This window comes from Cryptotermes secundus, unplaced genomic scaffold (genome assembly GCF_002891405.2).
Source record: "Cryptotermes secundus unplaced genomic scaffold, Csec_1.0 scaffold828, whole genome shotgun sequence".
NCBI classification, from domain to species: Eukaryota; Metazoa; Arthropoda; class Insecta; order Blattodea; family Kalotermitidae; genus Cryptotermes; species Cryptotermes secundus.
The window spans coordinates 94990-383347 of NW_019720720.1; the positions used below are offsets into that span (position 1 = coordinate 94990).

At 37.6% G+C, this 288358-nt stretch overlaps 12 protein-coding genes across 18 annotated transcripts in view; 7 read left to right on the forward strand and 5 right to left on the reverse strand.

The window, feature by feature from the left end:
• Nucleotides 1-2334: 2334 nt before the first annotated feature.
• Nucleotides 2335-11478, reverse strand: LOC111872243 (dnaJ homolog shv). The gene is made up of 5 exons (XM_023865943.2): nt 11374-11478; nt 10781-11165; nt 9766-9908; nt 7247-7659; nt 2335-6412 (listed from the first exon to the last, which is right to left on the reverse strand). Exons 1-5 carry the CDS (start codon nt 11439-11441, stop codon nt 6348-6350), a joined length of 1074 nt encoding a protein of 357 aa, XP_023721711.1. The 5' UTR covers nt 11442-11478; the 3' UTR covers nt 2335-6347.
• A 236-nt stretch (nt 11479-11714) lies between these two features.
• On the forward strand, nt 11715-22165 carry LOC111872222 (alpha-methylacyl-CoA racemase). Of its 6 annotated transcripts, none has more exons than XM_023865903.2 (7): nt 11715-11873; nt 12300-12657; nt 12821-12970; nt 13325-13463; nt 13560-13703; nt 17836-18079; nt 18369-19347. In XM_023865903.2, the coding sequence occupies exons 3-7, from the start codon at nt 12863-12865 to the stop codon at nt 18871-18873; spliced, it is 1140 nt and encodes a 379-aa protein (XP_023721671.1). In that variant the 5' UTR covers nt 11715-11873; nt 12300-12657; nt 12821-12862; the 3' UTR covers nt 18874-19347. The 6 variants fall into 6 exon arrangements, 5 of the variants coding, with proteins under 5 accessions (XP_023721671.1, XP_023721682.1, XP_023721662.1 ...); XM_023865914.2 differs by having other exon boundaries at nt 12618-12657; XR_004513883.1 differs by lacking the exon at nt 12300-12657 and adding an exon at nt 21554-22165 and having other exon boundaries at nt 11716-11873; nt 18369-19150.
• LOC111872217 (2-oxoglutarate and iron-dependent oxygenase JMJD4) lies at nt 19443-26014 on the reverse strand. The gene is made up of 5 exons (XM_023865883.2): nt 25515-26014; nt 23649-23794; nt 23419-23567; nt 21203-21470; nt 19443-21095 (listed from the first exon to the last, which is right to left on the reverse strand). The coding sequence occupies exons 1-5, from the start codon at nt 25771-25773 to the stop codon at nt 20670-20672; spliced, it is 1248 nt and encodes a 415-aa protein (XP_023721651.1). The 5' UTR covers nt 25774-26014; the 3' UTR covers nt 19443-20669.
• Nucleotides 26015-26063: 49 nt separating this feature from the next.
• LOC111872104 (protein O-glucosyltransferase 2) lies at nt 26064-52052 on the forward strand. Of its 2 annotated transcripts, none has more exons than XM_023865676.2 (9): nt 26064-26394; nt 30500-30705; nt 33251-33462; nt 34797-35044; nt 37700-37937; nt 41165-41464; nt 44447-44660; nt 46457-46528; nt 51256-52052. In XM_023865676.2, the coding sequence occupies exons 1-7, from the start codon at nt 26219-26221 to the stop codon at nt 44621-44623; spliced, it is 1557 nt and encodes a 518-aa protein (XP_023721444.1). In that variant the 5' UTR covers nt 26064-26218; the 3' UTR covers nt 44624-44660; nt 46457-46528; nt 51256-52052. The 2 variants fall into 2 exon arrangements, with proteins under 2 accessions (XP_023721444.1, XP_033610489.1); XM_033754598.1 differs by lacking the exon at nt 51256-52052 and adding an exon at nt 47153-49684.
• Nucleotides 52053-52245: 193 nt separating this feature from the next.
• LOC111872102 (spidroin-2) lies at nt 52246-62294 on the reverse strand. Its single transcript, XM_023865662.2, has 6 exons — nt 61983-62294; nt 60840-60916; nt 60516-60597; nt 57812-57995; nt 57165-57289; nt 52246-56403 (listed from the first exon to the last, which is right to left on the reverse strand). The coding sequence occupies exons 1-6, from the start codon at nt 62040-62042 to the stop codon at nt 55000-55002; spliced, it is 1932 nt and encodes a 643-aa protein (XP_023721430.1). The 5' UTR covers nt 62043-62294; the 3' UTR covers nt 52246-54999.
• Nucleotides 62295-62583: 289 nt separating this feature from the next.
• LOC111872252 (mRNA (2'-O-methyladenosine-N(6)-)-methyltransferase) lies at nt 62584-88841 on the forward strand. The gene is made up of 12 exons (XM_023865965.2): nt 62584-62686; nt 63115-63349; nt 65869-66024; nt 68656-68792; nt 68894-69048; nt 69152-69383; nt 70874-70994; nt 73713-73854; nt 78873-79048; nt 81450-81721; nt 85709-85978; nt 86672-88841. Exons 2-12 carry the CDS (start codon nt 63146-63148, stop codon nt 86931-86933), a joined length of 2127 nt encoding a protein of 708 aa, XP_023721733.1. The 5' UTR covers nt 62584-62686; nt 63115-63145; the 3' UTR covers nt 86934-88841.
• A 16775-nt stretch (nt 88842-105616) lies between these two features.
• Nucleotides 105617-110042, reverse strand: LOC111872167 (2',3'-cyclic-nucleotide 3'-phosphodiesterase). The gene is made up of 3 exons (XM_023865769.2): nt 109202-110042; nt 107893-108314; nt 105617-106507 (listed from the first exon to the last, which is right to left on the reverse strand). Exons 1-3 carry the CDS (start codon nt 109540-109542, stop codon nt 105855-105857), a joined length of 1416 nt encoding a protein of 471 aa, XP_023721537.1. The 5' UTR covers nt 109543-110042; the 3' UTR covers nt 105617-105854.
• A 3764-nt stretch (nt 110043-113806) lies between these two features.
• Nucleotides 113807-132126, forward strand: LOC111872175 (peptidyl-prolyl cis-trans isomerase 5). Its single transcript, XM_023865783.2, has 5 exons — nt 113807-113995; nt 126523-126727; nt 127792-127911; nt 129756-129838; nt 131005-132126. The coding sequence occupies exons 1-5, from the start codon at nt 113924-113926 to the stop codon at nt 131149-131151; spliced, it is 627 nt and encodes a 208-aa protein (XP_023721551.1). The 5' UTR covers nt 113807-113923; the 3' UTR covers nt 131152-132126.
• Nucleotides 132127-139493: 7367 nt separating this feature from the next.
• Nucleotides 139494-157595, forward strand: LOC111872152 (lysosome-associated membrane glycoprotein 1). The gene is made up of 5 exons (XM_023865746.2): nt 139494-139674; nt 145159-145517; nt 149653-149869; nt 154533-154724; nt 156272-157595. Exons 1-5 carry the CDS (start codon nt 139617-139619, stop codon nt 156412-156414), a joined length of 969 nt encoding a protein of 322 aa, XP_023721514.1. The 5' UTR covers nt 139494-139616; the 3' UTR covers nt 156415-157595.
• A 4692-nt stretch (nt 157596-162287) lies between these two features.
• Nucleotides 162288-190521, forward strand: LOC111872205 (protein slowmo). The gene is made up of 5 exons (XM_023865857.2): nt 162288-162442; nt 162826-162991; nt 182509-182595; nt 183721-183894; nt 188106-190521. Exons 1-5 carry the CDS (start codon nt 162411-162413, stop codon nt 188346-188348), a joined length of 702 nt encoding a protein of 233 aa, XP_023721625.1. The 5' UTR covers nt 162288-162410; the 3' UTR covers nt 188349-190521.
• A 2474-nt stretch (nt 190522-192995) lies between these two features.
• LOC111872160 (diacylglycerol O-acyltransferase 1) lies at nt 192996-223051 on the forward strand. The gene is made up of 12 exons (XM_023865756.2): nt 192996-193345; nt 199333-199461; nt 202307-202401; nt 205705-205757; nt 205845-205953; nt 207040-207186; nt 212319-212490; nt 212802-212910; nt 217004-217048; nt 217132-217310; nt 217409-217559; nt 218083-223051. Exons 1-12 carry the CDS (start codon nt 193227-193229, stop codon nt 218257-218259), a joined length of 1485 nt encoding a protein of 494 aa, XP_023721524.1. The 5' UTR covers nt 192996-193226; the 3' UTR covers nt 218260-223051.
• A 32919-nt stretch (nt 223052-255970) lies between these two features.
• Nucleotides 255971-288358, reverse strand: part of LOC111872180 (sodium/potassium-transporting ATPase subunit beta-2) — a 38617-nt gene continuing 6229 nt past the window's right edge. Inside the window, exons 2-7 of the mRNA XM_023865797.1 lie at nt 267622-267762; nt 265074-265193; nt 262875-263053; nt 262167-262271; nt 259187-259355; nt 255971-257384 (exon numbers count right to left, since the gene is read on the reverse strand). Of these exons, the coding sequence (XP_023721565.1) occupies nt 257281-257384; nt 259187-259355; nt 262167-262271; nt 262875-263053; nt 265074-265193; nt 267622-267762 (818 nt within the window). The 3' untranslated portion in view covers nt 255971-257280. The remainder of the gene's footprint in view (nt 257385-259186; nt 259356-262166; nt 262272-262874; nt 263054-265073; nt 265194-267621; nt 267763-288358) is intronic.

The following is a 288358-nucleotide window of genomic DNA, read 5'->3' on the forward strand; positions in this document are numbered from 1 at the left end:
TGAGCCCTGTTTGCTCCTGGAATTAATATTTGTTGTACCTTCCTCACAGGTTGTATTTAGAAATAAACCATTGTTGAACTCTCAACATACAAGTGAACAGTAAAGATTACATAAATTTGTTACATTTCCTTTTCCTCATCTCTCTTACTTAAAGCTATTTAAAACATACAGCAGACTGTTTAGTCTACAGAGAAATGAGTTGAATGGGACAGACTATAATGTATTTCTTATATGATGTTTGTAGCTTTATTTTTCTACATGATTTTGTGGTATAGTGAAGCAATAGCTCTAGCAGTTAGTTGCTGGCTTCCCACCGCAGCGGCCCGGGTTCGGTCAAGTGGGATTTGTGGTAGACAAAGTGGCACTGGGGCGGGTTTTCTCCGAGTACTTCGGTTTCCCCTGCCAATCTTCATTCCACCAAATTCTCCATCATCATAATCACCCGGGGAAGGCTACAATAGGGCAATCAATGGCTGCCATGCCAAGTGGACCCAGTTGGACTCCACCCCCCACTAAGCAAATTAAAAAAATTATAGTGAAGCAGATTGCATTTTTATATGGTTTTTTCATGAAAAATGAAACACTGGCTTGGAGATATGGATGTATAGAAACCAGTACAATTTTATATCCATCTTGTAGATGATAATGTAACGTGTCTTGCGTTACTGATCCCACTTCTGACACCAATNAAATAATATAAGTGTGGTAAAGTCTTTAGATCTGAAGCAGCTGTTTACTTCCCATGTTGTTTGTTCTAGGCGTTTTTTAAATACTGTGTTTTTAACACAGATATGTGATAACTTATTTCTAGTCTATGCTGATTACCTAGTTATGTTTCACTAATTTGTTACTTTTGGATATATATGTAGTGTTAGATCAGCAGTTGTCCTAGTTAACAGTAACATGTAACAGGATTTTACTGTTATTCATAGTGATTTGTCCCAGGCTCTCTCTTACGTAATGTATATACAGTGTTTGAAGTATGTATTTTTGAATTAGTGTGATTTTGTTCTGTTAATATGCATGTTGTGAAGTTGATTTTGTGGCTGATGAACATGCTTCTAAGTGGGTTTGAGTCCAATTACCGATTGTTTTATATAGCATGTAGATAGTTGAGGACTGCATGCATTCTGATACAGATGGTAACACCATCCAACATGACAAGTCTTGCATGGCGGTATAATCTCATTCAGTAGTGCGCAGGCACATTGATCCATGGTTGTGTCAGCTTCTGGGTATTATAGTATCATGCCTGTTAGGATACTGATGCATACTTTGCAACCATGTGACACTGAAATATGTCTCTTGAAATGTCTTCAGACATATTGCAACCTGCATCATATCTGTATCACTGCTTTTATAGTGTATGGGGCCCTTTTAGTGTTGTGCTGAAGCAGGTGTTTCCCAGTATTCAAATGTGTTCTCTTATTATTACCAGTATCATTGATAATGAATAACTTGATTCTGGATTGTGTCATTTACATATACTTGTAAATTAGAGTCATTGTGAATGCTGTACTTTCCGTGTAACATTAGTTTTGTGCAATACTGTTTCTGATCTGGAATTTTAAAAATGTTTTGAGAACATAGCATATTTTCTCACTGTTGAATGGCACAATAAACTTCATTTTCATTTTAGAGGTGGACTTTTTGTGCATGTTATCTGTTACTAATACAAAAGTTCAAGGTTCTATAATAGGTTCATATACATGGTCTAACAATAAAGTTTGTGAACTCATCGTGGTAAAAGTGCTACACACCTCATTGCTGAATATCACTGTGTTTGCCTTCAAAGTACTTCCCTTGGGAAGCTATGCACTGATGCCAGCGCCTAGTCCACCTTTAAAAACAATCTTGGAACTGGTTTAGTGGAATGGCCTTCAGAGCTGCCATTGTATTACTCCTGATGTCATGAGTGTCATCAAAATGCCTTCCTTTCAATGTTTCCTTTATCTTTGGCAACAGAAAAAAATTACTGTGGGCTAGATCTGGTGAATAAGGAGGGTGTTCCAGCACAGTTTACTAGCTAAAAACTCCCTCACAGACAGTGCCATGTGAGCAGGTGCACTGTCATGATGCAAGATCCAAGAGTTGGTGACGGCACACCAAAACACACTTGGACAATAATAGATGACACTCGGAAAGAGACTGCCATAGGTCAACAACACCACAGCTGTGAAACACTAATATGCCAACATCAAACCATACTGAGGTTTCTGTCTGCTGCTGCCACGGCAAGAACATGATGAGTTCACAAACTTTATTCAGACCTCGTATGTCGCTGGCATATGACAAATTAGAGAAATGAAATGTTTTGCAGTACTTTCATCTACATTTTGCTTTTTAAGGTACTTTTTATTTCATCTTTTATCATGAGTAGTTATAGAGAAATTTACATTAAAAAGAAAGATAGTTTTAATTACATGCCATTATTTAATTAAGACCCTGAGCTCCTGAAATGAGGAGGGATTTAACTCTGATACAATAAAGATTAATCTGCATTAGGACAAACTGGACTGTGATTCAAAGGTTTGTTCCTATGGTTTAAAACCTGTATCGTTATGGTGACTGTTATCCTTTGTGTGGATAAAATATAGTGTTCCAAAAGTCAGTTAACTTAAAACATTCTCTTGTAGTTAACAGGTATGTTCAGATTTAAACCTGCCAGTAAATTTGTAGAATGGTATCACAGAGTTGTGAGTTGCGCATTGAACGTGGAGAATCTTATTTTGAACACTTTTTGTAAATTCAGTAAATAATAAAGAAATTTCTGACATATTTTAGTGTACATTTTACTATCTAGTTAACTGACTTTTGGGCCATCCTCTATATGCCAGTACATGACAGTCTTGGGCTGGCTGTCTCAACCCTCAGGTAAGAGGAAAGGGTATGTGTGGGTTCTATTAAATAAAGGTTTCCTTATCACTGGATGTTGCCCATGGCCTGAACAAATAATATATACATGAAACAAGGGTGGTTATAAGGAAGCCAGATGGTAGAAAAAAATGGGAAGGTCCTCATCGAGGTTGCTGGAGAAAGAAAGTGAAGATATAAGGACAAAATGCAAATAAGAGAGAATGGGCCTTTGTAGTAAAGGAGATCAAGGTCCTTAGGAAACTGTAAAGCAAGACTAAGTAGGTTCTTTGTCCTCCATTGAATAGAAAGTAAGATAGTTAAGCCTGCCTGAATTCCTGTGAAAATTGCAAATGCTACAATTTTTGGATGACTCTTGTTGTTGCAGTTGATACTTTGCAGTGAACAATAGAAAGATCCAAGGTCAACCACTTCTACCAGATTCTACCCTTAGACAAAAGATAATATCCAAAGAACATTCTACCATAATTAACATGCCATGATTTCTGAAGAATGATAAATATTAAAAATTAAAGTTGACATTTACACCACTGTATTTGATATTTCAATAAAAATCAATGTTTATCAAATATAATGCTATTTGAAACTGGAAGAGAAGTAATCAGTAAAGGTATACATAATGAAAATAATGGAATCAGTAAACATAGCTCAGTTGATGGTCAACCATGTGAGAGAAGGTTAACTCAAGTAGCACACAAGCATTGTAATAAACTGTGATTACTGATTTTGTAGAAATATGAATGTAATCCCTTTAGGATAAACAGTAAGGCAAACTCATAATGTACTCTAATACCAATTAGAAGATAATACCAGAGAGAAATACGTATAAAAGTTAACTGATAAATGAAGAATTGCATCAAGGCTAATAGATATGAACAGAATTTAAGATAAAACGTTATGTAAAAATGAAATCTTCACAAATCAATATTACACATTACACAAATTAAGTTATATTTTGGTTTTAAGTCATATCTCCATACAGTAAAACTAATGATCTGTGTGAGATTATAACGAAGTGTCACACTAATAAAACTGAAGTAATTATGAAAAATACCAGTCTAAGCTCAGAGGAACATGTCTTTTTCTCCCTACTGAGAACACTGGTGACCTTTGTGTCTTGAGTGCAGTTTTTCAACATGTGAATTTATTTTAAAATCTCATCCCCTTATTTTGCATGTTTTTTATAATCTCGCCTACAACACCAGTGTAGCAATGTGACACTTACTGAATATGTTATTTTTATATTATCTGTATGATTCTTCCAGTATTTGTTCTTGTAAATATAGCAATAATCTTCCAGATTCTATCATGAAGTGTGGGAAATTTCTTCACTAGATGAGTGATATTAACTTCTCAAAAAGGACTTTGCACCATGGAATTACTACAATTAGGTTTCATATTCTCTGAAAGAAAATCTCACCTTTGGCCCTACTGTGGGTAAATTTAATCCATATTATACATTTATTTATACGAACTTTTCAAGAAAATTAATATGTCATCCATGTGCTGATGCACTGTTTGGACAGACATTTTGTAAATGCAACAATGCAGATGCTCTGTACCAGTGTTCAGAGACATATGTCCCTCTTTCATCTGACATTCCTGTACAGTCAGAATCACCATTTCTTAAAGAAATGTATGCAGTGTTCAATATGATGCCCTTACTAAGTATTCTTGAATTATGATAACACAACTGAAGTGTAAAACCTGGTGACAGGTATCAAGAACATTGAAAGATGCTTCCTTGTCTTAAGTTTATGAATTTTACTATATTGTGTACAATAAAGTGTATTTTATATTTTAAAGTATTCTGTGATGTTTGAGTTCCTGCCTCTGTTATATAATTAAATACACTAACATCACATTCTTTCAGTTTTTTCATTAAATAACCTGCCTTTTACTCATTACAGAATCTAGCAAGAATCTCAGTTTTCAAAGAATACACTACAATATTACATTCTCAAAAACACATTTTACATATGCCTTGAATTCAACACTTTCCACATTTATATAATTATCACAGTTAAACTTAGGAATGATAACAAGAAAGTAATGTTTAAAATTTAGCATTACACTCATTTTATTTCACTTTAAACACATCTTGTTTTCAAATGCTGTACATATATCTGTAACAAATTTGTACCATTGTGGTAAAGGATGGAATCTATTTTCTCTCAGTGGAACAGGAAAGGGTTTCTATTATAGTAAGAAGAAATGGTTGAAATGATAAATTTCATAAAACTGAAATCAAATTATGTCACAGACAGTAAAAAGTAGCAGCAATATTCCAAAGCACTTATTTTATGCCATTTGTTAACTCCACAAATAATATATAATATTTGTTGATAGTTTGTGGGATGGTATGGAATCTGCCTAGGGATAAGATACTAGTGGAGGACTCTGGTGAGCATGGTAATTAACCTTTTGGTTCCATGAAATGCTGGGAAGTTCTTGAGTAGCTACACAATTGGCGGCTCCTCAAGAAGGGCTCGGTTCTCAGTGAGTGAGTGTGAATGATAGTTTGTGGCCTATAATTTAATGGTTTCTCACCAACACTATGACATATAATTGGCAAATTTTATAATTCAATGGCAGTCCCTGTGTTAATACATGGATCTGAAAACTGGCCATTAAATATAACTGATAGAAGATATATTGAAAGAGAAGAATCAAAATTTCTATAAGTATCGGTACACAGCCTCTATGAGCATGATTACAGTAATACAGTATACACCCAACTGAGGATTTATAATTCAGAAACAAGAATGCAAAAGCCCGTGAGTGCCATGGACACCTTCTACAAATGTAACATAAAAGGACAGCCCAAAGAGCAATGCACTATAAACCTATAGGATACAGGGGATTGTCAGATGACCCAGAACAACTTGGAAGGATTTGTTTTGAGATGGAATACACCTGAGGATCACCTTGCAGTGGTGTTGATATAATTAGCAACTTGCATTAACATAAAGTGTCAAGTAAGTTGTGTGGAGCATTGTTAGCTAGTCACAGTCCTATGGCCTTTTCATTACTTCATTCCTAGTACAATTCATTAATTAGTCCACTCTGTTTTAAATTTGTCAGTAGTCATGAAGGTGTGGTGAAAATATTAACACAAGATGAAATGATGTAATACTAGAACATGGAAATTCATGTAGTCACATCAACACACATGAGGCTTTGTTTGGACTTGAAACCCAAAATCAGACAATAAATAATATTTCTGTCTTCCAGTGCAAACATCAGCATTACGATCTCTCCAGGAATTGTAGTGCACATGGAACAGATAGCAGAGTTTGAAACTGGGAGCTTGTTGCATATACCACCCAGGATACTTGCACAATATTTTCAAAGGCTTCACCAGTCAACACTTTATCTTGGTTGTCTCCAACTTTATTTTAGTCGATGCTTATTACACAGCTTATCCTCACTTGTGACAAGTTTGATTCATATTGTTTAAACTAGTATGATTGTCAAAATCCACGAAGACCATTGTACACTTTGTTGCTTGAATTTTGATTCAAGATATTTTTTATAGCTGAAAAAAATTAAAGTGGTTACTTCCCATACAGTAATTTTTTTTATGCTAGTGGGGTGGGACTAAGTACCTTGTACTGCAACCACTTCTGGCCTATTGTACCAGCCCCAGATGACAGGTGAGGGTGATTGTGGAGCAATTGGTGGACTGAAGATTGGCAGGGGAAACCAAAGTACTCACAGAAAACCTTACCCAGCGCCACTTTGTCCACCACAAATCCCACTTGACCAGACCCAGGATCGAACCTGGGCTGCTGTGGTGGGAAGCCAGCGACTAATCGCTTGAGCTATAACACGGCCTTCCCATACAGCAAGTGACATTGCAAAGTAATATGAGCTGAAGCAAATATTAAATTCAAAATCACACAAAAATGAAATGTTTCAGTGGAATAATGTACACACAGGCATATAAAAATACACAGATATTTTGTTCAACTAGTGTATTTAACTCAGGATGAAGAGTTACCCTTACATGTCACAAACTGAAAAACACTAAAACACATGCATATATTAAACCTACTTCTCCTTGAAGAAAAATTATTGCAACTGACACACCTGCATAATTCATGAAATCAGAATGAATTCTTGTTCTGCACACCCAAGGATTAAGGAGTTAAGAATTAAATTTAACAGTCTGATATATTCAAATATCAATGTCTTTAAAAAAACTTTCAATTTTATAAACTTTCTTAAATTTTGAGTGGCCTGAATTTAACTTAAGTATGAATTGTCTGGGCAAACCAGATTATATTTTGTCTTATTTCATTACTATTAACTACTAACAGAAATGGTAGTAATACATCACAATTTGGATGCTTGTGATAGCAAGAATTACCTTTCTTATCCTCTTCAGAAAGTTCTGACTTTGGGAATTCTACATCAAAAGTGATGTAAAGTGTACCATGAAGGTTATTGTTGTGGTAATTTGGCATGCCTTCTCCTTTTTTTCGTATTCTGGCTCCTGGCCATGTTACTTTGTCACGAGATACTTGTACTTTGTGTCCATCTAAGTGCTCTATCTCCATTGTAAAGCCAACAAGGGCATCCTGGAGTGACAATGTTACATTTGTATACAGGTCATCACCACGACGTTCAAATACTGCATGTGGCATAGTTCTGATTTTCAGCACTAGATCGCCTGGTTCTCCATCCAAATGAGGTTCTCCTTCAGCAATGAACTTAGATTCCTGACCATCCACCATGCCAGCCTCAATTTCAATTTCTAGAGTTCGTTCTTCATTTACCAATCTGAAAAGGAAATTGGAATTTTTATGTTTCATGTACATATTAGAAACATAAAATAGTTTAAAACAATTTTACAGAACACTTATAATTACAAACATGTCTCTGCATTAACAGACAGAAGGATGGATGGATCAATGTCATATTTTGTCATTTGTAATAATTTGGAGCATAAATACAAATATTATGTTTCTGGACATTATCCATCATCTTGTCTTTATCTACAACCGTCCCGTTTATTTTTCAAAATACGTTTCGGAGACTGGATTCTTTCTCCATCTTCAGGTAAAACCTACTCAGTTGGGCCCAATCAAGAGAGCTAGTCCCTATCTCCAGACCTGTCTTGAGAAATAAACAGGATGGTTTTTGGATAAAGACAATGATGGATAATATCCAGAAACATAATATTTGTAGTAACGTACCAGCATCACAAACTTCTATATGTTACTGGAACATAAACCTTGACATTCCTTAAATTTCATACACCACTTCTGGGACTCTTACCATAACACAAACTGTTTAATATTGTTCAGCTGTTATATGTAAAATCCAAGACTTGGTGCTATGAAATGTACGCCTGCTTTAAAGTCATATTGTTTTTAATCAGGCCCTGAAGTATATGAAATGTAACATCACAATTTTGCACCTGACTAAGGGACTAATCTACAATATTACCTTGGATTATAAAACATGGCAATAGTGTAAGAAGTCTGTGCATATCAACACCAGTTTCACACACCATGAAAATACAGGACTACATCAACTTTACATATATACATATGTGCAACTGCAGCTAAATAGCTATTAGCAGCATAAATATAGAGAGCTTCAGCCAACAGTTAAGGCATTTCTTTGAAACAACCATTTAGCAGTAAGCATGCAGTGACATAAACAGATCCTACCGTTACACAGCCACCCTGACAGAAAGTGCACAGTTCACTTCCATTACTTTCTGCACATCTGTTCTTGTGATGAGTTAGCTGTGAGTATTCATTATGTTTGTGCTGAACCATAATGAGATACAGCACTGAAAATGTGTGTTGTTTGTTGAGAAGTACATTAAAAGAAATAAATCTTCATATACATGTGTCTGTAAATTTTATTTGCAGTGCCCAAAATCACCTCTACTAAGCAACCATGTGTGACTGTTGTACAAAAAGTGGCATGAAACTGTGTCATTTGCTGAGAGCAAGAATATCAACCAAGACATATGGTGACCCTAGAAACTAGACATGCAACCAAGACTTCAACTGAGTCCAAGAAAACATTTTGTCCATTGTGCAGAAAACCAGTGTCTTTAAGGTATCCCTGGAAATACTGAAATTCAGTCTGTACACAAAATAATAATATATAATAATAATATTCATAATAGTATAATTGGCCCTCAGCTACATTTTATGAAGAATGAAGCCTGTTTTTGTCTCAGTGGTTACAAAATTCGCAGAACACGCGCCAGTGGTATACTTGAAGTCTATATGTTATCAGATACAGCCCCTTACATGGCTAGGAACTTGGTGTATGGGGTACTCCAAACACAAGAAGAATGAAGAATTCCATGTTCTTTTCAGAATGGCATGTAAATGAAATTTTGCATCTCTTTTTTATGATGAAATAAAGACAAAAGAGTAATACATACTTTCAGCAAGACAATATTCCAATAAATACTACAGAAAAATCAGTGCAGATGCTATTGGATGTTCTTAATGAATAAATAATGAGGACTATGACTTCCACCTTCCTTGGATGAAGACCATGAAGCTTGAAATCCAAAATTTTATTCTCAAAATCAGTGAAAGTGAACTTCAACATGTTGCACACAGTCTGTCACAGAGACATGAAATGTGAACCATTGCTGTAGGATACAACTTTCAATAGCTGTTGTAGTATGAGGTCAACAAAATGGTTTTATTAATAACATTTTTACCACGAGCAGAACATCTGATTTGAATGTGTGGTAGCAGTTGATTTTCTAATCAGAAAGAAGCTGAATACTGGCTGGTGTCTAGCTCTATGAGCTGGCAGTAATAAGGCCAAAAGCAAATGAATGAATCTCTCTGTATTTTCTTTCCAACTTTCCATACTACAACACTAAATTAAAACAAATTTACTTACTTCACATTGGGACATTCATCACACACTGACTGTTGCATCATCTGAAACCGACCTGGGCCTAAGTGCCTTGTAACCATCTCCTGACGGCAATTACATTTTCTGGTGCCCTTTGCTGATTTAATGACTGGTTTATTATGAGTAATCTGCAAAAGATAGGTGAATTAAACTGTTTGATGCAATAGGGAAATGACGGTTCAAAAAGCACAGACTCTAATATTATTCTCTCACTGTACAGAAACTTTGACTCTTCGTTTCTCCTAGCGTAGCAGAACACTCAGCCTTGGCAAAAGTAATAACATGCAGTGAAATTTCATTTAAAATTTATATACCCAGATAAAACTTAGTTTATACTATCACACACCAGAGTTTCAAATGAAACAGCAAAACATTGATCATGCCTATAACTCTCCATTCACGACATCTATGAATAAAAGACCACATTATTTGTTACAGTAATGAAATAAAATTCTTGTTGTATTATTTAAACGCATTAGAACACTGGTATGTGGAAACCAAAACTGTATGCATACATCTTATTAATGTCTAATTGTGAATGGTGAAAAAGGCTACTTCATTCCCTTCTTTGAAGCAAAACATTTTCACATGCTGGCTACATTTCCCAATAGATACTGTGTTTTGCATAAAAAGCACCCGCAAATTTGGTAACAGATAGATATTTTTGGTGGAATTCAAGCACATGCTTGAACACTTATATGGTGGGGCGATATTGTATGTTATTTTATTTAATTTCTGGGATGGATAAATGTGACAATCAGTGAGTGGAACAGCAGCAATCTATTTATTTATTTATTTCGTATCTATAGATCATTGTTACATAATATAGGACAAGTCCTATAAACCTTTCTGTTTAAACTATACTTAAAACCTATTTAGAAATTTACTGGTAATGACCAGTTTTGCCTCTAGAAGTGCAGTACACAGTCCAGTATCTAAAGGATAATCCTGTAGATTCCTGTTTTAAGTTTTAGTGTTATCAATAAAAAGTAGTACTCACTTCTACAAAGTTACCACTGTACAGTTCCTCCAATGACACAAACAAATCCATTGCAATATCTGCACCTCTTGGTATTTCCTGTTGGTTATTTGAGCCTCCACCAAAATTGAAACCAAAATCACCAAAGAAGCTTGCAAAGGGATCAGCACCATTCATCATACCATCTTTCTTGAGGCAGTCTTCGCCACACCGATCGTATGTCTCGCGCTTTTCTGGGTCTGACAAGACTTCATATGCTGCACCCAAGTCCTGGAATTTTCTTGATGCATCAGGGTCATCTTGATTTTTGTCGGGATGTAGCTCTTTTGCCAACGTGCGATACGCCTTTTTAATTTGATTTGTATTGGAATTTCTTGGTACACCCAAAATTGCATAGAAGTCCCGACTACAAAAGATTACATGATTATGGAGTAAACTTAAGACTAGTCTTAAAAACTTTAAAATTTGCAGAAATTGGAATTACTTGGTTAACCTCTTTCATGCAACCGGTTACAGAATTGTAAATATATCGCATTTTCGGCTGCAGTAAAACATTTATTTTACACAGTTTACAAGAAATTTGGCATACTGAACCCAGTGTTATACGTACTCACCCCGCAAATACAGCTGTAATGTACAATAAATTAAATACCAAAAGCACCCTCACACCCACACCAGCCATAGCTTTTTAATATCTGGCAGACAGCTGGATGGGCTGGATGTGGTATGTTTTGATTGGTTCTTGGAAGTCAATCAATGAAAAATTAAATAGTAAGATTCAGTTTTTAATTCCCATTTACAATTAATTTCCAAACGAACATAATTTCAGCCAGTACGCTGTTAATGAAATATACATGCGTAAACTGATTTTCTGTTATCTCATACTGTATAAAAATATAAAGAAATGCTGCGATGGCATTATGCAAAGGATTCGAATGTTGGCTGCATTGGAGGAATGATGTAGGCTATGTTAGTGCGTGTTGCAGGGAGAACAGCAGATGACAATTGTAGTGCAAGTTGATTGATGTTTAGGAGGTGTTATTTGAAAGCTGTCGGGTCTGTTTATATTGTCAACATATAACAAGAAGTGTGGGAGGAACATTTTATTATAGAGGTTGTAATTAACAGTACATTTCCATTATTTTACAGTTATTTACAACATATTAAATGTAAACATAACTGTGATACCTCAAACGTAATTCCCATAGGCTGATATGTGAGAGCTGCCCATGCAGTTTCACACAGATAATACCATAATTAAGTTCAATGTGCTTCCTAGTGCCCTCTCTTCTATTTCTTATGATCGTGTAACTTCTTAGGAGACAGTGTACTTAACACTTTCACTCTCTCATGTCATATGACATAATTTTTTTTTGAAAAGTTCAACTAACAGTAGTAAAGTATCTCTTCTTAAAAAGAAAATATTTTTGTTGTTGTTTTTGTCTTTGTTTTTGAAAGAGATATTTTGCATATTAACACTTTCTTCCTAGCATTTGTTCGAATGGCATCACTAATTAATAACTGAAAATTTTCATTTAAGTTCACAGGCTCATAAAGTGAGCAATAGCCACAGACATTACATTACATTACATTGCATTCCATGGATCCAAAGTTAGTCAAAATGACCGTAGGATGTGGAATATGTTATATAAACACAGAACGTATGTACAGACCCAATGGAGTTCTTACACAAGAAAAACGAAGAGTACACACAGTGACTACACGCAAGGCTATTTAAAGATACATAAGTTATTTTCTAGACAATAGTTATTTATCAACTGAGCAGAATGAATGTGTATTTAAGTATTAAGTGTTATTTTAAATCATGCCTTTTCATTCATATGAGATCAAATGGCAGGTTCATGATCACCACCGGCTAATTGCATTGTTCCAAAAAGGTATGTATTATGTGGGAATTGAATTGTATAACAACCTCTGAGCAAGATTATTATTATATTATTATGATATATATTTTAACTTGTTTATGGGTTTGATTTTTGTAAAAAGTGTAAAAAAGTATTGCCTTGGAGGCTGTCTGAACCTTAAATGGATGTATTGTAGGTTTGTATTCAAATATATCATATTCACATCAAAGCTGCATTAATGGCTCTGCGAGGTGTTCAAATTGTTGAGATGGCCGGACTTGCACCTGTTCCATTCTGTGGGATGGTTTTGGCAGATTTTGGTGCAACTGTAATAAGAGTTTGTAAGGTAAGATACATTCACTGAAAGGGTTCTAAACAGAGAAGTTGATGAAATGATAAAATCTTCATTTAAGAACTTAGTTTGATCTCTTAATTGTATAATTTTGATATTAAACAGACTAACATACATACAATATAATTTCTGAAAAGTAAAAAAGATTTGTAAAGAATACTTCACAAGTTTACATTAACCAAGTAATGATTCTAAAGCATAAAAATTATAATTGTAATACAGATCTGTATCCAGTAGCATTACAAAAACTGTGACAACACTAGAAGCTTTTACTTAGTGTGTAAATGGTCATATATCATTTGTTTGATAAGTAAAGCTTAATATACCATCATTTATTATTCCTATCAGATTGAAGGAGAACTGGATTTTGATTGTTTAGCCAATGGAAAAAAGTCATTGGCACTTAATGTGAAACATCCAAAAGGTGTTGAAATACTTCGCAGAATATGCAAGAAGTCAGATGTGCTTATAGAACCATTCAGAAAGGGTATTATTTTCTTTATGACTTATTCCTTTTACTGACTTTATTGTATGAAATTCTTCTGATGTTGTATGCAGAAGTTTCACTTATGTATCTTTGCAGGGGTTATGGAGAAATTGGGACTTGGACCTAATATTCTTCTTGAAGATAATCCACAGTTGGTATATGCTAGGTTAACAGGTTTTGGCCAATATGGGAAATACTCAAAAATGGCTGGTCATGACATAAATTATATAGCAGTTTCTGGTAAGGGACTCACATTTCTTCATATTCATATTCATTACCTCTAGCAGTCCAAAATTTGTCATATGGGGAATTTCAATGACATATTCCTTTGTAAAATTGAAATACTCCCATGTAAATTAACTATAATTCATCATTGTTCTTGTATATACTTGTATAGTTGGTAAATAATGCAATTGTTCTCATTAAAGTAGCAACGTAAAATAATTCCATACTTGGTATACTAGGAACTCCTGGATTTCAGCCATGGTTTCATGTCTCTTTCCCTTCTTTTCCACATGGTCTATGTGCTTGTATTATACGTTGTTGAGACTTGCTGTAAGTGTGGCAGTATGTATGATGCTTTGTTTGTTATTGTATTGTATTGTATTGTATTTGTATTGTATTTATATTTGTTCAAGAAATCCAAAAAAGGATATAGAACATGTCACAGAACTAAATATAAAACAGGATACATGCATAAATTACACGACTAGATAGTACAATGAATCAAACAATAACNTAATTTTAATATGTTATATTGAAACTGTATTGATGATATGGCTGTCCAATGTGTGTGGAATGGCAAGGTGTGAATTTTACAGTGGTTTTTCCATGGCCTATGTTTGTTGTCTTGACAACTTGTGCTGTCTGTGTGAGGCCTAATTACATATTTTATTGGACCAAGGATGTATGATGTGTAGTCATCATGAATTTGTAATGTGTGACATGTTTTATATCCAGCCCCAAGGGGAGATGATTGGATCCATGGAGTGAAAATAAATGTAAATCTCCCATATTGTCATTCTCACCATTTTATTACACCATTTCTCTGAACAATATGTTTACACACTTGTAATGTAAAGTAAAAAAAAAAAAAAGTAAAGCTATCCCTGTAACAAGCTGTGAAGCCCCATAGGGTTGTGAGACATTGAGGGCCCCACATTATCTAGAAAATCAGCTCAAAGATGGCTGTAAGGTTGTCAGCCTTTTGTGCCAGCTGTGCTTTACTCCCCAGGAAAATTATTTAATTAATTCCTGATACTCGTTTCTGTTAGAGGCTGAGTCAACCCCAGGGCCATAGCACGGCCAGAAGGATTAGGTCAATTGAAAAAAATCCAATGACCTCATGGGGACTTAAACCTGCGACCTTCCGGCTTGTAGCATAGTGCGTCAACCAACTACGCTACTGCGTGCCCCATACACTTGTAATGTGCAAAGAAAAATTCCCTTTTCCTTATATAGTACTGAATATGAAATACAGGTAACAGAGGAAAAGGAGACAGTGAACATGAAAAGCCAACAGTGGAACAAATACCATGTGAATTGGAAGGTGGTGAAGGCTTTGAATAAACTGCTGTGACCAAGAGTATCCTGTGCCATTTTATCATTTAAGTGACAACCAAATGAAGTGCAAGACAGAATTCCATTTTTTATTTATTTTGTTCTTTTGGAATAAAATAGTAAGCACATGAACAAAAAAGTTGTTACTTTTTTGTATGTGTAAACTGATGTGGCTAATAACAATTTTATCAGTTCTGTTGGTGTTTTATGGGTTATGCAAAATACTGTTTCTTTCTGAGGCAGGTATGTTCTTTCGCTTACATTAGATTTTGTGTCTCACACAATAAAAAAGTCACATTATTGTAGGGCATAATTCATAGTTTATCAGAGAACAGATATGAGTGCCTCCGTTTGTACAGAATATGGTCTGTGTTTGTTCTTACATTTCCCATCATAGATGCATTTAAATTTTATGAGTTGCTGGTAATGTGGAGTCAGGTGGGAATGAAATAAAAATAATTTGCTATAAATTACATTCATCTACAGGTCAGTATGTTGTAAAGTTAACAGTAGACAGATTTATTTACAATATTCCTAAATTGTTACACAAATATACTTAATTAAATAACATGAACTGTAAAGTAAAGTAAAGAAGTAAAGGTATCCGTGTAACATGCCATCGAGGCCCACAGGATTGCGAGATGTTGAGGTTCCCACATTTTCTAGACAATCAGCTCATAGATGGCAGCAGGGTTGTCAGCTTTATGTGCTGGCCACCCTTTACCCCCCAAGAATATTCCAAAAATATTCCTGGTACTCATTTCTGTTAGAGGCTGAGTTGATCCCAGGGCCATAGTGTGGCTGGAACGATTAGGTCAATTGAAAAAAATCAAATGACCTCATCAGGACTTGAACCTGCAACCTTCCGGCTTATAGCATATTGCCTCAACCAATTACTCTACTGTGTGCCCCGGTTAAAGAAAGGTATCAGGTTAAAATCTCAAGTAGGTTCTCAGCTTTGGAAAATGTGAATATCAGTATAACTTAGAATCTCAAAGCTTAAGCAGATGGTCACTGTTATTATATGTTCGGTCAGAAAAAAGTATTATTTAACAGAGTACAAAAATCATTAATTCAAAGGAAGCTGGTTAAATTGCAAAGGCTGCAGATGCTGAGCCAAATGAACTGAGATAATCTAAATATTTTAAGATGTCTGACTAGTAAAACTTTAAAGAAAAAATATAATAGAGATCTGTATAGGGGAATAAACTAATTTAAGACTAGTGTCTTGATACAGCATCACAAATAACCTACTTAAAGTAAAGAGGAGGAGAATTTGGAGAGGACAAGTGTTAAGCTCTTGTAAACAGTAATGAACCTTTGGGTTCCATAGAAGGCAGGGAATTTCTTGAGTAGCTAAGTAACTATTGGTTCATGAAGGACTCTGCTTTGTGGACACCATTAGTGGCTGATATCACAATTTTTACATGTGAAATAGCTGTACACTTCATCCCCCTCCCTTTCTGTTTATACTTGTACATTCATAATTGTCTGTGCATGGACTGAGATCTGATCATTACCCAACCAGGTGCATATTAAGCAGCGTTCTTCATATTTACTGGCCCAAGAACATAGATCAGCTTCATTAAGCACTGTTATTTTTTATTTCATCATAATTTCAGCAAATACAGGGTGTCCCAGGAGGAATGGACCAAACTTCGGGAGGGTGTTCCTTATGTTAAAGTATGCCGATATAACCCAAAACACCTATGTCCAAAGTTGAACGGTTATGGAGATAATGGCCCGAGAAAAATGTGGTCTTCTAGCGGGTCCACGGATTATACCAATCAGCTGAGAGGCCTTATCTTTGTTTGTCCTTGAGTGTCGTGATTCACCCTAGCCGTGCTTATGTAGTTGGCTTTATCAGAACGCGCAGTCAGTACGTTACGTCAGCGCTTGCTATTCATGTGTCATTTATAGTGCCTGGAAACCCTAAGGACAATTATGACATGGCAAGCGAGTATTTTGTACTTCAATTTTATGGCTTCATGTCACTCAGAAGTTAGTTTGATGTTACGTACATTATTAACGTTACAGAATCCACATATTCCTGCCAGTTTTAATATGTATTTTGTAATCAACAAGTGTGCAACGCCGGTCAAAGTTTTACACTTCTCTGGCCATTATCTCCGTAACCGTTCAACTTTGGACATAGGTGTTTTGGGTTATATCGGCATACTTTAACATAAGGAACACCCTCCCAAAGTTTGGTCCATTCGTCCTGGGACACTCTGTATATAAGGCACTGAAACATAATACACATATTCACATAATGAAGTTTTTGAAGGAAAATAGTTGGTTCCTTTCTCAAAATTTTAAGAAATGAACTACTACATATGTCAAAAATGGAGTATGTATAGAGACCCAGAAGTTTTCAGTATGTTTTTTTCATCAGTTTACCTTGCTCCATTCTGTTTATATAAATTGTAAAAATTGTCAATTATAGGTTTGCTCACTATGACATTCTGTAGAACTGTAACAGTGTAGACTTGAAAGGATTCTAACGATGTTGTATGCTGTACAGAACCATTAGGCTTATTTTGGACTCTATCCATCATCCAGTGATTGAGACTAGCTCTTTCTAACAGGCCCAACTGAGTAGGTCTATCCTGCCCCATCCACCTGAGGACAGAGATAGACCCAGTCTCCAAAACGTTGTGGTTTTTTGTCTTATATATACCAGACGATGGATAGAGTCCAAAATAAGCCTAATAGTTCTGTGTAACAGTGTGTTTAATTGTGTGCATCATGAAGAATAAAATGTGATTAAAACTCCATATGAAATTGAAGGCAGACTTGTAATTACTTCTAGGTCTGTTATCACTTCTTGGTCGTAAGAATGAGAAGCCAACTGCACCAATCAATCTGGCAGCTGATTTTGGTGGGGGTGGTTTGCTGTGTGCTCTGGGAATTATGATGGCATTATATGAAAGAACAAATTCAGGTTTCGGACAAGTAGTGGATGCCAATATGGTAGAAGGATCAGCATATCTTAGTAGTTGGATATTTCGTTCACAGAAACATCCATACTGGGGACAACCACGTGGGGAAAACATGTATGTATTGATATATATTTTCATTAAATAGAGAAGACCAATCTGAAAGTGTTTAAATACACAGATGAAAAATCAGTAGTAAATTGTCTGTCCACATAATGTCTCATTGAGATTAAAATAGATTCAGACTGAAGTTTAGAGTAAATTAGCTATGTTCTTCACAAAGTTCTTGCTGTAAATCCATGTGACTTATATATTCAGATAATAAAATTTGCTTACATGTGTGTATGTGCATGCAATTAATCAGTGCTTATAACAGTTTATATATAATATTTTCTTCTCTTTCTAGGCTGGATACTGGATCACATTTCTATGACACGTATGAAACAAAAGATGGTAAATACATGGCAGTAGGAGCTTTGGAACCACAGTTTTACTCTAAACTGCTCCATGGTTTGGGTTTCTCAGATGAAGAGGTACCACAGATGGAAAATTCTGAAGCTCATCGAGAGTTATTCACAAAGAGGTTTCAAGAACGCACTCAGCAAGAATGGTGTGAGGTATTTGATGGAACTGATGCTTGTGTAACTCCTGTGCTGTCATTGGATGAAGCTCCCAAACATCCTCATAACGCTGAAAGGAACTCATTTGTAACATACGTTGATCATAATATTCCTGCACCTGCAGCTGCCCCTCGCCTCAGTAGAACACCTCCAGTCACTAAAGCCATGGAACCTAAATCCCAGCATGGTGAACACACGGTTGAAATACTCATTGATAACAATTATACTATGCAAGAAGTTCAACAATTAGAACATGAAGGTGTCATTGCTACAAAGAAATCAAAGCTTTGAAAAGCGAAGACACAATACAGACGAAATGAAACATGATCATAATAGTTGGCTGACAAATCTTTCTAGCCTGTGTATGCCTCACTGATAAACAGAGTGTCTTATTGTGTATGGGCTTAAAAATTGTACTTCCTTTGCAAGCTCAAGGCTACTGTGGATGAATGAACTGAACTGTTCTTCCAGACACTACTGCAAAATCGTTATCTTTTACAGACTATGAAATCATCATTAAAATGATTATATCACTGGAAACATTGTTGCAAATCAAGTGGCAGATACCGTGAGTACTTTATAATTATGTAGTTTGCAATACCAGCCCGGCGATGGGTCCTAAATTTTAGTTTTAGATTCGGCGTGTTTTCTGATAATCTTTGGGCGTACCGATTTGTTTCTCTGGCTATTACTTCCAGAAGGTCTGGCATGCAGAACAACTCAAAATATTCCAGGGGGTTACTGGGGTCTTCTAAATCAATATTTATGCCAGGCTTGCTAGTAAATGGAAAACGTGGCCGAGCACCTGAATTTGTTGATACGTCAGGTTGCATGCTAATTTTGTTGCTGACATTTTCTGCTTCATCAGAACTGACACTTTGTTCACCATCTAACAAAATTTTCACAATTTATTTCACTATCACTACATTATTCACTCTACAAAATACCACTGTATTCATTCTGTAGTAGCAGTTCATAGAACAGCTCCTTATTACCTACAGGCACCTTCTTGCTAGGGCCTGCCATAATGTTTAGTCAAAAGAACTTGAACCCAAGACAGCTATCAAGCAATCAATAACTTCCTGTCACAGTCCAAAGTACCTAGAACATCTTGCGAGTACAATATAAAAGTTTCCATTGCTGACTGGCATTATATCTACAATGGAGTAGTTAGTAACATGTGTGATGTCTATATACAAGTACATCATGGCCACTATGATATACAGTACCGCATGACATTTACGGACGTCATAACCACTTGACTGGTTATAACTTCAAACCCACTCAACAAACTATGATGAAATTTATTTGGGATCTATAGTAATACATGTGAAGAATATTCAGTTTGGCTTTTGGTGGTAATATAACTCCCACTTTACAAGAAGCTTAAATTCAACCTTATTTTCTGAAAAACAACTCACTGTGCAAAGGTGGCACCTCTTATTCAGTGTGGCAAATATTTAATCAAGTACAAAGAAAAACAATTTCTCCTTTATATAATGTGATTTGCAATATAGAATGTAATTAAGTGGGCTGTTGGTGTTCATAGTTTTTCTTTTAGATGTTAGAAAATATAGGTTTTGTGTGTGCATGACTGACAGCAGAGTATGTAGCTGGCCACGGGTAGCCTATATGCATGTGTTGGTGACACAGGGATAGCTGGTAGTGTGGCTGCTATTTCCATCTTATTTTAGACTGTACACTTGAGTATCTGTATTTAAGGTTTCTTAAATAATTAAATTCTAAAGCTTATAAAGTTCATTTTTTATTTCTGCCTACTATTATTTCTGTGTGTGTTTCCATAGGAACACATCTCAACTTACAATGTGGAAGTCGATGGAAAAAAAGAGGGTTGCAGTACAGAATTTTATGAGATGCATACATTTTCAAGGACATGTCCCTTCCATAACCCAGGGCATACTGTATTTATGAGTGAATTCTCAGTATATCCCATGATACAATAGTGTTCATTCACGACTTACAGTGATGCAAAAGTAACATAAGTCGACAGGATTTAGTACAGGTCACAAATTATAGGTATATATATTGGGACATGAAGGTGGAAGAAACGAGATGAAGACATGTATTTATACAAAGTAATGCTCAATTTCTTTTATAAGCTGTTCTGGTTGGTTATCCAAGTTCTTAAAAAAGTTCAGACTTCTAGTATCAGTATCTTTAATGAAAGTGATTAAAACTCTCTTCAGTTGTTCAAGATCAAATAAGATATGATTTCTCCCCAACTGCCAGTTACCAAACAAAAGTATAAGTTTATTTTCTCTCAGAGAATCTAGTCTTTTGTTTCCAATAAAGGTCAAAAAAGAATAGAACTCCTCATAATTCATGCCAAACATTGCTTGCAGTATTAGTTGGCAATGTTCATCCCATCCTTCCATATCTTTACAGTCTTCTACCTCCTTCTTCACAGCCATGAGATTGTCTTTCAGGGAGGCCCACATTGTCTCAATATTACAACCATTTACCCAGTTGTGATTTATTGATATTGTATCTTCCTGAAATACAAACAGAGGCAATAAATAACAGTGAAATTACGCAGGAAAATAAAATGCTTCTTGATTAGTATATCATAAAAGAAGTATGTGAACTTTAAGATGCTTACCAAGTTCCAAACTTGATGGTGCCAACCTGATGGAATAAAAATAGCCTCACCAGTTTCTTGTATAATCTCTTCTGAGCTGCAGAGTTCCTTATACCTAGGGTATTTTTTTTCATCTTGTAATTCTGGGGCTGTGGCATCATATATCAACTGTCCAAATCTGTCCTGAAGACAGAGCTCTTCACCTGGTGGAAACAGCAGCCAACGCTTCCTTCCACAGACATTCACTGACCAGCTAAATGAAGTGAATACATCTGCATGCAAAGGCGTCCTAAAATAATCGTAACATACTGTTAAAAAAAGCATGATGTCTTTATACTCAATCACTTTTACAAAAATATCTCATATTTTCAGTTAAGGACAAGCCACATTTATGGAACAGAAGTAACAGGTTTAATATGTAAATGGTCATGAAAATATTTAGGCAAACAGAAGAACCACTGATACTAGTAAATCAACTTATGAGCAAACACCCAAGGAATTCAAAGAAGAAGCATACATATTTTCTCTCTACCTTCCTACAAGTACAGCTGGAATGAATTTGTGACAGCAGTCAGTTTATAATTAAACATTTCATTTCACTTTTGATTTTCACCGACTTGTGAACATGCTAGATTTGTCAGTATTATTACAGAGATGTTTCAAGGTTATAAATTTTTCAGTGTGTACATCATGGAATTTGTGACATGTCATTATTATGTACTAGCAAATATGCTCAGCATTGCCCAAGCATAATGCACACACATAAAAAAACAAAATTTATAATAAATCTGGTGACTACCGAAGATACTCTGGGTTTTCCCCTGTATCCCAGCAGCAGCAGAAGATGTTCCAAGTTTTCCTCCATATTCTAGCAACAGCAAAAGATTGTCTGGGGTTTCCTCCTTATGTAGTAACAGCAGAAGGTAGCAGATTATGATCTGAGTTTTAACAGATTTCGTAGCAACAGCAGATGACAATTTGGGCTTCCCCNCAAGATAGTCTCAGTTCCCCTTCCCTCTTGTATTCTAGCAAAGATCCCAGTGCTGTCACAATGTAAATGCCTTTCTTACAAAGGTAGTAATGACAAGAGAAGATGGCTTCATCCTTAACCTATGCATATTTTCTGGTGTCTGAAAACTCCTCAGGGAAATTCTGTATCATTCTGCTAAATTTGGTCAATATATGTATAGCAGTATGGAAATGTATGAAGAACAGACTGGCATACATTCTTTTATGCGCACACAAACAAATATGAATAACCATGTCATTCATATTATGTAATTTGTCAGTAAATTTTGTATACATATACATAACCACACTTGATTTTTGGGTACCTAAATTTATTTTTACCTCAGAATAGTCTGAAACAAGGCATTTTATACACACTACTACTTAATTTCACTTTCTAATATGCTATTGACCGCCTCTGTGGTCTAGTGGTCAGAGGTCAATTCGCAGAGCTACTAGATGTTTTCTGATAAGTAGTTGGTCTGGAACGGGGTCCACTCAGCCTCATGATTATAATTGAGGAGCTATTTCAAGAAAACAGCGGCTCCGGTCTAGAAAACCGAAATTAACGGCCAGAGGGAGTTGTTGCACTAACTATGCAACACCCTCTATCTGCAAAAAGTTGGCACTAACTTCGCTGACAAGTGGTGGTCACTTGGTTGGTATAGTTCACTTGCTGGCTGAAACCACAGAGTTTTTTTTTAATATGCTATTATGAAAAAAAATTCTTGTGCATCATGTCTAACAATATGGGAAAAGCATAATATATACAAGATTCCAGTTTTCTGGAGTGACACCACGTAGTCTGGTAGAACATTGCCAACATTTTGTGGGAACCTACTAGTCTTCAGACTAGAACTCTTCTACAAAGACAGAAATTTTCATGGAATGTATATTTACTTTTTTGTCAGTGTAACTATGCATTTGAATTTTGAAACGATATTAAATTCAGAATTTGAGCAAAAACTGTTCACACTACTATACAGTTCTTCATATACAAGTTAAGCTGACTGCTCCACATAGCTGGATGAACTTATTGTGCATTACTTAAGGCGGTAATATCTCATAACTTCTCCTGTGTATCACATTTCCCCTCACATGACCCTGGTACTTCAGCAGATATTTTCATACAGTTATTTGGACTTAGGAACAATAGATTTGAAACTTTTCACTATGATCAGTGTTCCTTCAGTATGTAAATTGTACTCTAATATAAAATTATATCCTACCATGATCCTTTTGGTCCCATATATACAAATCTATAATCATCTCTAATGCTTGTCTTTGCACTGTAATACTCGTTCAACCAATCAGAAGCAAAATACTTAGGAGTTCTATATATATTCTCTTCAGGAAAATCTTGTGTAAAATGCCAATCCTTTAAAAACAAGAATATTGAATTAATGTTAAAGATATATTGTTTAAATGAAAATGCAAATACTATAATATACAAGCATACCTTCAAATACAAACATGGCAAATCTGAGTGACTTTTACTACTGTAGTTTTGCCAGTATTTCAGATAGTCACTTAGCTGTATATCAGACTTTTTCTGCACATTATAGTATTTTTCATCACAGTTTGCAACTGGAACCTTCATATTTCCTATAGGGAGATTAAAGAAATTAAGAATTAGTAAAATCATTGGTTGGACTTGAAAGGATTCTGACAAGGCGTATACTGTACTTCTTCTGGCCTATTTTGGACTTCATCCATCATCTGATATGTAAAAGACAAAATACCACCACATTTCAGAGACTGGATCTGTCTCCATCTTCAAGTGGGTAGGGAAGGATAAAACCTACTCAGCTGGGCTCATTAGAAAGAGCTAGTCTAAATCACTGGAGAACCCCCAATCTCTAGAGAAACAACCTATGAACAACCGACAACCGGTTCCATCACTGGGAGAAAAGAATAAAATCACAGTAAAGACATGATAGAAAATTTATGCCAAGCATGCACATGTCAACCATGTAAGAAACCAGAAGTATAGGTTAAATTCCAAGAATTCAGTTAAAAACGAAAGTAAAAACTGGATAATGCATGCCTAATCTGTGTGGATAAAGAATCGTGCCAACACGGAGACTTCCGGGAATCAGACTAATCCCCAGAGCAAAACTTGCATGCATTATCCAGTTTTTACTTTCGTTTTTAACTGAATTCTTGGAATTTAATCTATACTTCTGTTTTTTTTCATTGCTGACATGTGCATGCTTGGCACAAATTTTCTATCATGTCTTTACTGTGATTTTATTCTTTTCTCCCACTGATGGAACCGGTTGTCGGTTGTTCATAGGTTGTTTCTCTACAGACCAGGGATTGTCCAGCAATTGAGACTAGTTCTTTCTAATGGGCTAAACTAAGTAGGTTTTATCTTTGGAAGAGACTGTGGACCTGTTGTCTTGACAGGTTACTGATGAATGAATGTACCTGAAGAAACCATCCAGTCTCTGAAATGTGTGGTCTTTTGTCTCTTACATACCAGATGATGGATGAAGTCCAGTAAAATCATTGTTCAGTCTCTTATTTACTGCTGGAATTGTGACTTTCAGCTGAAAAGTAAAGAAATGAAGAATTATTAAAACCACTTTTCAGTTTGAATATTAGTGTCTTCTCAGATGTGACACTGTGCAGGACAAAACATTGCTTGAGACACCATCTTCATGGTAAGGGATAAATTCAGCATGGAAAAGGTGCTTTGTTATACTAATGGGGGACCAATATGACAGGGTGACACCAAGACATGACATACAGGAATCAATTCCCCTGGGAACAGCAGAAGATCCTAACACAGTCATAAAACATTTTCTAAAAAACGATTAGAAAAATTTCAAAAGCCCTAATGTGGGCAATATCTACATTTAATTTTCAGTAATGTGAGGCCTTAGCTTATTTAAGATTATGTCACTTGGGTCAATACTTCATGGAACCAAGTGACTATTTCGACACCCCCACCTACAAAATCCTGTGCTTCATTCGAAGTGCAGGATTTCTGAGGGGATAATCAAAAGGGGAAGCACAACAGACCACTGTAGGTCGCAGTGCAGGGGCCGGGAAGGCCTACCCCTCATACATTCATTCAAGATAATATACGCACATTGTTTATCAGCAAAATGTAATAGCTGTTCAGTAATTATAAGGTACGTCTTCATGGCGTGGTGCTTAGTTAAGCACAGGAATTTTACCTTATCATCCAACATTACAAATACAAATTATGTAATGCTGTATAGTGTAGAAATCCATAGCTAAAAAGGACGTGCAATAGTCACTGCCAAAGTGAATTAAAGACACGCTATATTCGTCACATTATTTTCACAATACGTACCAAACTTTTGACAGATGTATGAAAAGTGTGGTCTACCGTCGGAAATCCACTCACTTACGCTCTTCCAATTTTCTGTTATTGAGCCACGCACAATGCAAGGTCTGTTTCCATATAAGTATCGCTTAAAGAAGTCATTATACTGAATATCGGCATTTGTATAAGATACTTTATTCGTGTTTGTACACTTCGCATTTGAATCACTTTCACTAGTGACAGGTATCTCTAGTTCAATTATGTTACTCATTCCCACTTTCAACATTTAAATAACCCACTTTACAACACAAACATTGACAGACACATTCCACCCTCCCACTTCTCTCGCAACCGCGCATTTTTCAAGGTGTTCAAGGCCTTCATATTCAAGGTTTCAAGCGGTTTCAAGGGACCTAATGTTGGCTATCTTGAACGATCTTGAACATTCTGAACCATCCTGAATCCTGAACATCCTGAAGATCTTGAACGATCTTGTATACTTGATAATCGATCATCGCATGGGTCGGATGCAACGGAAACGGATGCTTTATTTTAGTTATGCTTGTTACCGCTTGTTGCAGTACGGTAGTTCAAGTAGTGTACGTAATTATGAAATTGGTCTTGTGCAGTGGATTGCATTGTAATATATTTTTAATGTACGAATGATATGTACAATTTAGGTTGATAGTAGATTTATATTGTACACTCTCTGGCTGTTCCTTTTATGTAAAATGGTTTTGCTGTTGCTGTTACTTGCCCTTATTTTGGATGGCGTATTTTTGGTTAGAAGCAAAGGTTTAGTTGACCCCGCGGAATGTCAGATATGGGGTCCTGGGCTACAGCCCGATAAAATTGTAATGCCGGCACGGTATTTTTATATCGTAGCAGTGGATAAGCATAAACTCAAGTAAGTTCTGCTATGTATTTATATTGTAAAGTAATTTCCGTTGAAAACATTGAGCGGAGAGGTTAGAATAAGGCCTGTGTCATTAACATTTCTTTCGTTTTAAATTCGTGTGAACCTTTGAAGAAGTAGAAGATATTTTTCTTTTAAAGATATTAGGTGATTGTTGAAATAGTGGTGTACATAGGCAAGTTTGCATTAGGGGAATTTCCAAGAACTGGCCCTCTTAATTTATAAAGCCATATTAATTTTTAGCCTTAGAATTTGAATGGGGTAATGACCGTTTATTTTGTAATTAATGTTTTGACAAGTGAAGATGCAGTCCATTATCTGCACCACACTCATGGCTCTGAATCAGATTGTGACTAAGGTAACGGATCAGATGTGGATTCTTCATATGTGTGTGAACTTGATTTTTAACATTTTAAATAATCATTTCATGTTAGTTATATCAGATATGTGTTGAGGATGTAGATATTCTAGTTCCACTTATATACTTGGGTCTAATCAGTGATAATGCCACTATAAGGAGGAGACTTCTTTTACAGTGAGTAATATGAATGTCAGCTACCAAAAAGTGTGAGATTTGAGGTTCTCATGGCAAGGAATATGAAAGTCAGGAGTCTTCTGATATATGGCCATGATGTTATTGGTAACGAACGTATACATGACACCTGGTGTATCATGCTGGAGGAATGTTCCCTTGACATGTCCATGTTATGTACACTTAACACTTTGCAGACCGTCAATTTAAATATTTAAATCACCCTGGGGACCGGCATTTTTAAACCTACTACCCTAACTTGTGGACTGTTCACTTTAAAAATTAATATAAAATCTCCTAATAAATTTTATGCTTGAGAGTGTGATATTTCTGGAAACATTCCCCTTTGTGAAGTGGCATTACACAGAACTTGCAATGTTGACAGTCATACTCCTTTTTTTGTGAACTGTGGAAACACAGCACTGCCTAGAAGGATGCTTCCCCTTGGAATGTGCACTTTTCACAATTTTCATGAGGGTATTTTTCCGCATATCACTCAAGAGTCGCCCTGGGGGGTCCACATGAGGCCTTCGTGGGGTGGGAGTTGATGGGCCTGTTCGTACTAAGTCTTTGTGTGACCCTGGTTCTGCCGCCACCATCTGGACTGTAGCCCAGGCCTTTGCCACATTCATCAGAAATGCTTTGTATTTCAGTTTCAAATCATGGTTTAGATTTTTTAAAACCAAAAATGAATTGAAAATGGCACAATTTATAAGCCACAAGGCAACTTTCTTTGTCCACTTTATTATTTTCCTAGGAAGAGAATAATAGGCCAAGTATTGATCGGCTCTATCAGCTCCCTTCATGAACATATTTTACTCAGAAATACAAATAGGCTTCTTTACTTGTCCATGTCTCCTTTGAATATCAACCATGCTCAAATTGTAAAGTGTGGAAATCATATTCACAACACAAGTATCCCTATCTCCAAAAAACAGTTCTGCTACTTCAGACACTTGCATTGGGTCCGATGGAATTTGTTTCACCTCTGGATTTCCAGTAAACTGTCCCAAAGTAGGCATTTTGTCTACTTTTCCCCATGTGGCTGTCCCCGCAATTTTACTACCTGCACTTTCATCGGAGCTACTTTCACTTTTATTGTCTGTGGCCACAATTGTTTGTTGTCCCCTGTCTAAATCACTATCACTACACCGTCGGAGAACAAGTCAGATATTTCTTGTTTTGGGTTTTCAACCGCTACTGTCCTTGACTCATTGCACTACTAACTTCCTGCCTGGTACATAAGAGAGTGAAGGGTCAAAGATCATTTTCCTTTGGAGGGGGAACCCAAACAGTGAGATCAAGTTACTGCCTACTAAGCAAACATTCCAGAATAATATTATGCAGTAGTCATTTCATTTGGGTGGTGCCAGTGCAAGGTATAGTGTGTTTCAACATAACGTGTCCTAAAATCATAATGATATGCCACCAGTCCACCATGTTTAAAAGCGCTGGGCATAAAAATGTGCCATTGGTCCACAAAGTGTTAATCTCACATAACAGTTATGGAGTTTGTAATTAATGATTTTCTGGGAAGGACAGGATAATGGCTGTATCTTGTTTGTATCAGATGGGTAAATAAAACAAGAATTGATGTGATGTGTAGGTGACAATATTAAATTATCTTATATTTGTGTACTGTGTTTTTGATCTGTACAGTACAGTACACTCAATAGTGATTAGTCCATAGGGTGGATGATCAAGGAATTGGGGTTTGATTCGCAAGAGGAACAGAGGTTTTTCTCTTTCACATCATCCAGACCACCGCTGGATCCACCTAGTCTCCTATTAAATGGATGCTGGGGAATATTTTCCTTTTGATAGAAAGGCCACGGCATGAAGTCGACCACTCACTTCTATCTAGTACAGAGGTTAAAATGCATGGAGCTGGATTTCTAGCCCCTCATGTATTTTCATGTCTTGGTGCTTAATTAAATACAAGGAAAACTTTTCCTTGCATAAATACTCGAATGAGTCTTCACTATAAGTGACTGCAAAGATACAAGTCAGACACTCACATTACTGAATTTTGATACTGTGACACATGCCTTGGGAATGTATTGTCTCTTTGTGCACTGGCTGCAAGGTAAATAGTGCTTCTCCAGACTGATTTTCTTTTTTTGAAGTGACATGTGAAAAGGCATACATGAACATCATTGAATATTGTGAAAAATGCATGGTCCATTGTTAACACATTTCTAAGACATTAGATTATTCACTCAGTATTCACAGTATTGCCAAAGTGTATAATTGAACTAGTGTGTAGTATGGACAGATCATTACAGAGTCAGGTTCCTGTTTAAATGGGAACATTTTAATCATTTTCATTCGTTCATTCTTTTATTAATCCTGTAGATCATGATACAATGATATAGGACAAGTCTTTCAGCTAATATAAATTTTTAAATTACAACAATCTTAATACTAAAAAATTATATAAGATATAAAACATTTTATACATTATATACTATATACTTCTGCTTATATCAGTAGCCAATATTCGAGAATTCATCGTTCAAATAGTCCTTCGCTGAGTAAAAGCACCTCTGAATAAGTAGCTTCTTCAATTCCCTTGTTAACTGATTTTTGTTTTCTATTTGTTTTATGTTGTTAGGCAATTTGTTGTAAAAGATACAGCCAGCTACTAAAGGAGTACTATTATAAAGTTCTAAGTTGTGCCCATATATATGATAGTCTTTATTATTTCTTGTGTTATATGTATGTATTCGTTCATTCACTGTGCAGTTACACTTTTTTTTTACGTATAGGATTGTTTCTTGTATACTTGTATATAGCAAGTATGCTGTTAGTATCTTTAGATTTCTAAAGCTATCCCTGCATGATTCCAGATGTTTTAGCCCTTCAGTGTATCTTATTGCCCTTTTTTGGAGTAAAAAATTCTTCTAGTGAGGGTCTTAGCACTATGTCCCCATACTATTATTCCATAAGACAAATGAGGATAGATCAAACCATAATACAACATTCTTCTTTCATTTAAATCGAGTATTTTAGATAGCCTGTTAATTATGAACAGGTTACTGCTAATTCTACTGCAGATTTCTTCAATATGTAATTGCCAACTCAAGGTACTATCTATTACTACCCCTAGGAAATTTGTGCTTTTTGTATAAATGATGGTAATTTGTTTCATCAGTGCATCTTCAATATAGTATAGTAAAATCATGTTGAAGCTTAGACTGTATTATTGGTTCAGAATTTCTCAATTGAATTCAGTTATTCATGAAGTTCTCTCAAAGCCAACAAGGAAATGCCACAATAGTAGCATTCAGTAGGTCATTGTTGCTGTCTTTGCTTCCTTTCTTCTTTCCTTCTGTTGTAGTCTTTCTAATATCCAGTCATGAATGCAGCCTTGCAGCTGAAGTATGATATGTACTGTAGAAACCAGCATTTGTGGTTACATTTAATGGTTATTATCAGATTGGTTTCATCATATTTGAATATTTCTTAATAAATTCTTTCATTTTAAGGAAGCGGTCAACAAAATCAAAGGACTGTACGGTTACAGTTTCATGTAATTTTAATGCAATTAAAATATTTTTTCAGACTGAAGGAGTCCCCAGAAGATGTGTTTGAAGTACAGATAACAGGAGATTCTTCATACAATAACTGCAGAGTCTGGATAAATACCCTGAATAGAAATGATGGAAGTTTCATAGTAAGATACAAAACATATCATACATGTCATAATTTCACGATACATGTCACGTATAAAGGTGTTCATGTTGCCTCATCACCATACATAATTAAAGGTAAATTTATGTTACTTAGAACCTTCAGTGAGACCATTCTAGAGTCTCCCACAAACTGTTGAACCACTGTGGTGTTAGAGCCAGATGCTTCTGCTGTTAAGTCAGGTCACAGTTGGGCTACTAAGAAACTTACAGCTTAAACACATTACAAATCAAACTTATCCACATTACAGTAGGCGCTAGAAATGCTTTCTGTTACGCAAGCATTCCAGGCAGCTCTGTATAATGTTTGCATTCACATGTTAAGAGTTCTTGAGAAATAGAGTAAACATGAAATTTGAAATCCAGGTTTCCAGTGCAGGGCATCTGAGCAATTTCAAGAAGAGTGTTCAAGCATAGCACCAGTGTCATTCAGTTTCTCTTCAGTGGACACTGAGCATTTCAACTATGTCTTTGTTTTTAAGTAATAACTGGAATTTTCTTTTCATTTTTGTGGTATTACTTTATGGTGGTGTCAGTATCTGGACTGTAACATCAAGTGGTAGGATGACTGATGAATTGAGAAGGATTTGGAAGGACATGGTAATGGCCCAACTGAGGTACTATCCTGGCATTTGCCTAGAGGTACTGTGGAAAACTGTGAAAAGCCCTGTTCAGGCTAGCTGGTGTCACAGCTGATTTGAACCAAGCACCTGCCAAATATAATTATGGATTGTTACCGCTGGGCTATCTGGTCATTCCTTACTTTTCTTGCAGAATCACATTTCACCTGCTTTACATGAACATTTGTTCCAGTATGTATATTTCACACATGACCTTTTGATGCAGAAAATGACATGACCGAGTGAATGGCTTTGTATCACACATATCAGGTGCAGTAAGAAAAAGTAAAGCAACACTGGGATTGCAATTAGGGTTGGCTGGCACGAGGCACATAAGCTGGCTTTGTGATAGCTCTTCAGTGCTTTCCTAGGATAAAATTGAAGACAAAGCAGTTAAAATTCATGCTCTCTTTGACCACTATGAAGAACATTTCCAGCACCTGCTGTAATCTACATAAAGGTAAAGCTATCCCTGTAACAGGCTGTGAGGGCCCATAGGGTTGTGAGATGTCAATGCTCCCAAATTTTCTAGACAGTTGGCTCACAGATGACAGTAAGGTTGTCAGTTTTACATGCTGGCTGCCCTTTACCCTTTATCCCCAGGAAGATTCCTGGCACGTTTTGTGTTAGAGGCTGAATCAACCCAAGGGCCATAGTGCAGCTGGGAGTATTAGGTAAATTGAAAAAAACCAGTGACCTCACTTGGAATGAAACCCACAGCCTTCTGGCTTGTAGCATAGTGCCTCAACCAGGTATGCTACCACATGCCCCCTATAATCTACATAGGTTTTAAATTTAAAATATCTGGGCTGTAGATTTGTCAGTTCTATTAGAAGTCTGAATGTCTGTGGCTCAGTTTGTAGGGTGAAGTGACCAACTCTTCCATTTGTATGCTTCATTGATTTGCTGGAGGTTGTAAAATATGCTCACATTATATTCAATATCAGTAACAAAAGGAATATAATTAAAGTTGAGGAATTGTTATCATGCTTTGTGTTTTCTGAAACACAAAAGAATAATATGTGTGAAACAGTATTTTTCTACTTGTTTTGTGTCCTATGAAATGTCATCTCTTACCTTGAGGAAAGAACATAAATTTCAATTGTTGGAAAACAAATGGGAAAGAAAGTACTTGAACCTAAGAGAGACAGAAATAGATGTACCTAAAGGAGGAGAAAATAAGCGGGCAATTAAGGATAGTGCTTGCTGCAGAGCATTAATATAAGTAACCTGTTACCTATGGTGAAATCTAGGAGTTTACAGTCGAGAATTTATACAAAATTCTAGTCTGACAACCTAATGGGTTGAGACCATGTGGAAGAAGTAGGCATAGGTGGAAGAGTAATATTTAAATGAATATAAAGAAATATGGAGTGGATTCATCTGGCACAGGATAAGGTGCAGTGGAAGTCTGTTGTGAATATAAAATGTGATGAATTTCTTGTCTAGTTGAGAGACTGTTAGCATGTTGAGAAGGACCTTGCTGTTTACAGTTAGTTAATTGTGGTGAGCTGGATATGTCTTGAATCAGGATGGCATGGAATTCACACCAGATTTTGTCAAGGAAACTCAGGAAAGTAGGATGTGAGGTTTAGGGGTGTAGAGGCAGTCATTGGGGGCTTTGGTAATAGCAGTGTTTGAGTTCAGAGGGAGTCAGAGGCACACATTTCCTTTTTTTTACAAGTTTTTATATGGTATGCATACTGGCATACTTTTTGTGTGCATCAACAAGCTTGTTGTGAAGTTTGGTTTTGGTTTTGTGTAAAGTGAGAGTTTCGGTGGACCAATATGACCTGAAATGCAATTCTTCCAATTAAATTTACTATAGTTTCTGTAGTATCAAATTTCATTGGAAGAAGATGAAACTTGAATGGATGGATGTGATCTCATGATGCATGTATATTATGAACTTGATGTTATTACTCATGCTTATCGTGTTGTAATGAAGTTTGGTTTGATACTCATATTTGTTTGATCTTAATGTTTTCAAATTACATCTGCAGGTCCTGTTTATGCTGATGGATGTTATTGCCCAGTAAAGTCTATGTCTGATTGGCTGAAACAGTTTGGTTGCAAAAGCTCTTATGATCAAATCAGCTCAGATTTGAAACCGTTCCCAAATGTAAAGTTCACTGAGATTCGAGCACTTGCTCTTCAGAGATTCAGCCATCCAGGCAGCATGAGTATATGCAATTATGTAATAAAAGACAACCAGGTAATGCTGAAGTATTCGTTGATTTGTTAGTGAACATGTAGTTACAACATATGCCATTTTGAGGGAATATTCCTGTACATGGTTTTTCTGTGATTTTTGTTTCTGTCAGGAGTGTGAAAATATGTTAGGAATTTTTACAGCCATAATTTTCGAGTAAAATTTTGATGTATCTTTTTTATGGAAACTTTGATTTCTTATACTGAAATGTTTTAAGATACGTTGCATACTGCACCAACTGTTCATTGCCTCTGTCAAGCATAACAAATCCTGAATGTTCTTCTGAGCACATATTACCTGCCTCTGATTCTTCCTATATAAGCTGAATCAGATGTATATTCACTAAGTGTTTTGGGTGTGCAGCTAACATGGGTGTCACAGTAGAAGGGGCTAAATGTTAAAATAATTTTTTATGTATTCTTTGGATAGGTGTTCATTTTGTTTTTAGTATATTAAGATTTTATTTGTTAGAAATTTGTATGTAATTCTCAAAAAGTTGTTTTAGCTTCTGAAAATGTAAGGAAAGAGAGTAACTGGCATGAAAAACAGCACAGAGAATTTTGAAGCAGTGTTAATATTTGTTCTCAAAACAAAATTATTGAATTCATTAAGCACTGTTTCAAAGGTTCTCCAAAATGAAATTATGAATCTTAAAATTGCATCAGATTTGTTAATAAAAATCATATGACAATTTCATGACTCTGAAAAATTGGTTTAATCTGGTGAAAATAAGGTGCATATGGTAACATGGTTGAGTTACTATGCTACAAGCCAGCAGGTTGTGGGTTCGAGTCCCGATGAACCATACTGTGACTCTGGGGTTGACTCAGCCTGTAACAGAAATGAGTACCAGGAATCTTCCTGAGGGGATTGGGTAAAGGGCAGCTGGCCCCATCTTTTCAAGCTGGTTCCTTTGTCTTCAATGCTGTATCTGATCAGTTTAAGCAGTATTTCTGGGGAATGATGCCTATACATTGTATTCATATAATTGCTTTGCACTTAACTTTTTTTCATTGAAAAATATGTAAGTCAGTTTTCTTTTGTTTTAGATAAATTATTTTTAGTTTTCATTAAAGAATTAAATAAAAAATCATGTCTACCTGAAACAAGGGGAATGTCAGTCATAAATGTGGTATGGTGATAAATTGAGTGCACCTTACTCATTTCCTAGAAGCCTTTAAGATCTAAAAAGTCAACCTGTTGATGGGCACTGCTCTCACTTGTCTCATTTACTTTTATGTTAATGGATGGTAATTTTCTGATAACGTTTCTATTTTGTTCCACTTCTTAATTATATTATAATTTCAACTGTTTTTATTATTTTATTTTACTACTAGGTATATAGGAAGTGTTATGGTCAGTATGTTGGATTTAAAATGTTTTTGGATGCCATCCTTTTGTCCCTGGCTCGGAAGGTTTATCTCCCAGATATGGAAATGCTTTTCAACTTAGGTGATTGGCCACTTGTGCATACTGGACAGAAACCATACATCCCAATGTTCTCTTGGTGTGGGTCAAATGATACCCTTGACATTGTCATGCCAACATATGACATTACAGAAGCCACCCTAGAATGCATGGGAAGGTAAAAAGTTTAAACTGTTTACACAGTAGAAACTATTAATTGTGATGCTGTTATCCATGATTTTATGTAACTATCTGTAAAAGCATGAAGTTTATTTTATGTCTTCTAGCCTTTCAACAACACTAATCCAGTTTGAACATAAACTCATTAAGTACTTTTTTTTTTCTAACCATGAAATTCAGTTGTTTTCTGTTCTTCTTTCAAGGACAGAACTTAACATAAAGTGAGTGAAGGTCAGTAAAGATAGAAGCTGTTCAGAATAGGTAAGATCACTGAGAATGCCAAGGTGCAAACATCATGTGTGGAAAATGTGCAGTATTTTTCTGCCTACCAGTCTTGTATTTTATGTACTTTTTGAACACTGCTTGAGTGCCACATACAATGGTCATGTTTATATAGTATATTATATAAGTGCTGTTAGGAGAGAAAATTTTGTGAAATTTACCTACTTTGATCCAGTCATGTTAGCCCCTTCTGAGTAATTGAATTGAATTAGCGGCCTCCGTAGTCTAGAGGTAACGTTCCCACCTCATGACTCGTAGTACGCGGGTTCAAATACCCGGTGGAGATCGTAGAATTTTTAAGGGCAGAAAAATTCAGGGAACAAGTCCTCCGGGAGGGACTTTAAGCTATGGGTCCCGTGTCGTAGCTTTACGGCATGTAAAAGAACCTCATGTCTCCAAATGAGGCCGCTGAGCAAAATTACGGACGTTTCCCGCCCAACAGGAGTCTCTAATACCTCTGGTAGATGGGGGAAGCATTATAGATACCACTCAGCTAGTAGAGGCCGATCTCGCTGGCTGGGCAGGACTGATGGTAAGCACCAGTACCGGTAGGATGTAGAGACTGGTAGAATATCATAGAGGGAAGCACAATGGACCAAGACAGGTGTAAGTGCATGGGGAAACCCACCCTCTCCAATAACTAACTAACTAACTAATTGAATTGAATTGATCAGTCAACCATCAGTCATGTTCCTTTTCCATCTAACCAGTTCAGCTGCACTAAAGCTTATAATTTTTTTCTGTCGTTCAGAATTTGCCACATTTCCAGTCTATCCTTTACTTCTGTTTTTCTCTTGGATTGCCTTAGGTGTGAGGTGGCACATGGTAATGTAGTTGGTTGAGTCACTGTTCTACAAGTTAGAAGGTCACAGGTTCGATTCACAATGTCATTTAATTTTTCACTTGAACTAAACATAATCTTTGTAGTATGTATGCATCCTGTTGTGTGTCAAATATAGTATATATATATATATATAATGGGAACAGTCTATACAACAGTATTTCCAAAAAAAAAAAAATTACAGTACTACTGTATCAACATTTGTTTATTGGCTGTTGACACTACATATATTTTGACCCTCATGTTGGGCCATCATCAGGCATATAAGAATACTAGCATTAGTTCTTGAATTGTGTCTCAATTCATTATGGATCCATACTGTGTTCTTATGAGTTTTATATACATGATTTGAATTTACAGTTAAAACTTGATATTTATACAGTAAAAGTTAAAATTAAAATTAACATTAAAATTGTACAGAAATGGAGATATTTGTAATATATATTACAACCTTCCAGCCACACTATGGACCTGGGGTGAACTCACCCTCTAACAGAAAGGAGTACCCGGAATCTTCTTGGGGGTAAAGGGTGGCAGGGGCAGAAGGCCGACAACCTTACTGCCAACTGTGAATCGATTGTCTAGAAAATGTGGGAGCCTTGGTGATCTTGCAACCCTATGGGCCTCCATGGCCTGTTATAAGGAAAGCTTTACCTTACCTTTGGTGTGAAAGCCCCCCTACCACATCAAGGTGGCAGTCCATGAGAACCCCCCCCCAAACACACACACACACACACAGGAATAAAACCTGCTTCCATGTTGCACNATTTGTTATCACCATAAAACCAAGAGGTAAAGAAAATTTTTGCATGGCTGCCATGTTGCTCCTTTACATTGTTCAAAAATTACCCTAACAAGAGTTGTATGTTTTTCAAAGATTTGTTACCATTCAGCATTTAAGAACCTTGTAGTGCTGTTGTTGCACATGTTTATATTTGCTATGTTGATATTGATTGTAGGGGAAAAACATCACAAAGTTGGGGTAGCCTGTAATGGCATAACATTCATACCACATTTCAAGCAGATCTATCTCTTCATTCAAATGATAGATGGGAGAGGCACACAGACATTGTAATCTCATGAACGTACTTACTTCCTCAAGGAAGGAAAGTAGGTTAAAAATATACACAAGATAATTATATATTTTTTGGGCTCTTAAATGGTTAATTTACTTTTAGAGAATCTGTCATGGACTTTCATAATGCAAATGGATATTGTAATTGTTGGATGGTAAATTTGCAGCTGTGGACAGATTGCAGTTTATTATGTGCTAATTATGACAGCTTATTGCAAATCTCTTTTGTTGTGGAATATCTGCACTGTTGTCACATGTCTAATCATGTATGGAGACTAGTAAAGTGATGTGAATGATCAGCACAAGATAAGGTGCACTTTCTTGTTTTAAGGATATTTCTAATTATTTTAGTCTTCAGGAATATATGACTTAAAGGAGACAACTCACCCTTTTTATTCTTGTACTTATGTTCTAGTCCTTTAGTGATTAAAATTAATTCTGTTTTATGTTATCAGAGTAATGCTTGATATGCTGTCAGTCCAGGGACATATAGAGAAGAAATGGGAAGAAAAAATTGAGAAAGCATTCTGGAGAGGCAGAGACTCTCGAAGAGAGAGATTAAAATTGATTGACATTGCTCGTGAACATCCAGAGCTCTTCAATGTAACTCTTACAAACTTCTTTTTCTTCAGAGATGAAGAGAAATACTATGGACCTAAAGCAGAACATATATCTTTTTTTAAATTCTTTGATGTGAGTATTTTGAAAATTTGACTACTCATGCGTACAGAAACTGTTGTTGATGTTGTTCTCTTCATGGGTTGTTACGCTGTGTGGATGTGGGCGATGTTGCCAATGATTTGGACATACCTGCTGCCTTCAATTTCTATGTAGNAAGAATGCGCAGTCAGCCATTTATGTCAGTGCTTGCCATTCATGTGTCATGTATAGTGCTTGGAATCCTAAGGACAACTATGACATGGCTTGCGAGTTTTTTTGTAGTTCAATTTAATGGCTTCATGTCCCTCACAAGTTAGTTTGATGTTACGTACATTATTAACATTACAGAAACCACATATTTCTGCCAGTTTTAATATGTATTTGGTAATCAACAAGTGTGTAACACCTGTCATAGTTTCACACTTCTCTGGCCATTATCTCCGTAACCATTCAACTTTGGACATAGGTGTTTTGGGTTATATTGGCATACTTTAACATAAAGAACACCCTCCTGAGGTCTGGCACATTCCTCCTGGGACACTCTGTATATATAGCATTGTGTTTTCAGTATCTGCCTGTGAAAGGTCAGCAACATTGCCTATTTCCACATCATGTAACAACTTAAGAACAGAATGAACGTCAGTGATTAACCACCATGAAAGCCAAACATCAGTAAACTGTAGTTGTTATAGTAAAACAGCTCACCTATGTTGTACTGCTTTACTAGTTCTTGTATGGGTATTTCTGAATAATTCCATATAATTCCATGACAGATTTTATTTTTTTCCTGTACAGAAAAGTTAGCCGATTACAGTGGCTGTGTTGTCTGAGGCATAAACTGTCTTCGCTCACTCGGCCTCTGGAATCATGGGTTTGAATCCCACTCAAGGCATGGATGTTTGTTTGTGTTAGGTAACAGCCTTGCAATGGGCTGATCCTCCATGCATGGGGTCCTACCAACTGACCTAGATTAAGAGAAAATAAAATTACTTACCTCGACAGAATACTAAGGTATAAGAGGAGCAGACTAAGAAAGAAAGAAAGAAAGAAAGAAAGACAAAAGAGTTAATTTGAACACACACTCTTATCAGGAGAATAAATTAGGCTTGATTATAATCGTGTCCAGTCCTGTTGCCTGTGATAAGGGTCATCAAGTGATGGAATGATGAAACTTGTTAACTTTCTGGGCCTGGCATACAAAGTAGAGCTTGTGGATATGCAGTGAAAGATGTTCAGTTGTCACTTCATATTAACCAGTTCAGAGTTGCATGAGAGATAGTGGTGCAGCATAGTTGTAGTTGTTTCATTGTGAATCTCTTCTCTACTATACATTTAATTTGTGTGGTGGGAAAGCATGATATAGTCAATCATCAGGGATTAGAATATCTAGGGTGATATGAATTCCCAATATACCACAAGGATATGCAACTGGTAGATGATTGTGATGATTTTTGGTGGAAATGCAGCCAAAGGGTGTCATGAAGTTTGTTGCAGCATGCGGAAGGGGTTGTGGTTTAAGGAATCAAGCATCACTCTTGGTGAAGCAGTCAACCTCCTTTATGAAAAAGAAATTCTCTTAGAAGAATAGCCAGTCACCTATTTCACATTTGACACAAAATTGTTAAACATAAAAACAAATAAATAACTGACAAATCTGGCATTAGAATTCCACCATCCCGACTCTGCTATCGAAATGAATGGTCTATCCTACTCAGCCTTCAACTTGTCATTCCTTTTAAAAAAATCTTCGAAATTAATAATGTCTTAAATAAGGAAATGTAGTCCAAGGCCCTAACTTTGGCTTCTGTGGTTACAGCACAGCTGTGTATTCATATAGCTACAAAATAGTACCACATGGTAATAATCCAGAAAATTACATTGGGCTGCTTCTCCAAATATTCAGCAATGGTGATAGAATTGTATTGTATGTGAATCTGTTCTAAAGGCAACAGATAATATTGTCACAGTCACTAAGATGCGGGTTTCATTGGTATTTTAATTTATTAATCACCTACAGGTTGTAACTACAATTAATTATTACACTATTGCTGCTTTACACAATGTACAGTCGCTCCACATTGATCTCTTCGGTCTATCTGCACTAGTCTTCGTGGGTTTATAACATGGGAACTATGAGTATAACAGTCTCACTGAATCACACACTCCGAATATTACACACAAATAAAGTCTTCTAATCACACGTTAAGTCTTCACAGGCTGACTTCTAGTTCTTCTTCAACTATGAACTTCCCGTGGCTATCTCCTTGGTTGCTTGTTCGCATGCTTATGCCGCTATTAACTGCTTTACTTATATAGCCAAGGACTGGACATGGACCTATGGTAAACACATCGTGTGATCACTATCCAGCCAGCCCGTTGGCATGTTAGTCGGGTATACAAAAAGAAAATGTCACGTGATCACTGTCCACTGTTGTGATGTCACAACAGACGTGGAAAACATCTTCCTCTTTTCTTGCGTAACCTAGCAACAGACTCTTTACCAAGAATCTCTCTTTGCAGGAACTTGTTTACCAACACATTGCCTAGCAATGGGTGTACATATAACAGTATTAAATCTTGTATGTATTCCTTCGGGTTTTCTGGAAATTTCTAATCATACTACCTTGTAATAAGACAGTGAAATAATTTGATTGAAATGGAGGATACCAACACTGAACCTCTGGGGCGCTAAATTGAGTATGTACATACATTTGCATCCATATGTAAACTTTAAAACCAGCCAACCTCTGATTTTTTGATGATGATGTTTGCAGTATAAGGCTTTGCAATATACAACATTTGAATCTCTCACTGATATGTATTTTCCTATTTAGGTGTGTCATCTATAGTTTACACACATATGATTTTAATTTGCAAAGAATCTATGTGCAGTGATGTCTTCTCTGGTGATCCATTGTTTCAAAGACTATCTTTTTCCATATTTAGGGGTTGATGTGATGAGTGACATGGCAACACACTGTATTTATACCACAGATTATTCTCATGGCTGCCCCAGCACAGACTAGTGATTTGGAGGCTACCCTAAATGGACATGATCTCCGTCCTCACATGACTGATCACCCAAGAAGACTTCGCACATTTAACATACAGTTTCTCCCTCATATTTTTAAAATGTTAATTACAGATATTTTCTCCATATTCATTAACTGGGTGCTCTTCATACAGAAATACAGTTTGTGTCTCTAATTTTCTGTTTTTGAACTTCAACTTTTTACATGTCTTCCAAATCTCTTTTTCAGTACAAATACCAAATAAATATAGATGGTACAGTGGCTGCATATAGATTTCCTTACCTGTTGGCAGGCGATTCTTTAGTTTTCAAACAGAATTCAAAATATTATGAGTATTTTTATAAAGAACTTGAACCATGGAAACATTACGTTCCCTTCAGAAGTGATTTAAGCGACTTAGTGGAAAGAATACGCTGGGCAAAGGATAATGATGCTGAAGCTCAAACAATAGCAAGAACTGGACAGAAATTTGCCCAGGAGAATTTAATGCCACAAGATGTGTTTTGCTACCATGCAGTACTGTTTAAAGTAAGTATAAGCCATTTTTTAACATTGTATAAAAGTACAGCTATTCTACCAATAAATCAGGGCTTGTATAAAAGTATAGCTATTCTACCAATAAATCAGGGCAAGTGAATTCATTGCATGGAATTTAATTATTTTAAATTGCCTTCACTTATGTGCATGTGAACATACTTGCCTTCAAATGTGGATGGTGTCTATGAATATACTGAATGAATAAACAGTCATACAGCTGACAAGGGTTGGCCCTCCAGCAAATATTTGCTCATCCAAGTGGATTTTGAAAATAAAAAATCAGTGCAAAGACATGGTGTATGATGGCATTACATTAGTTTACATTACCTTGGGAATTATATTGATTGTTCATTAAACCATTGTTGGTTGCTGATTATTGAACAGTGAAATATATTTGACCAGTAGGCAGGTTGTGGGAAGATTGACATTTCACATCTGGAGCCCTACAGTTTTATTTAGGGATAGAGTTTCCATAAACTACCAAAATTTAATCAAAGTCATTAGGTTTGTTTTTAAGAAAGTAGTAATTTTGTATTTTGGAGTTGGAATGTTTGAAGTCACCTGGCACCAGTTTAGAATGGATGAAATCTTAAATACCGAACATGGATAAAATCTAACTGTTCAAATGCAGCCATGCACACAGACAGAATTCCAAAAACTACTTTTTCATAGTCAGGTACGCTGAAAAAGTGTAAATCCATTGAGAGTGATTCTTTCATAGTCACAATACTTTCTCATTTATGAAGCATATATGATGAAGTTAAAGATTCTGTGTTTTGCTGACTGGGTGTTTTCTCTGTGGCTCAACATCAGTTAAAATGCCTTGCATTGTGCCTGGGGCTGTTGGGTTGATACTGTATTAATGAATAGAACTTACTTACTTACTTACTTACTTACTCACTCACTCATGGAGCTGAGCCCTTCTGGAGGAGCTGCCAATTCTGCAGCTACTCAAGAATTTCCCAGCATTTTATGGAACCCCGAAGGTTCATTGCCGTGTTCACAAGAGCCCTCCACTGGTCCCTATCCTGAGCCAGATCTATCCAATCCATACCATCCCATCCTATCTCTCTAAGATCCATTCTGATATTGTCCACCCACCTATGCCATGGTGTTCCCTGTTGTCTGTTTCCTTCTGGCATTCCCACCAATATCCTATATGCATTTCTCGTCTCCCCCATTCGCGCTACGTGACCTGCCCACCTCATCCTCCTTGACTTGATCATTCTAATTATACTTTGAGAAGAGTACAAGTTATAAAGCTCCTCATTATGCAGTTTTCTCCAACCTCCTGTCACTTCATCTCTCTTCGGTCCAAATATTCTCCATTAATGAATAGAACACCTCAAATATTGTGGATGGCATTGCAATATGAAGTTTCAGAGATTTTACTGGTTTCTGAGAATTATTAATTTCTGTGTAGTGTTTCCCAACTAAGTAAATTGCATATGGTCCAATCATAGGTAAAATGTCTGGCTGATTGTTTGTGGGTAGTATTTCCTTCCAGCAGCCTTCCTTAGTACAATTTTTACAGGTTTGAAAAATTTCTTGTGCTTCTCATATAATGTGTGTACCTGCCAATGTCTTTGAAGAAACAAAATGATCAAGTACCCTGACAAAAAAGGTGTCAAATCTTGAAGTCATATGAACATACAGAGATACTGGGTTTTTGGACTTTGTCCATCGTCCGGATTCTAAATAACTAAGAAAAAACACAACATTTCGGAAACTGAATCTGTTTCCGTCCTCAGGTGAGAGAAGACACCTACTCTGTTGGGTCCCTAAGAAAGAGCTAGCCTTAATCACTGGAAAACCGATGTCACAAAATGCTAAGGTTATAAACACCTGAGACCAGGCTAAGTCCATGACAGCTAACAGGAAAAATATACACTAAAAATTGGCTTGTTATATAAACCATCAGTCATCTGAAGTTTTGTTAAGGGACCTAAAATTAGGGCTACTTTCCACAAGAATCACTAACATGTAAATATTACCAGAGGAAGCAATCAGAATACAGTTTTAGCAAAGAAATTCTGCCCTAAAAATAACGATAATAATGACATTTTTATGTTTACTTAGTTCTTTCATGTGTCGTTTTAAATGGTATCACAAACTACTCCTCCTCCTCGTCTTCTTATTCTTCATCATCATCATCATCATCATCAACAGGTTCAATAGCTTCATTTCATGAATGCTTTGACCTGCTGAACAATTTCCTTCCAACTACTTATGTCCTGTATGTGAGTTATCCAGTTATAAATTCCTAAATCCTTTAGGTCTTCCCTTACGTCATCTTTCCATCTAATCTTAGGTCAGACTCTCTTTCTTATGGCGTGTGGCTGCCAGTCATATATTCTTTTAACTGTTCGTCCAGCCTTCATCCTTGAGATGTGTCCAAGCCAACTTATTCTTTGGGCTTTGATGAAGTTAACTATGTTCCTTTCTTTTATTAGATTATCTAGTTCGTCATTGGTGTCACAAAGTGTTACATAGAAGTATTCTCCAAATGTCTCATGACTTGCTAGAACATTAATAAAAATTATTTCACTTATGGTCTAAAGTATTTGTTTTATGCATACATGCATTGGATGCCTAATGTTGGTGAGTTAAGGGGACCATTTACATAATTATGTGTTTTTTTATACTTTATTCCATGTGAAAGTTCTTTTGCAATTGAAATCCAAAGCCTGAAATCATATTTGAAGTTCCTTTATTGTGTTCCATATGTTTTTCAGGTAAATTCTGACCACATTACTCTCTTTATTTCAGTCCTAAATTGAAACTGACATGGAAATCTATGACATGATTCATCTGGTTCATAAAAAAAACTAAAATAGTTCTATTTATTGCAGATACAGATGAAATTTATACATTGGCTAGTGCCTATTCTGAACTCGTGGTAATATGGAAACTATTTAATATCATTGCATTTTTCATAGTTTGATTTTATTGGCATGAACTGTTTATTTTAAGGAATGGAGTGATCAACTCAGAGAAAATGTGGAAGTGCGGGATGACATGGAGCATGTTCCACAGCCTGGACCAGACAAGCCATACACTGACTGTAATTGTCATAGATCTGACAAAAGTGCAAAGGCTGTCCATCTGAATACAAGAGAAGAAGATATGAATACTCGAGATGAGCTTTGAAGATGCCATATTGCAAGATATTTCCCTCCAAATATTGGTAATGTCATAATCTTTTGTTTCCATTATACAAACAGTTTTGACACACATATATATTGAACAATAGAGAAACCAAACCAATGTTTTGATTAGAACTGCAATGAACATAAGCTATATTCTTTTGTCAGTATTTTGTGTACATATGTATATTATGTTTTATGAAGAGAACTGCCAGACAATCATATCTTTGTTAAAATGCTGTTTACTTAATAAGGTGTATTTTCTTTTACTGTAAAAATTGTAATTGTAAAGAACTGTTAAAAAATGACATATGGTATGACTTGGTTTGCATGTAAGGAATTAATTGCAGCTGCATTGTAAATGGTAAATCATGATGAAGGATAAATCAAACTTCCTCAGAAAACCTGCTGTTGTAAATAAAGTCCATTATTGAAAATGGCTGAGCTTCATGCAATACTTAACTGTATCCCCCACTTTAACAGTTCTTCATTCTTTTGATGCAGAAAACGTATTATAGACCAGACACCGACCAGTCACATGTCTGTTGAATTAAAGGAGAGAATCAAATTCTCCCCCCATCAAGGCTCAGAATGCTATTTTATTTCAGATACTCTCACAAAGTTAATTTGTCTAGGATGTTAAACAGAATGATTTTGGCAATTGTTATTCTAGCTAGAAAGGATCCTAGGAGAGTCAGTCAGAACTGAAGAATGCTGTATATCATTACAAATTTTCTTGCTTGGATATAAAAGTTTACTGGCTCGGGAAAGTTTGGGTTCGTTATTCAGTGCATTGACCATTCATAGGGAACAACACTAGATTAACTTCATGCAAAACTGAATAGGTCAGCTCTATTCAGACTTTGGATAAAGAACTTGTAAAATAAATACTGCCAATAGATATTGAAATGTTATTTATATAAATATAAATAAAATTCTGGTGTCATTTCTAACAGGTTCTGATGACAGTGAATGACACTTTGGATTCTTGAGTGTTTGGGCATACTCATCCTCTGGTATTCTAGGGAACACTTCATCCAGTGACTGAGGTTAGCTGTTTCTAAGAAACCCAACAGAGTATGTGCCTCCCACACTTTCATCTAAGAACAGCAATAGATCCATTTTCCAGAATGTTACTGTAAAATGCCAGATGATGAACAAAGCCCAAATATTCAGTAGTCCAGAATAACCATTTGGTTCATTCTTTATTATTTCTATTTATTTATGTTTTTCCTTTTAGATTGGCAAGCTTGTTTGCTTTATTGTGTTTAGTTGCTTACTTTATTTGTTTTTCTGTTCCATTTCTTTTATTGTTTGGAGTAATAATGAGTTGAAGCTACACTTCTCTCGGTCACAGTTATTAGGGCAGTTCTGTCTTAAATGCCCACAGTTTGGACATACTGTGGGGTATGAATCACATTCACCAAATTTACGTTTTTATTTTATGAGCTGTATACAGGTCCAAGCTAATGTCCTGAGCAACTCTCTTACACCTTACTTTCATATACTGTTGAATGGCATAAACATGCTGTGTTCCAGATACACCAGCTATTTTGGACAAAGTTCTGCAAATTTGGAAAGCTTATTTTCATGCCTGGAATTATTTCCATAAACCTTTTAAGACTGACTTTTAGGTTAGTTATGGTTAGTTCTTTTGTTTGTGATTATTGATCCATAAACATTTACAGAGACATAATCTTGATTCCTGAACATAGCTCATCTCTTCATACTGACAGAATACTGTCACTGATAAATAGGTTTGAATTTGAATAGGTCTACCTTTCTTTGATTCAGCTTCATGAGGTTACCATCTTGTATCTATGTTACACTTTTTCAGGTGGATTCTTAATGCGAGTGTAATGGCTGTCAGCATTTTAATGTTCTGTGGAGGTTGGCTAAATAAAGTGAGGTATGTATATAATTTGTTTAAAATGGTCTGTTGCTGTCATGCTTATGCAGCTGTCAGGGCTAACTGATTCAAATGGTGACACAAGTATAGTAGGGAATTCACGATTGAACATTGCAACAACTCTTGGCTTTCATTCTGACAGTATTACAAGCAGCAGAGTAACCTGTCACATTTGTTGTTATGCCATTGTTTTTCGGGTATGACTAAGCCATATAAAATAATGACTTACACTCTGTCTGTTACAACACATAACGAATCATAGTGAAGAGTTTGCTAGTTGACTTATAATTAGTGATAATTTTTAATCGATTTTGGCTTATATTAAATTCTGAAGGCCTACAAACAGTAATATGACAGTATAGCTCTTATTCAATACATTTTCCCTCAGATGAATATGCAGTGAGATGTTCCTGAAAATGTATTGTCACAAGTATGAGTGACTATAGATGGGGTGTGGATTGGTATTGGATTTATTGAACACTTATACACACCACTCATAACTGCAAGTAACTAAAGCACTATCATTGATTCACACACCCTGCAGTTCACTACAGCAACCTTCCACATTAGGGCACATTAAAGATTCATTTTACTGGCCTTTTGTATTGTGATTGTATGCTACAGATCATTCCACCCACCAGAATATAAGCTATATATGAAGCGCTTACCTATGGTGTGACACAGAGGACTCAGAGAGTTGAGTTAATTGCTTATGAATAACAAGGAGGTCAAGGAGAACTGATATGAGATTACCACTGCCGAGACATAATTCCAAATTACTACAGCAAAAGCAGAGTATGATGTCAGTTACATAATGCAAACTTCATTCCAAGATTTCTGTGATTGTGTCTTACTTGTCAGAACAAAGTGGCAAGCTCCAAGGAAAAGGTTATCAGGGTTGTCCACTATTTTATTAGCAGATTGTCTGGCTTCATAACTTAGATCATCAAGGACTCAGTCTAGTGTGCATTTTCATGCTCTCTGTAATTCTCCAACTGCATACAACAGATCAGCAGGTACTATTAAAAATGTTTGTGTATATATGATAAAGGATCTTATATCACTGATGTGGCAGCACCAGAAATGTACTTGTTTTAGGCTCATATCATACAGATGGGCATGACTTACCAGACTCTCTGAAGGACTGTTTGTAGACTCAGTACAAATTTCATATTATATTTATATTGCAGCCTTCATGGGCATGACATAAATGTTTCAGAGGGGGATACTAGCATCATCTTTGGGGTAAAAGTGAGCAAAGTGGTAAAGTGGCAGGTTGTTTATAAAATATGGGGAAGGAAACTGGGTCACGAATGGTATTAATTCTGCTCGCTTCTAGGAGTAGGAACAGGTGATGGCCATGGTCCTGAAATACAAAAGAGAGAGTTATAGCCTAACAAGCAAGTTGGCTGAAGTGGTAACTTTTATGGCTTATATTTGGGAGGTGGGCAGTTTGTATCTCAGTGGACCACTGACTGCCATGACCTACATTTTATGTAGTTTTCTTCAGTCCCTCCAGACATGCCTGGATAGTTCCTCAGAGTGGAACATGACTTTTGTTCCACATCCTTTCCAACAGTTGTATCATTATATCATTCAGTACTTCTAGGCTGCTCTATTAATAGTACAGCTAATTGAACCATAAACAGATATCCACCAAAAATTGGGAATTACTGTGATGAGAATGGAAACATTATGAAACATGCAATGGTAGAGAAATAGATTCTGTAACCAAGCCACTGAATGGCAGACACCAACCCAATGAGCCATGATGCAGTGACAAAAATAAACTGCCTGGAATTTGCGGCAACCAGCACTGGCCACCCACACAAAAGTGTTGCACTTTTTTGCCAATTCAGTCTACAACAAAGACCTTATTGGCATGAAAAATGTGATGTCAACCTGTGTATTATCACACTACACTAACTTGCTGAGAACTGTATCTTGGCATGGGAAAACCATAGGAGTCCCACACGGCAACCATGTGAATGAAACAGGCACAACTTATTTTGATTTCACTGTATAACAGCTTCATACTGAAGTCTCTTGCATATGACAAATTGCAGACCTGAAATTTTGCAATTCAGTGGTTGATGTTTTGTTTGTTATAAGATATTTCTTATTTCATACTTTTGTCATTAATAGTTTTAGAGAAATGTACACTTTTAAAAAGGGGGGCACAGTTTTATTTAAATGCTGTTATTTAATTTGGGCCACAAACTATTACCATAAGGATTCAAAACAGATATGATAAAGATTATGCCATGGTTTTTCATAATGTGTTACAAAATTCAAAGTTGTTGAATAATCATTTATTTCTAAAAACATCTTGATACTACAGCTATAATAAAAATGAATTTTTAGATTAATTATAAATTGCATTAGATGTTTAAAGATACCTAAGTAAAAATCCATTAATTATCCAAGTACTTTAAAATGTCATGCTCACGTCTTCCATTCACAGTACTGAATAAAATATTACTACTACCTTAACCCTTTTTAAAAATACCCTTGAAACAAGCAGTCTTAATACAAGTACCACCTAGAAGTCATTTTAGAACTAACGTTACGCTATATAAATTGTTTTGGTAGTCACAAGCAGAGTATGTAAAATGTATGCAAAATGCCAGACACATTACAGATGTTCCGTTATTGTAGTTATTTATTTTTGAAATGCTAAACCACCTTACACAACTGTGAACGGAGTAGCAACAATTCTTAGAGATGTACATGATGAAATTTTATTGATATTCGGTCTTCTTTCCTGACTGCTATACCATATACATAGAATCAGTCACACAATTGCATACAGACATTATCTGGTATATGCATGATTTCATGAACACAATAACCAGTGTCATGGCCATGAATGTAATTTTGGTAACCAGGTCTAGCTACAGGCATAACAATATTTTACAGTACAGTTTCCAGGAATAATACTCTTCACCTGCCCCCACAACACACACAGAGTAAAATACCTCCGCATAGGTAAACCCCGAGAACCCAACATTTTGGGCTTTGTTATATGAGAGCTATTTACAATCCTGATGTACTGTATTTTATCCTCCGTGTGCCTATAATTTTTGTAATGTACCAAGATTCATATTAAAGAAATTTTCATATATCTGAAATAACAGATTACTGTTACTAATTTAAGAAATCTGAAAAACTGCATAAACAAATTTAAAGTAATGATGCAACGTTCGTTTTGGTCTGCATCAGACCAGTGTAATTCCTACTTTACTATAAAGCTCAAAATGAACTTCATTACTTTTGAATTTTTCTGAAATATAAATCGTATACAAACAGGAACATGATACAATAGAGATCTCATTAAGATCTACATTTATCTTAAACATTAATCATTGTGGTTAGTATTTAATGGGGGAGGGGGGAAGAGATTACAAATACATTTTGAGACAGATAAGAAGTACTGATCCTTGCAAAGGCCACTGCTATTTTACTGGTCCAAAAATTAGACATGATTTAACACTTTGTGGACCGGCAATTTAAATATTTAAATCACCCTGGGGATCGGCATTTTTATACCTACTACCCTAACTTGTGCACTGTTCACTTTAAAAATTAATATAAAATCTCCTAATTAATTTTTGAACTAAAATTTTTGGAGAACCCTTACCAATGCTAGAAGTGCTTGAGAGTGTGATATTTCTGGAAACATTCCACTTTGTGAAGTGGCATTACACACTTGTAAATGTAGACAGTCAGTCCTTTTTTTGTCAACTGTGCAAACATGACATTGCCTAAAAGGATGCTTCCCCTTGGAATGTTCACCCTTCACAATTTTCATGAGGGTATGTTTCCACATATCACCCGAGAGTCACCCGGGGGTGTCCACATGAGGCCTGCATGGGATGGGAGTGTCTGACTCTGGTTCTGCCGCCACCATCTGGTCTGTAGCCCAAGCCTTTGCCACATTCATCAGAAATGCTTTGTATTTCAATTTTGAATCAGGGTTTAGATTTTTGTAAACAAAAAATGAATTGAAAATGGCACAATTTATAAGCCACAAGGCAACTTTCACTTTTATTATCTGTGGGCACAATTCTTTGTTGACCCCTGTCACTTCCACTGTCTGAGTCACTAATCACTACTCCTCCACAAGGCACGTCAGATAGCTCATCGGAAAACAAGTCAGAGAGATCGCTTTGCCTTCAACCACTTTTGTCCTTGAAACACATTCCCCCTCAACTAACTTCCTGCCTGGTACATAAACGGCTGGAAGGGGCAAAGTTTATTTTCTTTTGGAGTAGGGACCCTAGCCAGCCAGGTCAAGTTACTGAATACCTAGCATACATTCCAAAGATTTATTACACAATATTCATTGCAGTTGCATGGCACCAGAGCAAGGTATAGTGTGTTACAACCTAATGTGTCCTAAAAGCCTGATATCATGCGACCGGTCCACCATGTTTAAAAGTGAAAAGCCTGATATCATGCGTCCGGTCCGCAAAGTATTATAATCACAGATCTAATTAATTATGCTAACAGAAATCTGTAATGCATACTGTTTGGATTAGCGTGTTAAACACCATTTATCAAAGCACTGCAAAGCGGCAAAGAATAATTTCGTGTTATCATAAATGGCAAGTCATTATTCCTCAATTTCTTTGAATATTTGCCTTTACTTCATGTCTGAATATATATGCTTAATTTTTGTAATATATTGGTAAAAACTGCTTTAAAAAAGGTGGTTTCTCTTTCAGGATGCATAATATGAAGTTGTTCTAGTAACAGTACTGAGTAAATGAAAAGTCATTTGGTTTTCAGTCTGAAATGAAACTTTTCACAGACTAAGTGCATAATGTAATCAATGTGGCAACAAAAAATACCTGTACATGGTGTGAACTGTTATGAAAAGTATGCTTTGAGTGTGAGAGGAATGAAAGCCTAGCAGAAGAGTTGCAGTGGCAACACCAAATAGAGTTTGCGCCGAAGAACTCAGTTTGGAGAACCGATTCTTCACATCCTATTATGTCATTAAAACTGCATGTTAAAATGAAATAATGCAAATGCCTTTTAATGTGAGCAAGAACAAACCTATCAAGGAAAAAATTCTCTCTCCCCTCTTTGTGCACATGGTTCAGAAACAACATGGTCCTAAAATTGATCTTTTTCAAAACATAATGATTTCTGAACATTCTGCAGTGAAAACATTGGTTTGAAAAGAAAATTCTTATTTTCTCGGTTCTCTTGTCCTGATCTCACTTCAAACCAACAAAGTCATTGTCAGACACGCACTTCAGACCTCTCACCTTCCACAACTTTATTTGTAGCCATAGGAATGCCATATAAATTAAAAAGTTTCTGAAGAGAGTCAAGTGTGTTTAAAACGATATGTGTCACTTATTTATGGCATTTTGTGAGAGAGAACAGCCTGAACCTCATGTGGGGCACAGTAAATAGAAATTTTGGAAAAAAGAAAATAAGTACATCATATACATGCATAAATTTGGTACCATGTTCAAGTTTCTGGAATAAACTGTTTCAAAGCTATGCTAAATGTATGTTAATTATTCACTCATCCTTTTACAATCCTTGCTTTAACAAAGTTTAAGACATCTGGATATACATATATTATAATGTACACACAGTTACACATTCACTACATTCAAACACTGAAAAGTTAAATAGGTCAAAAAATAGAACACTGCTGCTAGCCTATTAATTCTACATTCTAATTGTCTATTTAAGCATTATACCATTAATACTTGAAACCAAGATTATTCAATCTTGAAATCTTCGTTGCATGTTAGGAAGCTTATTCACTAGTAGGCCTACATATTCCCAAGAACTGTCAGGAAGATTCTTCTGTGCAGTCTGTTTAATATATAATTTTTCCAGGTGATATTTCATAATGATTCTGACACATGTACAACCTTTCAGTAGCTCCTATGCCTAACATTTTTCACTGAAACATGTCTTAAGCCACAGCAAATGATACAGAATTTACACAAAAATGAGTGGGCAAACCAATTTTTATGTTCTTATTCTCTGAAGAGAATAAAGCACTTACTGAAAATGACATGAAAGATACAAAAGCTTTTGTTCATATAACAGGCATCCAGTGACAGAGATTACTAATGTTGCATGCTACTGGACACTTGCCTGTAAGCTTTTTGTCTTGTGCAGTTATTTATTTTGGTGCGTGTTTATTCTGGTATATTTATGGAGTCAACACCATCTCACCTCATTTTGAACATCACATCAAATGTTCATACATCTGGTTTCATTTTTTTATGTTCAAAGTAAAACCTTGTATGGAAATGTACATGAGATCATCAGAAAATAATTCCAGTATTTTAGAAACTTCAGGAAATAATAAATTTACAATGCTAATCTTTGATCTTAAATGTTAAAACACAAGTGTGTCTATGTCTGAATGTAAATATAATTTGCTGGAATATAGTGCAACTGGACACATCTTATGTTTGGACATTTAAATGTATATCATGCAAGCTTTCATAATGGAACTGATATCTTAGGAACTACGGCATCAAAATCAGTGAAATAAAAACATATTTACTTCAAAGCAAATCAAGAAAATTGCAACATGGATCATACTTGTATTCTGTGCAATTAGTATCCTATACACAAAACATAAACTTAAACTGTGATTTATAGTATCAAAAAAGACAAGTTTCACTTGTTTTAGATTTCACTACATATTGTATGTATCATTGTTGCTTCTGCTCTGAAACTGTTCACAACTTAATTTGTGTGTGGTATTCTTGAAAGCAGACACATGTACAGTCCTATATGATAACTCACACAATTATAAATTGTTTGCAAATCTCTCCTCAAGCCAAACACTTGCTGTGACTTCTGTATTTTCCTGGCCAGTTCTGGTTATGCCTCAATTCAAGGCAATCTGATCTGTAGCTGCAGGGGTTTGGATGAAGTTGCCCCAATATCCTATCTTCTATCAGATTTCTCTTCAAAGAGAATTTAGTAATCTTGATAGGAATACTTGATCCCACAAGACAACAGAATCCAACTGTTCAAATGGTCAGGTCAAGCAGAAGGAAAAATGAAAGTATGTGGATTGATCAAACAGCTAGTTACCATTCAGTTGCTGTTGTCCATGTACCTCAAATCTATACTGTACGTCTTGACAATGCGTGGATTCATGGCATTGCCATATCCATCACACTTTTCATTTTGTTAGCAACTAGTGCATGTTGGTATGCATACATGTTCTTCCACACTAATGCAGTCAAGTTTGCCCTGGTTCTAGCTCTTCCAGTTTTGGTGTTTTTATATAGAAAATCATGTTTGGCTGGACAGTACCACAGTTTGTTTTATGGTAGCAAAATTATCAAACAAACAATTAAGAGAAGAAACAGATAAGCAATTTGAATCCTTCCACCCACTGCAGAGATTTTTCACAGTTATGTGTGTTGCTGTAATTTCTTCAGCTTCAGCCTGTCTTTTCTTAAACTCTCACATATGTGTAGCTCATGCTCTCACTAAGCTTGAAAATTGTGATGCCAAAATGTTTTTGCTTTTTAGGTATATGCTGTTTGAAAACCATCCTTCCTTTTAAATTTCACATTATTTCTTCCACTGCCAAATTTTCAGAGGGGTTGTAAAATTTAGCAAAGAAATCATTCAACAGGCCTGAAAGAGTTCTGTTCTTATAGTCTGTCACAGATTTTATGAACCTTGTCAGATGTTTCACTTCTGTCTGAAAAATGTAAGAAGTGCAACACACGAAGGTATCTGTCACATTTCATGGTGTTACTGTGTACATCAACAGTCATTCATGTTCTCTCATGCCTCATTTGTATAGTTACAAGAAATACATTTGACTGACATTGACAAGCGAAGAAGATGAGGATGCCTTTGTTCAAGAGTCCAAATACTGTTGGTAATACAGGTTTGTCTCTGACAACAGTTGGATAACTGCTGTAATATACACCATCAGAAAACCACATGAAATGTCATTTCTGCTGACAGAAGCATAATTTTTGTTCATGCCATTGGGGGCTCAAGTAAATAATATGGATGCTCCTGCATCCTTCCTTACAGAAGTTTCCATTTTGAGTCTCCATCAGCACTACACCAGGTTGTCTTCTCTTCTTGTTCTTATGCTCCTTATCTTCTACATCACTCAGTTCACTGCATTAATCAGAATCATTGCCTTATGCTGTTCCTTTTTCAGAGTCAGCACTGTCTTATTCAGCCTACTAACCCAATAAGTGTAAAAGAAATTCTGTAAACACACACAAATCATATATATGAGAGAGGCAGGTACATACCAGACAAGAGGTCACAGAAGCAGTCATGGGATGTTAACATAGACATTTTATGACCTTTTTAATGACAAGATGAAGAAATGCCCAACATTGTTACTGCAGACCCTTGCTCAGAAGATGCACCTTGCTCTCTCTTTAATTTGTAATATTTAAAGTCAGAATAAAAGAACTGAACTTCATGTCCTACTGAGATTACTGTGGTGGTGGTTGATACCCGGGAAATCGGCTCTGGTCATAAGCTCCGTACTGACCTTGAGGTGGAGGGCCCTGTGGTCCTGGAGGCGGCATCTGGGAAGTAGGGGGTCGTGGATACTGATAGCCACCTTGTGGAGGTGGGGGAGGGTAAGTTTGAGGCCCATAGGCTTGCTGAGTATGTGCAGGGTAGGAATGTTGTGATCCAGGAGGATGTGGAGGATAGGACTGAGGCTGACCTTGTGCACCAGGTGGCACATAAGTCTGAGTTGTGGCAGGAAGAGACTGGGGTGGTGGCAATCCATAACCACCTGGCTGCTGAGGTTGAGGACCAGCTGATGGGGGCCCTTGAGGGCCTGGTTGGCCCTGTGGAGGCTGAAATCCTGTCTGAGCTGCTGCAGTGGACTGTGGTGGTTGTGGTGGTGGCTGTTGCTGCTGGGGCTGCTGCTGTGACTGTGCTTGTGGTGGATAACCCCCAGTGGCCTGTGTAGAGGGAGGATAATTCTGAGGTGGAGCATTACCTGGTCCTTGTGGATATGTCTGGGTTGATGCTGATGGAGCCATGCTAGTAGAAACTCCCGTCTGTGAGTATGAGTTCTGGGGATTGGGCTGGGGTGGACCTCCAGTAAATGGTGGTGATGTGGCACTTGAAGGTCCATATACACCAGGTACTGGTCCAGGACTTGTCTGGTTGCTGTAACTGCTCTGATTTGGTTGTGATGGTGGTTGCTGAGACTGGGCTTGTGTTGTTGGAGGTACATATGCACCAGGCTGAGTTCCAGTACTGGATGCTCCGCCTCCTCCACCACTGTTGCCACCACCTCCACTGGCAGTAGCAGCAGAAGCATTTCCACCACTTCCTGCATTTGTTCCTCCATATCCTGGTTGCTGCTGCTGTTGGGGTTGGTAACTATTGCTCCCAGCTCCACTACTTACATTCGCATTGTAACCCACACCCTGTCCAGTTTGTGTAGATGACTGAGCCACTGTTCCATAATTTGTCTGTGACCCAGAGGAGCCATAGCCAGTCTGTCCAGCCCCTGGGCCATAGCCACCCTGTTGTGGTCCTGTGGCAGTGGGTGGAGGGTAACCTGACTGCTGTGCTGGAGGAGGTGGTCCATAGCCAGGTTGCTGACCTGGGCCTGCAGGCCCACTACCATAACTGCCTGACTGCTGAGTAGGGGCTGGACCACCATATACAGCACCTGTACCAACCTGTGAAGTTGCATTTGGAGGAGGACCATAGTTTGGTTGTGATGATGATGGTGGCCCACCATAGCCCTGAGGCTGCGTAGATGGAGGCCCACCATAGCTGCCTGGCTGAGTCGAGTTTGGATAACCACTCTGCTGCTGTGCTGGAACTGGTTGTTGGTTTGGTTGTGGCTGAACTGGGGGAGCATATGTCTGTAAAATACAGAATGAATCTTTTAGATCCAGAGTATTCAACTGAAGTTTCCTGAATTGGAATGGGGGAGGGGGGACTTATGTTGTCACTGAATGGGAGTGACTGTAGTAAAATATATGACTGCAGAAATATGTTGACATTTACATAACCAGACCTGTTGCCAAAAACACATTCTTAGCATACATTGGAGTAAAGTACGATATATACAGGTTTCTTGGATATTTCCCATTGTCTGAAGGTGAGATTATGTTCACAACAGGATAAACTATGTGGCCATATGTTTAAGATTTTGTTCCCTAACAAACATCTGCTGTTTTTCAGTTGGCATCAACTGCAAAATATTTAAAAATCTTAATTATGGCAATAAGATGGAAGAGCTTAGATGTGAATGTGAAGCTTGAAATAATACATCTATGTGAAGTCAGCAGCTTGTCAAAAAGTGAAATAGGAAGACAAGACGGATTAACTTCTTTGACACTGTTTACAATATTAGAGAACAGAAAACATGGTATATACTAAACCCAAACTAAATGACAACTCAGTTTCACATTGCCAGGATTGTGACCTGTCTCAATCTTCAGCATGACACGGACATGATCACTTTCTGCCACTATGTGCAATAACATTATTTTCGATGAAATGATGACCTGACTGTCTTTTTAATCAGGCTCTTCAATTTCATTACAATGCATATATTTTAATCATTCCCAAGAGTTTGCTGGACCAACATTTCAGTGTATCAAGTGAACCAATGCAGTACCTGGGCAGATGTCTGGTTCTGACTGGGATACTGTCCAGGGTAGCCCTGCTGAGGTCCTTGCTGTTGATAATTTTGGGGACCACCCCTGTACTGCTGGTTTCCTGAACCAGCACCAGGTCCAGGACCTGAAATAAATACACTTTTACTAACAGATTAAATCTCTTCAATTAATGATACTTATTCCCTTCAATATGAATTGGTAATTACCGTAGTTATTTCTATAAGGAATCAAATTATATTCCCTCCATGATTCTGGAAACAAGGTTTTCATAACAAAATACATATAACTTCTGTACTATACACCTAAAATATCTTAAAGAAAAAATTATGTTTAAAAATTAAATAATTAAACTATACAACATTTTGAAGGAATTTTTTTAGAACTTCCTGCATGTCTTTGATAAAATGTTACACAGTGTTTACATCTAGCTTTAATACAACTGGGCATAATTCTGTGTTGCATTACAGAGTCATATCATGAGAACCAACAGTTTACCATCATTGTACTACAGATACTCTTGCATACTTGTAAAATGTTTTATTCCATTTTCCTTAATCTCTCAGGAGAGGGATGTTTTGTGTAACAGTATCTCTGATCCAATAACTCTGGAGCCAACTGGATGATACCTATGAAACCTCCTACTTACGTTGGGGCATGTTCTGTTGTCCTGGCATCATCTGACCTCTGTAACCTCCCTGTTGTTGCCCAAAGGAAGCCATTGCTCCCTGGGAACCAGGTGGAAGGTCATTTGTGGGCGCTGGTGATGGCCCAGGTGGGCCACCAGCCTGTCCTGCTGGACCATGCATTCCATGTTGTTGACCTCCTGGGGGCTAAATCCATGAACACACATCTTTTAGGTGTTAAATTATTCTTATGGAAATAACAAAGTTTGGAACAAATCTGAAGGGAAACCAATTTCAATGAACTGCATTCAGGGATCAAAATGTAAATTAAGCTTGTATTTTACTCTTAACATGTCTCTCAAGATTTTCCACATGTTTAATTTGCCTGATGCATGTACAAACTGGGACTAGTAATAGTCCTGTCCTTCAGTGGTGCCATAACAAACTAACATCACATGTCCTATGTGACAGAGGTTTTGGATGAATTAAGATTTTAGTCACTTGGGACTCCACTTCAAGAAACCAAGTGACTAACAAAATGCCCCATTAAGCAAAGTACTGTGCTTCATTGAAGTATGAGACTGCTAAAGGGCTAATCTTAGAAAGGGGATGCACATTTCACTTAGATAGGAGCCTAAATACAGTACCGGTTTGTAAGCTACATGTTATCTTTTGAAAAGCCAATGCACTTCCAATTTAAATTTTATTATTCAGTTCCAAGCAATGGATCAAGTATTACACATTTATTTGCAGAATTTTGAATTAGCACTTTAACGCACAAGGTCTTAACTAAATAAAATGTAACATTTGCTTTCAGATGTTGAAAAAGTAGTTGCATTTATTTGTAATTGCAATAATACAGTTTTGGTAAGTCAATGATACCCAATATTTTATTCAAAAATTTTCAAATTATCATTTACAGTAAACTCTTGAATATCTGAGTCAATGAAGGGCATGAGATGCATGAATAACTGAAAACCGGGGATAATTAAAGATTTACTGCATCATATTTTACAAGTCGCGTGTAACTTACCTTCTTATAAACTAGGTGTATACAATTGAGTTTTACTTTGAAAATGGGTCAATAATGTTTGTTTGTTAACTATTTGGACTTCTCACAAGAGTTCAAATTATCCTTGAAGCTTTAATATCGCAGTATTCAAAGACCCATTTAACAGTGTAATCCAGCAAGTGTCAACACACTGTAGTTCAATGCTATAACATGATCATAATTTCTTTCTTCTTCAATTTTACTATCCCTCTCCCTATTCTCTTCCTCATACTTCTGTTTTGCCGAAGCAGTGATAAAATTTGTATCCATCATGTACTAGAAACCAGGCTCAATTGTAATCATTTTCAAGTTTTATCTTCATCGTTATTTTCAAACTCTTCCATGACTGAACAAACATTACTGGTTTCACTGAAGACTGCATAAATTCATTATGGCATTTTATTTCCAGAATGCTATAAGGTCATCTTCAAAAAAGGGTTGGAGCAGACCACCCTCATAGTATCATTTCATTGATGCATTCACAGTGATGAGACCATTGCTTGAAGGCTGTGTGCTGTGTGGACAAGTTGCACTGTCCACCAGGAACACTGCTTTCTGGAATAACAGTGTTTCAGGAAATACCAATATCTGGAACAGACTTTTGAAGGAGGCAATTTCTGACTGGTGACAACCCCCCCCTGCCACACCTCCAAGTTCCTGTACTTGTTTATGTCTGGGGAACACAGCCTACCTGCTCCCTTCACTCTCAGCTGATGCTCAGCCTCTTAGCATCCATCACCACAAAGATATTTTGAAACAGTTCTACCTGCAGCATTCTCTTCCTCCTTTTCCACAATTATCATTAGATCACCTCTCCTTTTCCTCCACACTGGCTGTCTCAGACATGAAAAGGAGGAAAGCCTAATTCACACATGTCTACATTTGTAAAAATGTGTGATTATACAAAAGAAATGAAAAAAAAAAAAACATTATTATGCACAAACCATGGTTGAATCAAATAATCAGGTGCTGACTGTATATAGTAGATAACATAGAATTTAAACAGACATAAGTAAGCGTAAAAAGTTCCATCTTCTGGAATACAATGCTGTGTAGTCCACTAAAAGTCAACTGATGTTTCAAAGCAAAATGCTGTGTCCATATTACATGAGTAACTTTAGTAACTTAGGCAACTTATTAAACATTTATGAAATTTGCAATTTGATACCTTAATGTAAAGTTGCAACAATATCCCTTGACAGGTGAACAACAGTCAATATTTTATATAACTAGTTCTAGTAATGCTCCTAAACAGTATCAAAAAGGTGTTTGCAAACACCAAGAAACAGGGCTTACATTCTCAAAAGTATAAAATACATGATAAACAAGATATTCTTTTAAATTACACATTTTTAGAAAAGCAGTTAAAAATGTAAGGAAAGGGTTTAAATAAATCTCATAATTTTAATCAAAGGACTGCAAGAATAACAGTGGGCATATTATCATTTTGGTCCTTCAATTTTTGTAGCCTGAAGAACACTGGAAATAAAATAAGTACTGAAACTGGTTACAGTTCCTAGCATGCATATCCAAGAATAAGTTAATTCAGGGATTGTGAAGCCAAAAATAATTTAAACTCAAATTCATTAAAAAGCATAAAAGACCAAAGAAAAAAAATAGTATAATTTCATACACATTTCAGAAAAAGCTAAAGGGGATATCATTTCTATACTTACTGGTAGGAGAGCTTGAATATTTTGATTTGAATCTGCAATGGATGCAAGATACACCAAATTACGATGCAATATCTGTTGGTACCTGAAATCAAAATGCAACAATAACAAGTCTAACTTCTCAGATGGGTTACATGCTTTTCTTCAGCACTCAAACAAACAAAACAAACTCCGTGGTTTTAGTTCGCAAGCAAACTATACCAACTGAGCAACAGCCACTTGCCGGCGAAGTCAGTGGCCCACGAGGCACATGCGAGGATAGTATTATAACACACAAATAACCACAAATAACAAACTCAACATTAACACACTCCTTCATATACTTACTGCATGCATTCTTGTGCCTTCCCTTTACTCTGATATTCTTGAATTGTTTGAATCAGATGACTGTTTTCATCCAGCATCTGTAATCAGAGTAACTATAAGCTGAAAACTAAATGATATTTGTTGAAATTTTAAAATTACAACCTGTGGTCTGTGAAGATCATTCAGGATACATCTAAGTCTGAAATCCTAAATACAGTTGGAAGTAAATGTGAAGTTTGGAAATATATTCTTATCCAAAATGTTTTTCTGACACTAAAATATTATTCGTGTATAAGTTAATGTAACTGTAACTGATCCCACCCCAGTTATGAGGCAGGTTAGTTTACCACATTCTCGTCAAAAGTGAGTAGAAAGAGTGAAAATTTCTAGCAGCTTTGTCTGTTAATACATTTTGTGGATTGAGTCACAATAGCCTATCAATTCACGAGACACTCGGTAAAATGGTACAAAAAATAGTTCTTGCCCACATTAGATATAACAGCCTACAACTGTATAATAATTTGGTGATGTCTGCATGTTTCATGCTGAAGTTACATACTTATGAATACAGAAATAAGATGAAGTCCCTTCCCAGAGTTGCACAGGAAGATGATGAATGTGCTGACACACTGCACTTGAGGGTATGGTATTTTTCAGCCAAATTTCAGGCACTAAAAATTACATTTCAAAATATACCATTCAGTCTGTAAGGAAAATGATGCATATAAGTCTGAACAGGTGTCCACATATACACTTAATGATGAGCCATGCTTCAAAGCATTTTTCAAATTAAGCAATAAAAACTATGTGATTTCGATTATCAATTGTTAAACGTCTTAATTCACGTCATAAATAGCTGAATATATCATGTATATGATAGGAATGCAAATACAAGTACACAATTTTTCATGTTTTTCACGATCACGAAGGAAACACCAAATATTTTAGAGGCGATGAACCTCAAGATAAAACAAACTTCCCTGTCTAGTACTTAATCAAGGGCGGCTTCAATCTTATTACAAAGCAGTGCCGTTTTATTTATAATTAATGTATGACTTATGAAAAATCAATTAATTTATAGCAATTATTTCTGTGCAGTCCCAGAACTGACACGTTTTATGATTACGGCATGTAGATTTCAACAGAAGTTCAAGTAACACTCACTTTCTGGATCTGGGCAGGATTTGGTTGTGGTCTTCCTCTCTGCACAAATGCCACCGACATTGTATATCGCTCCTTGTCTTCGATAGGGTAATTTTCAAACAGAAACCAGAAATATGTTCTTTATGAGTATTATCTAGACAGTTCAACCAGTCTATGTATATGTAACAACACCTCTAAAACAACAAAAATGTATTAACCCATTATCAACAAACACCTTCCATGGACAACAAACTACCAATAATCGACTATCTTTATCAGCATTTTCCACGGATTTTCATTTTTCTCAAATCATTGCTGCCAACACATTTTATGCGTATCATTTTTTTCGGGAATATGGATAAAACATTACACCAACACTCTGATACAATTATATATGTAATTACAGATATGTCAAGTGAAATTTTTACAAAAATTAACGTTGTTATTGGTATGTATGTATGTATATACAAATGTGCAGTTGATTCTTCTTAAATACTACATAAACAGTGGAAATTAAACTCTCCAATCACCTAATGCAGGGTACGAGTTTTTAGCCAATCACAAGTACTACCGCTTGGAAACAATTTGTGATCACGTGATATGCTTCAGCTGAGGGCAAATGGCGTCTTCTTGGGTGGGGAATTGATTTGCTCTGTTTTTAAAATCATGAATGAATTCGTTTTAGATAAGGCAAAAGTGAAATATTTTTCACAAATAAAATTTTTGTAAGTATGAAGAATTGAAATAAGGGAAGTATATATGGAAATTACATGTACTTGTACGATTACATTAGAATTAATTTCACGTGTACACAAGTTTGGTAAACAAATCACAGCATTGTATGACATACAAGAAATTAAACTTCGGAAAGAAGTATAGTGTTCATGTAAACACCAAAAGGAACTAATAGTTATTTACATTTTATTTAACTAACACGTGTTAATGTATTGTTGAGACATGGGAGACTGATAGTTTGTGTTTTGTACCTGTCAATACACTGTTCCTCCAGACTTTAACATTAGACATTACTTGGCAGGTTGATTAGTTTTAGTTAGTATATTTTCGTTGCTCATGGTTAAAAAATTTGAAGTGAATTGCTGATATGTGTTGGCACTTGAAATTTTATTTAAACAATTTGTTTTGTATGTCATAGATTTCTTGAATGAGGAAGCAGTATATTCATAATGAATGAGATCAGTGGAAAGCAGGAACTTGCTACTACTTCAGCATGGGACGTAGTCACACAGGTGTCACCTCTTCCTCATGCACATCACAACGACACTGTACCAGTGCTGGTGCCTACACCAATAAAAATTCCTCCCCCTGTTGGGCTTGATGGTGTTCTTCCCCATCCTTCACCAGGACTGCAGTTACCCCAGACACCACATGTAAGTCTGTAGCACACAAAGCAATGTATTCATTATCACTGCATACTTCTTGAAGGAAAAACAGGAAACAAGTTAAGAATGGGGTAGCTATATTTCAGCAGTTTTAACTGCTCAGTAGCAGCTGTCAAAAGGACTGCTGACTACTATCTGTCCATCTTACTTATTTTTTCTCTTGGCACTTTTCGCTGTTTGTGAATATCTTCAGTTTCCTTTTTATATTTCTCCTCTAGGTGCTTCAGTGCTGAGCAACTTTGTTGTAAATTCTCCATGAAAATTTTTGATTTGCTGAGAATCAAATTAAGGTGTTGTACAATTCATGAATAATGTTTACAGAAGAAAATTATGATCTACCATGCTATCGTACCTGCTCAGTTTATATAAATTTTACATACATAAATTAAATTAAAACCTAATGTAACCAAAATAAACAGTTATAAGAAATGACACAGTAACTGGTGACTTGTGTCACTGAATGTATTGATATACGAGGGGGTACCCAAAAGAAACCGAACTTTTTTTTTAACTTATTTATACAAATTTTAAGCACAAACCTTCAATCCCCTTCAAAGTACTCTCCACTTACACTAATACACTTGTCTAGTCTTTATTCCACTTTTCAAAACATTGTCTAAATTCATCTTTTGAGATGCTTGACAGCGCCTCCGTCGTTTTTTTCCTTCACCTCAGCAACATCAGCAAAACGCTGAAAAAAAGTTTTGATCATTTCAGGACTCTTCTTTCAAAGCACAGCATGCTTCCACGCGACCTTGTTTTTGTTCAGCAGTCATGGCACGAATTTTGCAGCCACCCTTTTCATTCCCAAATCTTCTGTCAAAATTCGCTGAACTGAGCTCCAAGTCACTCCCGACAGCTCCACAGTTTCTTCAATGGTCCGTCGTCGATCTTCCTTGATGATTTCACGATTTTTTTCAACATTTTCATGTGTTCGGGCCATTGCAAAAACGACGATCACACAAAACAGTTGTCACTTTAAACTCTGCCGAAACTAGTCGTTACCTTCTGAAGCAACGGTAGTCGGCTTATCGACTCAGGAATGTTAGCTCTATGCGCTCATAGCAGCAAAACGCAGTACTACAAAAGCTCTGCCCACAAAAAAATTAGTTCGGTTTCTTTTGGGTGCCCCATCGTACATCATACATGACATTGAAGATTTCATTTGGTAAGAGAGGGAAAACGTATGCAATTAAGTGGCAAGTTCTACAAGCCTGCTGCTCAGAAACTTGCAGATCTTTTGAGCATAAAAAGAAATACCTTGCATACAATGACAGTTGCTTATTTAGAAACTTGCAGACTAGATTACCCCAGGAAAACTGGCAATGAGCATCATGTGAGACAGTCATCATTTTCAGTTATGGTATGGACCAATTACATGGCATGAAAAATACCAACGTCTTTTTTTTTCCCTAATATGTGGGTAAGTAGGTAAGTCAGAAAGTATCCTAAGGAATTTGGTATCCTTTTTCCCCTCTTTTTTTTTGTCCCACTTCTGACAATATACACAGCCGCAAGCATGGAATAACCCTGTTGTGATATATTGACTGTGATCATTGAGTTGTAATATGTTGGCAGTGTCATCAGTGTGACCATTTCACTTACCACATGCACCAAAGAAAAAGAAGTACACAGTGATTAGGTTTTTGTAGGTTGAAGTTGTAGAGGTGCAGAAATTCATCAAAGACTACCAGCACGTTATTGTGATAGTGTTTTCCTGCAGCAAAGGATATATGTGTGGAATAACATATTCAACAAAATTGGCTGATCAAGTGTCAGGCAAATAGAGTGCCATTCACATCAAAGACTGAAAGGAACATGGAACGAATTTGCACACACTTTCTTGACAACTGAAAGGCAAGTGTCAACCAATTTGCAGGCCAGACATAATTCAGCCTGTGAAGTCATCTGTCACAGACTTCACGTCCATGAAGTTTCTGCAAGATGGGCTCTCAAACAGCTCATTTAACAGCATAGGCATAACCATTTGAACAACTGTTCCTGACTTTTGTGCCAGTACCATAAGGAAGATGACATCTTTCTGAGTTGCATTGTAACTGGTGATGAAACTTGGATCCACCATTATGAGCCAGAGAGCAGATGCCAGGGTATGAAATGCAAACACTTGACATCCCCTGTCAAAAAGGCGTTCATATTCCAGCCAACAGTGGAAAAACTTATGATCACACTTTTCTGGGATGCTCAGACACGATCCTTGAGCATCATTAGGAAAAATGTGATGCAAAACAGTGTGTCCTGCACTGAAATGGTGTGTAACAAGCTAAAGCCAGTGGTTCAGGGTAAATATCATGGTCAGATATGTATATTATATTGGTGTGACAGTACTCATCCCCATGCTTTCAGCACTCCAGCAGCTTCATTTTGAGACAGTAGAACATCCCTCATGTGTCTCTGATCTTGTCCTTTCAGACTGTCATCTTTCTTGACCCCTCAAAAGTGCTTAATGTTTGGTTTTAGAAGGGAAGACAGTTTCTTGTATTTTATAGGGAATGCCACCTGGGGTATATGTGGAGCCCGAGATGCCACCAGAATTACTTCAACAAGGCTGGCGCAAGTTTTGGAGTAAAAGGGAAAATCGTCCATATTTCTGGAACAAATTAACAGGGGAATCATTGTGGGAAATGCCCCAGTTAAAACCACAGGTTAGTACTTTATCATAATAAAGTTTTATATCAGGGGTCTCCAAACTTTTTGAAACGCGGGCCACATTATGTAATTCAGCACTGTATACGGGCCGGATAAAATGAGAAATTAATAACTCTAGGTATATGAGTTTTATTGAAAGCACAGAATTTCATAAACTGAATACAAAGTACATGAGAATAAATTATCGTATATTAATGACAACAGACAGTAGTAGCAAATGCTCATATTTTCATCACAAATTATAATAAAATAATTGATGTGAATGATGGAATTCTTTTTGCATTCTTAAAATCTGATTAAATTGAGGTTAAAATTTTGAAACGCTAATCACAAGTAGCGACTTTAAATGTTCATCGGATAAATTTGCCCTGTATTTCGACTTGATCTACTTCATTTGGGAAAAAGTTTGTTCACACAGATATGTCGTCCCAAAAATGGAGATAAATTAACAAGCAAATTTCTTTAAATTTGGAAATTGCTCAGAGTTCAGAAATTTATAAAATTCAATCAAATTTCCTTCCTTGTATTTGTCTTTAATATGATAATTTTCCTGAAGTTCAATAATTTCCATTTGAATTTGACTTGGGACATCTGCAGCATCACAGTCGAACGGATTTTGAAACAATCTAATTTCCTGAGCACTGGCATCCAGATCAGCAAATCGCTTCCGAAATTTTTCTTTAAAATCTAAAATTGTGAATAATATTCATATTAACATAATATGGAATATCAGTATATTTTAAACACAATCTTAATTAGTGAATTTGAAGTCTATGAACAAGTATTTTCTTTACCAGTACTCATTGGAAAATTAGTTCAGTTGGCGCATTTATGCACAATTCTTTCATGGGATGGATAAAATCACATCGCAGGTGGGATGTGGCCCGCGGGCCATAGTTTGGAGACATTTGTTTTATATCATAATCTGGTTAGCATATTGTTTGATATGTGATATGGATAATTATTATTATTTGCAAGAAGTCTTTTTTCATTCTGCTTTTGTTATTTTTATTGTATTTTTTGCCACACATTGTAATCTGATTGTTGCAAAAGAAATATTGCACTTATACTATAGGTGTCAATTTGAAGTTTATAGGAGAAAGCATGTTATTTCAGAGTTTTGTACCTTCCGTTTTAGAGGTGTCAGAAACTGGTCATCCTCGTGTGTGCTGATGCAAATTTGAGCTAAGACTGCACTTAAAAAAGAAGGAGTTTGTGAATAAATAATTCTGGCAGTATATAATAAGCTTAAACATTTCTTGGTTTAGTATGTTGATTACAGCAACCTGTTGCATGCTTACCTGTCTTTTCAACACATAGAATAACTTTTCTTTTGAATATGGCATCATATGTAAAATGCTTTGTCATGAGTAAAAACTGATAGAAAACTGAACACACCTGAATGATACAAATATCAGGCAGTGACTGAACTGAAAGGTGGGGGTTGACTCACTGTTAAAGTGGGGGGTAGGATGATGATGTGGTTTCATGACTCACTCCAAATGTGTTTATATTAGGTTCTTTCCAGGCCACCCCATTGACAGTTTGTAAACTAGTGAATACTTCTTTAGACTTAAGACCCACCTCAATTTTTCAATGGAGGAAAGTGTGAAAAATGTGTGTCTTATATTTGGCACCTTTCTTATTTAAAAGCCCCATACTGAAAATAAACTAATGCATTCTCGGAGAATGGTAACATACTTGTCCAGTGGCATAATATTCATATCATATTTAGTGAAAACTGAGCAAGTGGTTCAGAATAAACATATAAGCAAGTATGGGCTGCGCCATAGCTCAAGCGGTTAGTCGGTGGCTTCCCACCGTGGCGACCTGGGTTCGATCCCAGGTCTGGTCAAGTGGGATTTGTGGTGGACAAAGTGGCGCTGGGGCAGGTTTTCACCGAGTACTTCGGTTTCCCCTGTCAATCTTCATTCCACCAATTGCTCCACAATCACCGTCACCTATCATCTGGGGCTGGTACAATAGACCAGAAGTGGCCACAGTACAAGAGACTTAGTCCTACCCACTAGCAATAAAAAAATATATGCAAGTATCATCTTTTAGCCCTTCAAAAAGAAAGGACAGTGTATATATTCCTGACTCTTACTTTGAAGGTATGTTGGATATTAATATTAAACAGTTCTATTATTCTTATGGAGCAGGTGGTTAAACAGTTTTATTCCCTTCTCTTCTGTCACTTTTTCTGCATTTTTTGTGGGTAAAAGGACTCATTGTGAAGGATATTCATAAAGAAATGTTTTGTGTTTATGGTGGGAAGTGTTTGTCATGAAAAGTTGTTCACAGCTGATGGAAATCATTTCGCTGATAATGAAGAGATTGAAGCGAAGGTGTGGAAGTGGCTGAGAGAAGAGTTGAAAGACTTCTGTGCTGCAAGTTTTGATGCACTTTTAGGGCAATGGGACAAGTGTACCAATGTTGGTGGAGGATATATAGAGAAATGTTTTTTTCCACATTTGAATATCACATGTTTTATGTCTTATATCCATTAATGACCTACTTAATGATTCTCCCTCATTTGTGGTTAGCAATTAACGGAAATAATGAACTTATGTAATTTAGAGTATGGCAGATAAATTATCATTGTTATGGTATTTTCTATTTCCTAGTTTGATCCAATAACAGATCCATTGGGCATATGCAGCACTACACCCATTGTGAATGGTCCACCTGGACCTGTTGTAGTCAAGAGACGAGCCTCAGAGGAAGGCATTGGGAGTCCAGTTGCCAAAAAATTTATTTTGGCGTATGTATCAAGTTCAGTCTTTTATTGTTTTGTTATTGATTATTCCTGAGAACCCCTTCTTTTCTTTAACATATAACTAAACATGTAATTTATGTTAACAGGGGACCCTGGGATCTTGAAATTCAGACAAATGCAGTAATATATGAGAGACCGCCCACCATTTTACCTCATCCCCACCCAGACATTGAGACTTACAGATGTTCTTTGGCTGCCAAGCTAAGACAGTGCTATCAGGAGCTCTGTCATTCCAGGGAAGGTATAGAATCAATCTATTATAATATTTTAAGTCACTGTGTTTTGAATTGATGGTATAGGAATGGTAAGAAATACTTGGTAAAAGTCACACACTTGTGTTTCAGCTATTGATGCACCAAAAGATTCTTTCAATCGCTGGTTGATGGAAAGGAAGGTGATCGATACAGGAAGTGATCCATTATTGCCAAGTAATTGTTTCCCAGAAATATCCATGTCAATGTATAGAGAGATAATGAACGATATTCCAATCAAGCTGGTAAGACCAAAGTTCACTGGTGATGCCAGGAAGCAGCTCTCTAGGTATGCAGAAGCTGCAAAAAAAATGATTGAGTCAAGGTGAGAATATGGCTTTCATTTAGACTTCAAATGATTATCACCCTAACAAACAAAAGGCCTATAGAGCATGACAGACTGGTATTTAAATATGAGAAATTACTTCATATGCAATGTGTCAGGGAAATCATTATGGCGCGTTTTAGGATTAGTGCACAAATTGTTACACTTTTTGTATAGTGTATCTCAGAACTAATCATGTTTGATCCCATACTTCATTCTTATGGCATTCTAAATAGAAGGTAATGTGAGAGTAGATTCTAAAGGATTCTGATGATGGTGTATAACACTCAGAATTACTGGGTTTTTGGACTTTGCCCATCATCCAGTATTCTAAAAAACTGGAGAACAGTGTTTTGGAAACTTGAATTGTTTTCCGCTTCATGTGATGGGGGAGGACACCTTTTCTGTTACGTCTCTTAGAAAGAACTAACCTCAATCACTGGACTCAGTGGACTGGAGGTGAGATGGGAGGACACTCTTTTTGGTCCCTTTGAAAGAGCTAACCTCAACCATTGGACCCAGTGCAATCCACTGGACATCCAGCTGAAGACAGAAACAGATTGTTTCCAAAATATTGGGTTCTCTAGATTTTTAGAATGTGACAATAGATGAAGTCCAAAAACCCAGTAATTCTGAGCAATGTGAAGATCTCCTAGACTTGAACCTAGCTAATTTTACAAAATGTACCATTTTCATTCTGAATTCAAGCCTCTACTTTAGAAAAAATTCTTCAGATGTTAAATAACATAACAGTGTACTCAGAATTAGATAGCACCATTTTATTTTACCTGATTACAGCTATTCACAAATTAGTGCTTGCAGATGAATGTGAAAATTTATTTGATGTGGTTATGAAGTTAATATTTGCCATTTTCCACAAATATGATTTTGACATGTGACATTGGAGCAGGGAAACCATTTGCTTCTAAGAGACAGGTAACCCAACAGTGTTGCTAGAAGTAGATTTGGGGTTGAGGCTACAACATATTTATAGCTCTTCTGGTTGCCACCAGGTGTTTTAAAACTTATGAACCTATAACTAAGAGTGGGGATGATAATAGGCCAGACTGCTTGTTTAGCAAACTTGGGTTCCTAAACCAAATTAGAAGTCTTAGGAACCAGGTATGTCATTCAGGGATCATGAAAATAGTCAGCTATTATAACAGTTAACAAAATATGATATTGTTATGTTGATGAATGTAAACAAGGATGAATTGTAATTACAAAAGAAAACAAATGCAACAGTCATATAACTGAAGATTTCTTATTACTAAATTTGAAAAAAAATCTTGTGTATGAGTATTTTACTTTTTTTTACTGGCACTTTTTTATTACTATTTATTTTATCCATAGCTGTAGAGAATTACAATTACAATTACAATTGGACATGTCAAATAATAACAATTTCACATCACTTTGCTGCCATACATTAAGCACAATTTTGTTTATCTGTGACAAAATGTTAATTTACATACATACTTTATTTTAAGAAATGCAACTTCAGAAAGCCGGAAAGTCGTCAAATGGAATGTTGAAGAGACATTCCAGTGGTTGAGAAGGACAGTTGGTGCAACATATGATGATTTCCAAGATCGATTGGGTCATCTGAAGGTACTGATCATGTTTCAGATTGCTGCAGTGCCTGCTGAAACTTCAACAGAAAGTCTCATAATTTGATATATAAAGTATTTTGTGTTTGAAGAAAGTCATCTTCTGGGTTTAGGCACCGTGTATTCTTTGTTTTGGCCGACGTTCCTCCGAAACGTCGGCCAAAACGAAGAATACACGGTGCCTAAACCCAGAAGACGACTTTCTTCATTGTCATCGCCGTGAAAACCTCAAAACTTAAATATTGTGTTTGTTTATGGATTAAATGTAAGCTTTTTAGGGCTGCAGTAGGAAAGTAGGCTTCGTGAGTTCTACTTGAAACTCCTTTGTTACCAGGAGTTTTTTTCTTTAAATAAAAGGTATTTCTAAAAAGATGCTCCAGTTTTAATTGGGTATAATTACCTAACTATGCAGCAGACAGTTCTGTATTTGGTATCACCAAATTCAGTAGTGTGGGGAGATTGGCAGTCACTTAGACACATTTTTAATATATGCATCATTGGCATTCATGACCAGACATCAGACATCAGAAATTTTTCACAGCTGCAGCTAGATTTTCATCACTAATGTTGATCACTGCTGATGATACTTCTTGTTTCAGTTCTATGATTGTGTGCAGATGGTTTTTATAAACTGTTTCTTTCAGGAAATCCCATAAGAAATAATTGCATGGATTTAAGATCTGGAGAGTATGGTGGCCAGGTCTGTCCACTTCTGAACTTTTCAGAAAAACGGATTAGATATAGACAGTATCACGTAACTTCGAACAAGGCCCCACATTCCGACCCACCCCGTTGTCTGAAATTTTTCTTCTGCGCATTCAAGGTTACTCTTGGCCTTGTTCGAAGTTACGTGACACTTGCTATAACACTGTATTGTCAGAATACTCATTGAGCACATCCAGTACTGCATTTGCAGGGTACAGCTGGGCCCTGTCCCCTTGAATAAATTTTTTCTGAAATTGACTCCCATTCCTTGGAGAATTGAAAGAAATTCTTCTTGCAAGGCATGAAGATAATGCTCAATAGTCACAGTATCATAAAAAAAATCGGCTCATCAATATCACTTGTGGACAGAGCACACCACACCATGCATTTTTCTGGGTGTAAGTGTCTTTGTTATGTTATATGGGTGTTCACCGGCCTACACATGCATATTCTGCTAGTTCATGTAGCCATTCAAGTGAAAATTGACCTCATCACAAAATTATATGGATTAAGGTACTGCTGGATTTTCCTCCAGAAACATCTTTAGGTCAGCACAGAAGTCAACCCCTTTAGCTTTATTGGCCTCACGAAGAGCTTGCTGCATTTGAATTTTGTTTGGAAACAGTTTCTCATCTTCTCTATTGATCCTGTATGTTGATGCTTCAAAGTTGAGTTGCTGAGTAAGACATTTTACAGATTTCCTGGGACTCTTCATCAATGTCTGCTCAAGGCAGTTTATGATATATGGTGTTCTGACATCTTCTTACCAACAACTCCCTTCTTATTGTCAGTCATGATCCCAGTCATTTGAAAGTCTATTGCAGGCTTTCTGATACTCAAAGTTTTCTTTTAATCCTTGCTGAATGATGAAAATGCTAGCAGTCTGGTAAAATCTTTTTGCTAGAAACATGCTTTTCTACTGAGTACACCATCTTGATCACGTCTGCTTCATGATATTGCGACCAGGGGCAGCAAATTTTCACAAGACTACTGAACTCAGAGACTCCAGATTCATTGATGTTTGCCATGTGGTTAGGTAATTATTTGCAATTAAAAGTAGAATGTCTTTTTAAGTATACCTTATAATTAAACTCCAGAACTCTTTCATTTTTCTTCCACTGTTTATGCTGTAAATGGCAAACTTCATAGCCCACATAGAAGAGTTAAGTCTCATTACAGACATTTAGATCAGAATAGAAATATTTCCTGTAAGTTAATTCTTTACCATAGTTTTGTAAACAGATCATTCAATTTGTACACAAATTAAGTGAACCAAGATTTTCACTATTTGTATGAGTTAAATTTAGGATGGCATTATTTTACCTTGTGTTCTGCTGCAGTAAAATGTCACAGATGCCAGTGGAGAGGATTCTGCAGTCCTAGTCAAATCCTTGAATGGCTGCAGGTTACTTAATTTGTATGCCCTACATAATGAGTTTCAGCAGTAGCTAGAAATTTTATTTTCTTTTTTTACAGATTCCCTAAATGCAGGTTTGACCTCTCAAATTTGTCACCACCCATAGACACATTTTTTTAGTTTGCAAAGAATTGCCACTTCCCAGCACCAGTGCTAAGTGTACTTTGTGTAACAATGTTAACATATTATGTCACAATGGCTTATGCAGGTGTTTTGGTACTATGATATGTGTATTAACTGCTTAGAGTTCAAAGAATTCTCTGGTCCTGCCCTGGTCTAGACTGAAGGGTGCCAAATTTGAGAGGCCTGATGTGTAGTTTGCTTTAAGTCTAATGATCGTTAATTGACTGAAATATATTGTGGCTTTAGAGATATAAATAATTAGTGATTATGGATGTACCCATGAATGTTGTATCGATGAACAGTAAGGGTTTAGAACATAATGGGATGCAAAAGCCAAAGATTAATTAAGAGAAAAATGTCATGGCCTATGAATATGTCACTGGCCATTAACTGGTTAAAATAGTGTATATTTACAGAGATTATACCTCTCATTTGCATGTAAATTGTAAAAATTCTGGCATGTACTCATTTCAGCGCCAGTGTCAGCCTCATCTCATGGAGACCGTCAAGGAATCAGTAGAAGGAATTTGTTTAAAGATCTATCATCTTTCAGCTGATTATGCAAAGAAAATAAAAGAAAAACATAATGAAGTTTTAAAGGAAAATGGCATATCAGGTACCTTGATTTACTGCGCATTTTGCATCACGTGTCAAATATTATTTGTTGCATGTTTATGCTATGGCATTCTTACTGATGTGCTTTGGTCTTCCCTCATTTTGCGACATTGTGAGAATTATGTATATATGTCCATGCTCTTGAAAGTTTGAAACTTCTTGGTTTCTTGTAAAGAAAGCCAATGGAGTCACAGTAGCCATTTCATACTGTTGGTAACAAAATCTCTTTCATACATGGAACTAAACACCCCTGGCATCTGATATATAATATAATGTGTATGTTATATGCATGTAATTACAATTTTATTCCATTGAGTAAAGAATATGTTTCATAGAAAAGAAAGAAATGCTTTCAACATCGAGGGTAATGAAGTGTAGTTATATTTGCCCAGCTACTTGATGTTTTCTTTTTATAAGTGTCTATATTCCTGCCAATCTTCGAGCGTATCAGAGCGTCTTCAAACAGCTCTGTATATGGTCCAATGATGGTGTGAATGAACAAGTCTTTCCATCAGTCCCAATAAGGCCGTAATTATACCGTTTACTAGGAAGAGAAATATAAAGGGCTTTAAGGAACCGATTCTTCAATAAGACAATCCAGCTCTCCAACGATGTCAAGTACCTTGGTCTAGAATTAGACAAGGGACTGACATGGAAAAAGCAGCTGGACAAGGTCATCAATAAAGCCTATAAGGCTGTTTGAACATGCAGAAGCATGTTTTGTAAAACTTGGGGACTGCAGCCGCATGCTGTGCATTGGATATATACTGCGTTTGTAAGACCCATAGTTACATATGGTGCCACAGTACGGTGCCCCAGAGTTAAACTCAAGACAAGCAAGGCAGAACTTAGCAAATTGCAAAGGTTGGCTTGCTTAGGTATCACAGGAGCAATTTGAACATCTCCAACAGCTGCACTGGAGATACTCCTTGGACTCCCCCCACTGCATCTACATTTGGAGGCAGAGGCCAGGGCAGGAATCTGCCATCTCCAATGCAGTGAACAATGGAAACCTAGATCCGATCAGGACATGAAAAAAGAACCCATATTACAAATGGGGTCTGACAAAATGATACTGAGCCATGTATATGAGAAACCCTTCACAGTCAGATTTCCTGACAGGACTCCATAATACATGCCATTATGGCATGTATTATGGTGAATTTGGATAGGAACATCTACATTCTATCTGACAACCAAGCTGCACTTAAAACGCTTAACAAACACCAGATCAGCTCAAAATTTGTCTGGGATTGCCACCAAACCCTCATAGAACCACCCAAACATAACACGAGTACAACTGATATGGGTGCCGGGGCATGAGGGTATTGCTGGAAATGAAACATCAGACCAATTAGCTAAGATTGGAGCTGAACATCTGTTCATAGGACCTGAACCAGCCTGTGGCGTCTCTATAGTAGTTGCCAGACAGGATATCAGGGACTGGACAAACATGCAACACAAGAAATACTGGGGATCCTTAACTGGACTCAGGCAAGCAAAGGGACTCATATGAGGACTGTCTACTAAGAGGGCAAAGGAAGTGTTAAAAGTTAAACAGGAACCAGCTACGATGGGTGGTAGGACTACTTACAGGACACTGTCACCTCAAAGGACACCTGTTCAAACTGGGACTAAGTGGTAGTCCCAATTGTGAGAGGTGTCAAGAAGAAAACAAAACAGCCACACATATCCCGTGTGAATGTGGGGCATTAGCTTATTTAAGACTACCTCACTTGGGTCAATACTCTGTGGAACCAAGTGACTATTTTGACGCCCCCATGTACAAAATCCTGCACTTCATTTGAAGTGCGGGATTGCTGAGGGGATAATCAAAAGGGAAAGCACAATAGACCTTTATAGGTCGTGGTGCAAGGGCCGGAAAAAGGCCTACCCCTCATACATTCATTCATTCATTCATTCATTCCTGCCAATCACAGAATCGTTACCTGCTACAATGTCTTAAGCTGCAACATAGAGATTATGAGTAACTGGACTGATGTTCTTGTGCTGCGCCTTGCAATGCTGGTTTATTTGAACATGTGTCATACAGTTATTGAGATTTGATTTGTTTTGTATTTTATTGGTTCAGCATTTCCTTGTCAAAAAACGGTGATAAATTGCTAGAACCTGAAATGAATATTATATTTTTAATGATATTGATAAAAAATGCTGTTGACATTTAAACCTGTCTGTGGAGGGAGTCAGTAAGTAGAACAGGCTTGTGTGTGTGTGTGTGTGTGGGTTAAGCTGGATAAGGATGTTAGGTAAAAAGATCTAGCCATTCAGCATTTCAAAGAACTGATTCAGATATGGAGAAGTGGCTGAAATAGAAATTAATGTTAATTTAATGTTCCAAAGATAGCAGAAGACCTAAGCAGAAATCGAGAAACTATGATGCAAACATTTGATCATGAAAATAGTGTATGCCCAAAGGCGTACTGAAGAATCTCAGTGACAAGCAAAAAAGAAGAGAAAAGCATTTTGCTAAGATCCTTCTGAAAGATATGGAGGAACCTTTTTTTTTTTTTAAACAGCAGTGACTAATAATGAGGTTTGGGTCTTTCTGGTATGAATGAGAAAGGAAATGCCAGAGTATACAATGAAAATGTCCAGAGTGTCTGACCAAGAAATCACAAATGTCAAAATCAAGGGCTGAAACAATGCTGTTCTGCTTGTTTGATATACAAATTTCTGAATTTGTCCCTTCAAAATAAATGGGAAACTGAACATTCTGCCTTGAAGTTGGCACTGCACTTGTCAGAAGAAACTGAATCTTTGACAGGAGAAGTGGATTTTGCATTACAACAATGTGCCTTCCCACATATAACACTTTTCATAAAGCAACTTTTAGCTATAAAGAAATAAAGTGGTTAGGACATCCACTGTATTTATCCAATTTGACCAGATATAATTCATTCATGTTTCTGAAAATAAAAATTATCTTTGAAGGGTATAATTTTGAAACACTTGAAACATTCATAGCAATGTGCTGTCAGTATGAAAATTACTTCTGAAAAGTGGTCTCTAATAGTGTATTCAGGCAGGTCAGAGATTTTGGAATGAATGTGCAAAGTCATAAGGCACATAGTATGAAATTTTCCATTAGGAAACTTGGTATGAACATCATGCCAACAGACACCACCCCCATTTTGTTTTAACTTCCTGGCTTCAATAATGTCAACATGATGGCAGTGCAAAGTACTGAAATTGGGACACTAGCGTAGAATTCTGAAATATTTTGTGATAATAGATCTTGGAAATATATGCAGTGTTTGTTGATGTAATTTTCTGTGCAACGTAGAACATCATCATCACACCTGAATGATATCTGTATTTGGCTTTCAGTTTGTGGTAATAAGCAATGAGCCATTGGAGTTATGCATGTGAATTTTTATGAAAAATCATAAATGTATAATTTACATGAAACATTTTTTATGTATAAAATTTGAGATTTTCATTGCAATGAAAACTCATTCTGAGGTCTAGAAAATGACTCTGTATAATCTGTTAGGTGTGGACCAGTCAGTGTTTGGAGGAGCATACTGTACTCTCTCCATCTACATTGAAGAAGGAGGCAGTATGTTCTCCAAAACATCAGTTCTTGCCTACAAGACTACATAGAGTTGTAACTCAAAGAATCACAATATGAACTTCTTTTATATGTTAATAATTACAAACATGCTGACATGGCAAGATGAATTTAATGTGGTTGAAATCTGTATTATTGAAAATTATACATAGATATGGATCACCAAATTGTGTAATTATTAATTTGTACTTTTTAATAGCCTTTATATGTAGATTAAAGTGTTTATGGGAAAGCAGGCACTATAATGTCATCCCTGAACTTGTTACAAGGTGGTTCAAATATGACCGGAACTGATTTTTTTTTAAAAACCATAATTGCCAAACACTTACTTGCACATGTCAGTCTTCAACATACTCCCCTCCAGAGTTAGCACATTTTTTTTCCAAAGTTCTAGAAGCATCCTGATGCCCTTTTCAAAAAAGGCTTGTGGTTGGCAGTGTATCCACTCCCGAACAGTCTGGATGATGGCGTTGTTATCCACAAACCGCACGCCTTGCAAGTCTGGTTTGAGCCTTCCGAACAGGCAGAAATCACCTGGGGCCAAATCGGGACTGTACGGCAGATGTGTCAGAAGGTTCCATTTCAATTTCTGGAGGGTTTCCATTGTTGTTTGGGTGATGTCTGCTGGGACTCGGGAATGAAGTAGTACACCCACATTTCATCAATGGTCACTATACACTTAAAAAATGCATCACCTTCCTCTTCAAACTGCTGTAGGAGACAACTGGCAGCTTGCATGCACGCCACTTTGTTTGCGTCCGTCAAAGTGCATGATACCCACCATGCATTCACCTTGCGATAGTGCAGGTGGTCTTCTACACTACCAACACTGATGGACAGCATTGCTCCAAATTCCTTGATAGTGATGCACCTATTCTCACGAATAAGCATGTCTGCACGATCAGTGTTTGGTTCGATGATGGATGTTCATGGCCGACAATCATGCGGTTCATTCTCCACGCGCTCTCTGCCCTCTCTGAAGCACTTACACCACTCAAACACACGGGTCCATGAGAGACACTCTTCCCCATACTGTTGTTGGAGTCTGTGGTGAATTTCAGCAGACGGGACTTTTCTCCGACGAGGAATTTGATCACAATGCGTTGTTCCACGCTCCATGGTACCGTCTGTTCACTCATCATTCTAGCAACTCCCAGACAGGACTGAACAGGTTCTAACTTGAACAGGAGGGAGGGTGGATGTTGTGGCTTCACTCTCAAGGTCGCACATCTGCTGCACAGTGCAGCTTGTTTACACACAAATCAGTCCAGGTCATATTTGAACCACCTTGTATATTCTGGTTAGTGTTTCCAGATGAATTCCTTGTATGGCTTAAGTGCAAGCAGAGTGGAAGTTTCTGAAATGTGTTCCCTAATTATAAGATGTTCAAAAAATACTGTGCTCAAATAGTTGCTATCATTCTGCAGAAGTGGTGACACCAGTACAGATGCCAACCTTACGCAAGGTTTGGTGTTACCCTGTGCAGTTTGCCATGCCTTGTCCACGACTGCCTCAGGTTGATTACTTACCTGAGCGGGATCAGACCTTGCTTAGGTTCCATGGTGACACCATGTGCATCAACACAACGCATCTTCAGAAACTGGTATGTACTATATCACCAACCATGATGTATATAATTTGAGGTTTTCATTGCTGTAAAGATTCATGTTGTGTGCTCTGGATTGCAGTCTGGTAATAGGTAAATGTTTTGGAATAACATACTGGCCCAACTTAAATGTAGATGATGGAGGTTGTACGTTCCTGTTTTCCTCTGAAACACTGGTACCTGCTCACCAGGTTGCATTGCTTTATAATCCAGGAGACCACAATATTTTCATGTTATTTAGTGCTTATAGACAGGATTTGGGTTGGTAATTGGATTTATTGAACTCTTGTAACTTGTAACTTGTAACTACAAGTGTGGGTTGGTTATGCTTTCGCTGTTCTGCAGCTTCACAAATCACTGTAGGACACACTGTTTACAGTCTTCATTAGCTGTTCCTTGGTAGCAGCTTCCAGCAGTGGACATTCCCTTTCTTGTGGGTTCCCGTACTGTCCCCAGCCTCAGCTACCAGGTTCTCACAACAACTGACCTCCAGTGGTTATCTAACTAACTGCAACTCCTAACTTGTCCTGCTTATAACATCTCGGCACAGACCACACAGAAAACACTGTTTCTCTGTTGCTGTTTACAGGCTGGTGCCTAGTAACAGCCATTTTACAGTTGTTTATTTAAAGTCATTGTCTAGCAGTGGGTCTATATGCCACAATATGATAATGGTGGTTTACCTTGAATTGATTTTTTTTTTTGTTTTTTTGCTGCAGATGTTGCTCTTTAAACCCAAGTATATGGTAAAAATAAAACCAGTCATCTTGTGTACTTAATGAGGTTGTTCTAATAAAATGTGCCTTTTTAGCGTATGATATTGTCATGATTTTGAGTGTGACTCTTGATTGGGTTTTGGATTTGAGATTTGATGTATTGACCACTTTAACACACTTAATTATAGCACCATTCCACACTTTACAGATCAGTACAGCACATGCCAAGTCTCTTAGTCTTCTGTGTCTTCATCAGTTGTTCTCTGGTAATGTCTTCTAACAGTGTAGATTCTTCAGCTTCACTGCATTGACTGAGTCTTCTCTTCACAGACTCCCTTGCAACTTTCTATTACAGTTCACTCTGTTTCAACTTCTAAATTTGTCTCAATTATTACATCTCAGCATGGACCGAGTAGAAAACACCATTCAGTGTTGTACTCCAGTCGCTTCTGTGGGAACGTGTTTGTTTGTGAAGGTGTTATCCAGTAATGGTTGCATATACTTGCTTATTAAAAATCTGTTGCCTAACAGTGGGGATGTTGTTTTTGATTGTTTGTTTTGAGGTTGTTACCCAGTAATGGTTCTTTAATTTGCTAAATATATATAAACAAAAAAAAAACAACTCCATACTCCATGGTTTTAGTCCGCAAGAGAACTATCCCGACTGAGTGACCGCCGCTTGTCAACAAAGTTAGTGCCAACTTCAGCAGATAGAGGATGTCACATGGCCAGCGCAACAACTCCTCATGGCTGTTAATTTCGGTTTTCTATAAAAAATAAATATAAATACAAGGATGCAAGACTCATTGCTTATTCTGTCTTGGATGAGTTGAAAATTTATAGAATTTTACAGATAATTTTATTTATATCAGTATGTATGGCACTGTTTGCAGAACAAAGCAAATAACAGAAGTCTTGAAATGCTGTGTATGTCCACATGTCCATCATTCTCACCTAAACAAACACCAGTATCTATCTCTCTTATGAAAGAGATGTTGATGACACTTTAGTTAAGGACTGCCAGAGAAATGAAATAGTATTTCAGTTTGCATGTCTGTTATTTGTAAGGGCAAATCAAAAACTAAAGGCAGTTTATTAAAAATTAATTCAGAGAACAAGCTGTATTTGAATGTTATTATTTTTGGACACACATGTAATATTTGAGGTTTTCACAACTTTGACACAACTTTGAAAGTTCATATTGTGGTCTTCTGGGTTATGACATCATGTAGTCTTCAATGTGGGTACCTTGGATTCCATGTCATGTTGCCTCCATGTAGAGGTTACATGTATAATATTTGAGACTTTCTTGGTGTTGAAGATTCATCCACCTGTCAGGCTATACAGTTTCATATTTCCAGAGACCATACCATGAATGTAGGAAGGGATCTCATCACAACAATGTCATCTATAGAGGATTTCTTTGTTTATTCCATCTGTATACATAAACCTATCATTCATGTTCTTGGTATCCCAACTTTACATCATCCTGAAGGGTTACAATGTACCTTATTTTAGTAAATACAAAGGATGAGTACAGTTATTCAGTGTTAAGCTAACCTATTTTATCTGGAGATAATAGACAGGACACTAATTGTTGCAGAAAGTTATTTCAAGAGCTGATTATTGTTTAGCATAACCTTGTGAAACTTTGCCTTTTAACACATTATTTTACATTTCAGGAACAGCTGTACAGGTACAGTTGCTTTGATGACAAAAAGTTTGAACTTTTTCTGCCTCGGGTATGGTGCTTGCTGAAACGTTATAAGACCTTCTTTGGAAGTGGGCAAAATGAAGGTCAGGGAACTCAAGGAGCCCTTCCAGTCTCTGTGTTTGAGTGTCTCAACAAAATGTTTGGAGTGTCGTTTGAATGTTTTGCTTCTCCGCTGAATTGTTACTTTAAACAATACTGCTCTGCATTCCCTGATACTGACTCCTGCTTTGGATCAAGGGGGTAAGTTCTGTACTTTAGATCCTCCTTACAGAACTGTAACAACAAAAATAACATCAGATCTTTTTAATCATTAGGGTGTGTAATAAATGTTGATGATAATTAGTATAGTTTACAATAAGCATATGAAACTGAATATAATGCAAACCTTATTTGAGGTTTCTTTTGGAATCAGTGGGTTTGAAAAATTAACTGAGGAAGATCTTAAATGGAAGTAATTTAACACTGAGTTTGTGACATGGGATCATTGAAACTGAATGTTAAATGTGAGCCGTGCTAAGCCTTAGCTCGCTCACGATAAGGTCATCATCCTTCCTGTGACGGATTCCATCCCCACCATGCGGTACCCTGACGTCAGTCACGTGGTCCCATGTACCCTCTTGTGAAGGGGAGACTTGTACAGTGCAGTCTTTTAGACCAAGTCGACTTGGAAGGTTGTTTACTAGCCAGCAGGTTTGTGGTGGAAAATATTGCTTTCGGCTGGGGCTGCTCTAAATTCCCTTTGGTGTTATCTGCTGGCCGGTAAGGACTGCCTGCGGTCGCAAGTCGTTGCATGAACGCTTGCGACGCGCGTATTAAATTTTGGTTTGGGGTTTTATTTTGTCTCAGAATTTAGACTTGCATTTGTATGGCCTGATATTTCTAGCATCGACACAAGGGGTGCCGATGAGAAATTGGTTGTCTGTTTTTTTTGGGTGGGGTCAAAGTGTCTTTTTGTTATTTATGTACTGTATCTTTTGTTATTAAAATTGTATTTGTTTTATCTTAGCCACTGAACTGAGTGTAGCTTCCTCCTCCTAGCTTGGATACCCCATCTCCATCTAGGGGAGCGTGCGAACCGACAATAGAGCCAGTAACGATTGCGCTGTGCCCTTCCTCTTCGTAATAATACTAATACCATTGACGCAGGAGAGGAAGACGAAGGGCGCGGTGCAAATGAATGAAAACCATAAATTGAGGAACATTAAATGGAGGTTTCACTATAAATGAGTATTGTCATTAAATTGTTTACTTATGTTCTTTCGGTGTGGGTGTAGAGGCACTTGAGCTGCTAAGGCTAGTTGCTGGTGCATAAAAAATAAGAAATAAAAAATTCAATTATGCTTTAATCTGTGGGTGGAAACAGATCCAATTTCTAAATTGGTGTGTTCTTTTGGAATATTAGGCTGTGGACAAAGTCCAGAAATAATGTAATACACCATCGTCACAACCCTTTAAAGTAAAAAACTAAAGGTATCCCTGTAACAGGCTGTGGAGGCCCATAGGGTTGTGAGATGTTCAGGTTTCCACATTTTCTAGACAATTGGCTCACAGATGGTGGCAAGGTTGTCAGTCCTATACACCGGCCGCCCTTTACCCCCAAGAATATTCCAAGAATATTCCTGGTACTCATTTCTGTTAGAGGCTGAGTCGACCCCTATAGTGCGGCTGGAAGGATTAGGTCAATTGAAAAAATCCAATGACCTCATCGGGACTTGAACCCGTGACCTTGCAGCTTGTAGCATAGTGCGTCAACCAACTACACTACAGCGTGCCCCCCATCACAACCCTTTACAACTGGATTTCTTCACTGCGTAATATCACTTTCTTATGCTTATGTGGTTGGTTGTAGCATTCCTTTAGTTACTAAATGACTTTGGAAAGGACATTTCCCACTTAATCATTTTTGATATATAATCTGTTATATCCTTGAAGAAACCTTTAAGAATTTTTTAGATATGTCATTGAATCTGTACTTAAATGGCTATTATTTTTAAAGAATGGCATTAAAATGGGTATTTAGTGTGTTGGTTGTGAAGATGTAGATTTGATTTTTTTGTCTATGATGCAGTAATGTAACTAGGTTTCATTATTGCAGTAATAAATATTTGGATTCCAAAATGTTACAGAATTGTTATTTCAGCAATTAAATGTACACAGCTATTCAGCTGTTAGCTGAAATTCTTGAGGAGATTTTAGGAAAAACAAGTAGAGATTAAATTAAAAAGCTTATTATATCTACAATACAGATTGTGTTTCTCTATGCTAATCTTGCTTAATGCTATAAGCATCTAGACCAAGAAGGAAGTGTATACACTTTTTCACATGCATGTATCTATATATAATCCAAGATGCCTGCTTGGCACATTTGTTTTGTGCATATCATTCATTTAAATTTGTTCTGTGATCTTTTGTCCACTATGTAGATATGAAAATTCACTACGTGGAATTATATTATCTCTATTCCTTCATTCTACAGATATTGTGGTTATTATTGTTTCTTTCTAATTATTACCAATTCATAACTCAGTAGCATCATCAACACATTCTTTATTATTATATTAATTTGACATAGAGGATTAGAACCTGTAATAATAGTCTTAATTCATATGTTTTGCATCCTGTTGTGTTTGTCATTGCTATGTAAATTTGTCAGTCACAACAGTTCTACACTGCCAATTAACTGATAGGTTCGAATGTCTATAAAATCAGTTTATTAAGATGTAATTTTGTGCCAAATGTTTCGTTAATTTATTACCATCATCAGGCATTTATAAACAGTAAAATGCATCTACATTCATTACTGGAATGAATGATTACAATATTTAAATATTGTGACGTGCTGAGCTATGGATGACGCCCCCCCCCGCCAGCCGTGATGCGCCGAGCGAAGCCGAAGCGAGCCGATGTTAGCCGAGTCCTAGCATCCTGGTCGCTAGGCAACGCAAGTCAACAGCGGTGACGTCACCAAGTAGTAACAGCGGTTACCTCCGCTAGCGTTACATAGCAACACAGCGACATAGCAACAAGGGTGCCTATTACGTGGCCGTTTTCCCGTATTGTCCGATCGAGGCTACATAGGGAGCAGCGAAGGCTATTCACAGTCAGTTCTAGTGTGGCTACCGCAGAGTTGTACTGAGTCAGTCAGCGAGTCCTGGACCTATCGTCGAGTTAGCCAGCAACCAGTCAGTTGTATTCTGGCATTTGGAGTGTACTAATTGTGATACTGCAGATAGCAGTAATCGGAAATCTGTAATTTGGGTGATTGTAAGAGCGAGTGTGAAATAAAAGTCGCTATACCAAATACATCGTGAACTTATTTGTCGCGTTATACGCCCGATACGCGACAATATATTGAAATACTTACCTAAATTCAACAAGCTTATTTTAAAATTATTATTTTATAAAAATGATCCTTTTGTATATAGGGGGCTTCTTATGGTTGGAATGGTGTAAGGAGAGTGGTGAGTATATATATGAAGTGTTTTTGAACTTCACCCTTTTTGGAGACGTGGGTGTTATACAAGTGCACATTGTTGGTGCTAATGGTTGCATTTGTGTTGTTTTGCTTGAAAATATTGTATTTTGAATTTTTGAACCTTTGATATAATGTTGAATATTATGCAAGTATGCATTGTTACAGTCAGTGGCTTTGTGCTGTCCTGTTTTTTGGTGGTCTGTGTTCTTAGATGATCTGTGGTGGACTCGTTGGTTATGTTTTTATTTGTTGTTCTATATGGGTATATGCTTCTACATATTGGAGTTTTGTTTATATCACTGCTTCCTGATGTTAATTTACTGTAGATTAGAGTTATGAATATTTATTTTGTTTATATATTGTTGATGTATATAGTTACGTAAATGTAGTTTCATTGCTTCTACCGATCTGGTGTTGTACCCCATTGTGTTGTTGGGAATGAACTCAATGTATGTAATTATTGTGATCCTGTTGAAGAACTTGTACATGACAAGACTAATGGCAATGGATCCATTGTGACACGCAGTCCAGGAACAAGCATAGATGCATTTTACTAATTATAAAACACCTGATGATGGTCATAAATGACCAAAACATGTAGCAAAAAATTACATCTTAATCAATTAACTGATTTTATTGACATTTGAGCCTATCAGTTATGTATTGGAAGTGTACAATTGTTGTGATGAAAGGACAAATTTTGATAGTACTGTTATAACAGGATGATTGCAAGTTCTTCTAATTGTTTTCAGGCCAGTTTTGGACTTCAAACCAGTAAGTGGTTCATTTGAAGCAAATCCTCCATTCTGTGAGGAATTAATGGAAGCAATGGTGAATCACTTTGAACGGCTTCTTTCTGATTCAACAGAGCCACTTTCATTCATTGTATTTATTCCGGAGTGGCGTGATCCTGCACCAAATGCTCTTCTCAAACTTGAGACCAGTCACTTTAAGAGGAAACAAGTTGTTGTGCCAGCATATGAACATGAGTATCGGCATGGCTTTCAGCATATGATTTCAAAGTTAGTTTATATTGAGTTCAGCATATTATATTAGTATCTTGTTGTTATTTAATTTGCCTTCTGTTACCATTTTATTTTATAGTTGTGTAATAGCTTTAAACAATAATATTGCTATATTCTTGATTATTCACCACATGTGTTTAAAGTGCTTCTTCAGACTCCAGTGAGTGTCAAATTTATATGTAATTGAATTTTGAGCACGTGTCCTGCCTCATATAAATATAACATTCGGCTGTAGCGGAGTGCTTCTTGCTGTAGATATATATAACATTCATCCATTAAAGGTAGAGGGTAGGATGGGCTGCTTAGAGTCTTTGAATCCTGCCTGCACTTGAACATTTGTCAGTCAGCTGTAGAGCTCACAAAGCCAAGATTTTGGTTTTTCCTATTAAGTACAAATATTAAGTCTTGTTGGCTGGCTACCACTTAAACCAAAGTCTTCAGAATTGCCATTCCTTTCTTTACTGTGGCTTCATGCAGTTATCAGTACTTAAATTTCAGAGGCTGTGTAACAAGGTTTTGCATATGAATTCTATGAGAACTCAGATTATTTGATGGAACACATATCAGCATCAGTTAATACAGTGCAGGAAATGGTTACAATATGCACACATGTATTAACATATGCATGCAGAAAGACACATACGCAGGATACAAGATTCTTACTATAAAACAATGTTATTGTCATTATAGGAGTGAATTGAATGTGAGGTCAGCACATGGGACTTTGGTAGTATGGTTGCAAAATAAGGCAGGATATCAGCACTGGGGACCCACTGATGATCGAGTAGAAGCACTTCTGGAAGCATTCAGGCCAGGTCGAGAGCGAGAACGAGATCGTCAGGAGTTGCTCTCGCCTCAAAGAAACAATGCAGGTGATGTTGTTCCCACCCCTGTTCCAAACCCACAGACTCCTCCAGATAATAAATTACCTGTACCTGAAAGGCAAGTATAGAGTGCAATCAGATAAATGCAGGTAACTGTGCTTCTGTACTAAACTGTGACTTGGCAGCAAAGACCTTTACATGTGAACGAATGTTTGGACCAGTTGTGAAACTGAAAACATGATCTCGCTGTCACAGAATGTGAATTCTGTGTAGTTTATTTTATATTTTTTATGAATTAGGTAGAAGGCAACGCTTGTACTTTGGCAGTCTAGTGCATGGAATGTGTATGTGGGAATATGAATCAAAAGATTGCAAGTTTGAGGTAATTATGTGTTTGTTTTGTGGGACAGCTGTACCCAAGTGGTCTTTTTACTGTACCAAATGGGTAGTTTATTAATAACTACTTTTAGACAGCACTATAGTTCAAGCTCACTTTGTAAATAACTACATATTCTATATAGATATCACATGTTTTTTAAACATCCCTATTCGAAAGTATTTTTTTAATTTAGTTTGTATATTCAAGATCCATGTTACTCGTACCTGAAACAAAGAGGACATTTTTAAAAATATATAGTAAATTAAATACTAAGAACTCTAATTGTAAAATATTTCTTTTCTGAGTTGTTATTACTTATCCAGCCAGTTTAATCTCTACATGTTCTTACTTTGCAGTGAAGTTAACAAAGAAATGTGACTCATTTTATCTCTAAGAAGGTAGTGACAGATTGTTAACAAACATTTCTTTTGTGTTTCTTTCGGTCTTTTCTCACTGTAAATATATATGCACTCATGAACACCATGTAGTTGTCTCGAAATTTTATATTGTATATACATTTTATTGTGTATTATATGGAAAATTTTACAATGTGGAACTGCATAGTTTGTAACTTGTTTCCATTTAATGTATATGGATTCAATTTGCCATAGTGGAAATATAGTTATGTGTATTTGTATATAACAGATATTTTAGTTGATAGTCAGATGGTAATATAACTGTAAACTAGATTATAAGAGTAAATATAAATTGTCACAAAATATGATAGTGTTAAATGAAGCACTGGTTTTAATTTTGTCATTTAGCAGTAGATTAGTCATCAGAGTGTAATTCATATATGAAAAGGCAAAAGTAATCTCAGAGTCTTTAAATATCTTTGCAGTTAAATATCTAAGTATGATGCTCACATTTTACATTTTAAACATGTTTTTACAGTGCCCATTAAGTAAATGCCATTAAGATGGCAGCAGAAGCAGGTATAGGTTGGTTTCAGGAATGCTTTATGTATAAGCCCTCTGTCTCAAACATTGAGATTCTTTCAAAATTGATAAACAGGTGGATGAGGTGAGGAAGTCAACATGGCATATTTCTTCCTTAATGGATTGGCTGCATAATTTTATTTTCAGAATAATTATTTAATTTAGAGTTATTATTCATTCCTAATTTAAAGTCACAGTCTTAGATATTAAGCTAGACCTGTCATATCATAAAAACATTAGTTATTTTTTCCGCCTGTTTATTGTTTGAATTTGGGACGTGAAATTTCAGATTAAGTTTAATCTATATGAAATCAAGTGATGACCAAATCAGTTGGCTTTAGTTCTTCACGAACCAGCTTTTGTTTAATCTTTACTCTGGTATTTTTTCTGAAACTAATTGTTATTTAGTTTCATAATACTTTTCAAGTTCAAACATAAGGGGAACCATATTTTAAGGGTTTCCCTCAGTTATGAGTTACTGTTTTGGGGGTGTTTTCAGTCTGGCTACAAATGCATTATGTCTTATACTTCTGTCTGAAGTTGGTTCAAGATACATTTTAGTTTAAATATTTGCTGCAGGAGGACTGAATATGGAGGCAAAATAGTTGTTGACCAATTAATTAAAAATTTTCTCAAAAAAATTTGTTTACAGTACTTCTGTCAGTATATTCATAAACCTTGGTCTCAAAGAAGTTCTTACCGCCATCTTTGAGCTGATTGTCTAGATAATGTGGGAGCCTCAACATCTCAACCGTATGGGCCTTCACGGCCTGTTACAGGGATAGCTTTACTTTTACTTTTACATTAACTTGTCTGGTCAGGCCATTACAATTTGCAGACTATGAACATTTGATTCATATATGTAGCTTACTTCAAATAAAATCAGGATTACATGTTGAAGTTGAAGTGTGTACATGTAGGTAAGTGTACATATGTGTTAATCTTTAAACATAATGCTCTAAATATTTCAGCAAATCTGTTGAACTCAGAATTACTGTGTATTTGGACTTTGTCCATTGTCCAGTATTTTATGTAAAGTGGCACATAGATCCATTGCTAAGAGGTGACTCTGTAAACATCAGCTATTTCAAGATAATGTCCAAATGCAACAGTAGAGGAGATGTCACAATACATGACGCATACAGTCGTTGCTATGTAGTGCCTGCAGCATACACATGCGCAGTGACGTCACACAATGATAGGAGAGGTGATGCAGGTGGTGTTCTCTATGGGTCCACTCTGTGGCTATATGATATGACTGACTGTGTTCTGTTCAGCTAGTGAGTGCAGTGCAGTTGAGGGTTCAGTTATGGAGTGTTAACCAGCAGGCAATGGAAGTGGAAGAATCTCCATTGTTAAGATTCTTTACCAGGAAACGTCTACTGAAGACACTGGAGAGGAACAGCCATTGTTGAGAGCTGTTACCAAATAAAGACTAGTGAAAGTAGATTGAGAGGGCTTAGTGTGGAGTGATTTGTAGTGTGAAAATCAGCAATATCATTACAGTTATTTGTAGTCATGATCTATAAGTGGTCAGTAAATCTGTTCACCAATCCACACACTGTGTGTAGTCACTAATACATGTTACAATTTATATACACACAGTGAAATCTCACTAATTTGGAATTGTGATAATTTGGACACTTTTTTCGCATCATGCCTTGATCATATTTCTCTGATCAGCGATCCCAGACTGCCTCATGTATTGCTAGCATAGGTGACAGTAAATACATGTAGGCCTCACGTCAGACATCAAGGTCACTTTAGAAGAGATTCAAAGTCAAAGCATTGTAGATCTAGAAAATTGGCCACGAGAGAATCGATATGCAGAGAGCTAATCTGAAACTTTCTACTTTTACATGAACAGTGAGTGTTAGTGTTTTGCCTGGAAAGACATATGAAGTCCATTTTATAACTTTTCTGAATATATTTACAGTAGTTGTTCTATAATTCAGACTGTCACTAATTTGGACAAGGGTTTGGTAAGGTCTTAACTACACATACACGCGCGCTTGCATATGCACGCGCACACACAGATATATATATATATATATATAAACCACTAATGAACACAACATTTTGGAAATCGGATCTATTTCCATCCTCAGGTTAAGGGGTGGGAGACACCTACCCCAGCATTGGACCAGTGATTGAAGTCAGCCCTTTCTATTGGGCCCAACAGAATAATTGTCTCCCAGCTTTTCACCTGAGAATAGAAACGGATCCAGTTTCTGAAATGCTGTTTGTTAGTGTATTTTTTTAGTACTGGATGATGGACAAAGTCCAAAAGCCTAATAATCCTGAGTGTTGTGTGCCATCATCAGAACCATTCAAAATCTGTTGAACAAAGCCATAACTTTATACGCTGCAGGTTCTCAATGAACCAACAGAAGTTACATTGTTTACTATCGTCCATAGCATACTGGAGTTTAGAAATTATTTTCTGAGCTATAATTTGGAAGAATGTACTTTCTAAATAACTGTAATTATGATATTAATTTTCCTTTGAAATTCTTCATGATTGCATGTTGTCACTGTATGCATAATGTGCCTCACAGGAAAGCAACCTTGCCAGACTCCTGGAAGAAGTACAGGAAAATCAGTTTATTGTGCTATGCTTATGGTGGCACAGGAAATTGATATTAATGTAAGCATATTTTTTTGAAGTGAAGATCTGGTCTAAAGTTTTCTTTTCTTCTTGTATGGTAAATACTTTATAATCCCCCCATATATGAGTAATTGGATATTTCCTAGATCTAGAACTCATGATTAGAAATGAGTCTTAATTTATACTAAATTCTACATAAATCATTCTGTACTTCAAATTTCCTTTTGAGATTCCAGTTATAATTAAAATGTACAAGTAAATATGAAATGGTGTTGATGGTGCTAAATTTTATTTTATGTATTTTTTAAATATAGCAGCAGCCTCAGAATGATATTTTTATAGCCTAGAAGGTAAGCAGTAATCCAGAAATAAGATCTAAAATTTTGTGATGATGGTAAATTGCTACAAGTACTATGTTTTTGGACATTATCCAACATCTTGTCTATTTTTAAAAAAAGTCCTGTTTCTATTTTAAAACATAACGTTTTGGAGACTTGATTCTGTCCCCGTCCTCAGGTAAAACTTACTCAGCTGGGGCCAATAGGTAGAGCTAGCCCCCATCTCCAGCTATCCAATCTCCGAAACGTGTTTTAAAATAGAAACAGGATGGTTTTTTAAAAATAGACAAGATGATGGCTAATGTCCAAAAACATAGGACTTGTAGTAATCCAGAAATGTGAGATTCACACTGGTTAGGTAAAGATATAGATGTGGAGGTAGACCATAAACATATCTACACATTATTTATGAAATACTGTTTAAATGGCAACAGTTGAACTTATGCCAAAATCCAACATTGTGAAACATGCCGTTATATCAGACAAATTTAACATGAAATAATATATACATAAGTAATAAGTTCTATGCAAAAATGAAATAAAGTAACATTAATAGCAGTAATGGTGAAACGTATGCAATAAGAATGCAGGCTTTAACACTTTGTGGACCAGCAATTTAAATATTTAAATCACCCTGGGGGCCGGCATTTTTAAACCTACTACCCTAACTTGTGCACTGTTCACTTTAAAAATTAATATAAAATCTCCTAATTAATTTTATGAACTAAAATTTTTGGAGAACACTTACCAATGCTCCTAGAAGTGCTTGAGAGTGTGATATTTCTGGAAACATTCCCCTTTGTGAAGTGGCATTACACAGAACTTGCACATGTAGACAGTCATACTCCTTTTGTTGTGTACTGTGCAAACACAGCATCACGCAGAAGGCTGCTTTCCCTTGGCATGTTCACTCTTCACAATTTTCACGAGGGTATGTTTCCGCATATCACCCAAGAGTCACCAAGGGGGGTCAAAATGAGGCCTGCATGGGGTGGGAGTAGACAGCCCCGGTTGTACTAAGACTGTGTCTGCCGCCAGTTCTGCTGCCACCGTGTGGTCTGTAGCCCAGGCTTTTGCCACATTCAGCAGAAATGCCTTGTATTTCAATTTTGAATGAGGGTTTAGATTTTTTAAAACCAAAAATGAATTGAAAATGGCACAATTTATAAGCCACAAGGCAACTTTCTTTGTCCACTTTATTATTTTCCTAGGAAGAGAATAATAGGCCAAGTATTGATCGGCTCTATCAACTCCCTTCATGAACATATTATACTCAGAAATACAAATAGGCTTCTTTACTTGTCCATGTCTCCTTTGAACATCAGCCATGCTCGAATTGTAAATTGTGGAAATCATATTCACAACACGAGTATCCCTATCTCCAAAAAACAGTTCTGCTACTTCAGACACTTGCGTTGGGTCCGATGGAATTTGCTTCACCCCTGGATTTCCAGTAAAATGTCCCAAAGCAGGCGTTTTGTCTACTTTTCCCCATGTGGCTGTCCCCGCAATGTTGCTACCCGCACTTTCGTCAGAGCTACTGTCACTTTCACGCTCACTTTCACTGTCTGTGGCCACAATTTTTTGTTCACCCCTGCCACACTCACTATCAGATTGTGAGTCGCTATCACTAGTAGACTCACAAGGGACGTCAGAAAACTCATCAGAGAACAAGTCAGATATTTCTTGTTCTCGGGGAAAACGCTTGGACCTCAACCTCTTCCGACCTTGATCCATTTTGCACTAGTAACTTCCTGCCTGGTGCATGCAGCTGGAAGATGAACAAATACATTTTCTTTTGGAGTGAGAAAGGAAAACAGTTGGGTCATAAACAGCGGGGTCATGTTACTAACTACGAAGCAAACATTCAAGAGGTCTATCACGCACCAGTCATGCGTCTGCCTAGCGCCAGTGCAAGGTATAGTGTGTTTCAACATAATGTGTCTTAAAGTCATAATAATATGCCACCAGTCCGCCACGTTTAAAAGCGCTGGGCATAAAAATATGCCACTGGTCCACAAAGTGTTAAGAGTACTTCTTGGAAATTCGGGTCTGTTGCATGTTCTGTCAGGTACAGTCAACAACTAAATTTACAACCAAGATTTCTCACAGCATTCTCTATATTAATATGTACTTCCAGTTGAGAGGACAGTGACTTTCTGGGCTACAAGCATGAATTATCATGAGAATTGAGCAAAGTAAATGCATTATCATTCTCCTTTACCAATTAAGAATCTGACAAAGTTTTTTTAATCTTGTATTAAACTTTAACTGTATTCTGTCCTAGTATTGACCATTGACTGATCTATGATTAGTCATGTGTATTTTCTATCAGTGGAATGTAACTACAGAATTTCTCCCCCTCTCAAATTTCTGATGAATTACAAAGGATTCGTTTTTAGACTCATATGGTTTGACTTAAGTTGTATTACAGCATGTATAATTTATTTGATAAGACTTTCTCAACTGCATAGATTATATAGTGTCACTTTGGAGAACACTTGTAAATTAAATTGGAGGAAATGGTTATGAGCTTTCTTAAGGGATTGTCTCAGAATTGTCCTGGTGGCACTGAGGAAGACACTGGTAATCTTCAGTCAAGATAGCTGAACTCTGGGTTGAGAATCAAACCTCAGATCTCTGAAGAAAGAAGTGTTAATACTAATCAATCAACTTACATATCCTATGTGATTGTGAGGCCATAGCTTATTTAAGATTTTGTCACGTGGGTCAGTTTTTCACGGAACCAAGTGACTTATATGACACCCCCATAAATAAAGTCCTACATTTCGTTTGAAGTGTAGGATTGATAAAGGGTTAATCCAAAAGGGAAGCACAATAGATCATTGAAGGTCACAGTGCAAGGGCCAGATTTTATGGCCCATCCCTTACACACACATACATACAATCAATCATCTCATGCATAAAATTGTGGAAATTCCATACTGCATTCTTTACCTATTCAGGGATTGTTTATTCCTGCATTTATTCTCTCGGTTATTTGTAAATAGTGTCTTTACAAGTGTTTGTTTGTTGATTCATTGTGGCATATTACAGATGCCTCCAACACCACATTTTTACATAACTATGTAACCAGAATGTTTTGTCATACTGAATTTTATTTGCATTAATTACTTACTCTTTACCATTCTTTGTATTGTCATTTATTGTGTTATGTATGGTGCTGAAAAATCTTCCATTGAAACTCCATAAGTCTTGGGACTTTATGTAGTATCAAATAAATTGTATACAGAATATTACTTTTCCTTTGTCCTTATATGCAGTGAAATCCCTATTTACAGAATCTCTGGAGGAATAACTTCTCTAATGCTATATTGAGATTTTCAGTAAATGGGGATTATGCAAAATTACATTAATCTTTTTTGTAAGGCTTATTATATATAATTATGATAAAATAATTTCTTTCTATGAAGAGTTAGAAACTACCTGTATACAAATAAATATACAGATTCAGAATCACTAATATCATATTAATTTCTGCAACAATTAATGACACATTAAATAGATAATGACAGAACCTCAGTCAAGAATGAAAGCAACTATGATGACACAAGTGGCATGGTTTTGGGATGTGTTCAGTAAGTGATGTCTCTTGCCATAGGGTATGGTCATGTATATCAGTTATTTTGACCACAGTTCCACTAAACTGAGGTACATGTTCTGTAAGGTATGAAATTTGGAACACTGAATGCAAGTTATTTACTGAATTGAAGTTCATTAACAGGAGAATGATACGTTGCTTATATTGGACTTTAGCTGGAACCAGAAGAAAGTAGTCAATAAATTGGGATCACACTTTATTTGGCATACTTTTGTTGCTACATAAGGGCACAGGCATGACACCTGCAAAATAGTTGTTAATTTGATCACAGTATTACAATAAGGAAGCTGAAACTTCTAGGTTCCAATTCTATTGTCTTGTGACTCTGAAATATTGTAAATATCAGTTGATTACCAGTAATGAAACTGCATTATTACTAGTCACATTATGCCAAATATTTCCATTATTTGACATCATTAAAATGGATTCAGTAACTGAAAGATATACATATTAATGAATTTGTAAGAATTCAGCTTCTGTTTTTTTTTTCGGATATAGAGAACAATCAGTCTCACTGTAATTATCCTTAACTGGATCTGAACAAACAGATATTGACAGAAGGATACGTGGGTTGTTTTTATGGTAGTGTGAATATTAATTTTGATAATCAAATTGAATTTTAATTGCAGTGGCCTTCCTAATAGCAGCATAATTTAAGGAAGCTCAATTTATTTTAATTTTTGGACAAGACATACTAATACTGAAAAATGAATTTTGCATGTTTCACTTCTTTTAAGATTAGGTAATAGCTTTGATGTGCTGAATGTCATTCATTGTCTGAGACACACTTGACATACACAGTATTTCAAGAATTGAATCCACTCCGAGTATTCAGATGCATGGTTACTGTTATATTAAAAATAATAAGTCTTCGGGGCTGTAACAAATCCAGATGGAGAGAGCACAGCAGGTCGAAGGAACACACTGCCTGCATCCTCAGTGTTGATGAGCAAGCCAAGCAAGAAACCAGCAGAAGTAGGTGACAATTGTTCAGTCTTTCCAGAATATTCTTCATCCCTGACTATGGAGACATTATGTTTTTTTTTTAAACAGGCTTTTTATGAACTGCATGTCATTACAACCCAGAAGACTGTATTCTCCATAGTCATTGCTGTGCGAACCTCAGATCCAACATTCTGATGCATGTCTGCCAAAAACCAGGACTGTGAAGCCAGCAGAGACAGTCATTGCTAGGGAATGGTTCTGCAAACACAACTGTTATTAGGTAATGGCTCAGTACATGTCATGTGACATCAGCCACACTTAAACATGTAACAATAGATGATCTATTGGAAGCAGTGTTTTCTGTGTGGTCTGCCATGGCAGCTGCTACAAGAAAAGGTGTTTTCTGTGCGGTCCATCATGAGGACCATGGGGATGTCTTGAGTCTGCATTTAGAATTTTGGAGACAGACTTATCAGAGGTTGCTGCAGACAGCTGTGACCACTAGCAGAGGCGTGGTAGATTGAGGAGTCTTGGAAGCGTTGCATAGCAATGCAAAGTAGTTGTGAGATAGATGCCAGCCAGTGGGGAGTGGAGCCATGGAACATGCAAGCTGAGGAACCTATGGCATTGAAAGCTGTTACCAGGCAACAGCCAGTGAAGACACAGCAGAATGAGAAGATTTAGTGCATGCTGTAGTGAATTTTAGAGTGTCTGAATTAGTGACAGTGCTATAGTTACAAGTCTCAAGAGTCCAGTAAATCCAATTGCCAATCCAAAACCCATGTCTAGTCATGTAACATGTGACAATACTATTATACTGATTGGTTTTTCCTTTTATTTTTGCTTTCTCATGGGAAGGGCCATTTCAAACCTGAGACCCTCTGTAACTTAATCCACTGTATACCAGTAAAAGGAACAAAGATTGGTAGCACCTTATATTACCATTTTGGGAGCCTATGTATTTTCCTTGCCAGTTCAGCATACTGATATCTGACTTGAGAGATAAGTATATCCAGTCTAAAGGATCTTATAAACTGTAAGTCAGGTAATGGTATTGAATATCGCAATCATTTGTAATTAATTGTCATTGTCATTGTCATGTAACTTCTGGAATCACTTATTAGTTAGTGTGAGTAAAATAGGTGATGTAGGATAGAACATGTATCAGAATAAAAGCCCAGTCTGGTGTCCTCTCACTGTTCATCCAATGACTGCTACTGTTATGCAAAATTGCTGGTTTTTTTGGACTTTGTCCATCATCCAGTTTTCTAAAAATTAGAGAACACAACGTTTTGGAAACTGGATCTCTTTCCATCCTCAGGTGAGGGGGGGGGAGACACCTACTCTGTTGGGTCCCTTAGGAGGTGCTAACCTCAATCACTGGATGATGGACAGAGTCCAAAAACCCAGTAATTTGGAGTTTTATACACCATTGTCAGAACCCTTACACTCTACTTGCTACTTTGTAGTTTACCTTACCACAATTATTAATTAATCAGATATATTTATAAAAAGGGAGAGATAATAATATCTTATATTTCTTAATTGTTACTTATTTTGCACTGAAATGGTGTTGGGTTAGACTTTCAAAAATGTTGATTGTGTTAAGGATGATATTTCTCTGTAGGCTGGTGTTTGTATGACAACTGGATACCATTTCAGTGTATTTTAGACAGTTCAGTCAGTGAGGTGAGTGGCTATGAGCTAAACATCAGATGTTTGAGTCCTCCAAGAGAATTCTTTCCTTGCCCACATATCTGAACTAATTCTGGGGCCCTTATAATGGATATTGAGGGCTCTTTTCCTGACAGCTGGGTGGCCAGAGTGTAAAGCAGACCATATGCTTCTGTATAATACCAAGGTTAAGAACGCATGGAACCTGCACTCCCCATATGCACTTTCATGACATGTTGCTTAGAAACATGGATCACTTTATTTTCATAGTGCCTCATTTTGAATCAATGTATTTTTGAAATTGTAATTACTTTTATTGTTTCTCATTAACAGGTTTATCATACACATCATAGAAATTTATATGGAATATTAATATAACTATAAAAATGAAACAATTAAATTGAGGTATGATCATTTGTGTGTAATTTAGTGAAAACTGTTGAATATGGCTGAATGGTGACAGAATATGAAAGCTGCCTTACTCCTCAAAGTAACTTCCAGTGAAATTTGAATAAGGAGATGTCCTGTTCAAAGTAACTGAAACTGTAATGAAACATTCAGTTCTGTCAGCTCTTTGCTCTTTATAGCTGATGTTGAATATTTACAGAATATTGCAGTAGCAAACAAAATAGTATGAGTACATTCTTACAAAATGTATTGACATTAGCATCAGTAATGGCTTTCTGTATGATATGGGATACTGTATCAATTATGTCAGTTGTTGAGTATATTCTGTCATCAGAAAACAGTGTTTTGATTCCCAATACAGCAATTTCCATCTAAAGCATGAGACAAATTTGTTTTTCTTGGCTTTGCTGTCCGCTTCATGCTTGGCATTTGTTAATGACTACACTAGTGAGAGTGGTCACACAGGGTAGAACTTAGTATAATGAAGATCCATTATGAAACTGAAAATTTGATTACTGGTTTGCTATTTTTAAAAGAACTGTTACCAGTATGGTGTCGCAATAGAGACTGTGTTGTAGTAAGGCCTCAATGTGTACTGAATGTAAGCAAGCATAATTGCTGCAGAAAGTTGCATTTAAAGTGGTTGTATGCCTGTAATTTTCTATCATTTAACATTAATATTCATTTTAGAAAAAAGAAATGTTAGAAGTTATATTTAATAAAATTATTGACAAAAAAATGAGATGGAAAGTGAAGGATACACATAAATTGTGCATGTCTGATGTGTTATTCCCATAATGTCTATGAAGTTAACAATTTTCTGTGAAAGAAATCATTGAATCTGTGAGGAAACGAAACCAGTCAGTTCAGTATACCTTTGCATAATCAGAGTGTTATGTAAAGTAAAACAAATTATTTGGAACAAAACCAAGTGATGTTATAAAGTCAAATCTTTTAAAAATGTATTACTTTTATCAGTAAGAATTAGCTCTGTGTGTGTGTACAAAAATGACAGTGCTATGAGGGAAAGTAAAGAATGAAGGAAATTTTAGTTTACTTCAAAAGTGATATTAGCAGCACTGAAAATGGTGGTATATGTAAACAATATGGACCTTCCCTCACTTTCACGTAGTTAGCATTGCCTTTTTAGTAGTGATAATATTGTGACACATGGCTCCTTCATTAATAGAATGAACCAAAGGAGAAGAACAATCTGTGATCCAATTTTTATGATCCGATGAGTGAAATTTATAGAAGAATGCAAGTTAATTTAATGGCAATAAGTATGATCCCGAGAAAGGTATTATAGGAGGACAGACAGGTGGTGATGGTGATGCACATTCTACATTGCCATCAACTGTAACGTGTTGAGTATAAGACTGGTCAGTCATCATATCTATGACAACTGAAGCATCAGTATTCAAGAAATGCGTCTGATATGAGTCATGGAAAGCAGTGTAAGAATGGCTTAAGGCCTAACCAGATATATTTAATTCTGATGAAATCAGGAAACGTGTGGACCAATGGACAAAATGCATGGAAAGGCAAGATGATTACTTAGAGTAATAAAGTAAGTTTGCACTACTGTGTGATTATTTTGTCAATGCTTATAATGAAATGCTTTTAATTTTTGTACTTACCTTTGTACATTAGGAATTTTGCATCTTAACTTATTTATATGTTACATTGTTTTGGGTCATAGTTCCCTTCTATTTTTGTTCCTAAGATAAATTATAAATATCTTCCTCTGTCAGATACAGTCAAATAAAGTACACTTAATGCTTTGAGGTGGGAATTCCAGGTATTCAATTATGAATTTTATCTCCTTAATTTCTTTCAATTCTCCTCTTGTTGTACATCATGGCACTAATGGCTATGTTAGGTTTAATAATGTTACTGTATGCCATTTTAGTTTGAAAAAAAAAAAGTAGATTTCTATGACATTAAATTATGATATTCATTATCATCCATGATAGGGGTATCATTTTCTATAATGGATTTTGTAAAATATGTCCTTATTTTTGCGTCATTGTGTGGCATATTCTTTATTTAAAATGTGTATAGTGTTGATATAGATATTCTCATTATTTGGCTCAGTTTGAGCTTGGATATGAAACATGAGAAATGTAACACATCAACATGGGTTACATTCTTATTTACTTCCTCACTCTTGAACCTATAGGTAATATAAAGGAATGCCTGAGAATCCATCTTAACGCCTTTGTTTAATTTGCATGAAGTGAATAAGATGAAAATGTGATTGGGAGCTCATGTCAGTCCATCCAGTATCAGATCAAGCTTTCAATAACCATTATATACATAATGTAAGGAGAATGCTATCAGTTGTATGAAAGCAAGTATAGAGTAATACGAGTATTACATACTGTCACCAATTACACTTTCCTTTCACTTGACATTGACTAGGGAATGTCCATTAAAATTTCAGTAGCAGATGTATGAAAACATGCAATTGTCACAGCATTACACCAAACTTGACCATCTACGAATAGTACGAGTAAAACCCATAGACTCATGGCCATGCAATGTACAGAATACAGATCCTAAGTAATGATAAAGGAAATTGTCAAACTCAGCCTGCAGCAGTATTTGTGCTCTGGCCCATTTTTGTATGGTTATCTCCTTTTAACTTGTTTTCAGACATTAAATTTTGTCTGACTTGTTACAGTTGATGTTCTCATGGTGGTTACTGTAAAGAGTACTGTCTTTTGGGATATGATGCTAGGAAGTCTGGTAGAAGTTTACCAATATACAGCATCACATCCCAGAAGACAGAACTCTTCTCTACCAAATTTGATCATAGTTTATGCCATAAAGGAAAGGAAAAAGGAAAATTTGCTCCTGTGCTTAAATCCTATGCCATAAAATAACAGGTGGCATTGCAAACATTGGCACCGAATGATGCTGATCATATCCATTTTCTATTTCCTGTCCTAAGTTATACTGATTATAAAATGGAGTGGTACTCGATAAAATGAGCATATATAAAATCTAGATTTCACAAATAGTATGTTATTGCAATTAAAGTTATGGAGCAAGATCTGATGTTAATATGAGAATCAAGCATTTTATAATTAATCCATAGTAACTGAAATATGCTTTGTGTACTGAATACTGAAAATGTTCAAATGTCTGCATGTGCTGACTAATTGTACAGATTAAGTGATATAAACTAATAATTTCTTCTTTAATTTGGAATTTTGATGATGGTGCTGGAAGTGGCAGTATTTTACACTGTATAATGTTTACGTTGATAATTGTAATCAAGTTTAACTTTCTGTGGATGGAATTTGTAAACTTCTATCAAGTACCAAAATTTAAAATACGAGTATGAGTATACTGTATTATAACATTAGTATGACTATTATTGTTTGCCCTTTCCAGGCACTGCACAGGAACTGATAAAGTTAGTTTATGGTTGTTTCATGCCAATTTCCCTGAATGTGTATACTTCCTCTGCAACTGTCCTGTCTGAATGATGATGTCATTTCAAATTTATGATTTAGATTCATGCTGATCTTCAGGTTTCTGCATTGTTAACAGAGATAGGTGATTAATATACTATAGAATATAAATTTTAATTTTTATGATATGTATATATGTACATTTGTAACAGATTTTAGAAGTTTATATGTTTAGCATAACATTTTTATTCAAAGAAATTAAGATCATAATAAAATAATGTTTTAAGGAATTATGTTTCATAGAAACCATGTCATGCACTCAAATTTAGATTTTTGGTTTAGATTACTGCTGATATGCACAGGCTACTCAGTATTTTTTTACCATTCATGTTTAATATACAGTCTTGCTTGCAGCTAGCATGGGGCTGTGATTAGTAGATGGATATTTGCCTACACTGAGATAATGTACATTTTCAAAACTGCCATATCATATCATAATTCATATGACATAATCACCCTCACAAACCTTGGGATAGGAACATTTATAGCATAGGATTTAATTAACAGTTTTAGACAAACACATCCATAATTAAAATAACTTCCATCAAGAGGAAACTTTTCCTATTAATTTTATATTTTGATCATTTTTACCCTATATAGTCAAGTGTTAAACGTCACTTGATATTATATTATTTGATTTCCAGCTCTTTGTATAATTGAAGTTGGTGCACATTTATCCCAGCTTCTTATCAGTTTCTTGCCAATAATATCTATGACAGGATTTTATAAAATGAAAACATTTTGCATGCACCATCATTAAGCACTTACTACCTGTTCAGAACAGAGATCCTGAAACTGATGTCTCTTTTATTTCTTCCTTGTAAGGAAATTGCTAAATTTCTGAGAATATAAATTGGATTGTTAAAGAAAAAGCCTTTCATAAAATTTCCTATAGGATATCTAGATTTGTTGTACTCTATGAACGTTTTGTCAGCTGGTGACATGTCAACCTTCTGAAACTGAGATCATATGCACAGAACCATCTTCACTTGTATTACAAATAATATGTATATATTTCTATACTTTTCTTAATCACCATTAAATTAGTAATAATCGGTAGTAATGTATATACTAAGGAAGGATCTGAAAGTAAATAGTATGTCTGCAGTCTTCAACATTTTATTTTTACTATTAGAAACACTGAGGACATGACAGTTTGGTGCAAGATTCAAATATGGATCGTGGTCTCAGTTGTTTAAATTTATACAAAGATCTGTGGATTCTGAATAAACAATTAAAATAGCAAGCCATTCAATAGAAAGTCAAAACACTACTGATTGTTTTATAAGAATAAAGATAGAAATTAATTCTGCTGTTAAAATTTATTGTCTTTCAATTAACTAGTTTTAAAAGTGTGTCATGATTAATTCATAAATTATTTCATGTGCAATAATTTTGAAGTGCTATCTATAACAGTAAGCTACAGATATCTTAATTATTTTCCATTCTGTTGTTAGCAGTCTCAGTGGTGTGTGTCATCAGTAAGCAAAATAAAACACTTTGCAATGTTTGAACTCATAAACACATTTATTATATCCCACCATCCCAAATTTCATGAACCTTTTACCTGTTGTTTATTTATCATCATACCAGTAAAACAACAAAATTTATACATAATGCTGATATTTTCTGCTGTTAAACCTATTGCTGGAGAGCTTTCATGGTCTCAACTTTGATTCATGAGATTATGATCATCATAGCAGCATCAAGGTTTGGACCTTTTGATCCATTTCATTCCTGTGTTGAACAGACTGATCCAACATAACTTTGGATGTCAATGAATCTTCTTTCTTCACATGTATAATCCATTAACTGATTCAGAAACTGTTCTGTTTACATTTTGTCATTATGATGGTTACAGTTATGTTGTCCTGAATTCTGTTTAAATTGAATATATTTATGTAAGATACAAGGATCGCATCATCAGGTGGGTTCCATCCCAACAATATGAACAGAGGGGTTGGTTTTTATCTCAGCAAGTCATGGAAGCCTCTCATCTGCTCCCTCAAGAAACTTGAACATGATGCCAGATCTACAAGGCTACACTAGTCAATACCTGCTCGGTAGCTCTAGCACTGAGGCTACTGGGTCAATGCTTGCTTTTCCCCACCCCCTGACAACTTCCCTCTACCCACTTGCCTGGCCTTCCTACCTGATCCCTACTGACCCCCTCTCCTCTATTGATTTCCCATATGGCCCACTCTCACTCCTTCTATTCTTATATAGCTGGGTGTTTTCAATTGATAGCCCAGTCTGCTAGCCACCTGCTCACAGTGGTTCCTTACTTGCAGATTTTTCTACCCTTAAGACGGAGGCAATATGTTCTTTCAAAACATCAGTTCACATAATATCTATATGGCGCCACATCCGAGAAGACAGCATTCTTCTGAATATATTTAGTTTACTTCTAATTTAATCTTTTAATGCATATCCTACCACATTTCTGAGAAATTTAATTTTTCCAGTTTTTCTTTTGTTGCTGTGTTATTTGTTAGTGCCCACATTACAGAGCTGTATGATACTATTGAGGTAGCTATAGTTTCATAACATTTGATCTGTTTTTTTTTAGTCTCTAGGACTGGTCAAGTTTCTTGGGTTTCTTTAATTCTCTCTGCCTTTCATTGCACTCACCTGAAACAACACTCAGTGCACTAAGAATAAAACAGAACTTAAGTCACTTGAAGATTATTGATGTTCAGGCTGTTTATGAATGCATAGAATGTAGTACTTTATTCCTAGAGGATGATGAAAGTTCTTATTCTGAGAGATGTTAAGCTTGTAAATTCAAAGAACATTGCCAGCTTGTCATCTGGCAGTGAGTGAGGCAATATCTGATTTTTTAAATAGATTAATGTGAAATGGTGTATGACTGGAAAATCAATACAGGCTTGTTATTTAGTAGACTGTACTAAGTTTACCTACTAAGTGCCACTTCAACAAAAAAAAAAATGTGAAATGAAAGGTAAACATGGAGAGATCTACTGTGTAGAAGTGAGGGGAAGTATACACAAAATATAATCATTAATTTTTGCATTAAAATTGACAATGGGAAAATGCAAATAAGTGTATGATGCACAGTATGTAATGGTGTGACTAAAGTCGTAAGGCATTATACCTGATAGGATCAAGAAGTTTGTGAATCTTTTCAACAGCCAGTGAACAATGCAATGCAAAATTTGTATTTTGACAGTGAAGTTGTTCATAAGTACAGAAAACCTGAAATCCCAGACTAATGTGCAAGATACCTGAAGGAATTTCACATTGAATGTTCAAGAACAACACTGATTTAATTTAATATCTCTTCATTAAAGAAAATTCATGTGGGGGGAGGGGGGGTGCACTGAGTAACAGGTCTAGCTGTCTTAATTTCTTCGTGATTCTGTGAATACGATTTGTATTTGGAAGTGTAATATCCTAAAACTTACACAAAAATGTTCCCACTTTTCTTACAGAATCATTTTCTTCATAGATGCCATACATGAACACTTGTTTTGATGCATATTTCACACATTTAAATGCAGGAAATAAACGAATTGGTGAATGAGTGCTTTTCATATAGGTCAGAAGTTAACATAACAAAGGGCTCAGGGTTTATGTGTCGGCTGACATGTAGTGCTCACTGGTAGATGTTCTACCATTTCCTAGAGCAAAGTAGAAGAAGGATTAGATGAAATCAGTGCTAGGCTTGAAGATTCTGCTGAAAAGACAGAGCATTTCCAGCATCTGCTGTAATCTTTGTATTTTTTTTTTTTGTAAGATGCTTAGACTATAGAGCGGAACATCCGATATTCATAGGCAAAGGAAATATATGTCTAGTGAAGGAATACATTTCAGTATATATATATATGTGTGTGTGTGTCACATGTTAGTGACTAGACACAGGATTTGGATTGATAATTGGATTGGATGAATGCTTATAGCTCATTACTACAAACTAAAACAGTCTCACTGATTTACACACTCTAAATCATTACAACTACAGCATACATAAAGAATTCTGTCTGTTCATTAGTCATTGCTAGGTGACAGCTCTTGTTGATGCACCTCAAGATTCCTAACCACTGACTCCAACTTCCTACTGACTGGCTTGTCCAGTTGGCCCTCATTATCTAACCTTGGCATAGATGCACAGAAGATATTATTGCATGCTTATTCATAGCCACTGACATGTGTTTACCAAGCCGTTGCCTAACAATGGCCGCATCTATTTGTTCCACTATACTGGCTTTAAGCCATCATGCCACAGAATTTGTATGTCCATAAGAGAAGAATACTACAAAAAGTTAAAACGTGATTCTGTAAAATATAGCTTTAATTAATACCTTCTGGCAACAGCTTCCTGAATATGATTTAATACAGGGAAAAGGTGGCAACAGTATGAAAGAGGAAATTACCATATAAGTACAACATTTTAAACTATGATTCCTCATTCCTTTATCATGGAAAATTGTTGCAAGTACAATAAAAATTTATGACAAGTTATGCAGAAATTCTCATTATCTTTCCGCACCTTAATTCTAAGATTCAAAGCAACATGAGCACTAAGATGAAAGTAAACTTACAAATTCCATTCAGTTATACAGAACACACACTTGCAGAATAAAAATATCCTAATATAATTGAATAGTACAAAAACAGGAGAAGTAAGTATGGCTTTAATAATAACCCGTGAAAAGTGAACTAACAGTTATTTCTCGACACATATACAATACCCAACGAGACTTTCCATAATCTCTTAGCCACCCTCTGGGCAAAGAAAATGTCCTGCATCTGCTGGCTATATCAGGAGTTTCTTCACATTCTATCACGTCAAGGAGATCATAGCCCGTGGTGACAGCTGCTATCCCTTCAGCACATCCTAATGTTATGTGAGCCCGACTACCCTTGCCTTTTGTGGGTTGAAATGATTGCTCCAGCTCCTCTGAACTTACAAGTGTTGCATGACAATGAGGGTACCATGGGCTCTCTCTCATACTGTTGATCACTGTCAGATTTTGATGCGTGCTGCTGTGAACTAAATGTCTAACACCTGAACTGACACCTGGAGACGTTGATAACTGGGATTCAGATTCTTGGTCCCATAATTTAAGTTCTTCTGCATCTAATTTCACTCGAGCCCCAAAAGTTCTGGGTGTCATTACAAAACCCACAATGCACAACTTGTAACACTGTCCACATCCTTCAAGAACATTTTTGCTGCTGGTGTACTCAAATGAACCTGGTACATCACCAAAGGAACAAAATTTGGAAGTGCAGTGCAGCATTCTACCTTTACATGATTCAGGCATTAGGTAATAGTCAAGCATACCTGAAACAGGGAAGTGAAAATATATTTATAATGATTTTGTTACAAAGATTTCAGTGTGCCAGCAGCACAGACAGACACAGTTTATACATGGTTCCCTGTATGAATATTTTATAATATTACAATTCTAGTAAAAATACTAAAATCTTAGTGTGTGTGATCATGGCAAATGGTGCTGGTTTCTTAAGCTTCCTGGCCTCTGTTCATCTGGTGAGGGGAAGGAAGCTGGGGAAGTAACAGTTAATATAGACTCAAAATTGCAAAGCCTGGCTTTCTTCAATACTTCAATTTTATCTGTAGACAGAAAAATCTTCATCATGATCTGACCCAGGATCAAATCTGGGAGCCTATAAATAAGAGTCATGTGTCCTGCTCTAAGAGCATCAGGTGGTCAAACTGCACACGCACATGTGCATGCATGTGCCTTCGTATATATACACATTGTACATAACAGGATGGACAGGGTATGTAGCATTCATGGGAACACAATGTAAATAGGATATTTGGGGCATTAAGGTACTGATGGGAAGGTAATACAAGAACTGACATAGGAGAAATATATAAGTTGTGAAGATATGAAGTGGATTAAAATGGTTTAATAGGTTCAGTGACAGGCAATAAACCCTGAGGTTCCATAAAACAATGGGATTTCTTGACTAGTTGAATAACTATGGACTGCTTAAGGCCCAATGATATAGACCTGGTTACATAATTTTGGTATTGCTTTCCTCACCAGGAAAAGCTTTAAACTCTGAAAATTAAACCCCACAATCTCTTGGTACATGTAGTGTAGAACATCACTATCAGTTTTGACATAATTTTTCACCTATTAATTTAGTCCCTGCTAGCCTCAACATATGCAGCATATGAAGGAAAATAGACATTTCTGATTCTTCCCAGTTCATCCTTCCCTTCTTTGGTACCTCAGAAAAATTAAACATCAGGTCCATAACAAAGCACTTCCAAACTTATGGTGACTTTCACCTTTTGATTCAGTCTGGCAGCCATGTGTCACGTGTGAAAAATGATATTATTTCTAAAGTATTTTCTTTGTCTTCTGGTTGTCTTGTAAGAATTTTCTGTTATTATAGTTAGTTTTATAAATATGTTAACACATATGCTTTAAAGATTTAAACTTATCAACATTATATTATATATGAGCATCCTGCATTGATGTATCACTCACTCATTCATTCCTGTCTCAAATGCAACCTAAAACTGTTCACATCAATTGCTATGTGTTTTAGCCCTGCTAAGCTATCTTCAGGCACTTTCCATTGCAGTGCAACAGTTTCAATGTCATTTTAAATACAAGATGGTGAACAGTTTTAGGCTGGATTAAGAGATGGAAATGAATGAATGAGTTATGATCTGCTATATCTACAAACCTCTGATATCTGAAGCATGAGCGAAGCTGTGGAAGTCCTTTGCGAACTCTGGAACTCTGAGACACTCTTCCAAATAAGCCATACCAACTAGTTTCAACATATGAGAATCAGCTTCATTAAGGAACCATCCAAAATACAAAGGGATGATCGGTTCCCAATGCTGAAATTGAGTGCATAGCTGTTCTATATCTTCAGCATGATGGCATCTTTGTACCAGTTGTTCCACATTAAATTTCCATGGCTCCACCAAAACAACAACATAGCGGGTATCAGCAGCTAATCGAAAATAATATTTCATTTCTGACTTCTTCATATTTGTGTTGTCAATAACAACCACATGTGTACTTGCCTCACATGCACTCTGTGCCTTTTCTTGGCAAAATATTTTTGCTTCGTCTAATTTATTTGGGTCAAACTCATATCTATAAAATACAACAGAACAGAGCAAAACATAAATTTTTCTAATCTTATGATCTGTCATTACTGCTGAAGTATAAAAATGTTGTGCTTTCCAGTCAATGAAAATAATTTACATATTTAATTAATATTCAAGAAAGAACCTACTATCCTCCAACAAAAGGAAGGCTAGTCAAGTGATGAGCAAAATTCATCAAGCTTGTTCATTCTAGTGTTCAGCTGGGAACACACTGAGCTTCACTGTGCCAACAGCAACTGCTAGAGCTGCCTGAAAATCATGCAGACATTTTCAGCATGCACAGTACCTGCTCGTGGTCATTGCCTTCTCATTGTTGAGGAATAGTAAATAGTACAGACACACAAACGCATGCATGTGTATATTCGTGTGCTCATAGATTATGAGTATGTGGGAAGAAACTGCATATCACTTATGTACACTCATCACCAAAGAGGCCATTTTCTGTATTCCTACAGGCTTCTAGTGCATCGTATCATGTGCCACGCACCATGCACTTGTAGTCATATAGCAGAGTGCATACAAACTCTAGCAGGACTGAAAAGATGCATATAGAACCAGCATTTCTGTATAGTTACCTGTTTACACTAAAATTAAAATGTATTAGATTTCTAAAAGAAGAATGGCTCATGTCATTATTGTAGGTCTCAATTAACAGCTAATCATAATTACGAAGATTCACAAATCTTAAACACTAGCTCTAAATGGTCATCTTTTGCCTGCACAATATTGTTACACTTTTTCTTGAATGGGGTTTAAAAACCACTGCTGTAACCCAGGTGTGCATGACATGTTGTTTTATATACAAAACACAATGTATACGTATTCAAATCCAGGTTGTATGTTCCATCTCACAACTGCTGTTCAAATACTCACCTTTCACACTTCACAAAATATTCTGAAGTTGAGCAAACAACAGCATCACTAAATAGTGACTGGATATGTTGTACAACTACACGCCTTCCACTTCTAGGGAGACCCCGCATCACAAACATAACTTTGGACATACGTATATAATCTAACGTCACATTATCGTCTAAAGACGGTGGCAATCTAATGTATGCATTGACAAATATATGTTGCTGTAGTGTCAAGCCATTGTGGTATGGCACCAAATGGTTGGAATTCCCATTGTACATGGGATTATCTGATTGAATAGGCCCTGGATGTTCACATTCTGAGAAAGATGTTTCTGAGGTACTCTGTGCTTGTCCCATGGCTGACCTCCTTATAGACCGTTACCCATATAAGGAAAATTTAGTTAGATGCCTTCTGCCTTAGACACTCAATCTTTCCTTCAGTTCAAGAACAATGAAGTTGGATGTCAGGACTGATCACCTGACCAGTCAAAACTGGGGGTGTTTCAACAACAAAAATGTTAAAAAACACAAGCTCTTCTGCGCTTGTTATTCTGCAGCTGTTTGGGTAAAAATATGAAGTTGCGCTTGGTGGTAGATATTAACAATCTTGGGACTGTGGAGTTAGAATTTATATATAACTAGGAACTTGTGAACAGGCTTATTTTTACTTATGTAGTAAGCAAAATTATGGGCCTTATATAAACTTAGGGCACGTCGTTCGGTTATCACTTTCTACATTTGGTTACCAGGCCCAAGAACAACGTAATTTAAAGAAAAAAAAAACACATCATCGCAATCCACCATCGTTAACTATTGTTAAACCCTTCCCACGGATCACCTAGCATGCAAGAATTACACGGATTACTACATTACGCATTCTGAATATATTTCGATTTATTTCTTATCATAGTCGTTGACTTAATCGATACACGAACCAATAATCGATTGTAGTTCCGATTACTTTTTTGTTGCAGGAAGTTCAAGTAGCCAAGTCCTGTATTACGGGCATTACGGGTTGTATGGGTTATAACGCCTAATTAAGATCAACCTACAATTTGTGATTTCGGAGGAACACATCGCCTCCTGCTTCGAAGTCGAAGAGTAAGCCAAGCAAGTTCAAGTAAGTACCCAACACGAATCACTCACCAAGCAGAGACACTACTATGTAACGTAGTAAACTGTGGTAACGTGTGTTCGGAAATATGTGCTCTGTAACCAGGCAAATGCTTGCGAGTGGTTATGGGAGTGTTATACGTATGTGCCAGACCTAGATGCAGATGCAGTGTTGCAAGGCGCGGTTATGTTACATGTCAGGTATTAGTGGTCAAGTAGTGGATACCAAAGGAAACCGAAAAAAAAAAGACTCTGAAACACCCATGCTGCACAGCCACACAACCTACCACGAATCTCGCAAGAAATCAATCGGAATGGAACTCGAGGCCCCGCGGGTAGAAGCCCCAAACTTATATCTGTTACTAGATGTTTCTGACTTCCGGTGAATTCGGCACAACGTATGCATACATACATAGAATTGCGTTTCATAGGATTCATAAATGTGCTTATCAGCATGTTGTTGTATTTTAGCGTCCTGTTGCACTGATTTTCGTCCATGATATATATACAGTGTCCGTCTTGCAGTGCATCCACTTTTACCTGTCACTTCACAACATGTTTCGGCACCATAGTGCCATCATCAGGTGCTCCATTTACACTAATCTATTGCATTGTATGCCATTATGTCAATGTAAAATTATTTAAAAAGTATTTTAAAATATTCGTTAGTTATAATAAAATTTTTGTATACTAAAATCTTGTTAAGATATTCATCTTATCTGTCCCAATTCAAAACCCGCGCATGGTTCCTCCACTATGGAAGTCGTTCCTCTTATATACCGTGTGTATCGTGTCTCGTGATGCGCGTTCCCTTTTTGGCTGCGGGTGTTGTAATGTTCAGTGCTTATCAGCACTGAACATAAAATTTGTCAAGAACACACAAATTACCATAAGACGGTTACAACAAAAGCACCAAAACAAAGTAAAATAGTAGTTAAAAATATATACAATTCTTTATTGGAATCCGTTGTAACACAACAATGAAACGGTCTAGGTCAGGCATGTCCAACGCGTCGATCGCGGGACGATTTTTGGTCTGTCTCATAGACGTATAAGGAAATTATACGTGAAAAGCATGTAAATTCATTTGTAATATAAAATGATTATATTCAGATTTTGAAGGGACAATACGTATTAAAGTAGTCAGTACTTTCAATGTATGTTGCTTTTATAACAAACATCATGTGTCGTCTTATTTTTGCTTAAAGCGAGGTACGATAATAGGAGGGGGTGGCAGATCACTGGCAGTTCTGACACTAAAAAGTCGATCACAGTCTGTTTGAAGTTGGACATGCCCGGTCTAGGTCAATATGACCTTAGCTACATGCTTGGGCTTTTAAAGCAATCATCAGGCAAATACATGGTACATTCACATACTACTGAACTGCATTTCAATGTGATGGTACAGTGAAGCTGAATAGTTGACAACTGTTACACTATAATAATACAAGGTATAAAAATACAAATAAATTCGTTGGTGTGTTATTACTGATCCCGATAAAGAATTTTATACAATAAACACAACAGGATGCAACCAATGAAAATTAAAAATATATTCATATCGAATGATATACACGTGAATACAATAGTTATACACACAAACATGGGGAGTATAGTAGTGGGAATGGTTAATGATTAGTAAATAATATAATAAAAGGAGCCGGGATAGCGTAGTCGGTATAGCGACTGGCTACAGGCTGGACGACCGATGGGTCAGAGTTCGAGTCCCTGTAGCGCCAAGAATGTTCTCTTCTCCGCAGCGTCCAAACCGGTTCTGGGACCCACCCAACCTCTTGTCCAGTAGGTACCGGCGGCAGAGCGGCAGGTACTTGAAGCGGACTCACTGACCTCCAGCTACTGCCAAGGTCTATACATCCACTCCCCCATACGCCTTCATGGCGTAGTGCTTAATTAATTAAGCACAGAGACGATATTACCTTTATCAAAGAACACACCATTTCAGTTAAGCTACAAAGATGAATTGTTCCAAAATGAAAGAAATATTAGATTCCTGGGGCTAGAAATGGGTACATTTATTAATTGGAAAACAGATGTTAAATTATTGTTAAACAAACTAGGCAACGGGTTGTTTTCAATAAGGAATATGAAGTACTGAAACATTGTTGTTTCAGATTTTAAGAGTTTAGTTTTCTTTAAATTTAGGGACATGCCGTTAATGGTAAACCAGTACTTTAAGGTATTCAAAACAGGGCTAAGTTTTGCTTGAGTTTCATGCATGTTATTGCCAAATATTAGTACACTTGTGTCATCCGCGTGTAACTACCGTCTCAGCTACTTCGAAGTTGAGGTCATGATGATGTGCTCGTGACGTAACTGGGTGAGCGTTAGCAGACCTTGTATACTTCGGCCTCAAATCCTACACAGAGAATCTACTTCATATGTTCGTGCCAATAATGTTGGTGAAGTAAGATGTGGAAGTAGGAGTATACAGGTGTCATCATTTGTCGCTGGATCGATATTAAATTTTGTAAAGTGAAGATGCTAGCAACTTTCAAGGACCAATTGAGAAAGGACGGCTGAGGTTCTGTGTTTATCCAAGCACCACACATTGGGGACATGTAGGCGAACGGGCATATAACTCCATGAATTCCGAATTTTAGCATAATATGGAGGTGACTGGTCATCTTCACATCCCGCCCATTTTATGCTTGGGAAAGGTCTGAACCGGAAGCCGGGTGAGCCCAAGAGCTGGTCTGGCCATGTAATAAATAGAAAACCCCGTCTGTGAGAGAAGCCGAACCACAGCCATTCAGCCTGCCACCTGATTTTATTTGCGAAATAGGTTCTTTATAGTCACTTATTTGTTAAATGAATTTAAAACCACTTCCGACTGTCATGATCGTTTCTTTAAAACCCAAGGAAGAATTCTTGATCTTGTATCTCATCTGGGAATAACACATGGCATAGCGGCCTCCGTAGTCTAGAGGTAACGTTCCCACCTCATGACTCTAGTACGCGGGTTCAAATACCCGGCGGAGGTCGTCGAATTTTTAAGGGCGGAAAAATTCAGGGAATAAGTCCTCCGGGAGGGACTTTAAGCCGTGGGTCCCGTGTCATAGCTTTGCGGCACGTAAAAGAACCTCATACCTCCAAAGGAGGTCACTGAGCCAAATTAACGGACGTTTCCCGCCNCTAACACATGACATGATTCTTTTTTTTTTTTGAAGACAGCTTTGTTTTAATGAGGTTCCAGAATTGGCGATTGTGCACGGCATTGGCCTTAAACAATAGCACGAAAAAAAGGAAAGTGTTTTGTGTGCGGTTCCACCTCAGACATTACCAGTGCCCACTGGGTCGATAAGAAAGAAGCCGAAGAAGTGTCCAACACAGTATATAGGCCTCTACAGAGAGGATTAATGAGGTAAGCAGTTTACGAACACCCCAGCGTAGCGTAGACAAGTTGCGATGACGTCCTCTCCTCGGCCCCACCGCTGCAGCTGTGTTGATGAGATTACCGTCCCTCCAGCGCTCCAGCTGGCAGAAATATTCAGGGAGGGCGGCCGTTCATTTACTTCAATAGCAGCACTGCTAGGAAGGAAGAGCAAGCGTTAGCTACTCCGAATCCCCAGAACTGCTCCGAACAGTGTGTTCGAAGTTTGCAAGAATGGCAGGAAAGGCAATTTACAGTGTAATTTGTGTAATGATATCACTGTTCTGTGCCCTCACCGCAACCCAGGTAAGTGCTATAAATTCATCAGACGAAGAGAGATGGATTTATATCAAGCTGAATCATTTACCCAGTCGATATGTCTTTGCTTTGCGTTTGTTCGTTTGTAAATACCTAATCAGTCTTTCCATACTTAGAAAAACTATTGAGATTATTTCGTGTAAATATTATAGATGTCTATAAATGAATTGCAACAGAGCAGCTTAGGGTATATGCCAGTGATGTCTAGTTATTATTTACTGGGCGAAAACAAATGCCCTAAAGTAAAACTGAGATGTTAATAAAAAAGTATTCAGTCCCTACTGCTGCCAAGTATTAAGTCCCTACTGTTGCCATATATCACTGGGGTCGCGTAAAATCGTGTATTGTTTTAGATAGTCACTGTATCGCAAAGACTAAGACCCCCAACGTTACCGTGTCCACATGATCTCACATTTGGGCCCTATCCTGTGCCAGATGAAATCAGTCCACACTCTCCCATCCTGTTGTAAAATGTTATAAAAATTAGCCCAAAAATATAGTAGTAATTAAATATATTGTTTCAAGGATTATTTCTTTTATGCTTTGATCTTACTCGTAATGCGAAACACTCGTTAAGCGAAACAATTTTTCCCATATAAATTAATGTAAAATACGATAATGCGTTCCATGCCGAAAAAAATACTCAAAAAATTTTGTGTATAACGTTTATTCAAAGAAAATTATATATACATTGTTAAGGAGCGTGAATCATCTTCATCTTTTCTTCTATGCGGAATGAACCAACCTGGAACGCGAATTCGATTTGCAGAAAAAAAAATCGAAATAATTAGTTTGTTATTTATGATACATATCTAATTATTTTTTACTAGAAAGCTGTCTGGAGACATTTGTTTTTGCCGACGCTTCAAAATTTGATGAAAATGCGACACAGCATTATCATTAAATAAATCTGTAGCGCGCATAGCCACTGCCTTATTAGGGTGATGCTTCTCAATGTACGATGTAACAGATTCTCATGCTTTCAGCATTTCTCATATTGCGCCAGAAGATTGTTGCTTTGCTGTTACCTCCTCCTCCTCTTCCTCCTCTGACAAACTCTCCTCCACAGCTTCTTGCTGTGAAACACAATGCAACCCGAAATCGTGCAAATCGTTGATGTAGACCGACTGTATGTGCGTGCTAGATCAGCCACACTCACACCTCGTTCTCGCTTTTCAATGATTTTAGTTTCATTTCTACGGTAATTTTTATTCTCTTATGGCTGTCTTTTTGCGGGTTTTTCTTCGGGGACATTTTTGCAAGGGTTATTAAATTTTGCACAAAAAATCACAAATAATATGTCTGAACACGAGTTTGGAAAAATGTGTGATCACAAGCGACACTAAGATGCTAGCGGAACGAGTGCTAAACACAGACTGATGTAGCAAGCGCACAATCCGGGACTTCCCCTCTCGTCACTCGTTATGCGAAACGTCGCTCGTTAAGCGAGTCATCCTTTTACAATTTGTTTTGCTCGTTATGAGAGGTGCTCGTTAAGCGAGGTTCCACTGTAATTAAATATATATTGTTATTAAAAGAAAAGGGAACGTCACTATATTACAGTATTTTATGCTTTCAAATATTACTTCAGTATAACATTTTATCATCAGCTCAGCAGTTCTCGAGAAGAATTATCCCTTCTGTTTAGGTACCACGAAAACTGTAAGACTGCGAAAAAGTGTGAATGTTTCATTTCTCTCAACAACAAATTTTCGAAACATTTTTCATTTATGTAACTATTTCGTGACTAATGCACGAGACGAGTGCATAAACGCGTGAAGGGCTTCGTATAAATTACCCACTAAATGTGAATGTTTTTAAAAGAAATTGGAATATGAAAAAGCAGTCTTCTGGGATGTGGCGCCGTGTAGATATTGTGTTAACCGGCGTTTCGGAGGAACGTCGGTTAACACAATATCTACAGAGAAGACTGATTTCTTCATAGTCACCGCCGTGAAAACCTAAAATCCTAAAAATTGGAATGTGTTTACAGATATTACTAAAACTGCTCAGTATAAAATTTTATGACATCTAGCTCAGCGCTTCGTGGTTATTGCTGACACGCTGATCGGCATGGCGAAGGTAATCTACGCAGTCTTGCATCTTTCCGTTGCGAACTCGCCAAAAATCGTTTAAGCTGCGAAATACGAGTAATATGGGAGTTCGGATTAGCCGATATGGCTAGGCAGCTTATTTTGGGACGAATTTTACTAATATTTGTCGTTTTGTCTCAATTCCTGCATCGAAAATGCGGGTGATACATGTTTGGATGAAAGAATGACTCATAGGCGCTTTTAAATACGTTTCAAAATGCACCCCGAACTAAGCACTAGCATAGAGTTAACCGCGGATTGCATTCCATCCGATCAGCGTAATCTACCAGTCCAGTCCGGGCCAATAGGTTAGTCAGTTGCTTTCTTCTTTTGCTTCGTGTTAGTTGATGTAACCGGTCGGTGAACTTCACACTAATTTTTAGATGTGATCGCGAGGTCAACGGAACCCACGGATTCTCTCAGTAGTGACGCGTACATTTGGACGATAATCTGTCTTCTCGGCAGGAAGGAATTGTCCGAAAGAGAGCTTGTCTGGTATTTTTAATAGCTGAGTCCAGGTTGTCATAACCACCATTTAATTCATAAGACAGGCAGTTATGCACGCAGACACTGTGAGTGTTCCAGTTGCTCCGGTCACTCTGTGTATACTCTCTGGAGTAACAGATCTCTCCGCTACCTTTGTATGCCTTACGAACACAAATCACTGCTTGCAAAGACACGTCACACTACCTTCAACTTTCATTACCAGTTATCAGCTCTCTTCTTTGAAAACATTACAGTATAGTTTGTAACACATACATTCATTCGGCGAAGTAAGAAAATCTGGCTACTTCATGTTATATTCAGCATATTTCGACCGCCCGTGACGTCTAGTGGTCAGAGATCCAGAGGTCCGGGTTCGTGTCCCGGGGCTACCAGATTTTCTGATAAGTAGTGGGTCTTGAACGGGGTCCACTCGGGTTCATGAGGATAATTGAGGAGCTATTTCAAGGAAATAGCGGCTTCGGTCTAGAAAACCGAGATTAATGGCCGTGGAGATTCGTTGCGCTGACCACGCGACCCTCTTTATCCGCTAAAGTTGGCACGAACTTCGCCGAAAAGCGGCGGTCGCTCGGTCGGTATAGTTCGCTTGCGGACTAAAACCACGGAGTTTTTTTTAGCAGTACGATTTCAAATCAGTCAAAACTGGTAATTCTTAGACGCTTGCTAAGAATGTCCTTCCCCCCTCCTGTACGTACATGTTGTCATGTACACCGGTATTTCTAACCCTTGGTTTCGAGGATCGGAGTACGGTAGGCAACAATTCCTTGATAATTACACGGCTAACAGTCATCAGCAGTTAAACCTACAGACATTTAATAATGCTAGTACGCTTTGGAACCAAGAATAATAACATTAACAAGAAGTTCTGGTAAGAACTGATGACCTACTTTCCTTTGATACGATACGGACCGCATAGAAGACGACGTTTTCAGTTCTTCGCTGTCACCGGAACGTCTTTACCTAGTTGTTATTAGCAACAATAGGGGGATACACAGACTCACAGACTGACCTTTGATAAGACGCGGACTGCATAGAAAATGACTCAGCCAACAGTTCTTCTGTTGTTGCATGTATTTCTTCCGCGGATACATGTTTAGCGATCCGTTGCCTAACAACGAAAGAAGGGGTGCACATTACCGAGCCTGTGCCTAGCAGCGATATGGAGGATACACATACAGGCGCACAGATTGATGGGAGGGATTTATGGAGTACTCCGTTGAGAGGCTCAGATTCCATGATATATACATACCATGTTTCGTAAAGATCAGTTCAGGCATTCAAAAGTTTAGGGGGAGACAGAGACACACGGACACACAGATAGGAAGGTGATCTCATAAGCCTACTTTTATTTTATAAAAATAAGGAAACTAGACTAAAAAGAGTCTGGTGAGAGACCCATCACAGCAGTACGGTACACACGAGTGTAAATGTCTGTATCAGTGGAGTAAACATATTTGCTGAATTGGTGTTTCTCAACCGATAGGACGCGTACCATTGGTGTGATGTGACGGTCGGCTGGACAGAGTTGAAGTCTTGAAAATAAAAACTTCAATTAGTGATTAATATAATGCTAAAATGCACATAAATGTAAAAATGTGGCATTTTGACAGAATTCCATTTCCATAATAATAATAATTCAATTCAATTCTTTATTATTTATGTGCCAAGTCAACAGCCGCAAGGCCAATTACAGACTTAGCACAGTGTAGATGAAAGTAATTACGTGTAAGTTATACAAACATTAGACAAACACATTATAAGTCAAAAATAAGTTACGGGCAATTTATGAAGAAAAGTAAACAAACAAGCAAATAAATGATAATAATAACAATAATAATAATCATAAAACTAAGTGTTTTTAGAAGTGCAATAGAAACATAAATATTTAATTAATAATAATAACGAAATTAATAAAAAGAGTGATAATAGTAAGAGTTAAATTAGTTCAGTATAAGATATGTTTCATCAACAGAGTTTTTGGTCCAAAGACGTCAACGTTTCTACGGACAACATTAGCAGCAGAAGCGCATCTAGCAGAGGGGCAATTTTTACTAACAGAACAGACATTGAACATATGAAAATCTCGGATATATAGAACAGGGACCCGAAGGCCGACAATTTCCAAAGCAGAAGGGCAAAGTACAGAACCACGATAAACTTGAATAAGGAAGAGCGCATCAAGATGATATCTCCTCTTATGCAAGGTGTGCAATTTCAATTGTTCTAAAGCAAAATCGTAACAGTAACCTACTTGAGGAAAAAAACGTCTAAAACAGAGAGCCGTAAATTTCTGCTGAATGCGTTCTAGTTTGTTTGCATCAGTTGACGTAATGGAATTGCAAACTACTGAAGCGTATTCAACCTTGGATCTAACTAAAGTAAAATATAAAATGAACATGCATCCAAGGGTTGAATAGTTAAATGTGATACTGCGAATTATACCTAGCATCTTAATACACTGCGAAAATATAAAATTAACATGATCATGAAAATGAAGTTTAGAATCAAGGTATACGCCCAAGTCTTTGACTGAATATGCTCGAGTTATAGTGAAATGAAGAAGTTTGTATTCGTATATCAAATAGTTTTTCTAGAGAATAATAATAATAATAATAGGAACAAATTTGTATGTAGGTATAAAGTTTTCACAGTTGCAGCCAATAAGATACTAACTCGAATAGGATTCGATCCTGTGCCCATTTGCCTACAAGTAAGTAACCTCGTCAGCCAAATTGTCCTCAAACAGAACAGTTGAAACAGATTTCGAGCAGTCTAGGCCCCATTAGTACAATCTAAAAGTTACATAATCTCTGAGGCTGTATCGTCACACAGAGATTCAGGGTCTTGTTCTCAAAGACGTCACGTAGTGTTGCTCTCAACCTCGTGTGTTTGAGCAGCCACTATATTGGTATTTTTATGTCAGTGAATATACCAACATATTCACATGAATTTTCGTTAAAATTGTCGTGTTGTTTCAAAATCTGTAAGAGAACGCAGAGATTTAAACCCGTGTTCAATACTGTGTGTTGCGTATGTAAAGAGGCAAATCCCCGGAGTAACGGTCCGTACCGGAGGTGAGGCGACCGGAACGTGTAAGCTGGCCGCTCACCACCATCTAATGCCGAGATCAAGAATGTACGCATCTGGAAAACTGCGGATAGGCTACTTTAAATTTGCGGTTTATGGATTGTTGTATAAGATAATTTCCTAATAGGAAACTATGCTGAAAGGAAATGAAAGAATCAGGGATGACGTTCCAACAGTAAGTCATCTTCACTTAGGCGACGTATAGAGCGAGAAGTGAAACTATAAACGTAATTAAACATCTAGAGTTCCAGTTAGTAAGAAAAACATAGGACGCTGGCCTGATTCTTGTAACGCGAACGGATGCCGGTTGCCGTTCTCTGGAAGTGAGGGCGAGAACGTGACTTCACTTTCAAATTTGTGGGGAAGAAAAGATCTACCCAAGAGAAAAGTGTGTCAATCGATCTGGGTTACAGTAGTTCTTCAGACTGTTTTTATTTTGAGAACACTGCTTATACATGCAAAATAAAGTGTGTTGAAGTGATGCCTTCAGTATGCGGAATGGATTAATGACCCACAGCAGGCTAAATGGACTTAAATTGTAGGATACTACTATATACTCGTACAGATATGGTTCTCAAAAGGTTTTCGGCAAGGGTTGATCCATTACACGAATAGGCGATATTATTAGACACGAGGTTTGAGATTTTCTTCTGGGATGCAGTGCCGTATTGTCCCGTAGAAGTTCACTGACTATTCGGAGGATCATACTTCCTTCATCTTCAGGGTCGAAGAATAAGCCAATGCAAGAAACCAACAAGAAAGAGGTGGCAAGATCCAACAGAGTTACTTACATGTATCAGTGGGTGGAATTTGTTAATGGAATGGAAGCCCTTAGGCAATCTGAATTGTGGATTAAAAATTTATTATACATGCAAGATCCTGGTGCTATTATTCCTAAAGGAATGATGATACTAAAGAAAATTATTAAATGTTTTACAGGCGTCCCAAGGATTTTTCAAGAGAATTTATTTATCTGTGTCGAAATTTCGACCTAGTAGCCCCGGAGAATTACGTGGGACAGAGGTCCAGATAATTAAATCCAATAGAATTTGAGGATCAAATTAATACAAATCTGGCAGTGAAATTTGAATCCAGTGATTGATATAAGGAAAATCGCGATTTATAACATAGGGTTTACCAAAAAGAATACCGGGATTTCAGACACCCGCAGCTTAGGAAAAAGAAATGGCTGGCGATAGTAGAATTTACGATGTAATCATAAACGCAAACTTTTGTCTAAAATAAGTCGCGGCCCTCCCAACTGTAGTTAACAGACAGCAGCTTTGATTACATGTTCAGCGTGATAAGTGCAATGCCAGATGTACAGCAGAAAGCACAGACCGTATTGTGGTACTCAAAATTTGAATCCACCGTTCGTTTTCAGCATCAATTTAGGCCTGAGTATGGTGTGAGACAGAGGCCGTGCCATAGCTCAGTCGGTTAGTCTCTGGTTTCCCACCGTGGCGGCCCAGGTTTTAGCCCAGGTCAGGTCATGTGGGATTTATGGTGGACAAAATGGCACTGGGGCCGGTTTTTGTCCCAGTATTTCGGTTTCCTCTGCCAGTTTTCATTCCATCAGTTGCTCCACAATCGCCACCATCTGTCATCTGGGGCTGGTACAATAGGCCAATAGTGGCGGCAGTACCAAGTGGACTAACTCTCAGTTATCCAACCACTCGACATTATGTAGTCTGTATATTGACAGCGTCATAAAATTAACCACAAGCACACTATCAAGGCATTAAAAAATTGTACAAGATTAAGAACTCCTGGGGTGTAAAGGGCAGCCAGCGCGGTAAGGCTGACAACCTTACTGCCATCTGTGAGCTGATAGTCTGGAGAAAATGTGTGAGCCTCAACAACTCACAACCCTATGGGCCTTCATGGCCTGTTACACGGATAGCTTTACCCTTTTACATTTAATATTAAGAACTTCACTATCTTGAATTAAAATCCAGATTAAGAACCTCAGCCTTCTTATAATCCTCCATTATGTGTAATGAGGAAGTTGATCCACTAAAAGTGACCTGTGTCACATGGTGTAATTGTAATATCTTCAAATGGACACCCATGTCATCTTTTCTCAGTATGTCAATATATGATTTCTTGTAAGAATTTATTCCTTAGTTTTACCTTGAAATCAGAACCATTGGAATTAACATATAAGCATAAGCATAAGCATGAATTTCAGACATCAGGCTTACCTCTCATACATTCACAGGATTCAGCAAGTTGCACACAGCGTTTTATTTAAGCTATGATTTCGATCAGAAACAGGTAAAAGGTAAAGTTGTCCCTGTGCTTAACTAATTAAGTACTATGCCATGAAGGCATACAAGGGAGTGAATGTATAGGTCCAGATTTTCTTGACCTTGGCACTAGTTGAAGGTGAATGGTCAGCTTGACGCTCTGGGCGCGTTAACCCTGGGGAAAGAGCCACTGGTACCCACTGGATAGGAGGTTGGGTGTACCCCAGAGCCGGTCTGGATGACTTGGAGAAGAAAAAATGAAAGTATGTGAATCTTGAGAGCAGAAATAAAGTAAAGCAGTAATAAAGAAGCTGTGCTTTAACCCAGCAGTCACTTACACATACAAATACAGTGTAATTACAGACCGTTGGGACGAGGGTAGTGAGTCAGAAATATGGATGCTGGCATGGGGAGTGGGTGGGGGAGCCAGGCATGTACCGCTCCTCCTGGACTTCTGAAAAAAGTCAGAATTGAGGAGAATGAGAAAATATCTATCAAAACATGTAAATGGTCTTGGAATGAACAAAAATATGGCCATAGGTCCCAGTGGGGTCTGAAACCAAGAATGACTGTGCCAGCAAAGGCAAGCAGCACCAGATGTTAATAACAAAATGAAAAGTATTTGTTAACAAATGTTCTGCTGTTCTCAGTTCTCTAGGACAGTCAGTAAGAATTGTTTTAATGGCTTAAATGTAAGTTTGTAAAGACATTTTCTGGCTTCCTCCCCCTTTCCTACCTCTGGAAAGCTGGCTGACCCCGACCCCTTTGGAAAGAATCCTGGTGTTGCCCATGGTTAGGTAGTAGATTGTATGTGGAGGTCTATTGGGTGTAGGGGAATTTTTAACCCCTGCTCTTCAATTCTGACACTCCTAATATAGGCTTATATATGCATATGTAGTATATAATTTTCTGGAAAACTTGAAATGTGCACCTAACACAAAGAACGTACCATCACTTGTGAGGTGAACATTACAGTATTTGTGGTTAACACTTCTGTATCATGTTCTGGAGATCCAGGGTTTGAATATTGATCAGGAGAAATATGTACCCTGACTGAGGTCTCTGTCATTTCCTTCAGAGAAGGAATACCATTTACTATTCATAGTCATCACACCAATATCCGATACTACACGTTAGTATAGCCTTAACACTCCAGGCTTGTGTTCAGGATGTAAAGGTAATAAAAAGATAATGCTGTTCATGTAGCAGACCATGGAGGCCTATAGGGCTGTGAGACGAGGGTCTCACGTTATCTAGACAGTCAGTTCCCTGATGGCGGTAAGGTTGTCAGCCTTACACACCTGCTGCCCTTACCCCCCCCCCCGGAAGATTCCTGGTACTCATTTCTGTTGAGTTGACCCCAGGGCCATAGTGCGGTTGGAAGGATTAGGTCAATGGAAAAAATCCCCCTCATTGGGAGTCGAACCCTCGACCTTCTGGCTTGTAGCATAGTGCCTCAACCAACTATGCTACCACATGCCCCATGTTCAGGAAGTACCCGGTTTAAATCTCAGCCAGGCTACTGGCTGTATTGACAAGAGATATCAAGATTCTGCTCAGAGTACCTTCAAATAGGCCGTGATGACTGTGCTTCAGAATGTTGGTGCTCACAGTTCATGATAAGCTAAAGGCTATACAGTCCTGCATCATTAAATAATTCAAAACAAAAATCAGTCATTAATTCACTGTCTTGGGCAATTAGATGAACTCTACATATAATACATTCATAATTCATCATTTCTTTGGATACCATGTGACCATGTGTAATAATTGTTTCACTTAGAAATATTAAAATCTGCACATTCTGAAACTTGTGTGCTGAGTAGGCATAAACAAAGAAAAACAAAAGAGAGTGAGAAATTGCATGGAATCCAAGGTCAGACTGTGTACTGAGTTAGTGGGGAGGAATGTATGTTGTTTTCATAAGCTAACACTTTGCACTATGAAATTGATGACACTGTAACTTCATAACACACCTGTTTATGGCAGTGAAGTAGCACAGTTTGCCATAAATGTGGAACTTCCAACAACATGGAAAGTTAGTTGTCAAGTGAAAGCAAAGACAAATTTCACAAATATTGTAACTGTGTGGACTGTTACACAGTGTTGTAATCTGCTAGGTAATCTGCTTTGGAAGAACATACTGCCTATATCTTCATGGAATGGAGTCAGTATGTACCTCTGAAAAGTTGGTTCCCACCTGCCATAATATAGTATGCGCCAAAATATTCAGTACTAAAATGAAAAGATGAACAGTATTACCTTGTTGTCATCTGTGAGTTTATTTCTCCTGAAAGAAACTAACATACACACTATTAGCGTGTTGTGTTACCATGGTATGTGTAATGTAAGTTTTCGAAGTGTGCACCACCTCGCTGTAGACAGTGTTCATATCGTTCATGCAGATTCACAATCACATTCGCGTAATGCAGGCACAGTGTTTGGCGGATCTTCACAGGTGAACACACTCTCCTTTAACATTCCCCACACGTAGGCATCAGGTGGTGTAAGATCGGGGGAATGGAACAGGTATGGGAAGTCAGTACCAGTTTTCCTGCAGCATGGCTAGAGATTCTTGAGCAGTATGGCTGGTCATCCCATTCTATTGATACCACTGTCCATTCATGTGAAGGCCCCTTGCATGACAGCACCTTCTCAAATCCTGAAAAAATGGTCCCATCACCATGTCCCTGTAGCATTCTTGGGTGACAGTAAGAGCATTGCCTTCCTCGTCCTCAATGAAATAGGGGCCTAATATACCGTGTGCTGAGATGGCACACCATATCATCACAGGTGTACTATGTAGCTGTTTCTGGACAATAACATCTGGCTGCCAAAAACCAAGGAAGGGAGTTGTCTGGCGATTGATGTAGCCATCCAAGTGAATGTGACTTTCATTGGAGAACCACACATTCCTCAAGAAATCTGGATCCTCGTACACCATGGCCAGAAATATTCCACAATACACCATCCTGGCTCACATATCTGACTCTGTCAAGTGTTGTCCAACCTGTATCTGGTATAGAAATCCACCTATGTCCTTAAACAATCGGCGAATGAACGTATCGCTGACGTTCAGTTTCAAGGCCGTTCATTGTGGACTTCGTTGGGGCGAATGCAGCACCTGCTGAAGAACATGTGCGTGATTCTCTTTTTTCGAAACAGTTACTGGTCGACCAGACTTCCCCTTCCATTGACACAGTACACTACCAGAACGGTGATATTTCGTAACAATAGAGAGCATAACTGTGGTACTTGGTGCCGTCTTATTAAATCTCTCTTGGAATTGATCTGTCTCCTTTTTAAAACTCGGTCCTGCTTCATGACCACTTCCATATGAGTGGAAATAATACTCAACTATGAATACTTTTTCCTCCATCGAAAGACCCATTTCCAACAACAACTGCACAACACAACTTCCTTTTCACTACTGGGAACACATGCAGCTGGAGCTATCCCCCTTCAACAAACGCACATGTGCTTTCGAGATGCACGAGTTTCAGTACTGCATTTTTGGGCACATACTTTACAACATGGTGTCATGGTGAAAACCTCAAATCTTACAAGCTTCACAATTGTAGTCATCTCATGATGTTTCATTCTTTCATAATTTAGTATAAAAAGGGAATTCTGAAACCAGCCTACATTTTTCTCTTCCAGAACTCATAAGTGAGAGTTATGTGACACCAGACTCATATTTGCAATCTTTATCTCACATTTCAGTCTGTACATCTAGTTTTCCCTACCATCCTTCTTGTACCTACAACATAAATTTAAAGTCAGTTACAGTACATATGCATAAAAACATAGATAATATGTCTAATTATGATATACAGGTAAACCTATGGTATTTTTTGTAACAACCGAAAGGGGTGGGTTAGCAGGTATCCAGCCAAGTGAACCAAAGTCCACCTGTTCCTTAGGATCTGTTATAGATGATCCAGGGTTAAGACAGGCTTCTTGAGAATCATTTTCTTTCTCCCTTCTATCATCATCAGTGTCAGGTTCCATAAGCATTACTCTTAAAATATTGTTTTATATCCTACCTGTCTCTTGCCTCTCAGATTCCAATTGGATTCACTCTTGATCAAGCTTGGAAACTTGGTGGTTTCTGTGTTCAAGGTTATTTTATGAGTATCATTTGGCATTGGATAAGATTAGAATATGAGCATGTGTTATAATAAAGAAAGGCTGAGTTAGGTAGTGACCGTAGCCAATTTGTAACTATCCCAGCATTTGCCTGGAAACAGGAATGTGATATGAAATCTATATTTGAATAGCCAGAACTGCAGCTTGGATTAAAACTGGATACTCCTCAAATCTAAGCTGGGTGAGTTATTGCTGTTTGATGCCATACCTATGTGGAGTATCATGATGAAGTGGGACTTTCTCAAGTATGAGGCATGCCTATCATGCTTGCTAGTTTAATGGAATTGAACGGTTCCACTGATTATATAGGAGTGTGCATGTTAGAACATGCATGAGTAGGTTATAACTTACCTGCCACACTGTTGATCTGTTCTTTTCTATCCTGAAATGTTTTGAAGCTACCAAGCATGACGTGATGGCTTGTTTTTTACAGGCTGAAAAATACAAAGTCACAGATCAAGTGTATTTTGACATAAGCATTGGAGGTGAGCACAGTGGAAGAATTGTGATTGGATTATTTGGAGATGATGTTCCAAAAACTGTGAAGAACTTTATTACAATTGCATCAGAGGGAATTGATGGTAAAACCTATGCCAACTCAAAATTTCATCGTGTGATTAATAAATTTATGATACAAGGTAAGTGACTTCTTATATTATCTTATGGCAGTACTACATAACCAGGCTGTACAGTATGGTACATAAGATTTTATTACTGACATATTTTTTTTCAGAATTGTACACTAAAAATGATTCTTCACTCTATGAGAGAAGCATATAACAACAGTAGTTTATGACTATTTGTGATAATCTGACCACCAGCACAACAAATGTTTAAAGAAATAAACCAATATTATGTTTACATTGGTTTTATTTAAATAACTGCTACATGTTTTTGTCTATATTTTGGACCATTCTCAGGCAGTTTCATTAAATATGTCTCATGTTATGGAAATATCTTAATGTGGGCCCATATTAGTGTTACTAAGTTACTGAGATTGTAAAAGGAGCTTTAAATTTTAAAATTCTGTGTGTTTTGAAATTAAATTAGTACCATGTGCAATAATGTGTATTCATATGTTGTTTTCATCATAATTTACAAGGTCCATGACATGAGGTCACACTATAATGTGGCATAACAAATCAGTAGCCAAATTCTAGAGTCCAAGATAAATCCACATTGCAAGGATTAACTGAGAGATTGTTAGGCAGATAAGTTTATAATCAGCTCTCTTACATTTGTTATTTATGAATGTAAACACACCAAGCAACATTTCAAGTTCAAATTAAAGAAGGGGGCTGGGGGACAGAATCACATTTCAAAGTAACTAAACATCAGTTTTGGTAATGCCATTTCTTCTGTATGCCATGACTTTGTTGCATTCTGTATGAAATCAGGGTGAGTAGCAGGAAGGTGAGGCTGGCATGAAGGCTTCATTTGTGCAGGCCCTAATTATGTTAAGGTTGAAATAATTAGTCAAAATACATGTTGCATAATAAATCGTCAATATAAATTTATCTGTTACATTACTTTCTTATATTTTAAATAAAAGTAAATAATGAGACACATTAATTCAATTTTGCACTGCAAATCATGTAAACTTTTTTAGTGGATTGATTCTTATATGCTTAACAGTCTGTTAAATATTTCTTGGATTTCTTTAAGTATCTTATATTAATATCTAATTGTTTCTGTGTTTCAGGTGGAGATATTATCAAGCAAGATGGCACTGGTTCTATAAGCATCTATGGGAAATACTTTCCTGATGAGAACTTTAAAATAAAACATACTGCATCTGGTTTCCTCAGCATGGCAAATGCAGGTAACTGCTTTTTGAATATTATATATCAGTATCGTTACTGGTACATACAAGGGCTATTCGGAAAGTAACCTCTGGTGAGCTGTTAACAAAATAAGCAGTGAGAAAAAATTGTATTATATACAGAAATACATACATCCTTAAGCTACTTTTTACTTTTTTAACTGGAATTGAGGCACTTGTCATATTGGGGAATAAGTTTTTGTGTGCGTGTGTCAAAGAAGTCTACTGCCTGCGAGCTCAGCCACGTTTTGACACCTTCCATCAACTCCTCATTATTGTTGAAGCGCTGTGATTCCAACCAGTTTTTCAGGCAGGTGAACATGTGGCAGTTGTTCAGATCAGGGCTGTAAGGAGGGTGGTCAAACAACTCCCAGTTGAAATGCTGCAGCAGTGTTCAAATGCGAGCAGCTGCATGTGGACGCGCATTGTCATGGAGGGGCACTACACCGAATATCAGCATTCCACGCCTTTTTTTCTGAATGGCCTATGGCGTTCTTTTTAATGTTTTGTAATACGCTTCGGACATTATTGTAGTCCCTTGTTGTATGAATTCCAGCATCAGCACTCCTTTCCTGCCCCAGAAAACCGTTGCCATTATCTTTCTTGCAGACGTTTGTTAAGCTTTTTTGGCTTGTTTGGTGGATGTATGTGAATCCTCTGCTTTGACTGCTCTTTGGTTTCAACATTGACAAATGAAATCCAGGTTTCGTCACCTCTTACTCATGCAATGTGATTGAGAAATTCATTGCCATATCTGTTGCCATTATCTTTCTTGCAGACGTTTGTTAAGCTATTTTGGCTTGTTTGGTGGATGTATGTGAATCCTCTGCTTTGACTGCTCTTTGGTTTCAACATTGACAAATGAAATCCAGGTTTCGTCACCTCTTACTCATGCAATGTGATTGAGAAATTCATTGCCATATTTTTGGTATCACTCTAAAAATGTCAAAGCCAAAACCATTTTCTGCATATTATGCACACCTGTGAGCCTAACTGTGATAATCTTGTAAAGAACAGTGCTTGAAATGTGTAGAAATTCACACAAAGGTTCTGAAGTTGTGAAGCACCATCTTTCACAAATTTTTTGGTCAACATTTTGAACAAGATCATTACTCACTGACCACTTCACTCTTAATCGTGAACATTCGTTTGCCCACCCACCTTTGAACATTGTACACCATTGTCTTACAATTCCTTCATTCATTACATTTTGGCCATAAAGGACCCATAATTCACGATGGATTTCCACAGCACCCATGTTTTTAGCATGAAGAAAGCAAATTTTGCTGCTTGCAGGATTATCAATCACAGGACATATCATAACTCACTCTATAGAGGCAAGAACAAATACTAGGTGACCAGTTATGCAATGATCTATGAGGCAATGGGTCATGTGACACTACCTCATATGGGTGAGCTCTTCCCTGCTCCTACATTAGTTGCCTTAAATAAACAGAGGTAACTTTCTGAATAGCCCTGATAGAACTTAAAACATTGCCTATCTGTGGTGTGCCATGAAGCAGAAATTGGAGAGATTTTTATCTTCAAGTTGTTGTGTTGTAAGACAGCATTAGAAGCACAGATTTCTCTATAGATCAGTAACTGCTTCAGTTACAATGAGACATGTCTTTAGCAAAGATCAATGGAATGTATCCACATGTTGCAATAAGTTTCATAGCATGACAGCAAAGAAACATTGTGCCTTTAATTTTAATTTCATGTATACTATAATTAATATGTTGAGGTTAATAATTAATTAATATCTGAGGCATAGCAGGATTAGACAGTTACCAGAACTAAATGTAGACAATGTTAACTGACAACGATTATTTTCTGCTCTTCAGGAAAGGACACCAATGGCTGTCAGTTTTTTATCACTACAGTGGCAACTCCGTGGCTTGATGGTCACCATACGGTTTTTGGCAAGGTATGAATTCTGTAAGCCTGCCAGCACCACCTCATATTATGGTGCAATGATTTGCACTCTTGGCTAAACTGACTGAGATGTTTGCATGGTTTTCCTCAGTTTCTGCAAGCTAATTCTGAGATAATGTCTTAGAATAGGACATGGAAACATCCACATCTTTCCAAACTTACTGGTAGTCATCCTGATATTCAACAATCATTCATAAACTTATATGGAATCTTGAAGCCATGCCAATTGGTGGACTGGTATGAACCTGTCAAGGTTGCCAGTAATTTGGAGTTCTCTGTTCTGGAGTCACTAAAGTATGTGATTCCTAAGCGTCAAAGTCAGAATTACTTAATGACTGGCAGTTTACCATCAATCAGTGCATCTTGGCACCAGGCCCTTGAGACCCATGACCAGAGATATTTTTAATTGAATTCTTGCAGTAATAGTCCTTATGTGATATCCTCTCTGACGAGAAATATGAAAATGATATTTGAAAGAATGAAGCAGCTTGAGTTTATTGCAATTTCATCCATAGGATAAACCAGATCAACCAAACTACAAAGGAATTAGGCTTTTTTCCCTCATCTTTTCTGTTTCATGATCATGCTTCTTTTGAAATTTTCAGTAAGTACTATTCTTAATAAGAATAAGTTATTGTTTATTCGTTTTTTCAATGCAGACATGTAAACAGTATGAATTTCTGATTGGGTAGCTTAATTGAAAAGAATGTACTGCTTCAGTTGGATCACTATAGCCAAAGATTCTATATAAAATGGAGGCCAATATTTTACTAGTTTATGATACCGAAATTATCTCATTGTAATAAATTGTATTTTGTGTTTCAGAAACATGTTTGCTAGTACTCTCACACTTGGTTTCAGGGTAACAGTCTAAATATACATGTGCTGCCAGATGTGGCTTTTGACAAGTTTGCCAGTATGCCTAAGTTGTCTGCCTGTATGCATACTGATGCATACTAACTGACAAAAAGCACTGTTAATAATATATCCCCATTGCATGCTTTTTAATGTGGCTGTAGTGTTCTTTGGGCTTTCATTTAATTAAATGCATATCATGGAAAGTGGAACACTGAAAAAGCCTGCTAAAATATATAGTTATGACCAAATTTGCCTGATATTTATGCATAAAGAAAGTTATCATTTTTATTGCTGTTGCAGGTAATTGATGGCCAGGCTGTAGTCCACAAGATTGAGCAAGTGAAAACTAATTCAGATGATCAACCTGTGAAACCAGTTGTCATCATGGAATCAGGCATTGTGCTCACCCCAGCACCCTTCTACACATCTGATAATTCTTATGAGTAAATAATACCTGCTTGCTCATTTTGCTGAGTTTGTGTATGCAAGTAGTTAGTTAGGCACCCTTCCTTGTTCTGCACTTAGGTAGTTGAGGAGTATTTCCCTCTGCAGGAAATGGTGCTCTCTTTATATGCTGGGGTACTGAAACAAATGCAGATAACATTATATGGTCACTTTATTTATAAAAAAGTTCATTCTTATTGCTCATATCTATGTTAGTTGTAAGTGATATTGATATTGTATGTGACTGACTCTTTGTAACTGATATACCTTAACTTTCATAGCTTGAAACAGGTTTGAGTAGAAATGATTCATATGTTGAAACTAAAAATTTTAAATTGATATGATTTAAAAATTTGTAAAAAAAATCATTGGACACCAGAAGACCAGTTAATACAGAACATATCACATCACAGCTCTTGGAGAAACTGCCGTTGTCTTTAAAATACATTACCGTCTTCGTTGTTTATAAGAAGAAACATATCTTACCCTATCTTTAGTTTGTTGCTCCTCCCAAGCTTCCAAACCATATTTGTTTCAACTGAAACTGTTCCACTGTCTAGTAGTACTTTTATCTTTAATTTTGTAATGTTTAATGTTATCTTTATGTAGTGTCATCAGTCAAATGTGTGAATTTTATCCTAATGAAAGCTGGTATGACTGTGAAAGAAGACTGAAGAATATAAGAAATTATACAGTTACAAGAGCTTGTTTCAACAAAATCAAAATTTGCCAATTAGATTAATTTTGTGCAGTACATCCAACTGGTAAATGTATCAAATTTTTAAACAGCTTGGAGAGTGTTAGCACATAATACAAGATAACAGTTTCTATTTTGTATTGCGTGCAAAATGGCATTTATACTGTCTCATCCATTTTTTACATCTGAAAATTATTTAATTAATTTTATGTGTGTGTATGTATATATATTAAAATACATTTTGTATGTTTATGAATAAATTGAAGGACTTTCAGCTGAAATCTGTAGTGTATTTCTTATAATGTATAGTAGTTTCTTAAGTTGGATGCTTATCTTGAGGCACCTGTTGTTGAATCTTAGTTTTTACAATGTCTTCTTAAGGTCCTAGGGTATGTAGTGCCAGACAGGAAGATTATTTGTGAGTAAATTGGAGCATATGCCTAAAGGAGGTGAGGAAAGCCATGAACACTTCAGGATAGCCAGCTTTCAGGTTGAAATCTGAACGTGGAACCTTATCAGGAGTGCTAACCACTCAATCTTGATATTTGATGTTTAAAAAATATGTAAATAGCAAGTGTATTGTTTCAATTGGTATCTTATCTCACTGCCACCACTACTACTACTGCATACAGTGGTCACGGGTGTCATTCCGAAAATAAAAGTACTAGGCAAGTCCAGCATGCAGTTCCAATCCGCTGTAAATCGGAACATGTTTAGGGATGAATTGCTAAGGATATTATAATAGATTTGATAAATGCATTGCCAGGCAACGACTCTATAAACCCGATCCAACATGCAGCAATATAAGAAGCTGTGTTTTCTGTAGATCCGACTGACGCACAAATAAACTAGCTGGAGGGCAATCATGTGATATGTGTTTACAATAGGTCCATGTTTGTTCTTCTGCTATATATGTAAGAGTGACAGAATTCATTCAACGCAGTTATGAGTGAGTAGCAGCGGCAGAAGCACACAAACAAGAGGATAGCAGTAAGCTGTAGGAGTACAGCAAGCAAACAGTAAGCTTGAGGAGTGCAGAAGGGGATACAGGAAATCAGCATGTGGATGTTTAACATGTGATTTGAAGACTTTGTGTGTGCTGTAGTACAGTGATATTGGGGGGTTTGTGACTTAGGGAGACTTTTATAGTTCCTATGTTATAAATCCATGAAGACTAATGGAGATAAACTGAAGAGATTAGTGTGGAGTGCTTTGTAGTGTGAAAATCAGTAAAGGTGTTATAATTAATTGTAGTTACAACCTGTAAGTATGAAATAAATGTAATTACCGGTCTGAACCCTGTCTTTAGTCACTGTGACAGGTGACGATATGGAAACTTTCCCTCCAACTGGAACATCTGTGATTGTGTTTTCTGGGAACATATATTCAGGAGTAAACATAATGTGTGAGGCCAAACTGTATGTTACATTTACAGTAAATACGTAGTTTCAGTTTTAGCAATTAAATTTATTTCTTTTAATACCTCTATTATATTTTAGCATCCTGATGCATTGATACAACCCTTATGCACTTGTTTCCGTCTCTGAAGCAACATAAACTTTAATTTTAAAATGTCATTACAATCACATTTACATTTCTTAAAATGTGATTAAAGTCACATCTTATTTTATCTTTGTGACATGTTTTAGCCTGTAAGGCAATCCTCAGGCAGCTGTTAATTGATCGAAACTACCGAACTGTATCAGCTCGCGTGTCAATATATTGCATGTCATTGATTGAGAATGTTTGCCGTGCTTCACTCACGCTACCTTCATATTGCAGCTTCCGCACTGTGTTCTTTTTGTGGATAGCTGTCCCTAGTCGGGCGTGTATCCCTTGTATTTCTTGTAATTTATTTAAAAATCTCCTAAAATTAAATCCTTGATTAACAATGTTACTACCACATATTCACATAAATTTCTATGATTATTACAAGATTCCTAATTGCTGTTAACAGCAGTCAGAGATCAGTCTATGATTGATTGATTGATTGATTTCGTCACTGTAGATCATTGTACATGATAAAGGACAAGTCAAGTTAATTCTGAATATTAACAATTTAATATACGAGTAAGATTAAAATTACAGTAGTTACAATTGTTTACAGTTGATTACAATTTAGAATTAGATATTCTTATTTGTGGAGAATTTGATGGAATGAAACTCTAAGTGTTACTCTAAGAAACTAAGGATTTTATGAAACTATTTCTTGACATATATTGTTTAATATTGCATTGTTCCTATGTTTCATTTGTTTCTTTCCTTGCATGCTGCAGTTTATTGGACTGGATCCGAGCCTCATCTCTTCCACTTGGACTCTCATTTTCAATTCTTGGTTTCTTCCACTGGGTAATGAAAAAGTTAGAAATTTGAGGGGCATCCTTGGTTAAAAACTTCCAAAAGGTTTTATTCTAAGTTGTTAGTATGCAGTGATTAACAAGGCTTAGTATACTTAGAAATCTGTATTCTTCACCTTTTGATATTTTATTCTTAAGAAGAATGCTGGAGGCATGTTTTAGAATAGCTTTTATATGCATATGTACCTGTAATTATGATTTCATTGTACATTTGCTTGATGAAAATAGTATTTTTGAAGGGAAACTGTGGTTCTCTCTGCAGTTCACTCCAAATTGGCATTTGAAGCTTTAAGTGAATTTATGACATTCCCTTCATGTTCAGTAACCATTATTGTTGGATGTTTTATTCTCTGAAGTCTCTATGGCAGTAATTGTGCCATAAATAAATATGGAAAAAACAGATTTCAATGAAAATTAGCGTACTTGAGTATTTGTTTTCTTTTGCATATAATTCTGTTCCATGCTGTACTTCCTGAAATTTTTCTGAGAAAGGATATTTCTGTCACAGGTGAAAATTAAGCCTGAATATTGCATGAGCAGGTACAGATTACTTTAATGGTCTGCTGGAAAAGAGTAAAAAAAGAAAGAGGAGGAGGAATACTGAAAATGTGTGGTGCTCAGTAAATGCAGTGTGTATGTGTACCATGAATTTGGGGTTTCTGATTAAATTATAAACACATAAGTAAGTGTACAACATGTTTTTTTTTTTTTCTGTCTGGAACTCCTTGTCCTAAATGCAAATATGTTGAATTCGCTTGGAATTCCATTGCAAGTACAGTATGTCTTACTATATAATCAATTATATCACATGAGAATGATATCATCTCATTTACGCACATGAAAAAGTCATTATATTTTATTCTACAGCTGACATTTGTAAACAGAAGTGATAAAAAGCATTCACTGCAGAGTACACAATTTATAAGGGAGGAATGTAAACAATGTAGTATGAATGTTGGCAGTACAGTCTAATATTACACTGTGCTATCACTGAGAAACGGGATCCACATTAGCATGAGTGGCCATAGAAGCCTGGAATCTTTTGTAAGTAAGGTACATTGCTTGTCTGTAGAATAAACTGCCCTTTGGGCTCTGACTTACTAAAATGCATGTTATTCTATACAATCTGGTGATAGCATAGCATGAATCAGTTAACAGACTTTGTTACTGGAGTTTGAATTTGGTGACAGTGTGCCATGTCTGGTTGTTTGACCAGCAACATAGTCTATAAAGTGAGATACAGTGTGCAATATAATAGGGCATGTTAACAATGAAGAGCATTTGGTGGGGGGGGGGGGTTAAAATTCAGACAGTCTATTCTCTTTTCTACATTTTTCACAGTTCTTCTCAACTGCTTAAGACGATCTAAAATGATGGTATAGAATAGGCAGATACTTCTCCCCATCATTCATGCAGACAGAAGAGTGAAATATCATAAATAATTTGCAGTGTTCACTTGGATATGGTCATTCAGAGTAAACATAGTTCATACATTTTCTTTATTAAAACCATCACAACACAACTATATTAAGGTCAGTGCCTAGTTTGGCTAGTTTGGTTGGTATGTCCGGTGTGGTTCACAACCGAGCAGCAGCCTGTGTTGCGGCCGGCGGTGTCATTTTCGAAAATCAACTTTAAGCACCAATCAATTCAAATTAAAGGTAATTTCACGAAGTTAACTTTACATTCATACTTTAAATGTATCATGTATTACGCTGGTTTATTATTTTGTTCCGTTTATTGTCAGTAATCTTTACCTTCTGTTATGAGTTTAAAACAGCCATAACTCCGTAACCATCCAAAATCGGACACATGTTTATATGAACTTTTTTGATCACAAAGACCTAGGAAATCACCTCCTGCAGTTATGCCCTAAAGTCGTGAAACACCCTGTATGTTGAGCAAATTTGGAGCTTTGTCCGTTATTTATTATGTCTCGTATGTGTTCTCTGAATCTGACCTTAAAGGTACATCTGGTCTGTCCTACATATTTTAATGGACAGTCAGCACATTGTAGTTAGTAAACCCCACTAAGATTATACTTATCATTTCTGTCATCATTTATTTTTAACAGATGTTTTATATTGTTTTGTCTTATATGAGATACCAACTTCAGTATTCTTGAAAATGTTAGTAATAGATCTGATTTCATGGCCGAAATAGGTAAATGTGGTCCATTTCTTTTTGTGCATAGTACTTTTGTGGAGGGTTTTTGTGTTAGTTGTATGGTATTCAGTGGGTAGTTATTATTTAGTATAGTTCTAACAATGTTTTCTTCTATGTTTTTATTGTTATGCAAAGGGGGATATTGATTCAATCAGTTAATGAGAAAGTTTATAGAAGCTTTTTTGTGTTCAAATGGGTGACATGAATCATTGCAGATGATTAGATCAGTAGTTGTAGGTTTTCGATAGATTCCTAGTTGTAGCTTTTCGTATATTTTCTCGATGGATAACTCAAAGAAATTTATTGTATTATTTATTTCTTTTTCCATTGTGAAATTGATATTAGGGTGGATATTGTTGAATTCATACAAAGTATTTTATGATTAAAATATTGTCACTGTATCTATAATTATCTATTATTTGGTATTTCGTCAAAATATCAATGATAGTTGTATGTTCGAGGTATTGTATTTCAGTACCAAAATCAGTTTTTAATTATAACAAAATTTAATACTGTCACTTTCATATCATTTTCAGATTAACATTAATATTACTACATCTACATCATGAGCCTCCAAAACAGTTTATTATATATACCAAAATATAGAATACTCCAATTTGTCCATGGGAACACAACAAAATCACAAAAAACAAACAACCGACTCAGTGATGTAAACCATCACTCGAAGAATTTTATTCTTGTTTTATACTATAACTTTTGTTTATATAATCTAATTTATTGTGTTTTTATGCCAAGTATTTTAATATAATTAATATTATTGTATCAAATATTATTAGTACTGCAGTTCAGTGGGGTATATATGTTAGTGTATTTGCCTGATGATGGCTTTTAATAGCTGAAACATGTAGCAGAGCCAAACTAGGCACTGACCTTAATATAGTTGTGTTGTGACGGTTTTAATAAAGAAATTATATATTATAACACAACAGGATGCATGAAATGAAAATTATTCATACAAGCAATTTTTTCCTCCATGTCTATCATAAATTTTGGATTTGGGTAAATAAGTCTGCATTTTCTCTTCCTTTTTAATGCAACTAATGATGTGCATGACCAAATGAAAATTATCTTCATTTTTATTTATGTATAGTTTATTCAAGGATGTTATCAGTGAGTTACGAATTGTGAAGGATGTGGAAGTGGTTATGACCTGATTAGAAGAACTGTTTCAGCATTTGCCTGGAGGAGCCAAGGAAGGCCACAAAATCCCTGTCAGGATAGTAGGTGTCTTTGCCAAGATTCAAACTGGACACCTTGTGAATATTAGTGAGATGAGGTGCTGTTTGAGCCAAACTGCGATTAGATCCCTGCAAACTAACAAGTAATTCAATTTATATCTGTGCGCGCATGTGTGCACACTATATATATATACACATGTACATACAGCCCTCCCCCCCCCCCTCTTTCACCTAAATAATATTAGCCAATATTCTCACACTTGGTTTTAGCCTCAAGGTTGAATCATTAAATGCTCCAGCAGATGTGTGACTTTTGACTTTGAAAAGTTTGCTGCTATCTATACAGGCACGTATCAGTAAAACCATTATATATATATACACTCATACAAATATACAACTCTTGGTTTATTGCCAGTCACAGGGGTTGCTTCCTGTAAAACCATGTTATGTTAAAGACTGCTTGAATCCTGAGATCCTTATTGCACTCTCACTTGGGAAATGTATGTGAGCATTTTTCTGATTTTTCTTGTCTGATATTGGTAAAGGTCTTGTGATGTGCCAATCTATCTTCCAAGTATGTCCTTCAAAATCTCTAAAAGAGTCACACTTTCTTAAGTAAATTCTGATTTGTATCAGGCTGGAAGGTCTAATAGATGAATGCTGAAGCAGAGGAAGGCTTATTAACCCCATTGACATCTTCCGATTTCCAGTTGTCATTCATCTTTAGCCATCCATTGTCCTTCCCCTGATCCTTTCCTTGTAATTGCATCACAGGCTTCCTTCATTCACCTACTCTAGGCTTTCCTCCTGCCACAATGACTTCTTGTTTTCCGTTTTGGTCCCGCTAAAGTTACTGTTGTATTTATCAAACATTCTTTGTTAGCTCACCAGAACCAGTGTGCATCATTTGAGCACTATGTTCGAGTCACAAGACCATGCCATAGTTCAGGTGGTTAGTCACTGGCTTCCAACTGTGGCAGCCTGGGTTCAAACCCAGGTCAAAGGGATTTGTGGTAGACAAAGTGGCACTGGGGCAGGTTTTCTCCAAGTACTTCGGTTTCTCCACATCCTAGGTTTATTGCCTGTATGGATATATGGAATATGAAGGAAATGAATGAATGAATTCTCATTCCACCAACTGCACACTCCATACTAATCTATCATCTGGGGCTGGTGCAATAGGCCAGTTAGTGGCTGACAAACCAAGTGGATTCAGCCTCACCCCCCCAAAAAGTAAAAAATTAATGGTCGAGTCACATGAGGTACGGAATATCCGTATATAGCAAAATAATGGGAAATCTCACAGCTGAGCCAATAGTGAGAGTAGCAGCACAGAAAAAGGATTTGTGGCTTCCCATAATAATGGAATACTGTACAGAGAGGAAAGCTGTATTGTGGAATGTTATGCCATGTAGTCTGCTAGACGCTTGGCGACATTTCGGAAGAATATGCTGCCTCCATCTTCAGGGTAGCAGGGAAAGCCAAGCAAGCAATTCAATTTGTACTGCCTTCTAGCCCTACATGTAGGAATGGTGTATCAGTCATAGCTTTACCGTGTTTTCTGATACAGCAGCAAGAATTTCATTGGCTGTTCTGGGCATCTTCACGTATTTTAAGAGTACTATATATATGCGAACTTTGTTTTTGTTTTGTTTTGTTTGTTATACTCTGGGATGTAAAGCCATGTGCAAATCATACATTTGCTTCTCGAACGAACTCCGGAAATTACACGTACGTTATACTTCTTCTAACGAACTCTATACTGAATCTTTGTAAACTCTGAATACATGACAGTCTATTTAAAATAAGTGACTACTAATTATTGATGAAAATTTTAGTACATTTTATAGTATTTGCTCTGGTGTACAATTTGTTGAACAGAAAATGTCAAAAGAAAATAAAAGGTGGGGGATGGTCGATTACCGGAACTGCTGGTCACGAGTTGCTCTTGCGTGCAGGCTATGAGCTGTCTGTTTTCTCTTTCACTTTAGTGCATTATTTCAGCAATTGGACGTTCGGTAGAGTTCTGTAGGAAGTGAATTTAATATCATGGATCTTAAGATATTACTCCTGATATCGTTTTCGTGTATATTTTCTCTTTCAAATGGTAAGAATGTAGTATACAAATATATTTGCGTATGCATTGTAAAGTTAATATGAAAGTTGAGTACAAAGTTTAAAATGCTGCTTCCCGTTGGTGAGCACTGCCGAATGACAATTTAGAAAGGTATTTTGCAATGTATCCATAAATTTTGATCGACGTCTGTGTAGAATACATATATCAGTGTAGGGTTTCCTTTATGGCATACGTTATGACGTCACAAGCATCCCATCCCATGTAAGCAGGATGTGTACAATATATCACATTAAGAAAGTATGAAGAAATGCGTACTAGTTTCAGCACACTACAGTACTGTAGATATGATCCCATAATACATTTGTATTAGTTTCTTGTTAGATATACTGTATAGTTAGAAATAGCTAAAATTCGACTGCACTAAAAATATGCATCAAATTGAAGGAGTTCCACACACACAAATCACTGCCTATATATCATATATAGGGAAGTTACTTGAAAGCCTGCTGCAAATGGTTTGGCTATTCCAGTGACACAAGCTCCTGAATTCACCTCTTCCCATGCACGTTAATACAGACACCTCCATAAAATGTTTATATTCATGCAGTGTGAAGTTATGTTTTAAAAATAGAGTGAACTTTAAATAGAATGTTAAATCCAATCTAAATGCAAGGTGTGTGACGGTTGTTTTAGGGGGATGTTCAACGCAAACACCAATTTCATCCCATTTCTCAGTGTTTTGATTCAGTTTTTTCGATCAGTAATATCCTGCCTAAATTTATGTATGGTTTTATGAATTTTATGGTATTCTGAAAATTGTGCTGTAATCTTTTTCCTTGGGGTCACACTGCATGCAAATCCATGTGAATTAGAGTTGGCATAAACTTTTAGTGTCTTCACATATGAGGGGGTACCCAAATGACTGCGTATGTTATACGCAGTCACAGGAGTAAGACACAACACAAAGCACAATACACATGAAAGTAGGAAGAATACTCTGACAGAAGAAGATAGGTGTGACTCGCGTACTGAAATACGACATAAGGATAACAAATCCTGAACAGTTTCAACATTTTTAATATTTAGCAATATATATGATGAATATATATTTTAGTTATTTTATTATAAAGACAACAGGGCATGCAATGCAGTAGATCAACGTACACCGAAAAGCACCTGAAGATGTCACTTTAGTGCTGAAACATGTAGTGCAAGAGAGAAGAGTAAGGTGAATAAATGTATGCACTGTAAGAGGGTCAGAAAAATCATGGACATAAATCAGTGCAACAGGACGCTAAAATATAACATTACCCCATCGTAAACTGTCAGACCTTTATAACTGTATAACTGGTCACAGTAGAAACAAATTGTGTGACATCGCTTAAAATCATGTTGAGACAAGTTGGCTTTTTGTGTTAGTAACGGTTGTTGAAGTTCTGATAATTTGTGTCTCTAAAGAAAGATCTTTATGGAATGTAAAGAGTAAACATTATCATAAGGAAATTGTTGGCCCAAATTGGATAAATGTTCCAAGCAACCAAACGTTTCCATAAACAAATGTAATATATTGTCATGACAGATACAGAATGTTGAACTGTTGAATGCTTTCTTCATTGTTGAAATAGTTTTCAAATGCTTGTGTCATGTTGTATTCCTGTTCAGCTGGCATGTTTTATGGTCTTGATTCCTTTACAGTAGGCATGCTTACATTTTGAGGTACCTGAGATTTTGATATATCAAAGCATGAATTTCTTTTATCAGTATTATATAAGGAGCATATACATTTTGCAGTTAAATCAGCTGTATTAGGTTATTTTTAGTTCAGTTATTGAGTAACCCCCTTTTGGCTGCAGTTATTCTGAATGTATATTTCACCGTTGTATGCCTGTAATTATAGATATCTGCCTACCTTGATAAATTTCTTCCTCGGTAAAGCTTCATCAGATATATCTTTAAAGGGAATGTAGCACCATATAATAACATGTGAGGAAGAACGATTCATTTCTCATATTTTTATTCTGTTATGACTTGTATAATTTTCTGGAGAAATTTTCCCCATAATATTCATATTTTTAGGCTACAGGAAAAGGTAAACTAATTCTAGAGGTAGAGACTGTTGCAGGAAATTGTTTAAGAAACTGGAAAACAGAGAACAGTTTAAATGTAACTCTGAGATTCATAGTATTAATACAAGACACAATAACAATTTCCATTATCCAGTATGTAATTTAACAGTGTTCTAAAAAGGAACGTACTATTTTAGAATCAACGTTTTTAATAATCTTCATTCTAGCATAAAGAACTTAGCTCATGACATGAAACAATATAGATTTGCTTTAAAAATATTTCTACTTTTAAAATCATTTTACATATTGGAAGAATATTTTAACTTCAACATTAATTAATGGTCTTGGNAACTGGCATGCGGAATGGTTGCAGAGTAATCCTTTTTATTTCACATTATGTATAGTGTCTCAATGCCATGTGCTGTTCTGAATGGAAAGTCAAGTGATCAGAACCCAAGACCAGTTGCCAAAATCACCATCCCATGATAGCCAGCATGGTATGTGTATCAGTTACTCCTCCCGCCAGCCAAACGAAAGAAACTTCCAGAACATTCTCAGTCTGTAGAATGGTGTGGAAGTTTCAGGAAAGATTTAGATATAAAAGGCTCTAGAAATATTATGTCATTCAAGAGTATTTAAAGGGTGTTTTTGGATGGTGCTGGGTATTGCTGACTAGTTGTGGAGGTTGTGATACGAGAAATATTAGAAGATTGCTGAGTGTTCCTGGCAAGTTGTGAACAGTACAGTTGTGTACCAGAGTAATTGTGAATGCAGTCTCCTACATCCAGAAGTATATGTCAGTGTTATAACAAAATATCAGCCTAAAAGGACTGATTTGTGTAACATCATGTAGTGCTATTAACAGTAAATTACGTTCATCATTTTCACTGGTAATGTGGTCCCGGGACTTCTTCGGTGAACCCTCTCTCATTGGAGCAACGCCTATTAAGCCTTGAGTAGAATCCTCATGCTTGCTCCTTAAACATTATCCCTGTTTTCATCCACACATCACTCCCAATATTTTTGATGTGGTTTTTTAAGATAATATGATGCTCTGTTATGGACGAGACATGAGTAGGAGGAAGAAGGCAAAGAAGAGCATGGTTAGAAGTGTGAAAGAAAGGTTTAAGTACAAGTAATTCTATTTTAGTTGTAGTGAATCTGAAAAGGCAAAATAGAAAAATTTGCATAATACTTCTTAGGCATGAGTTTAAGAAAAAGCAGACAAAGCAAATACTCTGATCATGATAGGGGGAGAAAACTGATAGCTCCTGGCCCTGTTTCAACACTTCACAGTTTCTCTTGAATCATAAGACTCCACAAGGCATGTGGGTGAATATTCCAAGAGACTTTAGACATGCTGATGATGAGAATAGTATCGGCACTGAGATATAAGAAAACTGAAGTGAAAGGAGTATGTCCATTGAAACAATTCTTGATAGGATAAAGTCTGAAATACCCAAGGTCTGGGTTGATCTGTGACAAACACGTGCACGCAAGAGTGAAGACATGCTAAATAATAAACATAACAAAAGATGTAGGAAAGTATTCAAGGTAGGTTACACTGGGAATGGATGGAAAAAGTTTGTAATTTTTAAAAGCAGGGTAGTTTAAACAAGCTGTGTAGCAAGATAGTGATTACCAATTTTTGTTAAGTTTGTTACTGTTTCTAACATATTGCTTCAAATAGAAAAACGTCTGTTCATGTGAAATTATATGTGGTTTCTATTGAAGAGACAGAGTTGTCTTCAGCATTACCAGTACTAACATCAGCTCCTTCCCCTACAACTGATTCATACTGCAGCAGTACAAACAATACTGAATTCATAATCATTGTTGTAAGAACTTGGTGACTTACATTATTTTACAGGTTTTCAGAAACAGAGAACTGTGTGAAACAGGTAATGTTCATATACTTTGCCCTCCATGTGGAAAGGCTAAGTCATGCTAAACTACATATGAGAAACAAACAGAAGAAACAAATCCATTTTAAAAATGGGAAAGCAATAAAAATACATGAATGTGTACAAATTTAAAATTTAATAATAACATATTTAGTATTTTATGAAGCCAAGGAAAAAAGTCTGAACAGACTTTCTTTTTACTTTTCTTGATACAGCTATGCCATGCCGTGCTATGCCAAAGATCACTCAGTCCTTGACTGAACGTGCCACTCAGCCCCATGCTTGGGTCATCTGTAACAGGAATGTCCACTTCTCAAACAAATCATAGGCTTCAGACATCCTTTTCATCATCTTCTGTGTCCTGCTTTCGTTGCAAGAAATCAAGATTCTCATTAGTCATCTCATCACTGTGTGATTCCAGTGTCTCATCTGCTTTCCTTTGGGCTGTTCCAAAATCTACAGTTGGATTTCAGAAACACTGATATGTTCCTGCTGAGTGTGAATGCACCCAACCATGTACTCTGCCACACATTGTTCAATGTAACCTGAGGAACTTCCCCTCAGTGTGTCTCAATGTTTCTGGCCTATGTGATATTGTAGCCACTGCAGGAGTTGTGAGTTGCTGGCATGTCGTCGCTGTCTCATAGAGCAGTTGTTGTGTTTTCTGAAGATAATAGGTCTTGATCATGACTGTGACCCTTACTTCATCAGTTGCCACACAGAGAGCATATTTGGCAGCATGAGAATGACTTATATATCAAGTTATGTCTTGTGGGATCTAATGCAATGTAAGTTGGTAGAAGTTCACTAGTTCAAACTTCTCTCCACCTGCTTTTTGCAGGTTACTTCCATGGTCAAATCTTCAACCTTAAAGGTGGAGGCAGTATTTCATGTGAAATGTTTGTCAGCTTCTACTGAACTGAATGACATTCATCCCAGAAGATAATAGTCTTTACAGTGACCACTGTTGAGAATCTCATCAGGCACATCTTTCAAAAGAAGCAAGGTCCTGCTATAGGGATTTCCTTACAGTATTTCTTGAAGAACGGAGAGGAAAACGGTGTAACTTAATTCTGTAACAGTCACATACCATTTGTCATGAAACTTTGTATATCATGCAGTGTTTGACCATATCAGTAGCATGCTTCATAAATCTTTTCATCAGTAATAGCAACACTGAAGCCTCTCACATTGTTGAGATAGTAACCTTAATTTTACTTGAATGCCTGAACTGATTGCTGTTATTGCCATATCAGTGGCATATTTTATAAATCCTTCCTGGCTGGAATGCCAGCACTGCAGCCTCTCAAATTGTATTATTTTGTTGACTTCATTACACTACATACTAAAGTATTTTTCTACTTGAATCAAATACCAAAACTGTAGTGAAAGTAAGCAATCAGTTCTTCCCCAGAACGTCTTGTTTTAATTACATCTTTAATACACATGTTCAAGATGATGCTTCAGTTGTTTACTGATACGCTGTGTATAAATTGTGTTTATTATAATCTATAATACAATATAAATTATGTTTCAATACACAGGTGTAGATAATAGCCCAGTGTCAGGGCCACCGCAACCCATCCCTACTGCTACAAGTACAACTGTAAGCCCAAACACCACTGCAGCAACTAGTACTACTACTGAAACCCCAACAACATCATCTACCATCAAGACGACGACCACCACCACCACCACCACAAAAGCCACCACCATAACTTCAACAACTTTGCCTACAACTTCCGTACCAACATCCACATCAACCCCCAGGCCTACACCAAAACCAACACCAACACCAAAACCAGATGTAGGCAAGTGGAATGTAACTGACAAGAACATAACCTGTATCTTGGCTGAAATGGCAGTTCAATTTAACATCACATATACTACTACAGAGAATACAGTAAGTAAGCAGTGTTTGAGGCAACTAATGATGTACAGTACTGTGTTCATTCGCTGCAAGGTAAAATGATTACATTGTAATGTTAAAAAGGCATGTATTAGTTGTTCAGCACAGACTATTTGGGGGTTAATTGTAACGTGAAATAGGAATTTTCCATCCGTTGGTATGTTATACAGTCAACTCTCGATTATCCAGGATAATGGTGGGGATGGAAATCACGATTAATCGAAAACCTGGTTAAGACTAATTTTATTAAAAGTAATACTGTAATACTGTACCTTCATAATACTATGGGCCTACCTGTATTTAAATTTATTCAACCTCATTAATAATGTTATATTTTAGCGTCCTGTTGCACTGATTTAAGTCCATGATTTATTTCAACCGTCTTCCAGTGCATACACTCATCTATCTCCTCCTCTCACTCGCACTACATGTTTCGGCACAAAAGTGACATCTTCAGGTGCTTATTCAATTTACGCTATACTAGTTCATTGCATGCCTTGTCTTCATATTAAAATAACTAAAATATATATTTATCATATATATGTTAAATGTTAAAAATATTAAACAATTTTAATATTTTTAACATTTAACATTTATCAATATATATGATAAATATATATTTTAGTTATTTTAATATGAAGACAAGGCATGCAATGAACTAGTTTAGCGTAAATTGAATAAGCACCTGAAGATGTCACTTTTGTGCCGAAACATGTAGTGCGAGTGAGAGGAGGAGATAGATGAGTGTATGCACTGGAAGACGGTTGAAATAAATCATGGACTTAAATCAGTGCAACAGGACGCTAAAATATAACATTATTAATGAGGTTGAATAAATTTAAATACAGGTAGGCCCATAGTATTATGAAGGTACAGTATTACAGTATTACTTTTAATAAAATTAGTCTTAACCAGGTTTTCGATTAATCGTGATTTCCATCCCCACCATTATCCTGGATAATCGAGAGTTGACTGTATAACATACCAACGGATGGAAAATTCCTATTTCACGTTACAATTAACCCCCAAATAGTCTGTGCTGAACAACTAATACATGCCTTTTTAACATTACAATGTAATCATTTTACCTTGCAGCGAATGAACACAGTACTGTACATCATTAGTTGCCTCAAACACTGCTTACTTACTGTATTCTCTGTAGTAGTATATGTGATGTTAAATTGAACTGCCATTTCAGCCAAGATACAGGTTATGTTCTTGTCAGTTACATTCCACTTGCCTACATCTGGTTTTGGTGTTGGTGTTGGTTTTGGTGTAGGCCTGGGGGTTGATGTGGATGTTGGTACGGAAGTTGTAGGCAAAGTTGTTGAAGTTATGGTGGTGGCTTTTGTGGTGGTGGTGGTGGTGGTCGTCGTCTTGATGGTAGATGATGTTGTTGGGGTTTCAGTAGTAGTACTAGTTGCTGCAGTGGTGTTTGGGCTTACAGTTGTACTTGTAGCAGTAGGGATGGGTTGCGGTGGCCCTGACACTGGGCTATTATCTACACCTGTGTATTGAAACATAATTTATATTGTATTATAGATTATAATAAACACAATTTATACACAGCGTATCAGTAAACAACTGAAGCATCATCTTGAACATGTGTATTAAAGATGTAATTAAAACAAGACGTTCTGGGGAAGAACTGATTGCTTACTTTCACTACAGTTTTGGTATTTGATTCAAGTAGAAAAATACTTTAGTATGTAGTGTAATGAAGTCAACAAAATAATACAATTTGAGAGGCTGCAGTGCTGGCATTCCAGCCAGGAAGGATTTATAAAATATGCCACTGATATGGCAATAATAGCAATCAGTTCAGGCATTCAAGTAAAATTAAGGTTACTATCTCAACAATGTGAGAGGCTTCAGTGTTGCTATTACTGATGAAAAGATTTATGAAGCATGCTACTGATATGGTCAAACACTGCATGATATACAAAGTTTCATGACAAATGGTATGTGACTGTTACAGAATTAAGTTACACCGTTTTCCTCTCCGTTCTTCAAGAAATACTGTAAGGAAATCCCTATAGCAGGACCTTGCTTCTTTTGAAAGATGTGCCTGATGAGATTCTCAACAGTGGTCACTGTAAAGACTATTATCTTCTGGGATGAATGTCATTCAGTTCAGTAGAAGCTGACAAACATTTCACATGAAATACTGCCTCCACCTTTAAGGTTGAAGATTTGACCATGGAAGTAACCTGCAAAAAGCAGGTGGAGAGAAGTTTGAACTAGTGAACTTCTACCAACTTACATTGCATTAGATCCCACAAGACATAACTTGATATATAAGTCATTCTCATGCTGCCAAATATGCTCTCTGTGTGGCAACTGATGAAGTAAGGGTCACAGTCATGATCAAGACCTATTATCTTCAGAAAACACAACAACTGCTCTATGAGACAGCGACGACATGCCAGCAACTCACAACTCCTGCAGTGGCTACAATATCACATAGGCCAGAAACATTGAGACACACTGAGGGGAAGTTCCTCAGGTTACATTGAACAATGTGTGGCAGAGTACATGGTTGGGTGCATTCACACTCAGCAGGAACATATCAGTGTTTCTGAAATCCAACTGTAGATTTTGGAACAGCCCAAAGGAAAGCAGATGAGACACTGGAATCACACAGTGATGAGATGACTAATGAGAATCTTGATTTCTTGCAACGAAAGCAGGACACAGAAGATGATGAAAAGGATGTCTGAAGCCTATGATTTGTTTGAGAAGTGGACATTCCTGTTACAGATGACCCAAGCATGGGGCTGAGTGGCACGTTCAGTCAAGGACTGAGTGATCTTTGGCATAGCACGGCATGGCATAGCTGTATCAAGAAAAGTAAAAAGAAAGTCTGTTCAGACTTTTTTCCTTGGCTTCATAAAATACTAAATATGTTATTATTAAATTTTAAATTTGTACACATTCATGTATTTTTATTGCTTTCCCATTTTTAAAATGGATTTGTTTCTTCTGTTTGTTTCTCATATGTAGTTTAGCATGACTTAGCCTTTCCACATGGAGGGCAAAGTATATGAACATTACCTGTTTCACACAGTTCTCTGTTTCTGAAAACCTGTAAAATAATGTAAGTCACCAAGTTCTTACAACAATGATTATGAATTCAGTATTGTTTGTACTGCTGCAGTATGAATCAGTTGTAGGGGAAGGAGCTGATGTTAGTACTGGTAATGCTGAAGACAACTCTGTCTCTTCAATAGAAACCACATATAATTTCACATGAACAGACGTTTTTCTATTTGAAGCAATATGTTAGAAACAGTAACAAACTTAACAAAAATTGGTAATCACTATCTTGCTACACAGCTTGTTTAAACTACCCTGCTTTTAAAAATTACAAACTTTTTCCATCCATTCCCAGTGTAACCTACCTTGAATACTTTCCTACATCTTTTGTTATGTTTATTATTTAGCATGTCTTCACTCTTGCGTGCACGTGTTTGTCACAGATCAACCCAGACCTTGGGTATTTCAGACTTTATCCTATCAAGAATTGTTTCAATGGACATACTCCTTTCACTTCAGTTTTCTTATATCTCAGTGCCGATACTATTCTCATCATCAGCATGTCTAAAGTCTCTTGGAATATTCACCCACATGCCTTGTGGAGTCTTATGATTCAAGAGAAACTGTGAAGTGTTGAAACAGGGCCAGGAGCTATCAGTTTTCTCCCCCTATCATGATCAGAGTATTTGCTTTGTCTGCTTTTTCTTAAACTCATGCCTAAGAAGTATTATGCAAATTTTTCTATTTTGCCTTTTCAGATTCACTACAACTAAAATAGAATTACTTGTACTTAAACCTTTCTTTCACACTTCTAACCATGCTCTTCTTTGCCTTNATCAGTAAGAGTGGTTTGCCTGTAGGAACATTTATGAGGGTTGTAGATGATGGTATTAAAGGTTGATACATGTTGCCAGTCATAGTTCTTAATGTACATACGTATATATATATAAATATATATATGCATATATTGTATGTAGCTTCAAATAAGCCTTTGTGTAATACTAGTTGTATTGTATGTAAATAGTGAAACATTAACATCATTGGTCTGCTCAGATTATTTTTGCCACACAGTTTTGGATGTTTTTCTCTGCAGACAAAATACGCCATTTTGGATATTCCCAAGAATACATCTGCATCAGGCTCATGTGGGAATGATTCTCAAGTGATGAATCTTGCCTGGTATAATGAGGGTAATAAAAGCAACATACTGACAGTTGTGTTTAAGAAGAACGTTACTGATAGTCACTTCATGATTCAAAACATCAGTTTGGTTTTAACTCCAAGTGAAGAAATATTCCCATCCATTAAAGGTAATTTGAAACTTTGATTAATAGAAGTTTTTTAAGTATCGTATTTTCAGTGATTGGATTTTGTTAGTGATAATTGGTTTATTTTTTGATATGCAAGTGATGTAGTACCAGTGTATTAACCATTTGCATGAAATTTTGTTGATGAGTTTCATGAATGTTTAGTCTCAAATAGCCCTTCCACCACAGAAATTGAGGATAGAGTATGTAGTGTAACTGATGGTAAGATATATGTCTATATTTTTAAGGCTTGATAAGTAGAGAAACATAAAAAGTAATTCTTTAAATTTCTTTTGGAAAAAATTCTGTTGTCTGGAAATGATCCTGAAAAAATGCCTTTCTTGATTGGTGAGCAGAGAACTATGATGGGGCCGAGCTACAATGCAATCTGCTGTAGTGTGGAATTGCTTGTAATGAACAGGTTAATTGGTTATATAGACTAAATTATAGAAGAACACTGAGAATATAGGTTTCTTTGTTTGCTCTGACATACATGCTCTAGATTATGCCATTTGGAAAGGCAGGAATTGAATGGCTGAAATCAGATACTTGTTCAATTGACAGTAATTTTGGGGGGGAGAATGTGACCCAAAACCAAAATCAGCACGAAAGTTAAAAAGGAACTCTGTATACTAAACCATTTAAACATGTTCCACAATTTAAATCCTGGAAATGCTTGTTATTCAGTTCAGGAGCTGTTACAAAATGTGTATTCCAAAAAATCTAAGATCATGCTGCATAGAACAGAAATGTTTACAATTCTGTGTGGCTTTAAATGATCTCTTCCTTTAAGGGAAAGATGAAACTAAAGTTCTCAGGAAAATAACTGGATTTGAGGAAGATGAACATGACATCCAGTACCGCTTTTAGAAAACATTCCCAATACTTTGCATGTTGCCATATTTATGTGTGTAAGTTGACATCATGTATAGGTCTTTAGAAGAGACATCTTGAGCCGTTGCACTTCTTAATATGTGACTAAATAACAAGGTGTGTCAAGTATAGCAAGTTTGGTAGGAGAATACAAAAGTAATATGCAAACATCTTCTCACTGTCTTCTTGACTTGGAGGAGGTGTGTGATGCCACATTGCAATATCGTAAGACCACTCCGGCAATGGAATCTTAGTGACCAGCTACCCTTTTTGAACATCCTCCAGGATTATTATTTTTGTGTTCCTCTCAGCATTATCTTATCTGCACATTACTTCCAGGAAAATGGAATGCCTTGAGGATCAGTTCAGGGTTATTTCAACAGTCTGGTTTGATGTTTAAATTGTACTTTGTAGTTGATCTGTAGGGCTAAACATCTGTAAGTAGACGATACTGACTTCAGATTGCTATAAATCATCACAGTTGACACAGAAAAATGTATTTTCCATCTCTTCAGCTACTGTTTGTTCTGTGTCTCTGGTTTCTTGGCCTGCTTTTTGTCAGTAATGTCTCACAGGGAATTTCAGTCGTGAGGCCTCTACATTAAATGCAAGTATTCACTCGACATTTTAAATTTTTATCTGGTGGTTAATGTAGTGGATACCAAATGGTAATTATTCATCTCTACCATGCTGTAATTCACTGTAAGAAATTCTGGCAGCTTTGTATATGGCTCCAGAAGAAAGTCCAGACTGTTTATCATAGACTCTGTCAACAACATTGTAATTCATCTTACCACTGGTTCCCCCTCGGGATTCTTGATAGCCTCATGTGGACTCCGAGAAACCTCTACTTTCCTTGCAAGGAGTTCCTCCATTTATAGTTATGCAGTGAAATTGATAGTATGATCACATATTCCAACTTAAGGTACAATATTTATCCCTTACATCGCAGCAGGTATGAGTTAAGTGTTAGTGCTTCTTGATCTGTGGGTGCGCACCATTTCTGATTTTTGTAGTGGCTTGAGATTTATTTGTTCAGGCAATTGCCAGTAGATAATCTTATTCCACGATGGCAAATCATACATCCAGTGATCAACTTTCTCACCTAGCCAATACGTGAGAGCTGTAACATCATCTATTATTTTGCAAGTTTCCTTTCCTCATACATATTTGGACTGGACACCGGTGTTTGCGTATTATTCATCCAGCAAACAACTTTCTCACGTGACCAATACGAGAGAGTTGTAACATAATCTGTTATTTTTCAGAACCCCTTTTCTCATATTTGGATTACACAGCTGTGTATGCTGACTTGTAATTTGTTCAAGGTTCCATTGATTGTGCATTTATTTATGATCTCTAGATTTGTCCTGTTGCTTCCCTAGTTGTCACAGTATATGCTTCGCCAGAATTCTGTGCCATATGTTGAGCTCTCTTGTGGCAGCAACACCAGCAGTATCACCTCGCATGCACAGCATCCCCATGTGCCTTGCGGTGTGTCCACAGGTACACACCAGACCATTCAGTCACCACCAAGATTCTGTGCCAAGTGTCCTGCCTCTGTAATACAAGGAATCAGTTGTCTCGCTGGATACTTGGCCATATGGATCTGCGTGGCTATGAGGCTGCCATTGCAGCTGCTAAGGAGGTTGCTTTGTTGGTGGTTTGTAAGAACAACCTCTGTGATGAAGAAAGTCGTCTTCTGGATTTAGGCACCGTGTATTCTTCGTTTTGGCTGACGTTTCGGAGGAACGTAGAATACACGGTGCCTAAACCCAGAAGACGACTTTCTTCATTGTCATCGCCGTGAAAACCTCAAAACTTACAAAGCTCTGTGATGTTCGCACTATTCTTCATCATCCTTATATGTCCTCTTGTAAGGATGAAATGAATTTATGAGGGGTGACATTTTGGACCCGTTAAACTATATGTCAATTCCTCTTGGTACCTCATGTGGGAGAATGTCCTGGCTTTGGATTGGCCACACTTGCCTGACACAAGGACATTTGATGTGGAGAGCCAACACCCTGAAAAGCAGGTAGCTTCACCTTCCTCCACCTTTATCCTCCTTCAGAAAACACAAGTGGATGGTGCTGCTTTTATCTCTCCGGTTCTTACTGTAGTTCACAGTGCTCCCTAGATGACATAGGGCTTAGCCAAGAACAGGCATAAGAAAATGGGAGTATGAGAAAACTTAATGCAGAATTATGTGTGTTCAACAAGTCCCACACTTCTCCCCTACACTACTACCAAATAAAAGAATAAATTTTAGGTAACAAAACTTAATAATAATAAGAAAAGAACAGAGAATATAACAGTAATACACAGGAGACAGAATGTAACCAAAGTGCCTGAAGACTTGGGGGGTTGTTACAAACTCAATAAGCAGTTCTGTAGGAGTGCAGATATACAAGGTGTGCAACTAGTAGCTCTTTTTCTGGAAACCATATGAATTTTTCACATAATGGAGATGCAGTTCTCATGAAAACCATTGTGGTGTTGTGGCTAGCAAAACTGACATGTAACAACTCTGTGCCGCAAAGAAACAGACTTGGGAACAGCAAGGTGTGTGCTTGTTTTTCACATAATGAAAATGCAGTTCTCATGAAACAGTCATGGCTAGCAAAACTGACTTGACAACACCATGCCAGAAAGAAACAGACTTCGGTACAACAGGTCATGTTCTTGTGAAACTAAAACACAGGTTGACCTTATACCTGGCAATACAAATGTACATACGAATATAATCTGTGGGTCAACAAACCACACCCACAAAGCCAGTGTTCCACAAATCATAACATGCTCGCACAAAATACACTCTACTGTATACACACAAAGGCTTACTTAAACACAGAACACATGCAAAGACCCATTTGATGTTGGAAGATTACATTGGGCAAATCAAACTTAATTTGGCCACATGCACAGTGGCATACATCACATTGGTCCTAGACAGAATTTAGGATACGTCCATCCCATACGACTTCCGAGATCAAAAGAAAACATGTCTACACTAGCAAAATCTAAGGCAAGCTACCTCAGAAATGGAAGGGGAATGGTGATTGGGTAGCCTGGTCATGAACCTATTTGTGCGTACTGTGGGGAGTACCTTATCATTCCTTTTACATGCTTTTATTAGACACCCATTTTATGATCAAGTATGCTGTACCTTGGATCTTGGCATCTTATGCGACATCCTTGGAGAAGATCACTGTAGCATATCAGATGTTCTGTTATTTTTTAAAAGTATTGGCTGTGTCAGGTCTCTTCTGACTGATGTTGGTTTATGTCATCTGAATGTTTGAACCTTCTATGCCACAGAAATATGTGTGTTTGTGTTATTTTATTAGGCACACACTTTTAGACCCTTATAACAGCCTTTTATGCAGCCAGACAATCTCGGTTGCCTTTATTGTATGGCAGAACTGAAAGTAATGTAGCAGTTTTACCCATGATTTTACTCACAGGCCCTTTTGCACATACATTTGTAAGTTTACAAGGAATTCTTATATAAAATCTAGACAGGCACAAATAGGCTTAAATGCCAATATGCTTCAGTACACGCATTCAAATGCATGCTTTGGTAGAGAGTCTTGGATGTAGAATATACAACATTCTCACTGAATGAGAACTGTGTCCACAGTAAAGAGCATATCCACAATCATCTGTATTTCACAAATTTTGAAAAGCATAAAACAGCTGTTTTAGTTTTCTGTTGAAAGTAAGTTTGCCCTCTTCCAGCTCTAAGTGAATGAAATAATATTTCTGATAAATAATTACATTCGTTTTTCAGACAAGAATATTACCAAACTGTACAATAATAAGACAGAATTCTCAACTACTCTGAGTAAATCCTATCGCTGTGCGAAAGAGCAGTCTTTTAATCTCCTGCAGGATGGAACCAATGTGACCATTGGCAATATTGAACTAAGCCATGTTCAGCTTGAAGCTTTTCACAAGACAATGGATGGTTCATTTGGTGCAGGTTAGTATCCTATTATGCATCTCATACAATATTTTTTGACATGTAAAATTTGTACTGTTCAATTATGTACACAAATAATATTGAAATTGTGGCAGATGGCAGTAATGGATACAGTTTATTATGAAGAAAGCAGTCTTCTGGGATTTGGCACCGTGTATATGTGGTGTTAACCGACATTTCGGAGGAACGTATCGCCCCCATCTTCAGGGTAGAAGAAAAAGTATAAGAATTCTGCAAGCGACAACACCGTGAGAAACGGTAAAGCAGACTGNCATAGTGTTCCTCTATGGGGAGGCTACTCAACGACACATTCGACGACTCGAGACGCTACGAATCAAGAAGACTAAACTACTCTCTACCCTTCCCTTCCTTCTTAGATGCAGAGACCAAAACACCATCCCTCGTTTCCTTCAGTTCAAACACCATATAAATTCTGACGCTGCCGACAGAATCTATAGACGCACGAGCTTCTGTTTAAATGTCTGCTTTACCGTTTCTCACGATGTTGTCGCTTGCAGAATTCTTATACTTTTTCTTCTACCCTGAAGATGGGGGCGATACGTTCCTCCGAAACGTCGGTTAACACCACATATACACGGTGCCAAATCCCAGAAGACTGCTTTCTTCATAGTCACCGCCGTGAAAGCCTCAAATCTTACACAGTTTATTATGATCAGAATGTATCATATGTAGATGAATGAGTTTAGAAATTTGTTTTCGGTGTTAAAATTTTAAATGGAACAAGAGAAAGTCGGATGTCTAGGTTTTAATTCAAGATTTAAGTTCAGCTACAAGTGAATGGTATCAGCATGTATATGTAGTTGTACTTAAAGGTTTTGGCACTATATATAGGAAAACATTCTTGTAAACAATGAAAAAATATATATTGCAACCTTGATGTTAATGATATATTATAAAATTCATAGAAATACTTGTTCTGACAGATACCTATAATCTCCAGAAATGGTTGAACTACAAATTCATCCGGTAACTTTCAGTTGTATGATATAATATGGTCCTAAGGTTTGAATACTAATTCAGGCTAAAAGAAAAAGTAAAGCTATCCCTGTAACAGGCTTTGGAGGCCCATAAGGTTGTGAGATGTTGAGAGTTCCACATTTTGCAGACAGCTCACAGATGGCGATGTAGTTGTTAGTCTTACATGCCAGCCGCTTTTTATGCCCCAGGAAGATCCCTGGTACTCATTTCTGTTAGAGGCTGAGTTGACCACAGAGCCATAGTGTGGCTGGAAGGATTAGGTAAATTGAAAAAAATCCAGTGACCTCATTGGGACTTGAACCCATGACCTTCTGGCTTGTAGCATAGTGCCTCAAACAATTATGCTACCATGTGTGTCAGGATTGATCACGTTTGTTTGCAGTATTGAATGCATGTGCTATGTGCAAAGGTAAAATAGCAGTGTTTGGAATTAGTGAAAATGACTGCAGGAAGTTCACAGGAAACTTTTAATGTGTTTTAATTATAGCACTAAATTTAGAAAAGTATAGTTTTTTGCTAGAAGTAAGATTATATTTTTCTTTCTTTAGCTGAAGATTGTGAAGGAAGTAGCAGTCCTGATATAGTTCCGATTGCTGTGGGCTGTGCATTAGTTGGTCTGGTGGCAATTGTCCTGATTGCATACTTGGTGGGCCGACGCCGCTCCCAAGCTCGTGGGTATCTCAGCATGTGAGTGAGGCATGCTGATGAGAAGAAAGGAAGGAGGAGTGAATGATAGTACATATAAGTCTTGGATTTGTTAACTGAATGAGAAAATAAAACAAAATAGGTTACAGACGGATTTCAGATATATGCCATAGACTATAAATATTTTACTGGAAAATGAATGCAGTAAATAATGAGGAATCTCGTTTTGGGATTTGTAATGTTCAAACTTAAAACTCAAGGTTGAATAATATCAATATAATTTTACATGCAGTGGTTTCTTTCAGTATCTGTTTATATTGTGTTTAATCACACATTGAGCCAGTTGTCTAGTCACTTAGAAGCTGACATTTAAGTAGGTACACATTTTATTTAAATTGATGGGAAATATAGTGGAAGAAACCTCTGTATGCACCTGTTACTGCTGTATCAATGTATTGCTGTGGTAAAAATGATACTGTGGTAATGCTTTCTGGTAAATGGTAAAATTGTTCCATCTGGTAGTAGCTCATCTGTGATTCAAGGGCTGTTCTTAGCATGTATTTAATTATACTAATACGAATTTTATGAACCTGTTTGTCATGCTTCAGTACCTAATAAAGTGAGACTTTTCAAGGTTTCCATGTCATTCCAGAGGTTCTTTTGTTTTTGTTTGAAAGTTGTTTGTAGAATGTACATGTTCAAAGAAAGATAGAAAAATTTAATTGTTGTCTAAATTCCGTTTGCTAGTGAATTTGAATTTTGTTCTTACTTTTAATTTGTCCTTTTAGAAGAACTAGTGAAAATTTTGAATGTTTAATAAGGTGGTTCTAGTCCTTTGACTCCTTCCTTTCATTTCTCAGTACTGGAACATTATTAAATGTGAACATGAATTGTATGGCTGAAATCATGACATTTATGAACTTCATTAAAAGCAAAGGACAAGAATCATCTTTTGCAGCAATTATAGGAAAATTGAGAGATCCATCTTGTGTAGTGCTTTAACATCGAAGACTGTACACTTTGCTGAATGAGTCATTTTCAGATATTCTTTACTACAATGTTCATTTTTTTACTTATAGGATTGAAAGTTGTTCATATTGGAATTGTTAATGTAAATTTGTGTTCTTAGGGGAGGGGGAAGGGGCCTTGCCCTGCATTAACATTATATGAACTTGTCCTTCTTTGTACAGGATGTATTATCTCGAAATAAAATCTTTTATGGGATGACATCTTGATTTATTCCTAGGTAATTTGCCTATGCATATGTTAATGAAACTTATCCATAGTAGGTAAGTACAGCGAATGCTGCATGTTCACTGCATTGCTGACTGAGAGATAACGAAAAGGAGGAGTGAGAGGTGTTAAGGCTGTAAAAGGGCAGTTACGATTAATGCAAGTTTACCAGACCACCATCAACTGAAAGCGGTAAGAAAACATAGCAGTGATGAATTCAGGTACACCTGTACAATATAAAGTTTTTGGATAAAAATAAAATTAAGGGCAGGAGTTGGAGGAGGGAAAAGAGTCGAACCTGTGAAGGGTTATTTGAAATTGATGATGTTCCATCCAAACTGTTGCAGTTGAGCGACGGTTTGTCGGGCAGCATGGGGGCGAGCGTTATCGTGGAGAATGCTTACACCCTTGCTCAACATCCCTCTTCTCCGGTTCTGAATCGCCCGCCTGAGTTTTCTCAGTGTCTCACAATATCTCTCAGCGTTTATTGTGGTCCCAGTTTCCATAAAGTCAACCAACAATACCCCGTTTCGATCCCAAAACACAGTTGCCATGACTTTACCGGCAGACTGTGTTTGCTTGAATTTTCGAGGCTTAGGCGAAGAGGAATGCCGCCACTGACGTGATTGTTGTTTTGTCTCAGGTGTGAAGTGGTACGCCCAGGTTTCGTCGCCTGTGACAATTGAATTCAAGAAGTTGTCCTTTTCGTCAGCATAGCGGCGAAGAAATTCACGGGAAGAGTCAACTCTCTGCCGTTTGTGGTCTTCCGTGAGCATTCGCGGGACCCATCTTGCGCACACCTTCCGATAATTCAACTTCTCTGTCAAAACCCGATAAATGGTGGTTTGGGAAACCTCGGGAACCGAAATGCAGAGATCATCGAGTGTGATGCGCCTATCCTGACGCATGAATCGCTCAATCTTCGCGACTGTCTCGTCAGAAATTGACAGTCTCCCAGTTCTTTTTTCGTCGTGTATTGCAGTACGACCAGATTCAAACTCCCTACACCACTTGCGGACGTTCTTTATGTCCATGCACAACTCGCCATACACTTCCACCAATTGACAATGAATTTCAATTGGTTTAGTCCCTTTTGTGTTCAAAAACCGAATAACTGCGCGAATCTCCCACTTCGCGGTTTTAGTAATCGGGAGCTCCATTTCTAACGGCAACCGTGCCAAGACTGAGCGTCCTAGCTACGTGCGCGCATGCTTGGTGGTATTGGGGGGAGTGGGGGAAGCAACGAATGCAACAGGGTTGCCAACAGCCACACGAAAAATTACCCAGCGCTTTGGAGACCTTACTTTTGGAATCAGCTACGTATTTAATAATACAACAGTGGTGCTAGTTTTTCAGCAATCCCCCCAACCCATGCCCTTGCCCCTCTGTGGTATGCCTAACAATTATTATTCTGTCCATAATATTGTATCCTTGCATCCTGTTGCACATCACTGATTTATTCAAGTGACATGTGAAATGGCCAATAACTAAGAGAAATAAATTATTCTGTTGTGAACAGAAGACTGCTCCACAGAGGCCCACCCAGACTTATGGTGCCACTGCCATTGTGATCCTCCGTGAAACAGCTTGTGCAAAAGAATAAAATCGTGGAATCCCTCAGTGTGAATAAGTGGTTTTAAGCCAAGATTCAAACTGATCACCTGATTACAAGTCTAGTATTGTCACTGCACCAACCTGCTTGGTTGGAATGACAACAGAATGGACAGAAAATGGAAGGGAAATAAACATGAGAGGATTGTGGGGGATAAATGTTTAAAAGGAAGAATGTGGACTCAGGATGAAGGTATTGTGTCATGTAAACCCATTGCTACCCAGTGACTGTGAAACAACTGTACAACAGCTGTTGCTAGGATAATGCCTCTGCCAACAGACACAAATTAAATAATACCACGGCAACAGCTGCACTCAACAGATGAGCGGTATTTTCTGCACGGTCCATAGCCAGATGTTATAACCAGGACAAGTTAGTGTAGGACCAGTAGCAAATTTATCAGTCAGTAATCAGTTCAGTCAAGTGAGGAGTTATGCTGGTGAAGTCGAGCAGTAATTTACAAGACGTGTGTTTGTGTGTGTAGTCAAGTCACCTGCAGTAGAGGGGGCGACCAGTAGTAGTCAGACCCCTCCTCTCCTTGAAGAGGGGACCCCATTTCAAAACATATAGAAGTCTTAGAAAGAATAAAAATGTGGTCTTAGGTCAGGACAAGACCTGTAATCAAGATTTATTGTTTTCTGGTGAGGGCCAGCAGCAGTGTACCCAACCAACCTGCTGCTACAAGTCAAGAGTCAGAGTTACTTTATGACTGGCGGTTTACCGTCAGTGCCTCTTGGCGCCAAGCCCCTTGAGGCTTATGATCAGATTTTTTTTTAAGTGAACCCTTGAATTCATAGCCCTTGTGTAACATGTGCTTGGCCTTGTTAAGTGTACATATTGCACGTATAGCATATAGCGTGAAAATTTTTCCTTTTGCACTATATACAAATTCTCTGTCAGTCCAGTCTTTGCAAAGACTAATTCCCAGTCAGGGCTCTCCTTGTATAACTTCGGCACGAACCACACAGAATACAGTGAGAGAGAGAGAGCGTGCTCAGGTGTGTGTGGAGGCAAGGGCAAATTAATGAGAGTGCCCGCAAGAGTCAGACCCCTCCTCTTGTTGAAGCATTTGAAAACACAAGTCTTGAAGAAAGAAAATATTGTTTCATGTCGTGAATCCGGAAGAGATACTTCCATGGAAACGCGATAACAGTGAGCCGTTGCATGGGAATAACCCAAACAACAAACGCCAGATGAAGAAACAGCCTCAGAATCAGGATGGGTACCTAAAACGAGAGGCCGTCGCCCGCAGAGGGACGAGCCAGTGCGAAAGTGTCACGGCAGACAAAAGAAACCGACAGGAAGATGTCCCGTTGCGCCACAGTGGCTCGACTCAGGAGAGAGATTGTCGGAACGAGCACGATCCAGGAAAAGTGTCGCCTGCACAAGGAGTGGGCCGCTGCTAGAATAAGGATGACCTGGCGCGCAGAAGTGGCACAGCGTAGAGGACACAGTCATCAAGGTCACTGCAGGGACAATGCTGCACCAAAATCCCAGAAAAGACAAGCGGCGTCGAGCGCATCCGGGAAGTGACAAAGGGAGAAGGAGCTGAGAATTTAAAGAACAAATGAAGTCATTATAGGAGGCCCTTGGAAAAGCTTTCGAGGCGGGGGGCGTGAAGAGAACAGTCCTGATTTACAGTAGATTGCGGAAGGGGAGAAGCTGGCCACTCTGTAGGGGTCGACCCCCACCGAAACGGAAAAACGTTTAAATACCGTATAGAGGAGGAACCGGTAATATAAAAGCACCGGCCTCCCCAGCGAGAGCGAATGAGTGAGAGAGAAAGTGAGGGATGAATGTGATACGACGGGACCAGCGAACGCCGGACCATGGAGCTGCTCGGGACGAGCACCCTTGAAGAAGGGGGCGGAGGAAACGAAGAGATGTACCGTTAGGCTGTTCGGGACGAACAACCTTTAGAAGGGAGAAATGTCGCATGTGGTTGATCCGGATGGGATACTTCATGGAAACGCACTAACTGTGAGCCATTGCATGGGAATATCCCAAACAATAAACACGTTTCCCCGGAGATGAAAGGACAACAGAGGGTTCGTTGCATGACAGCGGCCGAGATCAAAGGTTCCTACGTGGTGCGTTCTATTCCGGCAGTCGCAATGTGACTTGGACTTGAACTTGGACCAGACAGTAGCCCGTGTGGAGGCGGGGTCGAATACCTCCTCCATGAACCCTGCGAGTCGTAGGAAGCGACGAAAAAGGAAGTGTCAGATCTGAGACAGTAAAATATGGTCGCGAGTGCCAAGGGTCTAGGACCTAATAAAGAGTGCGCTGGCAACGGTCAGTAGCATATATAAAAGACAGACCCGTCCTTCCGTCAGAGAGGGCGCCCCACAAAAACAAGACTGTGACTGCCAAACAGTAATAAATATCTGGTCATAAGCCCCAGATTGAGCTCGACACAAAGACTGACTGTCAGTCGCAATGTGACTTTGACTTTGACCAAACAGTTAGGAAATATATTCATAGCTTTTCCTAGGACATAGATTCAGCGCGTTGCCATGGATTTATACGTAAGCGCGTTTCATAGGAAATGGATTCAGAGCATTTCCTAGGACATAGATTCAACGTGTTGCCATGTTTTTACAGGTGCGTTCACTAGGAAGTAGACTCTTGGAAAACGTGTAGATCGAATTCCATGGAGACAGGATTTTATAATATAATCCGCAGAAACCCAGGCTGACCTAATCCGTGTGGATGCGAGTCGTAGGAGGCGACAAAATCGGAAGTCTCAAATCTGAGACGGTAAAATATGACTGCAAGTCTCAAGAGTACTCCACATAAACAGGATCGTAACCATCGTAACTGTCAAACAGTAATAAATATCTGGTCATGAGCCCGGGATACACGCAACAATATTGTCATGGGTCTCGACTGGACCAGAAACCAACAATTACTGTGCTGGTGACACTGGTGACAACCATCAGCAATTTATCTGACCGACCAGTCAGTGTTGAGGGTGATGAGTCAAGCGTTGCAGTGTCCCAAGTAGTCTCTAGGAAGCCCTGCACTGACGTCATAGAGTGTAGTCGAAATTCATTGGCTGAAATCGCCAGATAAAGGATCCAACTCTCATTTAGCGAGTTTAGTGTGGAGATAGAAAAGAAAAGACGGAGGAAGCCCTATTTGTAGCTGCTGAGAAAGTTGTGTAGAACTGCATTTATTTGCAACATTGAAATAAAATGAAGATCTGGACATCGGAACACACATTTAAGTATGTCATTTGCATAAATTATGTTAAAATATGTTCTTGTCATTTAATACATGGTAACTTTCGGAGATTGAGAAGGACACGTAAGAATCTTTAAAATTCAAGGCAGATTATATTGAATGTTTTTAGTATAAGCAGAGAATTGAAAATTAGTTTACATCCCATACTTGTTGGCGACTGTACGTTCTTCTGAAATTTTCGGCACATCACTGTGCTGCTATGTCGATTCCCGTTAAGGTATTTCTGAAGAATGAAATGGAGAATCACATAGATCTTCGTTTTTTTTTTAAATGCTGGAAGTTGCACTTAATTAGTTGTGCATAGTTACATCTTTCTTACCAGTTTTATTGTTTGTTAACAGTATTGATCCACTTAAATGTTTACAGCCATCCATGGGAAACAGTGGCCCAAGCTGCATGGAGAAAATACCCAAATCCTATGAATCCAGCAGTTATAGGTACAGATGTAGTAGACAGGAAAGTTGTTGATGGAGTTCTACATACACATCGACTTGTCAGCTCCAAGTGGGGCTTCCCAGGATGGGCACAGTCTGTGAGTAAACTTATTTATAATACATTTAGCTCCCTGATTTTGGAGATAGAGGGTTCTGTCTGATTTGATGAATATCATCCCATTGTCTTTCTGTTTCATTGTTTTATGTTTATCAAATTGAACTAATAATTTATTAGTTCTGTTAAGGTGCTTACAATAATATTTATTGTAGCAGAGGTGATATGAATCAGTGTTGACTTCAGTGTGAGGTTTAGTAACTTTTATTAGCCTATTTTTTAATATTATAATGTTACTTTATTAGCCTATTTTCTTTTCTTAAAAAGGAACATAGTTATGAGGTTATGTACTGTGTGTTTGTGCATGTGATCCTGTGGGTGCATATGTCTTCCCTTTATGCTTTTGAACCAGTTGATCAGTTTTAAAGAAATGTGGTGGAAGAATTATGCCAGTGGATGCTACACCAACCTCATACTTTCAGTTCCCTACTCTTTGTATCAGTGCATCGGATGCATGAGTTTGTGACATGGGAGTAATTCTAGTGCAGTTTAATATATATCCTGCAGTGGTATGTAGCAATAGGTGTCCAAAAATATGGATTATTTTTAATGTAATTGTTTTTTGTAAAAATTGATACAACAAAATAATGACTGCCTAAAATCAATACTGCACTGTGTTTAGCTCTCCATTTTGTTGCAATTACTAACAAACTGTTGGAGATAGATATGTGGTATTTGGTATGACAGTAGGTTATAAATATACCTAAAAATTCTATGTAAAAGTCAGGAGTTATGTATTTAGTGGTGCAGAACTTTGATGTTATGTCTGACAATTTTTAATATAAGAAAAAAAAGTTATATTTAAGAAAATCTTCCAAAACATAAATATTTCATTTACTACAGTTCTGTCTCAACTGCAGTTCATTTACCTGTCTAAAGTCCTACACCTGAACCAGTGAGCTAAACTTATTGTTATAAATTTACCTTACCTAAATGTGAAAATTAAGCACTCAAGATTTGTAGAATCTGTGCAGCATTTAAGTAGGTTTTATGAATTCTACCCAGAACTCAGTCAGGTTGAAATCTAGGTGGACTTGAAGGAAAATAAAATTAAATAAAGAACTTGCAGTTGTGTGCTGAAATATATTGTCACATGGATGAGTGTTACTATAGATGGGGTTTGAATTTGTTGTTGGATTTATTGAACACTTATACACACAACTTGTAACTACAAGTAACTGTAGCGCTATTGCTAATTTGCACTGTGCGCTTCACTGCAGTCTTCTGAGTCTGCTGTGTCTTCACCAGTTTTCTAGTAACAGCTTCCATTGACAGACGTTCCCCTTCCTCTGAGTTCCCAAATTGTCCCCATGCCTCAGCTGCCAGCTTCTAATAGCAGCATCTCACAAGGACTGAACTACAGCAGTCTCTAATTGACTCACTCACCATCCAACTCACTCCACTTCACTATCAAACTCAAAAGTTCAAGTCAGAGTTATGTTATGACTGATGGTCAGTCCGCCAGTCTGTCTTGGTGTCAAGCCAATGTGGAGCCCAAAATCAGTTTTTTGTTACTTTAAGACAGTTTTGCATTTGTTGATATGTGGTGCCCTCTGTGATGCGACGACTGCTCTGTCATTTACAATTGCTGCTGGCCATCGTCAGTGCAGTCATATTTACTGCCTGTAAAATATAGGGGCCATTTTATTCGAGAATTTTAATACAATTTTATGATGGTTATTATTCTGTCTTCTTTTGAATCAGCCCCATTAAGCTCTGTCATGATCTGCTGATGCATTAATGCAACTACTTCCGACATGTTCAGAGATGAACTGTTTGCATTAGGAGCCTAAACTGACTGCCTAAAGGAATGGGGGGGTGCTAATTTCTCGCAGTGTGGCAGGGCTTGGTAACTCTCACTAATAGTCCTGCTTATAACTTCTCGGCACAGATTGAATAGAAAAAACCGTCCCTCTGTTGCTGTTCAATTGTTGCTTAATGGACCACGCTGAAAAAACGCCATTCCTCTATTGTTGATTGCAGGTCGGTGCCTGGCAACGGCCACTGTACAATTTCCTTTCTCGTGGTTGTCACCTAGCAACCTGTCTACATGCCACAATATGCATCCCCACCATCCACTTAGTTGTCACTTGATTGGATTGGTGTCATGTATCAAAAACTTGATAGTTGTAACTCAGTCCAATTATTGTTGACTAAAATGTGATGTCTGTCGGTCCGTCCGTCTGCCCACCTGCCCATCCATACATTGCTCTCACTTGAATCATAAGGCTTCTGTGAAACGCTTCGTTTTACAATATTATATTTAAGCATCCTGTTGTACTCTATACGATATATGATATAAACTCCGTCCTGAGTGCAACAATTTATTGTAGGTCTTTCGTCTTGCTTTCTTCTACACTACATGTTTCAGCTGCAAACGGCCATCATCAGGTGTATTGCTTCGTTTTACTTCAGTTTCTTAATCTTAGACAGCTGTAGGACTGCTTGTATGGGGGATCAGCTTTTCGCAAGGCATTAGTACCTACACTGGACAACACAAACCTAGAATAAACGCAGACAGACATCCATGCCTTGAGTGGGATTCGGACCCACGATCCCAGTGTTCAAGCAGACGAAGACATTTCATGACTTAGGCTGCATGACCACTGTGATCAGTGGGAGGTGGTAGAGTGGTGGTAAAAAGATTTAAACTGTCATTTCTAATAATTATATTTTATATATCCTTGGCTCACCGCCGCACCCTCCTACTCACCGGTGCTTCAGCATCACAGCCCTGCCTCCCGGCGGCCAGGTATGGGCACGGAGCTTTAGCGCCATCCATTTTCAGGGCTTTTACGTATGACTACTTCATATTTAATCTTTAAGTAATTTATGTATTCATGGTTAGCCAGAATTGATTTGTAATACTGATTTCCATTTGACCATGGAAAACAAATTTCTGTAATTGCATCTGGTAATGTATTCACCATGGGATTTGGTCGAGAAAGAGAAGGGTTTCCAAATTATAACCTGAATTTTTGTTTAGGTTTATTTCATGATGCTGTCAGGCTCTAGACAAGTGGTCCTCACACGTTTTTGCCCATTGGACCACTTCAACAGAGCAAAAGATCTGCCAATCACCTACCCCTTCATGTTCCTGCTTGTTACTGCAAAGTAATTTATCAGATTTAATTGAAAATATGGTGCTGCTTTTGTTGCTGCAGCAGTGATGTGTTATTCTGAGCAGAAGAGCTTCAGACCTGTGACAGGCTTTGTGCTCAGATAGTTCTTCTCTTTTGTCAGTCCTGCAGGTGTTGAAAATTTTATCTCATGGTTGTATATCTTTCGGGAAAACAGCATGTGCTTCACAGCTGTGTTGCAAGTCCAAGATACGTGGACCATACATGAAGAGTAAAGTATATCAGATTTTTGACACTAAACACCAGCTGCAGTCCACCTGTCTAAGCTCCACAGGATTGTCTACCTCCATTGATATAAGCTTGACATTGATCTCTTCAGTATGGCCCATGTTTGCAAACTGGTTTCTGATGGACTTTCTAGAGTGCTTGTGGAGGCCCCATAGGCACACATTGAAGGCTTAAATGACCTGCCAATCACTTTCTTCCTTGGAGGCAAGCAAGGAATTGGCGAGAGTTGTGTTAAAAAAATAGTGGTTGAGGCAGTCACACCACATCTCTGCCATCACAAATCAAGATTTTACACTGATAACTTTCACTTCATAGCAGGGTTCAGCCTATTAATATGGTTAAAATAGCAGCAAAATATGCAAGTGAGGCAAGCCACAAGAAATCATGCATGCAGTCCAAAAGATCAGAGACTTTACAGTCACTGTTGCATAGGTGGAGTTTGACCTCCTCGCACAGCTCGTAGAGGTGGATGAGTATTTTGTCCTGCAGCAGCCAGTGACCTTCAGTACGGAAAAAATAATTTCACGTGCTCTCTGGGCATTCAAAGGATGCCTTTTGATGAAGTTTGCAATTTTTAATGCTTTGTCCAGAACTCCTTTAAGACTACTGCCTGTTTTACTTCTTCACAATGAGCTACTCATAGTAATGCAGCAGTGCTTTGCTGCTGCCAAGGGTGCAAGTACTTGCGACATATACATATAAGCTGTCCAACCTGTTAGTCAGTACTTATTCTGTTATTATATCAAGTCAGTGTTATTATTCACAATGAAATTATTCAGTATCTAAAAAGTGGTTCTCCTGTTCTGTTTGTCAGCAGAGCAAAGATTTGTCATGTACTTCCCCTAAATATTAATACCTGATATTCACCAGAAGGATAGCAGCATTACCCACTTTGTTGAAGGACTCGTCGAGTTGAGCAAGAACTACTGGCTCCAATGTAGGTGTGACCTCTGGTATTTCCCATTTTCAGCCATGGATGTTGGTTGACACTGAATAGTGTCATTTGAAGAGGGCATCTTCTTAATGTTATTTTTGTCTTTTTTCACAAGCATGGTATTTGACATTATTTTTGCTGCAAGTTTGGTCATGTTCTCTGCTAAATTATGTTTCCGAATCTTTTCTGCCAGCAGTAATACCTTGTGTGAAACTCCTCTAGCATTTGCAGTTTCCATACCAGAAGCAATAATGTGCTTAGTGTTATTGTGGATCAGTACTTTGTGTTTGTTCATGTGGGTTTCCAATGTTCTCCCTGTATTTGGATTCAGAATGGCATATAAGCTAGGAAGCCTTCATTGCCTCGTTAACCAAAATTCTATAATGCGAAGAGATGGAGGGTTATCCAGGAAAGTCTCTGGGTACTCATCACTGTTCTAGATCTTTTTTATGAATGCAGTTTTGGGGTGTTGTGTTGCTGTTCAAATCAACATATTAGTCTTACCAGAATTATTCATTAAGCAAGTGAGTTAATCAAGACAATTTCTGATTTCCTTCACTCCCTCCAACGCAGTTCCAGGATATATCTCAAAATACTCGTACATGAGGGATTCTTCCTTTCCAGTCCATCCTAATTTGTAGATTTAAATCTAGGCTGGGAACTGACCACCTCCACTGAGTTTTTTTTTTTCTGTTTTCCTCAGTGTTACCAAATGAATGCAAGAATTTTCCCTTGGCCACTACCTCCTCCATTGTTCCAATTTCACTGTTCTTAATATTCCTCACATCTTATTCCATAACACAAATCTCCTACAGGTGAAATAAAACCATAAATAATATATAGAATAATGAACAAGGTTTCATTTTTCCTTCATCGGATATCAGAAGAAAAATTGTACAGTGATACAGTTTGTAAGTTACGTATTACTCTTCAAAATAACCTGTAGTTGAGGTAGGAGAGGAGTACTGTCCAGCATTCTCATGAAGTTGGTTTATCCATGAACAGTGGAGGCTAATTCAGATGTTTTTAAATGAAACTGATAGTATAGTCCTTGTAGGTAAACATTTGTCCTATTTTCTATTCAAAGTTTACAAACAGAGAGCTCCTTTATTGCCAGTACATGTTAACTTTGCTGCAGAATATGCCATTAGGAAGGTTCAAGAAAATTGGGAAGGACTGGAAGTAAATAGAATACATCAGCTTCCAGTCTCTGCTGGTGTGTTAATTCATTGAACAAAAATATAAATAACAGAAAGAAGAACACTATTAGGCACTGTTAAGAAGGGTGGTTTGGAAGTAAAAACAGACACAACTAAGTGCATGTTCATATCTTATTACCAGAATGCAACACAAGATCTACTAGCTACTAAATCCTTTGAAATATGACAATTTTAAAATATTTGAAAAAATAACAAATCTTTCACAGTTTGCCTTATTTAATTTCTTTAAACAAAACTAAAATATACAAAATTGTAACTTCACATGGTTACATATGTATATATACACATATCATATTTTGGTCAACGCTTTCAGTGGCTTGACAATTTATTTACAAGGTAGAATCAATAAATAGGACACAAATGAATATAAAATGTAAAACGTGATATTCAGACCTGGATAAAAACATGTATTTCTTGACATATCTCCACCAGCATTGATTCACTTGTCCCATCGCTTTGTCAGTGCATCAAAAGTCACAGCATAGAAGTCTTTCGACTGTTGCCTCAGCCACTTTTGCGCCTCTGTCTCAATCTCTTCTTCATTAGAGAAATGTTTGCCACCAAGGTGTTTTCTTTTAGCAGACCAAACAGATGAATTCACTAGGGGCCAAGTCTGGACTTTAAGGCAGTTATTCAAGAAGTTCCACTGTAGTTCTTGAATTCTATCCTGGGTTGCTCAGGTTGTATGGGGTCTGGCATTGTCGTGATGTAGCAGTACCGCTCTTGCTGTCTGGCATGGACGTTTTCTGTTAATTGCATCCCAAAGCTTCAACATAACTGCACAGTACAATGCAAAATTCATATTTTCACCACACATCTGAAAATGGGCTAACAGTACTCCCTGATAATCTCAAAACATGGTAAGCATAGCCTTCTGAGCTAATGATGTAACCTTAAACTTTTTGGGTAAAGGTGAACTGGGATGTTTCCATTGGATTGAAGCACACTTTGATTTGGATTGGTAGTGATGCATCCATGACTTGTCCCCAGTAACAGTTGTGTTAAACATATCATCTTTATCTGCATACCATAAGAGATGTTGCAGGGACTGACCCATTTGGCTTATTTTTCTCAGTCTTTCAGTTTTCCAAGTACCCACCATGCACAGACTTTCTGAAACTTCAAAGATTGTGCATTATGCTGTATGCTAAACCATGGGGACACCCTAGTGCAGTTGCCTCACTATTGTTATTCTCCTGTCAGCCCAAATCAACTCTTCCACCCACTGCACAGTTGCTTCTGTTGCAGTCTCAACAGTGTGACGTTCGAACGTCCTTGAGAGAATTTTTTGACCTAGTTGTGAACACTTCTGCTGTAAACAGGAAACATTTCTTTATGAATATCCTTTGCATTCATCCCTTTTGCCCACAGAAAACACACAACAGAATGCTGATTTTCGGTAGTATACTCCTCAAGCATGGTCGCCAATTTGACCTGTGAACATGCACGTGCGTATTTGCTACCTGGACTACCATGAAGCTGTGCTGTGCTGCTTCCTAGTGATGAAAAGAGGACATCTTTTACGCCCATTACAGCTGTTTCACTTCCATTTGTGACCTATTTACTGACTATCCCTCTTATGAAGTTGAATGGTGGGATAATACGCGAATAATTAATTGAAAAAATGTCAAAAAAGAGGCTGTGTTTTAAAGTGAGGAACTTTACTGGCATTTGCCTGGAGAGACTGTGGAAAACTACAAAACAGGAACGCTGCATCTTTGATTATGGCAGGCAGTAACTATGAGGGTTGGAACTTTAATATTGGCAACACTACTGTAGAGACGCCATGCAACGGAACCAAATAATGTCGCTTATACCACACGTTAGTTACATACGTACCTTACCTCACAGCAAATGGACTCCCCCTTCCCACATTACGCGCATGCGCAGTGACGAGAAAAAAAGAGCCTCGTGTCAGCTGGCGGTCTAATGTAGTGTTGTCACGATGTTTTCGAAACAGGAACAACGGAGTTGGATAAAGATTGAATGTGCCGGAGGCCGTAAAGCACGACAGTGTCATCAGGGTCTTCAAGAGGCTTGCGGGAAATCTGCATTGCCTTACAGAAGAGTGGCAAGGTGGGTAAAAGCCTTCAGTGAGGGACGCCAGAATGTGACAGACATTCGTCGGCCAGGTCGTCCTAGTGTCAGTGAAGAAGTGTATGCTCTTTCCGCGTTACTGGAGAGTGATCGACGCCATACGATTCGTGCTGGCCCTATAGACAGGATTAGCGCATACGACTGTGCTTCACATTCTGAAGGAACGCCTGGGCATGAGAAAAATTCCATCACGATGGGTTCTGCATGATTTGACGGAAATGCAGAAATGGCTACGATACGACGCTGCTCGTAACCACTTGGAGCGCTGTGAGCGCGAAGGAGAGGCTTTCTTACGCCGTATCATTACACTGGATGAGACATGGGCCAAATCGTGCGAGCCACAAATGAAACGCCAGTCGAACGAATGGCGCCATTACGGGTCACCACGAAAATCAAAAGTTCGTCAGAACCCCAGCAGTGTGAAAGTTATGGTGATGCTCGTGTACGACTGTGATGGTGTTATCCTAACGCATACCGTTCCCCGACAACAGACCGTCAGTGCGCAGTATTACTGTTCATTTTTGGAACACAACCTGCGACCAGCTTTGAGAAAGAAGCGACGACACTTTCTGCAGAACCCACCCATCATTTTGCAGGACAGTGCTCGGCCGCATGCCGCGCAAACCGTGGCTGATTTGTTCGATCGATGGGGCTGGGAAATGCTGTACCATCCACCATACTCCCCGGACTTAAGCCCTTGTGACTTCGACTTGATTCCTGAGATGAAGGAACCACTTCGTGGCATTCGCTTCAGAACTGTTCCAGAGATTCTTCATGCAGTAGACCTGCATGACCTGCAGTAGACCTGCTGCTAAAGGTGTCATACGACTTCCATATCGCTGGCAACGGGTTGTACACAATGCTGGTGACAACATTGAAGGAGAGTAAAACTTCGTAACAGGCATCTATTTTGTATCAGTTGTAAATAAATAGTTGCCACTATTAAAGTTCCAACCCTCATATATATGTTGTTTTGTATGGGTGTGAAATTGGTTTTTCATCCTAAGGGAGGAGAATATTTTGACCCAAGTAATTGGTGTTTCCTCCCTTTTGTGCTGGAATTATGCGACCTTGTGAGATTTCAACGTATTTGAAGCATTCCATTAAGTTGTGTATGAATCACGTGTTTCAGATTTTCTTCAGCTCTTTTGACGTTCTTTTCTAGAAAACTGAGTAATGAGGAGCTTCATAACTTGTGCTCTTCTCCAAGTATAATTAGAATGATCAAATCAAAGAGGATGAGATGGGCAAGGCATATAAAACGAATGGCGCGAAGAGGAATGCATGTAGGATATTGGTGGGAAAGCCAGAAGGAAAGAGACCTTTGGAAGGCCAAGACATAGATGGGCGGATAATATTAGTATGGATCTTAGATGGGATGGGGTGCTGTGGACTGGTTTGATCTGGCTTAGGATAGGGACAAGTGGAGGGCTCTTGTGAACACGGTAATGAACCGTCGGATTCCATAAAATTCTGTGAATTTCTTGAGTAGCTGCACAACTGGCGGCTTCTCAAGAAGGACTCAGCTCCATGTAGTTAGTAGTGACGTTCTCGCATTCAAATTACATACTGACTACTGTTTCGTCCTTGAAGAAAAAGAGAGGAAGACCAAGTAATGGCATTATGAAAAAATGAGAGGGGAACACCTTAGGCCCAGCAAAGCGTTGCTGACTAGACTGTACATAGCATACGCAAATATTGCCATATGGGCGTTGAGTTTTGTAAAAGTTCTGTCCTCATCTGTGTCATCTATCTTGGAATGGTAAGAATGCTAGTATTTTCAGGGCAGATTACAGTATCTGATTGTATAGGGCATGAGAAGTCTGGTGAATAAGTAGATTCTGAAAGGTTCTAACGATGGTGCATAACACTCAGGATTACTGGATTTTTCGGCGTTGCCCATCGTTCAGTATTTAAAAAAATAGAACACGACTTTTCTGTAACAGATCCAGTTTCCAAAACTTTTTTTAAAGAATACCGGACGACGGACAACGTCCAAAACTCCAGTAATTCTGGTGAAGTAGTTTTTCGATGGGGCATTGCCGCATTTTTTAATTCTTAAGGTGGGTTGGTACTGAGTCCACTTAGTGCGTCGGCCACTGTTGGGTTTGTTGTGCCAGTCACGGATGATAGATGGGTTGTGGAGCGGTTGTTGGAATGAAAATTGGCAGGGGAAACAGAAGTACCATTATTCTTGAAGAACATCTTCAAGTTGCTTTAGAGATGTTGGAAGTGGGAATCTGTTCGTCACACTAGTCAGAAAAACTGACCACAGTGTTTCAATGATGTTCAAATTTGGTGATTGTGCTGGCCATGGGGAAATGTTGAGTTCACCTTCATGCTCTTCAAACCATGACTGAAGAGTTCCGGCTGTGTGAATGGTGGAGTTTTCGTCTTGGAAAACTGCGTCGTTGTTCTGAAATAATGTCTGGATCATGGAATGCACCTGATTACCCAACCTGTCCCTGTACGCCCTTCTCAGTAATTTGACCATGAAGGGTAATAATGGGGCCAACAGACTACTGTACCACAATATTGCTGGCCAAACCATCACAGAATCTCCCCCATGTTTCACTATTGGAACCAGGAATTCCGGATTTTAGCTTCTTCGGATGTTCTCCAAATGTCAGTTCTTCCTTGTGTAGGGAACAGCCTAAAGGACGACTCATCTGACCATATCACGTGCACATTTCCAGTTGTCTGATGTCCAGGTTTTATGGTCGTGACACCATCGTTTGCGCATCTGAGCATTACTTTCAGTAATCAGAGGTTTAGCCGTATCGTGGATGTTGGACTTGTGAAGCTCACGTTGGAGAGTTGTTGTGGAAATGGAGCCTCTCAGATGAGTATTCAGTTCTGCTGTCATCTGTGCTGCAGTATTTCTGTGATTTATCGAAACAACCCTCATTGTACGACGATTTCTTTCTGTCAGTGTTGATTTTATCCCACTGTTCCTCGTCGTTGATGTCTTCCCATGATTCGTGTATGCCGACATGATCTTAGAAACTATCGCTCACGATACACCTAAAAATGTGACAGTTTTTATTACAGGTGCACCAGCTAAATGTGCACCAAAGATCTGTTTTCTTTCAAAATCGGACAAGTCTTCAATTTTCCGATTCTCTCACATGGACTGTCACTCAACACAATCACTAATGCATTGACAAGAGTTCTACAGAGGGTAAACAAACAGAAGAACATTCATTGTTGCCAACTGAAGTTATTTCACAATAGCCAACACAATATCTGTTCCTCAGTTTCTTAGTGTTTCCACTATTTTCTCCACCCTCTGTATATCCATAATTGTAATCAGACATGCTGTTAACAACTATGTGCTAACCAAATGAGTGATGTTGTAATAATGAACTCATTTATTTGGCTTATTGACCGAAAATACACTGTACGGTTGTTATAAAAGTAGTGAACGGTTAGCCTTGGGTATGGTGTCATTCCTAAAACAAAATTGGGAAATGGAAAAGGAAACAGAACCCTGACCTTCCAATTGTGAGCTTCCCGCACCACGGACCAAGCTTGTGTTTGTTTTCGGAAGTAAAAGGAGATCCATGACCATGTATTCGTATCATGGAATTGTAGTCACAAGTTACTTACCATTCATTAGACTCCATCGTTGTGATTGTGCATGGTTAATCGATTTTCGGATTATTAAACGACGCATATTCAGCAACTTAAAAATTGCAGTTGAATGTTAGAGAGTGGAAAATTAAAGACCGCGAATTTGTGATAACATTTTGGAAACTGTCCCAGAACATGCCTGGAGGAACTAAACAAATCTGCTAGGAAAGCATGTCTCCGAGTGAATATTTGAACCCGTGACCTCCGGAGTAAGAAGCAGGAGTGCTAACCACTCAGCTGTGAATTTTCGTCGTTTCACCGTGGTCCGATTCGACTAAAAGTGGTCAGTTTTGTTCATTTGAATTCCTTTTAAAGGATGGGATGACATTCTGAATTTTGATTCGGAAACGAAGTTGGCTTTTCTGTATGTCCAAATTTCATCGTTCTAGTGCAGTTTTGGAAGTTTTAAAAATATTAAAAGAGGCGTATAACGCGTCGAATTCCTTTGCTACCCAGAAATCGAACGCGGATCTGAGCCATTGCTACTTTGAGGGATTTTTGTTTGCATCTATAATTCAAACGTGATCGAATGTTGAAACTATGTTGTGATTTACCAGCCTTTCCCAAGTTTTGATTAACCAGCATGAGGTATACATGAAAGCCTATACTGTTTTAATGTTTGAAGTGTCATTGTATTTCTACGAGTGTGAAACTTGGCCCTCGTAAACGGCATGTAATATGAGCACTGTCTACATTTGCTTAATTTGTTCAGATAAACTTCAATAAGAGCTTCGAAGTTCAAGAGCAATGTTCGATCAGATTAGTGGAATTTTTCATCGCCTATTAATGATAGTATCCGAATGTTACATTCTTACACGCTGTACCCACTGATGAATGGCAATGTTTGTGACCTATGAGACTAAAAATTATAGTATTATGTTACAACGATCTGTGTGTGCTCGCGGTTACGTGCACCCACTGTTTGGCGCAAAAATACGGACTGTAATACACATGACAGTGGTGTGAAATACACGCATAATTGTAAATAAGATCAAAAATCTGTGACTGGTATCTTAATAGAGTAATGTTCAGAAACGCAATACACGTAGACGCATTATTGTAATTAGAAATGGTGAATGGGAAATATCATTTGGCAGATCTGGGCGCAGATGGGAAGATAATACTGAGACATATCTCACAAAAGTAGGCCTAGAATGTGGATGCGATTCGCCTGAGGATTGAGGTTCAGTGGCGGGCTGTTAGCAACATAGCAGTGAACTTCGGATTGAGGAACTTTTTGACTAGCGGAGCGACTTTCAGCTCTGCTCCATGGAGTTCAAAGTTGGGGGTAACAGCGAAAACCTCACGCAAGATATAGCCTGTATGTGACAAATTTTCGGTTCACCTTTCTATTCCTTTCGAGATCGCCTGAGGTGATATTGGGGTTTTCTTGTGTTTTTCGAGCCCACGTAACTGCATGATTAGTACCAAAATCAAGGCCACAGACAAGGTCGAATAAGCGACTCTCTCCAAAACTAGATTCTAAATCACACGCCCGAGAAACATTTCAGTAAAGATAATCGTTGTTGACCAATCGCTTTAATTGTATTACGCGGGTGACGCATTTATGGGGAAGAAACTAAAAAGGCATACCGGTAAATGCATGTAGCTCACCTGCTAACGAAATTGTATTTTGCTTCTTAAAATATATATGTTGACCCTTCGATATAGTACATATCAAGAATTATGGTGGGCTGTAATCACACGTTTGGCACGTACTGTCTTCGCTCGCTTGGAAACCGGGATCGTGGGTTCGAATCCCACTCAGGGCATGGATGTTTAGTTTCTGTGTTTGTGTACAGGTAGAGGCCTTGCGACGAGCTGATCACCCGCACAAGGAGTCCTACCGAATGTGTAAGATCGAGATAAACCTAAGTGAACGGAGAAATTCATGCCCACTGGGGCTGTAGTGCCAAGGAAAAAAAAATAAGCACACGTTTGCCCTCAAGTAGTTCACAATGGCTTCCGAATCGCCCTCGGCATGAGTAAGCTCACATTTAATTGGACAGCGACTGTCTGCAGCTGCTGCATCGTCTACAGGCGCGATACTCTGAAAAGTTAAAAATTCTTATAGCTCGGCATCCGCAGAACTGCAGAATCTCTCGTACGTTTCAGAGCTTCTGTGTACAGGACACGTGTTGATTACTATATTCTATGATGTGACTCCATATAGTCTGGTAGATCGTTGCTGGCGTTTTGTAGGCCTTCTGAAGGATAGAGAAGTATTCTATGTATGGAGAGAACTCAGGTCTCACATGGACACATGTTGCTATCCTACTGCGTGGCGATCAATCTCTGCCTATGTTTTGATGTTGCGCGAACCATGGATCACATTTTGCCTTTAAATTCGTGATTTCAAGTAGTTTTGATATGTCATAATAATATTAATTGTCTGTTATGTCGTTTGGTGTTTGAATCCTTTGCATCATTAAGTACGATTTTATTTATGCGCGAGAAAGTATAATATTAAATGCAGATTTAGTTTACGGGAGAAGTGATGGAACATTTGAAAGATATGTGCGAACAATATGAACGTTCTGCAATTTGCACCTAGATGTACCTCGTTGTCTTGTGAATAGTTACAGTACTGCGACATGTTTAACGTGGTGTATTCATTAATGGAATTCACCAAATATGAATGATTTATGATCCAGATTTGTGGGCAAGGGTGTCGGAAAGTGGTGAAATTTACGTAAGAATGACAGTTGCTTATGGCATTAACTGCATGGCCTAGAAAAATGTTTGTGAATGTGGGAAAAAATCGAATGAGGAGGGACTCGTGTTTATGATCCGCGTTCGTAGCGATTAGCTACTGTAAAATGTGTTGAGGTAAAGGAGCAGCGTGATCAGCATATGAACATTCATAGAATTGATGAAGTTACATGTGAAGTCAGCATCATTCATAAAGATACGGCTCCACAGTGGCTTACAGCCCAACCGAAAAAAAAAGCATTCCGATGTCTCAAAATGTTTGTGCCATTCACTACAGTCCCACGTGAAAGCAAAGCATGTGATCGCCAGACGCGGAGACCTGTGGTTATAACATCTGGAACAGGAAGACTTTGGATAGTGTTCAAGTCACGTGTTTGCTGTTCTGACGTCGTCGCGCTTTGTTATCTCATGTCTGACGATCTTTTATGACCAAGTGACGCAATGTAGTGCAGTGACGTTTTCTCCTGTATTGTGATCCAATATGAAGTGTAATGAATATGCAGGGTGTAACCGAAAATGTGGACAAACTTTGGGCACTAGTTCCACGTATCAAAAGAAGAAAAACTGCCCATATCAACATGTCGCCAGAAACATTTAATTTGTGAGTTACAGTGAAAGAGTACTGTACATGCATGATAGTGCTGCAGCTGTGCTGATATGTACGAGTACTCAATAACGCCTATCACGACCGATGGATGATAGGTAGACGAGGACCCACTGCCTGGCCTCTACGCTTGCTAGATTTGAATCATCTCAGTTTTTACCAGTGGGGACACCTAAAAACCATTGTGTATGCAGCTCATGTTGACAGTGAAAAAGCATTTCGCCATCGCATTTTGGATGCCTGTCAAGCCATCCGCATGTACCTCAACATCTTTGAACGGATGCCGCGGAGCAAGATGGGACGTGTCGAGGCGTGCGCTGAATCTCATGGAAGACATTTGAGCACTTAACTATAAATGTACTCTTTCGGCAGTAGCACATAAGTTAAATGTTTCTGGACACGTGTTGATATGGACATTTTTGTTGTTTTAATATGTGGAACTCGTGCCCAAAGTTTTATGCGCCTTTCAGTTACATCCTTTGTAGTTACTCATGAAGTGGATCTACTTTGTTGTCCTTGTTGATAACCACATTTTTAAAGCCCCGGCTAAATAGTAGATGAATCATGAATTTGTTGTGAATAGATTTTCTTGGAACTAGTGGATTTACTCTACATCTTTTATTCGTGTCATGAGTCATAGACACGTTCCAGAAAATACAAATATATCAGATTGTTATATTTTGTAAGTATATTGCCGCGTGATTGAGTGACTATAAACGAGGTTTGGATATGTAACTGGATTTATTGAATACTTACAGATCGTAACCATAAGTAACTTTAGCGCTGTCGCTGATTCACACACTCGGCAATTCATTACAGCACGCGTTAAACCTTCTCAGTCTGCTGTATCTTCACCGGTTGTCATCTGTTCTCAGCTTTCGTGTTCGCGTCTTTACTGGCCGGCGACCAACTCATACCAACCTACTGCTTTTCTGGTTGACTAACTCAACTTTCTCGCAGTTTCAGCTGCTCCACATTATATACCCTCGGCACGTACCTCATAGAAAACAGTCAGTCAGAGTTACTTTACGACTGAAAGCGGCCTCCGTAGTCTAGACGTAACGTTCCCACCTCATGACTCGTGGGTACGCGGGTTCAAATACCCGGCGGAGGTCGTCGAATTTTTAAGGGCGGAAAAATTCAGGGAACAAGTCCTCCGGGAGGGACTTCAAGCTGTGTGTCCCGTGTCGTAACTTTACGGCACGTAAAAGAACCTCATATCCCCAAAGGGGATCACTGAGCCAAATTCCAGGACGTTTCCCGCCCAACAATAGTCTTTAAGGCCTCTGATAGATGGGGGAAGCATTATAGATACCGCTAAGCAAGTGGCCGAACTCGCTTGCTCGGCGGGACTGATGGTACGCGCCATTTATCGGTAGGGTATAGAGACTGGTAGAATATCATAGAGGGAAGCACAATAGATCAAACTGGTCGCGGTGCATGGGGAAACCCACCCTCTCTAAATAACTAACTAACTACTTTATGACTGGCGGTTTACCGCCAATCCGTTTTAGCGACAATCCCCTTGAGACTCACGACCAGTATTTTTTTTTTCAAATGAATACTTGCTGTCATAGCCCTTTTGTAATTTCTTCTCTAGCGAGAGAATGTGTCTCTTGTTTACAATTACTGCTGGCCCCCGCCAGCGCAGTCTTACTCGGGTCATACCCCCGCGGGACTCGTGACCACATTTGATTGTCTCAGATTCAAGACTCCCCAGACCTGGAGGGGCCAGGTCACTGTATTTATATCCCTCAAGAACAAGTTGACCCAATCATACCCCCAGGCACTGGGTTCCCTTTCGTCGTCTCCTACGACTTGCAGGGCTAGAGTGGAGGTATTTTACCCTGCCTCCACACAGGATCATAAAAAACATAATTGTTGCACCACGTACCTATTGAAGGGCCTCTTAGAGAACACCGCTTCCCAGCTACTCCATTGTTGCATGTTACGAATCTGTTGCCTAGCAACAGGCGTGTTTGCAGAGCCGTTCCCTATCAATGACTGTCTCTGCTGGCTTCACAGTTCTTGGCTTGAGCAAATATGCCACAGCTTTTATAGCTAGAAGACCATCTGTCTCATGCTATAAAGCAGTTGTTAGAATCTTTTTTTTGTCATGTACTGATAAACTGTTGCATGTCAAGTTCATTTATTCTTTTAACAGATAATACAGTTTGACATGTATGATAGCCATTGAAGTTTCAGTGGGAAATCTCAAATGAAAGGAGTGCAGTAGACAATTTCATAGAGCTGATTCAATTTCACATGCAGATATCCACGACACTTGCGGAATGCAGTATGTTGATTATGATGTTGAAAATCTCATCAAGAACTTGGTTAATTCTTTGCTGGAACTTGAAGGTTAATTATCATGTAGAGAAGCCAGCAAATATCCATGTTTTGAGCCAGTTGCATTCACTCCAATGTCTTTAAGAAGCATATTAATAATATTTTTTCACATACTGCCTATGTCTTCAAAGTGTCTCTGTGAATTCAGCGAAATGGGTTTGGTGATAGAAGGTAATAACAGGCAAATGTACAAGAAATAGATGTTTATGCCCTTGATCAACAAACTGGGGGTACGTGGTAGCGTGGTGGTTAAGGTACTATGCTACAAGCCGGAAGGTTGCAGGTTCAAGTCCCGATGAGGTCATTGGATTTTTTTCAATTGACCTAATCCTTCTGGCCGCACTAGGCCCTGGCGTTTGCTCAGCCTCTAACAGAAATGAGTACCAGGAATTAAATAATTTTCCTGGGGAGTAAAGCGCGGCCGGCGCGTAAGGCTGACAACCGCCATCTAGGGGCCGATTGTCTAGATAATGTGGGACCCTTAACGTCTCACAACCCTATGGGCCTTCATGGCCTGTTACAGGGATAGCTTTACTTTTACTTTTTATTTGATCAACAAACTAGCTTCTTCAAATTGGTATGATTCGTAGAAAGTTAGTTGACTTTTACATTTTACCAGAACAGGAAACGATTTTCGCAGGTTGTCAAAAACACGCAACATATTTTCCCACATGGTTGTCAGCAACTGAGGAACATATTTTGATAGGGTTAATTTGTTTGATATGCTACATATATTAAAAAAAATATTTGTGTTACCATCTAACTGTATCTGGTTGATTACCTTATGTCTGATCAATCAATCAATCTTAGTGGTTTTAGTCTGCAAGCGAACTATACCGACTGAGCGACCGCCGCTTGTCGGCGAAGTTAGTGCCAACTTTAGCAGATAGAAGGTTTCACGTGGTCAGCGCAACGAATCCCCACGACCGTTAATCTCGGTTTTCTAGACTGGCCTTATGTGTGATATCTGTTATTAAAACCTTGACATGTTTTGGTCTTACAANGTTGTATATTCATACACTTGAAATGCAATAGAAGAATGAAGCATATAACAGCTGTTACAGACTGCTCTTTGAAGATTGTTTCAACTGTTACCAAACCCTACTTGAAATAAACTTGGCATTCACCTCCAGGAAGATTTCTTGGCAGTTGAGTCTTAAAGATTTGTATTGCATAATTTAAGTGTGTAAATTTAGGTCAAAATTGTTAACTGTAAAAAGTAGAATGTAGTACATATCCCACAATGATTTTTATAACTATTCAAGTCACTTTTTCAGCATAAAAATATCACATTTTTGGGTTGGTGTGTGTGTGTGTGTGTGTTGGGGGAGGGGTGCAAAGTGTCAGTGCCATATTTTTATTTCATAGGAAATGGGTAATCATGTCCATGTCCTGTAACTTGTGACAGCTTTTTATACAGCTTAGTGTGAAGGGACCTAACGTCATTCCCCCTTTGCAGGCTTGTTTTGTGAAAGTTCATAACTGTCTTAGAAATGAGTAACTAGAATGTGCTACTGGTATCTCTAGAGGTTCTAAAGAAGCTTTTCTGTGGTACCTTAAGCCCTTGTGCACACATTTTGACATTACCACTGAAACTTTAAAATTGTTATATGCAGTTGATTTTTTTTTATTATTTTGAATAAATGCAGAAAAGGCATGTAGGCAGCATGTGGAAATACAAGGTACAGTGTGTGTGTAAGATTTGAGGTTTTCACGGCGGTGACTATGAAGAAAGCAGTCTTCTGAGATGTGCCACCATGTAGATGTGATGTTAACCGATGTTTTGGAGGAACGTATCGCCTCCATCTCGAGGGTTCCTCCGAAACGTCGGTCAACACCACATCTACACGGTGCCACATCCCAGAAGACTGCTTTACACGTTGTGTGTTTGTGATATAAGAGCATTAAGGAATTAAGTTTCTCGGTTTGCAGGGGGTTGTTTCCCATGGAGTCCAGACATATGTTTCACTGTTTCAGGGGATTCCAAGCACAAAAATTTCAAAACTGTCTAATCACACATGTTATCCTTACAAAAAATATAAAATTGCTATTCATGATCATGTTCTCTGTTTTGCATAGTTTTTGCTGTAGGAAAATGACAAAATAATACTAACCACAGGATATAGGTATTTCTGCCATCAGTCCACCTTACTTGTTCCATACATGGACATCTTTATTCTTCTGCAGTTGAGATATGCAGTAGAAATTTTATACTTCATTTTATTCAGGAATTTATTCTCTGTATTTTATTCTGTATAGCATAGAAATCAACATTCTGTCTGGTCATTTGCTTTTCAGAAATCCTGAATTCTTCTGGTATATTTTTATTGTTGAAAGATTCTTGGAAAGTAAGAATTTTGGTTATGCTGACAAGTTTGGCTTGTTATTCTATTTGAATGCATAAATTGTATTTTGGGTATATATTCCTGAACATACACCATACCAACAGAAAAAAAAATGTTACTATATATAGTACTTGTATATACAGTCTTATCTGTTGTCATCCTGGCTGAGGAGGTATGCAGCTAGGAGTGTTTTGTGTTAAATTTAGAAGAATTATGCTTGATTATAATTTTGTTTAAGATTGTTGGATCCACCAGTGTGTGTTATGCCAGCGAACATTCTGAGGTGAACCCAAGCACAAGGCAAATGATTCTGAAGACAAGAAATGTGAGTGTACCCTTGTAATATCATCTGTCTTTTTACCTACTATATTTACTAGGCAGTTTGTTTGTGAGTTTGCAGTGTCCATTCAGGCCAAGCTTTCATCAGGTATGCTGAATAGGGATGCAAATTTTTAAATAAGCACTCGGTTGTTTCATTACAGCACCTACTGTACTTTGCATTAAATAAATATTGTTACTGGGATATGTTTGTGTACATTTTTCGTACTTTATGATTCGTATCTCCTTCATTGTTGGATACTTTCATTTTGTTAATGTCAACTACATGAGGGAAGCCATGAAAGGCATGTTCATGGGCAGCAAACTTGTAACATGAAATTTCAAAAGCACACCCAAGATCAAAACTTTGAATAGAAGTGTTTCCTGTTCATGGATGTAAGGAAAGTGAGATTTTTCACCATTTAATGTGATCACAGATTAAATGTCTTAACTTGTCTAAGAAATCCATTGTATTTAGTGTGCTTTGTTCTGATATACTAATAAGTACAAACAACAAACTCCATGGTTTTAGCCCGCAAGCGAACTATACCAACCGAGCGACTGCTGCTTGTTGGGGAAGTTAATGCCACTCTGTGGTCTAGCGGTCAGAGTTCTTGACTACAGATTCAGAGATCCAGGTTCGATTCCCAGCACTACCAGATTTTCTGAGAAGTAGTGGGTCTGGAATGGGGTCCACTCAGCCTCATAAGGATAATTGAGGAGCTGTTTTGAGGAAGTAGTGGCTCCAGTCCAGAAAACCGAAATTAACGGCCGTGGGGATTCATTGCGCTGGCCACGCAACACCCTCTATCCTCCAAAGTTGGCTCTATTAATAAGTACATACATGATAATATGATCATTTAACATCATGATAAATTTTATTATGGGGTAATGAAATATTAGATTTTGCTCTGAAATAAAGCTATTTCCTTTTCCTCTTCTGAAAATAAAATGGCTACTTATGAACACATTCAGTTTAACCTTTGTTAACGTGGGGAATGAGCGTTAATGCAATTGTAGTAGCTAAAGAAGAAGTGGATAACACAGTCTTAAAGATTTACCATGTTTGTGTCACATTGTCTGTGAGAAGTCAGTTTAATTTAGTATGAAACTGAAATATGTTGTTTTTCAGTTAACATTCTGCCGCTACATTGCTGTAGATGAGACAGTAAGTTACGCTCCTCATCCTCAGGATCCAAGCAAAACTCTTCTAAAGCAAGAGGCTGTTGTGACTGTAAGGGGAGTTCCACTTACCAGCTATGTAGAAGATCTTCTTACCAGCAAAATTTCACTCAATGCAGGAAAGGTAATGCACAAAAATACTCTAACCATTTTGTAATACAGATGAAGATGGCACCATATGTAGAAAATGAAAGTTTCTACCATTTTTAATGGTTGGTGTTCTCATTTGTGATGTTTATTGCTGCTGCTAGTTGTAACAAATGAAATAGTACATATCCAAATTTGAGTGACATTACTGATGGTATGTTGCACAATCTGTTACCACCATTTATACATTATTCGGTTGCTGTTGTCACTGATGTTGCTTATCAGAATTTGAGTGGTGCTGACATGAATTGTAAGTCATTGATAAGGTTGGTAGGTATTGAGCTTGTAAAGTTGATGTCAGGGTTATGGTCTCTTCACATTGTTGAAATGATGAGTTGAAAGTTTATTCCTAAACTCAATGTTCTCCACATGAAAATGAAAGTTTTAAAGTATTCATATTACCATTTCATACCTTGAACAGTTTGATTTGTGTTCGTATTGTGATTGGCCATAAGAATTATTACAAATTCCAAAAATAGGGATTCCTCTAGGGAGTTATTTAAGAAACTAGATATACAATTATTACCATTTTATTCTCAGTATATATTGTGATGTGTTGGGTGTATAACACGACAAATAACTTCACGCCGTATTGGCTGTAGTGAATTTTATTTCACATTGCTCTTACAATCACACAGTTTACAATCTCAAAATTACTGCCATCGGCGGTATCACAAATACTAGACTGCAAATGCTAGAATGCAACTGACTGGTTGACTTCCTGGCTAACTCGTAACTTGAGAACTGGCTGTGAATAGTCTTTGCTGCTCCTTATTTAACCTCGTTCCGGGCAACACAGAAAACAGCCACGTAATATGCACCACTGTTGTCTGGCGCCCTGTTGCTAGCAACACTGTCGGGAGTTGTTTACAGGTACATAGCAATTGTGGCGTTGCATGTTACATCACCGCGGGGTGAGGGGTGGGGTGTTGACTTGCCTATTACCATAGTAATGACAGCACTACGATGCCGCCACATACCGCTGGCGAGGGAGGGGTGTCCTCCATTGCGCAACATGTAACAATATTTCATTCTAATTTTTGTAATTGATAATATCTCCTTATTTAAAACAAATTCAGAGTTATATGATATTGTGACGTGTTGTGCTGCGTGATAATAGTCGCTGCGAGGAGTAGCTGAAACAACAGGAGACCAACCAAGCACATCCATGGAAGGAAAGGAACGGGGGTGCACAGTTAGGCTATTCGGGACGAACAGCCTTAAGGATGGAGCAGTGTGACGTGTTGCACTATGGATGATGCCCCTCCCTCTCCGCCAGCCATGACGTGCCGAGCGGAGCCGAAGTGAGCCGAGTCCCAGCACGCTGGTCGCTATGTAAAGCGAGTAAACACCGGTTGCTAAGCAAAGCGAGTAAATAGCAGTTGCTAGGCAAAGCGAGTAAACAGCGGTGACGTAACACGGGACGCCGCAGTTGCTACATAGCCGTAAAATAACTCCCAACAGCGTTGCTAGGCTATCGGCAAACACAGCATCAGACAACAGTGGTGCCTATTACATAACTGTTTTCTGTGTTGTCCGTAACAGGGCTAAATAAGGAGCAGCGAAGACTATTCAAGAGTTAGTTACGAGTTGGCCAGGGAAGAGTATTCAGTCAAGTAATTGTAATACTGCAGATAGCAGTAGTTGTCAGATTGTAAACTGTGTGATTGTATGAGCAAGTGTGGAATAAAATTCGCTATATCCAATAAGGCGTGAAGTTATTTGTTGCGTTATAACCCAACACGTGACAATATATACACACCAGAGGTAAAAATAATTTTTACCCTTCACAACCAAGGTTGTCTATCTATAAAAATGGTGTTTATTATGCAAGTATAAAGGCATTTAATGACTTACCTCCTTGCATAAAAAAATTGTCTGATAATAAGAATCAATTTAAAAATACTCTAAAAAACTACCTTCTATTGAATTCTTTTTATTCACTGAAGGATTTTTTTAATATTAATTATTAATTTTAATGTGAATTTTTAATGTTTTATGTATCATAGGTGCTTTATTTTGGCATAAATATGTTATCTACCTTTTGGTATGATGATTTTTTACAATATTAAATTTAAGATGTTGTGTTTAATGTTAATTTATTTTGGCATAAATATGTTATCTACCTTTTGGTATGATGATTTTTTACAATAATAAATTTAAGATGTTGTGTTTAATGTTAAAGTAGGAAGATAAACAGTTTGGTTTATTGTTTGATCTGACTTATGCTTATTTTCATAGTATGTGTATTTTAGTTAATTGTATGTGACTGGTTCTATATCCTCAGGCATATTTGTAGCCTAGATTGGATCGACAGAATTTTACAGTGGAATAAATAAATAAATTGTTTTGGTAATGACATTGTGTAGTCTGGTGGGGAGAAGGGGATATTAACATTTCAGAGGAACATACACCATCTTCAGAGTAGAAGTGGGCCAAGTTGGAAAAATAGATGGTTATATAGAAGAATTGTGGGTAGGATAGAAGTGGCCAGAGGCAGGAATGAAGAATGAGGAGCCAGTGGGAAATTAGGTCCTATAAAGGAAACCTACTTCAGAAGATGAGTAAAGAAGAATGTCACAGAGCCCATTTCGTGGCCACAGGAAGAGGGAAGAAAAGTCACAACTTGTCTTTTGAAATAGATGTGAGTGAGAGGATTCCAAGACCTGCTCAGGGAGAAACCATTTTGCCTCTTAATGTTGTGAGAATGGAGCTCAGTCTCTGTTGCTTTCCTGTTGAGGCAGAGAAGTAAACTGCTTGAAAGGATTCTTGAATAGTAATTAGATGCCTTTTGGAAGTCAACAGTCCCGCTGAATTAATTAAATGACTTCTTTTATGTATTCAAAGGTGTTCTTAAATAGAAATATCTGCCTTATTCCTTCACAGTATATTGTGAAAGAGAAAGCAAGGTTCACACTTTGTCTACAACAAAAATGTGTATATTTCTGATTACTGAAATGAATATATCAGAACCTACCTTCTTCAGATTATTTTGCCATCCTGAAATGTCATTCGTCGTATCATTCCCTGCAGTTGCATCTAAGTGTTATATAGTTTGACTAGTTATACAGTTTTCTTAAATGAATAAATCCCCCAATTGCAGACATTAGCTGTGAGTTAGTGGTGTTATCCAAGTAATACATTAAAAATTACAATTAAATGATTTAATATTATGTAGAATTTGAGGTTCTGAGAGTGATGGTTATGAAAAATTCTACTTTTGAGATATAATTCCACATAGTATAGTGAAAGTTGACCGTTGTTTCAGAGTTATGTGTCACTTCCATCTTCAAGGCTGAAAATGGGGGCAGCATATTCCTCCGAAATGTCAGTTGACTCTCACCAGATTACATGGTATTATATCCCAGAAGATGGAACTTCATATTTCATAATATTTAATTAAAGAGTGATAACAGGTCTGATAAGAAAGCCTGAATTCATGTCTCAGATAAATTGCATTGAGCTGGATCACAGCTGAAGTGAATATGTTATGACATTACTGCATGTTCAGTCTTGTTGATAGCTTGTCTTTCTCATCAGATGTTCATGGTCTGCATGTTTTTCCAATCTAGTGGTTCTGTAAGGGTGTGAACATGGTCACTGACAATAAGGGAGGAACATAGAATGAGGGTGTTGAAGAGAATATTTGGACCGAAGAGAGGTGAAGTGACAGGAGGTTGGAGAAAACTGCATAATGAGGAGCTTTATAACTTGTACTCTTCTCCAAGTATAATTAAAATAATCAAATCAGGAAGGTGAGGTTGGCAGGGCATGTAGCATGAATGGGAGGAAAGCGGGATGCACATAGGATATTGGTGGGAAAGCCAGATGGAAAGAGTCCACTGGAGAAACCAAGGCATAAGTGGGTGGACAATATTAAAATGGATCTTAGAGAGATAGGATGGGATGGTATGAATTGCATTGATCTGGCTCAAGACAGGGACCAGTGGAGGGCTCTTGTGAACAAGGTAATGAAACTTCGGGTTCCATAAAATGCTAGGAAGTTCTTGAGTAGCTGCAACAATTGGCGGCTTCTCAAGAAGGGCTTAGCTCCATGAGTAAGTAAGAGTAAATTCCCATAACCCAAATAGCAGTGAGGTATTATTTATGCACAAATTTCATTGATGTGATACAAATCAGGATTCCACAGAGTGAAAGTAAGCTCATATGGGATCTTGTTATTTCCAGGGCAGACAGGCAATTGAATGGGTGATTGACAAAATTGATGCTGAAGTGAAAGAGATTGCCAGCAGTGCAGTGAAAAGTACTGATGAACTCTTCACACAAACAAAGAAGTCTTTTGATGACATCACAACAACAGCCCGAAAGTCTATGGATGATATATCATCAGCTGCAAAGAAATCTTTGGATGACCTGCAAAATCTGGCCAGTGTCCCGAAACGAACTAACCAACATTTACCGAAAATTTAACAGTGATTATTTTAGATGGTTATAATTTGAACTGATGGATTCATTGACCACTGTTCTTATTATCACAGCTGTTCATGCTCTGAAACCCCATATATTTAAGTAAAAATGTATTAAAGGGTTCAGTTCAATTTAACATGCCATGAATCTTAAGTTAATATGTAGGTTATATAATTTAATGTTGTACCAAAATAAACTGACTATGATGTGCCTTTCATTGCAATTTACAGTGGTGTGGTTTTACACTTGTTCATCCAGTCATGTCAGCCAATAACTAAAGTAAAGGTACTCCAGGCTGGCTGGTCCAGCCATGTGCAACACCACAGAGGAATTACTTTTTAAAGGAACATTGCGCTTGTATATTTTATGTAATTCTGTCTTGACAGCTGTTGGGAACAGTTACAGTAATGTGTTATATTAGCAGTTCCTGTTTTTTTTGGCTTAATGTAACAACTTTTGAAATTACAAAGTTGTCAAAAAGTAAAGAACAAAGGTAAGGTTGTAGTTGGAAGGAAATTTGAATATTGTATATATGAAGTAAAGCGTCCCCCCAGCATTGCATACAGCTTATCAGTTAAATAAACATGTCCCAAAACTAATTTGCACATGTACATCAGCAGATAACATTCCTCATATCTGTACAGCTGAGCCAAATAAAGATGTGTGAATATTTTTTAAATGTAGTTTGGCTATCTATTCAGATGTTGCTGAACATGTTTTCATAGACTAAGTTGAAGAAATGCTGTGCATTTCCTGTATCACAGAATTAATGAATGTACTGTGTACTGTTGTGCAAGTCACAAATATTGGAAGTATATTGTAATCATTAACTTAATTTGATAGTTTGACTTACTGGAATATTGGACATGTAGATTATTTATAATAGAGTCATAGCAGAATTCTTGTATTTCATGTAGATGTAATATTTTATTTCTTAAAAGAACTTCAGTTTTTTTGAGAACATGTATTTGTTTTGCTGTAGCTTTATTTTATAGACACAGTAACCTTCATATTATTATTGAATGTAGTTCCACCTATTTCTGTGTCTGTCTTATATACCAGGAAGTGGAAAGAAAATGTAGGTCAAGGAATGCCTTTCCCTAATCTCCTCACAACCCTTTCCTGGTAGCTGCTGCAACCAGCTACTCTCTGGTCTGGTCATACCAAGAGTTTGATTAGAATCATGCCCTTCATATTGCTCCTGAATGAAATGCTGTATGGTTCTGGAATAAGGTTACACATATAATAATGGGGTGTCTAATACAGCATAGGAAACATGACATAAGTCACTGAACCACTTCCCAGCAAAATTAGATTTGTGTATAAATATTATACAAGGTAACAGACATACGAGTATTCAATGCCTGCCTTGTGATTGAGCCTTTGATTCCTCACCAGTTTTCTCTGCTATTGTCTTGCCTAACCTCAGTTCCCTGCATACCCCCATTAATGTGGTTCACTTATTTGGAAAGTACCAATGACTGACCATCAACAGTCATAGAATACAGAGCTCCATGATGTAGATCACTTTGTAGTTCATGTCGGTGTTTGTTGTTCAGGCCTGTAGACACTCAGATGCTGAACCTTTGGTCATTTCTGACTGAAGACATAGCCTTACAGTAAGCCCCATGGATGATTTTACCATGATAAGTCTTCCCCTTCTGATCAATAACTATACCCCTTTACTCTGAAGTTGGTCATAGAGCTGTATACAGGCACTTTGTCATACATATTCACCTGCTGTGGTCAGCTGTCTGTAGTCCATTCCACATACCTTACTGTTGTGTTAAGCTGTTATATCTTCTCATTCTATGACCATGAAACTCAGATTTCCTAATTTTATTTCTGCGAGGTTGTCATATAAGGGTCTGTGTTAAAAATCGAGGAATATTGTAGAAATGTATAGAACACGTAACCAAAAAGAGCATATATATATATATATATAGTAGAAGTTCCTTACACGTATATCTGCCTGATGTGTTTGCATATATATAAGGATTTTGTGTACCAGCAAAAAGAACTAGCATAGAAATGGTAAACAATCTGAAAGAGCAAGGATGTATTTTGAATGTTCCCTGTACAGATATCTTTCAGGTGGATGAGTATGTGCATATGAATTGTTCCCCAACAGAAGTACATAATAAATGAAATGGCTCTTTTTGGATGCTGATACCCATTTATGCATTATTGTTATTTTTAACCTTCCATTTTTACTCGTTACTCCTGCATCTTATTCTGTTCAGCAAACATGATAAATCAAAAAGACAAAGCGATTCAGGCTATTGAATTTTTCTGTCATTTAATACACAAATCTTGTGGGTAAGCTAAAGACTGTTGTAACACTATGAGAATGAACGATGTAAATGAAATTGTAACAGATGAAGTCAGTATGTGTCTTGTTACAGAGAAATTCACTGCAAGGAATACTGATAAACTGTATCTTGGAAGGGATGATTAATTGGAACAGCAGAAAATTATGGAAGAAAGAACAGACTTAACTGTGAATGCTGCCAATATCAATAAAAATTCCTAAATATGTAACTTTTTATGGATAAAAGTGTCCTCAGGAGACCTCGATGTGGGCTCCCTTGGTAGCACGGAGAATATCCAGACGATATTTGAGCTCTTGCAACGTTCAGTGGAGCATGTCCGCTGGAATAACTGAGATCGCATTCTGATACGGGTCTTCAGGTCATCAAGTCCATTAATTGGTGTTCGGAACACACTGCTCTTGACATAACCCCACAGGAAAAAATTCAGTGGTGTTAAGTCTGGTGAACGTGGAGGCCAAGGCATTGGACCGTCTCTGCTGATCCATCTTCCTGGAAATGTCCTGTCTAGGAACACAGATTTTTTTCCTCTGGGGTTATGTCAAGGAACATGGCCTTGAAATATGGCAGGAGTCACCTGGTACACTATATAGTTTGCTCTATATCTTTCTTTAATTTTATGAAAGTTAGTGAACATGAATCCATGAGACCTATACTTAGCTGGAATTTAATTGTGCTTGAATAGTGGTATATGATTGTATATTAAATTAAAATAGGGTGAGTAGGGTAACAGGGAGGGCCGCAGCATAGCTCAAGTGGTTAGTCGCTGGGTCTGGTCAAGTGATATTTGTGGTGGACAAAGTGGCGCTGGGGCAGGTTTTCTCTGAGTACTTCGGTTTCCCCTGCCAATCTTCATTCCACCAATTGCTCCACAATCACCCTCACCTATCATCTGGGGCTGGTAACATAGGCCAGAAGTGGTCGCAGTACAAGGGACTTAGTCCCACCCCACTAGCAATAAAAGTAATAGGGTAGCAGGGATATACATATGTGGGTCATTTCATAAATAATGCACAGGTTGGCAACACTGCAGATTAGATGATGCAACAACAGTGAGCCTCACATCAGTTACAGTTCAGGGCTTGAGAAAGAAGCTTGTTATTTTGTTTCATTGATAATGTACTCTGTTCCTAAATAACATAAGTTAGAAATTGAGCCTGCACGGTTCTCCGGGATTGTGACTGTTGAAGATCAAAGGTCGTACATTAAGATTGAAACTTTACATGGAAAAAAAACCTGACAGAAATTCACAGCTGAAATCATAGTCCAACAAGTGGAGAGGTCCATCTTCCCCATAACCAAAAGAATTTTGATGATCTCAGTCAAAGGTCAAACAAATGATGATCTTTGCTTATGATCACCGAGGAATCATCATGATAGATAGAGTTCTGTGCAGGAAAAGTGTCGCAGCACTGTATTATCGTGACTTTATGCAAAATCTGCGCAGAAAAATGCACAAAAACCAACCTCAGTTGCTCGAGGATGGGGACCAGTGGAGGGCTTTTGTGGACATGGTAATGAACCTTTGGGTTCCATAAATGCTGGGAAATTCTTGAGTAGCTGCATAATTGGCGGCTCCTCCAGAAGGGCTCAGCTCCATGAGTAAGTAAGTATACAACACTAGATTCACTTTGTGTGTATGATGCCACACACTACCAGAGTCTGTAGCTGGTAATTCTTTTGGATTTTAACAATAGGCATAGGGATAGCTGGTTGAGATATTGTTATGTCTGTTTAGTGTCAACTACCTGCTTTTCTCACTAGACAGCATCCATTGAATTTTGAAAGTAATGTCTACCTGCATAACATCCTGTGTCACTTCTGCTTGAATTTCTTCCATGATTTTATGTTTCTGTGTGTGTATATGTGTTTTGTAGCTATACCCATATTTAATATGATTTAAGGACTTCAGATCCAAGATGAAGGCATGGGAATTTATTTCGAATGTATCAGACTTCAATGATGTTGGTGTAAAGTGTTAGGCAACGTAGTCAAAATACGCATTTATATAAATAAAATATGACAGTGAAGTGTTTGTTGTTTTTAATACATAGGTTTACTCAATTAAATTAAATATTTGAAATGCAAATTTTCTAATTTACTAATTTTTATCAAATTTAGAAGTAAACCAAACTTATAATCGCCTCGTTTTATGTGGTGGTTCTGGCAGGTCTGGTATGGCAAGGTATAAATGCGTTTGGCTGGCGGGATTTCGCCGCTTGAGGAATAAATGAATGCGAGAGAATACGCAAACACTGTTTAAATTTCGCGCCTTTCAAACTCAATGTTCAGATGTCGCTGTCTGCTAAGGACCATATTTCTTTCACCACTGCTGTTTGGGAAAGAAAAGTGCACTATGTACGAGAGCTATCTTAATGATTATGACATTACCATCGGTGATCCAATGAATGCCTCAAGCTTTAACTCAAGGAGAAGAGGCGTGTTAGTAGAGGCAGACGGCGGCACATGTGTTTTGTAATCACTACTGGCTGACGGAGAGTAGTGTGAGGGCAGGAAGAGTTAGTCTACGTTTTCACATGCAATTGGCAATATGACAACCGATTTGGAGCAAGAGACTCGGATACGATACCGCCGAACCAAAAGTGTATCTCGTGCAGAAGATCTACAGAAGGAAGAGGCCCGTGTTAGAAGTTCACAACCAGATAAACCGTAAGTATCGTTACATAGTACCCTGCTTGCAAAAAGGGCGTCAGCTGAAAAATCAGAGACTGGCGTAGCGGAAACGGACTGTGACAAACGAGGTGGTAAGCGGATAATTTGAAAAAGAACTTATAGCAGCAAACTCTTGTACGTTTGAGAGAGTGAATGTTCTAAGTTTTAGGCGTTAATAAGCGCAAATGGCAAACAGACGATTCCTACTCGTTTGGGATGAACATGGAGAGAAAAGACTTTTTGAAGAGACTATATTTGTCATACTGATTTTGTAGTGAACGCTGTAAATCGGGGTGGGCCATTGCATCTTCCCTTTTCCATATTTTGAATTTACTGATTATGAATGCCAGCTGAAAGTGAAAACTAAATATCATCATGGAGCTGGGCTACGTGATGACCCGTTCCGGCCTCCTTCGTCTCGTAGCATCGTCAAAGTTCAAAGGTTCTACCCCGTGCTTTGATTCATGTGGTGTGTAATTTTTAATAGTAGCCGAAGCTTTTTTTTTTTTGCATTCTGTCATGTTGAATCCAGCAGGTTTTATATTTCGAAATTTTGCCCATATGGATTTTCTTTTTAATGTTTTAACTCAGATTTGTTTCTTTTATGGGCCCTCCAAGTGTATTTCGTCGATTACATTATGCATTTAATTTTAGTGTGAAAGCGCCAGTAAACCAGTAGTATTATACATTTTTATGGTGATGTGTTGCTGGACTTTTATGTAAAAGTTTCGTTGGCAAAGCAAGTTACTTTGAAAATCTATGTCTTCTTCCCTTAAATAAATTTTTATCAAACTGTTGTTTGCAACCCCCAGAGGGGTCGCCATGAACCCTGTGGGGGGGGGGATTGCGAAGTTCGCGCGAATTATTTAAAATATTATATTCATCATGGTTTTAGCAAGGCAGTAAGATTTAATGTATTTTGCTTTTAAACATTTATGAAATTTTCCATGACTCTTCATTAATATTTTATACCTTACTGTAGGTTGTTAAGCTATTTGGGTTCCTGCTGTCACTGTACAGCCTGACAGGGATCTGCATCAATTTGCAGAACTGCACTTGTGACTGCACAGGGAAATTTTATAGCTTACTATAGGTATAAGGAGACTGTAAAGCTGTTTAGGTTTCTGCTGTCACCATCCAGTGTTACAGGGACATGCAAAAATGTGCAGAACTGCTCCTTTTGTGACTGCATAGGAACATTTTTTATAGCTTACTGTAATGTAGAAAGGCTGTAAAGCTATTTAGATGCCTGCTGTCACTGTACAGCCTGATAGGGACCTGTAGCAGTGTGCACAACTGCACTTTTGATTGATTGCCAGAGCTGGGGAGTTGCATAAATCTGTGAATTATTTTAAAGGGTTGCAGTGTCAAGGAGTTTGAGAACCACTTCCTGTATATGACATTGAACTCTGGATGTATTTCACTGTGTTGATTTTCTGCTTGATTTTATAATTTGTCAAAACCTTAGTTCTTGTGGGTTTTTGGCCACAAATTGCTGATACTATTTGTCTCTTGAAATTGATATTCCATATTTGCCTATTAATTTATTAAGTTTATGAACTGATGTTTTTAGGCAAAAAGGAATGTGTTTAAAAACATAACTGTGTTCGTGTTAATTTTGTTTTCTCTGTATTTCCCACATATATAATATTCCATCCAAGTATATATTAAACTAAGTTGGTGATAGCAGGCATCCTTAATGTAAATCATGAATTGTGGAAGTGGATACAGAGAATTCTGAGTTACATTTAATTTGTATTTTGTTAACTTTGTTTTTTACTGTTGCTTGTAGTAATGGATTTGGAATATTTTTGTCTCTCACAATGTTGTAATATTGGTGTCATTATGTTACTAAATGCTTTGTCATAATCAAAGAATAAGAAGTGTTGGTGCAACTTCTGTGCTCTCTATTAATCAGTAATTTAAAACAAGGCTGCGCCATAGCTCAAGCAGTTAGTCGCTGGCTTCCCACCACGGCATCCCGGGTCTGGTCAAGTGGGATTCGTCCTGGACAAAGTGACGCTGGGGCAGGTTTTCTTCGAGTACTTTGGTTCCCCTGCCAATCTTCATTCCACCAATTGCTCCACAATCACCCTCACCTATCATCTGGAGCTGGTACAATAGGCCAGAAGTGGCCGCAGTACAAGGGACTTAGTCCCACCCCACTAGCAATAAAAAAAAAACTAAAATACACGTACCTGGAGAATTACTTTCTTAATGTCCTGAGTAGCAGAGTTTTTTTTATATACCATTAAGGTCCTTTGATTACACTTATTTCCAGATTTGGAATGTCAGTTTCAATATTTTGTAGTTTCAGAAGTTGGGACACAGTATTCATGTTATGAAAGAAGTGCCTTCCTTGGAAGTCACTCATTAAACTAATATTTGCTGAAAATTAATTTATCAAGTTTAAAGCAATATTGGAGGTACAGTTATCAAAGAGATTACATACGTATACAGGTATCTATTATGTGCTGTACTTTACAGATTGGTTTCTGGACGTTAAAATAAGTATAAACAAGTTCATTAGAAATCATAGCTGAGACCCTCCCATATAAAGTTACAACCATTAGAAAATGTCAGCTCCTGCTGTTGCATCCTCTGAGTTTTTTTAGGGGGGGATGAAGGGGGTCATGAAGTCTGCTTGATGCTTAACTTTGTGTCTGACAGTCTTACTCTGAATATGCAATGCTGTACACTGTGTAGATAAACACTAATATGTACTACATTTTGTGTCAGTACTGATCCAGCATGGAGAGTAGTTATTCATTTCCTGAATTAGTGGACATGTATCTTGTGCTAGGATAGTGCACCAGAAATGCTAGAAATGCTGTTAGAAGATAGAGAAGGAAAATCTCCATAATTGGAGAGTGCCAAATCAGCCAACTTTCCTTTCTCTTGACTGCCAACTCTCGAGAGAGAGGAATATTTTACAGAATGCAATTGGATGTTGGCTTTCCACATTCTGTCCATAATATATATTGCCTCCCATGCATTTGTACACTGTACATTACAAGAAGAGCAGTTGTGTCTCTGTCACAGTCAGATTCTTCAGGAATTAGCACTACATGATTATAAAATTCATTATAAAATATAACACTACACGATTTTGTAACAGTCATCCAAAGACCCCACATTTATAGCAAAGGTTTCATTGATGCATGAACTGTGCTTCGCTGGAACCAGGCTCACCAACATTCACAATGGTCAGATGAGGATCCTCATGTGATTCAGTCTTGTCATTAGCAATTACAGCTTTCCATCAACCTGTGGGCTTGAGTTTTAGACGAGTGCTGCATAGGCAGCACCTTTTTACAACATGAGCTGGTGGCTGTGAACACCTTAAATTTTTTAACACTTAAGTGGACTCTTGGAAAATGTGTCCTTCATTGTGTATTTTTGCTTATGGTTTCAGCACAATAGTACTCCAGTGCATTACAGTTATGAAGTGCATTACTGGCTTTTTAAAAATTATGTCAGACGTTGACTGATCACAGATATGAAGCTCCAGTTTCCTGGCCTGCATGCTCGAATGACTTGAACCTTCTCAATTGTTTTCATTTGGAATATTTGAAAAACCAAGGTGTTTGCAATTAAGGTCGATACTAGGGAGGAGTTATGGTAAATTTTCAAATGAAATGAAGAATACACCCAGAATATTTGAATACTTGTATTCCGTGCAGATCCGATTTGTGTGTCTGTCAGCACAAAGGCCGTTTCAAACATCTCTTGTAAGAAAGTAAAAAAGTTTATTAATTGCTCTTTTGTTTGTTATACTCAGAACTTCATAGACCAAACTGCAGACAAGTCTATTTGAAGCCTCTGCATTAAATTATGGGCATACTGCTGTGCATGCTGTTGATATTGAACTTTCTGGTCTTGCAGAAGCTTCTTCAATAGTCCAAGATATTGAAATAATTTAAAGTCAAATTATGAGTATAAAGGAGGGTTGCATTTCCAAACAGTTTTGGGTGTATGTGGTTAGGAAGTATCTTGCTGAGGGAAATATGACTTCTCATGAATGCAGTTTCTCATGCCATGTATGTTACTTTAATCGAGAAGAATAGTAGCTGGCAGCAGCTATGGTTCTTCCAGTTGACAAGAAATAAGTGTGGCTTATCCGAGCGAGAAGACAGTTGACTTAATTTTTCCACTGGAAAGTTTGCTTCTGAATTTCTTTGGTATGTGCCATCAATCTAGGAGTAGTATGAGCAGTTTTGTGACGTAGCACTTCCCTCCACCATAAGGCACAGCAAATGTGCTTCACATGATTTTTCCAGTGGTTACAGTGATCTATGTCCAATTGTTTTGGCATCCATCTGCAGAAAGTTTTTTGAACCTGGTGTATTTGTAAACAATTATTTTGATAGATCTATTAGATATTAATTCTGGTTAGGACAGAGGTCTTGTTGTGGTGACTGTCAGAGACAGCATTGTATGGCATACCAGGTCTTTCGCTGTGAAGAACATATTTATGATCATCTCAGAAATGTGCGAACTATCCAGACAGTTTGCATCATGACAAATTCTTATCCCTGAACACTGCAGATAGTTGCCAATGAATGTCAGCACTGGAAACTCCTTTGGTAACAATGAACTTTGAGACACATTGTTGTATATTCGTCTGCTCCATTATAATCTTGCATAACAACAGAATCAACTGCATGCTGAAATTTGTACTTCTGATGCTGGATGCTAGATGTAACATGCATGCAGCGTGGGATTTGATAGATTGTGTCATTTCATTCCAACTGTAACAGATCAAGAAAGTTCAGCCGAAGAATGTATTATATGCTGCTTGTCAATAGTAACAGAAATGTAAATATATAGTATACATGCAAGGAAGTACATTCACACATGTATTTATATGCATATATTGTAATGAAAAGTAATTACCTTTCTTTGAATAATACTATTATATATTGTGACATGACGCCTGAAAGGCGGAGTAGTGGAGCCAGAGCAGAGGTCCATTGCTAGCCAATGGCTTGTGAAACACCTGTTCCCATTGCAATGAGTAGGCAAGGGTTTGGTACACATGCTTCATGGCAAATGCAAAACAGAATAACATGAACTGTACGAGGTGCTGATCTATATTTGGGTCACTGGAAGTTCACTTCAATTGTTTTAACAATTGATTTATAAACTAAAATTCCAACCTTGTTTATATTGTAGCAACAATTTTACATCTATGTCCTGTATCAGGTCATGTTATTTACGTTTATTTTGAAATTTATCCACTGGTGTTTTAGTCAGAGTCTGAAGTTAAGGAAGGACAAAGTGTGGGTTGATTTGTGCATAATTTCATGCTATGGCAAAATTTTTTCTCCTGAAAAAAGTATTATGTACAGACAAGATATATAATTCTTTATGATGTGCTGCTGAAGAAGGGATGTGTCATTCTCAGCCATGTCAAGCTCTTATATTAGGATATTAGTGTAAAAATCTAACTTATTTTGATATTAACATTTTATAATGTCTGTAAGTGTACTGACTGAGGTATCATGGCTCCTTAAGTAAACGTTCAGATTATAAAAGAGGGCATTATTATATTCATGTATGAATAAAGGAAACATCTTTAGTTTTATATTTTTAATTTTGTGTTTTCTTACAAAAGATTCAGTATGAGGTGTCATCGTGTGCCACCAGAAATAAAAATCTTTTAGTATAGGGTTCTAGCATCTTTTCCTTTTTGATTTGAAAAATTTGTGAAGAATGCTGCTGTTGGCTACTTAAAGTAAAGGTTAAGAATTGAGTGTGACATCATTCATATTCTTATGAAATGGCCTTTATAGATATTGAAAGTGTCTATGTGTATGAATACATGTATACGCACACCCGCATAACCTCATAATGACAGTATAATTTTTGTGACAATTTTTTTCCTTACAGAATTAAAACTTCATTTCATTTGTCATGCAGTGTTTGCTCTTGTATATGTCATTCTTTTTATATATTGTGACAGTAACAACTTTGTATTACAGATGCCACAAACCACGAGATTCGCTGTTTTCATGGTCATCTGGGTTCGACAACTTCACCGGGTTTGTCAACTGGGGCTTCCTCCTTCTCACAATGGGTGGAATAAGGCTCCTCTTAGAAAACTTCATCAAGTAGGTTTTAAGATATTTTAAAATATCCCCACTCTTTTCTCCATAAAGACTTTGGAATGATGTTATGCTTCTATCTGGTGCAGTTGCCAGTATTGTTTGTTGTAAATGAACTGTAATTAAGTGCTCATCAGTTATCAGAGTAACAGTGACTGAACAATACAAGGTATTTCATTTGTTAACTAAGACTATGATATTGTGCTATGAGACATAGGTTGTCATCTTTTCAGAATTTTCACAGAGGCCTGAAGGCTTCATTATATCACTGTCCATGGTATAAAAATGTGTCAGGTTATTCTGGAAGATGTTAAATTGAAGTTAATAAAACACGAGTCTTGGGTCTTTATGAAATATTAATATCTGCCAGGAAAGTCATTTTGCCAAGTCAGCTAAAATGTAGTTTACAAAATTAATATGTTAATGAAAAAAGGTTATCTGTTTTCTTCTCAGAGGGAATGGAATGTGTTTTTAGACTGTGTTTCATCCAAGAAAAATCTTGTTTGTACAACTTTCATGAATGAAGAATTGTTGATATTGCCTCAACTGTAATGCCTGCAAATTACTATTGGAACCTTAAGTAACCCTTTTTACTTATAAGAGTTATATTTAATAATTGTTGTGGATTAAAGTAAGCTATTTTAAATTTATTCTGTTATGATTTACTTATTGAGACAAATACAATTGGAAAATAGCAGGACCTCTACTTTTTCATGCAGTTGGCTTTGAAATGATAGATTGCATATGTTTATCTCTTTCAGTTTCACTATCAGGCTTAGTCCTGCATTCATAAAAATCATGTTCTAGTTCAATACCTGTGACAGTTTTGCAATTCAGACAAGCTTTGCAGGGTAACATATGTCAGTGTATGAATATACGGACATCGAAGAATTGAACATGGTGTGATAATGTTGACTATTAGTAACTTCATATGAAGCTACATGTTAGCTGGCAGATTCACTTGTCACCAGAAGCACATCTAGGGAGTCTGTCATCATAAGAATATTTGTGCTTGAAATTGTTTCGCATGTTGGCTTGTATTTGTTGTGACCCATGTTGTGGTTGCTACCACAGCATGCCTTGACAGAATTAAGGCAAGCATTCTCAACATTTTTGCATTTAGAATTGTATTGGATTTTCTTTTGTACCTTCATTGTTTAAATCCCTTAATGGTGTATGTACAAGAAGTTGTAACCTGCAGTTGGTAATTTAAGATTGTTGTGTTTCTGCTTCATACCTTGTAATTACCAGTAGCAATTTGTAAGCTGTACTTGATCATAAACAAAAATCGTTTGTGTGTTGTTGTGGCTATTTCAGTGTGTATCACAGATTTACATGTGGCAAGGTTGGGGCTAACTTACACATCTCAAAAAATGAACTAATTTAGGGGCAAAATGATACACACTAACTTTCATTGTTCCAAGTAGGCATGCCTTATTTCAGAGCATGAGTAGGAATGTGCAGTCAGATCAAACTTGAGTTAAAAACTCACTTCAAGGAGCAGAATCCTTGAGAAAATGATAGTCACTTCACTGGTTAAGACATTCCTTGCCTTTTATGGAGTCAAGAGGTTCAGCACTGTGCTCACAGGATCATACCATTAGACTTCATCCTGAGGCAATCAAATTCAGCCAAGACACTCATATTCTGTTATGTTATATTCTATCATATTAATTTTAATACAGTCCTTCCATCTATGTCTGTGTCTCACAAGTGATCTCTTTTCTTCATATTTTTCAAGTACAGTTCTGTAGGAATTATTATCTCCATACATGCTATATGTCTTGCCCATCCACCCTCATTGATTTGATGACTAATAGTATTTGGTAGACAATGTACATTATGAAATGGCTCATTATGTAATTTCTTCATCCTCCTGTTACTTCCCATCTTTTAAATCCAAATACTGTTCTCATGATCTCATTCTGAAACACTCATTCTGTGTTCTTTCAAGCCAGTATAAATAATTTTTGGCTTTAGTGTAGGGTTTTCTTTATGCAACCATTTAAAACATCTCTTACGTTATACTGAATTCTCAGAACTGATCATTTCTTTACTAGCAGCAAAAAAATGTCACTTGGTTTTCTCATACCGTATACACCTGACTGTTAGGATTGAACTTCACTGTAGTATTTTATCCCTGCATGTATAAAAGCATTACCTAATTCTTTTACTTATTAGAAGTTGTGTGTTGTGGGGATCAAAGCCAGTTTTACATCATATATTTGAGGAACATAATGCGCAGCTGTATTGTAGAACTGTTGTGTCCATAAGTGTTAAAATGTTAGAAGGAAGATAATAGTAATGATGGTGTTTTAATGTATTTAATTCTTTATTCTCATGTGATGTCAAACAGAGGTATACAGTATCAGTTTTCTCTACCAGGGTGCATTAATGATTCTATAGACTTGTGCCATGTTGATGTTTTGAATATCATTTTGTGGTATACCTTTAGGGCAACCATTTGTACAGTTTTTGGGTCCAAGATGAATCCTCATTATAACAGGACTCTGTTGTATTTAGATTCTACATGAAATCCTTATACATGGAGAATGTAATTTCTGTTGTGCAAATCACAAACATTAAGAATAACGTTATGATAGATAGGCCTTAGAGAAATATGTAGTGAGTGCAAAGATGGAACTAGCTCAGGTTTATGTCCAAATATTGCCTTTGATATTTTTGATGTTCAGCCTCTGAGTTCAACTTCCTAAGAGTTAGTATAGTTAGTATAATTTAAGTTATAGTAACTGTGTTATGACCACTTGTAAGTTCTTTCATTCATGCTCTGCCACCTCAATTTGTTCATATGTTTATGTAAATTATTTTAATTATTCTCATACTTTCTCAGGTATGGTATCCGCGTGGATCCTGAGCAGTGGCTTATTGTTTTGACAGGTCGTCATGAGGGAGGTGCTGATCACCCTTCTGTAGTACTCGTAATGTGTATGTAACTTTTATTTACTTTCTAAAACTCCTTTATGTACAGTGGTTTTGCCTGTTTATATAAGACGCTTGTATCAATGTGCACTTCCAGTGAAATAAAATATCTGATATAAGATATACCATATTGCTGAGATGGCATGTATGATGTATTGCATGTGTATTTTAATGCAACAATAAATATCACAGCCAATTAGAAAGTAACATTTTACTATCCATTAAAGTTTTAATTAAATCCAAGCTGTGGATTGTAATTTGCATATTATGTACTATTACATCTACAAGTGAAATCATGTATTGTTTTGTGTAATTTCCCTAATTTAAAGTGATGTAATTGCAGTGTAAAGAATCAATACATATTATTGGTCAGGTAGCCATATTTTCTTTGTTTGACATCCATATAGCTTCTTTCATCATTACATTCTTATAACATTTTTAAGCCCATAATGCCTTTTATATTTCAATCAGTTTTTGTCATGTTGGGTGGGGTGAGTAAAGATCTTTAAGTCTTTTCTATATGTGATGGCCTCTCAGTCCAGGCATACTCAACCAGAAACTGAAGGATCTTTCAAAAATAATATGAGCATCATTTTATTAAGGTCTTGGTTAACAAGGTCCATATTGCTTCATCCTTGCACATGTGAATGTCCCCAGATTTTACATGTTGGAATGGTTGACTTGTTGATACATTTGTGGAATTTACAGGGCTTTCTTATGTTTAAGGGGTATCTAAATTCAAGCCCAGGGATCTCTGAGAGCTGGGTGTTGTGTGTAAATGTGTATCCATCAGCTCAGTATGGCTTCTTATTGGAATGATAAATTGACTTGCTTTAAAACCATTGCTAATGGAATATGTCAGTATCTTAGGGTAAACTGATGCTGTGTAAAGCAATACATATATATGCATTTTGTGATGAAAAGTGTGTTGCACACATGCTTCTTTTTATGTGTGTGCATGGGCTAAGTTATTGCCATTGCAAAATTTTGTATTACCATAGCAATAAATTGTTGAATGTTAACAGTCGCAGACAAGCACGCAGTCTTGTATCATGTCTATGCTGATAGCATTTTGATGTGGATATGTGATGTGTGGTATACCTTTATAAGAGACAGTTTACGATTGACAATTTGTGCCTGTTATTCATGGGAGACGGCATTAAACATTGGCTGCAATGCATCATTCAGTAACATGGACTGAAAAGGAATACAGGAAAAAGCAGGAGAAGTTTATATCATGATAGCTTATTTAACTAATGATGAGGCTTTGTGTTAAATTCTCAGCCAGTGTTACATTAGTTTTATGTAAGATTGAGTCAAGAGTTTTGTCATAATAATATCTATATTTTATAACAGACAAACACTGTTATAGCAGAACCTGGAGATTTGGCATGACTAAAATGCAGTCCTGTCATTGGACAGGATTCAGAACCCCATTAATATCCGATCCTCACATCCTGTTCCTTGATTCATCTGATTCACCTGAGTTAATAAATTGGGACAAGACCACTGCACTTAAGGTTTGCAAACCTCTTTAAACTTCAGTGCATCATAGCAGCTCCATTTATATATCTGTCGGTCGTTTGAATTTTACATGTAATTTCTTTATAACTTTAAAGTACATATCATATATGTAACTGTTTGTGCCACAAGTGCTTTATTGTAATAACTTCAGATAGCAGGTGTAGTTCTGACATGATAGTTACATTTGCTGCCCTGCCTACTTACATGCATCATGACACATATGCAGGTATTGTTATTTTTCATGATCCTCGAAAAGTGATGAACTCTATTCTGCATTTTTCTTAAGTATGACTTTGTGGCATGTTGTTATTCATTGCATCTGCTAGTTCACATAGAATTATGTTGAATGAAAGAGGAGAGATTGTTTCTTGTTTTATTCTTCTGGCTTTTGTTCTCTGGGACCATAAGTTGATCAATGCTGTTTAAATTAAAAATAATTCAAGCATATCAAACAAATATATCTTATGTAAGTTCTTTGAACTTATAGTATTGTTGATTTGTTACACTTCATTAACATTAACAATTATCAGAAAGTTACTTGTCACCATCTGTGCTGTGAGTCATAAGCCACCATCACTGCATATGCTAATAACAAATACTTTGTTAGATTTGAGGTGCTCACAGCACTGACTGTGAAGAGTAAAATGTTTGGAATGTAACACTTTGTAGTCTGATGGAAATTTACTGATGTTTCAGAGGACTGTATTGCCTCTCAAAGAGCAAACCAAGCAAGAAGCAGTTAGCAGGCTCTGCTTGCCACCTGCTTGCTGGTTACTTGAATAATTGTTAATGGTAATATATTGAAAAACTTCACGGAAATGCAAGTAACTAAGTCCATGGAGCTGAGTAGTTCTTGAGAATTTACCAGTTACTTGGCTACCCAAGGATTCCTAAGTACTTTATCTAACCCAAAGGTTCTTTACTGTGTCACAAGAGCCCACCACTGGTCCACATCGTGAGTCAGATGAATCCAGCCCATATCATTGCATCCTATTTCTTTAAGATCCATTTTAATATTATTCTACCACCTATGTCTAGGCCTTTCTAGTGGTATCTTTCATTCTGGCTTTCCTACCCACAGCCTGTATGCATGGCTGCCCCATGCATGCTATATGCCCTACCTGTCTCATCCTCCTTGACTTGATAATTGCAATTATATTTTGTGATGAGTACAAGTTATGAAGCTCCTCATTATGTAGTTTTCTCCAGCCTCCTGTTAATTCAATTCTTGGTTTAAAATGAAAGTGAGCATACAGGAAACACTTTTTATTTCATGGAAATATGTTAAATACAAATTGTGTGATGTTCTTCTGTCTGATTTCTGTGAACTATTTACAAATAACTAAAAACCAAATATATTGTGAGCACTTTTTTCAAATATAAATATTTGTTATGATAGTCATCAAAGAGCCTGCAGTTCTTTGTGGTAACATGAGGAACTGTTTGAAAAGGTTATTTATAACGGTTTTATAAAGTTCTGCTACTTGCACATTTTGCATGAGAAATCAGTCCTGTTTAAGAGAGTGTATTGTTGAAAGGATTGAAGGTTTGAAGTAAGGGGTGGAACTTATTTGATCTTGCCTCAAATAGAAGTAAGCAGGATGCATCACTGTGGAACAGTTACAAGAAGGCCCGTATAACTGATTGATAATGTAATACGGAAACATACTAGACAGCATTATGTTCTTATTATAGTGTGGGACAAATTGCTGTATGTTTTCTCAGTATTCTGTGAAAAAGAATATGTATTCTATATACAGTTTAATATTTTTATGCATATTACAGATTCTGTGGTTCCTGTTGTGCTGTGTCTTCTAATAGAAAAAGGCCTATCTGTTGTAAGTTTGTTGAATTTTATGTGATTTTGTTACACAGAAACTTGAATGATGTAAACATATAGTAATTATAATTCACTTTTTCACCAGGAAATAATTGGCTACATTCCTGGTATGATAGCCCATATTGTCAATCTGCTGGTGTTGGTGATGATTCCAATGGTGGTGATTCATATCAAGTCATCAGGCTTCAGTTTAAGTAAGTAAGAAAAAGTAATGCCTAATGAAATATCAAGATTATAGATTAGGACTTACATGAAAATTTGAAAGATTTGAATATTTTAGATTTCTTCCTACTCTTCTAACAACAATGGAAAATTATTGTTTTATACAAACTAACATTAGCAAAGCCTTTTATATGTGTCTTTTTAATAAATACTACAATATAATCAAGTAACTCATTGGCTGGCTATGAATTTATTTAAGCTGTCTAAACTTCTTGATGCACTTCTCAACCTTCTTATATGGAGGACTTTGTAATTCACATACAACAGACAGAGAAACACTTATTTCACACGGTTTTGCACCTCTTATATTGAGAAGGAAATAATTTATGTAATTTTCTCTGTATATGATTTCTTTTTTATTTAATCATGGGCTAAGAGGTATGAAAATAACTATACCAGGATTGTTGTCAAGCTTTGCAGGGATAATATTGCAAGTACTAACACACCATTAGTTATAGCAATAAAACAGATTCTTTGTTATGAATACATGGATCTTTCATCCTGCTATGGTACTCTTATTTTCTAACTCTAAATTAAAAATAAATGCCCTTCAGTACTGAGTGAAGAAGGAATGAGAGAAGGGGGAGATTGTGCAACTAGCAAGTATGTGACTTGTCTTAAATATTGAAGGATTTATGAGCTACATAATTTTTATTTTATAAATCATTATTTGGATACCATTTTTAATAATTATGACTTGAATATATCTGCTGCAAAATTCTGGAGGTGGCCATGTTCATTATATACAAATAATATTAAAAACCAAGTCTGATGGGATCTTCCTTGAGATATTGATGGTTATTTGCTGTTAAGGAAACCTCACCACAGAAGCCATGTCTAGGGCCTATTAAAGAGAATGATGTAGTTAATTGTACATTGTGTGATAGATTGAATGACTGGCAGTGGACTGAGTCTGCCCTCAAGCTACTTGGGATGCTCTGTAATATGTTTGAATACATTATTTGAAACCATTAGTCATATATTCTCCTGTTGCTTGTATGGCTGCTGTAATAGCTGTATAACTTTATATGATGTCCTGATGACACATTATTTTGCAGTTGGTGCTACGTCAGTATGCATGACATATTCCATCCTCTTCTTAAAATTGTGGTCCTACATTCAAGTGAACCTATGGTGCCGGAACAGGCGACAGAGCATGGCCAAGCCACATCTTAGAAGACAGAGTCTTTCCTTTCATCACAAGAGTAAGCTGATTATCTTCTGTGTGGGCTCTATTAAGAATTATTATGAATTATAAAAAAGAGGGAGCAGTGATTCATAATTTGTATGTGTTTGACTTAAAAATATTTTCATGACAACAGGTTATATTCCACACTGGGATATAAACTCCACCACACGAAGAACAAGATAATTCCTACAAGGGCGTGGGAAATGTAAATGTGTAATCAACTGATACACAAATGCAATGTAATTTTACTGCTGTGAATACTGACTGCAGTGAGATCTTTGCTATTCTTGGCTGTGTGAGACATCAGCTTAATTATATTAAATGTATAGCAGTCTTGTATTAGTAACAAGGCATTTAATAGTTTTCTGCTATAACTAATGCAAAGATATTGAAGATTGAGGAATGGTTGCATTAATTTTGTTTTCAAATATTCTCACATTATGTTGTTTGTCATTTATACATGTTTGCACATAAACATACGATGTTTAGTGCTCAGTTCCTGCTGTTATTATTTTGAGATGGTAATATTGGTACAATTTTTAATTCTCCAGTATAATTTGTATCATTCAGTGATTTTATTTTCTAACAGGAGTAGAAAGATTCATTGAAATGCACGTTTTCTAAGAGTGGATACTATTTTGCATATCTCACTGACCTATATGTTTATATATTGCAGTTGAATGTCTAATGTTGCAAAACTAACGATTCTGCAGATACCATGCAGTGGCTGCAATTATTTTTTCCTTTTATTTCATTACATATTCACTGTATTAAAGAGAAGTTTTGAATGAAAAATTCAGATGTTGACCCATCCACCTGCTGAGTAATTAGTGCTCAGATATACGCTGTGTATTGACTTCTTTTTATAGTTTTTTCTCAATAGATAACTCAGGAAAGAATTCAGTTAATAATGCACTAACCCTCGCCTTATACTATGAAGTTCGGTAATTCTTATGGAAGCCATTTGTGCTGTCCCTATAATGGCTAAGGTCAGGTAATGTGATGCAGGATTCCCCTGGTGCTAAATTTTAGCTATTTTAAAGCATACTCTGAATGGCATGCATGGACAACAGGTAAGACTGGATATGTAGTTCATAACGTTTGTGCTAGGTGGAAGTACATACCCAGCAAGTTTGAACATATTCTGTATAAGCCACTCCTGTAATGATACTAGCATAGCAAGGATGCCATATGGGGGTGCCTGCAATGTAATGGATTCAGTAGCTTAAAGGTTACTGAAATGTGTAATATATGTCTCTCTCTCTCTCTCAAACAAACGCATGCGTGCGCGCGCGCACACACAGAGTGAGTCATTTTTAAGAAAAGTGATAGATCTGATTCAAAATTTAATGTAAAGTATGAGTTACATTTGACCAGTGGAAGCCAAAATTAAATTTATGTGAACAATTATATGGTACACTTCAATGTCAAATTTCATCAGAATCCATTTAGTGATTTCAGGAATTAAACAGATGCCTGTGAATTGTTCATCATGCTTCAGCTGGTAGCTAGCAGTACTCAGCTGCTGCTAATAAATACAGTCAACTCTCGATTATCCGGGGGCGGATTAACCGGTTTGCGGCTTAACCGGGGCTTTTTTTTTTTAAGTTTATATGTTGTTTAATATTCATTCACTTTTGTTTCACATGGTGAGTTTAACACTATTTTCGCACTAGTGTGAACCGAGCTCTGCATTATTTCGTCCCGTTATGCGAACACAATGTTCTAGGGTGGGGGTGAAAGAATGCAAGAATTTTTGGAAAGTTTCAAGGACAAATACACCGCCCCAGGTTATTTAACGGTACCATCTCAGTGTGAGAGTGCATTGTGAAAGTAAGTATCAGTTTCTTAATATAGATCTTCAAGTGCGTTAGCAAAATGTCGGGGTTTAAAAGGAAGCGTGTTGTGTTAAGTATTCAACAGAAACTTGAAATTATCAATCAGCTGGAAAAAGGAGCTGTAGTTAAACAATTAGCAATGCAATACGGTATTGGAGAACAAACTGTTCGTGATTTGAAAAAACAAAAGAATGAGTTAATTTCCTTTGCTTCGTCTTCTAATTCAAGCGGAATGAAGAAGAGAAAAACCATGAAGAAATCAACATACGATGATCTCGACAAAGCGATGCTGACCTGGTTTAATCAACTAAGGGCACAGGGAACAACAATAACAGGACCAGTTTGTGCTAAACAAGCTAAATATTTTTTCGAAGCACTTGAACTAGAAGGGAGTTTTGACGCTTCTTCCGGTTGGCTAACACGTTTCAAGCAGCGTCATGGAATACGAGAAATCAGTATTCAAGGTGAGAAATTGTCAGGGGACTTGTCAGCATCAGATCAATTTTGCACCAATTTTGATAGTTTTGTGAAAAGTGAAAATCTGCTGCCAGAACAAATCTATAATGCCGATGAAACGGGTCTTTATTGGAAATGCTTGCCAACCAGAACATTGGCATTTCAAAATGAAAGACAGGCTCCAGGTCACAAATCCAGTAAGGAGAGATTGACAGTCTTGTGCTGTTCTAATGCATCAGGAACACACAAACTAATACCAGTAGTTATCGGCAAAGCGAAAAGACCACGCTCTTTTAAAGGAACAGTAGCTTCAAGTCTGCCTATCCATTATTTTAACCAGAAAGTAGCTTGGATGAATAGAGCGATATTTAAAGAATGGTTTGATTTTAAATTCGTGCCTCAAGTTCGTGACCATCTAAAATCCCAAGGCCTACCTGAGAAAGCTGTGCTCCTCATTGACAATGCGCCCTCACATCCTAACGAAAGTCTCCTGAGGTCAGATGATGGAAATATTTTTGTGAAATATTTTCCCGCTAATGTTACCGCACTTATCCAACCAATGGATCAAGGAGTTATCTCAAGTATGAAGAGAATCTACAGATCAAATTTGCTACAAAAGTACATCGATGAAGGCAATGATCTGACGTGTTTCTGGAAGTCCTTTTCAGTATTAGATGCCATATACGAGATTTCAACAGCGTGGGATACAGTAAAGCCATCTGTATTGAAAAATTCATGGAAGAAACTGATGCCTTTCATCACTAATGAAGATGACGAAATCCATGGATTCACTGGATTCAGTGAAAATGAGATAGCCATAAAATTGACAAAAGTGGCTAACCAAGTTCATGGTGGTGAAGAAGTCAACGAGGAAAATATAAGAGAGTGGTTTAACTGTGACTCGTGTGAACCGGGCTTCGAAATGTTAAGCAGTGACGAAATCGTAACTTCAATGGGGGTGCAGCCAGAAGAGCGGGAAGAAAGTGAGAATGAGGAAGAGGTGGACAGTGTTGCCAGTAAGAAAGTATCACATGGTGCTGCGCTTAATCATTTGGAATCCTTACTAGACTATCTTGAGAGTGAAGAGGACAGTTTATTAAGTGACAAGCTAATATTACGTAGGCTTCGTACGGATATCCGTAAAAAGGAAAATGCCGCGAAAAAGCAAAAGACAGTATTAAATTATTTTAAGTGTTAAGTGTGACCGTAAAAAGTGCTGGATGTTGTTGAACAGTGATTGAAATAACTAATTCATACTGAGTGTAATGTAAAGAAAGTATTAAATAGGCCATGAGATGACATAGAAATGAGGATGAATAAATTTAAATACAGGTAGGTCTATAGTATTATGAAGGTATTAAAAGGTAAAAGGTAAAGTTGTTCCTCTGCTCAACGAATTAAGCCCTACGCCATTAAGGCGTGTGGGGGAGTGGATGTATAGATCCAAATTTTCTTGACCTCGGCACTAGTTGGAGGTGAGTGGTCAGCTTCACGCCCCGGCCGCTTTACCCCCGGGGAAAGAGCCCCCGGTACCCATTGGATAGGAGGTTGGATGGACCCCAGAGCCGGTCTGGACGATTTGGAGAAGTTAAAATTCTTGACCCTACCGGGACTCGAACTCCGACCCTTCACAGTCATCCAGCCCGTATAATAAAATTTGGCTTAACCGGGTTTTCGATTAACCGTGACTTCCATCCCCACCATTAGCCCGGATAATCGAGAGTTGACTGTATAAAGAAGTCGTTAAAATTACATTAGAACTTGGGATTCTTGCATGAAGAGGTTTTATACATACTGTGACATGACACCTGAAAGAAGGAATGGCGGAGCCCGAGGGCAAGCAGGAATTTACCTGACCAACAACCGTTAGATAGTTGTGAATCAACAGTTGCAGCTGGTGGTTGCCTAAGAGCATAGAAGCAGAGGAATCTTCGTTGTTAGCAGTGACCAGTGAAGACAGAGTAAACTGAGAAGATTTTGTGTTTGCTATAGTGATTTTTAGTGTGTAGATTAGCAAGAATGATATAGTTATTTGTAGCTACAAGTCGTAAGCATTCAGTAAATTCAGTCACTAACATGATGGTATGCTGTTAGTATAATTGATTTAAACTTTATTGATCTTGGATGACCATGGCAGTGCTGCATGTAGTCAGTCTGGCTGACTTAGGATTGCAGTAGCTAATACTGTTACCCTCACATCAGAATTTGGCTACTGACATCATAGTATATATTGTGACGTATTTGCGCTATGCAGGACCCCCCCCCCTCCAGCAGTGACGTAACAGCATCGGAGCAACTACCGCTGCTATGGTAACAGGCCAGTCAACACTCCGTCCCCCTCCCCCGCAGTGATGTAACAGGGGACACCGTGGTTACTACACAGCTATAAACAACTATCGGCAGCTACACCTGTAAACACGGCATTTACGCAACAGTGAAGCGATGTGGGTTTTCTGCTGTCCAACTGAGGGTTTATAAGAGTTACAAGAGAGAAGAGTAACCGGTCATTTGCAGTCTAGCATTCACCGGAGAGTGTGTGATCAGGAGTGACACAGTGTGGATCATGAAGTTGCTGAGAGCAGTAATTGTGATACTGCAGATGGCAGTACTTGTGAAATTGTGAATTGTGTAATTGTAAGAGCGAGTGGAATAAATTCGCTATTTTCAATATGGCATGAAGTTATTTGTCACGTTATACACCCAACACATGACAATACATATATATAGTAATATATGTCAATTTTGTGAACTTGTGCAGCATTGTTATTATCCATAAATACTGAGAGGCACTTTTACTTTATATACAAATCCCTATTTATATAATGGTTCTAATCCATTAAATTCATATTTGAAGGTATATCAGATGATGTTACAAATGGATCAGTAGACCATGAAGAAAAGAAAACTGAAGCTAGTTTAGTCCATTATCCAGATAATCTGAATCTAAAGGATATTTTCTACTATATGCTTGCACCTACTCTGTGCTATGAATTGAACTTCCCTAGAACAAACAGGATTCGTAAGAGGTAACAGTCACATTATTTTTGAATGGATATATTGTTAGTTTGTTAAGAACAACTTTGTAGTTCACATAAAATAGAAATTGTATGGTAGAGTGTAGAGACCTACAGACATGATTTTATCTGTGGAGCAAACATGAAGTTTTTGCCTTGATGCTGTACATCTGTTTGTTCTTAAATGAACAGACACTGTAGTCAGTCTTGCTTGTTTTACACTTTAATATTGGTGTTCATATATATTCAGCATATGTTTAATATCTTCATATTCATTGAAATCCTTATACAAAATATTTTTGAAGTATTATTTTCATTGACAGGTTTCTGGCAAAGAGAATTGTAGAAGTGGTAGTTGGATTTCAAGTGGTGATGTGCCTATTTCAACAGTGGATTATTCCATCAGTGAAAAATTCACTTATACCATTTTCGGTTAGTAAATAGACAAATTCTCTTTGTTTTATTACTGTACATGCACATACCATTGACTGTAATGCACTTGGAGTTATTGGGTTTCTTACTTTATCCATTGTCTGATATTCTGAAGAACACTAAGGATGCAACATTTCAGAAAGTGGAACTGTTTCTGTCCTCAGGTGAAGGGGTGGAAGATACTCACTCTTTTGGGTTCATTAGAAAGAACTAATCTCAATCAAGAGACAACCTGTGTCAGTATAAATACAGCTGTCTAAACACCTGAGATCACTACAAATATTATGTTTCTGGACAATACCCATCATCCTGTTTTTATTTAAAAACACAATTTTGCACAGGCTGGATTCTGTCTCTGTCTTCAGGTAAAACCTACTCAGTTGGACCCAAATGAAATAGTTTCCAATTCATCTAAATTTCTCATAAATACCTGGATACTTACAGTGCCCTGGTATACTGTATCTGAAGAAGGATGATTGCTTATTGATGAATTCATTATGGAGTCAACACATTATTTTGGGTATTCATTAAGTGTCAGATCATGTCTTATGTTCTACAAAGATAAAAACAACACCGTCCAGTGTGACTATTTAAGTTTTATCACTTGAAAACTCATCACCCTTACATGTTTCGATCCCTAAGGATCATCCTCAGAGGTCATCAATACTTTTTCCAGGAACTACTATTACAATAAGTGTTAAATTATATACATATATATATAATGTCTGAAATACACAATGTGCACAATGTTCAACTTCTCACGGTCACAGCAGCCTTCCTGGTATTCAAATTCTTAACCCTTTGACGTGGTCATTTAAATTCCGCGGCCGCGGCTCCTGCGGTAATATATTCAGCCGGCCATTTAAATTTTGCTCGAAAATTATTTATTCATCATTGTTCTTAAATTCTATGAGATAGGAACATGAAACTTTCACTAAAATGATCTTAAAAGGTGGTTTTATAACCTTACCTTATAATATGAACCCCCTTTATATCTTCAATGGAAGCAGGTTGTTTAGTATTTGAGCAGTGAATGGTACGCTTTGAAGGATGAAACTTTCACTAAAATGATCTTAAAAGATGGTTTTATAACCTTGCCTTATAATATGAGCACCCGGTATCTCGGCTATGTAAGCAGGTGACGCCTTGAAGCATTAGTCTAAACACAGCGCTGGCTCACATTCACCAAACCAATACTGCGTATCTTTACTTTTGCTTTTTTTTTTCTAACCACACTTCTGTGCGGCCCTGCCTTCTTCCCCGTGGGGGGAATACAAGTGGAAATGTCCCTCCGTGAGTCGTATATTTTGACAGATTAGCTGCAGTAAATTCAACCTTTGTGTTATCATAAGAAGGGTTTGGTGCTTCTGCGTTTCAGATTCCAACCTTTTCGGCTCCCCAGATGTCGTAGGGGTGACCACAGAATTCATGAATTTATTATAAGAACTGGCTGGTATATAGAGGAAGAAAGCAGAGCTTAGCTGGCTCAAAAAAAATAGTTATGGTCATCCCTCGAAACGACCACCAAGGTCAGTACGATAAAATGGCGTCAACTGGAGCGATAATGAGTACTTTTCCCTCCCCCACACACATCCGTATCGTCTCAGGGGGTGACCACAGTGTTCTGCCTTAAATTGTGGCGTTTTTCTCAGAACTGGGCCTTTGTACTGTGCGAAATCAATGGATCATGCGAGAATAAATTTCTGGACAACCCTATTCTAAGAATTCCAGTTGAGTGTGTCAATGTGGCCAGCTCAGGGCAATATGATATCATATACAACAGTAAACATCACGTCTCTTCTGTTTATATCTTCAAAGCAAAGAAAACACGCTTTCATAACAGTACAGCTAGAAACCGCTCGCCAGAACCACAGGAACTTTGCTGCAAGACAGGCATATGTAACGATGACTTGGCGCAGATAAAGTCGTGTCTTATTTATACTCTGTTCTACTGACAACAGGCCAGCGAAAAATCTAACAATCTACAGCAAAACCATCAATTATTATGGGCGTTATAACATAGGTGTGCAGCTGAACGAAACATACACGTCGAACCCCCCCAGACGATTTAAATCCCTGATGAAACATACACGACGAACCACGGCAACGGGTTAAAGATTTTGTTTTTTTTTTTAGAAACTTTGTAGTTTAAGATTAAAATTTATAAACCATGCAGGTTCGTGTCAATTTTCCTATTGTCTTTCTTGGAGGTGGCTGATCTTGTGCCACCTGTCTATCTTGTGAAAGGAGATTCTTAGTATTGTCCGTGTTTATTCATGGCTTGCTGTGTTGTTTACACATATGTGTATGTATATAATTTAACACCTATTTTAATAGTAGTTTCCGGAAAAAGTATTGATGTCCTCTGAGGATGATCCTTAGGGATCGAAACATGTAAGGGTGGTGAGTTTTCAAGTGATAAAACTTAAATAGTCACACTGGACGATGTTGTTTTTGTCTTTATAATTGTTAGTGTGACGGACCAGAATGAAACAAATCTTATGTTCTAATTTCATTGTTGAAATCCTGGCACTGGCATATGACCTTAGCTCAGCTGCTCAACCTGTGAACAACTCCTCTTTTTAAATAGTGATATGGGTGTTTGGACTTGAAGTGCAGTTAACAACCAATATGAGTAGGTTTCCAGAACACTTTCATGGCCAGTTGTCTTCTTCAGTTACAATATACGAGAGCACTGTCATTCCATATGTTAAGGGTATTTCTGAAAAATTCAGATGCATTGGAGACCATTTCAATATCAGGACCATTTTCGAAACTAAACATACACTTCATGGGACATTGAAGAATACTGGGCTGGTTAGAGATGCCCAGCAGACGAAGCAGTGTGTGTACAACATCCCATGTGATTGTTGCAGATGTTATATCGGTGAAACAAGCAGACGTTCAGAAGTACGTATTGAGGAGCATAAATATTACCTAACACAGGGTCTTCTTGAAAAATCAAAATTAGCCTAACACACATGAAGAAGGCCACGAAATATGTTGGAATGAAGCAAATGTCTTGCAGAGTGAACAAAACATCACATACAGGAAATAGAAGGAAATCGACCCACATGTCTCTGATAGACCATTTGATCGGTCAACCCAGCTGAGACATATCTCCCATCTGGACTCCCCTTATCACAGCAGAAGTAAAAAAGACTGCAGCTCCAACCATTGTAGATTGGGTGGGAAAATTCATGTTTTTTTATGTTGGTACCATACAGAGAATTTGTTTCTCCAGTGTTGACGTCTGTTCTGATAGTTATTTGTGCAAGGCCTTATATGTGTGGAGCTTTTAATATTTTATTGTTTTATCTTAGCTCTTGCAGATGATTTATGCTGTTCTTGGCTTGTATAGCCTGTGGTATAGGTACCTAGAGACAGGAGCTAACTCTGTTGATGGGGCCAGACGAAGTATGTTTTACCTGAAGACAGACTGAATCCAGTCTCCGAAATGTTACAGTTTATGAGTCTTCTCTATCAGTTTGTGATCTGTTGTGTCCCTCCTGGTTGCTGGCTTTATCATAAAAGACACAATGCTAGGTTTCAGGCTCTGATAACAGGGACTTTTCTGTCAGCTTACATGCTGTCTGTATATCGCTTTGTTATGGATTGATGAGAAAACAGTGTCTTGACTGTTGTGCATGTATGTGACCAGTGGGGATTGGTGGTGGTGGTTGTTGTTGTTGTGTGTATATGTGGCTATCAGGTATTGATGCCTCATGTTACCTAGCAATCAGTGTCTCTGTGTCATATCTCTGATTTTTAGATTCTGACTTTTAGGCATTATGTCACAATAGCACAGTCATATATTTCTTTGTACAAAAAGGAAAATAGGCTAGAAATGACAAGAAAATTGAAACCACATGTAGGAGTTCAAGCCTTAAGTCGTCATGCAAATTACTTCCTTTTTTAAACTTTTAAAGTGCCTTATTTTCCATCAGTTATTTTTTAAAAATATGTCCAGAAACTATGAAATTGTAGGTAGTTCATTACCTTACCGTTTGTTCATAAAAATTTAATAACCGGCATCACATAAATTTTTGACAGGTAAAGGTGTTTAAAATTTTGCCCATTTAATCTGTTTCAGAATATGGATGTAGCAAAAGCAACAGAAAGACTACTGAAGCTTGCTGTAAGTAATTTAACTGTATATCTGTTTTGACTGATCTTTGTTGTTTTCATGCTCTTTATAACCTTAAGACACTTCTGTTGCAGATACCGAACCATTTAGTTTGGTTAATCTTTTTTTATTTGATGTTCCACTCGTTTTTAAACTTAGTTGGTGAGATGTTGCATTTTGCTGATCGAAACTTCTACTGTGATTGGTGGAATGCCAATAATATTGATAAGTTCTGGAGATCATGGAACATGCCTGTTCATCGTTGGGCTGTAAGGTAATAAAGAAGAGATGGTACTGAATATTTTAGAACTGATTTTGTAGATTCATTTTATATGGTTTCATATTAATGTTGATATGTAATTCTGGTTTCAGGCATTTATATATACCACTAGTTGAGATGGGTTATTCCAGGACTGCAGCGAGTGTTGCTGTTTTCTTTGTCAGTGCATTTTTTCATGAATACCTTGTCAGTGTACCTCTTAGAACATTCAAAACATGGGCATTCATGGGAATGATGGGACAGGCAAGTTATTTTAATACATGTAATATATATTCAGAGTTGTTCTGAATATATGTTTTATATTTATATCACAATTTGGTTCAAGAAAAATACCTACTGTCACTTTCCATCTCTTACAGATGAATAAAACTGTGTTGTGTTTAATGAATTTCTGTTAATTTTAATATTGAAATTACTTATTAGATTTACTGAGAAAATTTATTTCATCAGCTGTATTGAAGCTTGAAGTCTTTGTACTTCACATGCGTTCTTGAATTTCCTGTACCACTTCAAAATTAACTCTGGTTGCTTGAATGTTAAAGTGAACCTCAGCCTTTTTGTATTGCACTCTAAATCATGAATAAGGTGTTGCAGTTTTGCACCTACCATCTGTTAAGTACATGCCACACTACTTAGAGGTACATTCAGTTTTGGTTCCATCGTGAACACATGAATTGATATTTTTTATTAAAAAATATGTACTTTTTTATGTATGGTATGTAAATATCCACTGAAGCCTTATGATTTATTGCAATTTGTATTTCAGGTTCCACTCTCAATTTTTAGCAAATTTATGGAGAAGCGGTACGGGCCTCGTTGGGGCAACATTGTGGTGTGGGCCTCTCTTATACTTGGCCAACCTCTATGCATTATGATGTATTACCATGACTATGTCATCACGCACATAGGGGAAGATTTGATAGATCGATATGGTCATGTCTGAACAAATGCACACCAAGTACTTAGGATTATTCTGTAGAAATTTGAGACTTATTAGTGATACTCATCATTTTTTCTGGTCTTAACATAAATTTGTAATGATTTTAAAATTAATATTTTGATGGTATTAGAGTTGATAACTGCATATTATTTATCATAGTGGCTTCCATCTTATGAATAATAAATTCATTAGTAAATTTTATACTGCTGTGGTATACTTGTTGCTTCATGATAGAGTGTTGTGATAGGCAGAAGCTCTCTGACACACCACAGTAAGTCTGGAGGAGTATTGTTTAATATTACATTCCTTTTCAAAGATGTGGAGCAGCCTGATATGGTTTATCACATACATCATCACAAATTTCTGATATTTGTTTGTTAACGTTCCTATGATTGGTAAACATGTACATTATGCAAGGAATGAACTATTTCAATGACAGAAGACTTAGTGTGTGCCTACTTAAGGAAATAAATGCATAATATTTATAGTAATTGGAAGGCAGAATGTATGTCTGTTGATCAACTTTTAAATATTCTGAGGCTTCTTATAGTTTGCCAGGATGTGTGATGCCTTCACATGTATGATTAAAGCAGTCCTCATTTTGAATTGCTTGTAATACAGTGTTCTGACTGCCTTTCTGGTTTGTGTTATGAATTGACAGTAATCTTGCATTTATGATAATTATCTAAAATATGGTATGTTAAGTTGTATTTATAACTGTCATGTTTCAATTTATATACTGTAATATGTATTTGAGTACAGTTGTTGCTAGTTATTAGTAGTTACCAGTTTCAGAAGATGGTTCATTATACTTAATGATAGCTGAATTTGTAGAGTAAATGAAATGGATATACTGTTAAAATCACATTTTGCTAAAGAAGGTTCTGAATTTGTGTTTTCATAATTTTTGCTAGAGAAGGCATTCTTTGTTCTAATTGTATTAGCCCTTTAGGCCCAAATGAAATGGAAACTAACAGTTATGAAGATGCTGATTTGCTACAGCTCTTATAATTCTCAACCACATGAATATCTGGAAGAAACCTGTATCCTAACTATTTGATACAGAGACATGAACAAAAATCAGTGTCAGAGGACATACATCATGTAACCAATATATATGAAAATTATAATTGGTTCGTGCAGAGTGTAAGTAACAAGAATTAGTGCTCAGTTCAGAAGGTAGTAAAACTTTCCATTCTTTCTGACCTGATATTCTTTTGTACAGTAATTACTAAGAAAAACATTGTACGTACATAAGTATAGTTTCCAATATATTTCAGCCTTTTTTCATATGTAGGTTGTTTTACACCCCAGAACTGTACATGCCACAAAAAATTCACCATCATCACAAGTTGCTTTGCCCATAGGCCATGTTCCTACTGGCTGTGGGAAGGTCAGTGTGCTGTGCAACGTTCATGTAGACAGCATGGTGGGAATGTACAGAGAAATGTACACTGACAACACAGGGGCAATGGCATACCATAAAGATTGTACAAAATTATTACAGCAGCCCACAGTAAGTCCATGTGACAGATTCACTACTGGTTGTATGCATACATTAAAATGTTTTGGTGTGAAGCATGGTACACATCATCAGATTTGTGAGGTAGAAAGAAAGCTTTGTCAGTTTGCAGGTCCTACTCATACCACAGCTGATGGGCATCCATATAACCAGGGCTGCAATAAGCTAGGGCACTCCAGGGTGGCACCTTGGCATTTCTTTAAAACACACTAGTGTGACACAATCTTATTGTTTGTTTAATTTCCGGCGTTTGTTGTTGGAGTATCAGTTTCTGTAAGTGGTGCTTTGTACGAGCTGTTTGTCATTCAGTTCTGCATTTAAATTGTAAACCTATCATTAGGTATTTAGAATGGCTTCATGTCATGATTTATACCCAATTGTTTGAACCTGGAACTGCATTCTGGACTCCTGTGCACGTTTATTATCATGACATCTCTGCACATAGCGCATATGGGTGATGTAGTAGTCTTTGGTGATCAGGAATTTCATAGTATTCCCAAATGTCTCTGAAGTTTCCTTCTGTTGGTGGGGCATAAATGTTGGTCAGTACTTAGATCTTATTTGCCCTTCCATCACACACCCCTTAGGTTCTCTCATACCTGGGACACTCACCTTTCATCATCTTCAGGTGGTTTTGTGTGTGTGTATGTGTGTGTGGACTGTATGACAATTTATTCTCCTTTTATAGATGTCATCAGATGAAGGTGGTGAGGAGAAATAATTGTTCATATACAATTTATAGTACAGTTCTTCCATTTTTTTTACAAGTTGCTGTGTTGTGCCATAGGTGTGGCATCAATAGTGGTAAGCTCTAGTGTCTACTGAGATACACATATTGAAAGTACAACTCAGTTTGTAGAGCTTCATTCCTGAGCACCTATGTAACTGATATCCTGCCTGAGGACAACTTTCCCTTTGAAGGAGACATTGACATTGAAAAATGTATTCTGTGTTGGTACACTTCTGAAAATCTGAAATTCAGAATATCACCTACTTTTCTGTTTCCAGAATCAGTTCTTTTTTGGAGAATTCTTATCATTTATATGAAATGTAAATATTTTAGAATATACAAGAAAATGATACACCCAATTATTTGAGGAAACTTTGAATGATCTGTTCGTGGTCTGTTCATCCTTGGATCAGTAGTCCTAAATGGCGTCTTTAGTCATGACCCATCCAGATATCAAAGGCCAGGAAGCAGCAGTTCTGCATCTTCACATCATGTGTGCCAGAGGCACTGGATCTGTCCTGAGGGTTAGGTCTTGCTGAAACAGGAGTTCATGTCCTCTATAATTATAGGGAATTTGGGTTCAAGAAACATCATGAAAGAACTGAGTAACTGTGAATTTTCATTTAAATATAATACAGCTCTTTTAATCATTTTGTTCTCATGCAAACTTATTTGCACATGCTTTATCAGTGAAGACTTTGGCTCCCCATTGCAGTTTGTTACTCTCTCACTTGGCTGTCTTAATAATGTAATGTGTCTACAATTAGCTTTTCTTCAGAATCTGTATTAGGCTTCAATTCTTCTGTTATACCAGATTCTTCCAACTTATCAATATGAAGATGTTTACATGCTGTTTGTGAACTTGAAAGCAACTATCGGCAAGTTGCAACACTGACCACTCACCATTGCTGATAATTTATACTATTCATTGTACTTTCTTCATATGAAAGCTCACAGTTGGCGTTGCTGGTTGGAGGTTGTAGTGACATTGAACTTGTGAGGATGACTGAAATATTGAAGTTGAACACAACCTGCCATGAATCACTCCAGCAAAGGGAGACATTATCTTGTGTTATGTGCCAGTTGGAGGATAATTACACATGATCATCAGTTCTAAGAACAAAAGCCATCAGGTTTCTAAATAACATCTGGCTGGAAGCAGGGCAGTGAGACCTTGACCATAAGGAACTTGAGACAAAGCAGACCTAGAGTGTATAACAGGAAGCTGATCAATGATCTTGCAGAACTGCAGCTTACATTACACAGATAATATTGGAAAGCATTTGAACCAGCATTCTCAGGATTAAATTAACTTTTAGTGTAGTAACTATTTGGACTCAGAGGGTTAAGCTGTTCATATTTATATATTCATGATTTTATATAATATAATTTTGTCTTTAAATGAAAACTCTTATAGATTTCTCATAGTTATATACACATTTGTTGCCAGGATATTACCTAAACCTAGGCCACCACTGCTTCCTTCCGTCTCATCGTCTGTTGACATCTGCTCCACTCATTCAGCACTATATAGTTTGCATTACTGATAACATCATCAAATAAATTTCAAACATACAAACACATTTATACCTCAGAATTGCTAAAATTATTTTTCTTGCTTTGTCCATCATCCGGTATTCTAAGAAAACTAGAGCACGCAATGTTTCAGAAACAGATCTCTTTCCGTCTTCCCCTCTTATACACCATCGTCAGAACCCTTTAGAATCTACATTTGTACCTGTTTCTTTGTAGTAGGAAATTCTGATTAAAGACAGTGTTTAGCAGTGTGATGGATTTTTAATTTATGAGAATATTGGCTTTTGAAAGCTCTGAAAATGCAGGAATCGTATTTTCTATGTGAAAAGAAACTGCAAAGTGGAGGAGGAATCAATTTCAGTTCTCTAACAGTGTGCATTGTGAGAACTGTGCAAAGTTACCTGGGATACAGTGACATTTTTGCTGTATTACTGTTATAAAAGTTGTCAAATTACTTATATCATTCAAATGAAAAGTCTGAAGTGGCATATATATATATATGTGTGTGTAGCATAGGTATTCAAGGAGGAACGCTTAAAAAGCAGGTTGAGGTTTCGAACAGCACGTGTAGTTGAGATCAGTGAAAGCTTCATGGGCAGAATGTATGAAATTTAATTATCTTTTGTGGTAAGTGGTTTACACCCCTTCTGTAAGTAAAAGAAGAGGAGTATTTGGGATTTGGTATGTTAGGTTGCTAGTTCATGAAGGGTGTTAGTATTCAGTCTTGTTATATTTTAGCATTGTAATGAATTTAAATACTTTATAGTAGGATTCAAATGTAATGACAGATGGGTGATAATTTGTCTTACTGAGAGAGAAAAGCTACAGTCTTATGATATTGAGAAATCTTCTGGTTGAATTTGATTGTCATGCATTGAAATTCAGTGAAACCTGATTTGCAGAGGCCAGTTATTCTATTGCTTGAAGTTGCTTGAGCCACTATGCTACAAGCCAAAAGTTCATGGGTTTGATTCCTGATGAGGTCATTGGACTTTTCAATTGGCCTAATCCTTCCAGCTGCACTATGGCCCTGTAGTCGACTCAGCCCATAACAGAAATGAGTACCAGGAATCTTCCTAGCGATATAGGGTGACTGGCACATAAGGCTGACAAACTCCCTAGCATCTGTGAGCTGACTGTCTAGAAAATGTGGGAGCCTTCATGTCTCACAACCCTATGGGCCTCCATGACCTGTTACAGGGATAGCTTTGCCTTTTTTCTTTAAATAATTATAGACATTTTGAGGCTAGATTTCTAGATAAAATCTTAGCCTTTCGTTTTTAAAGCACAATAAACATCACTAGTGTGAAACAAACATGAACATTTGATTTATACTTATGCATGTACACAGACTTGTTGGTCTGCTGTCACGTTATGGCAGTCCTTGCTGTATATAAATATTGCGCACTGAACAGCCACCTGCTGTCTTGTTCGAATCCTACAGTAGGAGGACTATGTAATGGAAAATAATAAAAGATGAGTCTCTCTCATGAGCAATGCAGTGGGAGTAGTAAGATAGACATATATACTTGTAATATGTTGGAAGTTCAAATTGAAATCTGTCCACATGGGACAGTGAAGTGAATGTACCATATTCACTTTAGAATTTAAAAATGTTAATTAAACTACAAATGGAATTTTAACTATTCTTCAAATATAAGTAGAATGTGGCTCTGTGTAAGGAATAGAAGTGCACCTAGCAGTGAGCAATAATTTTAAAACAATACTGATACCTAATGAAAAGTAATGACAATCTAGTTTAGCCTATCAAATTTGTACAGTAGTTAGTTTTAGTAATATCAAATTAAAATAATGCTGCCCCAACTCAATGAAATAAGAGTACCTCAATATTCCTTTCACTGTTAATCCATGCATTTATAAAAACAAATTCCATCCAGTGCATTAAATTGCATGTACAAGTGGCACATATATTTTAATTGTTGTTACCTTGTTTATTTTATATGCTAATATAATGTAGTCTTGTAGTAAACCTCTTTGGTTTGGAAGTGAACAGAAAGAAAAGTGTATATTTTGTATTACAATTGCATGTTATGAGTTCTACAAAATGTTAAAATACTGACAGTTTTTTCTGTTAGAATAAAATTAAATTTATAAAAAAATAAAAGTATTTGGTTGTCTTTCAGTCCCCTTACTGTGNAGCTACTCACAAATTTCCCAGCATTTTATCGAACTCGAAGGTTCATTTTCGTGTTCACAAGAGCCCTCCACTGGTACCTATCCTGAGCCAGATCAATCCAATCCATCCCATCCTCTCTCTCTCTCTCTCTCTCTAAGATCCATTTTAATATTGTCCACCCACCTATGCCTTGGTCTTCCCAGTGGTCTCTCCTTCTGGCCTTCTGACCAATATCCCATATGCATTCCTTTTCTCCCTCATTCATGCTACATGCCCTGCCCATCTCATCCTCCTTGACTTGATCATTCTAATTATACTTGGTGAAGAGTACAAGTAACACATTTTGTAAATCATGAGGAATGGGTGGGGTGCAAGGGCCAAGAGGGCCCACCCCTTCTACATCCATTCATTCAGATCATGAGGAATTCTGTCAGTGGATGTTCTGTCAGCAAATCCTATCTCTCATCTTGTAGCATAGTCACTACTGATTGAGCTGTCTGAGCAAAAATGAAAGATTGTCATCCATAAGAATTAACAGTGTTTCATATGATATTATATTCCGAGTTCAAAATTGTTTAACAAGCTTTATTTCAGGAGTGGGATAACATTTTCTCCTTCCATTATTTGTGAAGGAAACCTGCTGTAACCATGCAGTGAAGAGGTTACACAACACTGAGAGGTCAGGCAAGAATGTTTTATGAATGAGACATGAGATGGGAATGGAGAGGAGGAAGTCAGATATTGTCATCCATGGATGCTGTGTAGTGTTTCAGAGGTTTTAGGTGTGGTATGCAGTTTGTATCCCACAACTGTCCCAACAGTGCGTAATGTCTGAAAAGTCAATAATTTTATTAATATAACATGGTCACAAAATTTTAGACCTTATGTTCTACCTGGTAATCAATGTCTTTCCTACACAGACTTTTTTAAACCGTTTAAATTTAAAGTGCTATCTTATAAATGTGCCTGTATCTTCCGTCAGTATTTTCAGTAAACATGTATGCATGTGTTTTCTCTACTAAAGGTGTGAGGTTTGAAGTTCTCACAGCAGATTAAGGCCGTCTGGTGTATGACGCCATGTAGTTTGATAGATGGGTATCAACGTTTCAGAGGAATAGTCGATGGTGATGGGGTTGTAGGAATTTTGAAAGAGAATCATGGAATATGTGAATGTAAAATTCCAGTTTTTGTTATTTAGGAACCAAATCTTCAGTCATCAGAGACAGTGATGGTGGGATTGTACATACACGTATATCTAAGACCCACAACTCAAAACTCTTCGTCACCCCCCCTCCCCCCACCAACTTTCTGGTAGCTGTTTTTACAGTAAATATTATCTCATTTTGATGGAATTGTCTCACGTCATGGAGAACATGTACTAGAACAGTTTCTTTGTATATGTTCTACTTGGGTAATACAATTAACGATTTATTACTAAATTTAAATGAAGTTCATACAAGGGCCGCACCTAGCTCAAGCGGTTAGTCGCTGGCTTAACACCGCGGCGGCCCAGGTATGGTCAAGTGGGATTTGTGGTGGACAGAGTGGCGCTGGAGCAGGTTTTCTCCAAGTACTTCGGTTTCCCCAGCCAATCTTCATTCCACCAGTTGCTCTAGAATCACCCTCACCTATCATCTGGGGCTGGTACAATAGGCCAGAAGTGGCCGCAGTACAAGGGACTTAGTCCCACCCCACTAGAAATAATAATAATAAAGAAAAAGTTCATACAATGATTTTCAAAACTATTTCTAAATGTTTAATTTGGACAATACAAAGAAAAACTCCGTGCCCACTAGTCCGCAAGTGAACTATACTGACCGAGCGACCGCCGCTTTTCGGCGAAGTTAGTGGCAACTTTGCCGGATAGGTTTCATGTGGTCGGAGTAACGGATCCCCATGGCTGTTAGTCTTGGTTTTCTAGACCGGAGCTGCTATTTTCATGAAATAGGTCCCAAATTATCCTCACAAGGCTGAGTGGACACCGTTACAGACCCACTACTTCTCAGAAAATCTGGTAGCGCCGGGAATCGAACTCGGAACCCCTGGATCTGTAGACAGGAACTCTGACCACTAGACGACATAGGCGGTCATTTGGACAATACAATTAAATTTTTGTTGTTAAATTTAAATAAAGTTGATACAATGATTTTCAAAGCTCTCAGTAATACAATGAAATAGTGATTCGTCCAATTATTTTTCTAACCATTCTGCACATCACGTAATAATTTTATTGAATGAAATTCAAATTCGATTAAAAAAGTGATCAAGATTCGTCATTACACAAAAAAAGCAAAAACTATTAAAACAATTTCTTCCAATTTTTTTTTCTAAGTATGAGAAAATATTTGCAAGACTTTAGTTAAAATTGGACCAATAAGGATACAGCTGTGAAAGTTACCTAAGTGCGCCCTTAATACATTACATTTTACAGATGATCAAATAACTCTGATGACTTTTATTTACTTAATTCATCTTATTTTATTTCTATCTAATTGAGTTTTATTCCTGTTTAGCACTTCCTCCCTCTTCTTATATTATCCAATTTCCCTTCATATGCCTTCTGCATATCTGCCAGTTCTCTGTGCCACCGCCTTCTGTTGGTCCACCATCTCCGGTCTGGGCTCCATGCTTAGTTTGTTTTTCTACTCTGTGGATGGAAGCAGTACATGCCTTCGAAAGGCTGGTAACGCTCTGCCAGACTGCATGGCATTATATCCTAAGTAAGAGTAGGGCATAATCTAGCAAGTAACACATCGTAAATCTCGTGTACTTTAGAATGATTGTATCAAAGTTGGATAAATAAACCGGCTGGCGATGACCATTGCGTTGTACAAATATCCGACGGACGTCACGCGACGTAACATGAGAAGTTCACGTTTATGCCACGAGAGGGCAATATCGGAAAACTCATATTCTATAGCACAGGTGGGTAAATACGACACTCGCCAGCACATCACGTTGTGAAGTGGACAGAAGGAGCAGTGCGGAGCGCGTGGGGCATATGGAGTGTCAGAAAGCTTCAAGGCGCCTGAGGCACATACTGCAATGTGCAGACCAATTGGACGTAGCCTCGCAGGACCTCGCACATCTCCCAGGGGTCAAGAAATTGCTAGCACCACGAGCTCATGAACGAAGTCGGGTACTACAGACCCTCCTACCGGTTATATGTACAGTCGTAGTGTTTGCACTGTATTGTTACTACAATCACCAAGGAAAGAATGGAAGGCAGCAGTCGCTAGCCGGTCACTATGACGACGTGGTAAGTACACATACAGTGCTGTTGTTATGTTAACTTGAGATTGATCAGTCCGAGTAATTACAACTTCTTTAAAAGTCCATCACAAAATGCGAGGCATAAAATTGGGCCGCTCTATGTCGAGGCAGTAGAAGCAGCGTATTTATAATTTGTATATAATGATAAGCTGAGAGACACTTTAAGGAAATTAGATTTTGCTTATGCAATAACGCTACAAATTGGTCTGTAACATATTACATAAAGAATATTTTAGAAGGGCGAGACATACCACGCTTGAGGGAATTGAAATCTATATACAGAGTTTTAGTCCGAAAACATGATAGGAACAGAATTATTTTAATATTTATGTTTATAGAAAGGCGATAGAAATATGTAAGATTATAAAAAATGGCAACAAGCATTCCTCGAATTTAACGTCCTTAACTTAATTAATATTCATTGCTGATTTGTTACTGATATTCCCAACTACCACAATTTTATTACAGTTTCGAGACATTTACAAGTATTCACTGCCTTTCCAGTACGTATTTGTACTCCCTGCTGGTGAGAAGACGCGCAGGCGCTTTGTGAGATTTCAAATCATGCTACTCGTTCTGAGGTGATGGGTTCTTAGATCTTGGTCCAACAACCCCTTTATCGACTCTGCGACTATTTAGTATTGTGGCATGTAGATCCGTTGCTGGGCAACGGCCGCGAGATAAGCAAATATATATAACAGCCGTTACTAATTAACGGCTTCTCAAGCATGCGTGTTTTCTCAGCAGCAATTGGATAGAGCAACAGAGGAACTGCGTTATATGTGCGGTCCGTGCCGGGATGTTACAAGCAGGACAGTATTTTTTTCCTTGGCACTACAGCCCCAGTGAGCCTAGGCCTACCTCCATGAACTTCTCCGTTCACTTCGGTTTTGCTAGATCTTACACATTCGATAGGACTCCTTGGGCGGGTGATCAGCTCGTCGCAAGGCCTCTACTTGTACACAAACACAGAAAAACGCACACACTCAAACTAAACATCCATGCCCTGAGTGGGATTCGAACCCACGATCCCGGTTTCCAAGCGAGCGAAGGCAGTACATGCCTTAGACCACTCGGCTACCGTGACCGGCAAGCAGGACAGTTATTCAAGTGAATTTAGTGGAAGAGGGTTATATTTTCAGAAAGACGTAGCGAGGTCTCAGTGCTATTGAGTCGTCGTGTGAATGCTGGAACATAAAAGTCAACGAAGATAAGACTCAGGCCATCTGCTTTTCTCGTAGACTTAGGTCCCCTGATGCCCATCTTACATTGAGTGGACGGATTATCCCCTTCTGTAATCATGTAAAATATCTGCGTGTGGTTTAAGCACCACCATTAAACTAAACTTCCATAAGACACTGATCAGATCAGTAATAACTTATGCTTGCCCCGACTGGGAATTAGCGGCAGACACCTACCTCTTAAAATTGCAGCGCCTACCCATCAAGGTTCTCCACACCACTGAAATTTTTCCAGGGTGCATACCGGTGCGCGATTTGCTCATGGCTTTCAACCTTCCGCGTGTAGACTAGGTGTCTCCTCCATTCGCAACCTGTGAACGTGCACGAGGGGCCCGCTTTACATGACTCTCAACTTCAACTCCACAAAAGACTGAAAGAAATTGAGCTATTTTTGTTATACTTTAAAATAAAATCAATTTTATGAGTAATTGTATGGAAGTTATGAATATTCACTTTCGGTGACTCTACACACGCTCGCGCTCACCCACACGCAAATGAATACAAGATACACGCATTTTATACACTGAGGCAGAATTTCATGAAATTTTTCGTATACCAATAAGTACTTCAAAGTAACTGATATGTAGGTCAGTTTCGTGAAGTTCATTTTCACGTCTGAAACTCCTTGTGCGGTTTGCTGTGAGCCTGTGTTTAATGAAATTCAAAGATAAAGTTAGTTGTATGAGCTTTAAGATACTCACGACGGTGACTGTGAGGAGTCGACTCCGTGTAGTGTGGTAGATATTTACTGACGTGACGGAACGTACTGCCTCCACGTCTAGTATCGAAGAGTGAGCAGGGCAAACAAATGTGAGGTAGCAGGCAGCATGCAGAACACAGGAATCGCTCTGCTTGCTTGACTTTATTAATCTGTCCTGAAGACGGATGTAGTGCATTGCTCCGAAATGTCGGTTAACGTTTACCAGACTACACAGTATCAAATCCCAGATTACAGTACTCACAATAAAACGAGTTAATGTCCTTATAAAAAGTAGCAGGACCAACATGAAATTCAGGACACACATTTTAGTCCATTTCATTGCACCCCATCACGTGGTTTGGGAGATGAAAGAAATGAACGCACTGAAGACGATGTAGTTTTAGAGAGATTTCGTCCTGTGGACGGAGGAGAGATTTGCCAGAGGTGGAGGCAAGCCGTAGATACGATCGTATATTGAGTATGCAGTTATGTACCTCTGATAATCCACGTCGTAACTTTAAAAACTATATTAAATTATCAGTGTCACTGAAATCTTCGCCGAATCAAATACTATTGGAACACGTACCCGACAATTTGAATTTGCCTTTTACTTCGCCGCTTCCATACCTTTCCATATTCTACGTTATTCATTCAAAGTGTAGCCGCGTTCATGGTTACTTTGTAAAGTTCAAAAAGAAGGAACGTAGAAATGTTGGTTGTCTCAGCTGGCTTTGGTCAGGATCCATTTGCGAGATTTTGTGAAATTATAACGAACTTTCGGTTTTCATAAATACACGTTATTTTTTAATTATGGTATTCTGGAATGTAACTACGTGTAACATCCCCAAAGACATCAATTATGTTAGCATCTTGAGAACTTCAAATCTCACAAGGAATTCCTTGACCGGTGTGATATTTCTTAATTTCTTGAGAAAGACGTTGTACCTTGGCTACAGTTAGATACATTACTTATATGAAGCAAGTTGTTGTATACATTTCATAAACAAGGGAATTTGCATTCATATTATACTAATTATCGTCCCAGAACCCTTGGCTGATATTCTGTTTCAAGAAGAATATTTCGTAACTCTTTAATCAAACCAACGATTTTCATATAGAACCGTCTTCGTGGGACCTCTGCCTCTGAATTTTTTAACGACTCTGTCAGCATCTAGACTGCAAAGCATCAGATGGTATGATGTCTGATAAATAAGGGAAACTTTTGAAAGAAGCGATCGTGGCATAATCGAAGTACTATTTCGGCATTTGCCTGGAGAGTCTGAGGAAAACTGATACGTAAACCTAATTCAGGATAGCAGGTACCACGGCCGAAATTAAAACCAAACACCTCTATACTAACTATTATGTTCGTAATTTGTGTATTGTTCACATGTACATTCTGAATAATACGAGTATTGTGATTTATATGTTTCAGGCGAATTTGGTGACTTAGTGAAGACTGCTAGAAGCGGATCTTCAGTAGCTCTCCTGTGGCATGTTTTACGAGAAGCAGGAAGAAGGCAGTGTTTAGGTTAGATTAGGTCACTATCAGTTATCTTTATTAAAAGCAAGAGAAAACTATTTCCTGAATTCCCTCAAGTATGTGTCTTAAAGGTCAAGGCGAACCTAATAATACAAAACTCGTCGTGTCAGACATCCATCACAAGAAGATCTTCTGTTACCTTTCCTCTTTCTTGAAGCGGTGTTACTCATATAAATGTTGTGTTTTGACAGGATCATTGTATGAGTTAAAACGGTTTATTGATCCCAGCCAAAGTATGTTACAAACAATTCAGAATCTACAGTTGAATTTCAGGAGAGATAATGTTGAACAAAATCCCCCCCCCCTGGAATTATATATGTCGAACTTTTCTATTCGTGGAAGTACGTACTTCAGCACGGGAGGTGCAGTCACGATAACAATCGATACTGGAGTAGTCAGAGGATGACATACGCGGACGATACTCAGAAGCATGATGCGATTGTAAGGTACGAAGTAATTCGTAAATGAGACATTTGTATAATGCATCTTTATTTAAAAAGTATTGTAAATCAAGAGAACCAATTTTATGCTAAATAAATATGTTTAGTAAATAATTATATGATGTTTGATAACTCACTTTATGGCAACATATGTTTATTCATGTAACGTAGGCATTCTGAACTACATCCATTTCAATCAATTCTGAAAATATACCACTTTATATCAGAATCATAACTAAATGAAAAGAAATAATTAATTTTGAGACAGCTATACTGGTCAATACTGAAGTGTAGCATGGAAATAACCATATGTTGCATTAGCTATTATATTTGTGTTAAAGTTCTATTTTGTATAATAACTATAGAGATACACATTTATTTTTAATTCAGTATACTCATGCAGTCTTACGATGTAGATGCGTACATGTATGAAGTAATCCGTTCCCTGATTATGTATAATACATATTACTAAAGGTTGCTAGCGATGAAAACTGTTAAAAATATTCGGAACACTCTTTTATCGGTTTGTATTATCACGTGTTAGTCACTAGACATATGGTTCGGACTGATTGATGTCGATAACGATGATGATAATGGCGATATATAGATTCAAGGAGAACAGAAATCAATCGATATGAAAGAAGAGGGAAGATGGAACACGTTCTGTCGGAATATTAATCTACATGTATATGTTATACAAATCGAATTTTCATTATTTTTGTGTCTATGCAGACAAGCAGACCGTTACCTGACCAGAGCGGTCATTAAGGTCATGTTTGTTACTTGTGATATTTGTTCGCTTTCTTCCTTTGTGTATATTTATGCAGAACATGCGCTGTGTCATGATGGGGAGAAATTGTATGCACTGTGTTCACACTGACGTTTCGTGCATCGAAAAATGTCATACGTCAATCACCTGTGAATAACGCAATATATATAGTTTATCATTCAACTGAACAGTGAAGATTTTACTGGTTGCGATTGTAAATGATTTACAGGTTATTATTTTTGCAGTTTCTATAAATTACGCTACCACTTCTACTGTAGATCAGTGAAAGCAGGTGGCGCTGTTTGCCACCTGCTTTCACTCTGGTTTCTTGCTCGAATTATTCTTTGACCCTGAAGAGGGAGGTGACATGTTCCTCCGAAACGCCAGTTCACTTTCAAACGTACTGCACGGCTTGTTAAGTTCAAGCGGATTCAGCATCAAGTAGGCTATTTGTATACATGTTGCCATTTGCCACCTCAGTAACAGACACTACTATGAAACAACTCCATTTTGAAATGTACGTGTCTTCGCAGAAGGACTGTGTAGAGTGGGGTCTAAATTTATTTTATTTTGTCAAGGCTACTAAAAACTGCGTTACTAATACGGTCGACGTCATTTCCTGTGTACAAAATTGCCTTATTAATGCAGTATGTGAAATTAGTTATATATAAACTATTAGATAACATTTTCTTAATTAGTGATAAAACCCCCTATGTTGTTTTTTAAATAGCAACTTTGTTCTAGGCATAATATACATGAATCGCGTCATTCTTCGCTATAACAATTCCTCAAACTTCACTATTTCTGTATAAACTCAGCACTTACTTACTTACTCATGGAGCTGAACCCTTCTCCAGGGACCGCCAATTGTGCAGCTACTCAAGAATTTCCCAGCATTTTATGGAACCCGAAGGTTTATTACCATGTTCACAAGAGCTCTCCACTGGGCCCATATCCTGAGCAAGATCAATCCAATCCATACCATCCCATCCTATCTCTCTCATATCCTTTTTAATATTGTCCACTCTCCTACGCCTTAGTCTTCCCAGTGGTATCTTTCCTTCTGGCTTTCCCACCAATATCCTATATGCATTCCCCTTCTCCCCCATTCGTGCTACATGTCATGCCCATATCATCCTCCTTGAGTTGAGCATTCTAATTGTACTTGGAGAAGTGTACAAGTTATGAAGCTCCTCATTACTATAGGGTGTCCCAAAAAAATGTACTCACCGTTTTAATGACACCATATGCAATGTTCTTTAAAATACATATAAGGTTAATGATTTAAATTGAAGGAAACAAGTCTGCTGCACCATACATGTTCGCATATGTTCAAACTGATGACTATCATTATCCAGACAGAGCTGATAAATCGGAACAGTGGAATCACAGACTGCACGAAGCATTTCATATGGAATTTGAAGACATGCGGATTTTGAGGAGCCCAGTAGGTGCAATTGTGTCGATTAATTGTGCCACTTAACTTAAATTTGGCCTCATCGCTCCAGATAATTCCGTTTGGAAACGCTGCATTTTCCGCACATTTTTCCAGGTACCATCGACAAAATTCAGTTCTCCGGTCAGGATCATCTTCATTAAGAGCGTTGGTTAATATTGGAATGTAACTTTTCCAATGGACTCGCTTCAAAATCCGATGGACGCTCGATTTTGAAATTCCTGTCAAAGAGTGAGTTTTGTTCTTTCAGTTTACCGTTTATTTCAACAGGCCGTTAGCCATTTTTTTTTTCCTTAGCACTACAGCCCCAGTGGGCCTAGGCCTACATCCATGAACTTCTCCGTTCACTTCGGTTTTCCTAGATCTTACACATTCGGTAGGACTCCTTGGGCGGGTGATCAGCTCGTCGCAAGACCTCTACCTGTAGACAAACACAGAAAAACGCACATAAATATTCATGTCCTGAGTGGGATTCGAACCCACGATCCCGGTTTCCAAGCAAGCGAAGACAGTGCATGCCTTAGACCGCTCGGCTACCGTGACCGGCCGTTAGCAATATACTTGTCATATTTCTAAAAGTTCAGTAGAATCTTCATGATGTTCCATTCACAATTTCCGTTCATACAGCGCAACCACAATTTGTCCGCAGTGTGTGTTCATTCTAAAACCACAAATTGACACAAATTAGAACGTTACCAAAGCAGAATTTTCATTAGCTGATGAGCTCTCATAGCAATAGTTGCGTTGAATAGCTGAATATATTTGTTATCGGAGGACGTGGAACATTGTGTACTCAATCAGCGATACAACCATATTCCTACGGGGGGGGTAATGATTATGAAATAGATTATATTTATTATTCAGTTGCTTCATTGACAATCAAATAATTTGAAGCCTTCTACACTGATAAATTTAAACAACTAAATCCATACAGCTTGTCAAGAAATTCACCAGCATTTAATGGAACCCGAAGGCCCATTTTCTTGATCATATCAGCTTTTACTGGACCTTATACTCGTAGTGAGCCAGATGACTCCAGTCGACATCCTCCAATTTTATTTCCTTGAGTTTCTGTTCAGTATTGTTCTTATATTTCTGTATTTGTGGGACCCTCAACGTCTCACAACCCTATGGGCCTTCACGGCCTGGTACGGGGATAGCTTTACTTACTTTACTTACAAAAATTTTCTATGTCATTCTTCTTAACAGCTTCGTTGGGAATCCGAGACCTATTTTATACCAGTGAGCGATCTGGTGTAGTGGTTACAAGTTAGATCTGTATTTTTGAATCTCAGTCGAATACGTGCTCATTCTTACCACAATATGGATTAGTTTGGGCGTGCATTTTGGCGGTGTGTGGTTTTGTGAGTTGCATTTACCTTGTTATTTGAGCTAACCTAATCCAATCCAACTAAAGGTAATTATTTTAATTTGTAAGTGCCCTCAAATATTTACATCATGGACTAACTGGGTATTCTATGAAGGAAATAAATTAAATACATTTTCTTCTCATTATATACTTTAAGAAACGCCTTCAATTAAAGTGGGGGATATGTAGGTATTCTGCGACTGCAGCCCCCATATCTTGAACTAAACACGGTCGGACGTGGCAGTATAACAGAACAGTATTACTATATTTTGGGTTGGATATGTTATGGATCCCAATCTCGTTTTCCTATTCCTTTCAGATAAATAAAGGTGTAGTAATTTGAAGCAGCCGATCACGGTAGCCGAGCGGTCTAAAGCATGTACTGTCTTCTCTCGCCCGGAAGCCGGGATCGTGGGTTAGAATCCCGCACAAGGCATGAATGTTTGGTGTATGTATGCGTTTATTCTGTGTCTGTGTTGTCTTGTGTTTAGGTAGAGGCATTGCTACTAGCTGATCACCCGTCCAAGGAATCCTACCGTCTGTAAAATGATCATGAAACTGAGAAATCAGCCCTGCGCTCCAAAGTGAGAGCAAGAGGAGAGAGAGAGAAAAAATTTGAAGTAGGCCACGAACCCTTCTTCGCATTCTTCCCAAATCATCAGTCATAATGACGTTTTAATTTTTTGTCCCATCAAGTTGATATGGCATCATTATTTAAATTTAGTAAACGGCAGTGGTGTTTATATATACAAGTTTTACTAAATTAAATACATATCAATTGCGGTGCCTACAAAAGCCCTACCGATATTTAATTACAATTATTTTATACAATACAAAGTTGGAGCATTTTCCGTTAGGTACAGAGCAAACACACAAGCCTTCCCGTATCTGACTAATTGACTTAGTAATCTTCAAAAGTTGGCATTACATGGGGGGAGGGGGGATGGTTATTTGTATTGAAGATTTCTGGACCGGCTTAACGCAGCGAAACAATGTCGCCTACATTAAGCTTAAATATCCGGAAACCATCGCAAATTTCCCGGCGTGTCATGCTGGCCGTGACTGAATAATTAACAAACATACCACATGTGAAGAGGAGGCGAACAAACGGGAACTTTACACGCACGCTGGTTACATATATTGAAATTGTGAATGTGAAATTATATTCGTAGATTGCCAGAGATGTGTTAATGCATGTTATTGTGAATATTCTCTACAATATAATATATATCGTTGACAATGTAGTGTATTTTTAAAGTGCAGTAACATGCATGTAGACTGCAGCTATTGAAGTTAGAACGTTGTATTTTAGCGTCCTGTTGCACTGATTTTCATCCATGATTTGTATACAGTTGCCGTCTTGTAGTGCACTCAATTTCACCTGTTAGTTAGTTAGTTAGTTACATAGTTATTTAGAGAGGGTGGGTTTCCCCATGCACCGCGACCAGTTTGATCTATTGTGTTTCCCTCTATGATATTCTACCAGTCTCTTTTACCCTACCGATAAATGGTGCGTACCATCAGTCCCGCCGAGCAAGCGAGTTCGGCCACATGCTTAGCGGTGTCTATAATGCTTCCCCCATCTATCAGAGGCCTTAGAGGCTATTGTTGGGCGGGAAACGTCCTGGAATTTGGCTCAGTGATCCCCCTTGGGGATATGAGGTTCTTACACGTGCCGTAAAGTTACGACACGGGACACACAGCTTAAAGTCCCTCCCGGAGGACTTGTTCCCTGAATTTTTCCGCCCTTAAAAATTCGACGACCTCCGCCGGGTATTTGAACCCGCGTACCACGAGTCATGAGGTGGGAACGTTACCTCTAGACCTGTTACTTCACGACATGTTTCGGCAACATAGTGTCATCATCAGGTGCCCTAATTACGCTAATCTATTTTATTGCTTGCCTTTATAAAATTATTTAAAAAGTATTTAAAAGTGCGAATTTGTCAACTATAATGAATTTACACACACTAAAACTTGTTAAGATTATTCATCTTATGTGTCATAATTAAAACTTGTGTGTGGTTCTTCAACTATGGGGGTCGTTTTTCTTATATTCTGCGTAAACCGTGTCTTGTGATGTGTATTCCCTTCTTAGCTGCGAGTGTTGTAATGTTGCCGAAACATGTGGTGAAGTAACAGGTGAAATTGAGTGCACTACAAGAGGACAACTCTATACATATCATGGATGAAGTTAGAACGACAATAGTTAGTTGTTGCAGTCCCACGCCGTAACCGAACCTATTTTGTTGCATTTAACAGCCTTCTCAGTTCCCATAGAATTGTAGTGATTCGTCAAATTATTTTATACTGAATCAAAACCAGCTACAAAGTCATAATAAAATTACGCGCATAAAGTAATTCGAAAATGTTAGAAGTTTAAAGCGTATGGGAATAGTAATAACAAATTGAAATCTTGACCAGCCAATCGAATTTTGACTACTCAAGAAGGATTCTATTACACTCATTTCATTAGTTAATCGAGTTCACGTCTGCCCCCGTCCGTACGCCTGTGTTATATTCACTGAATAGGCTTCATTGTTGTTCGGGCAAGGCCGTATATAGGAAATCTTATCGAGATCATTTGACTGTGGTACGTATCGACCAAATATACTTTACGTGAAGCTCAAATCGAACATTATCTATTATCCATACACGATATGTTGTAAAAGGTTGATGCATGACACGATAACAAAACTTTTGCACGAGAGACAATGTCTCTTACAGTGTTTGTTTGGAAAAAGCGAAAGACAGAATAATACAGTCCACTATTTCCAGTTCACTTTGCCGACAATAAAATCGAATGTTGGTTGACATTACAGAACTTTAACGCTAGATCTGCTATAAGATCTAACCCAAAAGGAAAAAAATACAGTTTTTTTTCTGCAATAAATAAACATATTCCCACTTCACAAAGCATAACTAATTCCATGGAGCAGAACACTCCTCGAGAATCCAATAGACAATAAATGCAAGGTAAACTTGTCCCTGTGCCTGACTAAATGCTGAGCAACTGCTCGGTAAACATATTCCTGAGGCAACAAATACGCAAGCATCAATCGAATAACTTCCGTTGCTATTGAACGGTGATGTAATCACGCCTTATCAACAACAGAGAAGCTGTGTTTTCTGTGCTGTGGTCCGTGCCGAGTGATTATAAGGAAGAGTTCGATTGAGAAGAGTTACCCCGTGTGGGGGCGGATTCGAATACCTCCACCGTAACCCTGCGTGTCGTAGGAGGCGACGAAACGGAAACCCAGTGCCTAGGGGTATAACTGGGCCACCAAGTTCCTGGGTGATATAAATACCGGAACCTGGCCCTCCAGGTTAGGGGAGTCTCGAATCTGAGACAGCAAAATATGGTCATGAGCCCCATGGGACTGGACCCGAGAATGACTTCGTTGGCGAGGGCCAGCAGCAATTGTAAACGACATATCAATCCTGTAGTCAGATAGGATGTCGCAAAAGGACTAAAACCGGAAGTGTTCAGTTGAAAGAAATATTGTTCGAGGGTTTTAAGGGGTTTGGTTCCAAGACTGACTGATTGGCGGAAAGCCGCCGGTCGTAAAGTAACTCTGCCTCTGAAGAGGCAGTTGAGTTTAGGCGCATTATAATGAATATCTGATTGGAACTACTAAATTTTTAACTAAAGAGGTTTATCATATTTTGGATTATGGAGAAGTCGAGGGCACGCGGTAGCGTAGTTAGTTCAGGCACTATGTTACAAGCCGGAAAGTCGCGGGATCGAATCCCGATGAGATCATTGGAGTTTTTTTCCAAGTTACCTAATCTTTCCAGCCGCACTATGGCCCTGGGGTCGACTCAGCCTCTAACAGAAATGAGTACCAGGAATATTCGTGGAATGTTCTTGGGGGTAAAGGGCGGCCGGCACGTAAGACTGACAACCTTACCGCCATCTATGAGCCGATTGTGTGGAAAATGTAGGAACCTCAACATCTCACAACCCTATCGGCCTCCACGGCCTGTTATAGGGATACCTTTACTTTTTTACTATTTTATGGAGTTACATCTAAGCTTAAATCGAATTATATATATAAGTTCCATAAAATTCTCTAGCATCTATAATATTGTAACCAAATCATGGAAGATAAACAAGAAAGCAAAGAAACGCACACGTGTTTAATGAGGTTTCGTAGAACCAAAAAGTAAGATATCGTTTCATATTATTAATTCATAAGAAATCTGGTCTCATAACTTGTGGGGGGACGCGTAAGATTTGTACCGCCAGTCCAGGCATCAGAGGAATTCATTTTAGATGTATATTGGCAAGAACAGTATTGTTATACATACTACATTCCGGGAGGAATTTCTCTGCACCAGTTGAATGTCGAGTTGACATAACGGGGCGCGATGGTGCATGTAATGAAAGGGGTTCTGACGCCGGTTGTCATATTACAACCCTGAGCACGGGCCCCACTGCTCTGCCTTTATAACGCATGGACTGATTGTCATCATGGACTCTGATGCAATAATTTACTTCCAGCTGCAGAAGCAACACGCTATAATAGTATTTCACCGACTTAAATTTGCGTAAATCTCTATGATCTGATGCACAAAATGGAGTGCTGGAACTATATCGAATATTACAGGTGGCTGAATCACGAGAGAGATGATTCACTCACCGTATCACTCCAGCGGCGTTTCTACAGGACGTCAACCAGCAACTCTCAAATAATGCACATGGACGTTATGCTGGAAATTGGCAGGAAAACTTTTTTTTTCCAACATATGTCACGCCAGCAATATTGGTGTGGCTTATCGAACTGTATACATGTCTGTCTTTACACACAGAAAATCGAATATCTGAACTACCCGCGTATGTGAAGGTGCACATAATTAAGTTAGAGGCGTTGTCATTTAATAATATTGGCAATAAATGTAGGGGAAGACAAAATAAATACCGAGAAAATGTTGTTGTAATATCCGTTGTTGAAGATACTTTTTTTTTTTCAAAACTGCAGCTCTATCAAATCACAAATTGAGGTAGAATTTTTAAGAATTTAAAAATATAATCCATAATTTTCTGCCATATTTTAATACATGGCTAAATGGAACTAAGAATTTTAATTCTTTATATTTTGCTATTCCTTCAAGAAATCTATTACTGTATGCCCTACTGCCCAAACTAGATTGAAGTTTCACAAGAGTACTGTGGTATCATACATGTATATCCCTTTGTTTTGGTTACTGAGTTATCGACTTAAGTGACTAATCCCAGTGACCAGATGTGGGAACATTTTGAAACATAGTGGTGATGTTAATAGTTATACTCTCACACGAGATACTTTATTACACAAAGAAAAGTTTCATATACCCGAAATAGGCCTATGTTATTGCAGATGTGTACACTACAGATTGACGTCACGTGCATACTTGTTCTTTCGAGACCGCCAAGACTTGCATGTTTTGTTTAAAATGCAGCGTTGAAGACTAAAATAATAATGCGTATGTACGTGTATGTGTACATACATACATATATAGAACTTGCGATATACAGACAAGCACGGGTCTGTTAATTCTAAGCTACAATGGACCTCAGTCTCTGGAGAAATCAATTTCCCGACTTTGTTAGGAAACAGTTATCGGAGTCTAATTTATGGCCATCTTCTTACTAGCTGAAGTTGATATTACAGAGCTGTTACACCAAAAGCACAGCAATTTCTTGCCGAATTTAATGTAATGTATAGTATTTAAGTCGGTCACGGTAGCCGAGAGCTCTAATGCATGCACTCCCTTCGCTCGCTCGGAAGCCGGGACTGTAGTTTCAATTCTCACTCAGGGCGTGGATGTTTGGTGTTTGTGTGTATATGCATTTTTACGTGTTTGTGTACGGGTAAAGGTCTTGCAACGAGCTGATCCGCAGCCCAAGGAGTCCTACCGAATGTCTGAGATCCAGTAAACCAAACTGAAACAGAGAGTTTCATGGGGGCAGGCCAAGGCCCAAACTGGGGCTGTAGCGCCAAAGGAAAGGAATAGTATAGTATTTCCTCGTACGAATATTAGTTCCACAATTTGTCACTAATCAGAAAACTCAATTGAATATAATTACAAAGGCCCTCGTTCACGGGTGCAGTCATCCGTGTGTAAAAGTGATTCTCAAATGACGTTACTTCTGGCAGACCACTGATGAGCTGTAAAATATCTTGGTCATTATTAAATTCTCAGTGAGGGACTACAAATTGTGTTTTGGAAATTGATAATAGAGTGCGTTAAGAATAATCATGATTATACTACTACGGTCTACTTAGTGTCTAAATATATATTAAGAGTAAAGTAAAAAAAAAGGTAAAAGTATCCTTGTAACAGGCCTTTGATGCCCATAGGGTTGTGAGATGTTCCCACATTATCTAGACAATCGGCTCATAGATGGCGGCAAGGTTGTCAGCCCTACTCGCCAGCCGTCCTTTACCCTCAAGAACATTCCAAGAACATTCCTGGTACTCATTTCTGTTAGAGGTGAGTCGACCCCAGGGTCATAGTACAAGATTTATAAAATTGGATGTGTGTGCAATAGAAAATGGGTTTAATAGGTTGTTACTATCCATCTAACCCACAAAGTAGAGTACATCATGCCATGTGTTAACAACCCAACGGTATCAAAGTCCCGTGTAAGTGATATTTGAGTTTCCTACTGGCCTGTGAATATCGGAAATATGCTTAGAATAGAGTTCAGTAACTTTCTAATGATGACACAACGGTCTGCGTCACTAACCGACAATGGCGAACCCTTGAGCCCACAGTAGATGAGCTGCAAGCCTACTGTATCACCATACGGATATATTGGGTTTTCGGACTTTATCCATCGTCCTGGTTTTTAAGATAACTAAGAAAAACATGACGTTTCAGAAACTGGATCTGTTTCTGTCCCCAGGTGAGGGAAAAACATCTATTCTGTTGGGGCCCTTAGAAAGAGCTAGCCTCAATCACTGGACAACCGATGTCACAAAACCTTTGTGTTTCCCTCACCTGAGGACGGAAACAGATCCAGTTTCCGAAACGTCGTGTTTTTCTTAGTTATCTTGAAAACCTGGACGATGGATAAAGTCCGAAAACCCAGTATCTCTGTGTGTTATACACCATCGTCAGAATCCTATAGTAACTACTTGTATCACCATGTTTCAATTTCATGCGATGATAATATGACTTCTGAATTGTGAACTGGAAAAAGTACGACCGTCATCTAATGTAAGATGAAGTGGTGGTACAAAATCAAAGTCAAAGTCAAAGTTACTTCACGATTGGCGGTTTACCGCAAATCAATTAGTCTTGGCGTTACCCCTTGAGACTCACGACCAGAGATTTTTTTTTCAACTGAACCTTTGCGGTACTCGTCCTTACGTAACGTCCTCTGTTTGCATGAGATCATACACGCGTGTCACTGCATATCTCGGACGTAACTTGCTGAATATTTATCGAAACGAAGCATATTAAAAATTGTTTTATCTCCATTAAAAGTTTTCTGTAAATCTTGCAGCTTTCAGGACAATTAAACAAAAGCGTTGCTGAACTTGTATTCAACACTCAACAATGGCCTCCCGGAAATATCGAAAGATGATCGAAGTGTCTTATTGTCAATAATAATGAAACGAATCTTCATTCCACTTTAATTTATAGATTTTAATTTTCGTAAGTACAGTGTGGCGCAAAAGTCATTGCCCAAGGGGTTAGAAATGAATCTACTGTACTGTATTATTTTTTAATTAATTTATTTATTATTTGTCCTTGCATATAAATTAATGTAACTTTAATATTAAGATTATGTACCTTATATATTCAAGTTGACCACCTTCCGTTCTTTGTCGATTTCATTTAACATGAGCTCACAGAAGTGAAGTTGGATCGACTAGAGACTCTTTGCTTCAGAGAAAGCCTATGAATAATATTTCCTAAGACTCTAAATTACTGCTTGGCAAATTAGCTGTTTTTTTCTTTCCTCAGACCTCGCTGTTCTGGGTCTGTCCGTTCTCTTATATTTACTTACCATGTTCTTCAAATCACTGATGCAGACTGCACACGCTGAATCAAAATGATCGCACTATTATGCAACAACCACTGGAAAACCATGTTACATTACCTTTTAAAGCAAGGATCTGTTCCTATTTAGTCAACAGGATCACGCGGGAAACACAATGAAGATACGGAACATGAAAGGAAGTAAATGGCAGGGAAAAGCTGTTCCTACACACATCAAAAAACTAACGCACTTCGACGGGTAAATGGACAGTGGCTCAGGAAGCAAGCAGCTGTTAAAACCTATTTCTACACTTGTGAACCAGTACAGTCCGATGGGCAGTAAGTTTCCGGCACTATGTGTATATTTAATGCATAATTGTTTGTGTTGCGGACTCTCTTGTTATCGTTCTTATTAATCGAATTTACAAGAAAATGTCAGCTTCCGCTGTTTCAGCAAGATTGCAATTAACAAAGGAAAACAGGATAAATTATTCTTCGAATTTAGACTATCTTGGTATCAGGGTTCTTTTATTATGTTCTTATGACCAATTCTCATAGTGGGGGGTGGAGTCCAACTGGTTCCATTCGGCACGGCGTCCACAGATTGGCCTATTGTAGCCTTCCCCGGGTGATTATGATGATGAAGAATTTGATGGAATGAAGATGGGCAGGGAAAACCGAAGTACTCGGAGAAAATCCGCCCTAGCCCCACTTTGTCCACCACAAATCCCACTTGACCAGAACGGGATCGAACACGGGCCGCCGCGGTGGAAAGCCAGCAACTAACCGCTTGAGTTATGGCGCGTCCCTTCTTATGACCAAACACAGATGTTGCATCCTTGTCGCAACGTCGTTTTTTACTCCTTATGTTGCCGGATTGACAAATTCGTATTTCCAGTTAGTTTTGTATCTACTGTAAATTGTTAAACAAATTTATCATTCCACAGTTAATCTAAAGGCAAGCCCCTAGAAGTTAGTTTGATCTGGAATCTCATTACCCACAACACAGCTTACACGGTAGCTGATGTTCCTATTGAATTTGACCCAACACACTAATATATCTCGTCGTGGGAGATGTACAAACCATAAATTCCTACACTTGTACACGGGCTCAATGGTGGCATCTCACAACTAACTGATCTGAATAATGGTCCAAAATCTAACTGCAGTACAATGTTCAGATAATTAAGAGCCGACTGAAACCGCTGTACTTTTGACCTTACACACGAAAACTCGCAGTATGGATGTCCAGGGCTGTGGGGCAAGGTACCTTGCTTCACGCAATCGTAAATATTCAGTACATGCCTTATATTTTAAGGGTCATTGTCTATGCGGATTAATACCGTGTGATATCAGTGAAGTCGGCTGGGAAAATGGGGAAAAAAATGATCGTAACCTATTTAGGGCACTAATTCCTCATTTTTCAGGAACGTTTTAAAAACCCTCAGAATGTCAGAATTCGGGATATTCCGAGATCGAGTTGCCACTACGTTTTGGCTCTCAATTGCTCAGTAATTTGGATCAGGTCTGCTAATTATCGACTGCAAAATGCCACTAGAGTCGTCGAGCAGTACAATAATAACTATTGAATGGATCGTATTTTAATAATTACAGGTTACATGAACTGATATACTTAATTTGCCTAACGTATGTTTCATTACTTTGAAATTATTACTGACAAATTATATTTTTTCAGTTACACAATTCTGATTTTTATGGGATGTGGTAACTATATCTACTTCTACAAAATATCTCATTAAACCCATGACACATAGACCACAGCCACAGTGACTTATGCTGTTTAATATACGAGTATAAGCTATAGACACATGAATATATAATTTTCGGTGGGATGGAAAGCGACCGGAAGTGATTTTGAAGCAATCAATCTGAGATCACGTTCTTCCAGTAACTAGTCGCAGAATCGAACTTGGCATTGTTGGTTTGTGTCCTCTTCCGACAATATCAGGCTCATGTCGCATCCCCTGTAAAAGATGAACAGTCTTTGAATAATAATTATGTAGTTGAGTCTGCAATATTGAGCATTTTTTTTTCCTGTGGCGCTACAGCCCCAATTTGGGCCTAGGCCTACTTCCATGAACTTCTCCGTTCATTCGGTTTTGCTAGATCTTACACATTCGGTAGGACTCCTTGGGAGGAGTGATCAGCTCGCCGCAAGGCCTCTACCTGTATACAAACACAGAAAAACGCACACACACAAACTAAACATCCATGCCCTGAGTGGGATTCGAACCCACGATCCCGGTTTCCGAGCGAGCGAAAACAGTGCATGCCTTAGACCGCTCGGCTACCGTGACTGGCGCAATATTGAGCATGGGTTGAATAATTCCTGCACAGTCTGTTATGATTATTTGCATTATGGTAGACCTGTACTCTTGTTCGCCTGCATATATACAGCATATAGCTACAGACATACGGCCCGCTGTTCTAATCCATGTGGCTTTATAAGTCATCTAGTAGTACTATATCGTAATAATTTAAATGTACGAGTTCCAAATTCATATACAGTGAACCAAGGGATTATTTCCCCTACCCTCTCCAAATTAAAATGAAGCTTACTTGTAGAACACACACATAGGTCTATACATACTGCAGTATTACGTACTGCCGCCGTACATATACCGCCCGGAACGCAAAGGGAGTGCAGAGAAGAAGCGTCCATATTTAATATTTCCAAAAGCATCTGTATCACTGGATTATAACATAATCTACATACATAAAGCTTGAAATATTCACTGAGATATTTTATGATGCAACTACATGTGTTTTAAAACATTCTATATTGCTGTATAATTATTTCCGCGGACATTCTGCGGTTTATGCTTTCAAGGAATATTAAAACCCACAATCAAGAGATCTGCAGTATTTATGACTGCACATGTGCGTATATCACAAATCACTGTATATCATCGCCATTCGAAAGATGAAATTTACGAGTGTCCATCCGGTATTTAACTAAACACATCTACTTAATATTAGGTAGTCACTCAAACTACTAGCCTGAACCTTCGTTTTAGCACTACAATCCACTTAGGGCTTCCATTGTTAAAAAATGATTATAAAAATAAAATAATAAATTCAAGTGATCACGTATCGTATTACAACATTTCTCTTGGTTCTGAGACATTTCGAATTTTATCTCCCGATAGATCGCAATGCACCAGCTCCCTCAATTATAAAGCCAGACATTTGAAAGTACCTCATCTCAATGCAGTCCCTGAAATTGAACTTCATTGGTTGCATCCTGTTGTGTGTTCCAGATATATATAGGAATTAATTTAACCGTCAACACGACAAATAAACTCAGTTTTAATTTTTTACAATTCGATCTTTATTCCTGCTACAAGTTTCGGTCGTACAAGACCAACATCAGGCAGTTATATATAGGAATGCGTACAGTTATTGAGCTACCGATACGTATCCATATCAGTGCAACATAGTTCAATAACTTATACGACGGAAACATGTAGCAGGGATAAAGGTCGAATTGTAAAACATTAAAACTGAGTGTATTTGTTGTACTGGCGGTTAACCTAATTCCTATATATGTCCCTGAACTTTACTTAGCATTAACCATATTCGAGAGTGATTTAACTGTAGGCTGTTCTTCTCTCGGTATTGCGGGTTTCTGGACTTTGTCCAACGTCCAGTATTCTACAGGATACAACGTTTCGGAGGCTGCTTCTGTTTCCGTCCTCAGGCGAGGTTTGGGAGACACCTGCTCTGTTGAGTCCATTAAAAAGAGCTGACTGGAGTTAGCTCATATAGGCCTCCATAATCTGATTATTTCAAGTCATAATTCTTTTTATGTATGTGTGTTTTTAAATTTATTTTAAATGTATTACGACTGTGCCTTTTCTGTTTTATCGGGATATATAACATTTTATAATGCTTATGGGCAAAATGTAATCCTTCTATATGGATTTATAAATACGTAAATCTTTGATATCAATATTTTCCTTTATGGAGAACAATGTATGATGACGTTAGCATTTAAACATATATGATTATGTTAATAAAGTACTTAATATGCGTCGCTGAAGTTCAATTGTAACGGGCTTCTTATGTTGTGTATTAAAATGACAGGAAATCTGATATAAGGGTAATAGAATAATGGATCATAAATAAGTAGGGTCTGAAGGAGAGAATTGGACTTATTTAAGCCGGTATAACGACCGATGATGGACTCCTCTAAACTCGGTATTGAACAGTTGGGTTCTATAAAGGGCAGAGAATTCATTAACTAACTGAGCGACTATTAGCTTTTCAAGAAAGACACTACTTCATTGGGCTATTAAGTTTGTTGCCGATCGCAGTGGCCGCGCAGTCTAAGGCGGTCTAAGGTGTCTAAGGCATGATCAGTTTTCGCCCGCTCCAACACCGGGGTTGTGGGTTCGAATCCCACTTGAGACATGGATGTCTTTGTACGTTTATTCTGTGTATAGGTAGAGACCTTTGCGATTGGCTGATCCCCAATCCAAGGAGTTCTACCGAAGGTGTGTAGGATTAAAAGCTGAAAAGCGGCCAAGGCCCAATAAATGATTGTAGAGCCATAGATAGACAGATAGACAGGCAGAGCAGTATAAACGATCACAACAACAAACGACAGGAAAACGCAAGGGGGGGGGGNGAGGGGGGGGGGGGGGAACCGAAAACCACAGGGTCCAGGACTTACGTGATCAACTTGCAGATGATAAATATCAACTTTACGACAGAAAACACGTCAAGCAGTGTACAGAAATACTAAGTGTAACATAACTTGGATAATAAGCAGAATTACTAGAAGATACATGTGTAGAAATCTAAGAACAAACATACTGAATAGCCTGAAATAAACAGAGAACCAAGATTACGGCATAACAGCAAGGCTTCAGTAATACGGATTACCTAATATATGCGATAAGTCACGGACAATGCGGTAAAAAGTAAAAAAGTAAAGATATCCCTGTAACAGGCCCTGGAGGTCCATAGGGTTGTGAGATGTTGAGGTTCCCACATTTGCTAGACAATTGGCTCATACATGGCGGCAAGGTTGTCAGCCCTACGCACCGGCCGCCCTTTACCCCCAAGAACATTCCAAAAAATGTTCCTGGTACTCATTTCTGTTAGAGGCTGAGTCAACCCCATGGCCATAGTGCGGCTGGAAGGATCAGGTCAATTGAAAAAAAATCCAATAACCTCATCGGGACTTGAACCCGCGACCTTCAGGCTTGTAGCATAATGCCTCAATCAGCTACGCTATCGCGTGCCCCCCGGACAATGCTGCGGAGCTTCATAAAACAAGGGAAGAATGCAAGGAAACCTAGACATGCGTAAAATAGTAAGCACGGACTTAAATAAAGTTTAACTCGGCTACACTGAAATTGGCCGGACATCAAGCTGACGTGCTTATTCAATAACATGAAATAAATATCTTCGTATAAGTAGCTTAATTCCGTAATTATGTCTTGATAAATATAACCAGTTGTTTCAGCAGTTACAGAAACAGGGACACAAGACAGGCCTCAATAAACTACGCAGTATAAGTCGAAGAGAAAAAATAAAATAAAATCATGCATGTATTATTATCAACCGAGCACGGCTTTATTTATAACTATACCCTGAAGATAGCATATCAGCTACATGTGAACGGTGCTGTCAGTGGGTGTTTGAATTTCGAGTCTGCACCATGTTCATAATCGATTATCATCAGCTCGTGGTAACTCGATGTTATTGGCGGTTAATATGGCCGCCGTTTGGAACATAGTATATTTATTGTCGAGGCTACCAAGAGGAATAAGAGCTACTATGAGGTACGTATTTCGATGTGAGCGGTTATGGGTTTGCCGTAATGGAGAATAAGGAACAGAACTAGAAATTTAAATTTGCTACCAGAATTTTTGGTGCATTAAGTTAACTGGGTATTAATTTTTCATCCTCACATCAGGGTTAAATTATTAGAATTTTCCAAATGTAGTATTAATTTTTAAATTACATCTTTATGTTTGTATGAACTGAGACAAAATTCTGTGTATCATATTTCAAGAAATCAAAAATTTTGGTCTTGTGTAATGAAGTCTTGTATAAAGTGATTTCTGCTTAAAAAATAAACGAAGAAAAATCTTGTCTGTTTGTGCATAAAAATGACTACCAGCAAGATCCATGATGTTTGTTTATATTCTGCGTGTGGTACCACCAGTGAAACTACTGTATCAAAATCATATAAGTTTTATATTGTTGACATGCAGCCTTAGCCCACATTCCCACATAATGGGTTAAAATTATTTATAAAATAAACCAATAATCTTAAAAAAGTTTGTTTTGGTTTGGCTGTGTCCACAATGGAATGAACTTGATGATGCTTTGTAGGTTTGAGAAGACACCTAAAACGTTACTGTTGCTTACTACTGCTAATATTTGAAATACATGAGTTGTCACACATAATAAAAAAACATTCAGAATTTGTGAATGCAGTGAATGAAGAAAGCTTCTATATGTATAATATAAATACCATTATAAATGCAACAATTTATTGTAGTTCTTTGTCTTTCTTCTTCCACACTACATGTTTCAGCTGTAACTGGCCATCATCAGGTGTATTTCACTTGCATAGCTGTCACACTGCATGTAATTTAAAATTTAAAAACACCAGCTTTCTCAATTGTCATTGCTGCGTTTCAATCAGTGCCGATATACCAGAATCCCCTTGCTGATTTTGTCAGTTACGTTTAAAATCTCTGTTAATATACACTCGTCAATTTGATTTAAATTTAAAGTTTAAATTTGTTTAAAATTTAAATCACAAGGATACCTGCTCTGTGTCTACATATGCTGCAGCAGCTACTTCTTGCTTTCAGCACCGCTCAAGTATTATTCTGTGCAGGTTCCCTGTGTGCATCCCGCTGTTTATCTTTAATATGTTTGCCACGTACAGAGAGTGTAGTGTAGAGTGCAACAGGTTGCTTAAATATAATATAGTGAAGAAAGCTTCTTACAAAAATGCTGTATTTTTATGCTTACCGAACATCAGCACAAACTGTGCTTCTCCTTACTTGACTGGTGATTTGGCAGCACTGTTAATCTGAACTTCTTTGAAAGGAGATCTCTCAGGACTTGTAGCTGGCAACCTGTCAACTGAAGAAATACTAAAATTGATTGTTTGGACTGTTACACACTATAACATAATATTTATGATGTTAGATAATTACATCATTATTTTAACAAAACATATAACATGAATACATAATGGAAAGGTGTGTGTGTGTGTGTGTGTGTGTGTGTGTATATCTTCCCATCAGATTGTTTTATAAAAGTTTCTGGCCAAATTTAATTTTTGTCTGCACCAGCCAGGTTAAATTGGTCTTTTTGAATTATAAACAACACATCACAAAAGAGGCAAAAAAGTATAGATCTCATTAAGATATACAAATTTAATTGTAAAACTTTCCAGTGTAGTGTTGACACAATGAAATACAAGGGGGAAAATGTTTATTATTTCTTGTTGCATGGTGCCTGAAGTGTGTGATTTTCCAACAATAGATTTGTATCTGCAATAAATGAAAAACATCAAATCCTATATGAAAGAACACCATGGAAACAACAAAAATCTGTATTTAGCTTTGGTCAGTAATTTAACAATTATTGGCAATAGATTACGAAATTTTGAGCAGGGTTAAATGTTAAATGTATATACAAATTTGGCATGAAATATTTCTAAATCTTAACAACTGCAAATGTTGGGGTATAAGCTTGTGAGTTTATAGCTGCACTAAAATATGCAGTTAGTTCATAGTTTCTACTGACCTATTTTTTATGACAGCTTCTCAAGAACTGAGCTCCATGGAGTTAGTTTACTGGCATCATTATACAGACCAAGATATTTAAAGGAATGTAGGAACAAGACGTTTCTTCCAGAAGTTACTTGATTTTATAATTAATTACTTACCGGCTCTCTCTGCTCCGTTGTTTTCATATGATAATGATTTGTGTCGCTTATTGCAAAACTGACTATGAATTCTTTCCCTCAGTACTTTGTCAGACTGACAGAGATGCAGCCAGTTCTTACTCACGAAAGCAGCTGCAAGCAGTGATTTCTTCTCAAGCATCCTAGAAAGATAATTGTGTTTTGATTTATCATATATAAAAAGTATTTTTTGTCCCATTGTTGATGTTGCAGTGATGAACTGCAAGCTCTTGTCAGTTGTACTACTGAGGAACCTGTTGCTTTATAGTAGAATAACATGCATCCCTCTCAGATTGTCGTCTCTACATCACCAAATATGAGTGTGACTATCAATATGAAATAAGTCAGCTCCAAAACATTCATTAATATTGATACAGATCTCTGTGTTTATTGTTAGGTGCCTTTTCCAGGCATATATACAACAAAATCCAAGAAAATATGGTGTAGTATGAGTGTCGCTCATTCCTGGGGAAAATAAAGGTGGATAAGGAAAGAGGATTGTAACAGTCCCTTCTCCTCCTCAGACCACCATGTGTTGTGTCATTCGTTCATTTATTTATTGTGAAATTCCATCGATCCAGTTGAGGCAAAGGAAGTCAGGAAAGGGGGCCGGATCATATTGAAGAATTCTCTAAATTTTAGAAAACATTTTCAGCAAAAGGAGTTTTAGAACTGAGATATGACTAAGAGTCAGAGATACTCTTGTCTTAGATTCATCAATTTATGAATAACTAAAAATTTTTACTGCATTACAAGTTTGTCGAAATTGATTCATGAAAGAAAAGCCTTTACATGATATAAATTGTCAGCAGTCATATGATCGTATTATTGTGTCAAACTTTGCACCTGAGTAGGTTGTACTCCTGCTTCACATTTGGGAGTTCCAAGGTTCAGATGTGAAGTTTTTTGTGGATTTGCTCAGTTCTTCTAGGCAAATACCAGGACAGCCTTGTGACTACTTCCTTTCAGATCCTTGTCAATTCATTATTCCTTAATCTTTTATCATGCAATGCAATATAGCCTAAGCTATTCAAAGGATTATTAAATAATCCATGAAGATGTGTATGATTATTTTTTCTTTGAACAGTTTTTATTTTGTTTTATGCTTGATGTAATTCATATGTGCATGCATGCACGCACATATGCTGACATGCAAGGTTATTTTGGTCTGCAATTAAATTTCGGTGCTAATGGTGAAAAATTCAACCACACCTGATCATTCATGTTAGTAGGCCATTACTGTATAACAAATAATTTAATTCCTGATTGTTTTGTATTTCCAAAATGTTTCTGATTTTTCTGAGTGCTTAATGGCATAGTCTTTCTGACTACTTTTTGTATCTTGTATGTAGGTGAATAAATACAACAAGGAAAATGGTTTTGAATAAGTAGTGCACTTTGATTGGTTTCAGATGTATAATCAATAAAGAGGAAGGAAGATGAAAGCTCTTCACAAAGAGCTAAATTACACTGCACATGTTTCACATTGGGAAATAAATGATTAAAGCCCATCCTTTCAGTTACTTTCAGCTAGAATAGGTAGAGGTAAAGTTGCCCCTGTGCTTAACTAATTAAACACTACACAATGATGGTGTATGGGGGGAACGAATGTGTAGATCCACATCTTTTGACCTTGGCACTAGCTGGAGGTGAGTTCATCTGGCTGCTTTACCTCTGGCTAAAGAGCCCCCAATACTCATTTGTTAAGAAGTTGGGTGGACCCCAGAGCGTGTCTGGACAACTTGGAGAAGAGAAAATTGTTGACCCTACCAGGACTCAAACTCCGAACCCATGGTTGTCCAGCCTATAACCAGTTGCTATACCAACTATGCTATCCCGGCTTCCAGAATAATAGGAAAACCCACAAATTTTCACATGGATAATCAAGCATAAGAAGTTGGATATAACCGTAAGGCCAGAAAGCATGCTGAATCCAGTTCTTACAACTACTGATTCACAATGTACTTGCATTGTAGGAGCATGTCTAAATAGTAAACACAAAGTACATCTTGATTTACTACATATACAGTCAATTTATGGGATTAAAGTGCCTATACCTGATGGAAAAATATCAGCCAAAACATCGATTTTGAAAGACCCGGGAATTTCTGGGGATTAACCACAGTCATTTCACTGTTGTTGACATTTTGTATTCTAAATATAAAAAATTATACTTATATCAGTTTCTTGTAAACCTGAGACTCAGAAAAACAGTGAAATTTGTCATATTTTTGCATACATGAAAACTGAAACTTCATATTTGCATGAATTAAATGCTATTTATTGTCAGAACTTGGAATATGAGATAAACTACTTAGAATTTCTTGAGTATGGTCAAAGAGCAAAGTGGCATGCACTGATACAGGATATTATGGTTCTGGGAAGTACGAAAAGATAATAATCTAATGCATGTTATTTCTGATTATTAATGAGTTACATTAGTTTCTGGGCTGTACCATAGCTCAAGTGGTTAGTCACTGGCTTCCCACCGCGGCAGCCCGGTTTCGATCCCGGGTCTGGTCAAGTGGGATTTGTGGTGGACAATGTGGCGGTGGGGCAAGTTTTCTCCGAGTACTCCGGTTTTCCCTGCCAATCTTCATTCCACCGATTGCTCCACAATCACCCTCACCTATCATCTGGGGCTGGTACAATAGGCCAGAAGTGGCCGCAGTACAAGGGACTTAGTCTCACCCCACTAGCAATAAAAAAAACACATTAGTTTCATTGTATATTAAATGTGTTAACTTGGCAGTTAATAAATGCATTAAACTCTATCAACGATGATGATGTAAATTGAGGAAGCCTCTGAAATAATAGTTTTTAGCTGAGCCATGATGCAGCCAATAGCTGAAGAAGAGTTTAGTGCGTGTTACTTACCTTAAAATTGAAATTGAAATTGTTCCGGGAAGTTGTCCTATAATATCCATGGATTTCTCTTCATTTATATGGATATCTGTTAAAATTACATATAGCTGTTCTTCAAGCTCCATGGCAGCTGCTTTCAGTACAACTCTCACCCAAATTCATTTACAAATTGAATGCCTTCCAAGAAACTGTTAAATACTTTGTACCCTCCTTCAGGTAACTGTATTTGTTTGAATGGACTTTGGACTTTAAGGGTAAAAGGGGTTAATGATCAGCAAACATGCAAATAATCTGACATTAGCTGTCTTTCATGAGTTTCAAATAGAGGGACTTCTGTCACTCTAATAATATTTGAGTACCCTTTGTATTAGAAATCCTTCATTTACTAATTGGATAAAGAATTTCCTGTAAATTATATTATGAAGCATTTGAGTAACGGGAGATTAAAGTATGTATTTAGTTCTTCGCCTGTTACTTTTAATGTGATATGAACCCAGAACTTCTAAAATTGTAATAAATATTACAGGTTCAGTTAAGATAAAATGCTATTAATATTGTGAAATGCTTACAACGTTTGGAATTCAGAACCCTTCGAATTCAGCTCATTGGACCCAAAGGGGCTAAAGTGTGGCTGGCATGTCAGGCTGACAACCTCACTGCCATCTGTGAGCCGACTCTCTAGGAACTGTGGGAGCCTCAATGTCTCTCAACTGTATGGGCCTCCATGGCCTGTTACTGGGATATAATGAAGGTCATTTGAATTCCATTTAGTAAAGTAATAAAATAAGTGTCATATTAACACAGTATTTCAGTCTGTTTTTCTTAAGTTTAAATGCTTCAGATTCCAGACATTTGGTGCTACTTTTTCTGAAGTGCACCAGTGAACAAAAATGTTTCAGTTATTCACTTGCTTATGTGTCATGGCATCACTTATGTTATGTACTATAAAATATTAGTAACGTTCCTGAAGGTGGTGTTTCTTAAAACATTAATTCATATGCAGTTCCACTGAACAGAACTTTCAGACCTAACCATTTTCACCCTTTCTCCCTTGTTATTAGCTCAAATTTTCAACAGTCTGATTAGACTAACAAAGTCAAAGTTCTTGGAAATGTTCTGTTTTTCCTTCCTCTGTCTCCACCACAATTTTATGTGTGGTACAAGTTTGAGTGTTTTATGAAAGACTGAATTATATCATCATTAATACACAGACAGGAAAGCTAAGCATTAAATAACGTCTACTTTCTCTGGCGGTTCATTGGTCCTGTTTTCTTATGAAACAGATCAATTGTTAGTGTGTGGTCCACTTCTTTTTACACAGAATTTGAGAAACTAGTACTCATACAGGTTTCTTCTTCAGTGTTGTAAAATACTGATCATAGTTCTGTGTCACCAGTACATGTATTGTGTTACAGCCAATCAACAAGCACACTATCTAAACTTATTCACCAAGAAATATGGCTCATCAGGTAATGCTTCTGTCTTGTAATCAATGAGTGTCAAATTCACATCTCAGCCAGTATGCCAGCTACTCTGCTGTTGTTCGTGTTTTTTCCCAGTCCTTCCAAGCAGATGCTGTAGTAGTACCTGAATTTAGGTCATGACTGCTTCCATGTCCTTGCCAGTTCATCTTCCTAACATTCGATGCTATATAGAGTCTGAGCTACTGAAAATGTCATTAAATAAACACTAAATTATTAACTAAATACTTGCATGTACATAACAAGGGACTTAGTCCCACCCCACTAGCAATAAAAAAATATATATATTGATATAGCTTCCATGATACAGTTTCATCCAAGTCTGTACTCGCCCTCTTTCATGCTTTCATACTCGCTAAAATCTGTCGTATCAGAAGAATTCATTTCATAACTAGTGAACATGGCTCAGGATTTAAATTTAATCTTACACTTTTTTGGAGCAACTGTTCCCTCCTGAATTTGAAGCTAACTTTGACTATAGTATATGATGCAATACAGTGAGCATGGAAGACTCAAACAGCACAGTTTTTTTAAACAGGAGTGCTTCCTGATCTGTTCACTGAGTTTGGTTAGGAAATTGTGATGATAATGGCTATATATATAATGCATTAAGCCGGTTATTCTCTTTTCCAGTTGCCACTGTAATATAACATCTCATTAAGATAACACTGCACTAATTACATTTTGTAGATTATCAAGATGTTGAAGAAAAACATTATTCTTCTAAAGAACATTTATTGATCCTTTCAAAAGAAAGTATGCTCTTAATGACATGGAAAACCAGAATTAAAATCTGTGAATGTTTAAAATTTAGGTGAAAGAAACAATTTAAGAATTTTTCTTTAATTACATGAAACATTTTATTTCCTTGTACTATATACTCTATCATTAAATTGTCCTATCACACAATATATACTTTTGTCACGATGGCGAACATATTAACATTGAGTTTACATGTAAAATGACTGTAACTGGCTTGTGCATGTCTCTTTTGTCTACATAACAATTAAGTAAAACTCAAGTCCAAACCCTGCTGGACCCCAAATTCAATCTTGTGATCCATTGTCATAATACTGTGAATAAGTACTGTTAAATATTATAGGCCATGACTAATGATTTATGATGTGAATGATGAGCATAATGACAATGCAGTAAAGGATGGAATAATGGATGCACTGCATAACTATTTTAAGGTGTGACCAAATAAGCAAACCCTATCATACTGTTGCTATGTGACATGTATTTGTTTTGCTACACTAAGGGTGTTTTGTTTTTAAATTCTTAACATCTTTGCACCTGTATCACTGAAAGACCCTACAGCAGGGTTGTATCTGTAGGATTATGACCAACCCCATTTCTTCTATATCTTTCAACTTATTCCTACATTAAGTCTGTTGACTAAATTGAATTAGATCAGTTCAGCTAAATGTCACTGCTGAAACCACATCAACAACGGTTTTAATGTATTTATGGTTCACATGTAACACAGTTTAATTGTTATTAAAGTCAGTGTGTTTTCTTAGGCAGCACAAACCCAATACTGTGTACACCATTGCTGTATTACAATTAACATACTTGTGAAAATTTGCTCATTACGCAATAAATATAAAGTTAATGTGAGTTGAAATAGTATTTACAAATCACTGTATAAAATTAAATACAGTGAAGTACATGTACCAAAGCATAAGATCTGGTATTGCTTGAAGAACATTTGTGTCTAAAAGCAGGGGAAAATGTGACTCATATAACATGTAGAACCAAAGTGTAAATGACAATTCAGGATACCTTTTCGAGCATTAACATGAAGAGTCTGTAAATTTATTATCAACTTTAAGCAAATTTATCTCCTAATCAGATCTAGAGTGTTACTGTATTATGATAAGTACTAATGAATTTTATTGAAGTTCTAGAGCATCGTGCTTGGATCTCAGTCCATCCCTGCTTGCTGGCTACTATCTTCCTCAGCTGAACAATACAGACTCTGGCAGTTTCTCTCTTCATAGTCTTGACCATTCGTGAAACTCGTTAGTCAATCATCAATTCAAAATGTACTGACCCTCGCCTCTCAGCACGATCATGGCGGATGTTGTGCGCCCATGCCTTACATTCAATGTTTATCAACACACCAGCTGAAATTATAAAAAAAAAACAGATTCTTCATTATAAAGATCAGTTTGGCAGTTATACCTTCATATGAATGTCAGAGGGGGTAAAATTACTTCTGACAAGGAACAATAACTTACAGTATATCAGGAAATATTACATACAGTAGGACTGTGCAGCAAATTGCATGTGAGTCACAAAAACTCAATATTCCTTTTAAAAATAATCAGTACCTTGCATTTAAATTATTTTGTTGACTGAAAACATAACTAGATTACATTCTGTGGTTAGAATAGTGGCATTTCCATTTTTTCAGGTACCAAAACAGAAATATAGTAAAGCAGTATAATTCACTATTTCCTCTTTCTGATTTTTACAGTCATTCAGTTGCTGAGTAGGAAAGAAATTCTTTTTTAGACACCCACTGACAATGAAATTAGTAGCAGTACGATAATCACAAATATTACGAATGTATTTTGTTTATTATGTGTCTGCAAACTAAATTATTTCTAGTCCTGGTTGCACTGTCAAATAATTTTATTTCAGTATCTTCTGTTGAGTATTTATTTATGCTGTATCAGCTGTCAAGATTATTTAATATTAACTTATTAGTAATGAGTGTATAAACTGGTAAAATGAATAGCATGGATAAGGGAACAGCCCTCAGAAAAGGTATGTCCAGTACCCCATTTTACTACCAAATATCTCACAGGTTTCGATGAGTATTGAATTCAAGTTCATTTTTTGTGAGGCTTATGTATTAAACCAGAATCATCAGATTAAAACAAACTGGGTTGAACTTCACACAATTTATCCCAGCACACTCTCCTTAGGTATTATAAACAGCTAACCATTTTCTATACCTGTGCAATAGAACATAGAATGTCAATTACCCATTTCTGAGTTCATTATATAAAAACATAGTATGTGAAGTGGATTTCGGGTAGCTGGTGGAACTTGCTAGATTTGAGTTTTTCACAGCAGTCACTGTGAGGAACACAAGGCCTGCTGGAGGGTGAAAGACTTGTTAAGTTCATGGAGCACAAGACAATTCTTCTTCTTAAAGAGATCCTCGCTTTCTGAAGGATTCTGCCTACAACTTCAGCTGCAGGGTTCTAAGTCTTCTAGACTTTACAGACCCCCGCAGTTCAACAAGGAGGGGGGGGGGGTTCCTTTGAGGTCCATTCTGAGCACCACTGGGGCTCCAATCTACTGCTTGTCTGAACATCTGGCAGTTGTACTTGGGTCTCATATTGGCAACTCACTGTATAATGTGGATAATTTTCCAGACTTAATTTGCATTTTGGACTGTCTCCAGGCTGGATCCCAGACCATCATGATCAGTTTCAGTGTGGCATTACTCTTCACCATGCTGCTGACCATGGAGGCCATGAGCCTTCTAAGTCAACATTTTGCGGAGAATATCCTGAGGCTGTTCTGACATGTCCTGACATCCTCCTACTTCAGCTTCAGTAGCCAGGCATACAAACATATGGCATGGCTGTGGGTTCATTGCTGGCACTGGGGATTGCCAACTTCTTCATGGAGGGCTCTGAGATGGTGATGCCCAGCTGAGATACCTGTAAGCTCCCTCTGTTTCACTGTAGCTACAGAACCCTTGGTCAAGGGTGTGTTACAGAGTGGAATGTATGTTTCTCTGGTGGACAACAGATCTTAAACATTTATGTAGGAAAGCCTTAAATGGAGAAAACTTAATATAATATTAATAAGTGTGGGTTTGCTGTAATTGTACATTGAATAAAGGAATTATTTAAATAAAGAAAGAGTAAACAGGGATACTGCTGCATATAATAAACAGTGAACCTACTGGTGGGTCTTTCAAACCAGACTGCAACCAAAGGGCTGAGATATCCTTCCTTGTTTTTAAATGGGAAGAAGAAGCCTGGAAATCCTCGTCGAGGAATGTACTGGATAGGCCCTATGTTCTCCACATCAGCCGGATTTTCTCCTTCACAGCTAACCCAGACAGTGTTTAACTGAAACAGGTAACATTAGTGTGATTAGCAATTATGCAACTATTGATGCATCCATTTCAGCCTAATACATTGTAAAGAACTGTATTTAATTTAAATGACTGGTACCGTATTTCAAACACAGTTGTAGTCAGAAACATTTTTTTTTGTCTGGTTTAATAACTTGATGTCTTAAATTTGAAGTCCAGATACACAAATGTGTATCACTAAGAATGCACTAATTTGAAATGTGGATTGTCTGTTGCAGATGAGGTCATAGTAGGTTTGTATTCCACCACTATTATGGATGTGTTGGCATGTGGACAATTGTACCATTACTGTGGGTGAAACAAATCTGCTATGCAGAAAGACACACTAAAGAGGAAAATTCTCTGTATGGTTCCAACATAAACACACCATTTTCACACATAATCTACACTGGACAGAGTAGTAGTTTTCTGACTTCTGCTATGATTCTGAAAGTTCAGATGGGAGAGATGTTGAAGCTGGGTGGGTTGACTGATTGGATGATCTACCAGAGACGTGGGAAGATTCCTTATATTTCCTGTAGATGGTGTTTGGATTTTTAATGTTTTTAATGTTTCTCTTAACTCTCTCAGATGGTTTATGCTGTGCTTGGTTTATATATTCTATCTCGTGTTGGTGCTGGTGTTCGGAGGTAGGGACTTGCTCTGTTGATTTGGCCCAACTGATAAGGTTCCCCCAGAGGACAAAGACAGAATCCAGTCTTCAAAAATTGTGTTTTAAATAAAAACAAGTGATGAATAATGTCCAGAAACACAATAACTGTATTAATATACCATCATCACAGACTTTTAGATCTTAGAGCTTTATTTATATAAATATATATTTATTTACGGCATAATAGCATATTTTGTATGTGGTATTAAAATTGAATTGACATTGGTTTTCCAGGGCATTACAATTGAAGAGGATATCAGTACATTGAACAACCACAATTACAAGTAATTATGCATGAGGTTAAAGTCCATAATGTTGTTATATACATAATTCACCAGTGTGTTCAAGTGAAGATGCTCTAAAGCCAGACAACTGTAAATTATTTGTGAAATATTTGCCACCTACTGTGACTACTCTGGTTCAGCCAATGGATCACAGAGTGATTGCAACAATACAAAGACACACCAGGGAAATTATTTTACAGAATTACACTGATTAAGGCATTGATCTGAAAATGCTGTAGAAGAGGATCTCTTTATTAGATGCCATGTATGAGATGTCATATGCCTGGATTATGGTAAAGCTGCTATTTTTGCAAGTCACAGTAAAGATACATCCAGATAAAAAAATTAATGGCTGCATGGCATTTTAGGATGAACATATTTTTAATACTGGATTAGTCACCATTTTGTAAAAGAGGCTCTGGAAAGTTGGCAGTGAAAACATCACAGTAGTTTGTTCTTGAGTGTACCAGGCCAGATTACAAAGTGCTGAATGCTGTTCAAGTGTTAGAAGGGCACAAGAGCATGCAACTGAATCAAATGATAGTGAGGATAAAGCAGAAATTATTTAAAAGAGTGTAGCAACATACAGCTGCCCTTGAATAGACTAAGGGTTTTCGGGATTACCTGGATTACCTGGTAAGGCAAGGCTTGAAACAGTAATAAGAAAGAAAGACTCAAAAGTATATAACTTTACTTTTAAAGTGCATTAACTTTTGTTGTTTTTCTTTTTCTGTATGTGTGTTAAGCATGTTGTGTAATTAATACACAGTGCAATGATGTTACGAGGTCATTGGGGAAACAGAGAGAATACAGACTTAATGGTAATACACTTATATGCACTGTCAACACAACATTGTATACAGTCACTATTAATAGATATGTGCTATAACAAATCTGCATGTTTCGATGTTGCTGGATATCATCAAATTGGTGCAATACACTTATTCTGTAGGAACTGCTATTATTCCTTACATTGTAAATACTGACCCATATTTAGCAGGATTTGTATTGTACTTAAATTTAAATGTTTACATCTAAAATTACAAAACTGTGATAAAATTATTATAAAATCTTTAAAAATCATCATACAATTAAAATTACTATATAACGTCACACAAGTCATTATTATTGTGTCCAATTGATATGTCAGGGATTAGTTACGGGGCCTACCTGACTGTTTCTCACATTCCACGCATTACTAACTTGTCAGCTGTTATATACATTTAGTGCCCATTATGATAATATGTTCATTAATTCTATTGTGTATGCTGGCATTTTTAATGTATTTTTGACCAACTTTTGTAGCAAAGATTGTGTTGTATATATATATTTTTTGGTTTGTTTTGTCTGGTGTTTTGTTGTTTATTAGTGGTTTCCTTCTTTGGACATTGGTGAGTGGTACTGTTGTCTGTATGCACTAGCTGTGTTGGTGAGGTGGATGGAAGTGTCCACAATGTATAATACAGTATAATGCTAACTACAGAGTCTAGACCACTGGTTTAGTAACCATTTTACATGCTTATGGGAAGGCAAATGATGTATGTTTAATACTTCTTTCACTATTTCTAATAAAATACGTTTGTATGCTGTGGCAGCAACATTAGCATAAAATAATCATCACTTTTTCTATCCCTTTTGCTAAAGATACCTATTAATTATCATTCTCATCCTAAGTGGAACAGAATGCTGAAGAGTGTCATGCACCATGTATGACAGTATATATTGTATCTGGAATGTGAACAGTGGTACAAGAACACATGTTATACTTTGGTTTCAGTTCATGTTGTGTATGTTTTGTTGACTGGCCATAAACGTAATTCTGTAGAAGCATATAATGAAATTAACTTACTGCATGAGGATTCTCTACGGTCTGAATGTGGTCCTTCAGATCTTTTGGCATGTTCTCAGGAAGAGAATTTGTGTCATTATAATACTCAGGAACCCAGCCGTAGATCTAAAAAATGAGTTACATTAAGAGTAGCATAATTGGAGAACAGTGACACGTTACATATTGCTCTCCCAAGGCTTGCATGGTGATTTTAAAATTGCATAAAAACTATTAGTGACAATTCTTATGTATTGTTGTTGGCTGTTTTCTGTACATAATAAATTTGTTGTGAACAAATACTTCTAGGAAGAACAGTATATCTGCTTATTAAAAGATCATCAGTATAACTTGAAAAAATATATGTATTCACCCACTTCTCGACCTATGAACAGGTCAACACATGCGCACACACTATGCATGATAGATTTCTGCTGGGTTTAATATGTTTAATTTTGCATTTGCTTCTAATAACCTGATGTGAATGTTAAGTTTCATGCAAAGCTATCGCTAGAATTTATGGGAAGCGGCAGATACTATGACATGATATCGTAAGTGCATATTTTGTCATAGAATATTGTAAGTAGGCTAAAAATTAAATTTTCAACATAATGTATTCCTTTATCTTGATCCATATTAATAAATGCATCACAGAACTTTATAGACATCCTCTTTCAGTGTTCATTATGTGGGCTTTGTTGCCAATTTTTTAAAACCAGACTTCTGACTCACCTTATTTAATTTGAGGAATATACATGGGGCAGACCTGTGATAGCTGTAATGGTTTTCTGATGAACAGTAACTCCACTCCTTGGGATCCACATAACACACTTTGTCTCCAGGATAGTTTTCAAAGTCACAGTGTACTGTATTTTTCCCATCTCCAGGGACAGTACCAGGATTCTTGTATACTACGAAAGGGAGAAAAGCGCATTATATAGTGGTATTTGTATATAAAATAACACATAAAGTAAGTAAAAAGTAAAGATATCCCTATAACAGTCTGTGGAGACCCATAGGGTTGTGAGATGTTTAGGTTCCCACATTTTCTAGACAATCGGCTCATAGATGGTGGCAAGATGTCAGCCTTATGCACCTGCCGGCCCTTTACCTCCAAGAATATTCATGGTACTCATTTCTGTTGGAGGTTGAGTTGACCCCAGGGCCACAGTGCCGCTGGAAGGATTAGGTAAATTGAAAAAATCCAATGACATCAGGATTTGATCCCGTGACCTTCCAGCTTGTAGCATAGTGCCTCAACCAACTATGCTACCGCGTGCCCCCCATAAATAACACATAGGCAATTTAAATGTGGCTGAAATTGCAATAGGTGATTTGAATAAAATATGTAGTGTTCAGATAGCCAGTAGAGAAAAGGGCTGTTGCATGTACGAGTACATGCGCACACAATTATTGTAGGATACAAAACACCAGTTCTCACCGACACTTTTGTAAATATTTCTACTTTTCTCTACTTCCAATTTACACATGATTACCAGACTACAATTGTCCATGTTCAGTCACATACAGAAAAGAACTAGGCTTTAAATCTGCTATGTAAGAGTTGAGGTTTTCACGACGGTGACTATGAAGAATGCTGTCTTCTGGGATGTGGCGCTGTGTAGATCTTGTGTAAACAGACGTTTCAGAAGAACGTATCGCCTCCATCTTCAGGGTATAAAAATCCATGAGTGAAGAACCAGCATGAGAAGTCTGCAGCCACGTGCTCAAGTTAGTTCCTCACTCGCAGATTTTTCTACTCTGAAGATGGAGGCGATACGTTCCTCCAAAACGTCAGTTTACACAAGATTACACAGCGCCACATCCCAGAAGACGGCATTCTACTTAAATCTACTAGTCCTACTGTCTATGTTTCTATAATTCTGAATTAATATCTCATAACTGTCTTAAGTTCAGAAAAAATATTCACCATTTTACACGCTAATAGGATGCCATAACAATTGTGAGAACAAAATAAGCAAATTGTTATAGTAATCAAAAAGTTAAGATTACTAGTAAAGCAAGATTTTTTTCAGACAATGAAATAAACCAGTAAACACAAATATGCAAGTGATCTGGGCTCATTCTGCCTTATGTAATATTGTACAATACTTCATTGTTTAAATTTTTATTATTTTATGTTTCACTTGTGGTTTGTACCTCCAGTTTCGTTTGGTTCTTGACTTTTACTGTTTGCCATCAAATTATAATCCATACTGGTATCAGTTTCTTAAAGGATCCATAATAGGTTGAAATGTGATATCAAAATATGAGTAATTCTAGACATTAGGTTGTGTGACAGTTGCGTGCAAACTCTCGATGATGAATCATGTCAGACAGCACTGTAAATTATACATATTTTGATTTGTACTATGAAGTTATTCATAAGAGTAAACTCTATTATAAATATACAGCTAGACCTCAGGCAAATTAAACCTACACGTTGCTGACACAAATGTTAATCGTTTTTAATCTCTATAAAATACTAAGGGTCCCAGGAAGCATGATTTGGCCCACACCCCACATCCATATAGAGATGGTCCTGATTACAAAATTGCATAACCAGGAACTTTGCAATTTCCAATCAAAAGAAGCCAATGAAATTAAAGCACACAGTAATGTGCCATATGTAATACTGAAATGGAAAACCTACTAAAATAATACATGAGGAGGTGAAAAGCAATAGGAGTAAAAGGCCACAGGAACAGTGGAAAAATTATACTAGGCAAATAAAATATATGTCTGTATCACATTTTCATTTTTTACAATGTTCTTGCTTTGGTAAATGTCCCACTTGTGGACCTAGGTGGTTAAATATAAATTAATTGTAAGGAACTCTGTCACACTAAATATCCCTTGCTTTTTAAAGCAACGCTGAATTGGCTGCTTTGTTCTTACAATGGAATATACTATATAAATAATTGCACTTACCTTGCAAGAATTTATCTAATTCATCTGTCCAGTACTTGTAGTTACGTTCGTCATTTCCCCTGTACCAGATCAAGGTACTTTCAACATTGCTTTCAGGAGGCATTGGACGGAATCCCAGACCTAATATACAATGAAGAAAATTTATACAAACAGGAAGATTCAGTAACAGTCCCAGTACTTGAACAGGTGGACTGATATACAGTTACAAGGATAATTCCCAAAACCCTTAATGAAAACACCCAATAACATGTACTTTATGAATATACAATAAATTCCCTTTCAAGTGTTCTACTGGGTCGTATTCAGGAAATCAGTTTTGAGCAAACACTTATAGTTGTTAGGAAAAAAAGACACACTCAGCACAACAAACTGAACCTGTTCTAGATATTTACATAGTTAACATACATCTTCAGAGATAAGTGACACTGAACCTTTAGATTATTTGCTTTTGGGCATTTCATCTGTGGTTCCATAGTATAGACTATTGCTATTATGGCAATAGCACTGCATTGTTGGCTGAGACAATGAACCTTGTGCATGCTGTCCTAACATAGTACTCAACACAAGAAATTATATAGCCTGTGCATAATTAAATTCTGAAACAAAAAAAAATCAGACTTCTTATCATTTTATAATATTGTGAATGATACTAACAGTATAGATCCACAACTGTAGCTACAGAGAGACAATTATGTTTACTGAGCAAACTCTGCCTTTGTAAAATAGGGACTGTGTTATTGTTAAAAAAAATATAATATCTTCGAAGAAACAAGTAAACTATGAATTTCTTGCCTTCTTGTACAAAAAATGTATTTACATGACAACCCAGTGCAGAAGAAAATAAATTTAACTTTGAAGAGACACCACTGTCAGTAACAGCCAATATAGCACAGCATGCATGAAATGTCATGGGGATACTGTTATTTTCTGTGACCTAGGGTCCTATTCTTAACAGATATCCAGGAAATATTATATTTGAAACATCTATAAGAGTTCTGTGTTACTTCCTGATTTACTTTTCCAGTCAGAACTGTCACATTTCTTGAAGACCTGAATTAATTTACTGCTCCCTCATTACACATTCATCAATGAAGAAAGATCCAAATAAACTTAAACGAATTAAATGTTTTATTCTCTTCACAGATTTTTAATGTAGTGTAGTTATTTTTAATCTGCAGATATGTTGTAGTGTACTAGAAATTTAAAAAACTTTTACACATGGACAGCACAGCAATGCAGCCAACCCAACATGTAGTTGTGTATAGGCAAGCCCCCACAATACACAAAACATGCAAATGTAACACTACTTAGTCAACTATATACACAACTATAACACATGACATCCACATGTTGGCACTGAATGCAGTTCAAAATAATTTTAATAGATTTACTTTAATGAACTTTTAATTATTTCTAGGAACAGATGATTTCAAGAATTAACATTGCATGTAGATATGTGACACAGAATAGAGCATACAGTGAAACAATTTTAGCAGAAATAGACTTTAAAGGATTCTGACGATGGTGTATGCTGTATAGAACTATAAAGTTTATTTTGGACTCTATCCATCGTCTGGTATATATAAGACAAAAAACCGCAATGTTTCGGAGACTGGATCTGTCTCTGTCCTCAGGTGGATGGGGCAAGGTAGACCTACTCAGTTGGGCCAGTTAGAAAGAGCTAGTCTCAATCACTGGTCCACTGGTCACTGGATGGAGACAGATCCAGTCTCCGAAACGTTGTGGTTTTTGTCTTATATATACCAGACGATGGATAGAGTCCAAAATAAACCTTATAGTTCTATACAATTTTAGCAGAACTCGCATATAACTGATGATCGTTGTATATGGCCAAAACATATTGCAGTAAGATAAGACATATATGAGACAAAAGTAAATGCTGCAGTTAAGTCGGTAATATACAATATATTATAAAATTGCAATATTAATGCAACAGGATGATTGAGTACAATATTATATTCTGTTAGGGACTATTTCCAGTCACAAGAGTTATATTTACATGAATAATTCTCTGCTTGAATTTCCTGAGAAATCTGATTTATCTTTCACAGCCTAGGATGAAATGTTATTAATTAAATCTACTATGCCTCTATTTCTCAATAAACACCTATATATTACTTATGAGTTATCCTTTGTGATTTGATAACCATGAATTTAATTGACTGGTGGGAAATTTAATTAAAACGTGGAAATAAGCCAAACCTTAGACCCAGGCATAAAGTGATTAGTGTGCAATTCTCTGACAAGAGTTCTGTTACATAAAGAAATTCCACCTCCCTCAGAAACGTTTTTAAATACACATCAGCAGCAGTACTTCCTAATGATAACAATTCATGACAAAATAATTCCTCAGTTTTTCTTACCTTGTCCTCGATCGAAAACAAATTGGGCAAACTCTGTCTAAAAATAGGACATTGAATTTTGTCACATGTGCTTAAGATTCAGCTACCAGTAGATATTTTACTTGCTTGTATGACTGGGACTTTAGAAAAATTTCAACCTTAGGACTGAGTAACTTATATCTTACCTGGGTTGTTTCCAATGACAGATTTATCTTGTTGCCACTTGGGTATTCGTAAATCTATTGTTTGGTAGAAGACGGCTATCATGGCCAAGAAGAAACCAATCAGACCAGAGTAGAAGAGAATATAGAATAAAATAATTTTTCCTGTAAATAAAGGGAGTAAAATTGGCCAGTAAGTTTAATATAGTACATCACCTCTTCCACATAACATACTTAAGTTCTGTGCCATTATTTTCTGAAAGGTAAACAGTGGTCATGTGTTGCACTGTGTGGTATTTAAAGAATTATGCGTACTTGTATGACTTATTTCAGTGTTCAGATAGGCAATATAGGGCTTTTGATTGTGTCAAGCACAACCTACTAATCCAAAAGTTAGAACATTATGGTATTAAAGGATGTATTTTGAAATGGCTCAGATCACATTTACATAATAGGAAACAGAGAACCGTATTACATACTCATGACTCAACCACCTTTCTTTCTAGATGGGTAACCTGCAGACATGGTGTTCCCCAGGGTTCTGTTTTGGGACCATTACTATTTAATGTTTACATTAACGACCTACCAAGTACACTAGATGGTTTGGCTCATACCATTCTTTACGCGGATGATACCTCCATTATTGTTTCCTCAAAAGACATCTCAACATTGAATCATAAAATAAATAAAATAATGAATCATATCTATGAATGGTTTCAAAATAATCAATTAGTCCTTAATCTAAAGAAGACGCATGTAATTAAATTTACTACGCCTATGACCATGGACTATCCATTACATGTGGAATATAACGATCAAGTTCTTAATATTGATGAAAGTGTTAATTTCTTGGGTGTGTGCCTTGACAGTCATCTCAAGTGGAAACAATATTCGGATAATTTAATAAAAAAATTAAGTACTGCAATTTTCATGCTTAGAAAATTGCAGCCTATGGTGAGTGGACAAGTTTTACGTATGGTTTACTTTTCTCATGTGCAGGCTCAACTTAATTACGGTATCATTTTTTGGGGCTCTTCTTCATCAACGAAAAGTATATTTACTGTACAAAAAAGAGTGTTAAGAGTTTTGTTAAGATTAGGGCCAAGGAGTTCATGTAGGGAAGGCTTTAAGACAACGGACATACTTACTGTCCCTTGTTTATATATATATTCCATAGTCTTGTTTGTACTCAAAAATCCTGATATGTATGAGGTGTATAATGGTATACACAAATTAAGTACCAGGTGGCATAATAAACGACATGTTTCCTTTGTGAGATTATCTTCCATTCAAAAGAGTGTGCATTTTTCATCCATTAGAATATTTAATAACTTGCCACACAATACATATTCTTTGAAAGACAATATTAATACTTTTAAACAAAGGCTAAAAGATTATCTTATTTTAAATGCATTTTATTCGGTAGATGAATACATGGCATACAGGCAAGCATAATACATTATTGTTGTCTTTCCAAAATTACGTATTATCTAGATTTGTTATGACTGCTTTTAATTTTATTATTGTATTTTCATTTTATAATTCCTGAATATTTTAATTGTTGAGACTAGATTGCATTTTGCAATGTCATCTTGCTGACGAATTCAATATCCGGTCCGGTTTCCGGACAATGGATCTGTGAAATTATGTATGTATGTATGTATGTTTCTGCAAATGACAACTATAATATGTTGAATCTGGTGTATACAAGTATATAGTATTATTCCTACTCCTTCTTTCTCTAAATAAACCAAAAATAACATTTTTCAATATCCATCTCAAACAGTTACCTTAGATGTTGCATAACAACACAGAATTGTGAAATGCGATTTTTTGTGAATAAGTTCACTTCTTGGTAGCACTGTCTATGTATAACATACAGTATGTCCTGTAAATATATAAGAGGACTTGGTTTTTGGACTTTCAATTTGTGCTGATGAGTTTAAAGGGTAAAATAACTAACCAGTCAACTAATTCCCATGTATATGCATGTAAATATCATTCACCCATTTCCATCTCAGATTTCCAAATGGCCCCTTCTAAGAGGTGTGTGCATCCTTCTCTCTCAGTCCGAGCTACATTCCCAAACAATCTTAACCACTGAAGAATTCCTTCTTCTGAGATATAACACCATGTAGTTCATTTGAAGTCAACTGATGTTTCGGAGGAGCGTGTCACTTCCATCTTCAAGGTGGAAATATAAGCCAAGCAAGAAACCAGCATGAAGTAGGTGGCAAGTAGAGAGCAACGATATATACGGCGTTATATCCCAGAAGATATAATTCTTCGTAACCACCACTGTGGTTACTTCTTTTATTTCACCACCATAATAACTAAATAAATCACGAAATGCCTCATTATGTAACATCTTAGATTTCCCACTTGCTATATCCTCTTTAGCCAAAATATTGCTCCTGGCACTTTATATTCAAACGCTTGTAATTTATGCTGTGTCCAATAACTTTTAATTTCTGAAATATCATTATTTTTATAAACTTCCGGGGGGGGGTGCTATTTGTATTTCCACATGTTCTCTGCAGAATTAAGTGAAGGTCATACTGAGAATATCACTTGCGGCCCCTGAAAGCGCTACAATGGCATCGGGTCGATGAGATAGGAGGCCGACCTGACGTCAGTGCTGTCGTTAGTTGGCTGGGAGCCGCTAGAGCGCTAGAGTATTGATCTGTGTCTGGGGTGTCTCACGAAAGATGGAGGCAGGACTGACCTAGTTTAATACATCAGTAACTGTTTAAAACAGTCGTCATTTATTTGGGAACGAGAGTAACAAATCGGTTGAGGAGGAAATTAAGAGGAGACTGACTCCTGGTAATGCTTGCTACCATTCAGTCAGAAGCTTTTGTCTTCTCGGCTGCTGTCTAAAAACGTAAATATTAGAACATACAAAACTATAATTTTGCTTGTGGTTCTGTATGGGTGTAAAACTTTGACTTTGATATTAAAGAAGGAACAGAGACTGAGGGTGTCTGAGAACAGGGTGCTGAGGTGAATATTTAGATCCAAGAGATTTGACATGATGGGAGGTCGGAGCAAACTGTATGATAAGCTATATACGTGTCACGTGTACTCTTCGCCAGTATAATTAGAATGATCAAGTCGAGGAGGATGAGTTGGGCAGGGCATGTGGCACGCATGGGGGAGATGAGAAAAGCGTATAGGATTTTTATGGGGAAGTCACAAGGAGAGAGACCACTAGGAACACCTAGACGTCGGTGGCAGGATAATATTAAGATGGATCTTAGAGATCGGATGGGATGGCATGTACTGGATTGATTTGGCTCAGGACAGGGACCAGTGGAGGGCTCTTGTGAACACGGTAATGAACTTCCGATTTTCATAAAATGTTGGGAAAGTCTTGAGCAGCCACGCAACTGGCGGCTTATCAAGAAGGGCTTAGATCCATGGAGTTAGTTAACTAGTCTCGCGAAAGGGCGGAGGCAGGACTGACCTAGAATAATACATCAGTACCGTAAGAACAGTCACTGTTAAATGGAATGTAGACATACGTACACTATTTGTCAAGGGTTGCTCGGAGTTGTGATATTTGCTTCTTTGTGAGAATCCAATAGTGCATTCAAGAGCTGCACCTTTGAGAATGAATTGTTCACTCGCTTGAAAGATAAGAGTAACCGGATAAAAACGTCTTGGGAAGCTAGCGACGGTATTATTTGAGTCCAACCTGAAACTTTTTCTGTAAAAGGTACGCGAATGTATTCTTTTTGTGTGGCCTACGATGGTGCTGGGGAATTTCTGCTCCCTTTCTTCCCCCCCCCCTCGATTCGGGAAAACAAAACCTTTCCGTATTTCATCCAAGGTGGAGAAGATATCACAGTGTCCATAACGAACATTTTACTTCTAGGGAAGAGCATAAATAACTTGTTTACAAAAACTGTGGGGCTCACTTGGGACACCCAGAAGCAGGACTTAAATAAATGCGGTGTGGATTTGTTGAATTGAAGGGTGCTGTGACGGGTTCTGAAACTTCGGGTCCCATAAACGGCGTGAGTTTCCCGACTAGCTGCGGGGCTATCACTTTCTCAGGAAGGAGATTTTATGACGCAATTAAGGAGTCATACCGAAATTGTAAAAATCTATTTTTTTATAATTAATTCTGAACTGGCAGAGGGCACTGGTCCTAGTCCGCGGAAACTGAAAAATTTTCAACTTCATTTCGGCGTGTATGAAAAATGTTTTCACAAAGGTCATTTCAATGATGAGTTATCAACTGAGATAAACTCGGGAGGGTTGTACTCGTAGGTAAGCACTTCACGATGCTCTTGCTTTACACTATACCACATGTCCTAGAAGTGATCGGATGGATTCCGGATCTATTTCCTCAAAGCTCTGAGCTTTATTTGGAAGTGGTCCTTTGTTCCGGAAGAGCAAAACGAATGTGCTCTGTTTCGATTGTGTGTGGCCTCCTATAATGTTGACACTCTTTTGTTAGATGTACGAAATGACTTGTTTATCTCATCATTGACATTCATATTACACAGGCCTATGAGCTAATAGGTCGAAGTATTAGCACATTTATCCCGTGTCCATCGCTTTTGAAGATAATGAATGTTAATTAAATAAAGAAAGCAATTAGTATGAATCCACGACTCCATTGCATCGTCGTGTAACCTACATTTTCTGATCTATCTGATCATGAATGGTAAAGCCAGTGACATTATGTAGGCATTTATTAAAATTTTAGTGACAGTTTCTGCTTCAAAAGGCGCTTGTTAGCTTGTTGTTGTGACTGTTTTTCGCGGATTTTGAAAGAACGCAGATCCCCATTGATTATGCCCCGTTCTCAAATTTTCAGAAATGCAGAATATATATCGCGATCAAGAACTTAACAATGATTCATTCTCGGAATTAAGTGAAGTCTTCTCGAGACCTCAAAACGAATACAAAATACGACTTCGGAAGTGCCCGCTAACTACTTCTGTGCTTCAGACTCGGGAGAAGGGCCACGTCAAAATTAAATATGGGAAGAATTCTGTACAGACTTAGACTCAGCGTTCCTCGGTACGGGTACATCTCTCTGAAACGTGTCACTATAAGACGGAGATGGAAATAAGCACATTGTTCTGCACTGGACTAGAACTTATAATTTAGAAAGTTATATTTGATAAATAAAGTACTTATAAGATCAGTGCTATCTTATGCCTGTGAGACCGGGCCACTGTCAAGATCGGATGAAAGACTGTTAAGTATATTTGAAAGGAGGATCTTGAGATATATCTTTGGACCAGTGGAAGAAAATGGAATATGGAGGAAGAGGTATAACCATGAGCTATACAAACTATTTGATGAACCAGACCTTATTGAATTTATAAAGGTGAAAAGGCTTGAATGGGCTGGACACACAATACGTGCCAGCGAGAATAGAACGATTAAGAAAATGCTTAATACTAAACCAGAAGGAAATAGGAGAGTGGGAAGACCAAGATTAAGATGGGAAGAATGTGTGTGGCAGGACATAAGAATTTTGGGTGTAAAGAACTGGAGGAATGTAGCATCGAATGGAGAAGAATGGCGAGCAATCCTGAGGAGGGCCAGGGCTCACAAAGGTCTGTCGTGCCAGTGATGATGATGATATTTGATAAATCTGTTAAAATATTTCCAAGGTCAGTTTATCTATTACTATTTTTAGATCTAAAGCATTTAGTTCCTCAATGTCTGCTCCAAGGCAGAAAAATTAAGGTTCAATCTGATGGAAACCAAAGGATACCAACAGAACATTATATTCTTATGCTGTAATTCATTATTTTCACCTTGCTCCATAGAAAGAACCCCATTTTTATGCTGGGTCTTTCTCCTTTTGGTGTTTCATGAACACTGTACCCTGTTACGTAAAAATAAATAAGGACTGTCTGTTAATATTTTTCTCTGACGAAATAATACACAGCTGCCCAATTCGCAGTATGTGGTCCGCCAGTTTCTTTTGTACGGCCCGCGAGACTACACTTTCATTCCCCAAAATATATTTAAACTTCTGTCCTATTAAGAAAAATGCGATCAATACTGAAGGGAAAAAATCGTGGGAGTAAAGTAAGTTCTCATGGCTCTGAGTGTCAAATCGATTGCTTACTTTGGCTAGTACGACTTGAGATACGTTTTCAAGATCAGTATACTCGTATATAGAGAAGCTGATAATCGTTCAACTTCCTAAAAAATTCTCTGCCTTTAATTGAAACCGAATAATCATTTCCATGTTCAGAACATTCATCACCCAGACCAAACTGTAACTTCCTATTTCCTTAAAAATCATTTTAATATTATCCTCACATTTATGAATTGGATCCCAAATGGTCTCTTCTCCTTTGGGTTTCCAAATAAAATTGCATATCTCCCATCTCCCCCTTGCGTGCTACTTCATATCCTTACCATCTTATCCCCTGATTTCATCATCCTTGTAGTATTTGGTGATGCGTACGCATTACGGAATTTCTTATTATGCAGTTTTCTGCATGCTCCGGTTACTTCCTCTCTCCTCGGCTGAAATGTTCTCTGCACACTTCTCGAGTGGCGTCAATCTACAGCCATATTTCTCTTCTGGGTAGATCATTCATGTCAGAGTAGACCTTGACAATGGAGAACAAGAATATTTCCGAATATTTGCTACGGCTGACAGCCCGAGAAGATGTTAGTGAATTTATTTTCCGTGAATGCATCAAATAGTATGTAGACATATTCTTGCTGCCTGACATTGTGTCCATCAGCCACATTAAGTTCATGTGGATTTAAATGTACCGTTTTTTATATTAAATAAAATTTATGATATTCATATTTCTTGTGACCTGACTCCAAGGTTATTTATTTGTATTTTTCATAAAAAGCTATAGACGCATTCCATTTCTTTTTTAAGGAAGAAAACCGTTGCTCAGGTTGAACCAGCCTTTCAAGGATTAATACCAAGAGTTTCGTTCTTCACAGCCAATTTTTGCCTCGAGGAGGCCGCTCGGTCGGTATAGTTCGCTTGTGGACTAAAACCACGAAGTTTGTTTTTTGTTTGGTGACAGATTTACTATGCACAGAACACAAAACTTTTCTCTGGCATCTCTTATTACGACAGTATATTTATACATAACATATGGTTGATATGAGTTTGAGCATGTCCAAAGCGAAAAGCGAACCATTCTCAAATTTGTCATGCCAAATCCTGACAGTTTTAATGTCTTAGCACCGCCTACAAATACTCGCACCTCAAATATTCACGCACAACGAGTGGTTTGTACCGAGACAGTTCAGCTTCCTGGCGTTGCATTTGACCTGCTCCCTAGGGATGACCGATTATCCTGATAACTTTCATGACTTTGCTCGGTTTCCCTGTGCTGTAGGAGAAACAGCAGCACAATTCAAAATTGGACACAATTTGTCCTCTTCCCTTCACTGAATATTATCGTCGAATTCCATTCTATATTATCCCTACCTCAGGTAATCATGCAGGAACACGAAACAACCTACGCATCACTAAATCATTACTTGCTCTATGCTTATTATCATCAAATATATACTGTCACACAACAACGCGATATAGTGATTACATTTCTGCGGAATGTTCAGGAAGATTGTGATTCGATTACAGAGGTTTCTCATGGTTTATTTTATTGTTGAGTGGTTATAAAAACTGCTTTCGCAAGCAACACCAATAGTATGGCATTACTCCGGACACCGAAACCCTTGGCAGCAGGAATGCGATCTCGAAAATATAAAACCGTACACATCTCATCTAAATACAGCCGTGTTGCTGCTTCAATGTTTTGTTTTATCACCTCAAGCTGTTTTCATTTAATTCAAGTTTTATGACTAATTTTATTTACTATTTTAAAATTTCGTATCTCTCTGCTTTAAAATATAAATGTATTTCAGTTCTCATGCTACTGTACTTTCGAAGCGATTTCATGGTTTCTCTATCTGCAGCCCACTACTTGTTACTTTTGTTTGTTACAGTGTCCCATGTGCTGGTAAAGTATGGTACGGATGAGCTATGCTCTGGCTTCAGCGTCATTGGGTGTATTATTATTATTATTATTATTATTATTATTATTGGAGGGGGTGGGTTTCCCCATGCACTGCGACCAGTGGTCTATTGTACGTCCCCCTGTGATATTCTACCAGTCTCTATACCCTACCGATACTGGTGCGTGCCATCAGTCCCGACTCAGCCAGCGAGTTCGGCCTCTACTGGCTCAGCGGTATCTAGATGCTTCCCCCATCTACCAGAGGCGTTAGAGACTATTGTTGGGCGGGAAATGTCCTGAATTTGGCTCAGTTGTCCCCTTAGGACATGAGGTTCTTTTACGTGCCGTAAAGCTACGACACGGGGCCCACGGCTTAAAGTCCCTCCCGGAGGACTTGTTCCCTGAATTTTTCCGCCCTTAAAAATTCCACGACCTCCGCCGGGTTTGAACCCGCGTACCACGAGTCATGAGGTGGGAACGTTACCTCTAGACTACGGAGGCCGCTGTCATCGGGTGTAAGAACTGTATCTATGGTGGTGGAAATTTCATTACCCAAACCGAAAAGTTAAGCTTTTATTTAGTCTGTCAGCAATCCGAATTACCAGTTCATCTGTGTCGTGTTTAAACCGAGCAGTGAATCAAGACTATCGCCCCTCCATACTCACCAGTCGCTTTAATTGAAAATACCTTGCAGAAAACAATAGCAGCTGAACGACTGAGATGTCTTTCCTTTTAGCACGAGTTGTCAAATCAATTAAGACCCCTGCATAAATTTCCTCTCATTAGAGAACAGGTATGACAATAAATGTAGCATTGGATCTGGTCTGAAATAACCTTCACAGCTGCATGTGACGGAAGAAGATCGGGTGTTTCCTAGTAAACGACACGTCCTCGTAGTACAGTTACTGAGATCAGCAACATGTGTGCATACGAGTCGCATTCTTGGTAGACTTACGAAAAGGACAAGAGTGGACGGTGTAATTCTAGTTCTCGGAACGACGTCTTTAATATTTTTCATCTATAGTTAGTTCTGAGACCGCCTATGTGATATAGTGGTCAGAGTTCCTGGCTACAGATTCAGAGGTCCCGGGTTCGATTCCCGGCTCTAGCAGATTTTCTGAGAAGTAGTGGGTCTGGAAAGGGGTCCACTCTGCCTCGTGAGGATAACTGAGGAGCTGTTTCAAGGAAATAGCGGCTCCGGTCTAGAAAACTGAAATCAACGGCCGTGGGGATTCGTTGCGCTGACCGCGTGACACCCTCTAGCCGCAAAAGTTGGTACTAACTTCGCCGACAAGCGGCGGTCGCTCGGTCGGCATAGTTCGCTTGCAGACCAGAGGCCACGATGTTTGTTTGTTAGTTCTGATGTTCATTTGCTGCAAATATGTTAATAAGACTAATGCTCAGAAGAGAAACAAAACTGCAAAGACAAAATCCCATTGAGCATGACTGACAAGAGAAAAATCACGCTAAATAGGTTTAGGAATCACCGCCATCACTATCAATTGTATTTCGTAAAATGTATATCATGCCACAAAATATTATACTGAAGTCACAGACTACAATAATGTCTGTTTTAAACCACGTGCCCATATTCATGTGTGATGGCAATTTTGGTAAATGTGATAACATTTTATTTGAGAGCTTCTTGTAAAACATGGACTAAAGTGGCTCGTTAGGACTAGAATATAGTTTTTGTGCAGATTACCCATAGGCTACGCAGTTTCACTGAAATCAGTTACATTATTTTTAACATGAAACGCACAAACGAAGACACTAACGTGAACTCCTTGAGATACGCAAAATTCATACACCTTGTGAGCTGACTCTAGTCAGGATTAACAAACGTAACGATTAGTACTGTCAAAGCTAACGGAGAGATTCGTGCGAAATAAAAGTGGCCAAATGGAACCGTAGTTCGGAGACACATGAACAATACAATATATACAGTTGTAATTAAGGACGGAACGTTTATTGTACGCTCCGACTCCATTACGCATGCGTCGTGAGTTTAAATGACATTAAATGACAAAATTCATATACGTTCAGGGACACGAGGTGTAACTGTACAAAGGACACAGGTAGCTACGCGTAGATAATTCACCTGCTTTCACGCTTAATAAGCAGGCACTTCTTTCACAGAGTTACTCTGCATCTCTTAAACACGCGACACTTTACATGAATTTCATTTATATTATTATATTAATATTATGTCGGATATGGGAGCAGGGATAGTGCAGTCGGTACAGCGAGTGGCTACGGGTTGGATGATCGGAAGTTGGAGTTCGAGGTCCGGTAGGGTCAAGAATTTTCTCTTCTCCACGTCGTCCAGACCGGCTCTGGGGTCCACACAGTCTCCTGTCCAATGGATACCGGGGGCTCTTTCCCCATGGGGTAAAGCGGCAGGGGCGTGAAGCTGACCACTCACCTTCAACTAGTGCCAAGTTCATGAAAATGCGGATCTATACATCCACTACCCCATACGCTCTCATGGCTCTCACAAGGACAATTTTACCTTTTTATTTTGTCGGATTTTGTCCATTTTCAGATAAATTTGATACATAATTTTTCGGGGGTTAGCCGTGTTCCCGTCTTCTAGTCATCATACTCGCACTAACAGATGTGTTATTGCTTTTTTCTTTCGTCAGTAGTGATGGTTGGAATCGAACAGGAACTTTTCGAATATTACTCTAGCATGCCGAAAGAGACCTTCTGTTTCTTTTTTTTTTCTTTTTAGCATACTGGCTTTTGACACTGTCCAGCATAATAATAATGGTAACCGTACTTGGGATGATCAGTTAGCATTTGCCTGGAGGGCTGCTTTCAGAATTGAGTGTATGTGTAATAATGTAGATTTAGGTGCACTGAACAAGATGTTTTTGTCTGTCACTCCTGTCAAGAGCCGTCTCGGTGTACGAGGCGCTCAGAAACAAACTTATTGTCAATTTCTCAGCATTTCGGGCTTATATTTATGTAACCATTCACCAGAATAGCCGGTCACGGTAGTCGAGCGGTCTAAGGCATGTACTGTCTTCGCTCGCTTGGAAACCGGGATCGTGGGTTCGAATCCCACTCAGGGCATGGATGTTTAATTTGTGTGTGTGCGTTTTTCTGTGTTTGTGTATAGGTAGAGGCCTTGCGATGAGCTGATCACCCGCCCAAGGAGTTCTACCGAATGTGTAAGATCTAGAAAAACCGAAGTGACTGGAGAAGTTCATGGAGGTAGGCCTAGGCCCACTGGGGCTGTAGTGCCAAGGAAAAAAAAATACCAGAATATCCACACAAACACATTAACACTGATGTCAGCGATACAAATCTGTCTTGAGTTTAGTTTGGTCCTGAGATCGGCGAAATTTAGCTTCAGAAATTACATGGCTGTTGAAGACACTGCAGCCTAACTAATAGAATTTGCCAACTGAATGTGTGACAGTGAAACATCCCCATGAGAGCGATGAAGTATGAAACCTATGTAAAGAGAGATGAGGACTTCCGATACTGAGAGAGTCGTTAAATTGCCCAGAAAAAAGAAAGATGTCTTGAGACTCGGAGAAAAATATTCCGGCTAATGTTTAATCTCAGAATGAATCCTCCTGGCGCAATTCTTGTTCGTACAAGAGATGAAAAAGAAGAAGAATTACATAAATGGTGACTTACAGTGCGGATACAAAAATTAATAACTGTTCCAGACACGTTTTTCCGTTGAGAAACTTAAGCCTCCAGTTTACTACTGCGGAGGAGTCGCCTCGTGACGAAAGACAAACACGCATGAAAAAAATATATATGTTGCTCTCGTCGTAATGCAACGTTCAGGTTGTGAATAAACAGTTCATATAGGCCTACATGTGGAAGATTTTCTCTGGTGTTTGAGTGTGAATGTAACTGTCCAACTCAAATGAGTTCTTCCCTAAGATTCGCACACAAGAAGCGTCTATTAGCACAACAATGAAGCATTCGAAGGTTACGCTTTCAAATGTGTTGAGCCGTGTCAGAGTTTCCTGAAATGGGAGTGGAAGTGCCTAACTCAGTCTGAGGTACCATACGTAATTAGCGTCCATTTGTCTATAATCCGTCTAACTGGCAATAATTTTTATTTTGCACTTCAATACACTCTCTTACACGACATGTTTCGGCCTCAAACGGCCATCTTCCGGTGTTTTTTTACAGATATTAAATTAAGATTGTGTCGAAACTGCTACACTGTTTCACTGTTCCAATTCATTTTAATTAAAAAGAAGACTACAGCGTATGGTTTTTTTAAATGAATTGGAACAGTGAAACAGTGTAGCAATTTCGACACAATCTTAATTGAATATCTGTAAAAAAAACACCTGAAGATGGCCGTTTGAGGCCGAAACATGTAGTGTTAGAGAGTGTATTGAAGTGCAGAATAAAAAGTGTTGCAATTTAGACGGATTATAGACAAATGGACGCTAATGTGAACAATTGCAACAGGATGCTGAAATACAGTACCCTTCGTAAAGTTTCCTTGGGCGTTCTTTTTGACTTAGGAAGTCCTTGTTTGATTTTGGCATTCATTTGCTGCCGATGCAGTTAAAATATCTTACAACTTATACATGACCGCCCAAATTGGGTCAGGTAACGCTTCTAGCTTGAATTTGAGAGGTGCCCAGTTCGAATGTCGGTGTAGCACATGCTATCATAACTGCGTGTTTTCGTGACTTTCTTCAGTCCATCCAGTCAAATGCCAAGGAACAGTAATTCAAAGAATTAATGTAAAATATTATATTAATGCCGTCAGACCAGGAAGGCGCACCACATGCATTTCTTATTTAGTGCTGTCAATGTCCAGGGTCCTGTAGGGGCCGACCCGTTCGCCGTATCTCTAGGACGGCTGTTTCTCCTGTTCATAGGTTCCGTGTAACGGCACAGATGTGTCTCTGGGCCTGACTTCTCGGTACACTATCAGCATTCATTCGCGGTCCTGATAAGGAAACCATGTTCCGGTTGTGAGTAGCTGGGAAACAACCGCTCCTGACACGAGAACAATTTACTATAAGCTGTGTAACCTCCTGAACTACTACTAGAAGTCCAAGTGATGATGTAATACCGACTGTGTGAAACGTTCATAGCGGTGATCCTAAAAGTAAACGTCCCTTCACAACTCACAAATCTAACACGAAAAGGAATAACAAAAATTCGAAACCCAACAAGTATTACACAAGAATCCCCCATCAGTTGCACATGTAAAGAGAAAGAATTCTGGCAACGAAACTTGTAATTCGGTTCGCGAAACAGCTGTAAAACGTTTGAAGAACGGCACCAGAATGTTGCATTAGCCAATGAAATGTTTAGGAAGATTATTATTAGCGGAATGTGGGCCGGCGTTCCGGAGGAGTCAGAACTGAACAAAATGAAATATGACAGACAGTAGTAATATAAGTAGTTACTATAGGATTCTGACGATGGTGTATAACACACTGATATATTGGGTTTCTGGACTTTATCCATCGTCCTGGTTTTTAAGATAACAAATAAAAACACGACGTTTCGGAAACTGGATCTGTTTCCGTCCTCAGGTGAAGGAAAAGGGAAACACCTATTCTGTTGGGTCCGTTAGAAAGAGCTAGCCTCAATCACAATCCTTCACCTGAGGACGGAAACAGATCCAGTTTCCGAAACGTCGTGTTTTTATTTGTTATCTTAAAAACCAGGACGATGGATAAAGTCCAGAAACCCAATATATCAGTAGTAATATAGTTCTAAATTTTGAACATTTAAAAAAAATTGACAAGAACGGTTTTAAATGTCTCAAATGTAAGTCTGTCAGCAAATTTTCTGACTGGCCCACTTCGAAAACCTTCCCCCCCTCCCGGACAACTAGCTCTTCCCATAGTTGGCGGCACTGAGTATGTATTGAAAATTATATCTTTGGATTCGACTATGGAACCCTTTTACGTTCTTGATGTGAGAAACCAAGTTTCACATCTTTATAAGACAACAAGCGAACTTCTTTTATATATAGCCCTATTTTAATCTTCAGAAATAGCGGTACGCCTATAGGCTATTCGTGGCCTACAGACCCGTTGTTAAGCGCCGATTCTGTAAACAGCGGCCTTTGCTAGGCAATGCTCGCAGCGGAAGGCTTTAAGTATTCATATAACCACTATCATATACATTTTAAGTAAAATAAATATATAATAATTTGGAATGTTCAAGATAGAAATAGATAAGCAGTGATCCATCAGAAACAGCACTAAACTCGTGTAACATTTACCACGCAAGTCAGAAAGGTATTTAAGTTTAGCTTAAGGTGTTTAAACTGGAGTTAAACTACACCAGAATAATAAATAAAATAAATAAAACTATTCCTGTGACAGGCCATGGAGGCCCATAGGGTTGTGAGACATTGAGGGTCCCGCATTATCAAGAAAACCGGCTCACAGATGGCAGTAATGTTGTCAGCCTTACGCACCGGCCGCCCTTTAGCCCCCAAGGAGATTCCTGGTACTCATTTCTATTAGAGGCTGAGTTGACCCCAGGGCCATAGTTCGGCTAGAATGATTAGGTCAATTAAAAATCCACCTCATCTGGAATAGAACCCGCAACTTTCCGGCTTGTAGCATAGTGCTTCAACCAACTACGCTGCCGCGTGCCCCCATTTGTTTTTGTAGTTCATGTAGAAATCAACAGATTGATTTCACTGGCCAAGAAATTCCATGTTACGGAACCCAGCGATTCATCACAAAAGCCCATCACTAGTTCAGAATTTTACAACCCATTTCTCTAAGATCCATTTCAGTATTAATCTCCCATGTAGACCTAAGTTACTCAAGTTGTCTCTTTCTTCGAAATGTTAAAAACAAGATCTTGTAAAATTTATTGTTTCCAGCATTTGTGCTTATGTCTCACATAACTCATCTTAACTGGAAGTCCACAATAACACAGAGTCCAAATGAGGAGGAAACATAGGAACACTGAGAACAGAGCATATGTGTGGTCACTGTGTAATTTCATGATCTGGCAGTGAGTCACTGGCACAATGAACAAAGTACACCAGATCTGGACCTAAATTAGGTCCTAAAATCTGTCTGAAGTGAAATTAAGCGCTGTTAATGCTTACATTAATAATACATTATGTGAGCCACATTTGAAGCCGAAGGTCAAGTCAGTTGAGTGTAATGATATTCAGCTGTGACCCCGTGCTTAGCAGCCGTAAGGAAATGTTAACAAGGTCCATAACTAAAGCATAGCACAGCTGACACGCTGCGCAGATGTTTTTATACGGAATGTGTCATTCGGGACTAAAAGTCCTATTAGTCAGCGAAGCTCTCTTTGTTTTTATTGTGTTATATCAAACTGAATTTAGTATCGCGTTACAAATGTTTGAGTTCTGTTCTCTGGGTTCGAGTATAGGTTTGGAATAAACCATTTCTTGGACCAAACTCAGAGAAACAGTTATTCCTGTATGAAGTTGGCTGAATGCGTTAGCTACAACTTAATATTATATTATTTTATTATAAAAGTTGAAACTGAAAAGGGTTGGTTACCTCAACCATATTGATGACGATATGTGCTTATTGTATTGGAGGAATCATGGCTGACAAGAGGAAACTTCCTTCAGTGCAACTTTGTCGACCAGAAATCTCGCATGAATTGCACTGCTGAGTGCTGAGTTAGTTGCTACGTGAATTAAAACTCTGAAAATGCAATCTCAGGACATGATACAGCAGAATCCAGTCTTTTCCTCTAAGTTCACAATTATTTATTCGTAACATATCACTCCTCTGTGAAAGTGTAGCATTTTAAACAAGAATTTTAATTAAACGGAAACATAACTTGAAGAAAGCAGTCTTCTGGGATGTGGCATCGTGTAGATGTGGTGTTAACCGACGTTTCGGAGGAATGTATCGCCTCCATCTTCAGGGTAGAAGGTTCTCACGGTCTTTTCGCTTACGGATTTTCTTATTTTTCCTTCTACCCTGAAGATGGAGGAGATACGTTCCTCCGAAACGTCGGTTAACACCGCATCTACATGATGCCACATCCCAGAAGACTGCTTTCTTCATAGTCACCGCCGTGAAAACGTCAAATCTTACGAAACATAACTTGCTTACTCTCTTGTGGGATTGACAAGGATTACTAACTATGAAAGAGAGTCCTTCTTGAGGTGCTAACATTTAACATTTAGAACACAAATATGTATTACCGTGTTCACAAGAGCCCATTACTTGTCCCTATCCAGCAAGATGAATCCGCTCCTGATTCTCCCATCCTATATACTTAAAATCAATATTAATATTTCTCTTTTCTGTGCCTAGGTCTTCCACATAATCTCTCCCATCAAATTGTTTGGCCGAAAAGAATTCTATGCAATTTTGTCACGTGCATACTGCATGACCCGCCCACCTCATCCTCCCTGATTTAATTACCAGTATTTGGCTAGAAATGCAGATTATGAAACTCCTCATTATGCAGCTACCTCCAGCTTTATGTTATTTCCTCCCTATTAAAAAAGTAAAGTTGTCCGTGTGCCCAACTAATTAAGCACTACGCCACGAAGGAATATTAGGGAGAAGATGTACAGACCCACAGTTTCTTGACCTCGTCACTAGTTGGAGGTGAGTGATCAGCTTCACGCCCCTGCCGCTTTACCCCTGAGGAAAGAGACCCTAGTACTCATTGGATAGGAGGCTGGGTGGGTTCCAGAGCCAGTCTGGAAGACTGGGAGAAGAGAAAATTCTTGCTCCTACGGTTATTCGAACTCCGACCCTTTGGTAGTCCAGCCCGTAGCCAGTCGTTATACCGGCTCCCTATTTCCTCCCTATTAGGTTAAAATATTCTCCTCAGCACCCTGTTCTCAACCATCCTCACTCTCCATTCTTCATATTAACAAGGAATGATTATTAATTCTATGTTTTCTATTTCACAATGTATAATAGTCTTTCCCCCTCGTTGGTGGCTCCACCTAATCGTGGTGAGGGGGTTTGAGTATGCCAAGGACCCTGAGAGCTAGACCAGCGGTAGCGTAGCTACTGGCAGGGCCTCCCTTGCTGGACAGGTCAAAGGGTAGGCATCAGACGAAGAGAGACACCAAAAACTGATGCCGGAAGCAGCGTCATCAGCAGCGACTTGAAGCACAGAGTAAATAATGCTCGAGATGGTTCAAGTTCGTATAGCAACAGGCGTGACCAGAGTGGTTTGAACGCCTATTGTACTGCGATGTGGAAAGCAAATGGAAAAACTACCACATTATCACTTTTCCTGGATAGTCTCTTTCCAAAAACAGAAGATCGCATTAAGTGGAGGAACTGTTTTGGAAGAGATTGTGGACCTGTCGTCTGACAGATTACTGATGAATGAATGAATAGTCTTTATCATCATGTAACTAAGTGTCCAGAGGAAAGTTTTGAACCAAGAAAATCACTCTCCCTGCATATGTCTCATCTACCCAGTGAAGAACAGTAGTCGAACACAATTCTACGTATCAGAATCTTCCTGGGTTGACTACTCTTCCGTATTAACTGATTTCCCGTCAGCTGGAAGTAACTTTCTCCAGTCGTGGTGCCATTAACAAATAATGGGCCAATGGCATTTATATTCAATACGTCACACGCCGCCATTAATTTCCTCCCTTTAGCTTTCGGAAAACAAATGCGGATTCTCTTCCCATACGTACCTCAAGTTTTGTTTATTCATCTCAACCCCCATTACAAAAATACTCCGTCAGCAAATATTACACCATTTACGATGGCTTATTTATTTTCGATGTTATAGAGAAACCACACACAACTCACCCTTCTGGACCCTTTCCTGTGAGATATTGCAATAGCTGCAGTTTATATTGACGGAAATTTCGTTCTTCAAGATGTCATGACTTTAGCGTCAGTGTGCTCAAAATTCCGAGGGGACACGCGGTAGCGTAGTTGGTTCAGGCACTATGATTCAAGCCGGAAGGTCGCGGGTTAGAAACCCGATGAGGTCATTGGATTTTTTCAATTGACCTAATCCAGCCGCATTATGGTCCTAGGGTCGACTCAGCATGTAACAGAAATGAGTACCAGGAATCTTCCTGAGGGGTTAAGGGCGGCCGGCGCGTAACGCTGACCTCACCGCCATCTGTGAGCCGATAGTCTAGAGAAAATGTGGGCGCCTCAACTTATCACAACCCTATGGGCCTCCACGGCCTGTTACAGGGATAGCTTTACGTTTCTTTTACTCAAAATTCCGAGTTTATATACTGAGCAGGTTGCTTTAGCCGTCTAGCTCCACACTAGAATTCGGGACGTGATTGCTTCCAGTCTCAGCCCGAACATCTGCTATCCTCAGGATCTACGTCATTGATGGTTCTGTTTCAATTAACGACGCTTCTCTAACTTCTTATGTCATGTAACTTCGAATGGTGGGTCGATTTATGAATGGTGAACACTATGGAAAAGAATGAGTAATTTGCATTCGGACCAGTATTTCAAACTGTGCTTGTCTCTGATATGGTGCATAGGTCCATTTAACTAAATACAAGAAAAAATAACTTGCGTTTATACTGCTAACATGTTCTGTTAGCATTATAATTTAAAACTGCTCAGTGCAGTGTCTGTAACATTATCTCTTTCAGCAACAAAACTAATACCGAAATAAGTTGCAAGTAACTTTAGCAGAAGCGATATTCAGAAATTGAGCACATGGCTCTGCATGCGTACTTCAAATGGAAGTTTTTTTTTTTTTGCTAGTGAGGTGGGACTAAGTCCCTTGTACTGCGGCCACTTCTGCCTATTGTTCCACCCCCAGATGATAGGTAAGGATGATTGGGGAGCAATTGGTGGAATGAAGATTGGCAGGGGAAACCGAAGTACTCGGAGGAAACCTGTCCACCACAAATCCCACATGACCAGACCCGGGATCAAACCCGTGCCGCCGCGGTGGGAAGCCAGCGACTAACCGCATGAGCTATGACGCGGCCCAAATGGAAGTTAAACATTGAAAATGTTAAATTTCCCTCTTCCCACTCATTTACTAGCTACTTGTGTTTGTTGCCTCTGTTTTGACAGGACTTGTGATTTTTTGTTTTGGTGATGTTGGTAACACTCGAGTACCACTTAAAAACTCCCATTAGCGTTTCAGTCTGTGATCTCTGAACTTATGCATATGAACTTCCACAGTTTGCAGTACTCGACACTAGGTCACACGCCATTTCAAGGCTTCTCTCCAACCCTTCCCCGCCCCCAAACAGTGACCAGCGACTCTGAGCGAAGACAGATTTGTCCCAGAAAGGACTGAAGTTCAGTACTGTATTCTAAGCACTGTCACTGGTTTGTGTGTTTAGTAGCCCGACCGGCGACGTTTGGGAACTCTTAGATGGGCCATTTAATGCAATGCTAACAACAGGCTTTACACTCCTTCCATAAAATGTCTTCGTCTCTGGTCTGGTTGCTAGGCAGTTATATACGTATAGGCAATCCATTTCTCTTTCGTCTCTTGGTGAACGTTTCATGCATGTCGCGATCACTGTGCAGCGCAACGTCAGTAAATAATAGGCCTTTGGGCCTAACGAATGTGGGACCGTCACATCCTTATTTCTCTATAATATGAAATTAATGATGAGTAAAAAAACTCAGTGTTTTATTTCTTGAAGTGCCATAATTTAGCTTGTCAGTTTAGAGAATAAAGTTGTGTTACAGATGTCCGAGAGGAACTGACACTTTCAGTTAAGCTTTCAAAAGGAGAATACATGCTCATAAGATCGTCATAATAAATTAACAGTTTCATTTATTCAGGGCCGTTTATTTTAATGGCGAGAGAACCTTGGACGGGCAACGAATACAGCAGTTATCACTCATGGATTCGACATTATGCGTTTCGATGACACCATCTCACCTTCAGGTGATTTTTTCCTAATCCAAATTGGCGTTAGTTTTGTTGGCAGACTTGCTTTTATGTCTCTCACTCCTTTTTGTCGGTGTCTTTTATACCCGTGTAGTAAAGAAGGCACATCACGAGACATGGAACTTTGCATCATGTGGAACCTGTAGGCCAGAATGTTGGTCGAAACGAGCTCGACTAAACACAGAAATATAATTTCGGGATATTCAGGATGTGACTCTGTGGTCTAGTGGTCAGAGTCCAGAGGTCCAGAGGCCCCCGTGTTCGATTCCCGGCTCTAACAGATTTTCTGGAACGGGATCCACTCAGCCTCGTGAGGATAATTGAGGAGCTATTTCAAGGAAACAGAGGCTCCGGTCTAGAAAACTGAAATCAACGGCCGTGGGGATTCGTTGCGCTGATTACGCGACACCCTCTATCCGTTAAAGTTGGCACTAACATTTCGCCGACAAGCGGCGATCGCTCGGTCGGTATGTTCGCTTACGGACTACAGGCCACGTAGTTTGTTTTTAAGTCCTACTCAGAAATGTAGCGTCCATTTAAAAACTTACACGTGCACATCATTTCCTTTGAAACACTACAGGTAGCCTCGCTTCACGAAATTTCCTCATAAGGAACTTCATAATGAGCGAATTCCTTCGGCTTCGCTTGTCATCCAAACGGGAACTCGCTTATCAGAAATCTATTCCGAACAAAAATGAACACCTGCGAACGAGAGCAACGTCGCGTAGTCATCCATACGCTCCGCTCAGGTGTTCATCTTTCCTAAGATGTCGCTTTTACTTGTAACAATTTGAACAATTTTTATTGGTATTAGTCTAGTGGTCAGAGTTCCTGGCTACAGATCCAGAAATCCGGCTTTGATTCTCAGGGCTACCACATTTGCTGAAAAGTAGTGGGTCTGGAACGGGGTCCACTCAACCTCGTGAGGATAATTGAGGAGCTATTTCAAG

What these genes read in the sequence shown, in the direction of transcription:
- LOC111872243 (XM_023865943.2), bottom strand. Translation starts at nt 11,441, where the DNA reads ATGGCTGGTGTGGGTGTGAGGGTGCTTTTGGTATTTAATTTATTGTAC. An exon ending in GATGAATGTCCCAATGTGAA is followed by an intron (nt 7,660 to 9,765) that starts GTAAGTAAATTT and finishes TTTCCTTTTCAG; the next exon opens with ATTGGTAAATGAAGAACGAA. An exon ending in TTCTGAAGAGGATAAGAAAG is followed by an intron (nt 6,413 to 7,246) that starts GTAATTCTTGCT and finishes AATTTTTTTCAG; the next exon opens with CTATAAAAAATATCTTGAAT.
- LOC111872222 (XM_023865903.2), top strand. Translation starts at nt 12,863, where the DNA reads ATGGCTCTGCGAGGTGTTCAAATTGTTGAGATGGCCGGACTTGCACCT. An exon ending in CTGTAATAAGAGTTTGTAAG is followed by an intron (nt 12,971 to 13,324) that starts GTAAGATACATT and finishes TATTCCTATCAG; the next exon opens with ATTGAAGGAGAACTGGATTT. An exon ending in TATAGAACCATTCAGAAAGG is followed by an intron (nt 13,464 to 13,559) that starts GTATTATTTTCT and finishes GTATCTTTGCAG; the next exon opens with GGGTTATGGAGAAATTGGGA.
- LOC111872217 (XM_023865883.2), bottom strand. Translation starts at nt 25,773, where the DNA reads ATGTTGAAAGTGGGAATGAGTAACATAATTGAACTAGAGATACCTGTC. An exon ending in ATACATCTGTCAAAAGTTTG is followed by an intron (nt 23,795 to 25,514) that starts GTACGTATTGTG and finishes ATCTCCCTATAG; the next exon opens with GAAATATGAAGGTTCCAGTT. An exon ending in ATGGGACCAAAAGGATCATG is followed by an intron (nt 21,471 to 23,418) that starts GTAGGATATAAT and finishes CGATTATTTTAG; the next exon opens with GACGCCTTTGCATGCAGATG.
- LOC111872104 (XM_023865676.2), top strand. Translation starts at nt 26,219, where the DNA reads ATGGTTTTGCTGTTGCTGTTACTTGCCCTTATTTTGGATGGCGTATTT. An exon ending in ATGTAATAAAAGACAACCAG is followed by an intron (nt 33,463 to 34,796) that starts GTAATGCTGAAG and finishes TTTTACTACTAG; the next exon opens with GTATATAGGAAGTGTTATGG. An exon ending in ACCCTAGAATGCATGGGAAG is followed by an intron (nt 35,045 to 37,699) that starts GTAAAAAGTTTA and finishes TTATGTTATCAG; the next exon opens with AGTAATGCTTGATATGCTGT.
- LOC111872102 (XM_023865662.2), bottom strand. Translation starts at nt 62,042, where the DNA reads ATGTCGGTGGCATTTGTGCAGAGAGGAAGACCACAACCAAATCCTGCC. An exon ending in ATCCTGCCCAGATCCAGAAA is followed by an intron (nt 60,917 to 61,982) that starts GTGAGTGTTACT and finishes CTCTGATTACAG; the next exon opens with ATGCTGGATGAAAACAGTCA. An exon ending in ACAACAGAACATGCCCCAAC is followed by an intron (nt 57,290 to 57,811) that starts GTAAGTAGGAGG and finishes TATTTATTTCAG; the next exon opens with GTCCTGGACCTGGTGCTGGT.
- LOC111872252 (XM_023865965.2), top strand. Translation starts at nt 63,146, where the DNA reads ATGAATGAGATCAGTGGAAAGCAGGAACTTGCTACTACTTCAGCATGG. An exon ending in GCCAAAAAATTTATTTTGGC is followed by an intron (nt 68,793 to 68,893) that starts GTATGTATCAAG and finishes TTATGTTAACAG; the next exon opens with GGGACCCTGGGATCTTGAAA. An exon ending in AAAGGAAAATGGCATATCAG is followed by an intron (nt 73,855 to 78,872) that starts GTACCTTGATTT and finishes ATCATTCTGCAG; the next exon opens with AAGTGGTGACACCAGTACAG.
- LOC111872167 (XM_023865769.2), bottom strand. Translation starts at nt 109,542, where the DNA reads ATGGGACAAGCACAGAGTACCTCAGAAACATCTTTCTCAGAATGTGAA. An exon ending in TATTTTGTGAAGTGTGAAAG is followed by an intron (nt 108,315 to 109,201) that starts GTGAGTATTTGA and finishes TGTATTTTATAG; the next exon opens with ATATGAGTTTGACCCAAATA. An exon ending in TCATGCTTCAGATATCAGAG is followed by an intron (nt 106,508 to 107,892) that starts GTTTGTAGATAT and finishes TCCCTGTTTCAG; the next exon opens with GTATGCTTGACTATTACCTA.
- LOC111872175 (XM_023865783.2), top strand. Translation starts at nt 113,924, where the DNA reads ATGGCAGGAAAGGCAATTTACAGTGTAATTTGTGTAATGATATCACTG. An exon ending in GTGCCCTCACCGCAACCCAG is followed by an intron (nt 113,996 to 126,522) that starts GTAAGTGCTATA and finishes TGTTTTTTACAG; the next exon opens with GCTGAAAAATACAAAGTCAC. An exon ending in ACCATACGGTTTTTGGCAAG is followed by an intron (nt 129,839 to 131,004) that starts GTATGAATTCTG and finishes TTGCTGTTGCAG; the next exon opens with GTAATTGATGGCCAGGCTGT.
- LOC111872152 (XM_023865746.2), top strand. Translation starts at nt 139,617, where the DNA reads ATGGATCTTAAGATATTACTCCTGATATCGTTTTCGTGTATATTTTCT. An exon ending in TATATTTTCTCTTTCAAATG is followed by an intron (nt 139,675 to 145,158) that starts GTAAGAATGTAG and finishes TTCAATACACAG; the next exon opens with GTGTAGATAATAGCCCAGTG. An exon ending in AATATTCCCATCCATTAAAG is followed by an intron (nt 149,870 to 154,532) that starts GTAATTTGAAAC and finishes TTCGTTTTTCAG; the next exon opens with ACAAGAATATTACCAAACTG.
- LOC111872205 (XM_023865857.2), top strand. Translation starts at nt 162,411, where the DNA reads ATGAAGATCTGGACATCGGAACACACATTTAA. An exon ending in TCCCAGGATGGGCACAGTCT is followed by an intron (nt 162,992 to 182,508) that starts GTGAGTAAACTT and finishes ATTTTGTTTAAG; the next exon opens with ATTGTTGGATCCACCAGTGT. An exon ending in TGATTCTGAAGACAAGAAAT is followed by an intron (nt 182,596 to 183,720) that starts GTGAGTGTACCC and finishes GTTGTTTTTCAG; the next exon opens with TTAACATTCTGCCGCTACAT.
- LOC111872160 (XM_023865756.2), top strand. Translation starts at nt 193,227, where the DNA reads ATGACAACCGATTTGGAGCAAGAGACTCGGATACGATACCGCCGAACC. An exon ending in CTCTTAGAAAACTTCATCAA is followed by an intron (nt 199,462 to 202,306) that starts GTAGGTTTTAAG and finishes ATACTTTCTCAG; the next exon opens with GTATGGTATCCGCGTGGATC. An exon ending in TTCTGTAGTACTCGTAATGT is followed by an intron (nt 202,402 to 205,704) that starts GTATGTAACTTT and finishes TGCATATTACAG; the next exon opens with ATTCTGTGGTTCCTGTTGTG.